The 288,358-nt window shown below is 38.2% G+C and overlaps 2 protein-coding genes across 3 annotated transcripts in view; both read right to left on the bottom strand.

Annotated features, from left to right (window-relative positions):
• The window catches only part of LOC150081848 (zinc finger protein Noc-like), a 100,073-nt gene extending 4,300 nt beyond the window's left edge, over positions 1-95,773 (bottom strand). Inside the window, exons 1-2 of one of the 2 annotated variants that reach the window (XM_090378938.1) lie at positions 95,560-95,773; positions 84,622-84,693 (exon numbers count right to left, since the gene is read on the bottom strand). In XM_090378938.1, the coding sequence (XP_090235064.1) occupies positions 84,622-84,693; positions 95,560-95,619 (132 nt within the window). In that variant the 5' untranslated portion in view covers positions 95,620-95,773. The remainder of the gene's footprint in view (positions 1-84,621; positions 84,694-95,559) is intronic. The other variant, XM_090378940.1, reaches the window with a different exon arrangement.
• A 29,506-nt stretch (positions 95,774-125,279) lies between these two features.
• LOC150081847 (NIF3-like protein 1) lies at positions 125,280-277,032 on the bottom strand. Its single transcript, XM_090379752.1, has 6 exons — positions 276,607-277,032; positions 261,005-261,251; positions 240,417-240,555; positions 197,351-197,474; positions 165,568-165,706; positions 125,280-125,631 (listed from the first exon to the last, which is right to left on the bottom strand). The coding sequence occupies exons 1-6, from the start codon at positions 276,841-276,843 to the stop codon at positions 125,366-125,368; spliced, it is 1,152 nt and encodes a 383-aa protein (XP_090235878.1). The 5' UTR covers positions 276,844-277,032; the 3' UTR covers positions 125,280-125,365.
• Between the last annotated feature and the right edge of the window lie 11,326 nt (positions 277,033-288,358).

The following is a 288,358-nucleotide window of genomic DNA, read 5'->3' as shown; positions in this document are numbered from 1 at the left end:
GTATTCTCCAAAAGATAAGAGTTCAACGAATAGCCATCTACCAGCAGTCAGAGAGCTCAACAAAAGTTACTCATATTAACCAGTAAAACCAAACTGGAAGAAGGTGTTATTGCAGGATCAAATCCAAGAAAAACAACAACTAAGGCTTCTTGCTAACTGCATTTGCAGGAGCAGAAGTGGACACCCACCCATTAAGGAAACTGAGTACCAACATTCTGTCCACCTCTGCAAAGAATTTTCTCTGGTCCTATATAAAAAATAACATACTGTTCCATGTAAAGAAGGGAGTACAGTCCACCAATTCATCCATTATTCAACCTTAACTCTTCTAATTGCAAAACTATATTCCTTCTCACGGAAACTGAATTTGCAAATTTTGTAAGGCAATGAAATTTTCCCTTGTTTTAATAAGTAATGGCTCAATCCCAGCCACCAGATGATTTACATTATCCAGATTATTCAGTAAATCCGAATGCAAATCAACATATTCCAAACAATTAAGCACAACGTGTTCCCATGTTTCCAGATCACCACACGTACAGTTGCAACTTGCTACGATTCCAAGACTATTCAGTTTAGCAAAAAATGATCCGTGACCTGTTAGTAAGAATGTACAACGTAGATTTGGTACTAACCAGGTTGGTTTAATATAATTCACACCATTAACATAAGGAAAAAATTTGAATGTTATTCTACCCTTTTCTGAACAATTCCATCTGTTTTGCCATTTTTGTAAAAGGAGCTCCCAAATCCTCTTCTTTTCGTTTCTCAAGTCATTTAAAGTGTTAACTTCGATGCCCAGCAACTCAGATTTTATACCTCTTCTCAAATAAAAGATAGGCTTCTAAACACTAACTGTAAATCAAATGGCATTTTGCCAGCTAAAACTTGCAAAGCTTCTGTGGAAACCGTTCTGCAGACCATAACCATTTTGAGTAACATACCTCGATGTACAGAATAGAGCTTTCTGATGTTGCTTACTTTGATTGCATGGCCAATCCAGATTGATCACCATACATAACAATCGGCAGAAAAATGCAATCATAAATCAAATGGAGTGCTTTCCCCTTTATCTCCCATTCCAACCGCATTATTCTTGAGATCATTGCAATAAATTTCTGCACTTTTTCTGATATATAATTAATATGCGGGATAAAGTTCAAGCCAGTAGTAATAAATATTCCCAAGTATTTAATCATTAACACCTCCTGTAAGGAAATACCATTCAACCTTACAAGCGGAGGTCTACTAAGAGCCAATTTACCCTTCAACATCATGATTTTAGTTTTGAATGTAGAGATTGTCAACCTATGTAAATTACACCATTGGCATAATTCTTTCAATATCAATCAGACCTCATTTCAAGCTCCTTTCTGGTGTTTCCGTGCACAAGTATTACCATATCGTTTGCATAAGCTATTGTGTACGAGTGGTAAATTCTCTCTTGAGCCAATCTTCCAAAACCAAGTTCCACATTAAAGGACCAAAGACAGATCCCTGCGGACAGCCTCGAGTCACACGACGCGTAATTGATCCAAAATTCGACTTAACTGTTACTGTGCGATCCCTAAAGTAATCTTTAATTATAGAGAAAATATTAAAAGAACATTTGGCCATGCGCAACATCATCAGTACACTGTCCCAACTAATGGAATCAAAGGCACCAGCAAAGTCCAAAAATATTCCCACGGTATATTTATAATTCGATTCCCGAACATTGCGAGCTAAAGAGTGAAGCGCATCCTCAGTACCTCCACCAGGAGTGAAACTATATTGTTTGTTAGAAACGCCAATATTACTTCTTTGGTAGATAGCAATCCGCATGGCTAAAAGATTCTCATAAACTTTACCAAGACCATGAAGCAATGCAATAGGTCAATATGAAGCAGGTGAACTGGTTGGCTTGGTTGGAGATTTTATGATAATCTTGAGTAGTGCATCCTTCCAAGGAGACGGAAATACACATCTCTTAGACAGTTATTAAAAACTTGTAACAATTCGTTCGAATAAAGATTAGAGAACTTTTTGATTACCTCTCCCTCCAGTAGGTCCATACCTGGACATTTATTTTTAATGGACTTAACAACGGTGAGATGTTCATCATCGGTAAAGGGTAATTCTTCAGTGTCGTTACCATACGATTCATTCAACGCATGCATACGACGATATTCTAGATTAACATGGGTTATCAGCCATGTTATCATTACCTATAAGGTGATCTAAGATTGCACTCATGGAATCTTCCCAACTACACGTCTCAGTGGTGCCCTTGCCTATAGAATATATAACATCAGCAGCTACTGTGAATTTGTCAGTATAAATTTTATAAACCAATCCCCAAGGGGCATTATTTCCTACTGTTTTCACCACCGTTTTCCAGCAGTCATATTTCTGTTTAGCGATAGCATGGACATACTTATTACGAAGTCTTTGATAGTCTTTCTTTAATCGAATAACTTCCAAGGCACTTTCCCTACGTCTACTCTTCTGAAATTGCTTCCTAGCCTTATTAACCTGTTTTTTCAATAGAGTAAGCTGACCGCCTCTGACCCAAAATTATGATATTAGGGTCCCCTGTAAATGATTACATCTACCCATATTTATTTTGTCCGTAAATTGCGTATGTTCTTTGGTCGATTTGCTTGTTTGCTGGACGAAAAAACCCTAGTTTCTGGGGGGAAAAACCTTGCTATCTACGCCTGAGCCTGACTAACTCAGCCACGGAGTGAAAAAAGCCCACTAAAGTTCCTCACGTCATCGACGAGATTCGAACCCGGGTCTTTTCCACCGTGTGGGGTAGACGGTGACGATAGCGTCCACCCCACACGGAATATGCTGTTTATATGCTGTTTTTGCGTTTTTCGAGTGAGAACACTGGTGTTTTTTATTATTATTAATCGTTGCTTTTTATCACAAATGTTGATTTGATATTTCGTTTCAGTATATCATGTTGTCATATTATTATTCGACGGTCGGATACTTGTGTGTGACCTACACTGGTGTTTAAAGAAAGTGCATCACTCCTTAAAATTATAATTGTCGTCTGAATAGCGTAAGTATATGGCAATAGTTCTTACAGATTGCATCAGATAAGATTGGCACGCGTAGGTGATGACGTAATATTACATCAGCTGTTACTTTCAGCTATATAAGCACGTTCTGCAAGAGTTGCAGTCATTCCTTGCTTGTGTCAGGATGGCGAGTTACGTGCAGTTGACGCCACGAAGACAGAGTGCTATTGTTGCTTTACGTGAGGAAGGATGTTCTTCCCATCATACTGCTTATAGAGTGTCTTATAATCAGTCGATAGTGAGTAGATTTTTTTCCAAACTCAAGAATACTGGTTCTGCTAATAGGAAAAGAAGGAACCGGACGCAAACGAGTCTACGCCAAAACAGGGCCGCGTTTCGAAGCCCTTATGCCTTAAAAACTGTAAAACTTCTTCGTCTGAGCTGAAAAAAAAAATATGGGAAGAACATACAGGAGTGATAGCAAGTGCAGTAACAGTCAGAAGACACCTCTTCAAAAATGGACTTGTAGCCCGTCGTCCTAAGAAGAAGCCCCTCCTCACACAAAAAATGAAAAAGGCCCGATTAATTTGGGGCAAGGAGCATGTCAAATGGAGCCCCCCCCCTCCGAGCAGTGGAAGTCAGTTATTTTCTCGGATGAGAAGAAATTCAACCTGCATGTCTTTGATGGGAGACAAACGATTCGTGGTGAAGAATACCGTCCAGACTGTATGGTGTCTACAGTGAAATTCCCTACCAGCCAAATGATATAGGAGTGCATTTCGTATCACCTGCAGTTTATAAAATGTTCCAAAAATGCCAATGGATACCTGGCTATATTTGAAGGCAAATTGCTGCCAACCATTAGAGACCATTTCAACCTGCCAAGTAACTGCATCTTTCAGGACGACTCTGCTCCTTGTTATCGGGCGAAAAGTGAAAGTAGGCACTTCTGTAGTTACTTTAGCTTCATTTCTGCGTTAGAGGTTCGACAATAATATGTTTATATTTGTTACAAGTGAAAAAATGGTTGGAAGAACGGTGCATTACAACTGTTAGCTGGCCAGGAAACAGCTCGAACCTGAATCCTATAGAGAACTGTTGGCATGCATCGTGTGGAATCTTCAGTTGCCAGAAAGAACCAAAGACCCTTCGTGAACTTCATAATTCGTGTTTGGAACCACGAATTATCAGTTGATTATCTTCAGAAATTGATCTTATCAACGGCTCGATGGTGTGCTGCTGTCATCAACTAAATATTAATTTGCTTTTCATTTTGTTTTTTCATTTTCATTTTGTTTAAAATGACAAACTGGAGCAAATTGAGGGCTTCTAACATTTCAGCCATAATTGTCGTGTTTACCAAAACTGTTGTATAAAGGTTGAAAATGCTCATTTTGGAATATTTTGAGAGCACCTGTCAAATATTACTTAGCTTTGCCTTAACTATTAATAAATATCTTTTGTTTATATTTCTATTTGTGATGCTAGTCATTAAGGTAACATACCATCGCGAGAAAGGGTTAGAAATGTGAAATTCCTAGGTGATGCACTTTATTTGAACACCAGTGTATGTGTTACCCGAGTTAGACACCAGAATCTGACCGCCACCAGACTGCGATCTAGTGGCAAACCCCATCCTCAGACGCATATTACGCAACCAAATAAGAATATCTTTCATTTATATTTCGTTTTACTATGAAATAATAAGGGTTTGAACGCACTACAACGATGTGTTTAAAAACTTGTATTATTAATTTTCAGCAATTCTGAAATAATAAATGTCGATTGAAAGGAGTTCCTGCACATTTACTATGCCACTACATGTGGTGTAAAACTGCATGTATGTGCACTGCACTGTAGCAAGAGAAACCTTGTGATCTTTGCCCTCTGTCTGTCTCTCTCTGGAGTGCATTAAGCAAGTAAATAGATTCACATGCCACGTTAAAACCACGCGTTTAATCAGTCACCTTGATTAATTACGCTTGACGCAATGCGTTTAAGGTAGTCAGGAGGACTGATTCTACTACTGAGAATTTCTCATTAGGTCTCCTTGTCAGCTGACAGAATATGCATTCCTCTTCGAATAATCTGTATATAATAAACACTGGTTTTATTAAATAATTCAGATTATCAGCGCAAAAATATAATTATGTTTTATAATAGTAAATAACTTTATACAAATATAATGATAACAACATCCAAAAACAATTATGGGGCTAGAAGACGAAGTGCGGGCGTGTTGAAGATTATCCCGTCCTTACTCTGATTATGTTTTCTATATCACGCTAGCCGAGATCGACAGTTTTGTAACGTTTATTTTCTAAACACGATGCTACATTGCTATTATTTTCCATTCGCTTGCCTGCCTAAACAGAAATCTCCAATTGGTTCTTGATTCGGCAGTACTAAGGTGTACAGTATTAAGTTAAGAAAATTACTTTGTTGCGCTCAACCACACGCACACCTACAGGCGGTAAGTTATACCTTGTCGTTTTTATTGTTGTTCCCAGTAGAGATTTCTTGAATTTTCAATCGAGAAATTGGGGGAAATGAAAGGTATTGTAAGTTATCGTTGTATGAACAGAGTAGTTTTTTAGTGCATAAGAGTGAGGGAAAATGCTATAAAATGCAACCTCACGCGTATTAGATAAATAGGTGCGCACCAGCTTTTCACTTCTGTTTGCAAAAGAAATAACCGAACTATGCTATTTTATCTGATACCGAACACTTTATTCAGTTGAGGGAAGGGGAGAGAGATGGTCTAATGTTGAGATAACGGTGTCATGAATAAATACGCCGTGATCTAGGCCAGTGGTTTGCACTTCTTTATGTCATATCCCTTGATTCGTCGTTCAAAAACATACAGTTCAAAAACTTTTTTTTTGAACTGTGTGTTTGAATACCTGAAACCTATTAGGCGTGTGTTAAATAATAAAGCAATAAGACTGTGATATGTCAGTATATTTTTAGCTATAAATAGAATGTATTTTGTGATCGATTGGATGAAAAATCCGAATTTCCGGAAGAATAAAACCATGGTCCATCATTCATTTAATGTATCCTCCAAAGTTAAAACAGCAAAAGGGTTCATTAGAAGAGCACAATATGTTGATTGCTTGTTGTAGGGTTTAGTCGTGTCAACAACGTAGGCCATATTGCGCAGTATTTAATGTTTTCAAATTGCGTGTGCTCTACTGTCGGTTTGTGGTTTTGTGGACGAAAAACCAGAGTTTCCGGCTAACTGAGCCGTGTCGTGAAAAAGACCCAAAAAAATTTCTCGATCACCTGGAAAGCCTGTCCAGTGTTCGTCTACACCACGAGGATATGGGCCACAAGGAGTTATTATTGGCATAAACCTGTCTGCCAGGTGACACCTGGTTCTGACTGCAGAGTGACGGGCCAGTGCTGAGAAGGGCAAGTAGAATTTGCCACCCACACTGGTTCCAGATATTTGGAGCTGAGATGAGCATTGCAAGCATTTTAACTGCAATAATCATTCTAATGTTTTCCGATTTACTGGCAGTCATTTCAAGGATTGCTACTAGTACTGGAGTATTGTGGGGGGGGGGGGAAGGCACTGGTGTTTGAAGGCTATCTGGCTTAAAACTGATCTTCTCTGGCTTAAAATCTCTCTACCTCATTGTGTCAAATTGATCTGTTGTCTCTACCGTACTCTCCCAACTATACTAATCACTTTGAGCTCTTTGACTTCCTCTCCTTGCAACTTGACTTTCTACAGTACAACTTTCCTAACAGTCAGGTAATTTTCCTTGGTGATTTTAATGTTAAGAACTCCAGCTGGCTTCCGTTTTCTAGTCACACCGACCCAGCTGGTCGACATGCTTAGGCTTTTGCAATTACTAATGACCTTGCACAGATTGTTCATTTACCTACAGGAATACCGGACAATCCTAATCATACAGCCAACACGCTTGATCTTTTTCTCACACAACCATTCTAAGTACACGGTCGAAGTGAGAGGTCCTTTAGGCACTTCAGATTCCAAAGGTGTTTTTCCTTCTGCTTGGAAATTTGCTCATATCCAGCCAATTCCTAAAAAGGGTGACAAATCCCTCCCATCCAATTATCGTCCCATTGCAATTACTTCTACTCTTTCTAAAGTAATGGAGAAATCAATTAATCGCCAACTCTTAAACTACCTAGAAACCTTCCGTTTGATCAACGATCGCCACTATGGATTCCGTCAGTGTCGATCCACTGGTGATGTTCTGGCTTATGTTACCCATTTATGGACTAATTCAATGGAAAGGTTCGGTGAAACACAAGTAGTTGCTCTTGACATCTGAAAGGCTTTCGATCGTGTTTGGCATAAAGGTCTTCTAAACAAGCTTCCATCTTATGGTTTGCCAACTGTTTTTAGTAATTGGTTATCCAGTTTTCTGTCTGATCGCTCACTGAGGGTGATGGTGGATGGCTCTCTGTCTTCTAACTTCTCCACTAATGCCGGTGTTCCCCAAGGTTCAGTTCTTTCCCCCACTCTTTTCCTCTTGTATATTAATGATCTTCTTCCATTGACTGGAAATCCTATCCATAGTTTTGCCGATGATAGCATATTGCATTCCACTTTCCATTTTGAGAAACCTTGTCCTGCTCAATCAGCTTCAACTTCTCGAAAATCTGCTACCAATTCCTAAAATGCCGATCTTCAGGTAATTCTCCAGTGGGGCAAAGACAACTTAGTTGATTTCAACCCTTCTAAAACTCAGTCTTGTCTTATAGCTCGCAAAAAGGATTCTTCTGCTCCTATGTTTATCTTTAGTGACACTCCGATTTCTAGGCAAAATTATATATCTCTTTTGGGGATTACCCCGACTTCTAATCTCTCTTGGCACAAGCACATTACAAATATTGCTTCCTCTGCATCTGAAAAACTTGGTTTTCTCTTTTGCTCTTGGCGTTACTTTTTTTCCAAACAGCAGCTCACTCTGTATAAATCGCAAATCTGCCCAGCCATGGAATATTGTTCCCACATATGGGGTAGTGCCCCCAAAACCTCTCTCAGGGTTCTTGATTCCATTCAGCAGTTAGGTTAATTAATGATACATCTCTAACAGAGTCTCTCCACTCGCTGTCTCATAGACGTACTGTTTCTGCTGCATGCCTCTTCTACAGATACTTCCATGGGCACTGTTCTTCTGAAATGGCTTCTATAATTCCCGCTCTCTGTTTCAAACTATCCAACTTCAAACTCACAGAACCAACTTTTCATCTTCCTCGTTTATTCATTGAACTGCCGTTTTCTGGAACAACCTTCCTTCATACGTATTTCTTGAAAATTACAGTCTACAATAGTTCAAGTCCAATGTCAACATTTATCTTCTTTCGTCTTCTCAACCTCCAACCCAAGCACGGTACTAAGTACTATAGGTTCTATCTCTCTCGTGTTTGGGGTTTACATAAAAAAAAAAAAAAAATCTACCTCAGAAGACAATTCCTTTTTGTATCTGGCCATACCCTAAAGAGTATGGCCAGATACAAAAATCCTAGAAGAATGTACTCTTTTCATATTTGAATTTCTTACTGCATGGCGAGAGTTTTCCTGATGATGATGGAACGATTTTTGAGACTGTCTGCTATACAAATAAAGCTGACCTTACAGTTCGAGAGGTGTTTACAAAGTTCGTTGCCTGAGTGTGAAGGGTTTATTTGTAGAATCTGGTAACATGTTACTTTTAACCAGAGTCCCCTTTGGAATCAATACACTTTTACCACCGATGCTGCAATGCATTGATTCCAACTGCGAAAAAAGGTTTTCTCTTGGGCCTCCAGGAATGCATCCACTGCATCAATGACGTCGTCACTGACTGTAGGAATATAGATGCCAGCCAGGTATTTTTTCAAATTAGGAAATAGATGAAAGTCCGATGGTGCTAGATCTGATGAATATGGAAGATGGTCCAAGATTTGAAATCTGCACTCATGCAGTGCAGCCAGCCATGGCAATGATTGCCTTGTGAGTATCCGCGTTTCTTGGTGGAACAAACTCCTTTGCCGAGATTTACTCGGCGTTTGTCTTTGATGTTTTCACGCAAACGCCTCACAAGGTCTGCGCAATATGCCGCTGTGGTTGTGTTGCCTTTCTGAAGGTAGCCGACTGGCAATACTCCATCAGCATCCCATAAAACTTTGATCCCATAAGTCTTTGATGTTTTCACGCAAACGCCTCACAAGGTCTGCGCAATATGCCGCTGTGGTTGTGTTGCCTTTCTGAAGGTAGCCGACTGGCAATACTCCATCAGCATCCCATAAAACGACGGCATCACCTTGCCAACAGAAGGAATCGGCTTAACTTTCTTTGGAGGAAGAGAAGAGTTTTGTTTCCACTGTTTCGACAGCTCCTTTTCTCTGGCTGAGGGTGATGTACCCTTGTCTCATTCATGGCCACAAACCTTGCAAGGAAATCTGCTGAATCTGCTCGAAAACGATGCAAATGTTCACGTGATTGTTGTTGATAACAGATCAAAAACTTTGGGACCTATCGTACTGATACCATTTTAATAGCAAGAACTTCTGTTAATATTTGTGGCACACACGTTCAGATGAAATAACCAAGATTCTGGCAATGTACTGAACTGTCACTCGGCGATCACACGTCACCAGATCATGCACACTGTCAACAACTGGCGTAATGGACATTGAAGGTCTTCCACAGCGTAATTAACATTGAAGGTCTTCCACAGCGTGGGTCATCTTCCAGGCTCTCCCACTGTCATCTACAGCCCACTTCTTAACCATAGAACAGGTATACTCCCCCAATGTTGTAAACATATCTTCATTATCCTTTGGCATTAGTCCTTTTTTGTCAAATGTTGGATGACTGCACGGTGGCTAATTTTTTTTCTTCATTCACACACAACTTTGTTGACTTCAGGACTTGCAATTAAAAAAAAAAAAAAACTGTAGAATCTGCATGAAACTTGGTGGATTTTCTATTTGAAGTATTACTCATTAAATACAGAAATTTTTAACACTGTACCTCTAATCTTTCATACTCAGGGCACGAATTTTTCAAACGTCTCTCGTACAGCAAGTGAATTTAAGAAATTAAAAAAAAAAAAAAAAATGCATATATTGTGTTATTTCAACACGAAATAGTTTTCAATCAACTGTTCAGTTGATAAATTCCTTAATCTTTAATTCGAATTAATTTAAATTGATTATTTATGAACAAATAGTATCATTTCAGTGCAATTCTGTTTCATTCTTTATTTTGGAAACACAGATCACAAGAAGTTTTAAATTGCCGGATTTTAGCAAATTGCCTTTCTGCAAAAGACATTAACTTTCCCAAACAGAAGACGCTATGGTCATTATGATGTTTATCAGTATGACGACCTCTAAAAATAATCAGAAGTCGAATGTTACAATGTACTGTATTTGGCTTTTCCCATGACAAACAGTGGCACTGACAGTAATTTCCAGTTCTTATAGCTTGTTATTACTTGATACGTTTTATTTATGAGTTAATAAGTTGACTATTAGTGTTTTAATTACATATTGCCGTTGTTAAATACATTCCAGCCTTATCAGCTATTGCACTTCTGACGGATAGATTTTTTTTTTATTCTAAACTGATTTTCCTCGTTAAGCCTAATTGTTTTTCTGCTCCATTAACATTAATTCAAATTACTGTTTTTTTAACTTACCGTGATTACTGCCATTATCATAAATAATTTTTTTGTTTATATTCCGAGACGATCACATAAGGTCAGCAGAGTTTACAAGATAGATAGAGATATTACAAGAACATCGTCTATTAGTTATGTGAACTTAAACGCCACGCAAACGGTGTATGTACTTCCTTACCCTCGGCTTCGAATGCTAGGATAGGACAGTGTGATACTGCAGGATAGGACAGTGTGATACTGCAGAGTCGGTTTTCAATCATTTATATTTCTACAGTATTCTCGTTAACTTAACGTTAAATAACTAAATTTCGTCGGTGTGTTATACGTCAGAAGATTTGTTCCCGCGTTCAAATCTGACAAAGTCGTCATTTAACTTTATAGGGTGCGTGTGCTTCAAGTGATAGTGTATTTGTTTTTCTGACAAAGTAAAATCCAGTTTTCCGTATATTTTTTTTCTTGATGTACTGCAGATAAAGGACTCTTATACTTTAATACATAAAACAATTTAATTTGGTTTAATTTTGTAGTTTAACGAAGTATTTTTCTAGTACGTACTGTATTGGTGTCGTAGGGCAGTTGTAACATTGCAAAGGAGAAGTTTCTAACACTGTGATGGTACAGAATATTAGACTGACCACTTTGCAATCAGGGAGGAGCAACACAAAAAAAGTATCCCTGCTGGTTTCCTTTCCTGCCATGAGGAGGCGGATGTTCATCTATATGCAACGCATGCATGGCTTCTCCATTTCACAAAAGCAGGAAATGGAGAGCCAAGATGCAAAGGAGATAAAGAGAAAATGTCTACAAAAAGAGGAGAAGCGTAAAGCGGACAGGTAGGATGAAAAGGGGAAGTAGGCCCCATCCCACCTCCAGATTGCCAGAGGTTACCAGAGAAAGTGAAAAAGGGAGGGGAAAAGAGAAGACTAAAATGGTCGAAGAAGGGGGAAATGAGTGAAAGAAGGCATATCCGCAGGTGATAATATACTCTGTAAAACTGCTAGAAATGTGGGTATTGTTGTTTTGGGCAGTATTTGTTGTTGTTGTTGTGTTGTTTAGTTCTCTCTGGCCACTTTGCCGCACTGTTGGATAGGCTTTCCAGGAAGGCGGAAAAGTGGCTGCCTTCCTGGAAAGCCTATCCAATACCTGTCTACACCACGAGGAGGTAGGCTAAAACTAAGCGAGAACAACACACACACACACACACACACACACACACACACACCCTGCACCATTGGCGGAGTGCAAGATTAGTGGATGCCAGCGATTCCATACCCAGCACCAGCAGAAGTTCCTACAGGCCCTACTTACTTGTCGGTCCATTTATTACCGCACAGATAGTCAGATCCTCCAACGCCAACTCCATGCAGGAGTTCCACAGGGTGGAGTTTTATCAGGACTCCTCTTTACCGCCATGATGATCCCGTTCTGCAACGGTAGGGATGATGTATGCACTTATACAGATGACATTAAGATCCTAACATCCATCCAACCGTCCATGAACAACAGGGCATTGTGTGAGCACATTAATTATAAGCTTCTGAACTTATTCGTGTACTTGGACAAATTTGGCTTGGCCCTAAATCCGCAGAAGACTGTAATCATGGTGTACTCGCTCAAAAAATCGCCTACGCTCGTACACCCGAAACTTAATGGCAAACCTATCCCAGTTGTTGAGACGCATAGAGATCTGGGAGTAACATTTGATACGAAACTTACGTTCAACTCTCATATTGACCTGATTGTAAAGAAAATGAACTATTTACGTTGGGCAACAAAACAGCACCTCTTGCACGTGAAACAGACTGCAACAACCGCACGATATTTAAGAACCACAGTGTATTCAGCCATTTTGTATGGCGCTGAATTGTGGGCGTCAGCCACCCCTACCCACATTAGGAGAATATATGCGAGTGAATTCTGGCTGCTGAAGTGGGCAAACCATAAGTACCACCTCCCTCAACAGTTAAGGACCACGCAGCTCTCTGAACAGCTAAAACTGCAGCGTTTACCAGACATCATTTCCTGGAAACAATTAATAACTACAATCAAAATGATGACTGGCACGATATCATCACCACGCTTCTGGCAGCTTTGTGAGTGGCACATCCCGCCATCTGCATTAAGAGGCACAAAATCCTTGAGAATGAAGACCAACAGACTGAAGATGGCCGACAGGTTTATACCCGCCAGTGCGTTAGAATCAATTCAGTGCCTAACACATATCGGAATTGACCTACTAAGGCTCATAGAAGACCCTAAATATAGGAAACAAACCGCAGTGTGGCTCGCTGAGGCTACTGTTGCCTAGTAGTTGTGCGAATTTCTGTCAAGAACTGTGTGTACGCAATTGTATATCTCGCACAAGTTGATCAGTGGATGTGATGTTAAGATGAACTTTTGTATTACAATTGCCAGGACTCTAGACAGAAATGTAGTGAAGAGGAATGTAGTTTAAATGTAATCTTTTCGTGTATATTTTAACCTTTCTTGTATATTTTAGACATTCTTTTATTCGCATTTTATGATAATCCCCTGGCATTGTCTGCCGTGAAGGGAATTTGTCACTTACCAATGTACACCTATATTTTAAATTTGGTAGGACAAATAAAGATTTATTTATTTAAAATCTTGCCTCTAGTAAGGAGGAGGAAAAGAGAACTGTTCGGTAAAGAAGTCAATTCGCAACATGTCGAATAGTGCAGTTAATTAAGGGAGACTAAAAGGGACGAATCCCTCAATAAATCTCTAAAATACCTAAATAATCCCCCCACCCCAAATAAATAAATATTTTCAAGGACGATTAGGCTTGTATTACAGAGATTCGGCTTGTATTAGAGTACGCCTTCTCGCGAAGGCCTGTCGTGCAGAATCTTGAAACACAACAAATAGGTCTTGGTTGGCAATAAGATATTTCTCATTTCCTGGGAAAAAGCGGATTGTCAAGCATCGTCATGTTTATCTTGAATGGTAAAACGTTTTGCTTTATAGAACCAGATACCGGCAACATGTCACTATAAGCACGAAGACTCTTTGGTAAAAAAGTTGATGGTACCGTTCCTCAGGCCCCAGTCTTGACATGAAATTCTAAACAGCGTATTAGCATCGCCGTAAAGTGTTTGACTTTCTTTTGGAGATTCTGAATGTGTGGCAGAAGGACAGTTTATCATGGATGATGATTCATCAACAATGATCCATATTGATATTTTTTTTATTTATTAAAGAAGACGGTTCCAAAGATACCAGCATCCCCTCCCTCACCATCTCCTTCAATCTATGCACAGTACTAAGTACTATAAGTTTTGATACCTTTCGTTTTAGGGATTTTTATTTAAAAAAAAGAAAAAAAAGCTGGATTTCCTGGCAAAAACCCCCACCACCTATTGCAATACTGTACAAGTAATTTCTACCGTAACTGGGTAGAGAGAGAGAGAGAGAGAGAGAGAGAGAGAGAGAGAGAGAGAGAGAGATCACTGAATTGTGACCACCTAAATGCGTTGTTGGCCACTGTTCGCACGGATAACAGCTGATTTTCGCTTACTCATTGAATCCACAGATGTCTGAAGAGTTCTTAGGGATCTGCAACTATGTCGCCTGCACTGATTTCCACATTGTCGGAATAGATGAAAGTTGCATATCCATATGCCTCACTTCCCGTTCCAAAACAACCTACAGGTGTTCAACTGGATTAAAGTCAGGCGAATTTGGAAGGCATCAAGACGGGTGATATCTTCACTGTGTTCCTCCAACCACTCGTGCAGAGTGCGGGCCCGATAACACTCCTTATTATCATGGTGGAAGATCCCGTTTCTGTCTGGAAAAAAGTCAGCATGATAGTGTGCACATAGTCTCCTAAGAGCTGCCGGTAGACCTTAATACTGATCCATGGACCTTAATACTGATCCATCTCCTAAGAGCTGCCGGTATACCTTAATACTGATCCTGGAGGGGTATGGACCAAAGGCTTTGGTCCATACCCCTCCAGGGGTCCTAGTTCTTGCCAGCAAAACATGCCCATGGTAAGCAACCACTGCCACCTGCCTGGACAGTGGGCACCTTAGATGGGTCCATGGACTCATCTAAGGTGAAACACGCCGACGAACACACGAAAGCATCCTTCGGCGTGTTGCATCAGGTATTTGGACTCATCCGCCCAGCATATACGTTTCCAGTCCTACAGTGTCCAACCAGCTTGTTGCTGACACCGCAGAATTCGTCGTCGACGATGATCAGCGGTGAAGAGAGGGATGCCTCTTGGGTCGTCTGCTGTAGAACTTCATACGCCTGAGTGTGGGATTCTTTACTACGTCCCATAACTGCTACTTTATCGCTTTGACTTTCATAACCAGATGCAAATTACCACTGCTCTAGTCTACGAAGCTGTTCGGCTTTTTATACTGCTAGCTGTGTGGCTAGTTCATTGCGGATGAGGTGGTTATAATTCAGTGATCCCTGAGTGTATGTGTAAAGCGCCTGTTGTCTTCACCATGTCATATTATAACTCCATCGATAGTGGCCCAAAACATCCAAATATAAAATTTTCGTAAAATTTTATATTTGAAAATTTTGTAAAGGTTTGTCGACCCATCCCAATTGTCATTAAAATCGGTCCAACAGAAATCTGGAAATTATGATTATTTTTTGTCCGTTTTTGCATGTAATAACTCGACTCCTAGTGGATGGATTTTCATGAAATTTTATATTTAGCTTTGTTAGAAGGACTTGTCAATTCTTCCCAATTTCATTAAAATCCGGCATTAATAATAATAATTGTTTTTTTCATTCATATCACATAGACATTCATGAAGCAGTGGATATTATGTTTGTTATTCAGTATTTAAAAATTTCCATGGTGAGCTAGATATTAATATTATTTTATTCGCACATAGGAGATGGAACATAATTATTATCAATTTTACATTAATATGAAAACATACGCAAATATTATAAACATTGATATGAAAACATACGCAAAACCATTGCTTGTTATAACCCTTATATAAAAGAAAACTATTCTAATATCTCCTCGGCATATCACTTGAGCCGACCGGGCTAGCCGGGTGGTTAAAGTGCCTGCCTGGCAACCCAAAGGTCGCGGGTTCGATTCCCGCCTCGGGCTTGAATCAAAGTACTGCCAAAACCTTGGGAGGTGCGTTATGGCCACAGAAGCCTATGCGCCAACAACTACCAAAAAAAAAAAAAAAATATATATATATCACTTGAAGCGACCTCGTGCATCGCCAGCTGAATGCGCTTGCTCCACACTTATTGACCTTAGAGACAGAGCACATCACGCCATCGGACTGAATTCTGAAAACTTTATATACGATTACTCTTTCCATAGACAAAGCCATAATTTTCTTATTCTTGCCATTTTCCACTATTTCAAAATTACATTCGCTTAGCAGTCTTCTTGCGATAAATTTTGATACGAATAAGTTTCAATTAATGTGTGCACCTAATTTTCGAAATTTGGAGTAGCCGATTCTGCCGGCATTAACCAATTGATTTTTTTTTTTTTTTTTTTACGTCGTTTGATTTCTTTATTCATGATATGAACATGTATGATGTGAACGTAGTATCAATTATTCACTGTCATGAACATGTCTCTCTCTAATTAATTGATGTCTGTACATGATTACGCTTTCCAAAACTAACTTCGTAACGTTCTCGGGATGAAAAAAAGGCTTTGCGCATGGTGTAGAACGTTACGAGTTCGGTGGTGTCAACTGTAATTGACTTCCTCAAACACCTACCATCATCACTAGCGCGACCACCCTTGACGCGTCCGGATAACTGACAAGACTGCCGACAAGAACAAGGACAAAGTCTATGCCACCCGCCGCGTCCACAGCCAGTCACAACAAGTTGTGCTCATAATTCTTTTCCCTCCGTCCCATAAAAAACGCTCACAGCACACTGTGACATGAACAATAACACGGTACTGGTGGTCCCCGTGTCTCCACCATTATTCGCCTGTCCCCTTCCTCCAGAAGTCTGCTTAATCTTAAAATAGATGTACTCCAGGAATACTGTACAGTATTCTGTTTTGAAATTCTATTTTGTTGATGTTCGACCCAGTGGCTTAGAAAGCATATTGCCCAAAGGCGCTTTGATGTATCATAATATGCATGCCCACCAAAAATAAATTAATTAATAAATCAATCTAGTTGATTGGGCTGCATGCGATAATAGGTTTTTTTTTTTTTTTTTGTTTTTTTGATAACTGGTGCAGCTATTTCTTTGACTTCCAGATGTGACTTTAGAAATCGATGATTAGGTCAAATGGAATTAAATGTATTCTGGTTATTCGAGTCTTTATAATTTGCAAGCGAACACTAGTGCAGCGTGATTCAAATAGCGCTTTTTCGCTTCTTTTGCCAACCTCCTTTGGACGTTCTGTGCAAATGTTCAAAAATACTAGTTTTTTTTTATTTATTTATTTATGTATTCATAATTGTAGATCTGGATTATGGGCCAGGTAGAGTGGCACAGTTACCGTGCTACCACCGCGGGAACTTCGGGGGAGGAGACCGAAGAGTCAGTGCGTACACAACATTATGGTGTAGTTGCTGAAGAGAATGGAGACCGTTCCAAAATCTCATATGAGGACGAAAATTTATAGTTACACTATGTTTAGGCAATTGAGACTAGCACCTCGTAAATTTGTTATTTATTCTGTTTTTTTATTGAGACTTCCTAATTATGCTGTGCTTAGGGCCCGGGATACTGTTTCAGTCCTGTTTCAAGATGGCAGGTCGAAATAAAAATACTCTCGTCGGGATACCTTCTTTCTCTCCTATTTGATTCGTATTGACTATTCTAAACAAGTAATGCTTATAATTTTAGTGGATATCATTTTGTTTCAAGATGGAGTACTGACATGGCAACATTGCTATCAGAATATTGTATGACCTTACAAGATATGTATGATCTTACAAGAATGTAAAGTTCATTGTACTTATAATTTGAATAGGCGCAATCTTGAAACAAGGTTGCGAAGCAAAAAAAAAAAAAAAAATCTCCCTCAGGGACTTTGTTTTATTTTGATTCGCTTATTTTACCAGGGATGCTGATCCCATAAGTTGCTTATGGAACACGAAACAACGTTTTGTGGGGGTGGGCCAGAGGCGGATTTAACGGCGGGCGCACTGGGCGCGCGCCCTGGGCCCTGACTTCTGAAGGGCCCACGCAAAACCCCAACAAATTAGTTGAACGTATTAGTTCAAAACTTTGTGATGATTATTATGCTATCATTAATTATATTATACATATATTATATTCAAATTTTATTGGAAATAAAACATTAATAGTACATAATATTTTTTATTTCTTTAAAAAATTGGTTAACATGTATTTTTATTTTTCCTCTCTCCCTCTTTTTTTTAAGGGGCCCAATATTTCCTTCTGCGTCCGGGGCCTCAACCGACCTTAATCCGCTCCTGGGGTGGGCGAACAAATTCATATGAGTAATATCATAAGGAGTATTATAACACTCAGTATTGAGATTCTTTTCAATTATTTGAGAATTTTATGGTCGCAACTTTTCTGTGAGGATTAAGTAAATGAAAAAATGTTTTACACTCTTCGCAAAGCTTACTCTTTGCAAGGTGTGCTTGAAAAAGGAGATAGGTCCGGTGGCGATGCGTACTAATCAAGCCACTTTCAAAATGGTGGTACGTGTTGTGTGATGCTATCTCAAAGTGGTAATGCCAGGTGTTAAAATATGTTATACGCATCGTGACAGGGGGTGAGTTACAGGTGTTATCCTGCCTAAAATTAAACTTGATAGCGAGGAATTACATCATCTCATCGCCAAAGCCTAGCTATTTTGGATGGCACTGCAGGCTTTAAAGGATATGTTGACTATTTTCAGAGAAATAAATGGAATTATAATGGCAGGCTTCCTTCCTGAGATAGATCAAACTATTTGAAATAGTTTGACGCTTCAAACTATTTGAGATAGTTTGAAGCGCCATCAGAAGTAAAAGGCTGAAACTTCTGTTTAGAGATGTCTGCAACACAAATAATGGTCTCATGTGCAGCGGTCTCAACTATCGAGGCCTGTCTGAGGAAGCCATGTCTTACCCATTATACACTCTAGACTTCGCACCAAGCGATTACATCTGTGAACCTTTGAAAGCGCCACTTAACGTCAGTTTTAATACTGATCGGTTTTATCCTGATCACAAGGTGTACTGTGCAGTACAAAAGCGATTCAGCACCATCCAGTAAGACTATTGTGATCGTCTTCATTATGCTAATATTTTAATATTCAGAATAACTTGGAACTTATATTTAGATGAGGAAGTCAGTATCAAGAATTGGCGTTGTCCACAATACTCCACCTTTAGACTTCTGTATTAGTATTGGCGCGCGCCTTGAATGAAGATGAAATGTCCTGAATGCAATAAAAAAAAAAGGTAAAGTGCAGCCATTATCAACCCACTGCAGGATGGAAGCCTCCTCAACAATTCATGCTGAGGGAAATGGACCATAATCTGCCACGCTGGTCCAGTGCGGGTTGGCAGATCGACCGTATTCAGCAGTCAGGGGCTTGAACCCCGGTCTACTCAAAGAGCGTGTACTATTGCACTCCCGCTCCTGTACAGATCAAAAAGGGGGAAACAGAGCAGTTTTAATACTCTAAGAATTACATGGGTGTTTTAATTCGGCACTTCAAATAAAATCAAAATTTGTACTGCTACCTACGTTCGATTTCGATCATGGAGGGACATTCTGCTCTCAATGAAGACCGAGCATTGCGTCCTCAGCGCTAAGGCGCTGAGGACGCAATGCTCGGTCTTCATTAACGTGAACGTGAACATCTTCATGTTCACGTTCAACTTAAGAAAAATACCGTTATCTACTGTTCTTCTTAAGCTTCTAATATCTTTTTAAATTGTATAGCATTACCTAAATAGGTAAATGCAATATACGCTTAAAAATCACTGCCAGGACAGTGTTTCAAAGCTTACTGCCTTCTCATCAGCTGGCGGGCTGCCTGTATTAGCGAACGTATATCGAACCCTGAACAATGTATGAACATTTCGTATAGGTGAACAGGCAATGGATGTTTATTTATAGACGTTACTAAAGTTAATATGGAAGTTTTACTTCCATACATAGCTTGATTGTTAATTAATGAAATTGGGGTGCTTGACAAATCTTTCTAAAAGGCCCAAATAAAAATAATTTTATGAAAATCCGTCCACCAGGAGCCAAATTATCACATGCGGGGGAGGAAGACGGACGGACGGATAGACGCATTATGCATATATGCTATCTTGTTTAAAAAGTGCCGTAACAAATTACTGTACCTTAAACGAATTTAGTAAGGAATTTTAGCCTGCACTCTTTGTCGAAGACCACAACATTCAGGATATATACTGAATGGCCTAGTAAAGTGGCCACACAAACGAGTTCCGCCTCATCTCACCTACCTAACATTGATAGGGCTCCCTTTGATCAGTTGGAGAACAGTCTGGATTCATCGTGGAATGAACTGAATGAGGTGTGAAAGTGTACTACAGAGCTGGGCATCCATGTTGACTGAATTGCAATCCAATTCAGTTGTCGCAAATTGAATTCCGATTTCTACTCCAAAGAGTTAGTTCCTCCTCGTGCCCGGAGCTCAGTTGAATCGAGGTCTGGTGACTTGGAAAGCCGCCGCAATAGGCTGAATTCATTTTGTGTTCCTGGAACCATTTCTGCACAATTCTGGCTTTGTAACATGAAACTCTTTCATCAACCCCAGTCCTCCATTACGCATTATGTTGCTCCACTGGTTTCAATGGGCACAATCTATACCACGGAAACACTTCCCACGTCATTACACTGTTAACACCAACCTGCATTGTTGGCACCTAGTTGGTTTCACGGACTCATGCTGTTTTCGCCACATTTTAGGCCTAATGTCAGCGTGAAACAGCAGTAATGGGATTCGTCAGACCAGGCAACATTTTTCCAATCTTCCCCTGTCCAGTGTTAGTGTTCCTGAGCCCACTGTAATCATACCCTAATTTTTTTTTTTTTTTTGGCTAATACTTATCATAGACAGTTTGACTTATTTAAAAAATTGCCATCCTATCTTAATCTTCTGTTTATTAACTAAGATACTCAGGCTGTAACACTATTCAGTATCATTGTCAAATATTTCACAGTATTAAATAAAGTAAATTTAAGATAAAACAACATAATCCATTTGCTTATTGAATTATGCGAAATTTAAACATAGGCGGCACGCCTTTCAAATCAAACATTTATAATTAAATATATTAGCATAGCACCGCTTAATTTTTAATTAAGGGGTGCTACTTTAATAATTTAATAAAACATTTATAATTTTAATTTATTTCAATAAAACTTCAAATTTGTTGTCAGAACTAACCATTGAAGTGTGGAATGAAAACAATTTCTGGGGACGTCGGTGATCGGGAGTCCTGAAATTTCTAACAATAAATATTCGGTAACGGCTGGGAAACAGGGAGATTATTAAAAGTGGGTTTGTACTGGGGCCCACAAATCCAGGGCTTGGCCCTTTTTATCATGTCATTCACGGGGATAACCTTTGCCTGCTTCTGACGAAGCAGTGAGAAGCTCCTTCACGCTGACAGTGGTTAAAATCGTGAATTGTCAATTTCCAGATCAGGCTCACATTTATTCCACGACATTGATTGTTCTGTCTGTTTATAACTGAAACTCTTTCATCAACCCCAGCCCTCCATTACAAGTGGGTTCGCTATTTGTCACTCTTTTGGAGAGATCTAGGTTTAAATCCCATCTGAGATTGTAGAAACTCATAGAAGCCTCTTCAATCAGGGTTGTAGTTAGTCGGTGTCAGGTAGAAGGAATAAGGTTCACTTCCGTGAATTACTCTGTGATTTTCAACATGCCAATCAGCCAGTGAACACCCACAAACACTCGCACCAACAAAATGTGTAATAAACTACATAAACTGATTTGTGACCAATAGTTGTTGCCAGGAAGTTGAGAACGAGGTCCTTTATCTCCCTCGTTCAGGTGAGGTAAAGGACTAGTCCTTATCTCACCTCTCACCTTGTTTTTTTTTTTTTTTTTTTTTCTATTTCTTCAACTATTCTTTCACGCCCCTTCCACTCAAATTTTTTGTTTTCTGTTTTTTTCACAAATGCCCTTCTTCCGGGTATATTTCAGGTCCGTCGATCCTGGCCCAGTTCTCCCGCACTTTCATTTAACACTGATTTAGTTTCTTTCAGCGGTGATGGACAGTAGGTCATCCATTCAATTTGTAGTTGCTTACTGTTTTCAGATCGTAACTATTTTCTTAGTTCTGTTTTTTAAGGAATTCGCTTCTCGTCCTCCAAAGCACTAGTTCTTGTTCCTTTTTTGCGCTGCCGAACTTGTTGCTTATAAGGGTTGTCATTGACCGTTCCTAGCAAGGCGTCTCCAGCGTGCTAATTTAAAAACTAGATGTGGTTTATAAATGTAATTTTGAGCATTTAGAATGCTGCGTAACAAATTGGATGAAACTTATCTGATACACTTCCTTTAAAATATGACTGTGCAGTGAAGTATTAGAAATGACCAATCGCATAGACACGTACACAAAAAAGATAAGTGTGAGTACTCATCCGTTTCTTATGGGCTAAAGTCAGTAGCAATCCACAGAGAAATTACGGCTGTTTGTGATAAAGCAGCAGTGTCTACAAAAATGTTCGTAAGTGATGTCGATTGCTTAAGGAAGGGAAAGCAAGGTGCTGAATGAGAAATGGCCTGGTCGCCCACGAACATATGTTACTGCTGTTAATGTCGTTGAAACTGAACGCGAAATAGGAAATCGTCGTGTAACTGTAAAAGACATAAGTCACTCGCTATAAGAAATCTTATCAGATTTCTTATGGTGCAGCTTGTGATATCATCCACCAGGAACTAAATTTTTGTGGTGTCAGATGCATGGGATATCATCCATCAAGAACAATACATGACCACCCGCTTCGCAATTGGCGGTGAGCTGGTTGGAACAGACTGAAAGCATTTTATTGTCTCCTCTGTATAGTTCTCATTTAACATCTTGAGATTAGGTCTGTTTCCTCGCCTTTAGAAAACTAATCTTGCAAGAAAACATTTCTTCACAATAATAAGGTTACATCAGCAGTGTGATAATCACCTCCTGATTCAGGTTCATAAACCTGAATAAAACTGCAATTCTGGATCCAATTTGCCTTTAAATAGTTGTAACCGACAACTTATGACCACTGGGCTGCTTTATTTTATTGGACTGGGCTAAGATAATGTTACAAAGCGAAAATAATATAAACGCAGGACATATGAGTAAGTATACACACTGGTCAAAAAAAAAAATACGAACTTTTATTCAGTATCGAATCGGGCCGCTTTTGTTCTAATATGCTATAAAGTTGAGTGGTGTAATTTTGGTCTAATTTTAACCGTTTTGGTATAATTGTAACCATTCTTCCAGAAAAATATCGCAGCTGCGACAAAGCTGAAGGAAGAGAACTGCATTGCCGAATAACTTTCTCTCTCTAGCATATCCCACACATTCTCAATAGGATTGAGAGCAGGTGAATGTGGGGGGCCAGGGAAGCTGGTGGAAATCCGAGTTATGTTTTCCGAACCATTTCTGCACGATTCTGGCACGGTGCTGTTGCATTGTCACCCATCAAGTGGCCATCACTTTCGGAATAAAAGTGTAACATTTCAGGGTGAAGTAGATCTGATACAAAATTCAGGTACTCCCGACCTTCGATTCGGGTACTCCCGACATTCGACCTTCCACCGGTATCAACGGACCCAGCCCCTGCCAACAAAGCAGTCCCCATACCATGATACCACCTCCAGATGCTTGAGTTGTCTTAACAAGGCAAGCAGGGTCCATCCCATCGTGAGGTTCTCGCCACACTCTCTGCCTAACATCAGTGCAAAACAAAGTATATCGGGATTCGTATTAACACATGACTTTCTTCCATTGTTCCACGATCCAATCCCGACGTTCTCGGCACCACTGTTTTCAGTGGTGCCGAGAACAATATACCCGAAATAGTCATTATCAACATTAATTTCCACACCAAATCGTAAGATTATAAATTGTTCTTACTTTTATAAATTTATTTTTCTGTGAGTTTGTCTGATGGAAAGTGTTCCCTTGTCGAGACTTTGCTCCTTACATCTCCAGCCTTCATAAAGATGATTATGAGCAACCACACATGGCTGTTGACATCAGGCAAAAGTTCGAATTTTGAAAAAAAAAAAAAAAAAAAGTTCTAGATGGAAGCCTCCCTGAAAATCCTAGCATTTCTGGGCCACGGTCCATCTTGGTGCAATAGTTATCTGGTCCTGATGGAAGTGGTTTTACCAAGGCCATGGAAAATTTTGAAAGACGGTTTCGAAAATGTTGTAAAACGTTGAGAAGAATGTTTGAACGTCCATGACGATTTCGAATCGAGAAATAGATTAATTAAATCTGATGATCGTCGGTAACTATAATTACTGAGAATTGTTTATTTAAAATTACAGGTAAATAAAAAAAAGTAGGTAAATAGACTACATGTACTTTACGCAATTTTTTCGCTCTCACTAACTTTCGAAAATGTTTCGCTTTCAAAAGTTAGTAAAACCTTATTTCCGATTTGCTCTCTTAAATAAGAATATGACATCAGAATATGATTTTAATTCCTATATTGTGCAAATCCGAAGAGCAATAAAAGTGCGCACAAAAAACACCACGCATTTCTAAGCTAATGCAGTACAGAGTGCATCTCTTAGATTATTCTCTTTCTGAAGAATTCAACGTGAAACGTTTGCAAGGTTTCAAGTGGTAGAAGACTGTTGGCGGAATGATGATGAACGAATGCAGAATGATAGTCATCCTGCAGGTTACAGGATGACCGCTAGTCCTAACAGCGAGGCGCTGTAGCTAGATGGCTGTCATTCATAGCCGTCGACTGCTCTCTCGATCACTAGTGGCCATAGAAACGACAATACCAAGACAAACTGCGTACAGAAGGCTTCAGGAAAAGGAGATTCATGAAAAGGGGATTGCCAATGATTTGTGTTCTCACCCCTTCCCACAGGAAATCTCATCTGATCAGACAACAAGACAACCCTGCACCAAGACAAGAAACATAAACCAAAGGCGCTATAACCCAGCTCATCTGTTGTGGGATTGCTTCATTTATTTAAAATGGACAGTTATTTTGCATTTTTTTTCTGTTTAACAGAAAATAACAAAATAACAGAATTCGTTATTTTTGAATTTGCTATTAAGTATTTACTGCATAACAGAATGAGGAGTGCTTTTTTTTTTTTTTTATAATATCGCTTTCGGCGATGTATTTTTATTACTTTATGTATAAATAAAAAAATAAAATTTCGGTTTAAGTCTTAATTAGTCCAGGTGATGGCTAAACAAGCGTAAAAGTGTGTTTAGCCATCATGTGGGCTGTAACCACGGTAAATTCAAATGCGTGCACCCCTCGGTGTGATTATTCAGTGACATAGTAGTAGTAGCAAATGATGCAAGCTTATATAGCACCAGCCAAAAAAAAAAAAAAAAAAAACACTATATACTTCTCTCATTCATGCCCTCCAAGGATTTGTCTAATTCTTCCTTGAATTTATTAACACCATCCACTTCCACAACAACAGATGGAAGTCTGTTCCAACAATTAACCACCGTTGGCTGAAGGCAAACTTTTGCACTTCTATCCTGCAACCATCCTTCTTCAACTTGAATTTATTCCCCCTCCTGTGTGTAGTCTCAGCAAGAGGAAGAATGCCATTCACATTCAGCTTACTCAATCAAGGACTTAAACATCTCAGTCAGAACATCCTGCAGGTGCCTTGTCTACAGAAGCTGTCATTTTTGAAGGGAACCATTTTGTTCCATTCACCAATCTGGTTGCCCTTCTCTGCAGCCGTTCTAGCAGATTACATCCTTCCTAAAGTGAGGCCTCCAGGCCTGTATTCAATACTCAAGATGCAGCCTAACCATGACCTTGTACAAAGGAATAATCACCTCCTTATCCCTGCTAGCAAAATTTCTGTATATCAGTGACAAAACCCTCGCCTGAGACCGACTGACTCAGCCAAGCTATGAAAAAGACCTACAAAAATTCCTCACGTCATCGACTGGATTCGAATTCAGGCCTTTTCCACCAGAAGTGGGAAGGACGGTGATTATGCCATCTGTGCTACCCACAAGGGAAACTTTGAGGTTCTGCAACTTAGACCCTTCCTCGGGAGAGGAGAGGAGAATAAATATACCCAAGAATGTTTTTTATATATTATATGATTGTACTGACTCGTACTGACATTTGTGAAATGCTACCAAAGTGGAACGTACGACCTCCCCAGCAATATGTCTAAATTTGCCACTGTTCCGATGAGGTACGATAAGGAATATAAAGTAATGGTTGTCAAATTAAGACTGTTTTTCATACGGATGTATACATGAAAGTGTCAAAAGTCCGCTCATTCGTTACAAATTGGAAACTTGTGGGAGGGTTTGTACTGAAAGATGTTGTCTTTGAGGAGCTGTTTTCTCAATGTTGCTTTAATATACTTCTAGTTTGAGCACAACTAGATTTTTCTCTTATGAATTGCTGTTTTTATATAAAATTATTAAATATATATTTTTTGTTTATGCTGCGAAATGGCGTATTGGGTCAGAGTAGTTTCAAAGAAAGAAAGAATAGAAGAACGTAACCTTATTTTGTGTTATCGGGAGGGGGGATTTAAACGTGCTATGCGTTACTCTGTACTTTTCCACTGTACACTGTGATTATTTTTTCATCTTTGTTTAATTCGTCTCTCACAAATTCGCTCCAAAGGTATACAGACGTGCTACGTGTTCCAATTTAATTTCAATGTTCTATCTATGTCTATCTATGTTCGACTTAATACGGCAGATCGCCGCCTTATCGTTCCCATTTTCCAAAGTCGCCGGACGTGGGCATCTTCAGCTTTCAAATTTCTCTTTCTCATGGCTGATAGTGCACCTTCCTTCCATGTTTTTCTAGGGCGCCCTCGCCTTCTCTTCTCTTCTTCCCTTGTGGTATCCACTCATATATAATTTTAGGCCATCTCACTTCATTTATGCGCAGCAGGGTCTAAACCATCCCAACCTCCTATTTTCTATTCGTTCTATAATATCTTCATCTGCACGCATATGTCTTCTTATTTCCTCATTCGTTATCCTCTCTAGCCTATAAACCCTAACATACCGACGCAGGTAGTCCATCTCTAGTGCCCTAAGCTTCTTTTTGTCACCCTCTTTTGGTGTCCACACCTCACATCCGTAGCAAAGTACCGATTCCACTAACGACTGTCCAATATGTTTTTTTAGTTCTCGGGAGATATTGTTGTTCCACCATATAGAGTTTATATGGTGGAACAACAATATCTCCCTTAGAACTAAAAAACTAAGAATCTTCCTACTTTTATGAATTCTTGTGTAAACTTCCTCTCTTCCCAATCCTTCTTTAGTTAATCTACATCCAAGATATTTGAAAAAGTCAACAGGTTTTATATGTATAGACTGTAACTTTCAATTCATCAAGGTGTTCCGCTGTGTTTAGGTATTCTGTCTTTGTAAAATTGATATTGAGGCCCCATTATTCATATGTAAGATGCAATTTTCTCAAAATATATTCTAAATCATAAGCTTCTTGTGCAATGATAACCTGATCATCGGCAAAATTTAGATTCCAAAGATATCTGTCATTAATTGGTACTCCCGTTCCATAACAGCTTATTTTCCATTCTTGTAAAGCACATTGCAAGAAATCATTAAACAATAATGGTTATAGGCTACATCCTTGTCTCAGCCCCTTTGTTGGATAGATTGGGTTAGATAAAATTTTCCCAACTTTAATATATGCCACGTTGTTATCGTACAATTCTCTAATCAGTTCCACAAGCTCTGGATCAACTGACATAATTTGAAGGGCTTTCCATAATTCCTTTCTTGTAACGGAGTCATAAGCCTTTTCTAAATCGATGAAGGCAAAGAAGGTATCTTTATTCTTTGCTTTTCTTTTCTCCACCAGCTGTTGAAGAACACACAGATTGTCCACACAAGAGCGACATGACCCAAATCCACTTTGTTCTTCACTATCTTGTCCTTTACCTCCTCTCGTAATTTTGACTGAAGCACTTTTAGAGTATAGTCTGGACATATTGCAACTAACACTAAAGCCCCTATAGTTCCCCGGATCCAGCTTATTTTCTTTTTATATGGATGAAATATAACTTACTTTCCATTCATTTGGAGTTTTCCTTAGCTGTATACATCTGTTAATCAGCTGTGCTATCAGATCGCAAAGACTTGGTGGTCCATATTTACTTAGTTCCATCGCCATGTTCCCAGGGCCTGGAGATTTTTTGTTCTTCATTAATTTTGCACAGTCAAGGACTTAATGTTTTGTAATTTCTATCTCCCTATTATCTACTGGTGGAGGGGTAATTACGCTCCGTGATCGTCTTTTGTTTAAGAGGTTAATATAATGATTTTCCCATGTTGGCATATCTATAAAGTTCTTATTCGATCCAGATTCATTTGTTTTCAGTACTCTCAAGCTTCGCCAGGCTTCGGATGACTGTGTTTCTCTTAACGAGCTGTCAGTTTCTTGGCATCTTTTCTCCCATGCTGCATTCTTGGATCCAGCAATTTTCCTTTTAACTGCTCAGTTGCACCTTTTGTATTCTTCTCTATTTTCCTGAATTATATTCATTAACCATTTTTTATAGGCTCTTTTCTTTTCTTTCACCAAACTCGCTACCTCCTCATTCCACCAATACTGTTGCTTATATTTGTGATCAATTAGGCCTAGTGCTTCGTTAGCAGCCTTGTGTATGGCGGTTTTAATGTTGTTATATAAGATATTCACCTCTTCTATTTCTCCAATGTGAGATAAGTGGTTCTGGAGTCTTTTCTGGTAAAGATCTTTAATACTCTCATGAGATAGTAGTTCCAGTTTATAAGCAATGTTTTCTTGTACTACCCTATTGTCTTTACTGACCGTATTAGATCTCACTTGCCCCTTATTCTGGTATTTGAATAATACATCTTCAATCAGCAGATAATGATCTGACCCGCAGTTGGCACCTCTGATTACCCTGCAGTCTTTTGTTGTCCATACCGACTTAGGAATTTTTGCGTTCGTGGTGAATTTATATTTTATATCGAGATATGATTTACAAAATCATATCGTATATTATAAAGAAATTAAGATAATATACTTCAAACAATGGCTCACAAGTTCGAGGAAGTTGGAACAAAAACCCCAATTAGTGTCTTCAGCTTTAGAATTACATATTTCCTCTTTTAAAAAAATTCTTGAAACAAAGGTTCAGTCTAAAAGTCACACGAAAGAATTTTATGCTACCTTATAAGGTCCTTAAAACCCCTTCATTTACTGCATTAGTTCTGTTGTAGTAATTTAAATTATTATGTTATTTTTTTAACATGGATTGCACATTACAGAGAATAAACTCACAATTGCTGCGTGCGTTGTAATGTTAAAATATAAAGTAACATTACGAGGCTTTTCTGAGAATATGGTATTGATTGATAAACTAGCGTTAATAATGCAAATAAGCGTGTTGTAAACATAGAAGTAAAAAATAGAATGCAAACTACTTCTTCGAATAAAAAAAGTAAAGTGCAGCCATTATCAACCCAGTGCAGGATGGAAGCCTCCTCAACAATTCATGCTGAGGGAAAATGGACCATAATCTGTCACGCTGGTCCAGTGCGGCTTGGCAGATCGACCGTATTCAGCAGTCAGGGGCTCGAACCCCGGTATACTCAAAGAGCGTGTGCTATTGCACTCCCGCTCCTGCCCACTCGGCTACGGAGGCCTCTTCGGATAATAGATGGTAACTAAAGATATAAGGATTGTTTTTGTTTCAAGAAATTGGAGAAAGTTTGGTAATATAAATGGGGATCTCGCTCATAATTAGTGATATTAAAAAAAAGGCTGTTGAATAGCCTAAAATGTTTTTTGAAGGATAAATGAAAACTTCGTGTTTATATGGAGAATTCGCGTAACTTTTCACGTAGTGTCTCAGACTTAATAAAAAGCGCACCATGGCATCTACTACTAAACATGTTATTAAAATTTCATTAAAAAGAATAAAACTATGTAAATCACGATTTCATACTGATGTTCGTTAATATTTTCAGCATCCGCATCTGCTCATAAACAGGAACGGATGCCACAAATGACTCGCAGTAATTAGAGCGCATCTGACTCTCGGTGCCCATATGAGCCTCTCTCACGCACGCACGCGCGTGTTGGCAAGCACGTGGTTCACAGGAGCACTCGCTGCATAATGCATTTATATAGTAAAATCCAGTAGTCTCAAAACCAAATTTACATACCTTGATCACGGAGCAGCATCAATGAAGTTGGTGGCCAACTGAACTCTCCGCTGATGTTCTCTTTATGGCGATGACGGCTATCATTTATTTTTAACGGCGAGAATAACTGGGGGTCAAAGTAAAGCTAAGGATATTCACTGCTCTTTCGAAGCAGTGGCATCATTGGCTGTATCAGTATCCTGACATTATCCATAATTTAATCAGTGCTGATAATTTGTTCCTTCGAGTAACCCAGTGGCTCGTCACTCTTCATTAGTGAGGAGACTCGCCTGCAAAATGGACACCCCGCATCGCTTTCATATCAGACATAGAAGTAAAAATATAGTGGCATGTTAGAAATTCTCACTTCTTAACCATTCATCGTTGAAGAAATCTGAACATATCTCACGAAGCCATAATCTTTTTTCAATAGAATAGTTTGTTTTCTTCATTTTAAGAAAGTCAAATTAAAAAGAACTCCATATTTCTTAAAATTCAGTTGAGTAACTATCTATTTTCTCCTTTAATACGTGTCTTTCGCGGTTTTGCCTATTGCGAAAGTTTTCTAAGCCCTAACTCCCACAATCAGTGAGGGATAGCTGTGGTTAAAAAAAAATTCCCCTTTTCAAACACTTCTCGGTCCTCTTGTGACTACCAATCTGCCTCTGCCCAGATATCTTCAAAATTAGCGAACTCACTACACGCTAATGGAGGATCTTAAGATACGAGCTGAGAAACATGGAGTGCTCATACGGTATATACATAAATCTGTTGTTATTAGCAAGCCGTCCACTGGGTTTTATCAAAAAAGAGGAGGTGGAGAAATGTGTATTATCTGACAGTCCTATTCCATAGCGAAATCTATTACCCCATTGCTAGTTTATAACTTTGTAACTATGTGAGGAAGAATGCTGTAATGGACTGAAACTGAAGTCGAAGGATATATAAAGTGGTAAGCGGATAAGATTAAGTTTTCTTGAGTGGTGGCAGTTGTGGAATCATTTGTTGAACTGTGAAATATTGTCGAAATTACTACGAGAAGTTTTAAATGCGCTTTTACCGTATGTTGTTATTTGAGTGAATGGTTGAGATGTGATATTGCTGCATTCATGATAAGAGACTTGAGCGCTACTACCATAGAGGATTTGAGAATATCATATCCGCAAAGGCACTAGTGCTCAAAAGTGTTTAAAGACGGCGTAGTCCACTGATCTGTTTGATGAACGGTCAAGAGAAGGAAAGCCTGCTACTCCAAGTAAAGTGTACTCGAACGAATTGGATGGTAAACTGAATTATTCATCGTATTAGTTTCGTTAATGCGAATCAGAATATAGAGGAAGCTGAAACGTTGTGGTTTCAGAAGTGTCCGCATGAAGAGTCAATTGTAAAGTGGTGAGGAACACTCTGTGAGAAATTAAAGGGTAATGTAAAGTGACATTTTATGAACAACAATCCTACAAAATACAGTTACCTACTCGCCCAAGCTATATTTTGTTCTCTCAATTGCGACATACGAGCACTGTACATACAGTATATTCTCCAAATTTATAGACACGATATATAGGCACGACAGATAATGCTTCATGTAGAAATCTCTTCAGCGAGTTTCGGAATTAAAGTCAAAGTAAATAATAATCATCGCGAATAATAAAGTAATCAAAAGAGAGTTCATTAATATTAATGTTTAAGTAATAAGCTCTAGTACGTACTAAATATTAGTGCTTTATATAAGACAATCTGTATATTTTATGTTAGCACGGCATACCTAAAATTACGAGCAAGGGAGAAGTAATTGATTAATAAAGTTTTTGTCTGTCCTTATCAGATGTTATAACAGTATTTTATGAGCCAAATTGAGATTCGGAGAGAGAGAGAGAGAGAGAGATACGTTACTCCAGCAGCAAAAGCAAAACCTAATTTTGGGGGCTGGGTGCAATAGAGGAGCAATAAAGAAAGATTGAAAGCTGCTTAAGATATTCTAAATAAAGAAATCTCCTCTTGTCTATAAATCAATACAGAATCGAATTGAACTAAATACAGGGTAATGAAATATACGTACTTGATTCGGTTGTTTTGAATTTCCAGATCACAAGGCGTCAACATATCGTCTATAAATTGCGTGTATTCTATGGTCGTGTTGCCTTCTTTGCGAGATGAAAAACACGAGTTTTCGGGAGAAAAACCATGCAGCCCTTTCCCAAGACCAACTAAAAAAATAAAATAAAATTTCTGGCACTCATAAGAGAGCCGTATAAGTTCAGAGGAATTTGCTCAGTGGCGGTCCGAAAAAACTATAAACCTTCTTCCTATCGAGACTGGATTTGAGACCAGGCGTTTTCCATGCGTTTTGGAAGAAAAGCAATTATTAATATACAGTATATAATCGCTGTTCTTCCACTTAAATAGATGTAATTTGTAGTCTTGTTTTTTATTAAGATTAATTCCCTGTTCAGATATTTTGTCTTGAATGGTTACTTTGTAGCTGAACTTTGTATTTTTGTGATTGGTCACTTGTACAGTGAATGTTTTTTTAAGATTCCTCTGGTTATCTGTGCAGGGAATCAAAACTGTATACCAGTTAATTTATTAAAGAATTTTATTATCATAAATAAATATAGTTTGCTTGTAGAAAAATATACTCTATCAGAAACCAGTTCAGAAATCGCTCAGAAACCTTCCTTATGTCACTCTCCCATTCATTATAGACGAGATTATGCCCTATAGCATCCTGTTGACTGTGAAGAACATCTTGCTAATTCTTTATTGAAGTCTGAAAAGTCATAGCACAGCATCTGTGCCAGAACTGCTGTGCTGTGGACTGAAGGAGGTGATGTTTATACGCAGCCAGCGCAACTGCGAATATTCAGTTGAAATGAACCACGGCCAACTGAAAATGCGTGTACTACTATACTCCTGCATTAACCACTCGGCTATGAGACCTAAACTTGAAGATTTCGATTTGTAGTGCTTCGAAGTGGTGGTGAAAACTTTGAATCAAACGTTATCCATAAGCCTTCTTGGACTGCGGGAGAATAACCTAAAAATAGCTTCAGTATTAAGGAAGATCCGGCTATGGGACCATATTTTGATGACAGCGAATTCCGAAAACACGTTGAGCTCTGTTCTACAAGTATAAGGAATACTTTCCAAGAACAATGTGGTATAACCCCACAAATTCGCCCGAATGTCACTGTGAAGCAGCAAGAACACTGTTAAGCAAGTTGTGAGTATAATGTAGTGTTTCTATTTTGGCTGGTCATGTTTTAGTTGTACATACAACAAAGATTACATTCGTTTATTTCAATATTTTTCTGGTAGGGTGCATATTTACAACATATTCAAATTATGAATCATACATGCAGCGCATTTTATTTCTTTATCAAAAAATTATCAAAGATTGTGATATATTTATTTATTATGAAAGTACGAGAGAAAGAGAGAGAGCGAGCTAGCTAGCTGCAAAGTCACATTTAGATAATATCAAGGAATCGGAAGTTTTGAGTAGACTACGTTTCCCTATCAATTAATCAGTTATACAAACTTTTACATAATGCACAATATGTAGAACATTACTGCACACGTAGCTGGATTAATAAATGACACTCATTCTTACAGAGAAAGCGTTAAACTGTTTGCTTAGTACGAATGAGTGTGTGAGTGTAAGACCTCCTTAACCCAATATCTAACGAAAGAAAGATCTGTCAATAACTGACACAACCGAATGATCAAATTCCGCGTTCATTTTGCAAATTACAAAATTTACAAAGTTGTTGTGCTATGTCCTTTTGATCTGTCAGTCCATTTGTTCAAACGTTCATAAGGCTGGGACAGTTTTAAGTCATTCAATGATTTTAAGTTCGAAACATATTCATATATGTTTTCTTGAATCTACCGTGAGGCGCTAATTGTGTGTAGTCTGCGAATTACGTGCTTTTCCTGGTCATTCTTCCTGAAACTGGTTTTTCATTCAGAAAAAAAAAAAAAAAAAAAATTGTTTCCGGAAGAAATACTCTTGTAACTGTCACCCATGCCCGACCAATTCAGTGACGGTGTGAAAACAGCCTAAAATTCCTCCGGTTCTGGCAGGAATCGAATTTAGGTCTTTTTTTTTCTTGGTATGAAAGATGTTTTTATGTTATTGGTTTTCAGGAGCGTGAGCGACTTAGGCCATATTGCTCCTTTATGTATTATGTTAGTACAAGCGGTATGGTAGCAGTCAAAACCAGCATGTCAGCTGCGAGGGTCAGCACCCGTTATCCGGAACACTTTATGTTTAACATAATACGTGACAATAAGCTTTCAAGAACACGGAAACTGATTTGAAAATCTGTCTCTCATCTAATGATGACAAGCTACTTTGCTGAACGAAGTTTTCACAATTGAAGTTGATAAAAAAAAAAAAAAAAAAACACGAACAAATACGTAGAACCCAAATTTGTCTCACAAAAGTTACTATAATGAGTTGTGAAAAGGACATTATCCATAGTCTCAACCTCATTACTGAAATGTTTGCCATCCAAAAGCTCGTAACGTATTTAAAATAAGTTTAGGAAAAATAGACGGGAGTTGTACCCAGTTCCAATTTATAGCTTTGTTTTTTTTTTTTTTTTTTTTTTCTGTTCTTAAGATGGGAGGTCAATTTGTAAAAATAAACAAAAAAAAAAAAATTGAGGCCGCAACTGTAACGTAAATGGAGTTGATAGACACAGTTTATATGGAACTACGAACTGTCAAGAGCTTACATCCTTTTCATTTTTCCAGTGTCCTCGTGAGCACTAGTGGATAGAGTCGTTTCTCTCTCTCTCTCTCTCTCTCTCTCTCTCGGCGCCTCCATAGCCAGGTGGGAAGGAGCAGCAGTGCGTAGCACACGCTTCTTGATTAGACCTGGGTTCGAGCCCGTCACCACCAAATACGGAGGATGCGGAAAGGTCAGGGAATGACCACCGCATATCTCGGAGCAATATGGCCTTAGTTGCTAATGCTCCTAAAAAACACAATAACTTGCGAGTCTCTCTCTCTCTCTCTCTGGCGCACACATACACACGCGCTCTGGAAAACACCTTCGAGATCTATATTGACTTGGGGTGTGTGGGCTTCTGCTCTACAAAAGTTAGTAGCGAACCAATCTGAGAGTAGACCTTATGAAGGGAGGTGGAACTTATTTTTTGTCAAATGAGCAGCTGATCTTCATAGTGCAATACCAAGGCAAGCTTTAAAGTTATCCTAGGATTAGAACTAAATTTCAGCAGTGCAAACCTTAGTTTACGTTCTTGCTTGGAAAAGGATTTTCATCAGCCAAACTTTCATTAGCGAAATGTTTAAAATAACTTCTCCAAATATTTAAATTACTGAAATTAGTTTTTTGTTTATTAGTTTTTTGTTTATGAGTATTATTCCTTCCGTCATTATTTCTTTAAATCCGCGGCTCGAACTGGAAAATTTTACGAAACGGAATTCTCTTCATTCTAATAGAACAGATGGTGATTAACGAGTATAAATTATATTCCGCTGCGTATGACGAACTCGAACGATGATCCAGCCTTTATTCCGAGCTCTTGTTAAATCAGAACACGCGTGGCATCCATCATATAATACCAGAGGTGGGGAAGCGATATAGAATATTTTATCGTCAATGCAAATTAATGTTTAGTCACCCCTTTTGCTTTCAGAAAGGACTACAAAATACATTACGTGTCACATTAAGCATTGCTTTCCTTTGAGCATCCTCCATGCTTGTTCCCCATCTCCCCATATAAGCATGTTAGTGCAGTAGCGTCGATTTTGAAGCTTATGACTAGTGGACATCATTGATGCTCCCACAACTCGTGAGGAAATAAAATGAAACCCACACTAATTATCTGTAGGAGGTGTGCTGAGCACAGGCTTGCCTAGCCTATTGTTAGATTTTTGGAGGATTTTCTGAGTTAAGACAATTACGATTAATGAACAGTTGGCGTCAGAGCGAGGACAGCTGTTAATTGGTTTTCAGTACCGCTAATTTTCGGTGTGTAGAGTAACGGGCACATTTATCGTTAACTGCACGAACTGTTAATATTTCCTAAGTAGACCGGTTGTTAAGATTAGTTGTCATCAGCCCTCGTAGGTAGCACAGCTGGTAGGATCGCCGTCCTCCCCACACCAAATGGAAAAGACCTGAGTTTGAATCCCGTTAATGACGCGAGAAATTTTTATGGGCCTTTTTCAAAACGCGGCAAAGTTAGTCGGTCATGAGGTGGGTAGCATGGTTTTAACTCCCGGAAACTCAGGTGTTTCGTCTAGGAAACAGTAAATCGATCACCGAACAGACGCAGGTTACAGATATTATATACAGTGCAGTATGGCCTAAGTTGCTGATGCGCCTAAAACCTTACAATAGCTAACTAACTAGTGTCATCAGAGTTACCAACATCTGTGACTCTCTGTGTTGGGTCACTCATAGTCTGAAGTGATGAAAATCTTTTCCCAACTCAACACAAATTGCAGTTAATGCCTAGAGTTCTAGCCGCGGACTGACTTTCTCGAGCTAACTTGGCCCCACCTCGTCAACAATTTTTTTTTTCGTGTTTATACCATTCCGCACTCTTATGAAGTAAACCGCATTCTTTCTTTATAAGAGGGTTCCTCCATCCTTACAGCTTCTTCACGTATCACTGCCTCCCTCTCAAATGTCTGGTAGTCTCCCACTGTGAATTGGAGCTGCTTAATGGTCAACGTGAATTCGTTTCATTAGTTTTACTACCAAAAGCAAGAATCATTTTATGCCTGTAAAATGTCTGTAGATGGGCTCTGATAGGATTGTGAAAATATGAAAGGAATTTAGTAATACACTCATACGACAACCGCGTTGACTAGTGGTAAAGAAGCAGTAACCCGTCCTCAATTTTTTCTATTCAGTGTCTTTCAGTGTCACATCATAATGCCCTGAAACAGGAACTGAATGGTAAGCCTGGTGAGCGTTGCAATATGCTCTGCAACAAATATCAATGATAATGGAGTTTTCATTTAAAAAGTTAGGATTGCTTGTTTTGAGCTAAAGGCTGTGAGGTGTCAGAGCATTGTCTCCAGTGGTTCCACCATTTTCTCCCTCTCGTTTAGAGAGGCCAGGGTTCGAATCCTCGTTGGAGACTAAAGAAACCTTAGTCTATTACGTCAGTCAGCGTTCAGTGTATTGTGTCTGTAAATTGAGTATTTTATGGTCCTTTTGCTTGCTTTGTTGGATTAAAAACCCGAGCTTATTGAGGGGGGATGTAACCGCGCAGTATTCGTCCAGCACCGACTAACCGGGACACTTTGTGAAAAAAGCTTATCTTGGCAGAATTCGAATATATTACACAAGGCGATCAGTCAGAAAAGCAAGGAGCTTGAGCCAGCTGATTCCAAAACTGTCACTCAGCTGAAGTAGAATGCAGCTCAAATCTTTCTTGTTCACTTTGCAAGTCTGCACGGGTAGCACAGTGGTATCGTCACCGTCCTCCCCACACCGAGTGGAAAAGGCCTGGGTTTGAATCCCGTCGATGACGCGACGGGATTCGAACTTTAATGGGCGAGGAACTTTAATGGGCTTTTTTCACTCCGTGGCTGAGTTAGTTGGTCTCAGGCGTAGATAGCAAGGTTTTTCACCCCAGTAACTGGGGTTTTTTTCGTCCATCAAAACAGGCAAATCAACCATAGAACATACGCAATTTACAGACACAAATACGGGTTAATGTATTTAATTACGGGCAACCCTAAAATAATAATAATGTTCACTTTGCAAGGAAAATCTTTTTCAATCGGTAGCCACTTTTGAGAAACTTTTTATTTTGAATCACAACGTCGAAACTGTCATGCTTTCCTTTAATCAGTATGTAATTTACACGAGACTGGTAATTACCCTTCCAATAAATCTGCCATAACAGAAGTGATGCTAGATTAGCTAGTTATTAATTTAGAAATTGAATAGCACTTAAAAGTAGGCTATTCACTTTTCTAAATTAGAGATCCTTTATTCTAAGCATAAAATTAAAGAGAATGTTCCCCTTTCCTTTCATTTTATGCTTTTAAATATTTTTCACTTAGTTTGGGAATAGAATACGGGATCACAAGTAGTGAGGACGATACCAAGTCTACTTAGTATTTTGATTTTTCAAATATAGAGCTATCACTCTTACTAGTAGTTTCGAACAACAAGTTATCCACATTTTATTTAGTTGAAAGTGAAATCCGATTGAAGAAAGAAATGTGGTGAACGAAAATAGTATTATCGGGTCCTGGCAATACTGTTCCCTTTTGTATCAGTGGAATTCGGACAAGGAAAAGATGCTTTTTGTGTTGCTTTTGTCCGATAGCTTTTCGGGATCAATTTGCAGGTTATTAAATAGGGCTGTTGTTTAGCTGGGAACACTCCACAGATGCAGACTAGATTCTGCAGGTTGCTACGACAGCTGATTGACGCAGTGTGTTGATCCCTTCTCTTCCTACCAGGTGTGATGATTTCGTCCATTTTTGGAAACTCAAATGCATGAGTAACAAGCTGGCTAAACATCACTCTATTTCGGACGAGCATTAGAGGCTTCCGTCGTATGATATCCAGGCTGGAGTATAATTCTGACCTGGAAATTGTGAACCGTTTCTTTTCAGTCCAGTTTAGCCATCTCGTCAACCAACGTTTCAAATTTAGGTACCACTTCGGATATCTTGGAGGGGGTGAGTCAGACGACAAGTTCAGAGATGCATAGAACGTTAGAGGAACCACGCATCTCTGAACATATTGGAGAACGAGTCCGGGTTCACGACAGCCATCAAATTCTTGGACCACGTAGCCATTTAGTATTTAGCCTCCATGTCTTTGAAGTGGAGAATAAAGAGAGGTTAGTGTCACACGTTATCGCTAGGTCTTTATGATGCTTGATTCTCTGTATACGTGATCCATTTATGCACACGAGAGTGTCTCTACGCCTTCTCTTTTTACAGAAGCTCATCTTTGCGGATTTTTTTGGGCTGATTTTTAATACAGTTTTATTTATTATTATTATCTTTATTTCTCCTAGGAGACACTCGGTTACAGCCACTGCCTAGAGGGGTGAGGAACATAATCAATTTTGCTACAAAATCTAATGCTATTTTAAAATACATGAAATACTTGTTATCTAGTTTATAAATACATCTTATCTGGAATATACAATGATTGAGTTAATAGATATCTGCTAAGGCTTTTACCACTTAATTAGTATAAACAGGTAAAAACTTAATACTGTTACATTTGAAGCATACCTTCTGATTTAACACACAGAAGTAAGAGAATCAAGCACAAATATTAATAACAGAACAGCGTACAACGCGAGACAACAGATATGGCAGTGATACAATACACTAAGTGATCACCGACCACCTACTTAATACTTCGTAGGTCCTCCTTTTGCCCTCAGTACAACAGCTATCCGACGTGGCATTGATTCAGCAAGATATCGGAAGCGTTCGGGAGGCATAGCTAACCAAGCTCTGTGTAATGCGGTCAGCAATGCGGGTATGGAGGCGATTGGGGTATCCAGACGTCTGATATGCCTTTCCATAGTGTCCCACAAGTGTTCTATGCGATTGATATCGGCGGAGTTCGGAGGCCAATCGATATGCTGGCAGTCAGAACTGTGTTCCTCAAACCATTCCTGCACAGCAAGTGCCCGATGGCTCGGCGCATTGTCATCTTGGAGACACCATCGCCATTCGGGAAAAAGCGTAACATAGTCGGGTATGCACAGTCAGCAAGCAGTTGACGATAGCGGAGACCTCTGATACGTTGTTCCACATGCACTAGGGGTACAAGTTCCTGCCAGTGAAACATGCCCCACACCATACAACCGCCTCCATCGGCCTGCACTTTTGATACCGTGCATAATGAATGAAGAGCCTCATGTTGTTGACGCCAAATTCGTACACGACCATCCATGGTGTGGAGTAAATAACGTGACTCATCCGACCAGCACACCATCTTCCAGTCTTCTAACGACCAACTTGTATTCTCTTTGCACCAGGCGAGTCTTTTATGCCAATGAACCTTGGTTAGGAGAGGATGCCGTAGGGGTCGTCTGCTGGTATAGCCCATACGTGCGAGCGTGCGACGCATGGTCATGCCAGATATTGTTCCGGGTTGGCCCATGTTGTATTGGGTAGTCAACTCTTCAACAGTGCTGCGCCTGTTCGCCTGTACGAGTAGTCGTACCCGGCTCACCAACATGAACATGAATGTTCATGTTGGTGAGCGCTGACATGAACACGAACTAACATAAACCTTTCGCTGACCTTTGCAGTTTTTCCGTCGGATCGTTTGACCATTTTACGCCAGTCCTACTACACTTTAACTACGGCGGCTCTCGAACACCCCACCAGTTCAGCCGTTTGGGAAATCGAGACACCAGCTCGTCGAGCACCCACAATCTGTCCTTTATCAAAGTTCGATAAATCCTTCCTTTTACTCATCACGCTCGGAATTTTACTACCTACTGAACCACTGACACCTTATCTATGCTACGTAGGTGGACTAACTGCGCACTGTCGTACCTCACGTGGTCAACGGGTCGCATTCAGTTTTCATAGGGGTGGTCATAATTCTGTGATCACTCAGTATATAATATAATGCGATACAAAATAAAAACTTGCTTGAGAGCGGGCCGGTATTCTTGTAGCTGCTTTATCCTTTGTGCCACTTAATTCTTAACCTGGGAGACTTTGGTGAAGTCCAAAGTAATGAAGAATTTCATGTCTTCTGGCGCCTCCGTAGCCAGGTGGGAAGGAGAAGCAGTGCGTAGCACACGCTTCTTGATTAGACCGGGGTTCGAGCCCGTCACCACCAAATACGAGGATGCGGAAAGGTCAGGGAATGACCACCGCATATTCTCGGAGCAATATGGCCTTAGTTGCTAATGCTCCTAAAAACCAAATAAACAAACAAACAAACATCATGTCTTCTGCATAGGAAATTGATTCTTGGTTCACTGACAACAAGGTCTAGAGACCGACTGCAAATAGTCAAGAAGAGAGAATGCATCTAGTGACTAATTAGTAAATAACTGATGAGGTGGCTGTACTGAAGGACTGCAGCAAGCTCTTTTAAGAGAGTTTCGTTATGTTGAAGTATGATCTCAGAATATAGAGTACAGCAGGAACTGACATCCGCCGTATACCGACTTCACATCAAGGAACACTTTATCTATTTATGATTGGCTACTAAAACTTTTTTGAATGCGATGAAAGACGTTCATAAGATTGATAATTGTCGATCTTCCTTAACATAGATTGCAAATACAAATGTTTGTGACCGAAATAGTGATTAATGAATGTTACATGAATTACCTTCTCGAATATTTTGAGAAGAGAACATCTTATTGAAATGGCCGAAAATCCTTCGAAGTCCTTAGAATTCTAGTTCTGGGACCAGGTCTGACAATGCAGTTGTTCCAGATTCTGGATATCTAGGCAGACCTGAGAATCTGCTCAAAGATATGAAGTTGCTTGTCTACAATGAAGATGCTGGATGCTTTACTGTGAACAATTGGAAGCCATCAGGACCAATTGTTGACTTGTTCGGGATTTTCTTTATGATTGTAATGAGTGTTTCAAGCGATATCTTGTCGAGAGAGCAGGCCTGTTTCAGTCTTTGATAGAAGGTCGGGAGGATGGTGAAGTATAACAGCTGAGTTGTCCAAATGTATGCCGAACCCATTCATTAAACATGGGTTCCTCAAGATATGCTTCTTTTAATTGCTTAAAGAAGATTCATTTGGATTGTTTGAGACGACTTTATATCACGCCTTTTTAATTTCAAGAAGTGTGCCTTCTCCTTCTTGGAGTTTTTGTAATGTAAGTCTGAGTTGCTTCTCTTTGATTTCGGAAGAAAACTCTCCGCTTTCTTCTGAAACGACTTAATTCTTTATTGAATCATGGGTAATTCTTGTGCAGATTCTTACTACTTTCGATGCAACTAATGCAACTCTGGATAATTCGTTTTCGAGGAGAGAGAGTCGCCTCCTCGATGGACTGATCCTGTATTTTCTGCCAATTGACCGTCTTAAATGCTGAATGATTTCATGAGGCTTCATAAACTTAGGTGAAAAGACCATTTTGTGTTCAATTATGGCTAACTATTGCTTGTTTTTCTGGGAACAGCTGCTTCAGAGTTTTGTTTGATGTATTTCATTCTCACATGACTCACGTCCTTCAATGACCTAACACTCCTAACTTCGAATATGGTTCACCTACATCTTCAGAATTTTAGGATGAGCTCCGACATTTTGAAATTTATAAAACTTTCTATGCTCAGATGCAAAACCCTGATGCTAACTCACAGCTCTTACAATGAAAATGACAAATTCGCCATATCAGGCACGTTTCAACTTGGAGCGTTATGACTGTCCAGGAGATAAACTGTAAACTGTGCAACTCTTTCCCCGAGTCGACTAACTTAGCCACCTTCTGAAAAAAAGCCGATAGAAATTCCTCAAGTAGAAACAGGATTCACACCCGGGCCTTTATTACACGGTGTGGAAGAAAGGCGATCGTGAACACTGTGCTACCCCGAGGACAAATATTGTACTGATGTGATGCCTAACTCGTCACAAATGTGGTGCCAATAAGCACCGAATCGGCGCCTAATCAGTAAGTAATATTATACTTTTTTCTTAGAGAAGTGTTGCTTATTAGTGGTACAAAATGGGGAAACTTGTGTGGTAGCCTTACAATTTTAGAGATCAATGCTTTTCTTAAAACTTTGTTTTTTTTTCCCTGCCTATGCTATAAAATATGGATGTTAGTCCTATTATAAACATGTTGATACACCTTCACAGAAAAATTAAAAGATGACTTGATAAATCTCACATACAGAAACAAGAAACAGTATATTTAATTTAATTGACTAGGACAACTAGAAATTAAAATATTTCGCTCCGTATTTGGACCGAAAAAATGGGTTCGTGGTAAATTGTTACAACGACATCGAAATAACTTACCAATTCTCTCAACAACTTCGTTTGACAATAATTCTTTTTAAAATTGTATACTGTACACACTTAATGTTTCCAAAATTGTGTGAAGAGAAAGTGAAAGACCGCATAATTGTTGGACAAATTAAGTTGCTGGTACCTGAAAAGTTGTAAGAGAAAATGACTGTTGGGGAGAGTTCTGGCAAGCATTGAAGCTAGCTTGCAATGCATGCATTTATAATAACGACTAGAGTGGAGGGATCCTCCATTCTATTCGTTACTTATAAACCATGAAAAATTTCAGCCGGCCCCTTATACCCTTCAGGAAGATACAAGGAGCCGGTTGAAATTTTGTGTTGAAGACTGGAGTGCAAAATGTCCCTAAAGCTTTCCATTTTGCACTTGCGCTTTTTCAAACAAAATTTATTAGTCAAATCAATTTTCTGTTTATACTCTGGTACGACAACATAAGATCAGAGGAGTTCATAAGATATATATATATGGAGAGAGAATACAAGAACATCAGTATTTGGTAGTCGCGTGGGCATGAACCACGGTCTCTTAGGTGAATATTATCATCTTTGTTAGCAATTATACTCAAACGATTTGTTGTTCCGTGATCATTTATAGACTTCTTTTGGTAAAGGAATGTGTTCTCTTTCTTAAACTAAATAAATCCTGATAATAAACGTGGATATAATATATTTACATGCAAAGTTCGTTTTCTGTTTTCTAGAAAAAAGCGGAGAGATGCTTAGGTTATGTGTTAAGCGCTAAAGTAACTAAAGGCTATGAGGAGGCGTCCGTATATTGTGTCTGTAATTGCAGGTATTGTTCGGTTGGTTTGCTGGACGCAAAGCTCGAGTTTCCAGCAGGAAAAACTATGCGATCATCGCTCGAGACTGACTAATTTCAGACCCGTTGGGAAAGGAAAAAAAAAGCACAGAGAAATTCCTCGCGTCGTTGATGGGATTAAAACTCCTGCCTTTTCTACCCAGACTGGAAGAACGGTGATTAAAACTACTATGATACCCACGAGGGCCGGGAAGATGCATTGAAAAAAACTAATATAATAATCTTTATCAAAACGTCGTCCAGAAAAAAAGAGTAAGAAACGAGGATAAACAGAAAATTTGTAAATATTTTTTACGCAAGTTAATGTTGATATTAGAAAAAAATAATACATGGAAACAGCTTGTATAGAACCATTCTTAAAATAAATAAATAAATAAATCAAAATAGAATAGCGTTCTAAGCCGTTTATTCTCCGTTCATTTTTTTTTTCATTTCTTTTGTTTATTTAATCGAAGTATTTAAACAATTCTTTAAACTTTCACAAGGTTTGTTTGAGAAAAAATTTTCTTTCACCCACTTCACGATTACCCTACCTCAATATTAAATCTATGTCCCATGGTTTTTGACATCTACGAAAGGGAAAAAAATGCTTCTTTTGTTTGCTTGACCTCTTTAAATCCTTAAATTCTTCGATCATTTTCTCACATAATACTTGAAAACCTGCAACGGGAACTCTTCTTCAAGAATACCCTTCTTAGTCCGTAACAGTCTCGTTGCTATTATGCCCTCCCTGGCAGATTCACATTCTTCCTGAAGAATGCAGTTTCCAAGTCTGTATACATTACCCGAGAGGTGCTCTAGGAATTGCTTTATACAATGGAATAATCACCGCTTTTGTTTTTATAACAACATAAATATATGCATTTACGTTCTGTTGTCTCGTTAACTTTTTGAAAGTCCATATCTTGGTCTGGGCAAAGCTTCAAGTTCGAGATCCGTTAATTAGGTACATAATGCAGGTTTATTTTCAACACCAAATAAACCAGTCTGTAGAAAAGTGGCTGTTAAACAACCATACGAAACTATTTGCCATTCCTCATACACCTGAAAGTGAAAAAACTGCTGAGTTTTGATTAATTTTGGCGGTTTACTTTTGTCTTGGTGTTTGGTTTTTGATTATTTTTTGCCCTCCCCACCAAAAAATAAGTTATTTTTGGTTAAAATGGACTACAGCGTTTCATTTCTGCACTTCTGACTTTTGACTAATTGTTATGCTCATTGGATTTTACCAGTCAAAGCAAGGATTCCATAACTGGATGTTTAAATAGTTCATTGTTATGACATAAATTAAACGTTCCGTTAAGAACCAGTAGAAGTCAAAGAATGTTGTTTAAAATAACGTGCAGAACAAATTGTCGTTAAAACTAGCTTAATTTTTCATTAAATTTAATAGAGTAATATAAACTTGATTTTTTTTTTAACTTTTTCAGACTATTTATTAGAATTAAAACAAATTTATTAAGTTCCGGATAAAATTCCTTTTCCTTTCCATCAACTTTTTTATGCTTTGTATTTTTGTTATCCTTATATTTTAATTATGAAATATACTTCTTTAGGAAATTCATATTTTTGCCCGTTTAACAAGTTATTACCCATTTTGTAAGGATACTGAGGGTTTTCAATATTGTGGATCACTTAATTATTTTATTTATACATTCTTAATTATTTTAAGAAAGTCATTCAGTTTCGTTGTTGCCTGTAAAGTGCAGCAATGAAATAAATAAATAAAATAAATATTTTTTTCCGATGGTTTGACCTCCCAGGATAATGCGCGCAATAGAAAGGCGGAATCCGACATTTGTTCTCCTTGGCTACGATAATAAGCAAATACCTAAGTGCACCTTAACAGCTGTAGGTGGAGGTGCAGATCAAGGGACCTCAGCCACATCTCCCATATTGCCATCTATTGTTTGCATTTTAGAGAATTATGACGGTCGACTGGCGGGGGATGTACGCAACGGCTCGCCATAGTGACGTTGGGGTGACATACTGGCTGTGACCTCATCCTCCCTGTCATACGATATGCCGTACATTGGCTTTTATGGGGACTCAGAACTACGCGCTTAAATACTCGAATGACCTCTTCAAGAATAAACCGGGAATGCGTTCATTACTCACAAATCCTTCCACGAACACGAGAGACAATAACACTCAAGAAGTCGTGTCAACACACGCACCACTCTCACAACATTTGATGTCATCCATAAAAGTTAATAGTAGTTTTTATTGAGGTCAAAGGCAAAACGGTGTTGTTAAGATTCGCCATTTGTCCCACGTATATTTAGTGCGTTGATTTAAGAGACATTAAATCCTCAGTTAACCAAAAAAGCACGTTCTCTTCATGACAAGTAATACTTGGGGACCTCTAAGCACTTGATATGCAAATAGTGAACGTAAGCTGAAAGAAAGGAAGAGTATGGCACAAATAAATGCACGATGACAGGGAGAAAGTCATTTCTTTCGATATTAAAACACGAAAATTCGTTCGATCGGCTTACTCAGCATCATAAGAAATAAGAGTTGCAACTGATTAAAGAAAGTTTTCCTTTTCAATCTGTCTGCATTGGAAAGAACCCTATAACTAGTTCGATCAAAAGAATTTTCTACGGTATTTCTTTTCTCGAGTCCACAAAGACAAGCCATTTTCCTGTTTTATCATAAAGCTTATTATATACTTCTAATAATAGTTTCCATTTTCCACAATCAGTTATATGAATTTTTCATCCTCGTATAAAATTCCACACAGATTTCGTTATTTTAATCTGTTTAAGGAAATTTATCGTGGTTTACCTTTCAGAATTTGAAAACGGGATTTATTATACAGTACTGTATTTTAACCTGGGCACAGAATGGACAGAATTGCACTGGAATGCGGTTTCGGTTCGTCACACAGATTGCAAGTCATAAACATCTGATTCTCAAAAATCAGATATTTATTATTCTGTATTCCGTTGCATAAAATTTTACATTTCGATCCCTGATTTTAACATATTTCCAAGTGCAGTATTTCACAATTTTAGCTTTCTAGCAATGACCATCACATGTTTTGCACTGTTGTTAGTATTAATGTTTTCGCTGCTCATGCAGAACTCATGACGCCAATTCCGTCAATGACAGTTAAAGTCAAACGGAAGGGATTACATCACGAAAATGACAGGAAGGTGGTAAATAGCGTTGAGAGTTATCCGGAATCAGGGCCGACACGAGCTTCATTTATGCCTCGAGGTAGACACTTTAGAGGAATCACTACCGAGAGGCGTTCCTAAATGGTTCCTGACCTGACACATCAGTGCATCGGACGAAAGCTCTCGTGGGGTTGCACAATTATAATCACCGTCCTCCGCACGCCGGGTGGAAAAGACACGAGTTCGAATTCCGTCAATGATGCAGGGAATTTTTATGGGCCCTTTTCACAACGTGGCTGAGTTACTCTGTCTAAGGCGAGAATAGCATGGCTCTTTCTCACAGAAACTCGGGGTTTCGTCCAGCAAACAACAATCGACCTCAGAACACATGCTATTTAAAGACATGTAAGGTGCAATATAGCCTAAGTCGCTAATGCGCCTAAAACCTTACAACAACAGCATCAAACGATACCCATCATATGCCAAGTTCGCTTAATATCGGCATACTGGTAGTTCCTTTGTTACTTTTCACCGAAGTTTCCTGGCTTGGCGATGGTCAAGAAACGTACTGAACATAGGTTTGGGTCGATTTAAAGCAGAGCTTAATAAATTCTGGATCGTGATTTTCTTTAGAGTTGCAATGATCGCTGAAAGACCAAAAAGGTTATATTTGCTTTCATGAAAGTCAAGTTAATTCCTAATTTGATTCTGTTTATAGCGATTTTTTGAGTTGCCTCTACTGTACCATTTTAATGGAAACAAGACGATATGAAGCACGGCGCGCCAAGAGTAGTGGTCGGCGATATCGTCTTGCTCAACGTATTGTCAACCAAAGCCAATGTGATTTTTCCTTTGTTTGGAAATACGTTGCTTTGTGAGATAATTCGTTCATGGAAATCTAGGCTATGCGACAGGTATAAGAGGGACACATTGCCATGAACTTTTAGCAACTGGTAAGACAGAGGTCAGACGCGTTTCGCATTGTTCTACTGCCTTGTATCCGAGAGTAACAGAGGTTTTGGTAAAGAATTTAGTGGCGCCTTCGTAGCCAGGTGGGCAGGAGCGGCAATGTGTAGTACACGCTTCTTGATTAGACCGGGTTTCGAGCCTGTGACCACCAAATACGAAGGATCCGGAAAGGTCAGGGAATGACCACCGCATATACCCGGAGCAATATGGCCTTAGTTGCTAATGCTCCAAACAACAACAAATAATTTAGTATATTGATATTTTGCTTTCGCTTAATTTCTTTAATATCTTGCAAATTTAATTGTTGTAAAGTTAATTTTTGAAATTATTTTCTGTGATAATTTAATTCTTACCTTAATATTGGTTCCTATATGATTCACTTCGAATACTTCCGAGGATATCTTAGCTCAGATAAGAATAACCTTGGGCAATTCATGTGTGCATTTTATTGCTTATATACCCTGTGGAATGTATTTCATGTCAATATATTAGATAAACTTGCTCAACTGATCACTCTTTTCTTTGTTCCAAATGTAAGGAAGTGTACCGATTTTGAATCACAACTTAGTTCACTAGAGGAAATTCAGTCTTTGAAGAAATGGGCTAATGCACTAAAGAAGAATAAAACTAGTACTCTTCAGGGACTGAACTATCTAGTGATCTGCCAGATGATGCACCCCCAATTCGGGCTCCAGAACAGAACAGTCAAATCCATGCTGTTCTGGTTCAAGAGAATTAAATTTTATTGGGAGATTCTACTGTCAGTGAAGCGGGTACCATTTTGTAATATCGACAGGGAGTCTAGAACTGGGATGTATCTGCTGGGAGAAACAGCTGATCATGAAAGGAACAAATTTTTCAGATTTTAAGGAGAGAAAAGGGTGCATTATTATTCGTGTGGGGACTAACGATATTAAACGACCTGAGGATTTGTTGGATCAACATAGGACCGTGCTGAAAAACTGCCGCTAGTAAGGGCAGAATGTGCATCTCTATGAGCGACTATGTTGAAAGTCTTGTGGATTAATTCAAGACTGCAGGGATTCTGACTCTTGCACCATCTTTGGACAAACGTATTGCAAAGGGCTTTGCCAATATTATTGAGACCTTAAGGGTTTAGAGAAACTACTAGTTGGGAGGGAGGGAACAGGGGTAATATAGATTCATGTTTATCTGATGATATGAGTGAAAGTAAACATTCCACACATCAAAAGTTTTTGTTGTCAGTTTTTTGCTGCTAACACCGCTTTGGGCTCCCGGTAGTACAGGATCTGCTGGAATCCACTGAACTGATTTTTCCGCCAGTGTATGCAAAATTCTTGCCTTGTCATTTTCTTTTACTAGTACGCATATGGTTGTGGTCCGCTTCTTCGTGGTATGGACGCGTACTATGGAGCAGCCTGCCTAGTGATCGCTGTTCTCTAGTAGCTAAGAGCCCAGAAACAAGAAAAACGACACAAGATACATACTTTGCAGACATAAGACCATACTTGCTTCTAGCCATTTTACAGAGTTCTGTATTCATCGTAGTGTACCATGGCGGGGTTGAACTAACGTTTAGGTGCCTCCCTTCCAAAAAAAAGACACAACGCACACAAAACATACATGTCTACATGTCTCCGTTATCATCACGTGACTATCTTCTTCAGCTGTAGTTTATTTCTCTCCACGAAAGGAATCGGTTACATCTGAAGGATGTAACCTGCCGAATAGTTACGTGACTTATGTCGTGTCATCCTCGCAGTGATATGAATGATGACGCAATTGAAATTGTAAATCTCTGCATTGTAATCTATACTAGCTGCTGCTCCTTTTGAGCCTTTTCTCTTCCACCCTTCTCTAGTTTTACAATAATATCCGAACACATATTACAAGTCATTGTTCAGTTTTTGTAACAACAAATGAAACTTACGGTTACAACACCACATCTCACACTACTTTGTTACATCATCATTATATTTTAGCACAGGGGTCACCGTCCTCATGGGTAGCAGAGCTGATAGAATCACCGTCTTCCCCCCCCCCACCAGATGGAAAAGACCTGAGTTCGAAACCCTTCAAAGACGCGAAGAATTTTTATGGGTCTTTTTCGCAAGTTAGTCGGTTTCAGGCGAGGTAACAGTTTTTTCTGCCGGAAACTCGAGTTTTTCTTCCAGCCAACAGAAAATCGACCTCAGAACACACGCAACTTAGATAGTATATACGGAGTAATATATCTTTAGTCCCTGATGCTCCTAAAAATCCAACAGTAGGGGTCACCAATCTTCCAAGACCGCATTACGAAAAATCGTAACTATTGCAATCTGGATTCTTCCTTGTTAGCATAACATTAAAAAATGTCAAATAAATATTATAACAACAGTTCTATTTCCTTTTATTAATTATTACAGAACACTTACAAAGATAATTTTTATTAATTATATTGAAAATCTATACATTAATGAAAAAATCAAAAATTGATTAAAAGTATCATATGCATAGCGAACTACAGTGAAGCTGATTCTGTGATTAGACTGGTGTGAATTACTTAGAAATACGTCAAATACAAATACATTCATATACACTGCTCGACAAAATTAACAAAACAAAATGTTTTCCATGAATATTTTATAATAGACATCCGGGCATGGAAACTCCGAGTATCCAATAGAAATCGATCTACCACCTTACAGACCCTCACGTTATGCAGATTATTCATGCCTATAAAAACACGGGGTTGTGACCACATCACTTAATTCCCATTTCTTGTCTAGCTCAGTGGAAGAGCCAGATCTCCAGTACTCAGGATGGCAAGTCATCGTCGTTTAGACGGTTGGAGGAATATCTTGAAGGTGAAGATATCCAACGACTATCGTAGCCAGCACGATCGACAGACTTAAATCCGATCGAACATGTGGGACGCCATTGGGTGTCGCATTGCACGCCGACAGCCACCTCTTCGGTCGCTTGGTGAGCTAAGGTATGCGCTGGTGAAAGAATGGGATTTGTTGCCACAGAATCTCATAGACACACTTATATCGAGCATGATTCACCGCTGTCAGGGTTGTATATTCGTTGGAGGGGATCATAAGCCGTACTGATGTCATGTGACCATGCTTTCCAGCATCCTGTATCGACTTCTGTAATGCGACCTTTTTGGTAATTCTTATACAATCCCTATAAATGTCTCTTATAACTGTCCGAAGTTTCTCGCTGTGTCCTCATTTCATCGTTATTCTATGGTACATTACCATACTAAAATTTGTCTCGTTTCATATCAAGCTGCACAAGTTATACCGCGTTTTCTATGTGTTCTGTTAATTTTGTCGAGCAGTGTATGTCTCCCCGCCATTCGCTAACATCCTGTTTGATAGATACCACCACGTTTTTTAATTAACGTAAACGTATAGCTCGGCTGCTGTGCCGGGAAGCACCCACTCTGGTAGTCGTTCATTTAATTATTAAATTGTATTATAAAATAAATTACGTATATCTCTTTATTTTCATATTACTATATGTTATTTTTACAACATGGGATGGAATTTTTAAATTTCGCAGATCAACTTTAGAGAGCTTACAAAAATTAAAAATTATTGACTTAGCTCAGTTCACTGGCGATCAGTGAAAAATGGTTGGTAGGCCACACGCGTCCCGCCAGTTGGTGACCAGGATTTTGATATGGTGCTCACACTGCACAATCAAAGCACTGCACTCATTTCTGGACATTTTACAGAGTTTTGTATCAGCACAGTGTATCACAGCGAGTTGAATTAACGTTTAGGAGTCGTCCTAGGTAAGATGTAATACCAATATATTAAATCTGTACTTCTACTACAGATTTAATATATTGGTATTGAATTTATTTCATGCATTGGTCGTCGTGTGATTTTCTCCAACTACTTTTAATTTTTTTAAACACGAACTGACTTCAGTAAATCACGACGTATTGCAGTCGTGTGTAAAATAAAGCATGCAACTCTTTGATAAGTCTCATATTATATGGTGAAATCACTTAATATGAGGATTATTCCTCGGCCGTTAAAAGGCATAATTTGCGGTGAATTCATATCATCGCGGAGTATGTGCGGTTAAATACGGAGTGTGATATACAAAAAATAAAGTAAACCACAGTATTATAATCACTTTGGTTACCATTTGGTTACCATTACCAAAACGAATCCGTACATTAACAATCAACTTTTCTAATGCAAAAATAGGCAATATTAAACATCAATAAATAATAGCATAATAAATAAATAAGAGCTCTCTCTCTCTCTCTCTCTCTCTCTCTCTCTCTCTCTCTGAATATCTACAACAGTTAGTTGCTTCACCATGTTTAAAATAGTGCAACCGTAATTTAGCAAATACGCTGTAAAATGTGATCTTTGGCCAGTGTGCTGTAATGTATTTCCATTACATCAGAACGTGTCAATTTACATAGGTTTTATATATAGCTGTCTCATCAAAACTACAGTTAACTAGTTTAGCCTACGTACAGGTTTCATCGTCAAGTTAGATCACTGTCATTGCCGACTTCACCGTATTGCGTGTGACCTTTGGAATCATGTTAGCTTCCGTGTCAATATGATGATAATTATCCCGTCTGTGTATAAATGAACGATGAACCTCTCTAAAAGGACTACGGAATTAAAATCGAAAGACATGACCGGGAAAGATAATAATTAATAAATAAAAATAGCATTTTCACACCCCAAATAAACACAAAAACTATAATTTTTTTAAAAATACACAAGGATCTATAAGGAATTTTCTAATCTATTTGCTTCAAGCACATATAGTTCTACTCCTGCCAACTAGTCTTATGACAGTCTTCTCGACTCCAACGCCTGTATTTCGCTCAAACATGAGAGGTTGTGTGTGCTTTTTATTTATTTATTTATTGTTCTAGGTGGTCCCAGCCACCTAGAACAATAAATAAATAAATAATTTCCTGGCAACCCCGCGACTAATTATATTACTGTACAGATAATTACAGACTTACAGCACCAATTCCCGCTCATTACAAGATATTGAAGTTCTGCGCTTCATGTACCCGCACCATTATAAGACATTGAAGCGCTGCAGTTCATATAAAATGAATTTGGAGTCCCTGCCACGAAAAGTAGCTAATGAAAAATTGCAGTCAGTGCATACAATTTCAATGTAATGTCCAGTCTGAGAGAAAAATCTTATTAATAAATGAAATATAACCCGGAAAGCTGAATTTCACACCCTGAAAGTATTCTCCAAAGTAAATTGCAGTTACACCGTTGAAGTATTCTCATCAGTAAATTGTAGTCAGAAGATGAGCACAGATCTGTTGCAAGTGCATCTTCATAAGCGTTGAAATATACTTAGACGTTGACATTTCCAGTGAACTCGTCAAGTACACAGACTTAAAAGACCAATCAATGATGAAATGCACAACCTGAAGCACATATCCTCGTCGAGTACTTAGACTTGAAAGACCGCTCAGGGAAGCACCTGTCCTTTTCGAATACTCTGCCTTGAAAGCGCACTCAGTGATGAAATATGGGCTAACTAGGGATGAACTGGCCTATTTGATGAACTAGTCCTCTTGAATCATTGGTGATTGTCTAGCAGCTGCCAAAGCTCGCGTGCCTGCAGTACCAGGAACCGCATCACGCAGTGTCGTCCGCGACACAAATAACCGCATTGCAGTAATCTAAAGATCGCCAAATGAAGCAGCTCACCTTAGGACATCGGTTGTAGGAACTGGTGACGCCTTGGAATTACAATTTAAATATGATTTAGCCAGCGGATCAACTCATGCAGCAAGGATCATTTAAGAAAATGTACTATACGAAGTGCAGGTATATCTATGTCGATATATTTCCCCATGTTCGTTCGGTTTTATGTGGACACATCCCGATCAGCATTGTAGACGCCCGAGATTTCACTCAGTGTTGTCTTTGGACTCTGCTTACGTTATGGAGAAAGAGGTAGTTTGATCTAATTGTATGGCACCTTCTTGTCCGGCCTGCCTTATGCGTGTCGCTAGGCTGGTCGGATTATACACCTTTTATACGCTCTGCACTGGTACATCTGCATGTCACCTCCGCTGTTCCCTCATGACAGCGGTCCTTAACTTTTTTGCACAGCCGTTCAAATTTTGCTTTGCTATCCCACCTCCTTATTCTAATTTCAAAATTTTTAAATGAATTGTCAGCTTTCTCACCCTTCCCGGACTCGTGTCTTACCTCCACCAGGGAGGCACACCTCCCTTGTGGAGGTGAGAAAGAGTGATAATCCCACACCACACCACAGACATCGACATCCGTGCGTCTAATAAACATAATTATATCGCCTGTTTTTCACATAAAGAATTTAAGTTCACGTGGTACCGAGATCCCTCAGTTATCTTTCTGAAAATTCATTTCCGCACATTATGTAGCAACCGGTTAATCCATTTAATTTTGCCTGGATGAAATCTCATATCACGATGTTCAACTCAAAATGCTGATATTTTGGTTGAATAGTGTATACTATTCCTCTCACTGTAGTGATTATTACAAGAAAGATTTATTCAAAGTGGGAACCTGGCATGAAAGTGTGCAAGCAAATAGCAGAGCAAAAGTGTGCAAGCAAATAGCAGAGCAAAAGTGTGCATGCAGTAGCAGAACTATCGTCAGAAACAGCAGAAAAAAAAATCGCATTCAAGGCCTTATGAGGGTTAAAGCCGCCCAATCGTTGGATGCCATATCAAAAATTTGCCATTATGTGCAACAGCCGTGCGTTTGAATAGTCAATGACGACTTGCACAAGCAAAAGTAGCCAATGTAGTGAAAAGATAGGAGAACCAGGACGATATGGCGTTTCCGTAGCGGAGTGGTCAGGAGCGGGAGTGCAGTAGCACACGCTCTTTGAGTAGACCGGGGTTCAAGCCCCTGACTGCTGAATACGGTCGATCTGCCAACCCGCACTGGGCAAGCGTGGCAGATTATGGTCCATTTCCCTCAGCATGAATTGTTGAGGAGGCTTCCATCCTGCAGTGGGTTGATAATGGCTGCACTTTACCTTTTTTATGTCTGGGTAAGTCAGAAAAATACTGGCGGATAGAAGTGCCTATCCCCGAAGAAAGTTTGAAACAGAACTACGCTATATCCTTAAAAATGATTACTTTGGAGCTCCATATGTCCACAGGAGTGTCTGGGATCCATAGAGCTACGCTATGGCTTTTCATGTGGCACAGCTACTACTCAAAAGCCGTGTACAACACCGAAAAATTACAGACTTCGTTTGCAACGGGACCTAGATTACTGCTATTGAATTATGGAATTGTGTAAATAGGTCGTATGGACAAGTCTCCCCTACATTCTTCAAATCAGGCAGTCGAATGTAAGTGTGGAGAATGCCTGGAGTATGTTACCACAGCGTCCAAAATGGAGTGCTGAGGTGACGAAGTGCGGGACTGCTTCTCATGGTTCGGACTCGGATCATTGGTTGTAGTACCAAAAATCTTCAATGACGAATCACATACTGACAACTTGGACAATTCTGCGCTACTCACACTCTAGCATTCTAGGAAATGGGTTCCTTCTATGTTCCACCACAATAATGCGAGCAGTATAAAAGCTGATTTGAAGAAAACAAGGTCCAATAACTGGCTCGAAGGTGGGCCTACACCGTATTACTTTGTTAATCCAACCTCGTGCTTTTCCAAACATGAGGATATCCGAATACTTTTTTCGTAGGATAATATATATCAAAATATGGATAAATTACATTTGCTAAGAGTAAATATCAGGCTAATTTGGCAGATTTTTCACTAATTTTCGCTATATCTGTATGATCATCGGTATTATGTTCTTCTTTTGTCTTAAATTGAATACATTGCCAGTATTTTCTATTGTACATAAACTTCTCAGAGCATTCTGAGTTCACGTAAATTATAAAATTCGGATTAATATCATATTTGAATAAAGTGGCGTATTATTGTTATATAACCAGATGTGAGGCAATAAATACGAAATGTTGTTAGCCTTAGATGGGGAAATTATTTCAGAATTGGAATTCCTCTAGAACTCAATTAGTGGGAATGTTTTTCATTAAATCTCTAGTTTAGAATTAAGCAATTGCCCTGACTCTTCAATTTATACATGTAATCATATTTGAAATTTAAATATATTCAAAGGTACATGCAAAATGTTTTTCGCTTCTTGTTGCAATATCGGATTCCATTTTAAATTTTCATTTTAAAGTGCAATTACCTGTTTAATAAAAGCTCTTTTTCAAAATAATGAAAACAAATGGAGAAGACTGAAGGGGAATATTTAAATATGATCCATACAATTCCTTTAAATTTAATAATTGTTTCCTTATCCTCTTCGGTGCTAAAAAGTTCATATTTTTCAGCTCACTATGTATGCTGAAAAATAGCCAATTTTTCAGCATACATATGTATGCTGAAAAATTGGCTATTTTCATACTATGACCGGAAGTATGAACAATCTACCTGTCTTGAACATCAAGTTGGAATCCGATTATGCGATTGCGTAATCGAATTTAAGGATATGAAGTGAACTCTTTCTACTTTTCCCCTTATCCACGCCCATTCAAGAATAACGAACAATTCAGATCGTTCTCTTCGCTAACTAAAATTAACTTCGTTGACCATTTTAATCATTAGCTGGTAACCGAGAACCATTATGTATGTATGTTATGTATGTGTAATGAGCAAGTATTTATAGCGCTGTAGTTCAGTGAGTGATATTTCGCCTCATTACAGCCTAATGAAATAAGGATTAAAACAGGTTGCGCCTATCAGAATAGCACCTAACAGCATACACGCTGTTTGCTACTGTAGGTTTCATGGACTATTTATTTTCCAATCACAACGATACAAGGGAAAAGCAACCGAGAACTGCAATTGTTTAATTAAACCGTGTCTGGACTTTCTCGTAAAGCTGTAAGGAACGTCAGCGTTTAATTGAACACACAACTCTTCCTCCTTTACATAGACAGAAGCAAAGAATGCTTTGTCTCTGTGTGTGAAATGCACAACTGATTACCTGGCGACATGGAGGAGGGTGGTAGTTTATTTCTTAAACACATTATTAAGAAACCAGATGAACTCGTTTCCTCTCTGTGAAAATACATTATGAAATTATAATTGTTGATATGGGTATCAACAATTGAAGACACAACCTGTAAAAATCAAGTAAGGAGTAATATTATAGTTAGATATTCACCTACTTTAGACCTTCCTTTCAAGTTTTAACTAGGTGAGAAGTTTATCATAAAAATTATATCGAATTAATCATACAAAAATAATTTCGAGAATTACTTCGCGCTTTTTCATGTATAATTATAAACAACTATTGTTTCACCGGATTGAATCAGCTTGAACTGAACATTTCAATAAGATGTTGATGTGATTAAGTAGTTCAACTAAAAGCTCTAGTTCGGAACCGGTTTCGATCCCCTCCAAGTCTACATGCATGTAGATTGCGTGTGTTTTCACAGGCTGATCTGCATATTCTAAGGGTCCCCTCGTCGAGTTATGTTGAATGAAGAAGCCGGTATAACTCGGAGCATAACTCGGAGGAGGGGGGGAATGAAACCTTAGCTCGGCTTACTTAAAAGTCCAAATTGAGGAGGCCTTTAGCTATTCCTCCAATCTGTATTTAAGTAACTTACAGTAATTTTTTAGGGAGCGCACAGAAGATTCAAAACTTGGAAGTTTATCACCGTTTTGTGGTGCCCTCTAGCCATCTTAAGGTTGTTAATAAAGCGATGTATGCTACTGAGCAGCGGGTGTTTCGTATGGAAAAGTTTTATGAAATCGGTACTGTTAGTAAAATGAAGCAAGAGTTTCGGGAGCTCCTTAAAAATTTTTATGACAGATAAGAATAAAATTGTTGATAATTGTTGGCATTCATTTCAGTCAGTCATCACCGACGAAGTCCACTTTCTACCCTAAAGGGAACATCCATAAACAGAATTTTATTTTTTTAATATGCGGACTAGGCCACGAAATACCTCCATGAAGGTACCTTCGCACCACGAATGGGCTGTTTCATTTGCTGAAATTTTCGGTTCTTTCATGAGAATACAGCGAAAGCTGACCTTACCTGCAAGTCCTTGAAGCGCACGCTATTCCAAATTTTCAGGGCATGAATATGCATAAATATTTTTTCAAGGTGAAGATCAGACATAGTAAATGCTGTTATTGATTTCTTTAAGGAATATTTCATTGGAGTTGGAAGTTTCTAGTTACTTTACCCCACCGGTTTTAAATCTGATTATTTGTTATAAGAATTTCTTAAGGACAGTGTGTACAGAAATAATTAATGGGAAAATTTACTAACGAGTCTGAAAATGCTATTAAATAAACAAAAATATTTTCGTTTTGGTAGAATATTCCGTTGTAGTAAGTGTTGTGCTATTAGACAGATCTGAAATTAAAATACTTCAATAAATATAAATAATTGAAACTAGGGTTTCTTGTTTGATAATCCTGTATATAATACACACTACGTCTATGGTAACTAAGAGTAACAGTTTTATCGGAATTCTCTGCGAAATATCACTTTTAATATATAGACAAACACAGTTGCAAGGCATGGCGTTTTAATGTTCAAATCATGCGCATTATAATCGCACTGATGAAGCCTGCTTCTACTACTGCATATTCATTCTTTGCTTTCGCCCACTGGAGATTTAATGATCATAGTGGAGTAATCTTTAGAGACCCAGAATTTGGATGCCTTGAAATTGTATATCTAGGCGTTGCAGACGCATCAAGAAGAAAATTAAGTAAAAAATCTAAATATATTTGGTGCTTTTTTTATGCTTTCGTGTTTAAGAAAATCAGAAATTGTTTTAATTATTTAACACAACACTGACGTCATAAAAGAGTTTCAGAAAGTATTCTGCTTATATTGATGAAAGCACTAAATTCGTCACCCTCTTTAGTTAGTTATAATAGTTAGTTATAAAATCAAGAACTTTTTTACAAGTCTGATACATATATTTTAGATCAACAGTCATCAGCCGACCGGGCTAGCCGGGTGGGTAAATTGCCTGCCTCGCAACCCAAAGGTCGCGGGTTCGATTCCCGCTTCGGGCTTGGATCAAAGTACTGCAAAAACCTGGGGAGGTGCATTATGGCCACAGAAGCCTATGCGCCAACAACTACCAAAAAAAAAAAAAAAAAAAAAAAACAGTCATCAGGCAAAAAGCAGTCATTTATAAAAGAAAACGATATTAAAAACCTCTTTGCCTATCTTATAGCGAAATTTTAATTCGCGGGTAGCCAAATTCTCTTTCTGGTTGTCAAGCGGGAATACTTTTATGATGGCCCATATGGTATAAAAACACAATTATATACACCTACTTCTTGAAGAATTTCCTAACAGAAATACTAAAGGCAAATGCCTCAGTGTTAACAGTATTAGCTCTTGACACTGTACCTTAATTAGAGTAAATGCTAAGGTCCTAAGCAGTCGCCCCTTAGTCTTAAGTCTGGTTCTCTTCGTGTACTGATATCCAGACTGAAATTACCTACATTCACCTGCAGGTAGCTTTTGATAGTGTAGGCGTGCTTTCCCTATTCACAATGCTAGAAAGAAGCTGCAACATTAAGGGCGATGTGCTCAGTTTTCTCAGATCCTTCTTGCAAAATGGGTCACTGCAAATGAAAGCTAAAAAACTAGTCAATCACAAAGTCCATTAACTTCACCTTACTGCACGGAGGGGTGTTATTTGGTCTCCTCTTCTCTGCCACAATAATCCCTCTGACAAACAAAAAGTAAAACATGCTGTGCTATGCGGATAATTTGAATCTGCTGGCTCAAATTTTGCTACCAACAGACGATCATGGTATAATTATCAACAAATAATCTTAACCCTGTAAGCTTGGCATAATTGCACAGTTTAATCTTAAAATTAATCAAAATAAATCTGCACAAATGCTATTTTCTCTCAAGGCTGCCCACTCTATTGAAGATTTGCAATAATCTTATAAGGAAAGAAGTGTCACTATTTGTTTGCATGGATTTTTAAATCGACCGCCGTAGCCGAGTGGTCAGGCACACTGGAGGATAAGTACATGTACCTTGAGTGACTGGGGTTCAAGCCTGTGACTGCTAAATAGGGTGCTGTTTCTCGTATTCTGTCTATTTTTTGAATTTCTCTGACCGTTTGGTCGTGCCGGAGTATAAACAGAAAATTTATTTTAAAGACAAATGCGATCGTTGATATACGAATGCCGGATTGCCTTTCTTAATATAACTTTTGTTGATTAAACTGTTGTTTTTAATTGTAACATGTGCCAGATTTTAAAATATTCCGGCCTGATTTAAGAAAGTTAAATTTAATAAATGAAATTCATTTATTACATTTATAAATAATAAATTTATTATTTATAAATGTGTATTTCATAAATGAAATATGATTTTTCCTTACAGAGATAAAATTTTTAGGAAACGAGGTCTTAATTCTGAATGCAGAGTTGCTTTCTTAAACACAGTGGGAGTACCCCGGGAAGAGAAAATTTCGCTGTTGTCGTTTTCAAAAGAATTAATAATCGTTAGCTAAGAACTGTATTTTTTTTCTTCTTTTTGTTCTAAAATGTAATTCCCATTTAGTGTAATATGAATACATTTAAATAGTTCCTTCATAAAAAAGCTAAAGCTCTTTAACTTTTAAATTTTACTTAATCATCCGTATCGCAGATAGAGTGAACGATACGTCTGCAAACAGCATATAGATAAAATGAATTACATTTTTAAGAATTTCCATGGTTCTTGGAATGATTTTAAGGGTACTGGTAGCACTTGCAGCCCTTTGCAAATAACAAAAAGTTGTGCTGTTCGCAAGCAGAAATACTATTCACAAATGAAAAATTTACAAACTATTTTTTGCAAATGTTCGCCGTTCCCTAGTATTTTTAACTCTTATTCAATATTTATCTAGTTAATCTAGGATCATCGTAATAAGGATTTTTCTTCCCGGATTCTTAATTCTTTGGGTTCCCTCTCTCACATAGGCCTGTATATACAAATGATCCTTACACGTCTTTACATGTAAAGATGTCGGTAGAAACAAAATAACAATTATAACAAACTATTTTAAAGACGATTTCTTTTACAATATCTTTCTTCATTAAACGGAAAAAAAACCAAGGTCTTAGTATCGAATTGTGGGACAATCTTTCTCGATTGGTCATACTTCTTTCGGCTGACAACGCCATCATGCATAAATGTAGCTCTACGACTGACCGTGGTCGTAGTAACTCTTGTTCGAATCCGCACGATGCCTCAAAAATGCGCTGCCCATTGTTAAGCGAAGATGGGTGAAACCCCTGGTGCCGTTAGACACGTACAAGCTATGCACTATGCCCATTGTTAACTAATTATGGCATGTTGTTATTGTGCTTCTGCTGCCTGGCTTCGCCCCATTATAAATAACAACTTAAGTGTATGGGATGTAAAATAACTATGGCTCCTCATCCGACTTGTCCAACAAAGTTGCAGCAATCCATTTACTGGGCATTACCAGAAAAAACAACACGCTTGTTCTGGTGACGCCCAGCGCAACCGCAAGTTTAACTTTCACATAATTCAACCCAAATTATTTGCTTACCTCTCCCAGTGGAATTGGCCAAAAACAAAAAAAAAAAAAAAAAAAAGACCAATTTTATTGAAGGTTTGGAGTAATTGATACCCAAGGTCTACTCAAGCAAGAGTAAACCCAGGGCAAGTGCTATTCAGACTCCTCTTTTCTGTTGATACCATTATCCATGGGAAGAAGGGTCTACTACTTTTGATTCAGATACCCTCACGAGTAACAAAGTGTCAAGACACGGGAAGGATTTTTATTTTACTATTATTATTTATTTATTTTCTATTTTATTTATTTATTTATTTTTTTTTTTTGTACACAGTAGGATTGTGTAATCTCGCCTTAGCCCGACTAGCTCGAAGATGAGATTGCCCAGTTCCACCCACCCCATACCACGCGAAAATTCGGATTTTTCATTCATATATGCAGTTTGCTGGAATCATTTAGTTGCTTTGGCACAAAAACAAAACAACGACCGACTTAGATCATGCCATCACATGATTACCATGAGATGACAACCAACCAACTCAGTTGTTAAGTCATTAGCTACTATTGCAATCTGTTTCATGAAATTTGCACGAGATCAGTACTAATTTTGATCAATAAGTAATTCAATACTAATGCTGAAATTTGATCAGCTAATATACACCTGATAATTGATGGAAATGAGATCACACATTTCTAAAACCACCGAAACTATAAATTCTGACACCTATCAAATTAACGGCCCCCAGATGAGAACAAGATGAATCGGTTCCTAGCGAAAGTTTCCACAAGGCCTGAAAAGCAAAGCAGCATCTTATGTATGTCAAAATGGTAGAAAGGATAAAGAAATGCGGTCAGACCACAGTACTCATCAACCGTTGATGGAATCGAAATTTTGGGACCTTTGGTTGTGAGCTCATGGAAACGCTCACAACGAAAGCTTCCCTTTCCCCCCCCCCCCTCCTTCATTGGCTCGCTTGCGTCTGTGGGCACTTCACGACTTGTCTACACTTGTACGCAAGAGGAGACTCCCATGCGCCTCTCCCTTAAAACAGATAACTACCAGACGTCTATGTCTAGATAATTACTCTAACTGCCTCAGCACTTTTCTCTTGGTTAAACCATTTCATTGGTCACATTGCTTTCTGGCCTAAAGGCTTATCGTGATAGTTAAGGATTCCATATCTCTGGATATGGAATCCTTAACTTCACTGGGTTCACATTGGTCAATCAATCGTTTTTTAGGGGTCTGTGTTCGAATGAAATTAAAATAAATCCTCTTTATATTCTAGACGGCTACATAGGGTCAGAGACGTTTACAAGATAGAGAATTCAAGACTATTAACGTATTTTGTAGTAAACGTGAATTGAAACACGCCGCGTGATAACTTAAATACAGGTAATGCTCGTATAACACGGTAGTTAGGTTCCTATAAAATGTCGTGTTGTGCGAAACCGTATCATACGGGACTAATAAAAGTACAAAAAGGGAGGATTACGTTTCAAAAACTAACAAAAATACACTATTTTAGATTTCGTGTATCTTCTACTCTCTTTAAAAAATCAGTAATCTGGGTTTTTTTTTTTTTTTTTTTTTTTTTGCTTGATAAATCTTGTTGAATTTCATCGTATGAAACTCAGCATTTTTCGAAGCTCCCTTTTGAACTTTTGGCTCCTTTCATTCAATAATCTGCATTCAAAAAATAAGATTCTAATTGCTCAGTTAACTTTATGCCTTCCCGTATGCTTTTTAGTGTAAAATTTTGCAGTTTAGAATTTTCATCTGCGCTATCATCCTCTGAATTGATCTGGTTTTACCTCCGATGCCATTTCCACCAAATCCGCTTCGCCAGCCTCTTTTTCTATCAGTAATTCTTGAACGTCTTCAGTAATCATATCTTTTTCAATTTTTTTAGGAGAATAGGCGACTAAGGCCATATTACTCTGTGTATATTGTATAAATTTCGTGTGTCCTGAGGTCGATTTTTTGTTTTTTGCTGGACGAAAAACCCGAGATTCCGGGAGGAAAAATACACTCGCCTGAGCCTAACTCAGCCACGTTGTGAAAAAGATCCATAGAAATTCTTCCCGTCATCGACGGGATTCGAACTCAGGTCTTTTTCACTCAGTGTAAAAAATGGGGAGAAGGGCGATTTTGTCAACTGTGCTACCCACGAAGGCTTCAGTAGTCATCATCAAAACCTTCTCCTCTTACCGACTTTGCAAGTTCTACTATCGCACCGATTCCGTTTTCTGCCGGTTCGACCATATTTCCTAAATGAACTCACTCTGGCGATACATTTTTCCACACGCATTTAACGTTGACGGTTTTACTTCTTTCAGCGATAAAGCTATGGTTCTGATACAGTCCACAATTGAGAAATGTTTCCATGCCTCCATCACTTCAGTAGATTCGGAATCAAATTTTTCCAAGATCCATTGTAACGATTTTCAGTTTTAAAAGTGGATATAATGCCTTGATCTTATGGCTGAATGAAAGAAGTTGTATTATCCTAGTACAACTGTGGTGGTAGGAACAAAACTGCAACCTTTGGATGACTTAAATCTTTTGGATGGCGTGGTGTGCTATCCAATAGTAATAAAACTTTGAAATCTAGATTTTGCCACAAGTTCAACAGCACAGAACGTAACACGGGGATTTCAAACAAAATAAAATACAGGGATTTCTCAATATATATATATATATATATATATATATATATATATATTTGACTAGCGAGTCAACAGCGGGGATTCAAAAAGAGTGGAAATGTTGAAAAATTACATCCAACATACAGTAACAGCAGGGTTTTCCCCGCACAAAAGCTCAAAAATACCCTGTTATGCGAGGTTTACCGAAATTCTATAACAGTGTTATATAAGTACCGTGTTGTGCGAGGATTGCTGCAATTTATCACTCGTGTTAGAGCGAAACCGTGTTGTAGAAGTACCGTGTTATACGGGTGCTGCCTGTACTCGGCTTCGGTTGCGCCTCTTCGAAGCCCGGAGGAAAACTTCAGTTATGGTTACAGTTAGCTGATCTCAGGCAATGGGGGTTAAGGTTTTATAGCTTGAGCAACATGATGATCGACGTACATTTATACAGACATAATACTCTACACGATAAAAAGACGGCACTTGAACTGCTTCCCTCATCTTTTTTCTGCTATTCTTGACTTCACTTAATTGTCATTTACTTAATTTTAATCTAATTTAATTTCTGTTTCCTTAAACCCGACTATGGCTGTTGTTGTAGTAGGGTTTTAGGGGCATCAGCGACTGAGGCCATATTGATCCATGTATATTGTCTGCAAACAAATTTTGTGCGTTCTGAAGTCGATTTCTGTTTGCTGGACGAAAAACCGAGTTTCTGGGAGAAAAAAAACCATGCTTTCCTTGCCTGAGACCGACTAACTCAGTCACATTGCAAAAAAGGCCCATAAAAATTCCTCACATCATCGACGGGATTCGAACTCAGGTCTTTTTCACTCGGTGTGGGAAGGGCGGCGATCCTACAAACTGTGCGACCCACGACCGCCCGCCGATTGCATTTATGCTATCTTTGTTTTATCTTTATCATCTAATTTCTTGCGTATCTTTTCAATTCGATTTGTTATTCGATGCGATATTTTATTATCCTCATTAGATATGATGTCTCATTTTAACTAAATATCATTCTTTTCATTACATCTTAAGCAATTTAATTTAATCTTTAAAAATTTATGCACAAATTTAACGTTCTTGAAAATGGATTGTTTTGGTACGTTTTTACTTGTCGGTTTTGACAACTGGTGAAGAACTAATTGTGGAAAGGCCCGAACCATTTACCAGACCTATTAAGAAAATCTGCAACTAAAATTAATACAGCAGGTAATTGTACTGGTTGGGTGAGGAGCTTCCACTATTCCGCTGGAGGATAATTTCCCCATTATAGTCCAGCGCACGCTGTTGCTAGAGCTACAGCGTTCAGATACCGTGCTGCATGTTCGTAGCAAGCCACGCGGCTGTCTTGGTTTACATTCAGCTGTAAAGCATTACATGAGTTTAGATTATAAACGATCGCGTTTGCGTTAATTAGCGTACTAGTGTGGGGGATGCGATACAAACTGTCGGTTTATTCACGTCCACACGGCTGATGGACCAGTCCGTCCAGAGCGGTGACTATACACACAATAACTTATGCTCGGTTAATGATGACTTGTGATATATACTGCGTTGTGGGTTCCTGGAGACACGCGCTATTATTATCTAAACCGCGTAATGGTCCAGAAGTACGGCCACATATCAGCGGCACACCTAGCTCCACGCACAATACCTTTAATGGCGGGATTTAGTACCCCTAACGGTGTAATGGCCTGTAAAACCAGGCAGCCATGGAGCTTTCATTAGACTTCACGGTTCTTGGAAATCCGCAGTTGTCTCCCGCTCTGCCAGTTTTTATAACTTGGGAGGAACATTTTTACCGTCGCTGTGGGGGCGCTAATGTACAGAGCCGAAGGAAAGAGAGGATGATGCCAGGTAAGACACGAGAGCCGAACAAGGATAAAACAGTTAATATGTCGTAAAACTTTACTATTCGCACCCAACTCTGCACATATTTTTTTAATGAAAAAGTTGCACAGCTTTAGATGGTGTACACTTCGTAGAAAGTAATTGTCCAATTCCCTACAAGCTAAATAAACAGTGTACTAAGATAAATTGGATATTTTAAGAACATGTAGATATTGTAGCAAGTGTTTACAAAATTCCCTTACTTACGCTACTGACGAATGAATCATATTGAAATATATTTAAAAGCATTTTATAATTAAATTGCCCTTAAATGTTTCCGTAAAGGCTTTTTAGTCTTCCACGACAGTCCACTTTTCACTCATTTGGTGGTGCCTGGGTTTGCTTCTCGTCACAGACTGGAGGTATTTGTACAGGCCTCTTCAATTGGGGGTTGTAGTTAGCCGAACTCAGGCAGAAGGAGGAGTAGGGTTTCTCCCTTTTATTTACTCGGGATTTCACCCCGTTAACACACCTGTACAGATATAATACGCAGTGGTGCAATATGGCTTAAGTGCTGTTGCGTTAAATAACCAACAACAATAAAACTATATTTTAACAGGACTTGCCATTTAGTGAAAGAATATCCAAATTCATTCTAATTATAAATAAAAAAAAATACTGAACCCACGTAAATTTTTTGCGTCAAAACGATCAAGTTTATTGAAAACAGATGAAATATAAAAAAAAAAAACTTTACAAAAAAAAAATTCCAGTAACCCAAACATTTTTTATCTGTTTTAACAACCTTTCGATATCCTTGTGGATATCGGTGTCGAGTGAAGCGACATGGTATCACCAAGGTACCATGTGGGCAGTCGCCAACGGTGGTTTCTGAATTCCACAAGGTATTCAAATTGTGGTCAAAAATCTACATAAAAATGGTTAGGTTATTGGAATGTGTTTTTTTTTTTTTTTTTTTTTTTAACTTTTCATCTATTTTCAACAAACTCGATCAGGTTTTCTAAAAAAATTGCATGGCGTGTGAAGTTAATCATAAGAGAAGCCAGGTGCACGTAAATCGTTTAGCGATTGACCGTTGGTCTTATTAAAATGGTCATTGCCAAACAAACCACTACGAGAAATTCGAAGGCACGTAATTCTTAAGGACAGGCCATGTTATAAATAAAATCATTCTAGCCTTTTTCGCATCCCATCAACATCACTATTTCAACCTTTGTCGACAAGCCTCTAAAAAAAAAAAAAAAAAAAAGTAATAAAATTTCGACTTTCTAGATCTATCAGAAAGACATTCGAATTTTTTTCCCCTCTTTTTATGATACTGTATTTAAAAAACTAAATGTAAATAAAATTTTTGTTTATACTTCCTGAAGACCATAATGGATCACAGATTTCGGTAATTTGTGCTGTGTGTTACGAAGCAACAACTTTACTTAGCTTGGTATTTTAATGATGATTTGTTAGTCTCTCAGTAAAGTTAGCTGATAAATTAGAAAAGTAGAATGGTAACTTTTTTTAAAAATTTAGTCTAGTTTCTCTGCAATTACGCGCGTTGTAAAATACGTTAAACATACAACCTTGTCATGAAGCATTTTCACTTTGATTATAATTATATGAGTACCAGATCTCGTTCTTACCTCCTTGTTTCTAGATTAATACTTGTTCCAATACATAGCAAATGATTGGTATGTTATTTTAGGTTCTTAATATATGTTTTTGCTCTTATTCGTATGTTTATTATAATGTTGTTTATTATAAAGTAACAAATGGCATCATTGTGTTGCAATATCCCTCCCCCCCAAATAGCTGCTTTGAATACTAATCGCCGGCCCTGCGAAATTATTTTGAACACGGTTTGACAAAACTAGAGTTGATTGTTCCCTTTTTCTGTCCTTATAGAATATCTATCCTAAAGCGACCATTCGTCCTGCTTCTTTTTTTTTTTTTTTTTGTTTGTTTGTCCAGTGTCCCGAATTTGAAAATAGAGTAAAAGTATTTGGCTTTTTTTCTCGTTTAAGTCCTGGAAAATGATCATTTCCACTATCCTTATCAATAACAAGCAGGACGATTTTTAATGCGTTAAGTGTTATTTTACTTTGCAAGATAGATGTTCATTTTCATCAGAATGTGTTTTTGAAAATACAGTATATTCACAGAAGAGTGGTCTTATTTTGGCCATTCTCAAGCGCTGTATTCCTTCCTTTCAGCAGCTTTGCAAATAGAGGGACAAAAAATGTTGTAAAGAAAGTTTCAGGCTCAGTGAATGTCTTTTTTGCGAAACTTGCTTAGATTATTCGAATAATTTCTGGACGATATAAGTCTGAGGAATTGAAATGCGAGTATGCTTTACTGTAATCGTAGAATTAGCAGAGGTATACTCTATGAATGTTGCGAAAACCAGATAGTATATCAGCTTATTAATCCGAATTGCAGAGGGTATACGGCGTATACTCGCGTGTGTGTATGTATACATACGTAAGAGATACGTTCCAGGACTCTTTATGTAAGTCGTTTTTTACGTAACTCGGGAATAGTAATAAAATATTGCTACTATATCCCTGATATGTCAAAATTACAAAACCGCACAATATCCTCAGAAGAATGAAGGAAAATAGCTAAATACTATAACAATTAAAAACTTTATCTGGCGACAGAGATGAAGTAGCCGGAGTGGCACACAATAAAAGAAAACAAAATGAACAAAAAACGCATGTTATTGTACTGTAAAAACGGATATGTATTTCGTACGCCGTGTAGGCTTTATAAGGGCTACTAAGGGAATCAAAACCAAAGTGTACATATTTAAGAAAATTGGTCTATACCACACAATGAATCGAAGTTTATACACTTCAGGTGTGGTGAGCTGAAGGTAACTTAAAATGAACCTGAAGCATTAATAAGACACATTAATCACAGGGTGTTGTAGGCCGAGTAGAGTTCAGGGAGGTAGTACGTGATATGCATTCTTCGATCTTCATCTGTTTCGTGTTTTTTTTTTTTTTTTTTCTTTTCCTCTTCATAAATTTCGCGATAAGCAATCTTCAACTTTTCTTTCTAGTTTCGAGAAATCTTCGGTGTTTTCATCCATTCTATCAAACATAGAGACCTTCCTGAATTTTACGAAATGCTTCTGCCATTTCCTTTAATTTGAACTGCTTTTTGGGTTGCTCCGGTTCCTCAACGGGTTCGGCTCTTCCTTGCTCCTCAACTATTTACGCGTTCAACTGAGCTAGATCTTCTGTTTTTAAATCTTCACCTCGTTCATCCACAAGCTTGTCTACATCTTCGTTCTCCAGGACCAGCTGGAACTTCTGAGCTAAGTTTACGATTTCTTTGGTAACAGAAGACATCAGCTCATCTTTGTTGAAGCCTTCGTTGTTAAGCTCGGAATTTTTTAGAAGATTTTTTCCAAACTCCGTTCATACAAGTCGTCATATCATTCCAGGCTTTTGAAATGTTGTGTATTCCATAAAGGATGTTAAAGGTCTAAAGTGTAATTCTCCGAAGAAATAGCCGATGGGACACAGTCCACGTGGCTTAAACGTTGTGGGGGGTTTCTCTGAAGTGCTTCAACTTAGTTCACCTGTCTCAAACACATGTTTTCGAATATTTCTTCAGAATTTATAAAGCAGAAAATGAAATTTATTTACCTAGATTCTAGTTACGCCGCAGGTTATTATCCAACATAACATAGTTTGCATGGGAACGAAAATAGAACCTTATACTTGTGTTCCTTCATTCGACTTCACTCTTACAAATTTTACAGAAAATATCTTTACGATATTACCAAAAAAATTTACGTAAGTCTGAATTTACGTAACTCGGGCTAACGCAAGTCTGGGACTAACTGTATATATATATATATATATATATAGTATATAAAATACTATGTCCTTTATCATTTACTTCTATATATATATATATGTGTGTGTGTGTGTGTGTGTGCGTGCTTACTTATATATACGGCATTTATATTAAAAATAATAAAACTATAAGTATTGCCTAAGAATAAAATTCTAATAAATTTATTTTTTAATTTTCAGTAAATATTTTAATATTTGTTTTTCAAGTCTCAAAAACCAGAAAGTATACACTATTCACTTTAAAAAAATCCAGAGAGTATACGGCGTATACCCGCATAATCCTCCACTACAACCCTGTATATAGAACATCCACAGGCATGTTGAAAAAAGCTTACTATTATTAGGAATCTTGGGATTCTTGTTTGTACAAGAACTTCTTAACAAATTCTTAAATGACAATTAATGTATTTTATTTCCGTTACTAATAACTATATACTATCGCCGATAGCTTTTTAACTCTACAAATCTGGCCTTATTAATTTTTTTTAATTTTATAATTGTAGTGATTATGAAAAAACAAAGGCAACACAAATTGCTACAAATCCCGTTTTGAATTCGAAAAAATCTTGGCGTCTTAGGTACCTGTTCTTGTACTGTGTGGGTTGTTTTTAAAACTCTCGTTTCTTTCATAATTGTAATGGAAAAACAACCTACTTTAATTCTCACATTCTCATGTTATCTTATCCGTTACTTGCAGCTATTCAAACCTACTTAAATTCCCCCTCTCTTTTTCAGTCAGATGTTATTATTATTACGTCTTATTATTACTATATGCCTTATTATTATTCCATGTATTATTATTTGGATAATGCATTATAGTTTATATTAATTTTTATTTTAACAACAGAACAACCTAAACTGTTCAAAATAAATGACTAAAAGTATTACTTTTAATGTTACTTTATTTGTAATTATAAATTTATGTTGAAATTTTATATTTTGAAGTTATAATTGATAATACCTTCTCACTTTGTAGAGAGCTTAACTCGATATAGTTTTTCCTCGAGTTCATTTCTTATTGCTTATCAGCAATTGAACTACTTAAGTTATAATTTGCTCTGCTTCTCACACTTGCATTGGTTGTTAATGACAGTAAAGACAGTATGCTACTGCAACAGGATCTAGAAAAGTTGGGCAGATGAGCTGAGAGGTGCACCTGAAGTTTACATTGAAAAATGTAAAGTACTGCATATGGGAAGCAGTAACCCCAGAGTAACGTATCAACGAAAAGGACCTGGGGGTAATTGTGCAGTCAGATATGAAGTTTTCTGAGCAGTGCAGACGGTCTGCAAGAGTAGCTCATGGTGTCTTGTCAATGATATACAGGAATTTTTCTAGCAGGGATAAGGAGGTGATTATCCCCTTGTATAAGGCAATGGTCAGGCCACACCTTGTGTACTGTATACAGGTCTGAGGCCTCATTTTAAGAAGGATGTAGAACTGTTGGAACGAGTACAGAGAAGGGCAACAAGATTATTGAATGGAAAAAAGGGTTGCTCTTACGAAGAAAGGCTTAAGTTTTGAAAATTACAGTGTCTGGAGACTAGGCACCTGCGAGGTGATCTGATTGAGGTGTATAAAGCGTTCAATGGTTTGAGCATGCTCAATGCTGATGGGATTCTTCCTCTTGCTCAGAATAATCACCTGAGAGGACATAAATTCAAATTGAGGAAAGGCAGTTGTAGGATAGATGTGCGGAAGTTTGCCTTTAGCCAGCGTGTGGTTGATTGCGGAAACAAACTTCCATCTGTCACTGTAGAAGTTGATAGCTTAAATAGATTCAAGGTAGAACTAGACAAACATTTGGAGCGAGTGGATGGGTGAAATGAGAAGGGTATGTGTGTTTTTTTTTTTTTTTTTTTGGCTATATAAGCTTGCTTTCTTGCATCATGTGCCTTTGCTAATGCTAAATGCTAATTACATATCGGTATCGACTTGTATAATTTATCAGTTTATGAATAATGAAGAAATTTAAGTTTTACTGAGGTGGTCAACTGTGCTTTATTATTATGTTGCACGGTTTATGAGGTACGAAAATGGGCTGTCCGAAAAAAGTATAAGTGTGTTTTTATAATAGCACAATATGTCTAAAATGCTTATGCGCCAAAAAACCAACCAAGTGCCGTATAATGTAATTGTATGAAAACTAATTATGTTATTTTCTTGCAATTATAATTTGTTTTGTTCAAAAGTTTCCTATTGAGTATATTATATCGACCGTTCAAATTATGCTTAAGCCTTTGAAATTATGTTAGGTTAAACCGGTCACCCACGCTTTGGAAATTATTACCCGTTTATTTTAATGAGTATTGGAAAGAATAGATTCTAACCTTCTTTTCTTCAGAGATGATTGTATAGTGAAAATCGGATATAATGAAATCTGGAGAACTGATGTACCACTGCTGAATTGTATATTGGAAAAAGTAGGGAAATTAAGTACATCTGGTTGCTTTAATATTAGACTTCCCAAAACGCGATGGAATATTTTGGCTGTGGCTCCAATCGAAACAACTTTTTAGTATTAGTAATTTCCGAAAACTGACCCAAGAAAGCAAGCTTATAAAGCATCAGCTACAGAAACAACAATTCCCACATCACCTGTCCATCCCCTATAATAGCTTTTCTAGTTCTTACCTGGGTTTATTCAGACAACACACACATTGGCAACACCAGACTGAAGTTTGTTCCAGCCATCAAACAAACCGAAACTGATTCTATAGGGATAGGATACCCTTAAACACAAAAGGTGCAAGAATATTTGCTGATGCTATCAAGGCAGTGTTAGATGGTTGTTGTTGTTGTATTTGGGTTTTTTGGCACAAGGGCCTCTTGGGCCATATTGTGCCTGTTCGTGATTTGTTTGTCGTTGTTGCGTGTTAGATGGGTAGGAAAACTGTTAGCTTGGGGATTTACAATAGCCACAGGGAGATGTGGAGGTAATTCTTGCACAGCTTCTATTGGAACGAACAGCAGCCTAAAAAGCAAAGTGACTGGGATTTCAAAGACTGCTGGGAGTCATCATGGAACAAGTAACTACATGTGTTATGGTAACTAAGAGTAAGATCGGTGCATGTACACCAATGGTAGGAGCATAGCAAATAATTTTTATGAATTTTAAGTACTTGTCAAGACTTCAAAAGCGGACATTGTTGGGATATCAGAGACGTGGTGTCACTCAGGTCTAAGGGATGCAGAATTTGAATATGTGGAGTACAATGTGTACAGAAAGGACAGACGGGAGGAGTGGTTATGCTCTTAGTTAAGAAGCACTTAAAATCTAAGGCAGTTCATCTTGACATGGGTGACCAGTGCAACGTTCAGTCAGTTGTAACCAGGGCTGTACTTATAAACAGGCGCATGAGGCGCTAGCCTCGGGCCTCATCATAGAGGGGGGCCTCGCATGGCCTCTGTAATCTCAAAATTTTAAAGTGATTTTTGTTTGTATTGCAACGTTTGTGTTTAAACAGATCGGTAAAAATAATTGGGTTTTTTTTTCTGATTATATTTATATATGCAAGTTTATTTTTTATTTTTGGACTCTGGACCTCTGGTATCTTTAAATGGGGGGGGGGGCTGTAAGAGCTTAGCGCCCAATAAGTGTAAGTACGGTCCTGGGTGTAACGTAAGCACTGCGAAAGAGAAAATGAGAGTAGGAGTGTGTTATAGGCCTAATTACTCTGATAAGTACAATAAACAGCTGTAAAAAGAAATAGAGTGGGCCAGGAAATCAGAATGTCTTATAATAAGGAAATTTAACTTTCCAGATATTGACAGAAAAGACAGACAGTGCTTGGTCACTCACACACTAGCAAGTGGATTGATTGGATGACTGTTTTCTACAGCAGCATATTAGAGAGGCAACCAGAGGAAGTAATACTCTTGATCTGATTATCAGCAGTGATTATTCATGCATTAAAAATCTGCAAATAAATGAACCACTAGGTAGCAGTGATCACAGTGTGCTGAAGTGAGAGTTACTTAAAGAAGTAACTACCATCAAGTATAAAGGGAAGGGTTTTTTCTTTCGTAAAAGTGACTACAGTAGTCTCAGACAGTTTTTAAATTAGAATTTTTAATAGAATTAATGTGATTCTATTTAAAATTTAAATAGAATCACACATACACACAACTAAAAAATATTGTTCAAGGTTTAGGTCTAAATGCATGTCAGATTAACTAATGAGAGACTAGTTGCAAAGAAGATAAATGCATGGGATGCATATAAATTATGAGGCGACACAGAAGCCTATGGTAGATATAAACTAGTTATAAATAATACTGTAATAGAAACTAAATATAAAATCAGGCAATTGAAGGCAATCTTTTCCGTGGTACTAAATTTAATTTTTTAGGTATTACCTAGTTATTTTCGACGCTTGTTTGTAAGTTTAGAGTAAATTCAGAATTAGAGTAAATTTTGCTCTAATTTTGAATAGCTTCACGGACGATAATTTTGTCCATTTTCACGGACGATAATTGTGATCAACCCATCCGTAATGGACTACACATAGCTCGCAGTATAAAAAGCTGAACAGCTTCCTACGTCAGAACACTGGTAATATGCATCTAGCCGTGCAAGTCAAAGTGATAAAGTAGCATTTATGGGACATAGTGTGATATCACAGAGTTTCAAAAAGGGCATGATTGCGGGAGCTCGTGCGTCGGGTGCTTCCATATCGGAAATGGCACCTTGTCGGTTGCTCACGACCAACTGTGGTTAAAAAAAAAAAAAAAAAAAAGGGTTCTTGTTTATACTCTGGCACGACCACCAGGTCAGTGGAGTTTACAATAAATCAATCAATACAAATGCTAATCGTATTTAATAGTTACGGGCTTGAACCCCAGTCCACTCAAAGAGCGTGTGCTACTATATTCGCGCTCTTGACCACTCGGCTACATCAAGCACGAAGGTGTAACGTGTACGAAGAATGGTGTAGAACGGATAAAACCACTTCCCGCCGACAGAACTGTAAAGATTTACTTAAGATATACGTTCCTGGTGAGCGAAGGGTGCACTGTGCCACAGCTGCCATCGCAATACAATATGGGGAATGCAAGAACAATATCCCAAACGACGATGCATTGCCCACTCAGACGTATTGGGTTCCACAAAAGACTGCCCAAGAGACACCCTCTCCTCACTGTTGATCATTGTCGACGGCGAATGCAATGGTGTCAACAGCACTGGCAGGACACTAGAGGACTAAAAACGAGTGTGCTGATCGGATGAGTCCAAACACTTGGTGCAACATGCCAACGGACGCCTTCCTGTGTGGTGCAAGCAACACAAGTTCATGGACCCACCGTGCATCATGCCCACTATCCAGGCAGGTGGCGGTTGTTACTTAATATGGAGCCCTCGTGTGTAACACAGTTGGTAGGATCGCCGTCCTTCCCACACCGGGTTTGTTGTTTGTTTGTTATTTGGTTTTTAGGAGCATTAGCAACTAAGGCCATATTGCTCCGGGATATGCGGTGGTCATTCCCTGACCTTTCCGCATCCTCCATATTTGGTGGTGACGGGCTCGAACCCCGGTCTAATCAAGAAGCGTGTGCTACGCACTACTGCTCCTTCCCACCTGGCTACGGAGGCGCCCCCACACCTGGTGGAAAAGACCTGAGTTCGAGTCCCATCGATGACAGGAAGAATTTTTAAGGGTCTTTTTCACAACGTGGCTGAGTTAGTCGGTCTTAATTGAAGGAATCATAGTGTTTCCCCCTAGAAATTCGGATTTTTCGTCCAGCAAACAGAAAATTCACCTCAGAACACACGCAATTTACAGACAATATACATAGACTAACATGGTCTTAGTCGCCGATGTTCCTAAAACAAAACAGCCTACTTAATATGGGGTATGTTTTGCTGGCAAGAACTATACCCCTAATGCATGTAGACCAACGTTTCACTGGTGAGGTCCAAAACCAAACTATTATATTAAGCCACCCAAATATTTAAATTCATATGTCGTGTGTGTGTGTGTGTGTGTGTCTCGTCTGTTAATTGCGTGTTCTGTGGTCGATTTGTCTGTTTTGCTGACGAAAAACCCCAGTTCTTGGTGGTAAAACCTTGCTATCTACGCCTGAGACCAACTAGCTCAGCCACCGAGTGAAAAAAGCCCATTAAAGTTCCTCGCGTCATCGATGGGATTCAAACCCGGGCCTTTTCCACCCAGTGTGGGGAGGACGATGGCGATACCACTGTGCTAACCGCGCTGACCATTGGTGAGGTCCACCGACAGCTCTTAGGAGACCATGTACACCCTGCCATATTGAATTTTTTCTCAGACCGAAACGGGATCTTCCAAGGCAGTGATGCGTTTGTGATCGGGCATGCAATATTCACGATAAGAGGTCGATAAAATTGGCCTCCTAGCCAAGTGTGGCAAGAATATACATCCAACTAGTTTTTTTTTTTTTTTTTTTTGTCCTTCTGCTCCGTGGAAGCTGACCGTCTGCTACTATCATTAAGCGTTTAGCACAAATAAAAGAATTCCATTCTGTCTCTCGCGATGACAGTGTTCAGTATATAAAGACTTAACGGTAGGTCTCCGCCTGTTTCACTATCAGTGGTGTGTTCCGGTACTTTTTTCTAAATGTTATAATAGAAAATCATTAAATTTATACTTTTATTTTTATTTATTTTTTTTTTGATTTTTAGGAGCATTAGCAACTAAGGCCATATTGCTCCGGAATATGCGGTGGTCATTCCCTGACCTTTCCGCATCCTCCGTATTTGGTGGTGACGGGTAAATTTATACACCTAATATTATGCAACAATGGCATAATTTTTAAAAACAGTTGGGGGGGGGAGAAATATCTATTTTACCCATTGTTACTAAAAATATATATTAATAGTAATCTTTAAAATTAATAGATTTCTTTAAAAATTTATTTAAAAACAAAAATATAAATTTCGCAATGAAACTTGAACGTTTCTTACTAAAGTAGAATGTGTTAGATAAAGAGATCCAACGAATGAGATATACTGTGATGCGTGCGAACGCTACATTTTGATTCGCCATGATGAACGCTAGAACTGGTTGTTCTATGAAACGTGAGTTTTTTTTTTTTTTTTTGTTAGTTGTTGGCGCATCGGCTTCTGTGGCCATAATGCACCTCCCAAAGTTTTTGCATTTTACTCTGATCCAAGCCCGAGGCGGGATTCGAACTCGCGACCTTTGGGTTGCTAAGCAGGCACTTTACCGACTCGGCCCATAAGTCTGATTCAGTTACTGTACAGTCGATGTGGCGTTATCATATAGTCTTCTGGAGAACGAGCGTTCTGGTACTATTTTTTTTACGACGAACGTTCCGGTACTATTTTTTTTAGCAATACATCTCTGTTCACTATAAAAGAAAACATCTGCATCGATTAGAACCACAAGACTTGGAATCAAAGCCATTGTGATTTCGCCCAGTGGATGATTAACATTGCGTAAGATCCAGAATGGTCATTAAATCGTACAGGCGGATGAAGCATGAGGAATCACTCCATCCATCTATTAAAGGTTATAGTATGATTTGTATTTGCGGCACGCGCTGTTACTGGTCCCTTTTTCTTTGAAACCATTAGAAGTCGGCCGTTATAAGTCGACTTCTGTTAACAGGGCATTCTGAGATATGCATAAATAACAGAACACGATATCTTATCAAATTGCGGACCAAAATTATCCCCGGGATTAATGGGTGTATGTTTGTGGAAGCATAATTTTTATTCAGAATGGTGCCCCCATGTTGACAATAATGTCAAACAGCTCCTACAAGAAATCTTCATGGAAGAGCGAATTATCAGTAATATCATTTTTCACATTCCTGGCATGCAAATTTATTTGACTTTGGTTATGGGAGACCTAAACGAAAAATTTTTGGAGTTCTGAATTGAAAATAGTTTATAGAGATTTTTCTTCAGATCTCAGAATTGAAGGATGCGTCGTGAGGTATTGAACATCCCATTGAACATTATGTGAAGAACGATGTTGGACACGTGCAGATTTCATTGTCAATATAAAAGTGGTGAAAAACTTACCTTTGTGTTATTTTTCTAAATTAACAAATTTGCACACCCGCTGGTGATCAAATTTCGAACAGACTTTTTTATTATTTAAAAAAACGTCCCACGTATACTAATTACAAAAGGGGAAAAAATTAACACTATAGGTCGTATCCACGTTTTTGGATGCGACCTATAGTGTTAATTATTAATTTCAAAAATGGGAAAAGACTATTTCGTATATTCTGCTGTGTGTGTCGACTTCTATTTTTACCATAAAAATTCTTGCTTAATCATATATTCGCCGTATAAATCTATCCTCTCCCCCCCTTTTTTTTTGGCAGTTTAAAAATAAAAAATAAATTTTCTGTTTATACTCCGGGACGACCAAACGGTCAGAGTAGTTCACAAAATAGACAGAATAAAATAAAAAGCACCGTATTTAGCAGTCACGGGCTTGAACCCTGGTCATTCAAGGCACGTGTACTTATACGTATACCCACGCGCCTGATCACTCGGGTAGCGGCCGATGCTTTATTTTTCCCCTCTCGTGCTGGTGTATTACAGTAAAATCTGCATTAAGAATCAATGCCCACTTATTCATTCAATTATTTTTAAAAAGTTTCACTGCACAGCAAATCTTATAAGCTCCCTTACTGGAAGTCATCCAGTGAAAATCTACAAGTGTAGGTGACGACGTGCACCCATATTGATACTACTTTTATTACGTAAAGGAGCCAGTCTTGCTATCTGTTTAGTACTGTACCGCAAAGTTGTTTTTCTCTGTAAGCAATGCTTCAATATATATGGCGTTTATTATTAAAAATTGACAATCCCCAAAATTTATTTTAAAAGAAACCCGAAAACATAACTGCCGACGAATTTCATGAAAATGAACATATTCGAGGACTTTATAAAGTAAGCAACAATGTTATTATTGTTATTGCAGTAGAGTTTTAGGGGTATCAGCTACTAAGGCCATATTGTCTGTAAATTGCGTGTGTTCTATTTTGTGTTTGCTGGAGGAAAAACCCGAGTTTCCGGGAGAAAAAAAACCATGCTACCCTCTCCTGAGACCGGCTAACTCAGCCACGTTGGGAAAAGGGCCCATAAAAATTCCTCACGTCAGCGACGGGACTGGAACCTAGGTCTTTTCCACCCGGTGGGGGAAGCAGCAAAATATATTTGTAATATAATTGTAAATATACTAATATTAATTCATGCCTTTCGAACGGCGAGCGCGTGCCTTTAATTGAAACTTAAAATTTTACAGCGTGTATGTATAAACCGACCTTAAAATTCAAGACGATTTCTAGTGTTTCGACTTATATGCCCGAATATACCACCCTATATATATAAAAAATTAAATTCTGCACCAGGTATAAAATGTGTCCTGCCGCTAGCATATTTAACGTGTTTTACATTTAAGAGTCATCGACAGGCGTTAAAAACGTTTAATTTTCAGATATTAATAAAATTCATGGATATAACTCATATAACAATGTTTTTATTTTATTAATAATAATTACATATCGGTTACTGAAAGTATTTGTCTGTGATGACTAAAGTAGGATATATAATTTTTACATTGAAGAGTTCACGACTAAATATATCATCTGTAGTTGCTCCATTACGTGTAGTATTTATCGAAAGATCTGATGACATGTCCAAGTTGAAGAATGTTTTCATAAATGTGCACAACTCTTTTCCAGCCTCAGAGTTTAATTGTAAAGAAAAAAGTTACATTCAATCTGAAAACACCAGGTGACTTGAAACCAGATACGTTTTCGATTAACGCATTTCCGAAAGTTTTTTTGTATTTTATAACCTTAATATTTCTGTTTCTAAATTCCTTACGTCCATATTACCCGTTTATTACTTGAGAAAATTTCCTTGATCAAATGTTCATATTTTCCCTAATACTGGAAAAACTACTGCAAATTTCAGAGATTTGAAAGTTTTTCCTCTAGTATAGAGCTAAGATGAAGCTCCGTGCAAAATTTCATTAAATTTGGTCCAGTAGAAGTAAATTAAACTGGAATAAATTTTCGTAACGCTTTTCGCATGACCGTTTTTCGTTACAAAATTTTTGGAATAACGCCAATAAAAACATTTTTAATGTCAAATGGTTCGGGTGTAAACAATGGTAAATCATATTATTGTGAAAACTGGGGAATTTGCATGTAATGAATGCCATGTGAAATTTGATTGTTATTACGCTACTCGACAAAATTAACAGAACACATAGAAAACGTGGAGCTTGCTATGAAGAGGAACAAAATTTGGTACTGATGTAACATGGAATAATATTGAAATGAGGAGACAGCGTGAAACTTCGGACAGGTATAAAGGACATTTATAGGGATTGTATAAGAATTACCAAAAAGGTCACATTACAGAAGTCGATACACGATGCTCGAAAATTTGGTCACATATCATCAGTACTGTGTATGATCCCCTCAAACGGCTAAACAGGCCTGACAGCGATGAACCATGCTCGATGTAAAGGTGTCTCTAAAATTCTTTGGCAACAAATCCCCATCTTCCACCAGCGCTGCCCTTAACTCATTAAGTTACCAAGGAGTTGGCTGTCGGCGTGCAATGCGACGCCCAAGATCGTCCCACACATGTTCGATCGGATTTAACTCTCATAATTGTGCTGTCCACGGTATTCGTTGGATATCTTCAGTTTTTTTCCTCCTCCTCCTCCTGGGTACAGGATATCTGTCTTCTGAGGACCAACAGGACTATTTGTTGAGGCCCCCCCCGTAGCCAAGTGGTCAGGAGCGGGAGTGCAGTAGCACACGCTCTTTGAGTAGACCGGGGTTCAAGCCCCTGACTGCTGAATACGGTCGATCTGCCAACCCGCACTAGACCAGCGTGACAGATTATGGTCCATTTCCCTCACCATGAATTGTTGAGGAGGCTTCCATCCTGCAGTGGGTTGATAATGGCTGCACTTTACCTTTTTTTCTCGCGGACAGGATGAGTTGCTGTGGAGGCGTTTTGGTTTTGCCTCTTCAAAATTATAAATGCACAGTGTCCTGTATGAACGCTACAGATTTTAACGGCGGAGTTGAACAAACGTTCCTGGTGCCGCCAAACCTATGACTTACGTACATCTTCAGTTTCAAGATATTCCTCCATCACTTGATCTCTATGTGCGTTTTTTTTTTTTTTTTTTGGTAGTTGTTGGCGCATCGGCTTCTGTGGCCATAATGCACCTCCCAAGGTTTTTGCAGTACTCTGATCCAAGCCCGAGGCGGGATTCGAACCCGCGACCTTTGGGTTGCTAGTCTATGTGCGTTGTCGTGCATGAAAAGAAAATCTGGCCCAACCTCACCCCTAAAAATTGGGGTGCGGTTGGCCCAGATTTAGGATCTGTTCTGGGTACCCAGAGGCAGTCGCGCGGGTAGTAGCACAGTGGTAGCGTCACCGTCCTCCCCACACCGGGTGGAAAAGACCTGGGTTCGAATCCCGTCGATGACGCTAGGAACTTTAATGGGTTTTTCACTCCGTGACTGAGTTAGTCGTCTCAGGCGTAGATAGCATAGATTTTCCCCCCAGAAACTGGGGTTTTTCGTCCAGCAAAACAAACAAAACGACCATAGAACAATTAACAGATATAAGACACACAGCACGGCAGATGAATTTAATTATTCGGATGGCCTAAAAATAATAGATTGATACCCAGAGGAGGACTGTATCAAAACGTCTTAACCGGGGAACAAACAAATAGAATGTATCGGAGCTCAGAGTGTAATATTGAAAATTATGCCGGCCTCCATCGTACTCCGTTCTCCGGCCCACCGGAGTTTTCCCTGTAAGTGTTATGGCCAGTCCTCCCTGTCGGTACCTCTGTGCAGTTACGGTACCTCTGTCAAAAACATGAAGAGGGGTAAGGCCGTTCATCATTATTATGCTTCACACGAGAACACCGCCTCCACCGTAAGTGTTATTTCCTCTGATGTTGTAGGGATGGTATCGCATTCCTCGTTGTCTCCAGATGAAATAACGTCTAGAATCTGTTTGTACTTTAAAACGGGACATCAGAGAACAGAATTGTACCCCATTTCTCTGGGCTCCAAGTCACATGTTCATGGGCCGACCGGGCTAGCCAGGTTGGTAAAGTGCCTGCCTGGCAACCCAAAGGTCGCGGGTTCGAATCCCGCTTCGGGCTTGGATCAGAGTAAAATGCAAAAACTTTGGGAGGTGCATTATGGCCACAGAAGCTGATGCGCCAATAACTAACAAAAAAAAAAAAAAAAAAAAAACATGTTCATGGCACCTGTTTCGACGAACTCTGCGATGATTTGCGGTTAATAGGGCTGGTTCCTTGCGTAGAGTTCACTTAAATTGAGCCTTCTTAACACAGTCTGGTTGGAAATGTTTTCACCTCTGGCCGCAGCAACCTCAAGAGACGGTTGGTGACAGGACATCGTTGGTGACATCGTAGGATTCCGTCCTGCTGTTAGAGCCAGATAGCGGTGTGTTCTGGTTGACTTAGCCCTGGGGCGACCTTGGCCAGCTCATCTTGTAATGGTTCCTCTCTCCGGAAACTGCTTCAGTTCGTCCAACGGCCCACCATCTCAGAGAATTATCTAAACGACGATGACCTGAGATGTGGCTATCCTACTGAGCAAGCCAAAAAAAAAAAAAAAAAAAAAAAGGAATGAAGTGAGATGATCGCAACCCGTGTTTTTCATAAGTATAAATAATTTGCATAGCGTTGAGAGATCGATTTTTATTGGCTACTTGGAATTTGCATTCCAGGTTGCCTATTATATCAAATATTCGCCTTCAGCGAGACTGTTCACAATAAAATATTCATGAAAACATTTCGTTCTGTTAATTTTGTCGAGCAGTCTAGGTCCGGGACAAAGTGCACAGGAAAGTTGTTCGAACTATACATCACGTGACTAAACTGCGTTTATAGGACGTTCAGCACCCTGCGACGTCACAGACTGCCTAGCAGCGCATCTGAAATTATAGACACACATGACATCCTAGAGAACCGACAGCGTGCACGTTGCTAGGGGCGCTGCTGACATTCTTTTACTTTCTCCTTTTCTTAAATTAAGATTTTCGATCCCTTTGCTCTGCCATCAGAGCAAAGGGATCGAAATTGAAGACGTATTAACAAAATAAACAATTTTGTTAAAAAATATGTGCCGCCATCCAGCGGTAGAAAAATTTTAAAATAAATCTGTGACGCCGCCGAACAACAAACTCGACACCCAAATACCTGGAGCATTATAGCAAACGAAACTACGTATATACAGTATATATATATATATATATTTTTTTTTTTTTTTTTTCTCATGGTTAAGAAGTTCCGGAGAATCTGTACTGTACTTCTCCAATAGTAAGCGCATTTTTAACAAGAATAAAGAATTCTCCTGATTATACAGTACATAAAAAATGTGGATTAGATCGCTTGATAGAGAAGAAAAAAAAAAAAAAAAAAGAAAATACCTTAATCAATCGAAGAAATAAGCACAAAAATCCACAAGCAACAAAACGCGTTTTACTCAAAACAGACTGTAATATTGCGGTCGACTGTGTCACAGAGTCGGTAGGGACTGGAGAAGAAAACTTATTCTAATCAGTTAAAATGGGGGGGGGGGTTACATTACTAATACTCAATACAAGTATGACTCGTAAAAATTATTTGCAACAGCATAATAATTTAAAATGGCCTACTAACTGTAATAAATCCAGCCGTACTGCTTGTCAAGTAATGGGAACACAGTAGGTGAGAAGGTCAGAAACATCCCAGATTAAAAAGGAATCTTTTAGAGATAATCGTTCACTATATTCATGAATCGGGTCTCCCTCTAATCTTCCAGGTATGATAAAAGGTGGTCGCACGAAGTACCTATATTTATTTTTTTTTATTGTAAAATACGATAAAATAATCAGTATTATCAATGTTTGTAGATCGGAAAAATTTTTGTAAGCCCATAAAAAATCTCAAAAAACTCACTGAAAACATTACTGTATAATAAATAATAAATTTCTCCAATATATTATAATGCATTGTGGTTTTGGAATCTAATTTTTTATTTTATTTTATTTTATTTTATTTTATTATTTTATTATATTTTATTTTATTATATTATTTTATTATATTTTATTATTTTTTATTTTATTATATTTTATTTTATTTTATTATATTAGTCACATCACGGCTCTGAAAACTCGTTTTTTCTGTCTGCAACTGTGGGTATATCGAAGGACTTAAATTGCTAGTGCCTTCCTACAGTAGCGTAACTAGGGTGAGGCAGGTGGAACACGTGCCCTGGGCGCCATTTTTATCGTTAAAAAATCCAAAAATTCAGCCAGAATTTTAATTAAAGAACAGTTTTCAAGGGGCACTATTTTTTTATTTACCCTTGGCGCCATCAACCCTAGTTACACCTTTGCCTCCCTATCTCATAATGGGTTTGTACTTAACTATAGCACACGATATTATGCGACAATCTACAACCACTAGGAAAGGGGAGGAAGGGGAAAACGAAAAATCTAGTAATATGCAGTTTCTTAAAATGTTGTTCATTTTAAGAGATTAAAATATGTTTTTGGTAAATCATTATTCTCGCGTTGAAGCAAACTACTTCGTTTTCTGTGATTTTTTTTTTTTTTTTTTCACTTCAATTTGACGCAGTTTTTGAAAAATAAATTATAACGGACATTACCCACAGACATTATTTCATACATTCAAAATCTGTATAGTTGTTCGAGATTTGTAAGCGAATAGTCACAAACACTTTTTTTTCCACTCACCTTATCCATGTGGTTGTATGCACTCGTTAAATGGATCCACTGTGAACTTCGTCGATCCGAACCGTGTTTTTCCTACAGGGTGAAAAATGCTGTCTTAAAGGCAAAAACTATTCAGTAACTCTGTTTATAGCAGTATTTTTCTCTCCCATTTACCAAATTAAAACAAGGTTCTTATATATTATATTCATTAAATATTGCCTTTTGCATGCTTTAACGATATCGTAAGGATTTTAATATTCGCCTTCAGGGATTTTCTCTAACGAATTATTTATTGAGCCCTCCCACTTAACGTTTCCTTTTAAACTAGAAGTTCTATATCGCCCTGCTAGAAATAGAAATATTCGCATATTAATATATCGCTTTAAGCGATATATTAATATCTTCTTCGTATTCTGAAATCATCATATAAACATTTAAAAATAGCTATTGCTAAATCCCTAATTATGACTTAAAAGCGTTGTTAACTCGTATTGCTATAGTTTTATTTTATCTGATTAATGTATTTTTTATTTTTAGAATTCTTATGTTTGTTTTGCGCGCATGCGGTTTTACTGGGCACGATAATCGTTTCTGGCTGTTCTTTGAATTATACATACCTTTTGTAAAAAAAAATATTTAATTTTAATGTGATTCTTGACTGAAAATCAAAATGGCTAAATTGAATATAGAGAAGGTAAAGTGACGTTTAGTTTAGTAACATATTCTCTAAACATAATGTACTGGGAAAAAAATCCAGTAGACCAGTTGAAGCCTTTGAAAATATATACGATTATCAATTTTTAATTAATTTTAGAAATCTTAAATCTGTTGCTAATGCTGTTCCCTTTCGTCATTTTAGTCTGGCTTTAAACATCGCATATTAAATTCCAGAAGACCAATATTTCTTCTTTTTTCATTTACGAGATACTTAGAAATGCAGAAATTCTTTCATTTTGTATGGCATGTACACGTTGTGCAAAACGGTTTTCATGCTATCTTATTCACAATTTTAAAATTCAAAATGAAATATTGTAAATTTGGCCAAAACAACAAAAATTGCACAACGAAAGTATAAAATTCTATTAAAGTCAGAAAATTAACAATACATGTATTGTTATAATTATTACAAATATAATTATTATATTTGTTATGATTAAGTTACTGGATTTCTTTCAACACAGATAGTATTTTTCTTATGATTCAGAATAAATACTTGATAGAGCATATAGAATAAACCATTATATTTAAGCTAAGACTGTGATCTTAGTTTGCATTGTGGTTAATATTTGTTAGTTTCATCAAAAATGTTAACTTTTTAGTCAGAAATTACTTCTTTTCATGTTCTTTAAAAGTCATGACATATAACCTACAATGTGAGAAAGAATCCTTATATATTATATAGTATTCTACTTATAAATAATCCAGGTTTTTACTATTAGTTATTTTTTTAAGGTTAAGTTAGACGTTGCCAGAGATATTGGGCGTACTTTTCATAGAAACAGTACTAAACTAACTTTAAATAGCCTTACTAAATAAAACTACCAAACGTTTTTGAGTATCTTCAAAATTCTTCATCAGTCCAACAATAATGTGACAATTAATAAAAAAAAAAAAAAAACTCTAATGAACCCCACATAGAAAAAAGTCGTGTATCTTATATCTTCATATTTAGTCAGAAAACCAGACTAATTCCAAGATTGGAATTCTCGAGGAAGGGAGAGAGGTGGTGGGGGAGGGTGAGAGGTGGCGCAGTCACTCCAGGGCTTCAAGGTCGCCGCGCCTCGTCGAAAGCCGTGGTGAACGTAGGATGTCCAGGCCTGTGCGAGCCAATAGACGGAAAACGGTTGAACAGCTTACTATGAACTTTAACCAGGAGATGATCAGCAGTGTTTCCAAGATCCAACGAACCCTCCTTCATATGGACATCCTGAGTAGGCGCCGGTCAAGGTACCTATGCTTACGGCCACCCATCGCCAACAGTTTGCATCTGAACTATTGACGACTGGAAATTTTGCCTTTTCCGATAAATTACGTTTCCTGCTCTGCCGTCTTCTCGGTAGATGGAGGATACAGAGATAAACTGCAGAAAGGAAACACTCCGATGTCCTAGTCCAACTGAAACAAGAAGATGGCAAGTGTTTTTTGTATGGGAGATGTTTTCCAGGAAATCTCTTGGAGTACCCACACACCTAGATCACATTCTGAATGCTAAAAACCACCTGTCCATTGTGTTCGATCACGTACACCTCTTCATGGTGACTAGCCTCCCCTACGGTATGTGTTCCATCAGGAAAATGCACCCTGCAATGTTGCCGGTATTGTTCGAGAGTGATTCGCCGAGCACAAAATGTGACTTCCAGGTACTGCCTTAGGCTTCGAATTCGACGATTATGAACCCACATCTCGACAGATCTGGGGTTTTGTTCCTCCACCACGGGCAGTCGCACATCTACGAGACGTAATCCTGGCGACATGGTACAACATACCGCCTGCAACGTTCAGAGGCCTCGTCGTGTAATGTGGCGCCGGTACTTGCTTAGGCACGTACTTAGACATCCATGGCTTTGAACTTTCATTCAAGTGCCGTTCTACATAAGATACTATAGTATCTTATGTAGAACGGCATAAGGCCGTTCAAAGTTTAAGTCCATGGCTTCCCTCAAAGTTTAAGTCCATGGCTTCCCTCAAAGTTTAAGTCCATGGCTTAAACTTTGAGGGAAGAGGAGGACATGCTCTTAGGTAGGCAATTATAGTGTTTTTAATAGTCTGACCAGTATATCACTGACCAGTCAGAAATACTGTATAATGCGCCAATTCAAGTACCCGTTTTTACTTATGCCGCTTTGTTTTTGAAAAATAGAATATATTTTGAAACATATATTTTAGAGCAATAGAATATATTTTTGTGTATTTATGTGCACCAACCCCCAGCTACCTAAATCTTAAGTTGGTGAATTCATTGCTCTGATTTAACTGAATGTTATTTTTGCAATGAAGAGTGGTTCCATCAAGAAACATTTCCTAGTTTCTCTAATTATAACTTTTTAAAGTAGAGAGCTTTGTCTCGATACCTAGTAAAAGATTAGGAGGGGGTTAAACGCAGCCCTCAGCAGCCACTAATATACAGTATATATATATTTAAATGTTATGAAGAAGATATTTTGTTTAATCCTGTTGAATCAACGGTATACACGAGAAGGGAATCAACGAAATGTAGCGATATATGGTAGGATGAAGTGACCAAGTAAGATATGAAAAAGAGACTGATAGTTGGCAAAAAATTAAAATAAGATATGAAAAAGAGACCAAAATAAGACTAAATTGCAGTGTTTTTCACAATTTCAGTGTCTCCGTCAGAGGTCATCCACCGAAATTATGAGAAAGACGGCAATGTTCTTGCTTGCTTGTAATTTCGGTGGATGACCTCTGACGAAGACACTAAAATTGTGAAAAACACTGCAATGTAGTCTTATTAATTGGGCCTCTTTTTCATATCTTATTTTAATTTTTAGCAAACTATCGTGTCTTTTTCATATCTTATCCGGTCACTTCATTCTACCATATATCGCTACACTTCTTATCCATTTCGTCGATTTCACTTCTTGTGTATACAACAAAATATCTTCTTCATAACATTAAAAAAAAAAGTATATATATATATATATATATATATATATATATATATATATATATAATGGCTGCAGGACACGTCTGCTTATGTAGTGTCCCTGATCCGTAATTAATGTTATCTTCCTTTTCGCTACAATTACGCTCCACTCCCTACTCCTACTTATTTTAATACTAATATATATATATATAGATGGAATCAGAATGTGAATAAAACACAAGGTGCCGAGACTAATAGAAGAAAAAAAGTAAGAATAAGAAACGAATGAGAAGTAAAAAAAAGAGAAAGAATTTTAAGAACCTAAAAAATTATCGGAAATTAAAGGCTCTTCCTCAGCTATGAATACATAAATACGTTACGATATCTATATAATATCAGTATAGATAAGAGTATATAATATCAGTATAGAGAAGACTATTTTTATTTATTCTACAGGCGCCACCACCCAGACGGACCTTTTCAAAGCTAGTTGGCTTTTCATCAGTGGGTGCCTTTCACGCCACGATCGTAGTTTTTCTTTAGTTGTCTATGGTGTGTCTACTCCGATATTATATAGATATAGAATCTTAAAATATTATGCCTTGTTTCATTTAGTTTGTCTAAATAAATACGTTACATATTGAAATCAAGAATGGTACCGCGTGGTCGTGTTAGATAAACATAGCGCGTCACCACGCTTAAAGAGAAGCTTGTATTACCACAGTAAAATAAGCTTCTGTTGCGTATTTTAGTATTTTTTACGCGTTACTGTACAATGTAACCCGCATCCCTCTTCTCCCATTTGCTGAATAAATATCATTAAGAGGAAAATTATTTTAATGTATAGAAAGATAATAATAACCGACGCAGTGTTATTCCATATCATTTCCTTTACGGAGCAATAAAGATAATGAGATTGAGAACGAGAGACTCTTTGACGATGGCTTTCAAATACATAGGTAAAGATACTGAAGCGAGCAAATTTAATCCACAAAATACATTAACAGCTGTATCGAAAATAATTTGGCCTTCCTAAGGACAATTCCAAACTCGACCTACTACTGGGTTCAACGTAAGCGCCATCTATTCGCTATAATTAGACAGCTCGGTAAACCTACAATGTCCTTGATTCTGAGTGCCAATGAAATCATCTAATGACGCTAACTCACTAACTTTTATTTTGTACGTCATTTCCGAGAATGACGTCAAACACGTCATGTCTGCTGCAAATTATCGGATAATGACGCTGCACACTAACTTGATTTGGTACGTCATATCCGGAAGGACATCATTCACATAATTTCTGTCAAAATATTCAAAGTATTTTATACTTTGAATACTTTCTGTCAATGACGATGCTGAGTGACGTCATTTCCGCGTCGCAAAATCGTGATACTACACGATTTTGCTACAGTCCGAAATTTAGTAGGTGCCACCAAAGATGTTTTCACATCAAAAATAACTTTCCCATCGTCAAAACGTGCCTATCCAATTCGTCTTTGAATTTTACCAACCTCTTCCCCCTTACCATCTCTGCAGGCAACTTAGCCCAAGTTCCACAACACACTGCACTAATGTAAATTCATCAAATTTCATCTACTGTTCTTTCCTAACATTTCATATTAGTGCACTCTTATTCTTATCTCACTCACCAATGATAATATTCTCTCTCGTTCATTTTACTGATCATCTAGAGCCTTGTATAGATCAGTCAAATCCTCCCTAGGGTGTGTAGTCCTAAACGTCATATCTGGAAGAACGTCATTTCCATAAATGATTATGCGGAATGCTTCAAATGACGTCTTTTTCCGCGTCGCAAAATCGTGACAAATTGGTTTTAATACAATCCGAAATTTAGTAGATGCTGCCAAAAAAAAAAAAATTTTTGTGATGTGAAAACATCAAAAAATTAAAAAAATATACTGTATATAATCGATATTGTGAGTTTAAAGACATGTTTTTCAGCACGCTTTCACGGTAGTGAAGTTGACGGATAACAGCTAAACGCAAGGTGTAACTGTACCCGTGAGCAATGTGCTTATGCTTATATTTTGTATGTTGGCTGCTCCTTCGACAGAAGTAGCCAGTGACGTATCCAAGTATCATCGTAAGGAGGGGCATGGCGACCAGGTCTAGGTATCATCGTAAGTGGGTGGGGGGGACATGGTGACCAGGGTTTTGAGTTTTTTTAGAACGCTTCCTGCGTTCTTTTTCTTTAATTTCAAAATTTTGGTTAAGGGGGCATATGCCCTCTCTGTCCACCCCTGAATACGCCCCTGGAAGAAGCCAACGCGTTGATCACTAAGTTTCTCATTAACCGTCAAAATAGTTAAACTAATGCGATATTTGAAACAAACAGTGCTCGAATTGGAAAGCTTAATATTTGGAAACAAAAAAACTTAATATTTAAATATATATACAGTACTTATTTTTTTATTTCAAAAGTTTATCCAATACGTGCAAGGATCATACATGCGTTTTGATTGATGCTGACTTTCGGAGATCGATAATGACCACCTCAATAATTTAGGAAGTTTTTTTTTTTTTTTTTTTGAAAATTTAACCAGAATGCTTGATCTGTTTAACAGGAACGACGTTCGTCCTAATTCGAGCACTCATTGCTTCAAATATCGCATTAATTAAACAACTAATGCAACTCAGTAAAAGTAAAAAAAGAAATAAATAAAATAAGATGCTTATTTTAAAACTAACCCACCCGCAGATATCACAGGATGTCTTATACATGGATACCTAAGCATAAATTGTCATGTCTAAGAAAGACTTGTTCTGTTAAATGGCACCTCGGTTTGGTGGTTTGAGTTAGTTTTAAGACAATTTGGTCCATGAGATTTTAGTGTAACTGCACAGTGGCCGTAAACTTTAAGGTTAGTTTGTCTGTTTGATTGATTAAACAACTCCAGGAAAATCTCAGAGAAACCCCTACACCTCCGCATGAGACCAGCTGATTCATTCCGGTTCGAAAGCCTCATAAGTACTTAAGTCATTAACGAGATTCGAACTTGACCTCTTTTCGAAACGGGTGGCTTGTGCAAATCCTTACTGCCACAGAAATATCACTGGCTCTGTTTGCTGTCTCATCACTGGCAAAGTGCATAATGTGAACTGATACAGTACAGAAGTGTTTCTGAACCTTATACATCCGATTCCTTCTTGACCAAACAAAAATTCACAACTGCCATTACTGGTCATAAAAATCACTTTTGTTTTTCTTCATTTGAGACCACTTCTTGGGTTTTACTTTATTATAATACGAATTGACCACTCACCCGATGAGAGGGGAAGGGAATTGCGAATGATCCGCCGATTAATAATTGCTGCAGAAGCGTATAAACTATTAAACCGGTGCATTTCCAAATCCGTTAGCAGTCCCGCAGGTATGTTATAGGCCTCGAAACTTCAGAAGTGCAATACCGAGCCAACTAGTTGTGAAAATAGAAATCGCTCCCTATGCAAGATCGATACCGTTACAAATAAACAAATAAAGATATTTAATTTGCTTGTAATTTTCTATATTGTTCTGTTCATTCGTAGCAAACGTTTCCCATAACGAAAATTTTCCAACTTCACAAATGAGGTGTCTCGGTACTGCACTACATATTGTATTACTCCTGATGGAGTATTGCACCATGTAGTGCAGTACCGAGGCGACTCTGAAAATTTTCAGAAAACACAATTTGTACTTAGAATAACTTCTTAAACAAATATATCCCTAATTAAGTTATAGTCGAAAAGTCTATTTATTGAAGTCTCATCTGTCGTTGGCTTGGCATTCTTTGTTTATTTAATGTGTACTACGCGTACTCTTTATTTTGTAGTTATACAGTTACAATATGTGAATTTCAGTAAAAAGCCAAAATAAAATTAAGTATTACGGTACGGCTTCATGGCTATCATGATTAACGAGGATTTACCAAGTGGGACCAAATAAGTTCATATATTTATAGCAGTATTAGGTGCCTGGAGTAAGTGGTGGTCTGTATTGCCGTTTATCAAGATGAAGACATGCATCTGATCTCTATCACTGACTTGCTGACTTCTGCTGTTGAAGATAGTAGGATGAGATCTTGCTGACTCTGCGACTGACTTCCTGACTAAATGATCAGTCACTCAACACAACATTACCTAACATCATACAACGGGACAGGTATACCACTACGCTAATTGGCATTTATAAGTGCGATACTAGCACATATAACACGGCGGAGTTGCCATAGGTTGGCTATGACCACCCACAAACAACAATTTAAAAAAAAAAAAATGTCATTGCTATCTGTGACTGATACTCCGTGCAGTAGAACTATAAGGTTGTCATTCAGGAATCCAGAGAGAGAGAGAGAGAGAGATATTTAGTCAATGTTTTGTGCTTAATGCAGCAAATATATTAGCAGTGTAGTAAATTTTTGAATTCAGTTCTGGAAGGCGGGTGTAGGATTTAATGGAAAAGGTGCTACTGACATCGTAAATTTAGTAGGCTCTATTTTCGTCTAAATGCTTATCACAGTATTCTACCAGTAAAGCAGTTATTAAATAATCGAAAGATTGCCAGTATTATACATATGGTGCTGTTTCTTGTATTCTCTCTATCTTGTGAACTGTGACGGTGTATAAACACAAAATTTATTTTTATTTTTATTTTATTTCTAATGGACATTTTATTTTACTCCATACGCTGTGAGCGTTCCGATTTAATATAGTTTCTTCAGTTTTTTGAGAAAATCAGAATAATTTTTGTTAAATAAAACGCCGAATATACGCAAACTATAATTCCTTCACTGGGATCATATTAAAATAATGTTTTGACACTATTCTGGCTGCAAAATAAAACGTTAAATTGTGCGATTTCTTCAGTGATAATTAGGGAAAATGATAGTAATAAACTTATTACTGTCATTGAAAACACTATATCGCATAATTAAAATCAATTATTGATATAGTGTTTGACCTTTCGCTTTCCCCTCCCTTAAGAGTTTTAAATTGGGTATTTTAGACCCATTTGGATTTCGATTATTACTGAGGTTTAGATTCGATAGTTGCATCATCAGCGAAACCGCATTTAGCCATTCAATACTGTACAGACCAGAGATCTCAAATTCGTAAGGGCTCACACCAGTACCTCTTCGGACTTGGAGGGCGAACTAGTGTGAAGAGACAAATATTAGAAGGATGAGTATCAGGGGAATCTTGCATCAGGATTTCCAGTTGTTTCCACATAATACCTCAACTTGTTTAGACTTCTGTAAGCATACCTCAACTTGTTTTTCTGTAAACCTACAGATTACAGAAAAGGTTTCGCTACTTCAAAATAGTACTGCACATTTCTAAAGATAATTAAAATGTCATAAGATCGCTCCTCGTGTGTATTGAGACTCATTTCGACTCGAATGGGAAACCCAAAGCATCTCAATCAGGAGATGCTTTGGGTTTCTTTTTAACAGGAATGTATAGGATCTCATTGACTGCTGGTTGTAATGCTTTTGAATTATGCATTTTCTAATAGTGCTTTTTTTTTAAATGAAGAATTTCTTGATCACTGAAGTGGAACACATTTTAAGTGTAAAATTAAACCAGCAAAATAACTACAGAAATTGAACTAGAGGTCGCATATTAGACTCCTGGTAGACTTTACATGTTACAGAATACTCGATTAAAGGAGAGAAAAAGTCTGAATACTTTGAAGTCAAATACGCTCGGTTTTACGGTCATTACCTTTTTGTTTGATTTTGTTTGAGTAGGTTAAAAGGAAAGAGGCATATATTCAGAAGCCAGTACCGGATTTAGGAAGTCCAGGCCCTGGAATAATAGTAATTGCATTGTTTCAGGTCTCCCGCTGTCTCGGACCCTGGAGCAGTTGTGCCACTGCACCTTGACGTAGCCGAGTGGTCAAGTGTACACGTGTTTCAGTTCACCGTGTTTCTTCTAACTCTAGTGACTACTAAATACAGTGATTCTCTTATTCTCTCTAACCTGTAAACTGTTCCGATCCTATATGGCCGACCCAGAGTATAAACAGAAAATTTAAATCCGTCCTTGCCTGTAGGTTCTATCTTGTAAACTCCTCTAATCATACGAGTATGTGGCTATCACAGAATATTTGTTTACTGAGAAGGCTAGTCAGTGGTTTAATAATATCTGGACCAAAATTCAAATGTGAAGTGTTTATTATATTTTAATTAAGGTTAATAACGTAACTGTTTTGAAATACTGCACAGCGATTCGTGTTGCAGTTGGTGCTGTTATAGTGTAATTTATTTATTTTGTAAGAAAGTTTGTTGATTTTTGCAATTCTCTGTTTCAGCGAAAACCTTAGGCTCACCCACGAGGACGACTTAGCGAGATAAAAGTCCCCTCCAAGATCATCTCGTTTTGTATTATATATATTGTACTGTCATGCTTGTAAAAGCCACCAGCGAGGACGTACGAGCAACCTTCTAACAGAATTTCTTGGTGTACTAGTGGTGAAAATGTGAACTTTTGCTTACAATGGCAAAATATGAACTTTTGCTATTGTAAGCTCTCGTGCTTACAATAGCAAAATAGTTGTTATCTTCAGTCTTAGAAATAATGCAGTTACTATTGCGGAAAATAGTTGTTCCCTTCAGTCTTAGAAAATGCCATGTACTGTATTTTACTTTAGCTAAAGTAAGGCGCTAAGAAATGTGTTTTACCGATACCAGTTTGATGAATGAACATGGAACAGGGAAATCGCCAACTTCGGACATGTAAATCAAAATAAGGAGTAAGTTTTCATTTGAATAAGTCAGTTATCTGAAAAATAGATTACTTGAACTAGTCAGTCCCCAGTTCTATAATCGACTATCTACTGTCTTCTAACGCGACAAGTTACATCAAGTTTTATTTATGTACTATTTTTCATTTAAATGATGCTAAGGAACTTAAAGCAATCAACGTGCAATAATCGAAAAGGGAGGAAAAAAAAAAAAAAAAAAGAACGCAAGCAGGAACAATGTTCTACTAAATAAAAGTCGCACTTAACTGGAGAGAATAAAAAGGAAGTTGATTATAAATTATATGTTGTGATCTGGTTATATCCGACTAGGACGTAACGGACTGTTTAAAAGATATAAAATACGTATCGCAATGATCACAGAACACAAATTTTTAAAGTATTATAGTTTATAGCTTTTAAAACTTTATTAAAGTAATATAGTTTTAAAAGGTACACTTCCCACTCCTTACCCAAACCACGAAATAAGTTTAAATTGTTTGAGTAGCTTAGATAACAACACCGATTTAAGCTCATACTGAAACCGCTCCTCGCATCTACAGGTAAGTACACCTGCGTGAGAGTTATGAAGTATCGCTCAACTCACCGTTGTGGGCAGCGGAGACAGGTATTCCGGTCGGAGGTACTGGTTGTTGGAAGTCAGCATGTTCCGGTTCCAGTCCTGTGGCAAAGAGTAATCCACACCTTGCTACTAAATAATCCTTCGGAATTCCGCTTTCCACACGGCCATGTACAACCGTAGTCATGCGCGTACAATCGCCAACACGCACAAGCACATACCAAGCCTCTACACTCCTTGAAAGCTTCGGGAAGAATGTGCGGTACTATGTTTACACACAGAACGTTGTGACGTGGAATGACGTCACATGGCTTTTAGCGAATAAGCGTCGACTTTTTTTTTCTCTCGAGTGTGGATCTTAGGCCAATAGTACATGGGATAACATGGAAACTATTAATTACTACAGAAAATACGTCTTCTCAGCACTTGTCTGCAATGACCAATCGGAGATGGAAGCAGCTAATGACTTGGCAAGCTGCCAGCCATCACGCACTACTCCGCTATCAATCATGAAGTTGTCAGAAATGCCAATCACAGTTGATTGATGTCGGCCTTTGTTGTCAGAGCCAACGGATGAGTGCCCAAATTGAGAGGCTGAGGAAGTACGCCTGTGCTCCTGCTAATCCAACACCGCCGGAACGTACAGACCCACTAATTTAACACAAAACGTTCCATGTAGTTTTTGTGTAACCTCAGAATCCGTGCGTTGAGAGGAGGATAAGGTGAGAAAGAACCCGCACGGGTATATTAGCGTTACCGGAGCGGTCTACCACTGTTGTCGGGAAAGCGAATAAAATAGAAAAGAGCGGAAACCAAGGACAGATAGGGGAGAAGGGGACACACAAAGTATTAATGGCGTACTCAATAGGTGGTGATATTAACTGAAGTCACGGATCAGGTCGGAGGCAGATGTTCGAAGAAAAGGTACAGAACACGATAACCTTAGGTCAACTGGGTGTCGGCAGAACAATAGAAAGGATTGAGAGAGCGGGGAAAACCATGCCGGAAAAAGATCTGTCTTTGTCTAGAGAAGATGATGAATCAGCTGAGTGTTAAAAGATGCCAAAAACCAGTTTCGTGACACAGCATCCATCTGAAGTCTCCTTGTCAAAGCTGCTCTTTCTCTGTCTCTCTCTCTCACACACACAGTCGTTTTCCAATATTGTACAGAAAACTGTCACATTTGTCCTCAAACACTAAATAGAATATTATTATTAATTTGCTCGAAAAATGTATTTTACCGGCAAAGTGTAGAATTCTGACGTTCTGTACCAGTGGTTTTCAACCGGGGTGCCACGGCACCTTAGCGTGTCGCAACAACATTCCAGATGTGCCACGTAATTTGGGTTTAAGTTACTTAAACTTATTATTATTTTTTAATTTATATATTTATTTCATTATAAAAAGGTGTACAGTACCTTTTTAATTTTGTGGTGATCTATAATTGAGGTTTACTTAGTATCTCTATATAAAGAATAAAATTATGTACTGTATATATATAATTTGTATTATGAAATGTACTTTTTATAATTATATTATTATAATAAATATCATATAACATATATATTTTTTAATATTTTTTTATATATATACAGAGAGAGAATCGAATCTAACAGGCAGAAAATTGAGTAGGGGTGCTGCAAAATAAAATAAATTACTTAGGGGTGCCGTTATTAAAAAAAAGGTTGAAAACCACTGTTCTATACAATGCCTATAGGCCTAAGTTGTATAGAATGACTAGCAAAGTGTGAAAATTCTTTCTTTCTTTTTTTTCATAGACGTGTATCTTGGAAAACTACAGTCGCACTATGATATTGTTATGTAGTTCTCTATGCCCTTGTATAAATGTCGGGAACTGTGAATCACAATTTTCGATTTTTATGCAAGGGCATAGACGAGAAATACTACTCTTCCAGCCATAACTTACTGTAAATGAATCGGAAAATTATTCAACAAAACGGCAGCCTAAGTGAATCAGTTACAATGGATATAATATCCATTTCAACAGTGAGACACGGGAGGTAGTATTCCTTTACAGCAAGATATGGGATATAGTACTTTTATTTTACTTACTTTTTTTACTTTTTTTTTTTTTATGGGATATAGTACGAGTATTTGTCCACTACGCTCTGGTAAAAAAATGTCGTAGATTCATTTACATGAGAGTGTCATACGCGATGGGGAACAAGTTTGTTTCATACTAATTCACTTAGGTTGTAGGTGTCGATTCATATTCGTATCGAATCTGATTTGTTTACAGCAAGATATGGGGTGGTGGAGTATGGTATGTCTTTTATAAAGTCAGGGACTGCGATTCATTTGTATAACAGCAAAGGAAGATGAAAGAAAAGTTTATTTCATACTTGCCCTAGGCATTGGATGGAATTCTTAGGAAATTTTATACATAGCCTAGGAAATATATGAACAAGTTAGTTAATTAATGTAGGCAGCGCGGTAATTCATGATTATACTTATTCATTTATTCATGATCATGCTTATTTAGTTATTATTCATGATTAATAACAAAATAAGTCAATCCATCAACATGAATTATCCAACGATTCCTAAAATGGATCAGAACTCCTATTCCAAATTTATAGTACTATTTCTGTAGGGAGAACTGGGGAAGGAATGCTATGAAATCGGCATTTGGTAGTAATGCTCGATTTTCTTGTCAATTAATGCGAAAACACTTTCATTTATGCCGATTTTTTTGAAAATTTGGTAGAAATCCGAAGTCTGTGAAATCGTGACTGCATCGGAAATTTTCCCAAGGGCCAGCAGAAAAACACTGGTTGAAAATTTGGCTTCGATCCGACTTATCGTTTTAAAATAATACGAAAAATATACTTTTAATTATATCAATACATTTCTATGATCGGGAGGAGGGGGTTTACGAGGAAGGCTATGGCTGATTTTAAAAGCTTTCCAGGGACCATAAAAGCATACGCTGAAAATGTGATATCGATTCAACTTTTTCTTATTAAGTAATGTCGAAGCATCCGATAATACACTTCCATTACAAGTTAGGTAATGTAAGTATACAATGTTACATTTCAGGCGCATTCTATATATTTTTTTATTAATTGATTTTTTTTCTTTTTTGTGATTAACTGGAGTAAATATAGTTATCTTCTTATCAATTAATTACTAAGATTATAACTTTAAAGAGCACTTAATAAATCTATATAGTTTTACGTTCTCGAAACTTGGCCGTTCAGTTTAATTACAACTGTATATAATTTTTATTGCTCTTTCCCATATATGTCTAATCTCTTTTCTTTCTGTATATACAGGATGATTCACTACCAGTGCGACAAACTTGCAGGAGGTGTAGGGGGCACAAAGACGAATCGGAATCACATAGCATTGCAGAGTCCGAAATGCCTTCCTCATGCGGTAGAGGACGTTGAACGGGAGGTCGCGTGAACAGCGATCCCGCTGGAAGTCAGCATTTGCGTAAAGATAATTAGGAGTATAACATGCAAGAACATGCTTTTGTAATTATTATTATTATTATTATTAACAGCTACAAAACAGCAATCAAACGTGCCTGAGGGTGCAGCTACAAAGCATTATTACACAGCTTCAAAGCAGAAGCTTGGAGTATACATTTCCAAATTATCCTATGGGGGAAGGGATAATTATCCAAATTACCCCTTTTTGGAGCCGCTCTTGTCTACACAGGATTCACAGACGCTTGCAACCAAAGCGTGTGACACTGTTTCAAAAACAAAATAATATCGTCGTACAGTGGCGGATCCAGAAAAAAATGATAGGACGGGCCCATTTGTGACAGGAGGGGCACCATTTTGTGCACTAGAATGGCGATCACATTAGCATCAGTTTTCCCAACTGTAGTCAATTGAAAATAGCTGAGCCACAATGCAAAAATTGATAAAATCCTACGAGTATGTTAACAATGAAAAAAAATATATATATTTTTGTAGCTAAAGGGAATTTAAACGATTGGTGTATATTCTCCGAAAAATGACAGGGGTGGACACGTGCCCTGGAACCCCTACCTTGAATCTGCCACTGTCGTCGTATAATAACGGAAAAATTTGTGTGCAGATTGCCCATGAAGGACTTGTTTTATCTGACTTTTTTTTATGCATCTGTATCGTGCAAATTCCTCTGACCTTATGTAGTCATCCTGGGTAGAAAGAGAACTTCTAATACCTTCATTATATTCCATAGACTCTTCCTATAATACACTTCGCCATATAACCCATCAAATCCACTGCAAGAGGTCGAAATGGAAAATTTTACGAACCAGAATGAAATATTTAATTTTTTATAATCAAGTATGTACCAGGGGCTCACATCTGGTGAGTATGGGCTTGGCACACCCAGGGTTCTGAGCTGGATATCATCATTCTTCTCTTTCTGGTGATTCCCTTCTACTTTTGACTCTTTCTGGTAACTCGGGATTTTTTTTTTTTTTTTTTTTTGGTTGGTGTAGCATAAGCCTCAGGCTTCCTTGCATCATATAGCTAATAATAATAATAATAATAATAATAATAATAATAATAATGCATGTGACGAACCAGAACGAGTTCTTTTTAGCTCCTGTTCATTCCGAGCTCTGTGTAAAAGCAAATGTGTAGCGCTATTGTAAGTTCTAATATTTTATGTAAAATTTTTTAGTTATAACACTCAAGAATGGCTATCGTTGAACAACTGTCTTTTTCAATATTTGACTCTTCAGATTATTGGACTTCTTTTAATTTCTGATTACTTATTCTACGTATCAGAATTTCGGTTCGCATTATGTTCTCTTTTATAGTGAACGGAATTTCAAGTTCTTATCCGTTTCCGAGTTTTCAGAAATTGACACTGCAACCAACACTTTCATCGTTCTTTGACCGTTCGCTGTTTTTCCTTCCTCGTGAGATTAATCGCTTTGTTCTGTCTGAAATATTTGAAAATACCAATCACATTATAAATCCTTCAAATAGTGGATATTTCAAATTATGCTTTCAAATAAATTATAATGAAAAGAAAATTTTTCATAAACAAACCATAGTAATGTACTGAAGCAAATCCTGAATATAAAAGAAAAGTCAGACGCTAATGTACATACTTGTATCCAGTGCTGTAGTCGTAAAATTAGCAGAAGGTATACTCTATGAATGTTACGAAAAGCAGAGAGTATACTGTGCATATGTAGGCTTGACTTAGCCGAGTGGTCAGCGCGAGTGCAGTAGCACACGCTCTTTGAGTGGACCGGGAAGCCCGTGACTGATAAATACGATTAACATTTGTATTGATTGATTTATGGCATGACGTAGCCCAGTGGTCAGGAGCGAGAATGCATAGCACGCGTTCCTTGAGTGGACCGGGGTTCAAGCCCGTGATTACTAAATACGATAAAATATTTGTATTGACGATTTATCGTAAACTCTACTGACTTGGTTGTCGTGCCGGAGTATAAACAGAAAATTTATTTATTGTAAACTCCACTGGTGGTTGTGCCGGAGTATAAACAAGAACATATTTTTTAAAATCGAATTCCAGAGAGTATACGGCGTATACCAATATACGCTATATTTCAGTCTTTCAAAAACCAGAAGGTATACGACGTATATCTTCCACTACAGCCCTGCTTGTATCTAGTTGTCAATTCATTGAAATGATTATTAAAAAACAAGTATCATTCACATTATGTGCACAGTAAAATGTGCTCGCATCTGGTGAGTATGGACTTGGCACACCCAGGGTCATGAGCTGGATATCATCATTCTTCTCTTGGTGATTCCCTTCTACTTCTCTCCTTTCTCAGGGTAATTCAGAATTTTTTTTTTTTTTTTTTTTGCCTGGTGCAGCATAAGTCTCAGGCTTCCTTGCACTACATGGCTACTACTACTAATACAGTACTAATATTGGAATCGTAAGAGCTAGTGTTTCGTGCCGTAATGTCACAGCATGACGTATTTTCCTGTTACAATGTAAACGTTAGTGCTCTTACAAACAATTGTTAGAGTACTAAGCTTGATAAACAAATATTTGGCTTTTATAGTAATCATGGAGATTATTATAATAATTTTTAGAATTAGCATTAGTAGTGGCATATGATGCAAGAAAGCAAGCTCATCAGCCATAAATAAATAAATAAATAAATAATAATAATAAATAAATAAATAAAAATAAATAGAATTCTCATTTCACCTATCCATTCCCTCCAATAGTTTGTCTAGTTTCTCTTTGAATTTATTTAAGCTATCAACTTTCACAACAACAGATGGAAGTTTGATCCAGAAATCAACCTCTAGCCTGCTAAAGGAAAACTTCCGCACATCTATTCTGGAACCTTCCTCAACTTGAATTTATGTAGTCCCATGTGTGTAATGTGAGCAAGAGGAAGAATCCCATCAGCACTGAGCGTGTTCAAACTATTGAAAACCTTGAACACCTCATCCAGATGCCTAGTCTCCAGACGCTCCAATTTGCAGAACTGAAACTTTCTTGTTTAGAGCACCCTTTCTTCCCCTCACTAATCTCGTTCCTCTTCTCTGTACTTGTTCCAGCAGCAGCTCTACATACTTCCTAAAATAAGGCCTCCAGACTGTATGCAGTACTCAAGATGTGGCCTGGCCATTGCCTTATACAATGGTATAATCACCTCCTTATCCCTGCGAACAAAATTCCTGCATATCATTGACAAAACCCCATGATCTGTCCTGGAAGCATATCTGCACTGCTCAAAGAACTTCATATCTGACTGCACAATTATCTTTGTGCAGTCAGATATGAAGACCTTTTTCATTTTCCACTACCCTGAGTGGAAAATGGGTTACTGCTTTATATGCAGTACTTTGCGTTTGTCAATGTTAAACTTCAATTGCCATTTCTCAGTCCATCTGTGTAACTTTTCTAGATCCTGTTGCAGTAGCATTCTCTCATTACTGTTATTAACCACCCTGCCAATTTTTGTATCATCTGCAAACTTGGCCATTAAGCCTGATATGCCTTCATCGATATCATTGATAAATATAGGAAACATCAACACAATACCGAACACTGGAGAACTCCACTAATAATATTAGTAGAGTTCTCCAGTGTCTATTGATTACCGCTCTCTGACTTCTCCCACTCAAACAGCCCATTATCAATAGCAGCGACTTGTACTTAATCCCACATTGCTCCAATTTAAACAGCAGTCTTTATGTGCAACAGTATCGAAAGCTTTACTGAAATCCAAGTATATGATATAAAAAATTATTTTTTGCGTCCAGATCCTTTGTGACTTAGTAGTAGCCAATGAAATGGATCAGACAAGATTTCCCCTTAACAAACCCATGCTGTGTCTGAAGTATAACTTGTCAAGATGATCCTGCATTATTTCTTTCAACAATGACTCCATTATTTTTCGTGAAACATAATGGGACGTGGACGTTAAACTAACATGTCTGGAATGATTCGTGTCACCCTTGATCTCCCTAGCTTTGTGAATTGGGGATAAATTTGCAAATCTGCAGTCCATGAATCTAAGGATGCTTTCATAAGTATGGTGCCTTTCTTTAGCATTAGCATTAGCATTAGTAGAGGCATTTGATGCAAGAAAGCAAGCTTATGCAGCATCAGCCAAAAAAAAAAAAAAAAAAAAAACCACTTCCACTTCACCCCTCTGTTCGTTCAAAATACCTGTCCAGCTGAGCCTTAAACTTATTTAGGCTATCAACTTCCACGACAAGGGATGGAAGTCTGTTCCACCAACCAACCACCCGCTGGCTAAAGGCAAATTTCCGCACGTCTATCCTACATCTGTCTTTCCTCAATTTGAATTTATGCCCTCTCAGGTGATTATTCTGAGCGAGAGGAAGAATCCCATCAGCATTGAGCATGCTCAAACCATTCAATGCTTTATACACCTCTATCAGATCACCTCGCTGGTGCCTAGTCTCCAGACACTGTAATTTGCAAAACTTAAGCCTTTCTTCGTAAGAGCACCCCTTTGTTCCATTCACTAATCTTGTTGCCCTTCTCTGTACTCGTTCCAACAGCTCTACATCCTTCTTAAAATTAGGCCTCCAGACCTGTATACAGTACTCAAGGTGTGACCTGACCATTGCCTTATACAAGGGAATAATCACCTCCTTATCCCTGCTAGAAAAATTCCTATATATCATTGACAATACACCATGAGCTACTCTTGCAGCCCATCTGCACTGCTCAGAGAACTTCATATCTGCCTGTACAACCACCCCCAGGTCCCTTTCATTCTCTACCACTGTCAGTGTAGTACCACAGAGTTGATACGTTGCTCTGGGGTTGCTGTTTCCCATGTGTAGTACTTTACATTTGTCAATGTTAAACTTCATTTGCCACCTCTCAGCCCATCTGCTCAACCTTTCCAGATCCTGTTGCAGCAGCATAGTGTCAGTAGTGCCCTTGACAACCCTGCCTACCTTTGTATCGTCTGCAAACTTCGACATTAAGCTTGATATACCATCATCAATATCATTTATGAATACAGAAAACAATAATGGACCCAACGCTGAGCCCTGAGGGACTCCACTAATAACATTATTCCACGATGAGCAGTGTCCATTGATTACCACTCTCTGTCTTCTCCCCCTCAGCCACCCCTTTATCCACAGCAGCAATTTGCCTCCAATGTCACACTGCTCCAATTTGTGCAGCAGTCTTCCATGTGCAACAGTATCAAAAGCCTTTCTAAGATCCAAGTATATAATATCAAAGTTATTCCCTGCATCCAGTTCCTTTGTGACTGCATCATAGTATCCAATGAAATTGGTCAGGCAAGACTTCCCCTTAACAAAACCATGCTGTGTCCGAGCTATAACTGAAGTCTTGTCTAAATGATTCTGCAGTGCTTCTTTAACTAGTGCCTCCATTAATTTTCCTGGAACAGAGGTTAAACTCACAGGTCTACAATTGCTTGTATCAGCCTTTGATCCTCCTTTGTGAATTGGGGTCACATTTGCACATCTCCAGTCTGCGGGTACTTCCCCTGAGTTCAAGGAAGCTCTCATAATTATGGCTAAGGGTTTGCTTACTTCCTCTGCTGCCTCCTTTAATATAACTGGATAGATCCCATCCACCCCGGGTGCCTTTCTTGTGTTTATCTTCAACAGTTTCTCCTCCACTTTACTCTCAGTTATTACAAGATTCTCTAGCTTCCTGCTAGAGTTGAATACACCCCTGGCTTTCCCCTCGCTAAATACTCCTCATGTGTGAATGTCGATGCAAAATATTCATTTAGTTTGTTAGCTGCCTGAGCAGGATCATCAACAGTTGACCCATCGATATCAAGTGGACCAATCTGATTCATCCCCTTCCTTCTATAGTTTACATAAGTAAAGAACTCTTTGCTGTTTTTCTTTGCATCTCTTGCCAAAGATTTCTCGTATTCTGCCTTCGCCTGCCTAACCTCCTTTGTAACTTGGTTACAGATCAACTTGTATCTAACATAGGCTTCTGTGTCATGTGTTAATTTGTATGTATCCCATGCATGTTTCTTCTCTGCCATATGCCTCATCAGTTCATCTGACATCCATTTAGGCCTAAACCTTGAACAATATTTCTTAGTTGGTATGTAAAGTCTAGTAGCTTCCAAGATAGGTTCTTTGAATGCTTCCCATTTTGAATTTGCTGTTGGTAACATCATCAGTTGGTCCCACTGTATAGAATTTAGATACTGTCTCAGTCCATCGTAGTCGCCTTTACGAAAGCAATAACCCTTCCCTTTACCCCTAATGGTAGTTACCTCTTTGAGTAAATCCCACTTCAGCACACTGTGATCACTGCCACCTAGTGGTTCATTTATCTGCAGATTCTTAATGCATGAAGAGTCACTGCTGATAATCGAATCAAGAGTATTCCTCCCTCTAGTTGCCTCCCGAACATGCTGATGTAGAAAACAATCATCCAATAAATCCACAAAAGCCTTGCTAGTGTGTGAGTGACCAGCCCCCAAACTCCAGTCAATATCTAGGAAATTAAAATCTCCCATTATAAGACTCTCTGATTTACTGGCCCACTCTATTTCCCTGTACAGTTTCTTATTATACTCATCAGAGTCATTAGGCCTATAGCACACTCCTACTCTCAATTTTGATCTCCCAATGCTTATGTCACACCAAACTGACTCGACACTGCACTGTCCAGCGATGTCCACTGGCTTCACTTCCTTGGATTTTATGTATTTCTTAACTAATAGCATAACCCCTCCTCCCTTCCTATCCAGTCTATCCTTTCTGTAGACGTTGTACTCCCCAAATTCCAGTTCTGCATTCCTTATATCTGTGTGACACCAAGTCTCTGATATCCCAACAATATCTGCCTTTGATGTTTTGAGCAATACCTCAAATTCATCAAATTTATTTACTAAACTCCTAGCATTGGTGTACACGCAAGTATACATGCACCTATTTCTATTCTTAGCTACCCTAACACAACCCATGTGTTTACTTGTACCGCAATGACTCCCGGCAGTCTCTGAAATATCCTGAATCTTGTTTTTCAGGCTTCTGCTCATTCCAATAGAAGCAGTGCAAGAATCTCTTTCACCTCTGCCAGTGGCTACTGTTAATCTATTCGTCTTTGTATCCCCCCAAGCTAGCAGTTTTCCGACCCACCTAACACTGCCTCGATAGCATCAGCAAATATTCTTGCACCCTTTCTATTTAAGTGTATCCCATCCCTGTAGAAGCAATCTCTCCTGTTAACAAGTACAGTCCAGGCTGAAAAAAATTCTACCCCTTGAGCCTTGCACAATCTTTCCAGGCCCGAATTGATCGACAAGGTTCTCATCATATACTCCCTCCTATCGTGTCTGAGCAGAATTGCAGACACTTTCAAATTCAACCCTATTTCACGGCTTTTTTTCAACAGTGACCTGTACTTGTTAAGCAATTCTGCCGGTCTCCTACTCTTGATATCATTAGTGCCAACGTGTACAACTATATCACCTTTTGTGCCATTAAAAGATGATATATCTGCTCTACAACGTCATCAACCTTTGCCCCTGGCAGACATACCCTGGTTCTGTTCCACCTATCCTTTTTACAAAGCATGTTCCCCGTTTCCCTGACAATAGAGTCACCAACAACTACTAGTTCCTTTGGGACCAGCGCATTCTGCCTTGGGGGTTGCCGCTGTGTTGCGCGACGACCGAGTGCAAGCTCTGGCGTTGATGTGGGCAGCTGAGAGCTTGATGGGCCCCTCAATTTAGTTCCTTCGAGGGCATCCACCCTGTCCTTCAAGCTCTCATATAGGCCCATAAGAACGCTGAATTGTTGCCTGATTTCGATACACTCCTTGCATCGCGCACACACAAAGACATCCCCCATGGCAATATCATGTCCCGTACCTGAATGCTCCACAAACATCATGCAAGCTGTGATTCAGAAGGCAACTGCCCCCCTCAGTTCTCCTCTGAGCCACACCACTTCCATTAGCTTGAGCCTTTTGTTTTGCTGCTCTGGTCTGAGTCATGATTACTTTTAATTTAAATAAAATTTCAATTTCAGTTTATAACCCTAACTTATCTCCCAACACAGTTATAATGGTGTATATATTTTTTAGTGTCAAGTATTAACTATCTCCGAGTTCCCTTTATATAACTGCCGTATCAGTTATGTATTAATTAATTATGTTACGTTTGTAATCTAAGTCGGTATATGTATTTAGTTAAAGTGCAATTTAAATGCCAACGAAGTTCAACAAGTTTAATAGATTTTACTGATCGCTGAAAATATTATAACCTATACTATACTAACGCTATTCTAGGTTCGATATATAACGATCGTATGACAAAGACAAAGGCGGGAATTTACGAACGGTAATCTATGGACACTTAAGTATTAATTAACTTTGAAATCTCGCTGTCTCGATTCAGAATAAACTAACGATCCTTACTAGGTCTATAAGCTACTTACAAAAAATAATTTGATGTAAAAATATTCAATAAGCGGCTAAATATGGCTAAAAAACTTCTCGTTCAGCGGAGTTGTAACTTGTAACACGTGGATTTGATACCCTTACCGATACTTTTATGCAATTACAAGGCCGAGTAAAGAATAAATACACCAGATTAATCAGAAATATCACAAAATAATGCTATACTATTGTTTAATTTCAACAATTTCTCTTCTACTTTTCTCTCAGTTATTACAAAATCATTTAGCTCGCTGTTAGAGTTTAATAAACTTCTGGCTTCTACTTCCCTAAAGAATTACTCATGTGTGAATGTAGATGAAAAATACTCATTACCTGAGCAGGATATTCAACAACCAATATAAAATGGAACAAATTCATTGTCAATATCCACTTAGTCCAATTGATATCGAACCGTCGATATCAAGCGGACCAATTTGATTCATCACCTTCCTTCTAGAGTTTACATAAGTAAAAGAAGGCTTTGTTGTTTTTCTTTATCCTTTGCCGAGATTTCTCGTAATCTGCTTTTGCTTGCCTAACCTCCTTTGTGACGATTACAGACTAGTTTATATCTACCATAGGCTTATATATCGCCTAATAATTTATATGCATCCCATGCATTTTTCTTTTCTGCCACGAGTCTCATTAGTTCATCTGACATCAATTTAAGCTTAAACCTTGAACAATATTTCTTAGTTGGTATGAAAAACTTAGCAACCTCCATGATTAATTCTTGAATGCTTCCAATTTAGAATTATCTGTAGGTAACATCATCAGTTGGTCCCACTTTATATAATTTAAAACTGTCTGAGACCACTTAGTCACCTTCACGAAAGCAAAAATCCTTTCGTTTACCCTTGATGGTAGTTACATCTTTAAGTAAATTCCACATCAATACACTGTTATCGCTGCCACCTAGTGGTTCCTTTATCTGCAGATTCTTAATGCATGAATAATCACTGCTGATAATCAGATCAAGAATAATACTCCCCTCTGGTTGCCTCTCCAACATGCTGCTGTAGAAAACATTTATCCAATAATTCCACAAAAGTCTTGCTAGCGTGCAAGTGACCAACCCACAATTTCCAGTGAACATCTGAAAAGTTAAAATCCCCCATTATAAGACATTCTGATTTACTGCTTCACTCTATTTCTCTGTTCAATTCGTTGTATTCATCATTATCGTTAGGCCTTTAACACGACTCCTACTCTCATTTTGGCTTTTCCAGTGCTTATGTCACACCAAACAGACTTATTATTGCATTGGCCACTCATATCAACTGGATGCAGTGTCTTACATTTTATGTGTTTCTTAATTAAGAGCATAACCGCGCCTCCGTAGCCAGGTGGGAAGGAGCAGCAGTGCGTAGCACACGCTTCTTGATTAGACCGGGGTTCGAGCCCGTCACCACCAAATACGGAGGATGCGGAAAGGTCAAGGGAATGACCACCGCATATTCCCGGAGCAATATGGCCTTAGTTGCTAATGTTCCTAAGAAGCAAATAACAATCATAACATCATCATAACAGAGCATAACCCCTCCCCCCTCCTATCCTTTCTGTACACATTGTACTCCCCATATTCAAATTCTTCATCCCTTATATCTGTGTCGCACCACGTTTCTGATAACCCAACGACGTCCAAATTTGATGTCTTGACCAGTACTTCAGATTCATCAAATTAATTTACTTGCATTTAAAGCAATGCTAAAGTATATATGCACTTGTTCTTACTCTTAGTTACCCTAAAACAGCCCATGTATTTACTTGTTTCATGATGACTCCCAGCAGTCTTTGAAATCTCCAGGCTGCTATTCGTTCTAATAGAAGCAGTTCAAGAATCACTTTACTTCTGCCTGCAACTATTGTTAATCTATTGGTCTGTATACTTCCCCCCCCCTTAAGCTGGTAGTTTCCGGATTAACACGAACACTGCCTCCATAGCATCAGCAAATATTTTTGCACCCCTTCTATTTAAGTGTATCCCGTTCCTGTAAAAATAGTCTCTCCTGTTAACAGGCATAGACCACGTGGGAAAAATTCCCTACAACCCATGAGCTTTGCACGTTCTCTTCAGGGCCCAATTGATTGACAAGGCTCTCAACACGTACTTCCTCCTATTCATGTCTGGGCAGAATTGCAGACTTTCAAATTGAAATCTAACTAGTGATGTTTTTCAACATTGCCTGTACTTCAACTCCACCACCTCACTACAATATTAGTCGCTATGCCATTAACAAGGCCAATTGGGAAATCTTTTGCTCCACGCTGCAGACCATGATCCAGAACCACAACTCTTCTGATCTTCCAGCACTGGACACCAACCAACATCAAAAGCTCACAACAGAAATCATCATCCAGGCCTGCAATCAATCAATTAGAAAGAAAAGGCCAATGCCTAATGCCGTCCCATGGTCGTCCCCAGAGCTGGAGCACCTTCGCCGAATTGTACACTCCAAAAGAAAAGCCTTTCAGAGAGCTCGTACCTCTTAGCCTCCAAATGAGGTCAACACCCTCCGTGAAGAATATCGAAGAGTCAGAAACGACTACACCTCCCTTATAAGGCAGTGTAAAAGATCATCTTGGGAACGACTCGTCAAAACGACTGGCAATACTGCCAGTCGTTTTGATGCGGTACACCAACCCTGGGGGGTGGTGTACCGCATCACCACCAACAAGCTCCCGAGGGGCGAAGTTATCCAATCCACTCTCACACCAAACGGCACTATGACTACATCGTGGGAGCAGTCTATGGCCAATATTCTGGACACACTTTTTGGTACAGATACTGATCCTCTGACAGTACAACAGCAAGAAATATGCCAGGCAAACAACATCTACTTCAACAATGCTGTAGAAGACCAATTTACCACCGATGAACTGCAGCAGGCTCTTACCAAAATGAAAGAGAGGAAATGTCCCGGACCAGATCTCATTGAACCCGAAGTCCTTAAAAAGACCGCCCAAATTAACATCCAGTTTCTACTCGACCTCTTCAATAAGTGCTTGTCTCATGGATCTTTCCCAGAAGAATGGAAAAACGCCAATGTAAAACTAATCATAAAAAATCCGTCTAAACCGCTCCAACAACCAGAGTCATATCGACCCATTGCCCTTTTATCCATGGTCAGTAAACTGTTTGAACCACTACTCCTAGTACGGCTCCAAGACCATTACACCAAAGCTGGGCTCCAGTCCAACTTCCAGTTTGGATTTCGACCGGGGCGTTGCACAGAAGACGCACTGCAAATGATCATCTCTGCAGTCTCAACTTCTACCTCCAAATACTATCTACTAATAGCAATAGATTTCGCAGGAGCATTTGACAGGCTCTGGTGGGCAAGTATCCTTCGCAGACTTAGGCAATCAAATATACCATTAAATTTATACAAATGCATCGAAAACTACTTATCAAATAGGAAAATTACAATCTCCTCAACGTACCGAAGAATTACCAGGTCAATCTACAGAGGTTGCCCACAGGGTTCAGTCCTTGGTCCTTTTTTGTGGAACATTGTCCTGGATGAGCTCCTTGGACTGGACCTAGGTCCTGTAGCTATACAAGCCTTTGCTGGTGATGTGACCATCTCGATTGAGGCTGACAGCAGAGCTTCTCTGGAAGCCAGAGGAAACCAGGCACTTCAAATCCTTCAGAACTGGGCAGCCCTACACAAACTAAGACTCTCACCCCAAAAGACACAATCCATTCTCCTGAAGGGATCACTGCAGCCTACTAGAAACCCCACTATCAAACTTCAAGGCCAAACCGTCAAGCTAGTTTCTACGTTAAAACTACTGGGAATAGTACTTGACCCTAAGCTCACTTTCTCTCCGCATCTAGCACACCTCCACGCGAAAGTGAGAAACTACACTGCTCTCATCGCACGGGTGAGTCGTCGCGATTGGGGATTAAACTGACGCACCCTTAAGATTCTGTATAAATCAATCTTCCTTCCCTTCATAACGTATGGATCAGGGGTCTGGTTTCGCAGGGCAACTCTTTACAACAACAAACGTAAACTGGGAACCATCCAGCGCACCATCCTTCTTACTATTACAAGGGCATGCTGCACAGTTAGCAACCCAGCCCTTCAGGTTCTTGCGGGCGTCCTTCCACTTGATCTGGAGGTTATTCGAAGGGGCCTCCACTACTGTCTATCCAGGGGTATACCAGCAACTATCCTTGGACACTCCATCAATAACCTGAATGAAATCAGGCAGGAAAAGAAAAAAATTGCCATCCTACTACTTCAGACCTGGCAGGACAGATGGACTGCTACCGACAAGGGCCCAATCACCAAGAAATTTATACCGTATGTGAATGCCGTATTTCCTAAATCTCCAACTTGGTTTTCTCCTGGTCTTCATACCACCTACCTCATCACTGGACACGGATCAATAAACCATAAATTAACATCCATGGGAATCATTGACAACCCCTACTGTGCATGTGGTGAAATAGAAGACTGGAACCATCTAGTATATACCTGTCAACACTATGAGGACGTCCGCGGCATCCTGTTTACTCGTATCCAAGATAACCCTCAAGGAAATGAACACTTATTCATCACAGAAGAAAACTACTACTATGAGTTTACCAAGTTTGCACAAGCCCTCTTCACAAGAAGGAGCACCCTATTGCCAACACAAAATAGGAACAACCCAAACATCTGATCCTAACCTAACTGGCAAAACCGATCTTAACCTGGATAGGATCAACTGGTGTATGGACCACCTCATTCTTCAGTAGCAACTTGCACACGGCTCTCTTGCTGTCTTATTTATCGTCCTTCCAGGGTTCCCCTTTCAACTGATGGCACTTATTGCTCCATTGATAACCTGGAGGATACCTTCGCCTACATCCTCCATATTTCTAGCTATACCCTCCTTTCTTGCGTACACTCTGTACTTCCCCGACTCTATCTTTTTTTTTTTTTTTTTGTCTCCGTCCAGGAAGCTCTGGCGACCCTGGCGGAGACAAGCCAGAGAATAATGGGCAGCCTGGCTACCTCCTAGTGGTGTGTGCGGGCAACGTGGAGTCCCACTAGGGGCCCTGCGGCCAAATGCCAGGACACACAACAGAACCTAACGCAATATGTCATATACAACACACAACACTTTTCTGGCATTTACAGTAGTACTGTTTTTTTTTTTTTTTTTTTTTTTTATGAAAACCCCAAACACGAAAGGTATCAAAACCTATAGTACTAAGTACCGTTCATGGGTTGAAGGAGAAGTATGGGGGAGGGGGGCTGCCGGAAACTTTGCTTTAGAGACTAAACATGGGTTTCACCACTTCAAGCCTCCAATAAGCAAAGTGGTGGTATTTCACCGGTTGATGAAAGTCATCTACCACCTACTTATATTCCTTCACAGCGAACATATGGCGCAGATGTGGGAAACCACAGGTGGCGCCTGACCCTAATACTATGCACACTATGCCTGTACTTGTTAAGTAAGTCCGCAGATCTCCTACTCATGACTTAAAAAAAAAAATTAGATCTGCAGACTTACTTAACAAGCACAAGTTGGTAATTAGTGCCAACGTGTACAACAATATCTTTTATGCCCTTAAAAAGATGATATTTGCTGTACACGGTCATCAAATTCTGCCTCTGGCAGACATACCCTGGTCCTATTCCACCTGTCCTTTTTGCAAAATATATTTTCCGTTTTCCCGACAACTGGTTCCCGTCGGACCAGCGCATTCTGCCTTGGGGGTTACCGCTGTATTGGTTGATGATCAAGTGCAAGCTCTGGCTTTGATGTGGGCAGTTGAGAGTTTGATTTCCCCCCCCCCCCCAGTTTAAATCCATCGAAGGCATCCACCTGTTCTTCAAGCTCTCATAACAAAGCTAACTTGGTGCCTTTTACTCTTACACGTTTTGCTTCGAGCTCACACAGAGACATCCCCTTGGCAATATTTCCCATTCCTGATATATATCTGCAACCAACCAACAAGCAGTACATTGCATAAGGCTGTGATTCAGAGAACAACCGCTAACCCCCCCTCAGTTCTCCCCAAGCCACGGCACTCTCGATAACTTGTGCCTTTTATTTTGTTGCTGTGGTCTGAGACATGATTTCCGTTCAAATTCAATATAATTAAAAATACTACACTAAGCTTATAGTCCTCGTGGGTAGCACAGTTGATAGGATCGCGATCCTCCTCACACTGGGTGGAAAAGACCTGAGTTCGAATCGCAAGGGAGGAATTTTATGGGCCTTTTTCACAACGAGGCTGAGTTAGTCGGTCTCAGGCGATGGTAGCATGGGTTTTTCTGCCGGAAACTCGCGTTTTTCGTCCAGCAAAAACAGAAAACCTCAGAACACACGCAATTTACAGACAGTATACACGAAGCAATATGGCCTTAGTTACCGATGCTGCTAAAAACCGAATAACAACAACTAAGCAGTAATAACACTATGCACCAGTTATGCTATGAATTTTACTTTTATTGAATATACTGTGTATATATTGTAATATAGAATATATGAATTTCGTATCTCCTATCAAGTTTAAGTTATATGTTTTAAGCTATACCGCTACGTTTGTAAGTTCTAAGTAGTTATAATAGATAATAAATTTATCTAACACCAATCTATATTACAATATATACTGTGTATATATTGTAATATAGAATATATGAATTTCGTATCCCCTATCAAGTTTAAGTTATATGTTTTAAGCTATACCGCTATGTTTGTAAGTTCTAAGTAGTTATAATAGATAATAAATTTATCTAACACCAATCTACTTGATTCGAACTTTCGAGCGATCTATTTGGGACACTATAATTACTCCAAATCACCCATACAAAAAGCTCCATGAATATTAATGGCGTACGTTACGTGCTACGTGAGAAAGTTAAGTATTAAAATACGTATGTATTGCTATGAATTATAGTTTATAAATCTCGTCTAATACTGATTTACAATACTAATACAGTTAATACTAAAACAATGGTCGCAAAATTCGAACTTATCGAACAACAAACAATGGGCTGTATGCAGGACTCAGAAATGTTTCCTAATCATTGCATTATACAATGGGGTAATCACTTCCTTCTTGTTGATAAAGTTACTGTATTTCATTGACAGAACCTCATGAGCTATTCTTGCAGCCTGCTTACACTGCTCAAAAAACATTTTGCCATTTTCCTCCCTTAATAATGTGTGACTATTTTGCATCTGCTCAAAAACATTTTGCCATTTTCCTCCCATGTGAATATTTTGCATCTGCAATCAGTTCACTATGAACAAAACATGATGCAAAGGCACTGACCGGTTCTTCAACCCCAGGGGCTCACATCTGGTGAGTATGGGCTTGCCACACCCAGGGGTCCTGAGCTGGATATCATCATTCTTCTCTTTCTTGGTGATTCCCTTCTACTTTTGACTCTCTCTCTCTCTCTCTCTCTCTCTCAGGGTTACTTGGGAACTTTTTTTTTTTCCTGGTGCAGCATAAGCCTCAGGCTTCCTTGCATCATATGGATATTAATAATAATAATAATAATAATAATATAGTATTATAACAAGAAACAACCCTTTTTTTCCCTTTTTTTTAAATTAAAAATCATCGTAATTCATATCCCCCCTACATTCCCGGGCGACCGCCTGGTTTGCTCGTACCTTGGTACGGCACTGTAAGTTGGCACAAATCTGGCATGCCCATCCGTAAAGATTTATTCATGTGTAAATGCAAAATAATTAGAGATAGTTCCCGACTTTACGAGTTAATTCGTACCTATCGCGCGCTCGTAAAGCGAAAACTCTTAAAGCGTCAATTTAATTCCCCATAGACGTAATGTTAAAAATAGGGCTTACGTTCTCAACAGTGAAATTAGTTAGCTTATTAGTTTATGTTTAAACAATGATTGATTTATCCCAAGAAATGAAAAGGTAGCCTGTAAAAGCAAGCAAATTATAATAATAAAGAAATTATTTATGACTTACAAATGTTAAAGAATGTTTATTCTTCATCATCGACTAACTGCACACTCGTTGATCACTCATTATTGGCTCGGCACTCGTTGGTTTGTTGCACAAGGAGTCGTCTTCTTCAGAAATGCTTCAAGAGGCGTTTGTTTCTAAGATAATCTCTTTTATCTATAAATTTCGCGATTGCATAAGCATATTTTAACAGAACGCACAAATTGCAACTAACACGATTTGCGCGGAGTAACAAGTTTACGAAGCTTAAAAAAAAGAGGAACGAAGAGAAGATTCTGAAAATTTATTTATGTGTTTTATACGATTGAAGGTTTCAGTAAAGAGGAAATACATTTCACCATAATAACGTAAAAAACTACACAATTCCAGCTATCGGTATTTTCAAAAATGCAATAAGATCAAGGTTACTACCCGTTTGCCGACCGGGCTAGCCGAGTGGGTAAAGCACCTGCCCGGCAACCCCAAGGTCGCGGGTTCGATTCCCGCCTCGGGCTTGGATCAAAGTACTGCAAAAACCTTGGGAGGTGCAATATGGCCACAGAAGCCGATGCGCCAACAACTACCAAATCAAAAAAAAAAAAAAAAAAAACTACCCGTTTATAATTGCTTGCAGTAACGGAAAAGCCTAATAAACTGGAAAGTGAAAATTGTTTTATGATAGGGACCTCCAGAAATGTGCTTTAGAAAAATATCACAAAGCCATTCAAAATTGGTTCTTATAACAGAACATATGATTATGATTTGAATTGGTAACTAATACAATTTACACTATAAAAACACCTTTTAGAGAGTTATATAGCGAAAATTTCAAATTCCGAGGTCGTGTAACGAATTACCAAAAAGCAAAACCAAAAAAAAAAAAAAAAAAAGTGTTGTTGGGTTCACATTACGATATTTTCACGATACGATGGTGTCTCTGGAACGGATTAATATTGTAAAGCAGCGAACACTATTGTATAGCTACGCGCGTGGTTTGAAGTGCGGTAAGTATTTATGAATAATTCATTTTTTGTAATTAACGTTCATATCTTTGCTTTTGTTGATACTTGAAAAAAAAAAAAAAAAGTAAACCGGCTTGAGCTGGATATCATCATTCCTCTCAATATGTTCTGTTGTGATAACAAACAGGAACTCTTGAGGTATGTGCAAGTGTTACTTTTACCAATATTATCAGATAAATGCATATCCATATTACCCTTGTCCCCCCAAACTAGCAGTTTATCTGAACTTTTTAAGGTATCCTCAACAATACTGTCAAAAACTCTTGCATTATCTTTGTTTAAATAAATCCCATCACTACAAAACAGATTCTCTCTACCTACAAGTGCAGGCCAAGCTGATAGAAATTTTCCCCCCAAAACCCTTGCAGAATCCTTCAAGTCTTGAGTTAAGGCTTTCAGCATATAATCTCTCATGTTGTGCCTGGGCAGAATTTCAGACACATAGACATTGCGACCTAACTCGTGGCATTTCTTCAGCATGGTCCTATATTTGTCTAACAAATCATCAGATCGTGCATACTTAATGTCCCCACATGAATAATATTCTTTTTACCCTCCTTAAAATCTGACAAGGGCTGTTGGTAACATCATTAATAGTTGCTCCTGGCAGAGTACTGGCTCTAGTCCACTTATCCTTATTACAAAAAATATTTCCCATTTCCCTGCAATGGTGTCTCCTAATAAAACTAAGTCCTTTTGAAACAGAGTAGTTTGCACTTGGTTATTCTGTTTTGGGGTCTGGATCGGGCGTGCATCACTTGGTGGGTTACTAGAGTCGAGGCCCTGATGAGCTCCCAGACACATTATTCTCATGGGCAAGCACCTGTTTTTTCAGTGACTCAAATTGTTCTAGCAATGCACAAAATTTTAACCTAACATCAGTGCACTCCTTACAACAGTGACAAAGAAAATAATCTCCAAGTGAGCCAGGATTATCCACTAGTGAACCGTGGAATACATGCCACAGGTTCTGCAAAGGTCACACACCTTTGGATTTAGCTTCCACCATGCTTGAAATCCAGTAACAAAGTTGTCATTGTAGAGTTTTAGGCACGACAGCAACTTAAGCCACATTGCACGATATACACTGTGCTGCCACTTTATTAGGTACACTTACCTAGTAACGTGTTGAGCCTCCTTTAGCCTTCAAAACAGCCTGAATTTGTCTAGGTGGATTGAACAAGATGCTCAAAACGTGCAGGAATGGAGTACCATGCAGACATGAGTGTGTCATGCAGTTCTTTGAGATTCAATGGAGGTTTAGGTCTGCAGCAAACAGTCTTTTCCAGCTCATCCCAAAGATGTTCAATAGGATTGAGATCCGTGGACTAAGTGGGCAACTGTAGCAAAGAAAAGTCACTGTCGTGTTCCAGGAACCATTCCATAGTGATTCGGGCTTTGTGCACCGGCGCAATATCCTACTGGAAGTAACCACCTGACTGAGGATAAACTGTCAACGTGAACGGATGCACTTGGTCAGCAACAATGTTTAGGTATGATGTGGCATTCAGACGTGAATCTATGGGTATCAATGGACCCTACGTGTGCCAAGAAAACATTCCCCACACCATAACACTGCCCCCACCACCTTGCACAGTAGTCGTCAGACATGACGGGTCCATGGATTCATGTTTTCGCCAAATTCTGAGCCTTCCATCAACATGATGCACCAGACACTTCGACTCGTCAAACCAAGCAACTGTTTTCCATTCCTCGATAGTCCAGGACTGGTGTTGTTGTGCCCACAGGAGGCGTGCTCTCTTGTTCTTCATTGATAACAAACATATGCGATGTGGCTATCGGCTGTTGTAGCCCATTCACGACCAAGTGTAACTAGTGGTCTGTTGCGATAGTTTGTTCTGCACACCAAGGTTGTATTCTGACATGATGTGTGGCATTGTGGCCCATCTGTTTGCTTGCACAATTCTAGCCATTCTCCTCATCAACAAGTGATTTTCTTTCACAGGAGTGCCGTTGAGAGGATGTTTTTGTTTGTTGCACCATTCTCGATATACCCTTGAAACTATGGTGCGTGAAAAGTTCAGAACTGCCATTTTAGAGATGCTTTGTCCAGCACGTCTTGCACCTACTTCCATGCCACGTTCAAAGTCCGTTAGATCACTCCTTTTCCCCCATTCTTGCTACGGTTTATACGCTTAATTGATGCAGTGTATATGTTATGCCTGTAAATTGCATGTTGTGTGGTCGATTTGATGGTTGAAAAACTCGAGTTTCCGGGTGAAAAACTATGCTACCCTCTCCTGAGACCGGCTAACTTAGCCATGTTGGGGGCAGGGGGACCCTAAAAATTTGTGTCATTGACGGAATCCAAACTAAGGTATTTTCCACCCAGTGTGGGGAGAATGGCAATTCTTTCGACTGTACTACCCATGATAGCCAATGACAAAGCTGGAAGTTCCAATTCCTTTTTCAACAAGAGTAAACCACACATCTTCTCAGAACTTTCTTGCCATTTGGCAGAGCTTTATAGAACCATGCAGTGGTCATCTGTCTTCCTGTTGGATTTCTTTCCTTGTGTTTGAACTGCATTGAAAGGTCTCTTCCTATCTGGGAAATGCTCACTCTCACTTCCTATTCTGGGAAATGCTTCCTATTTGGGAAATGCTATTTGGGAAATGTACACATATACAGACAAGAGACTGAATCTGAACTTTCATGTCAACTGATGAATAATAGTTCTATCAGTATAACAATCCATTTTCTCTTTTCTATAATTTTTTGGGCTCTTGGTATATGCTTTGAAAATAAATTCAATATTCCACGGCATGCAGACAATATATCGAAAATATTTCAATGTTTCACACTGCTGAACACTTACCTCTGCAAATCCTATATGCAATGGGAACAAGCCTATCTACAAAATTAAGCGAGCGGGGAGGACTTTCCCAAAACTTTCTAATTTGGATTTATTTCATAAATAGAACCCTACCAAAAGCATTGAGACAACCTAACAAACTAGTTAACAATGTGAATGAGATATTTACAAAGTTGAAACATTAAAAAGTGTATACATGGGCTTAACTATCAGATTCCTTATCAAAAATTTTTTGTTGCATTCCATGTTTGAACCTCACAAAGTCATCTAGCCGATGTGGAGAAGACGGCAGTTTAGTTTAGTTAAACTTCATAACTGGGTTGTTACTCACTGTATCACTGGGGTACCTACCCGTTGAAGTATGAGAGACCAACAAGCTTTGAAATGGTACCATTTGGATGGTGATATCCACTGAGAATAAGTAACATTAGTCTTCTCTGCTGGGGAAGCTTTACTTATTTGAGGTAGTGCAATAATAGGCAACTTGTTGTGAAGGCATTCACATTATGAGATATAACAAAAATGGTACCATTTCACCTACTTCAGTGATTTACTACAAACTAAGATGATGCTTTGCACTAACTTTTTCATCCATTATGTACAATTTAAAGTACAATTATTTTCTGTTGGTGTTTCTTTTGAAACATTTCAAGAATGCACAGTATTAATAATTTGAATTTCAGACAAATGGCTGTAGGAAAAGGGAGCTGTGATCATAATAAATAAATAAATTGTTTGTATTCTGTACAGGGCCTGAGGAGTTCACAACTATAGCAGTTACTATCAGTGTTGTGTAGAAATGAACAAACAACATGCAACATATAGCAACTCATGGTGGTAGCCTTACAATTTGGGAGATTAATGCCTTTAATTAGTTATTATTTTTTTTCCTGTGCTATAAAAATGGAAGTACAGTAAGTCCCCGACTTATGTAAGCATGAGTTATGTAACTTTGGACTTACATAAATTTTTTTCACTCAAATTTTTTTATTTTTTATTTTTAGGATTGTAAAATTTAAAACACTAAAAATTAATAAAAATAAATAAATAAGCGATCATGGCATGCACAAATTGCACAAGTGAGACACGGAGTAACAAGCTTAAAAATAGGAATTAAGAGAAGATTCTTAAAATTTATTTATGTTTTTTTTTTTATATGACTGAAGATTTCAGTGAAGGAGACACACGTTTCACCATAATAACATAAAAACCCACACAATTCCAGTTATTGGTATTATCACAAATGCAATCGGATTGAGTTTACTACCCGATAATTACCCAACCAGCCAAAGGTCTCAAGTGGGACAACCATGTGTGGTCGATTCCTGTGGTGAGTGTCATGTCTCATCTTGTAACACAGTAGTGATGCAGCTAACCACCCAGTATACAACATAGGAATAGCAAGACCAATATCCACACGAACTGTACACCAGACATTAGCTCATATGTGTTATAGCAGTCAATGGATGCCATGGGTACCCATGCTCACTGCAAGACAAGAAACTGTGCCTTGCATGGTCATGTCAATAACAGTGACCACCAACACTTGACTACTTACATGTGGAAATTTATCACCTGGTCTAATGAATCCCGTTTCCAACTCTATTGTGCCGATGGGCGTATCTGCATTTGGAGAAAGCAACATGAAGCCATGGCATCTGGATGTGCTGGTGTTCAGCAGACTGAGGGCAATGGAGTTATGGTTTGGGGACTGTTTTTGTGGCAGGGCCCATGATCACTGTTAATCGATAGCTCAATGTACCAACATCACCAACAAAGTACACCTTCATGATTGACAGTGTATCCAGACAACTCCAGCATCTATCAACAACACAACATGCCAGGTCACAAGGCCCAGCAGGTTGCTAACCAGTTTCAGGAAAATGACAGTAAATTCTCTATCCTCCCATGGCCACCCAACTTGTCTCCAACTTGCTCATCCAACTCAACCCAACTGAGCATGTATGGGTCCTACTGGAAAAGGACTTGAGGTTACAACCATATTGTTATTGTTATTGTATGTTACTTCTCAAATTTTATGACGATATTGTATGTTACTTCGCAAGCCCGGCTAACAACTCACCAGACCAGGCAGAGGAATTATTGAAGTCTGTCATCCTGAACAAATATCTGTCCTCTTTCTGTGAATACGCTACCTATTTTGGGCTTAAAATAAATCCTGAAAAATCCAAATATATCATCTTCTCACCTAGAGCACAAGCAGACCTCAATCCAGCAGCCTCTCTGCAGCCCTCCATTGCGGGGCATGTTCTCATCGCCACTCATTCCGTAAAATTCTTAGTAGTGGTAATGGACGAAAACCTAATGTATAAGGAACAAATCCAGCAACTGCGTTCAAGAGCATTACGGGCTTTCTGTGGTATGAAACTTGATCTCTGTAGAGGGCACAACAAGGAAACAGTCAGAAAATTTCTCCTCTACTATTTTAGTTCTGTCAACAGTTATGGTATTGAAGTTTGGTTGGCTGTTCCTATGTCCAGTCTGAAAATGCTCTGAGGTCTGGAATTCTGGGTCTTAAAGTGGGCTCGCCTGCCCTATACAATATCAAAATCACAGCTCTGCATAAATCTCAGATACACCCCAGCCCAGCACCTGGCATATGTGAGGAAGCTCACAATGGCGCTTAATCTGTGATCCGCTGCTCTCAACTTCATTAATATCTGGGAAATCATAGGCTGGAAAATTCCTGCTAGAGCCCTCAGATACCGTCCAGTGCTCTGTTCTAACCTGCAGAAGCTCTTGACCTTTACGCAGCACTTTCCAAACAGCATCATCGGCGTGCTAAACTCCACAAACACTGATTTGGATGTGTGGTCCAGAGATTCAGCCTACAGAGAAGAAAACCACAAATCCATAGTCAAATGCAGTTAGCATTCCTGCAATTGTCAGTGGAACTAGTCAACTCCCAGTGAAAGTTCCCAGACTGTCTCAATGTGTTGCAGCTTGTATATAATAACTATTATAAAATCTATATAATGCAATATAAGTTCTGCATAATCTATTATAATAACTATAAAATCAATATAATGCAATGTAAGTTCTGTATAATCTATTATAATAACTATAAAATCTATATAATGTAACATAAGCTCTTATACTAAATCTATATAATGCAACATAAGCTCTGTATAATCTATTATAATAATTATAAAATCTATTATTATTTGTTATTTGGTATTTTTTAGGAGCATTAGCAACTAAGGCCATATTGCTCCAGAGATATGCGGTGGTCATTCCCTGCCCTTTCCGCATCCTCCGTATTTGGTGGTCACGGGCTCGAACCCCGGTCTAATCAAGAAGCGTGTGCTTCGCACTGCTGCTCCTGCCCACCTGGCTACGGAGGCGCCTGTAAAATCTATATAATGCAACATAAACCCTTAGCCATCATTATGAGAGCTTCCTTGGACTCAGGGAAGGTCCCCATGGACTGGAGGTGTGCAAATGTATCACTAATTCACAAAGGGGGTTCAAAAGGTGACACAGGTAACTATAGACCTGTTAGTTTAACTTGTGTTCCGGGGAAAATAACAGAATCACTGGTTAAAGAGCATTGTAGAATTATCTAGATGCAGTAATAGTTAAGAAACAGCATGAGTTTGTTAAAGGGAGGTCTTGTCTGACCAATTTGATTGGATACTATGTGGTCACAAAGGAACTGAATGCCAAAAATAATTTTTGTATCATATACTTGGATTTCAGGAAAACTTTTGATACTGTTGCACATGGAAGACTGCTGTACAAATTAGAGAGGTATGGCATTAAGGGTAAGTTGCTACAATGGATAAAGGGAGGGTTGAGTGGGAGACGACAGAGTGCTAATCAATGGACACTGCTCTTCGGGGACAAATGTTATTAGAGTAGAGTTCCCCAGGGTTCGGTGTTGGGCCCATTGTTGTTTTGTATATTTATCAATGATATTCATGAAGATATATCAGGTTTAATGTCCAAGTTTTCAGATGATACAAAGGTTGGCAGGGTTGTTAACGACAGTATGCTACTCCAACAGGATCTAGATAAGTTGGGCAAATGGGCTGAAAAGTGGCAACTCAAGTTTAACATGGACAAATGCAAAGTACTGCACATAGGTAGAAGAGAAACGTACCAACTGTGTGGTACTACACTCAGGGAAGTGGAAAGTGAAAAAGACCTGGGGGTAATTGTGCAGTCAAATATGAAGTTCTCCGAGAAGTGCAGAGGGGCTGCCAGGGCAGGTCATGGAGTCTTGTCAATGATATATAGGAATTTTGCTAGCAGGGACAGGGAGGTGATTATCCTGTTACACAAGGCAGTGGTCAGGCCACACCTAGAGTACTATGTACAGGTCTGGAGGCCTCATTTTAGGAAGGATGTAGAGTTGCTAGAATGAGTACAAAGAAGGGCAGCAAGATTGGTGAGGGGAACAAAGGGGGTGCTCTTACCAAGAAAGGCTTAAGTTCTGCAAATTGCAGTGCCTGTAGAATAGGCACCTGTGAGGTGATCTGATTGAGGTGTATAAAGCCTTGAATGGGTTGAGCAAGCTGAATGCTGATGGGATTCTTCCTAATGCTCAGATTAAAAACCTGAGGGGGCACAGATTCAAATTGAGGAAAGACAGTTGTAGAATAGACGTGCGGAAATCTGCCTTTAGCCAGCGGGTAGTTGATTGGTGAAACAGACTTCCATCTTTTGTTGTGGAAGTTGATAGCCTAAATAAATTTAAGGCTGAGCTGGACAAGCATTTGGAATGAATGGAGAGGTGAAATGGGAAGGTTTTTTTTTTTTTTTTTTTGACTGATGCTGCATAAGCTTTCTTTCTTGCATCGTATGCCTCTACTAATGCTAATAAGTTCTGCATAAGCTATTATAATAACTACAAAATCTATATAATGCAATATAAGCCCTGTATAATCTATTAGCACTTTCTATGTATTTTATGTATTCGCTGTGTACCCACATAGTTTTGTATGTACTGAATGTAATGTGTCCAGTTAATTGTTAGATTCCCCTGGATGCCTGTAGCAGGAATCGTGTCCTACATTTGTATGAATAAAGAATTTTATTATTATTATTATGTAGGCAAATTATAGGCAAAAGGTGCACACACACACACACAGTAAACTTGTTATAGTGCTTTCGAAGGACTGCCCCAAAGCTCACTATACGCAGGACCTGCCATCCAGCCTGGAGGGTACGTTTCATTTTTCATAAATTTTTTTTTTGGTAGCTATTTTGTGCAGTGTTTATGAAACAGTGGTTTATATGTAAGCTGAAAACTCTCACACGATGTACTATGCTTTCTTTTTTTGGCAATTTCATTCTTTCTTTGCATGCTATTAAAATGAAAGAAAATTTTAAAAAGATTTATTATATTGAATAAAAATATTAAAAACAATTTATTTAATTAAATATATCTTGCGTATTACTGCATAAACAAGATAAATTAACATAATAATAATAACCTGCTGGCAATAACAAAATTTACTGACGCCATGTACACACAAGATGTTTTTCATTTCATTCAACAATGTTGAATTAAAAAAAAAAAAAAAGCAGGAGAATGTGAATGCACTGATAATGACACAAGATACTGACTTGTAAAGAGTGGCTTTTCTATCTTCAAAGTTTCAAGTTAAATATGAAATAAAAAAAAATGTCACCTGCACTGGAAAAGATTACTTTGAATCAGTACACAAACTGCACCTTATGATTCCTAGCCTTTAGTCTCTGTCATCTATTACCCAAAACCAAAACTCAAGAGGAAGGAGGTTTATATTTGGATTTATTCATTCTTGGAACCTTAAAAAGCAATTTAAATGGGAGGTGCTGCAGGTGTTAAATATTGAATGGCATCTCATAGTATTGATTATGGGATCAGATGAAAAAGCACTTTAATATATTAAAATTACTAGGAATATTATGAAGGGTGTGTGTGTGTTATGGCCTCAAATTAGGTAGCTGTTATGGAAGAGTGAAATTATCAGAAGAATGGCAGTAATTCTGAAGGAATTAAATATGAAAATCTGATATGCTCTAAAACATTTACAGATAAGTAACAAAATTATTTCTTTTATTAATCAGAATTCATTTACACTAAACTGAGCACTTTAAAACAATGCTTAAACCCTTAGAACATTGTTTAAGCAATGTTCAAAGGGTCACTATCAGTTTGAGATGTAAAAACTGATACATTTTCTAATTTCTCCTTTAACACCTGTGATAAATGTTTAAGGAAGCCTCGTTCACTATTACTGTGTTCACAAAGGATAACCGAAGTTCCACAGTGAACTGCATCTAAAATATCATGGTGTGACATTTCTCCTGTTAAAAAGAGATCGACTTTCTGGCCTTTAAGGATACTTGCACCTGATCCTGCACAAACTGCAATTGTTCTGATGGGAGACTCTACAATAAAGAAATAAATATTATATACATAAATCTATGTTAAATATACTGACAATTCTAAAGAATACATAAAAATCCGCTGTGATAAGCACAAATATAATTTAAAGCATGTTTGACGCGTTTTTTTTAAAATAAAAACAGAATTAAGATATTCAGAACACACCCATAAATATCTGTAGAAACTGAATGTTTGTGAAAGACAGATTCATGTCTTTCATCAGCTTAATTTGTAATGGCATCAGCTTAATTTGTAGCCATCTACCAAAGTAGTTGAATCAGCATCATTTTAATTATATCTCATATTGTGAATACCTTCACAATGAGTTTCCATGGTATTGCACTTCCTTGAATAAGTAACACTGCACCAGTGGAAAAGACTAATATTACTTATTCTCGGCAAATACCACCATCCAGACAGCACCGTTTCGAAGCTTATTGGCTTCTCATCGGTGGGTGGGCAGGTACCCTAGTGTTGCAATAGTGACAACCCAGTTATGAAATATAACTCCACAATATGAGAGATGCCTGATGGTGTGCAGTAGTATAGACTACAGAGTATTTTAAGGCAAGAGCCCTAAAATACTACTGCTAGTGTCATAGTAGTATAGACTATAGAGTATTTTTGGGCAAGAGCCCTAAAATACTATGCTATGTGGTCATTCTACTACGTAGCATTAGCTTGGCAGCAGGTGTGCCCCATATAATAAAAAACAGCCATGAGGCCTGATGGTCCCCAACTTTCTTTTTTTATTTCTGGAAAAACTTTTTGGTTTTTTTAAATTCTGCTTGCAGTATGCCAAACCTTCACTTTTTGTAAATGGGAGTCCATTAATTATATGTAACATTTTATTTTTTTAATTAAAATTTTTTTGTATTTAAAAATCTTGTGTTTTTTTACACATTATTTTCAATGAATCAAAGCTTTTATTATTTCTGCTCAAAATGAGAAAAGAATCTCATAAGCATGAAAGTATTAGTTACTTCCATTTTCCAGTTTATAAAATCGATATGGGCATGATATTTAAAAATTAAATTTCTCACCATTGTTTTTGTTTATTATTATTATTATTATCATTAGCCATATGGTGCAAGGAAGCCTGAGGCTTATACTGCACCAGACAAAAAAAATTCCCGAGTTACCTTGAGAGAGAGAGAGAGAGAAGTAGAAAGGAATCACCAAGAAAGAAAAGAATGATGATATCCAGCTCAGGACCTTGGGTGTGCCAAGCCCATACTCACCAGATGTGAATTCCTGGGGTGAATTTTGCAGGATAGATGTGCAGAAGTCTGCCTTCAGCCAGCAGCCGGTGGTTGACTGTTGGAACAAACCTCCACCCATTGCTGCGGAGGTGGGCAGCCTGAATAAATTCAAGGAAGAGCTAGACAAATCATTGGAAAGAATGGACAGGTGATGTAGGAAAGGGGTTTTTTTTTCTTTTTTCTCTTCTGGCCGATACCGCACAAGCCCGCTCCCCCGCACAATCTGCCACTAGTAATATTAATGCAATAAATATTATACTATACATACTATAGTATAATATAGTATAGTATAAATATTATACTATACCATACATATTATACACTAGTAATTAGCATTAGCACCAGTAGAGGCATCCGATGCAAGAAAGCAAGCCTACGAAGCATCAGCCAAAAAAAAAAAAAAAAACACACCACTTCCACTTCACCCCTCTGTTCGTTCAAAATACCAGTCCAGCTGAGCCCTAAACCCATTCAGGCTATCAACCTCCACCACAAGGGATGGAAGTCCGTTCCACCAACCAACCACCCGCTGGCTAAAGGCAAATCTCCGCACGTCTATCCTACATCTGTCTTTCCTCAATTTGAATTTATGCCCTCTCAGGTGATTTTTCTGAGCTAGAGGAAGAATCCCAGTGCTAGTCAAGACATCAAAGGCAGATATTATTGGGGTATCAGAGACATGTTGTCACACAGACATAAGCAGTGCAGAACTGGAATTTGGGGAGTACAATGTGTACAGAAAGGATAGACAGGACAGGAAGGGAGGAGGGATTATGCTGTTAGTTCAGAAACACATAAAATCTAAGGAAGTGCTTCCAATTGATGTGGGTGGACAATGCAATGTTGAGTCTGTTTGGTGTGACAGAAGCACTGGGAAAGGAAAAATGAGAGTAGGTGTGTGTTATAGGCCTAATGAATCTGATGAGTATAATGAGCAATTGTGCAGAGAAATAGAGTGGGGCAGTAAATTACAGTGTCTTATAATGGGAAATTTTAATTTTCCGGATACTGACCGGAATTTGTGGGTTGGTCACTCACACACTAGCAAGGCTTTTGTGCATTTATTGGATGATTGTTTTCTACAGCAGCATGTTCGGGAGGCAACTAGAGGGAGTAATACTCTTGATCTGATTATCAGTAGTGAATCTTCATGCATCAAGAATCTGCAGATAAAGGAACCACTAGGTGGCAGTGATCATAGTGTGCTGAAGTGGTATTTACTCAAACCCTTCCCTTTACCCCTGATGGTAGTTACCTCTTTGAGTAAATCCCACTGCAGCACACACTGATTACTGCCACCTAGTGATTCCTTTTTCTGTTGATTCTTGATGCATGAAGATTCACTACTGATAATCAGATCAAGAGTATTACTCCCTCTAGTTGCCTCCCGAACATGCTGCTGTAGAAAACAATCATCCAATGAATCCAAAAAAGTCTTGCTAGTGTGTGAGTGACCAACCCACAAATTCAAGTCAATCTCTGGGAAATTAAAATCCTCCATTATAAGAATCTTTGATTTACTGGCCCACTCTATTTCCCTTCACAATTGCTCATTATACTCATCAGATTCATTAGGCCTATAACATTCACCTACACTCATTTTCCTTTTCCCAGTACTTATGTCACACCAAACAGACTCAACATTGCATTGTCCAACAACATCAATTGGATGCACTTCCTTAGATTTTGTGTTTCTTAACTAACAGCATAACCCCTCCTCCCTTCCTGTCCTGTCTATACTTTCTGAACACATTGTACTACCCAAATTCCCATTCTACACTGCTTATGTCTGTGTGACACCACATCTATGATATCCCAACAAATCTGCTTTTGATGTCTTGAGTAGTGCTACATGCTCATCAAATTTATTAACTATACTCCTAGCATTGGTGTACGTGCAAGTATACATGCACCTGTTTGCTACTCTTAGTTACCCTAATACAGCCCATGTATTTACTTGTTCCACTATGACTCCCAGCAGTCCTAGAAATCCCCACTGACTTGCTTTCCAGGCTGCTGCTCAATTGCATTTCAATAGAAGCAATGAAGAATCACTTTCACCTCTGCCAGCAGCTACTGTTAATCTATTAGTCCGTGTATCCCCCCCAAGCTAGCAGTTTTCCGACCAACCTAACTCTGCCTCGATAGCATCAGCAAATATTCTTGCACCCTTTCTATTTAAGTGTATGCCAACCCTGTAGAAGCAGCCTTTCCTGTTAACAAGCACAGACCAGGCTTAGAAAAATTTTACCCCTTGAGCCTTGCACAATCTCTCCAGGGCCGAATTGATCGACAAGGCTCTCATCATATACCCCCTCCTATGGTGTCTGGGCAGAATTGCAGACACTTTCAAATTCAACCCTAACTCACAGCTTTTTTTCAGCATTGACCTGTACTTGTTAAGTAATTCCACAGATCTCGGTCTTTTAATATCATTAGTGCCAACGTGTACAACAATATCACCCGTTGTGCTCTTAAAAGATGATATCTGCTCTACAACGTCATCAACCTTTGCCCCTGGCAGACATACCCTGGTCCTGTTATAGACATTAAACAATTAGGCACTTCCATTTTAGAATTGAGAAATCATTAAACACATTAAATTACAAATGCGCCTAAACATATTTCTGCTTATATATTATATAAGCATATTTCTGCATAAGTATATATGCAGAAATGTGCATATTAATTCTGCTGTAAAAAAATAAAGTTGTATAAATAAACATGAAACCATTAGGCACTTCCATCTTGATTTAATAAAATGATTAAGGTCTTAGAATTATCTCTTATAAATTACTATATATATATTATGCTAACTCCTTACATTACTGTGTTTCCTTTATTCTTACAAGCCTCAATACTGATAAATGACTGAAGATATCATTAATGTTTTTTCAAATAAATAAATGGTAACAATAATTGAGACAACAAAGTTATTTTTTATATAAAAAATCAGATGTAAAACACATAGAATCTCATTTAGCGTATCAGAAGTTGCTGTAGTTTTAGATTAAAAAAACAAACAAACCAAAAAAAAAAAAAAAACTGAAAAATGTGGAGTACTTATTCACTGCAAACCTCTTGAGGATTTTAATTTTATAAATATTGACTGGAACTCATGGGTTAATCACCCATGTGGATTTAATTAGATAAGGCCTGCATATTAGAGAAGCAACAAGGGAAGGCAATACTTTTAATCTGAATACAAGCAATGACTTGTTATGCATTAAGAAGCTGCAGATAGCAGAACCACTAGATGACAGTGATCGCAATGTACTGATGCAGGATTATTTAAAAATGTAACTAGTGTTGAGAGCAATCGGAAGAGCTCTTGTGTTCACAAAGGTGACTACAATAGTCTTAGACTGTTTTTAAATTCTGTTCAGTGGGACCAAATGATAACATTACAAATGGGAAGCATTCAGGGAGGTAATCACAGAAATGACTATTCTTTTTATGCCAATTAAAAGGTACAGTTCAATTCTTAGACCCAAACGGATGTTAGATGAACTGATAAGACTTGTGGTACAGGGGAAAAATGCAAGGGATGCTTATTATCTTGTGATTCAAAAAACTAGTAGATATATAAAAAAGTAAATTGCAGCCATTATCAACCCACTACAGGATGGAAGCCCCCTCAACAATTCATGCTGAGGGAAATTATTATTATTATTATTATTATTATTAGCCATATGGTGCAAGGAAGCCTGGGGCTTATGCTGCACCTGCCAAAAAAAAAAAAAAAAAAAATTCCCGAGTTACCCTGAGAGAGAGAGAGAGAGAGAGAGAGAAAGTAGAAAGGAATCACCAAGAAAGAGAAGAATGATGATATCCAGCTCAGGACCCTGGGTTTGCCAAGCCCATACTCACCAGATGTCAGCCCCTAGGGTTAATGGACCATAATCTGCCATGCTGGTCCAGTGCGGGTTGGCAGATCAACCGTATTTAGCAGTCAGGAGCTTGAACCCCGGTCTACTCAAAGAGAGTGTGCCACTGCACTCCCGCTCCTGACCACTCGGCTACGGAGGCCGTAGTAGTTATATATAGTAGTCTGCAATCAAGACCAAAGGGGATAGGCAACCTAAAGCAGATTATGAGAAGGCTAGCAAAGAATTCAAAGAAAAGCAATAAAGACTTCTTTACTTATATAAACACTAGGAGGAAGGGGATAAATCACACTGGCCCATTACATATGAATGGTTTAATATGTTGATTATTCTGCTCAGGCTGCTGAAAAACTGAATAGTTATGCATATGTATTCACATATTAGGAATTTTTTAGGGATGGAAATTACGAAACTGTATCAAATTCTAAAAGCAAGCTTAATGATTTTGTGATAACTGAGAGGAAGGTGAAAGAGAAACTGTTGAAGCTAAACGTAAAATGTCAGCTTGGTAGATGGGACTATACAGTTATATTAAGGGAAGCATGCTCGTATCCAAGGGTGGTCTCTATCGACTGGAGATGGTCAAATGTTTCCCCAGTTCACAAAGGGAGTTAAAGGATGACAAGTAATTACAGACTTGTTAGCTTGACTTTTGTTCTAAGGAAAATTATGGAGCCACTGGTTAAAGAAGTAATGCAGAATCATCTAGACAGGAATGCAGTCACAAAGGTTAGGCAGGCGAAGGTAGATTACGAGAAATCTTTGGCAAAGGATGCTAAGAAAAACAGCAAGGATTTCTTTACTTATATAAACTCTAAATGGAAGGGAATGAATCTGATTGGTCCACTTGATATTGATGGTTCGACTGTTGATCCCACTCAGATAGCAAACAAAATGAATGAGTATTTTGCATCTACATTCACACATGAGGAGTTAAGGTTTGAAAATGCCAGAAGGTTATCAAATTATAGCAGGGTGCTTAATGATTTTGTAATAACTGAGAATAAAGTGGAGGAGAAATTGTTGAATTTAAACATAAGAAAGGTACCTGGGTTGGATGGGATCTATCCAGTTATATTAAAGGAGGCGACAAAGGAAGTTAGCAAACCCTTAGCCATAATTATGAGAGCATCCTTGGATTCAGGGGAGGTCCCCACGGACTAGAGATGTGCAAATGTATCCCCAATTCAGAAAGGGGGATCGAAGGGTGACACAAGTAATTACAGACCAGTTAGTTTAACTTCTGTTCCGGGTAAAATAATGGAGTCACTGGTTAAAGATGCATTGCAGGATCATCTGGACAAGACTGCAGCAATAATTCAGACACAGCATGGGTTTGTTAAGGGAAAGTTTTGTCTGACAAATTTGATTGGATATTATGATGTGGTTACAAACTGGATGCAAAAAATTATTTTGATATCATATACTTGGATTTCAGGAAAGCTTTTGACACTGGTGCGCATAGAAGACTACTGTACAGATTAGAGCAGTATGATATTAAGGATAAGTTAAGGTGGTAATCAATGGGTGCTGCTCTTCGTAGATTAATGTTATTAGTGGAGTCCCACAGGGTTCGGTGTTGAGTCCACTGTTATTTTGTATATTTATCAATGATATTTACGAAGGTATATCAGGCTCCGTATCAGTTTGCAGATGATACAAAGGTTGGGAGGGTTGTTAATGACAGTAATGACAGTGTGCTACTGCAACAGATCTAGAAAATTTGGGCAGATGGGCTGGGAAGTGGCAACTGAAGTTTAACCTTGACAAATGCAAAGTACTGCATATGGGTAGAAGTAACCCCAGAGAAACGTACCAACTGTGTAGTACTACACTTAAGGTGGTAGAAAATGAAAAAGACCTGGGAGTAATTGTGCAGTCAGATATGAAGTTTTCTGAGCAATGCAGACAGGCTGCCAGGGCAGGTCATGGGGTTTTGTCAATGATATATAGGAATTTTGCTAGCAGGGAAAAGGAGGTGATTATCCCTTTGTATAAGGCAATGGTCAGGCCACGCCTTGAGTACTGCATACAGGTCTGGAGGCCTCATTTTAGGAAGGATGTAGATTTACTTGAGCGTGTACAGAGAAGGGCAACAAGATTGGTGAGGGGAATGAAGGGATCCTCTTACCAAGAGAGGCTTAATTCTGCAAATTGCAGCGGCTGGAGACTAGGCATCTGCGAGGTGATCTGATTTGAGGTGTACAAGGCCTTGAATGGGTTGAGCACGCCGAATTCTGATGGGATTCTTCCACTTGTTCAGATTACGAACCTAAGGGGACATAAATTCAAATTGAGGAAAGACAGATGTAGAATAGATGTGCGGAAATTTGCCTTTAGCCAGCGGGTGGTTAATTGCTGGTACAAACTTCCATCTCTCGTTGTGGAAGTTGATAGGTTAAATAAATTTAAGGAGGAACTGGACAAACATTTAGATGGAATTGTTTTATAATTTTCTTTTTTTTTTTTATTTTTGGCTGATGCTACATAATCTCATACAATTGCTTTCTTGCATCACATGCAACAACTACTGCTACTACTGCAGCCACAGCATGGGTTTGTTAAGAGGTGATTTTGTCTGGCTAACCTGTTTGGATACCATGATGCAGTAACAAAGGAACTAGATGGAAAAAAATAATTTTGACATCATATATTTAGATTTCAGAAAATCTTTTATAGACTGTTCCACATAAAAAACAACCATACAAATTGAGCAGTGTGGTATTAGAGAATTTACTTGCTGGACTACTGTTATTAGGGAAGTTCCCCATGGTTAAGTGTGGGCCCATTGTTGTTTCCTATATTTATTAATGTCTAAGTTTGCATATGATACAAATGTTGGAATGTAGTTAATGACAGTAATCAAGATAAGTTACTGCAACAAGATTCAGAGAAATTTAACATTGACAAATGCAAGGTACTGCATATGGATAGCAGCAATCACAGAATAACATACCAACTATGTGGTATGACGTGCAGGGTAGTGGAGAATGAGTGACTTGGGGGGTAGCCAGGCTGCTAGGACAGCTCATGGGGTTTTGCCAGTGATATACAAGAAGTTTGCCAGTAGGGATGAAGACTTGAGTACTGCATACAGGTCTTGAGGCCCTCATTTTAGGAAGGATGGTGATCTGTAGGAATGGGTTCAGAGAAGAGCAACAAGATTAATGAAGGGAACAAAAGGGTGTTCTTATGATAAATGAAGCCTTTCTCACAAGAAAGGCTTCATTTATGTATATTGCTGGAAGCTAGGCACCTGCGAGGAGATCTGATTGAGGTGTTTAATGCTTAGAATGGATTGAGTAAAATTAATGCTAATGGCTCACACTACACATGAGGGGATGTAAATTAAAATTAAAGAAAGATAGTTGTAGGATAGATGCACAGTATTTTGCCTGCAGCCAGTGGGTAGTTGATCTTTGGAAGAGACTTCCATCTTGTGTTAGGCACATTATAGCTGTAGCAGCTTATGTTCCATTAAACCTCCATAACAACAACCATCTTGTGTTGTGGAAGTGGATGGTTTGAATAAATTCATGGAAGAACAAAACACACTATTAGAGGGTATGGAGAGGTGAGATGAGAAGTTGTAAGTTGTGTGTTTATTTTATTTTTCTGGCTGTAGCTTGCTTTCCTGTATCATTTGCCACAACTAATACTAATTAGTAGTGGCAATCCCTATCAACAGCTCTCTCATTTTCAGCTAATTACTCTTCAAAACCCTGGAATCATTCTCCCAAGGATGAGACTTTGTTATTAGCATCAGTAGAGGCATACGATACAAGAAAGCAAGCTTCTGCAGCATCAGCCAAAAAAAAAAAAAAAGAAGCCCCCAATTCACCCCTCCATTCGTTCCAAATACCTGTCCAGCTCAGCCTTAAATTTATTTAAGCTATCGACTTCCACAACAAAAGATGGAAGTCTGTTCCACCAATCAACTACCCGCTGGCTAAATCCTACAACTGTCTTTCCTCAATCTGAATTTATGCCCTCTCAGGTGATTATTCTCAGCAAGAGGAAGAATCCCATCAGCATTAAGCATGCTCAAACCATACAAAGCTTTATACACCTCAATCAGATCACCTTGCAGGTGCCTAGTTTCCAGACACTATCTGGAATCTGCAAAACTTAAGCCTTTCTTTTAAGAGCAACCCTTCGTTCCATTCACTAATCTTGTAGCCCTTCTCTGTACTCGTTCTAACAGCTCTACATCCTTCTTAAAATGAGGCCTCCAGACCTGTATACAGTACTCAAGGTGTGGCCTGACCATTGCTTTATACAAGGGGGTAATCACCTCCCTATCTCTGCTAAAAAATTTCTGTATATTAGCATTAGCATTAGTAGAGGCATTTGATGCAAGAAAGCAAGCCTACGAAGCATCAGCCAAATAAAAAAAAAAAAAAACACACCACTTCCACTTCACCCCTCTGTTCGTTCAAAATACCTGTCCAGCTGAGCCCTAAACCCATTCAGGCTATCAACCTCCACCACAAGGGATGGAAGTCCGTTCCACCAACCAACCACCCGCTGGCTAAAGGCAAATCTCCGCACGTCTATCCTACATCTGTCTTTCCTCAATTTGAATTTATGCCCTCTCAGGTGATTTTTCTGAGCTAGAGGAAGAATCCCATCAGCATTGAGCATGCTCAAACCATTCAAGGCCTTATACACCTCTATCAGATCACCTCGCTGGTGCCTAGTCTCCAGACACTAATTTGCAAAACTTAAGCCTTTCTTCGTAAGAGCACCCCTTTGTTCCATTCACTAATCTTGTTGCCCTTCTCTGTACTCGTTCCAGCAGCTCTACATCCTTCTTGAAATGAGGCCTCCAGACCTGTATACAGTACTCTAGGTGTGGCCTGACCATTGCCTTATACAAGGGAATAATCACCTCCTTATCCCTGCTAGAAAAATTCCTATATATCATTGACAATACACCATGAGCTACTCTTGCAGCCCGTCTGCACTGCTCAGAGAACTTCATATCTGCCTGCACAACCACCCCCAGGTCCCTTTCATTCTCTACCACTGTCAGTGTAGTACCACAGAGTTGATACGTTGCTCTGGGGTTGCTGTTTCCCATGTGTAGTACTTTACATTTGTCAATGTTAAACTTCATTTGCCACCTCTCAGCCCATCTGCTCAACTTTTCCAGATCCTGTTGCAGCAGCATAGTGTCAGTAGTGTCCTTGACAACCCTGCCTACCTTTGTATCGTCTGCAAACTTCGACATTAAGCTTGATATACCCTGATCAATATCATTTATGAATACAGAAAACAATAATGGACCCAACACTGAGCCCTGAGGGACTCCACTAATAACATTAGTCCACGACGAGCAGTGTCCATTGATTACCACTCTCTGTCTTCTCCCCCTCAGCCACCCCTTTATCCATAGCAGCAATTTGCCTCCAATGCCACACTGCTGCAATTTGTGCAGCAGTCTTCCATGTGCAACAGTATCAAAAGCCTTTCTAAGATCCAAGTATATAATATCAGTTATTCCCTGCATCCAGTTCCTTTGTGACTGCATCATAGTATCCAATCAAATTGGTCAGGCATGACTTCCCCTTAACAAAACCATGCTGTGTCCGAGCTATAACTGAAGTCTTGTCTAAATGATCCTGCAGTGCTTCTCTAACTAGTGCCTCCATTAATTTTCCTGGAACAGAAGTTAAACTCACAGGTCTATAATTACTTGTGTCAGCCTTTGATCCTCCTTTGTGAATTGGGGTCACATTTGCACATTTCCAGTCTATGGGTACCTCCCCTGAGTCCAAGGAAGCTCTCATAATTATGGCAAATGGTTTGCTTACTTCCTTTGCTGCCTCCTTTAATATAACTGGATAGATCCCATCCACCCCGGGTGCCTTTCTTGTGTTTATCTTCAACAATTTCTCCTCCACTTTACTCTCAGTTATTACAAGATTCTCTAGCTTACTGCTAGAGTTGAATACACCTCTGGCTTTCCCCTTGCTAAATAACTCCTCATGTGTGAATGTCGATGCAAAATATTCATTTAGTTTGTTAGCTACCTGAGCAGGATCATCAACAGTTGACTGACCCATCAATATCAAGTGGACCAATCTGATTCATCCCCTTCCTTCTAGAGTTTACATAAGTAAAGAACTCTTTGCTGTTTTTCTTTGCATCCCTTGCCAAAGATTTCTTGTAATCTACCTTCGCCTGCCTAACCTCCTCTGTAATCTGGTTACAGATCAACTTGTATCTATCATAGGCTTCTGTGTCATGTGTTAATTTGTATGTATCATATGCATGTTTCTTCTCTGCCATATGCCTCATCAGTTCATCTGACATCCATTTAGGCCTAAACCTTGAACAATATTTCTTAGTTGGTATGTAAAGCCTAGTAGCTTCCAAGATAAGTTCTTTGAATGCTTCCCATTTTGCATTTGCTGTTGGTAACATCATCAGTTGGTCCCACTGTATAGAATTTAAATACTGTCTCAGTCCATCATAGTCGCGTTTACGAAAGCAATAACCCTTCCCTTTACCCCTAATGGTAGTTACCTCTTTGAGTAAATCCCACTTCAGCACACTGTGATCACTGCCACCTAGTGATTCATTTATCTGCAGATTCTTAATGCATGAAGAACCACTGCTGATAATCAAATCAAGAGTATTCCTCCCTCTAGTTGCCTCCCGAACATGCAAATTCCAGTCAATATCTGGGAAATTAAAATCTCCCATTATAAGACTCTCTGATTTACTGGCCCACTCTATTTCCCTGTACAGTTTCTTATTATACTCATCAGAGTCATTAGGCCTATAGCACACTCCTACTCTCAATTTTGATCTCTCAATGCTTATGTCACACCAAACTGACTTGACACTGCACTGTCGAGCGATGTCCGCTGGCTTCACTTCCTTGGATTTTATGTATTTCTTAACTAATAGCATAACCCCTCCTCCCTTCCTATCCAGTCTATCCTTTCTGTAGACGTTGTACTCCCCTTGTCAATGATATACTATCATTGACAAGACACCATGAGCTACCCTTGCAGACCATCTGCACTGCTCAGAAAACTTCATATCTGCCTGCACAATTACCCCCAAGTCCTTTTCATTCTCTACCACTGTGGTACCACAGAGTTGATATGTTACTCTGGGATTACTGCTTCCCATATGTAGTACTTTACATTTGTGAATGTTAAACTTCATTTGCCACCTCTCAGCCCATCTGCTCAACTTTTCTAGGTCCTGTTGCAGCAGTGTACTGTCATTAGTGTCCTTAACAACCCTGCCAACCTTCGTATCGTCTGCAAACTTGGACATTAAGCCTGATATACCATCATCAATATCATTTATAAATACAGAAAACAACAATAGACCCAACACTGAACCCTGTGTGTGTGATTTGGTTTTTAGGAGCATTAGCAACTAAGGCCATATTGCTCCGGGAAATGCGGTGGTCATTCCCTGACCTTTACGCATCCTCTGTATTTGGTTGTGACGGGCTCGAACCCAGGTCTAATCAGGAAGCGTGTGCTACGCACTGCTGCTCCTTCCCACCTGGCTACGGAGGCGCCACTGAACCCTGATGGACTCCACTAATAACATTAGTTCATGAAGAGCAGTGTCCATTGATTACCACTCTCTGTCTTCTCCCACTCAACTATCCCTTTATCCATAGCAGCAATTTGCCTCCAATGCCACACTGCTCCAATTTGTGCAGAAGTCTTCCATGTGCAACAGTATCAAAAGCCTTTCTAAGATCCGAATATATGATATCAAAGTTATTCCCTGCATCCCGTTCCTTTGTGACTACATCATAGTATCCAATCAAACTGGTCAGACAAGACTTCCCCTTAACAAAACCATTCTGTGTCTGAGCTATAACTGAAGTCTTGTCTAGATGATCCTGCAGTGCTTCTTTAACCAGTGCCTCCATTAATATCCCTGGAACCGAAGTTAAACTAACAGGTCTATAATTACTTGTGTCACCCCTCTGATCCTCCTTTGTGAATTGGGGGTCACATTTTCACATCTCCAGTCTCCGAGTCCAAGGAAGCTCTCATAATTATGGCTAAATTTAATTATGGCTTATATTTACAAAGTCAGAGATCGTAATAACTGGTGGGTAGCCTTGAATTAGAATGGTAATAGAGCAATTTATAATTGGAATATAAACATGAAACACAGAGTACCTGTGAAATGCTGTACAGCTATGATGCACGAAAAGTTACAAAAATAGGTGTGCAGGATATGTCAGCTTCTTTCATACTATTATTCTGTGAAAAATGACTTGAGTAAAACGAGATCTATATTTAGGAAGATAAGAAAGTTTCAGTCATTAATGTTGAAACCAACAATTAATGCACAAAGCATTTTCTTCAATTCATCTGATAGGTCCTGCACACATTCCACAAGATTAACAATCTTCAAGTAAAAGAACCATTAGTTGGCAGTGATTATACCAGTTCAAGGGTAAAAAAAAAGAGATTTTGTTTTTGCAGAGGTGATTAAAATGGGCTAAGATATTAGCATTAGCATTAGTATAGGCATTTGATGCAAGAAAGCAAGCTTATGCAGCATCAGCCCAAAAAAAAAAAAAAATAAATAAATAAATAATAAAAAATAATCACTTCCACTTCACCCCTCTGTTTGTTCGAAATACCTGTCCAGCTGAGCCTTAAACCTATTCAGGCTATTAACCTCCACGACAAGGGATGAAAGTCTGTTCCACCAACCAACCACCCACTGGCTAAAGGCAAATTTCCTCACGTCTATCCTACATCTGTCTTTCCTCAATTTGAATTTATGCCCTCTCAGGTGATTATTCTGAGCAAGAGGAAGAATCCCATCAGCATTGAGCATGCTCAAACCATTCAAGGCCGTATACACCTCTATCAGATCACCTCGCTGGTGCCTAGTCTCCAAAACTTAATTTGCAAAACTTAAACCTTTCTTCGTAAGAGCACCCCTTTGTTCCATTCACCAATCTTGTTGCCCTTCTCTGTACTCGTTCCAGCATCTCCACATCTTTCTTGAAATGAGGCCTCCTCTGTATACAGTACTCTAGGTGTGGCCTGACCATTGCCTTATACAAGGGAATAATCACCTCCTTATCCCTGCTAGAAAAATTCCTATATATCATTGACAATACACCATGAGCTACTCTTGCAGCCCGTCTGCACTGCTCAGAGAACTTCATATCTGCCTGCACAACGACCCCCAGGTCCCTTTCATTCTCTACCACTGTCAGTGTAGTACCACAGAGTTGATACGTTGCTCTGGGGTTGCTGTTTCCCATGTGTAGTACTTTACATTTGTCAATGTTAAACTTCATTTGCCACCTCTCAGCCCATCTGCTCAACCTTTCCAGATCCTGTTGCAGTAGATAGTGTCAGTAGTATCCTTGACGACCCTGCCAACCTTCGTATCGTCTGCAAACTTGGACATTAAGCTTGATATACCATCATCAATATCATTTATAAATACAGAAAACAATAATGGACACACTACTGAACCCTGAGGGACTCCACTAATAACATTAGTCCACGATGAGCAGTGTCCATTGATTACCACTCTCTGTCTTCTCCCCCTCAACCACCCCTTTATCCATAGCAGCAATTTGCCTCCAATGCCACACTGCTGCAATTTGTGCAGCAGTCTTCCATGTGCAACAGTATCAAAAGCCTTTCTAAGATCCAAGTATATAATATCAAAGTTATTCCCTGCATCCAGTTCTTTTGTGACTGCATCATAGTATCCAATCAAATTGGTCAGGCAAGACTTCCCCTTAACAAAACCATGCTGTGTCTGAGCTATAACTGAAGTCTTGTCTAGATGATCCTGCAGTGCTTCTTTAACCAGTGCCTCCATTAATTTTCCGGGAACAGAAGTTAAACTAACAGGTCTATAATTACTTGTGTCACCCTTTGATCCTCCTTTGTGAATTGGGGTCACATTTGCACATCTCCAGTCCATGGGTACTTCCCCTGAGTCCAAGGAGGCTCTCATAATTATGGCTAAGGGTTTGCTTACTTCCTTTGCTGCCTCCTTTAATATAACTGGATAGATCCCATCCACCCCAGGTGCCTTTCTTGTATTTATCTTCAACATTTCTCCTCCACTTTACTCTCAGTTATTACAAGATTCACTAGCTTACTGCCATAGTTGAATACACCTCTGGCATTCCCCTCGCTGAATAACTCCTCATGTGTGAATGTCGATGCAAAATATTCATTTAGTTTGTTAGCTACCTGAGCAGGATCATCAACAGTTGACCCATCAATATCAAGTGGACCAATCTGATTCATCCCCTTCCTTCTAGAGTTTACATAAGTAAAGAACTCTTTGCTGTTTTTCTTTGCATCCCTTGCCAAAGATTGCTCGTAGTCTGCCTTCGCCTGCCTAACCTCCTTTGTAACTTGGTTACAGATCAACTTGTATCTATCATAGGCTTCTGTGTCATGTGTTAATTTGTAAGTATCCCATGCATTTTTCTTCTCTGCCATATGCCTCATTAGTTCATCTGACATCCATTTTGGCCTAAACCTTGAACAATATTTCTTAGTTGGTATGTAAAGCCTAGTAGCTTCCAAGATAAGTTCTTTGAATGCTTCCCATTTTGAATTTGCTGTTGGTAACATCATCAGTTGGTCCCACTGTATAGAATTTAAATACTGTCTCAGTCCATCGTAGTCACCTTTCCGAAAGTAATAACCCTTCCCTTTACCCCTAATGGTAGTTACCTCTTTGAGTAAATCCCACTTCAGCACACTGTGATCACTGCCACCTAGTGGTTCATTTACCTGCAGATTCTTAATGCATGAAGAATCGCTACTGATAATCAGATCAAGAGTATTACTCCCTCTAGTTGCCTCCCGAACATGCTGATGTATTAGCATTAGCATTAGCATTAGTAGAGGCATATGATGCAAGAAAGCAAGCTTATTCAGCATCAGCCAAAAAAAAAGAGAGAAAAAAAAAAAAAAAAAAAACAACCACTACTCCCATTTCACCCCTCAATTCGTTCGAAATACCTGTCCAGCTGAGCCTTAAATTTGTTTAGGCTATCAACTTCAACAACAAGCGATGGAAGTCTATTCCACAAACCAACTGCCCGCTGGCTAAAGGCGAATTTCCGCACATCTATCCGACATCCGTCCTTCCTCAATTTGAATTTATGCCCTCTCAGGTGATTATTCTGAGCAAGAGGAAGAATTCCATCGGCATTGAGCATGCTCAAGCCATTCAAAGCCTTGTACACCTCTATCAGATCACCTCGGCGATGCCTAGTCTCCAGGCTCTGTAATTTGCAAAACTTAAGCCTTTCTTCGTAAGAGCAACCCTTTGTTCCATTCACTAATCTTCTTGCCCTTCTCTGTACTCGTTCCAGCAGCTCTACATCCTTCTTGAAATGAGGCCTCCAGACCTGTATACAGTACTCAAGGTGTGGCCTGACCAATGCCTTATACAAGGGAATAATCACATCCCTGTCCCTGCTAGAAAAATTCCTGTATATCATTGACAAGACACCATGAGCTACTCTTGCAGCTCGTCTGCACTGCTCAGAGAACTTCATATCTGCCTGCACAATTACCCCCAGGTCCTTTTCATTCTCTACCACTGTCAGCGTAGTACCACAGAGTTGATACGTTGATCTGGGGTTACTGTTTCCCATATGTAGTACTTTACATTTGTCAATGTTAAACTTCATTTGCCACCTCTCAGCCCATCTGCTCAACCTTTCCAGATCCTGTTGCAGCAGCATAGTATCAGTAGTGTCCTTAACAACCCTGCCAACCTTTGTATCGTCTGCAAACTTGGACATTAAGCCTGATACACCATCATCAATATCATTTATAAATACAGAAAACAACAATGGACCCAACACTGAACCCTGAGGAACTCCACTAATAACATTAGTCCACGTTGAGCAGTGTCCATTGATTACCACTCTCTGTCTTCTGCCACTCAACCATCCCTTTATCCATAGCAGCAATTTGCCTCGAATGCCACACTTCTCCAATTTGTGCAGCAGTCTTCCATGCGCAACAGTATCAAAAGCCTTTCTAAGATCCAAATATATAATATCAAAGTTATTCCCTGCATCCAGTTCTTTTTTGACTACATCATAGTATCCAATCAAATTGGTCAGACAAGACCTGCCCTTAACAAACCCATGCTGTGTCTGAGCTATAACTGAATTCTTGTCCAGATGATCCTGCAGTGCTTCTTTAACCAGTGCCTCCATTAATTTTCCTGGAACCGAAGTTAAACTAACAGGTCTATAATTACTTGTGTCAGCCTTTGATCCTCCTTTGTGAATTGGGGTTACATTTGCACATCTCCAGTCCATGGGTACCTCCCCTGAGTCCAAAGAAGCTCTCATAATTATGGCTAGGGGTTTGCTTACTTCCTTTGCTGCCTGCTTTAATATAACTGGATAGATCCCATCCACCCCGGGTGCCTTTTTTATGTTTATCCTCAACAATTTCTCCTCCACTTTCCTCTCAGTTATTAGAAAATCATCTAGCTCACTGCCAATGTTTACTTCACCTACGACATTCCCCTTCCTGAATAACTCCTCCTGTGTGAATGTAGATGCAAAATACTCGTTTAGATTGTTAGCCACCTGAGCTGGATCCTCAACTGTTGAACCATCAACATCCAGTGGACCAATCTGATTCATCCCTTTCCTTCTTGAGTTTAAATAGGTAAAGAACTCTTTTCTGTTTTTCTTTGCATCCTTTGCCAAGGATTTCTCATAATCTGCCTTTGCCTGCCTAATCTCCTTTGTGAAAATCATCCAATACAATCATCCAATAAATCCACAAAAGCCTTGCTAGTGTGTGAGTGACCAGCCCCCAAATTCCAGTCAATATCTGGGAAATTAAAATCCCCGATTATAAGACTCTGTGATTTACTGGCCCACTCTATTTCCCTGCACAATTTCCTATTATACTCATCAGAGTCATTAGGCCTATAGCACACTCCTACTCTCAATTTTGATCTCCCAATGCTTATGTCACACCAAACTGACTCGACACTGCTCTGTCCAGCAATGTCGACTGGCTTCACTTCCTTGGATTTTATGTATTTCTTAACTAATAGCATAACCCCTCCTCCCTTCCTATCCTGTCTATCCCTTCTGTAGATATTGTACTCCCCAAATTCCAGTTCAGTATTCCCTATATCTGTGTGACACCACGTCTCTGAAATCCCCACAATATCTGCCTTTGATGTTTTGAGCAATACCTCAAATTCATCAAATTTATTTACTAAACTCCTAGCATTGGTGTACACGCAAGTATACATGCACCTGTTCTTTTTCTTAGCTACCCTAACACAACCCATGTGTTTACTTGTACCCCAATGATTCCCAGCAGTCTCTGAAATATCCTGCATCTTATTTTCCAGGCTGCGGCTCATGCCAATAGAAGCAGTGCAAGAATCACTTTCACCTCTGCCAGCGGCTACTGTTAATCTATTAGTCCTTGTATCCCCCCCAATCTAGCAGTTTTCCGACCCACCTAACACTGCCTCGATAGCATCAGCAAATATTCTTGCACCCTTTCTATTTAAGTGTATCCCATCCCTGTAGAAGCAGTCTCTCCTGTTAACAAGTACAGACCAGGCTGAAAAAAATTCTACCCCTTGAGCCTTGAACAATCTTTCCAGGGCCGAATTGATCGACAGGGCTCTCATCATATACTCCCTCCTATCGTGTCTGGGCAGAATTGCAGACACTTTCCAATTCAACCGTAATTCACGGCTTTTTTTCAACAGTGACCTGTACTTGTTAAGTAATTCCGTCGGTCTCCTACTCTTAATATCATTAGTGCCAACATGTACAACTATATCACCTTTTGTGTTCTTAAAAGATGATATCCACTCTACAACGTCATCAACCTTTGCCCCTGGCAGACATACCCTGGTCCTGTTCCACCTATCCTTTTTACAAAGCATGTTTCCCGTTTCCCTGACAATAGAGTCACCAACAACTACTAGTTCCTTTGGGATCAGCACATTCTGCCTTGGGAGGCTGCCGCTATGTTGCGTGATGACCAAGTGTAAGCTCTGGCATTGGTGTGGGCAGCTGAGAGCTTGATGGGCCCCTCACTTTTAATCCTTCGAGGGCATCCACCCTGTCCTTCAAGCTCTCATATAGGCCCATAACAACGCTGAGTTGTCGCCTGATTTCCTTACACTCCTTGCATAGCGCACACACAAAGACATCCCCCATGGCAGTATCATGTCCCGTACCCGACTGCTCCACAAACATCAAGCAAGTAGTGCATTTTAATAGGCTGTGATTCAGAGGGAAACTGCCCCCCTCAGTTCTCCCCTGAGCCACAGCACTCCCATTAGCTTGAGCCTTTTGCTTTGCTGCTCTTGTCAGAGTCATGATTTCGATTTAATTTCAATAAAATTTCAATTTCAGTACAAAATTAAAACCCTAAACTTATATCCCAACACAGTTATAACGCTATATTTATGTTTCAGTATCGAGTGTTATCTACGAAGTCCCTTTATATAACTTCCGTATCAAGTTAAGTATTAATTATTTATTTTTTACTAATTATTTATGTTACGTAACCGAAGTCGTTATATGTATAGTTAAAAGTACAACTTAATTGACATTGAAGTTCAACGAGATTAATTATCTGATTAATTGACAATATTATGTACTGTACTATACTATATTAAGCTTATGCTATCTATTGTCTCGTAATAATGGCGACAATTTTCGAATGGTAAACACGTGGATTTGATACCCTTTCCGATACTAAGTAATACCTACAAAATCTCTATCTAAGTTACTTTAAACTAAGTATTGTATATAGGAATATAAAGCTACTCTAGAAAATAAGTTAATATGCCAGTTTAAGCTAATAAAACAGAAAATAAATCAGAAAAAACTTCTCTGTTCCAGGAGCGGCAAAAATGTACGTCCGCACAGGCTACCCTCGTTCTCACTGTCTGAAACTCCTTTTATTAGGACCAACTGATGTTAAAAATGTAAACTGCACATGGGAAGTAGTCAGGGAGGTAATCAGTGAAGCCACTAAACTGTTTTATACCAATTAAGAGATATAGTTAAAGGTTTGGATCAAAATGGATGTCAAATGAGGTGATTACTTTAGTGATGGAGGATAAAAATGCATGGGATGAATTGAATATTTACCTCAGAAGGGAAGGTACTATTATGTGACTTGCTAATTTTATTGTTCTGTTAAGGCACTGCCACATCCATCCCCTGAAAGGGAAGAAACATCCAATGTGAATACCTAATACTTTTGTTAAAACTAATCTCTGTGCCTAAATGTTGAAGGTGAACTTCCTTTGGCACCATAGTTTAAAGAAGTGTGTGTTTTTTCTTTAAAGAGCTAGTGACACAGTCACTAAACCTTCAAAGCTATAGTAACTCATTAAAACTGATCTTATATTTACAACAAAGTAGCTGAGTGGTCAGGACTGTGAGTGCAGTGGCACACACTCTTTGAGTAGATGGGGTTCAAGCCTATGACTGCTGAATACGATTAACGTTTGTATTGATTGATTTACTGTAAACTCCACTGACCTGGTGGTCGTGCTGGGGTATGAACAAGAACATCTTTTTTTTTTTTTTTTTTTTTAATGTACAGTAATATGAATGAGACTTAGCAGGTAAAACAAAACAATCAATTTATTGTAACATGTTAAAAAAAGAATACACTGATGCACTTCACTCACCACCAATTATATTGGTGGCTGGAACAACGTTGGATGTTACAAATTGCAAATTTTACAGGAGAGCCAATTTAATGGGAACGCAATAAAAGCTACATAGTTGTCATGGAAATCTCACATCCAACGTTGTTCCATTGTAATAAACATTTTCCAACAAAGGGAAAAAAAAAGAAATAGAATTTTTTATTTTTTTTTGAAATTTTTAATAAAAACACAGAGGAAAGTTTAATATTGTCCACAATTACATTGAACACTTACGTTAGAATTCGATAAAAAAGCATCGAATTATGTGAAATGAAATTTAAAAAATTAAAATTAAAAATCAGAAATAGCACACACATCAGATCCAAACATTAAAATCGGATATTCTCATGCACTTGGAATATTTTCATAAAACTCGCGGTGTGTAGGGTCCATTAGGTATTTTGTCATGTCCATAAGATCTTTCTTTTTCGCCTTTGAGATTGGAAGAGGGGCTGAGTATAATAGTGGTAATTCACAGTACTTAATCACCTTCGGTTTCGCTGGGAAAACAGGGTCATGGTGCCATGGCCTCAACGTGTTGTGTGTCTCTCTTAAGTTGAGAGTAACTGGGTCATCTGCAGTCATCTTCTACCACACTTACTGAGTGATCTTCATTTCTGTCTCGATTTTTCTGGGGGCAATATAGTTGAGATCTTTGAAGTCGGCCTGGCTCATTTCAGTGATCATGAAAGGCCTGTTTATCTTGGCATTCGCAATGACTGACTTCCAGTCTGAAGGGACAAGCGGTTTGGCCTTTTTTTTAGCATGCTCAATAAGTGCAAAGTCCCTGTCACAGGGCAAAAAACTGTGCCCCATGATTAAAAATTTTTGATGTATCTCAGTGCAGTAACATAATGATATCAAGTACCGGTACAACTTAATGATGTTCCAGTTGTTATTCTGACCCGTGCAGCGGTCAGACCACACAATCAGTTTTCTTTCTTGGCCAATGGGTAGAGGCTCGTATGATGAGGTCACATATTTTAATATGCACGATCCAATTTCTTTAGATCCACGCTTGGCTAAGCTTTCATGCCATAAGAGCATGTTAGCCTGATTTTCTGTCATATTGTGGATGCACAGGTTGTACGTCGAATATTGGCGCTGATAGTAAATATCAGAGTGTGTTAATATGGGCGTAAATAAAACTTGTTGTAAGTCAACGCAAAGTGTGACGAAATTCGCATTTTTTGAATCATTGGCAAGGGTTTTATATGCTTGGTCAGCCTTCGTGTGATGAATAAGACTTTCTTGTTCAATCTTATTCCGCTCTTCTTTGTTGTGAGCTAGGATCAGGTGGGCACAGTTTTTATCGCACTGTTTGCAAGTATCTGACCGTGGTGCACCAAATCGCAAATTGAACTCTCTTTTGAAAATTTTTCTGTACTTTGTGGAATTTGCAGGACTGTCAGAGTACTTTTCTTGAAATAGGCGATACATTTTAGTTAAGTTTAAGTCAGGGCTCAAAAAAAGTTTCGATGAAACATTTCTACTGTAGCGACTAACTTCAGTCGGGAAAGAAGCAATATGCTCTCTGATATTCGAGTTTACAGCTGCATCAACAGCGTGTGGATGGCTGAAATGCAATCCCCTTTTATCTTTCGGTGCGACCTCCCCGTCTTTCATTTTTTGTTGTAATATCTGTACTCGTCTCAGGGAGATAGTAAATGCGTTGCACAATGTCTTCTGGCAAACAGGCTTCCCATTGAGACTATAATCAAAACCAGCCAATCGTGTTGAAGTCGAATCTGTTTTATTTGGACGTCTTCTTTTTGGCTCTCGTAAGGTAATTAACTTGAGCAGCAAAAGGGTTTGTTCATTGTAACTTACCTCGTGAAACTGTCGGAATAAATCAAGGACCCATGGAAGGGTGAGGTCACTGCACCCTGACTTCTTGCACTTTGCTAAACAACCTCGAGGACTGGTCGGTGGCTTTTTATCCGGAACAACTTTTCCTGTACGCCGATTCACGTAACTTTTACCACTGTCTTTCAAACATTTACGCTTTTTGTCTTTCCACTCCGCGATGTTCAACACCCGTTTACGGTTGTTAATACTCTCTAAATCACTATTAGATACCTGCATTTTAGCAAACAAACTTGACAGAACTGAAACCAAAATGAATTGTAACCTCTGGCTCACTGTTACACATCCAACGTTGCTCCACAACCTGAAATCGAGACATGCGCTCTTTAAACCAATTTATCACTATCTACTGGTGAGTTTGAGAACTAAAACTTTACACATTCCGATTCAGCAAGTCACAACCAATGTTATTCCACAAAAAAAAAAGACTTTGCCAAAATAGTCACATCAAACGTTGTTCCAGCCATCAATTCAATTATGCTTCAGTGTTTATGTAAAATTCCATTACTTTTAAAAATCAGTGATTTACTCAATATTAAAGAAAATAATAACTCAGCAGATGTTTATAACTTTTCATCCTACATGCTGAATTGCCAGAAACAGTTAAAGTAAACAGCCATTTTTTATTATAACAACAAAGAAATGAGAGAGAGAGAGCCCATCTAGTTATTTTATGTTTTTAATACATAATTCTTGCTTTCATCTAACACTCCATCTTAGAAAAGAATATTCTTTCACATTTACCACTTCACAAGGGTTCCTTTACTCTTTGTGATCTTAATAACACTTAATGCGGGATCTTCCTAGGCTGCTATAATAGGTGGGTTTTTAAACTTCGGCTATAAACATTCACTGAACCAAAAAGAATGGCACTATTTCACTATCACCATTACAACATTATATACAAACAGAAAGCCACCAGGGAACCTTACTGCTCTCTACACTTCCAACTTTCCAAGGTCCAAGAGCCATCTTTTCATTCAGAGCGAGTTCCCCTGGAGTTTCATCATCATCAGCCATTCAGGATGAAGGCTTCTCCAGCAACTTTCCGGTTCCTTCTGTTTTGTGCAATAGCCATCCATTTATTACCCACAAACTCATGAATTTCATCTATTCATCTCCGCCTTTGTCTTCCAGATTTTCTTCTAGCTCCTCTTGGGTACCATTCTGTTATTTTCTTAGTCCATCTGTCATCGTGTCTTTGAGCTGTGTCCTGCCCAAGGCCATTTTAGTTCTTTAGTTTTGATAAGAATGTGCTTTACTTGAGTTTTCTGCCTAATCCATGTGTTTCTCTTCTTATCTAACAGTCTGATTCCCAATATAATTCGTTCCATTCTTCGCTGTGTAGTTCTCAGCTTCCCTTCCATTCTTTTGGTGAGTGCCCAAGTTTCACTTCCATAAGTCGTGTTGGGGAGTATACATTGGTTCATTATTTTACGTTTCATACAAACTGGATATTGCTCTTCAGTATGTGACTATATTTCTTGAATGCTATCCATCCAAAATTTATTCTTCTCTTGACTTCCAGCCATTTATCATTATTCCAGCTAATAATTTGTTCCAGATAAGTATATGACTCCATCTTTTCAATTACTGCTCCTTCAATCATTTGGTCCCTTTCTGTGGCCATACTTGTTCATCATTACTTTTGTTTTAGCCATATTCATCTTTAGTCCAAAATCCTTACTAACTGTGCATAACTGATTAAGATTTTCCTCTATTTCTTTGGGATCGTGGTTTATGACCTAATGTCATCTGCAAATCGTAAATGGTTTAGGTACTCTCCATTCACATTGACTCCTTTCTGCGACCAGTCTAATCGTCTGAAAACTTCCTCAAGGGCAGCAGTAAACAGCTTCGGAGATATTGTGTCTCCTTGTTGAACTCCTTTCTAGATTTTAAATCTGCTACTGTCTTTGTCTAGTCTGATAAAGGAGGTAGCATTCTCATATATTTTCTTCAAAATCATAATATATGGGGTATCTCTGCCTTGTCTTTCCAGTGCCCGAAACATTGCCTTATGCTGTATGGAGTCAAATGCCTTTTCATAATCCACAAATGCCAGGCATACATAATGGTGGTTTATATTCATTTGCTTTCTCCATTAGCTGTGATATTACGTGAAGGTGATCCATAGTTGAGAATCCTGTCCTAAAGCCAGCTTGCTCTTTTGGTTGATTCTCATCAAGTATTCTTTCTAATCTGTTAGTAATGACCCTTGTGAACAACTTGTAGATGTGGGATAACAAGCTAATTGGTCTATAATTTCCAATTTCTGATTTATCTCCTTTCTTATGCAGCAAAACTATGATTGCATTATTTCACAGCTTAGGCGTCACACCTTTTGTAATGCATTTTGTGATGAGCCTTGCCAGTTTTTGTGTTATGTCTCTTCCTCCTAATTTTAACAACTCTACAATAACTTCATCTACCCCCAGGGCTTTCTGATTCTTCATTTTCTTCAACGCATGTTCTACCTCATCAGGAAGAATATCGGGTATGTCGTATGTGTTACTAATTTGCGATCCATCTTCCCCACTGCTGGCATCATTTCCTCACTCCTTGTATAATTCTCTATAGTAGTCTTCTGCTATTTGAATAATGCCTTCTCTGCTATTTATAAGTAAACCATCGCTATTCTTCAGTTTCAGTATCATTTGTCTTTCTGTATTACTGCGCATGGCTGCTGATTTAAGTCCATTGTTTTCCCTTAATGCTTGTTCTACTTTTCTTGTATTAAATCTTCTTATGTCCTCTCTGAGTCTCTTTCTAATGGCTTTGCATAACTCAGTATACTCAATTTTCTCCTTGTCAGTGTTTATCTTATTCTTCATTTGTCGCCTTCGGGTCATCATAACAAGTGTTTCTTGACTAATTTTTTCTTCTTTGGATTTCTCTTTCCCTATAGGTTTTTTGGGCTTTATCACTTTCAGAAAGTTGTAATATTCCTCATTGATATCTTGGTCCTGAGAAGTCTGCAGAAGCTCAAACTTGTTCTTAAGTTCCAGAACATACTGCTCTTATCCTCTTCTGTTATCTCAAAGACCTTTATATTATTTACTCGAGTCAGTTTTTTCCTTTCCTACATCTATATCAAATGTGCATCTTGACATTCTGTGATCACTTCCAACATTTACCTTATTCAGGATGGTAACATCATTCACGATATATCTTCTATTAGTGAGGAAGAAGTCGATTTAATTAGTTGTTAATCTATTTGGACTCTTCCTTGTCCACCCTTTTCTTGAAAAAAGTGTTCATTACTGACAATCCTTGAGATTCTACAAATTCCACAAGTCTTTCACCTCTTTCATTTCTTGCACCAATTCCAAAGTTTCCTATAGTTCCCCTTTCTGCGCTGTTTTGTCTTTTTCCAACCTTAGCATGGAAGTCCCCCATAAGAATAGTGTAGTGGGTTTTCTTCTCATATAGAAGACGGCGCCTCCATAGCCAGGTGGACAGGAGCAGCAGTGCGTGCACACGCTTCTTGATTAGACCGGGGTTCGAGCCCGTAACCACCAAATACGGAGGATGCGGAAAGGTCAGGGAATGATCACCGTATATCCCCGGAGCAATATAGCCTTAGTTGCTAATGCTCCTAAAAACCAAATAACAAAAAAAAAAAAAACATCTAGAAGACTCTCAATTAATTTCGATGTACATTTCTTCAACCTCTTCATCATCATGGCTCGATGTTGGTGCATAAATCATTATAACCTTTAGCTTGTACCTATTAGAAATCTTGAGTATTAGTCATGACACCCTTGGTAATGTACTTTTATATCTTTGTGGAGAAACCCAACTCTACCTTCGCTCCTTTCACTATTTCCATTGGTGTACAGCAGATTTCCACTTGATAAGCTTATAAGTGATTTATTTCTTCTTGTTTCAGCCAAACCGATGATATTCCAATTCACATTTTCTAGTCCTTTTCCAGCTCTAGTATCCTGTCTTCACTGATGAGCGATCTTACGTTGTAACAGGCCAAGTTCAGTTTCTGTGCATGGCAGCCTGATCGTACCCAGAGATTCTTAGCACCCTCTGCTTCCACTCTTATCCTCTCGCTGCCGTAAGAGGGGGAGTAAAAGCCACTGGGGACTGAGGGCCATTTGTTTCGTCGTGCTGTCGTATGTTGGAGGCTTTGGTCTTTTCCTCTTCACGCTGACTAGGCATCTTGAAGAGAACCACTCTACACGTTCGTTGCCACCTAAGTGATGTAACAGAGTTTACCATCAAGAAGGTATGCATGAGTGGATTTTAGGGAGGCAGGCCAACTGGACTTCTCCTAAATCTTCTGTAATAGAAAAATATTGGATCCATCAGTGTTTTAGACTGAGTGTCTGATAACACACAGAATACCTGTTCCCCTCTAAGCCCCTGGGGACTAAGGGCACCTGGAGTTTAAATGTCTTCAATTTCTGATTGGATATGAAGATATAAGAAGTTTACATTTCTAGCAACCAAAAAAACACATGATGGAAAGAGATTGAAGCATACTTCATTCATTCAGCATGTCGTGTGAATAGCCATCTAATATAAACAGATCTTTCCTCTTTGCCATTTTAGTAGAGGTAGGGCATGAATCTATATGGGTACACGAACATTTCCACTTCAGCATCGTGCCATAGGATTTCACCTTTCAACAAGTGAAACTCAGTTCCCTTCCTGTGCATTCCATTAAAAAAGAGCAGAGGATGTGGTTTTCTAAATGCTGTTATAGTTTATACACAGTAAACTGTCGAAATAATGGCACCTGAAATAATGGAACATTTGAGCTAATGGCACATTCAGATCGGATGTTTACATACAGCTCAAAGGTCTTGCAGTGCTGATAAAAGTCAATGGCAAGTCACGTGAGTAATGTATTTATTTATGTTTGCCATTTTGAAAGTGAATTCTGTACTGATATTAGCATTAGTAGAGGTATATGATGCAAGAAAGCAAGCTTATACAGCATCAACCGAAAAAAAACAAAAAACCCTTCCTATTTCACCCATCCATTTGCTCCAAACGTTTGTCCACTTCTTCCTTGAATTTATTTAAGCTATGAAATTCCACAATGACAGATGAAAGTTTGTTCCAGCAGTCAACTACCTGATGGTTAAAGGCAAATTTCCACACATCTATTCGACAACTGTCTTTCCTCAATTTCAGTTTATGCCCCCTCAGGTTTTTGTAATCTGAGCAAGTAGAAGAATCCCATCAGAATTCAGAGTGCTCAAACCAATTAAAGGCCTTATACACCTCAATCAGATCACCTCACAGGTGCCTAGTCTCCAGTCACTGCAATTTGCAGAACTTAAGCCTTTCTTGGTAAGAGTAATCCTTTGTTCCCCTCACCAATCTTGTTGCCCTTCCCTGTACATGCTCAAGCAACTTAACATCCTTCCTAAAATGAGGCCTCCAGACCTGTATGCAGTACTCAAGGTGTGGCCTAACCATTGCCTTAAACAAAGGGATAATCACCTCCTTTTCCCTGCTAGCAAAATTCCTGTATATCATTCACAAGACCCCATGTACTACTCTTGCAGCCTGTCTGCACAATTACCCCAGGTCTTTTCCACTCTTCACTTCCATATACCACACAGTTGGTATGTTTCTCTTCAGTTACTGCTACCCATATGCAATACTTTGCATTTGTCAATGTTAAACTTCAGTTGTCACTTCTCAGCCCATTTGGCCAACTTATCTAGATCCAGTTGCAGTAGCATACTGTCTTTACTTTCATTAACACCCTGCCAACCTTTGTATCATCTGCAAACTTGGACATTAAGCCTGATATACCTTCATCAATGTCATTGATGAATATACAAAAACAACAATGTGCCCAACACCAAACCCTGGGGGACTCCACTAAGACCATTAGTCCAAGAAGTGCAGTGTCCATTGATTACCACTCTCTGTCTACTCCCACTCAACCATCCTTTTATCCATTGTAGTAACTTATCCTTATTGCATACTGCTCCAATTTGTATAGTAGTCTTCCATGTGCAACAGTATCAAAAGTTTTCCTGAAATCCTAGTACAGTCAATCCTCGTATAGCATGTTTTTACATTACACGAATTCGATCATACACGATTTATAAATAGGGGAACGATATCGTATATAACACGAACATAATTCGCTTATGCACGATTCGCCTTTGTGTTTACAAGAAATGGCAGCAGAACACGGAATCACCCCAACTGAACGCAACACAATAGCAATGAAGAGAAGATTCTGAAAATGTATTTATGTTTTTTATATCAGTGAAGGGGAAATACATTTCACCATAATAATGTAAAAACCTACACAATTCCAGCTATCGGTATTATAGCAAATGCAATTAGATCTAGTTTACTACCCATTTATAACAGATTCCACTAGCAGGAATGCAACAGGAAATTGTTTTTATTGTTTTATGGTAGTAACCCCCAGAAATGTACTTTAGTAAAATGTGAGCTAGTGAGGTGTTAATAGTGTGTCTCTGCCTTTACAGTGTTGTTTATTCAGTTGCTACACGCACGCAGCTTTGTTTATGTGTATCAAGCGTGCCTCCTCATTTTGTAATTGTGCTTTATTCCCTAAAAATTAGTAAAATACTTAAAAGTTGTGAAAAGGAAGTGTCCTGGTGAAGACACTACGGATTCAGAGAGAAAAAGAAAATCAATATCGATAGACAGAGGCAGACTCGGTCAAAAATTCTTACCCAGGAAAATTTATAGTGGCCTCATACTAGTGTTTATGGCCAAAATCACACTTCTGGCCTCCGGCCCACCGGGGGTTTCCCCAGTAAGGCTTATGGCTAGTCCACCTCTGTCGATAGAGAAAAAATATGAAATTGTGAAACACTTTGAGTGAAATGAAAGACCATGTGATAATGAACATACTACAGGCCTAAACGAGGCTACGGCAAAAATTAGAAAGAGTGCAGAGAAAATAAAAACAACTTCCATAGCAGGAAAAACTCAAAGTGTAACAAAATCCATTAGATCAAGACACAAAGAATTGGAAGAGATGGAACACCTGTTTGGATAGAAGATCAAACAAAGAACAAGTTTGCTTATGATAGAAGCAAAAGCATTAGCAATATTTTATTACGTAATAGTCGTAATAAAATACGTAAGTATTTTATTATGATTATTTATTGTGTTTGGTAATGTTTTGGTTACAAATGTGTGTTCAATCTTGGGTGGTTGGCACCTAACCCTATTTTTCCCCATCGGCCTGTTATTTATATTGCACGATTTTGGATTGCACGAGGGTCTCTAGCGTGCTATACAAGGACTGATTGTATATAACAAAATTATTTTTTGCATCCAGTTCCTTTGTGACCACATAATACAATCAAATTGGTCAGACAAGACTTCCCCTTAAAAAACCCAAAGCTGTGTCTGAATTATTACTGCAGTCTTGTCTAGATGATCCTGCAATGCTTCTTTAACCAGTGACTCCATTATTTTCACTGAAACACAAGTTAAACTAACAGGTCTGTAATTACTCATGTCACCCTTTGTGTATTGGAGATTCATTTGCACATCTCCGGTAAACGGGGACCCCCCCTGAATCTAAGGATGCTCTCATAATTATGGCTAAGGGTTTGCTTACTTCCCTCGCTGCCTCCTTCAATATAACTGGATAGATTCCATCAATCCCGGGTGCCTTTCTTATGTTTAACGTCAACAATTTCTCCTCCGCTTTGCTCTCAGTTATTACAAAATCATTTAGCTTCCTGTTAGTTTAATTTGTTTCTGTTCTCCACTTCCCTATAGAATACCTCATGTATGAATGTAGATGCAAAATACTCATTCAGTTTCTCAGCTATCTGAGCAGGATCATTTACAGTCAAACAATCAATATCAAGTGGACCAATCTGATTCATCCCCTTCCTTTTAGAGTTTATATAAGTAAAGAAGTCTTTACTGTTTTTCTTTGCATCCTTTGCCAAAGATTTCTCATAATCTGCCTTCACTTGCCTAACCTCCTTTATGACTTGATTACAGACTAGTTTATATCTTCCATAGGCTTCTGTGCTGTGTCATAATTTATATGCATCCCATGCATTTTCTTCTTTGCCACAAGTCTCATTAGTTCATCTGACATCCTTTTGGCCTAAACCTTGAACAGTATTTCTTAGTTGGTATGAAAAGCCTAGTAGCTTCCAAGATTAATTCCTTGAATGCTTCCCATTTAGAATTGCAGTTGGTAACATCATCAGTTGACCCCACTGTATAGAATTTAAAATATCTCTGAGACCACTGTAGTCACCTTTACAAAAGCAAAAGCCCTTCCCTTTACCCCTGATGGTAGTTAAATATTTAAGTAAATTCCACATAAGTACACTGTGATCATTGCCACCTAGTGGCTCCTTTATCTGTAAATTCTTAATGCATTGAATAATCACTGCTGATAATCAGATCAAGAATATTACTCCCTCTAGTTGTGTCTTGAACATGCTGCTATAGAAAACAATAATTCAATAAATCCACAAAAGTCTTGCTAGTGTGTGAGTGACCAACTCGCAAGTTCCAGCTCAAGTTAACTAAATTTTAACTTGACTGGAACTTGCGAGATAACGGAAGAATCAAAATAATGGCACCTTCACTCCCCGAAGGTGCCGTTTTTCTGTAATTAGGTTTGATATACTAATCTTTTGTCCCCTTAAGCTGCCTGTGGAAAATATAAATACCAAAGCAAAGAAATTCTTACAAAGTGGAACATATTTTAGCAGTTACAAAAGTTGGTGTTTCAACCTTATTCTTGATATGCTTAGAGTTTTTAAAAAACATGTCATTCAAAGTATCTGCCCCTTTTGCTGCACGCTAGAAAAACATACTAGTGAATGCTAATTATAATTGATAACTTAATTCCCAAGAAACTTATAACTGATGTAATTTAACAAAAGATGGGGCAGGGATCGAAACTCCAACTTTGTAAGAGATGGTTATAGATTGTCAAGCGACATAGAAGTGCTATGGTAAATACAAACTAGTCTGTAATCAGCTCAGGGATTTAGGCGAGCTAAGCTAGATTATGAGAAGTCCCCGGTTAAGAGTGCAAAGAAAAGAGACATTAAAAGAAAAGAGGTGAACTATGTTGGGCCAGTGGACATAAATGGCATAACTATTGATGATTCTGTGCAGCTTGCTGACAAAATAAATATTTTGCATCTTCATTCACATATGAAGTTTTAGGGACACAAGTAGCAGTCATCTATCTAATATTGATTGGGAGGTAAATGATTTTATAATAACTGAAATAAGAGAAATCATTACTGCTAAAACTGAAGAAGATAAAAGGGAAACTGATAGATTCCATCAGTACATGCAGCCACAGTTCCCTCTAAGCTGCACACATGCACTGATTTCTATGAAGTTGCACAGGTGCTTTTAACTTTCTGTGCACACAGCCGACAGGAGTATTAGTGGAAGAATAAATATAGGAAGGGTGGATAACTCATGCCATAAGATTCACTATTGCATGACATGTTCCCACATCTTTTATTTACAAATACATAGTGCATAGTGAAAAGTTATATGTGTTGATTTTTATTTATATGAAAAAAATTATTACATTATGAATATATAAAGGACTGTAGCAGTTGTAGTTTATATTGTATGTTTTTAAGGCGAGTTTATTGTTATAAAAATAATTGTTGTTGTTATCTGGTTTCTAGGAGCATTAGCAACTAAGGCCATATTGCTCCGGGGATATGCGGTGGTCATTCCCTGACCTTTCCGCATCCTCCGTATTTGGTGGTCACGGGCTCGAACCCCAGTCTAATCAAGAAGCGTGTGCTACGCACTGCTGCTCCTGCCCACCTGGCTACAGAAGTGCCATAAAAATAATATAAATACCATATTATTATAGCCATATGGTGCAAGGAAGGGTTGTTAGGCTTATGCTGCACAAGCCAAAAAAAAAATCCCGAGTTACCCTGAGAGAGAGTGTGTGTCAGAAGTAGAAGGGAATCACCAAGAAAGAGAAGAATGATGATATCCAGCTCAGGACCCTGGGTGTGCCGAGCCCATACTCACCGGATGTGAGCCCAGGGAAGATCAGCATTTTTACATTCTGTCCACTCAACCACACACATATACAGTATGTGTGGGGGTAGAGTGTATAAGGAATGTATTGTGATCGTGAAAATTTTCGAAGTCGAGTTTTTTACGTATTAATTTTTACTAATTAATACATAAAAATATGTGGGCGGTTCTACTGATCTGGATTTTTTTTAAGTATAACCAAAAATGTTTAGTATTACTTAATATATTATTAAAAGTAAAATATGAAAAATTAAACTTTTTTTTTTAAATTTTTATAAACTATTTTAATAATGCATTAAAAATTTGTGATTTTTCCTAACATTTCATAATATCTTCATTTAAATACAGAGAATTAATAAAATTCTTTAATTTTAAAATTTTTCAGATAAAAAATGTCCAAAAGAAAAACTGAAGACGTAAATACTGTAAATAAAAAAACTTGCAAAACATTTAAAAAGGATTGGCTTTTAAAACAAATTGATGCTGAAATTCCATCAAATAAAAAGCAAAGCCTAAAACTAGGAGATATTTTTCAATACAATGAAAAAAATGGTGTCATCTTGTGTACTTTTTGTGCAGAAGCAAAAGTTGCAGGAGAATTTAGTACAGGAAGAATGGAAACTAGATTATTTAAAATGGCATCTAAGTCAGAAGATACATATGGATGCAGTTACCAAGTTACGTAATCTGAAAAAAGGTGGAATTTTAACTATTTTGACGGAAACTGTAGAAGTATGTAACATAAAAAAGGAAAGAAGTGAATGATTGAAATCAAATTTTGACATGGTCAAGGTTTTTAAATTTAATTAATGATGTGATATTAGCCATAAAAATTAATGCATCAACAAATTCTGTACAAGACATTCATGAACACTTGGAAAAATTTATAGATATACATACAAATTGGGAAGCAAAAATTATTCATTTCAATTTGTTGAATGTATAAATTCTGTTCTTATAAAAAATATCCTGAACGAAACGTATTTGATATTAATGCTATCACAAATGAAAGCAATAATTTTGACTTGGGGAACCTTAATGTGATATGCCTTTCAAAAAAATATTCACGATTTATTACAAATAAATCGTGAATGTTATTTCAAAAATATCAGAAGAATATTCGGAATTAAAATTTATAATTGCCGAAAAAACTAAAACTGGAACATTTAAAACTTTCAGTGACACTGTAAATTTCGTACTTACAAATTTATTTAGCACTATGTATACAATTAAAACAAAAAATCGAAATAGAAAAATGAACCTCATTTAAGCGACCTTATGAGAATCAAACTGCATTTAGCTAATGGTGCAATAATAAATGTAGATGATGTCTACAAAGCATGGACCTCTACAAATAACAGAAGAGAAAAATTCCAAGAAAAATAAATAACTGTAAAGTGTAAATTTATTGTTAACATTTTTTTTATTATTATGCATGTCCCTACTTATAATTAAAACAATTTGTAAAAATATTGCACATATTTAATCTTGTCTAAAAATGTTTTACTCAGGTGCATTTCTGCACTGCGCAGCTATAAGAAAAATTAGAGGGAACAATGCCTGCAGCAATGAAAACTGAACTTGGCCTGTTATAACGTAAGATCACTCATCAGTGAAGACAGGATATTAGAGCTGGAAAAGGAATTAGAAAATGTGAATTGGAATATCATCGGTTTGGCTGAAACAAGAAGAAGAAATGAATCACTTATAAGTTTATCAAGTGGAAATCTGCTGTGCACCAATGGAAACAGTGAAAGGAGTGAAGGTGGAGTTGGGTTTCTGGTCCATAAAGATTTTAAAACCAACATTTTGGAATTCAAAAGTACATCACCAAGGGTGTCAAGACTAATACTCAAGATTTCTAAGAGGTTGAAGAAATGTACACCGAAATTGAGAGTCTTCTAGATGAGCAGAAAACCCACTACACTATTATTATGGGGGACTTCAATGGTAAGGTTGGAAAAAAGGCAAAACAGTGCAGAAAGAGGAACTATAGGAAATTTTGGAATGGGTGAAAGAAATAAAAGAGGTGAAAGACTTGTGGAATTTGCAGAATCTCAAGGACTGTCAGTAATGAACACTTTTTTCAAGAAAAGGGTGAACAGAAAGTGGACATGGAAGAGTCCAAATGGATTAACAACTAATGAAATCTACTTCATCCTCACTAACAGAAGATATATTGTGAATGATGTTACCATCCTGAATAAGGCAAATGTTGGAAGTGATCACAGAATGGTAAGATGTAGGAAAGGAAAGGAAAAAACTGACTCGAGTAAATAATACAAAGGTCTTTGAGAAAACAGAGAAGGAGAAAAAGCAGTATGTACTGGAACTTAAGAACAAGTTTGAGCTTCTGAAGACTGCTCAGGACCAAGATATCGACGAGGAATATTACAACTTTCTGAAAGTGATAAAACCCAAGAAACCTATAGGGAAAAAGAAATCCGAAGAAGAAAAAATTAGTCAAGAAACACTTGTCATGATGAACCGAAGACGACAAATGAAGAGCAAGAAAAACACTGACAGGGAGAAAATTGAGTATACTGAGTTATGCAAAGCCATTAGAAAGCGACTCAGAGAGGACATAAGAAGATTTAACACAAGAAAAGTAGAACAAGCATTAAGGGAAAACAAAGGATTTAAATCAGCAGCCATGAGCAGTAATACAGAAAGACAAATGATACTGAAACTGAAGAATAGCGATGGTGTACTTATAAACAGCAGAGAAGGCATAATTCAAATAGCAGAAGACTACTATAGAGAATTATACAAGGAGCGAGGGAATGATGCCAGCAGTGGGGAAGATGGATTGCAAAGTAGCAACACATACGACATACCCGATATTCTTCCTGATGAGGTAGAACATGCATTGAAGAAAATGAAGTTACTGTAGAGTTGTTAAAATTGGGAGGAAGAGACATAACACAAAAACTGGCAAGGTTCTTCACAAAGTGCATTAGAAAAGGTATGACGCCTAAGCAGTGGAATAATGCAATCATAGTTTTGCTGCATAAGAAAGGAGATAACTCAGAAATTGGAAATTATAGACCAATTAGCTTGTTATCCCACATCTACAAGTTGTTCACAAGGGTCATTACTAACAGATTAAAAAGAATACTTGATGAGAATCAACCGAAAGAGCAAGCTGGCTTTAGGACAAGATTCTCAACTATGGATCACCTATGGATTACGTAATATCACAGCTTATGGAGAAAGTAAATTAATATAAAACACCATTATGCCTGGCATTTGTGGATTATGAAAAGGCATTTGACTCCATACAGCATAAGGCAATGCTTCGGGCACTGGATAGACAAGGCATAGATACCCCATATATTATGATTTTGAAGATAATATATGAGAGTGCTACCTCCTTTATCAGACTAGACAAAGACAGTAGGAAATTTAAAATCGAGAAAGGAGTTCGACAAGGAGACACAATATCTCCGAAGCTGTTTACTGCTGCCCTTGAGGAAGCTTTCAGAAGATTAGACTGGTCGCAGAAAGGAGTCAATGTTTGGTTTGTTTGGTTTGGTTTTTTTTTTTTTTTTAGGAGCATTAGCAGCTAAGGCCATATTGCTGCGGGAAATGCGGTGGTCATTCCCTGACCTTTCCGCATCCTCCGTATTTGGTGGTGACGGGCTCGAACCCCGGTCTAATCAAGAAGCATGTGCTACGCACTGCTACTCCTTCCTACCTGGCTACGGAGGCGCCTTAGGGGGAGTCAATGTGAACGGAGAGTACCTAAACCATTTACGGTTTGCAGATGACATTGTGGTCATAAGCCACGATCCCAAAGAATTAGAGGAAAATCGTAATCAGTTATGCACAGTTAGTAAGGATTTTGGACTAAAGATGAATATGCTAAAACAAAAGTAATGATGAAGAAGTTATGCCACAAAAAAGGGAAATAATGATTGAAAGAGCAGTAATTGAAAAGGTGGAGTCATATACTTATCTGGGACAAGTTATTAGCTGTAATAATGATAATTGGCTGGAAGTCAAGAGAAGAATAAATTTTGGATGGATAGCATTCAGGAAATATAGTCACATACTGATGAGCAATATCCCAGTTTGTCTGAAATGTAAAATAATGAACCAATGTATACTCCCCACCATGACTTATGGGAGTGAAACTTGGGCACTCACCAAAAGAACGGAAGAGAAGCTGAGAACTACACAGCGAAGAATGGAATGAATTATATTGGGAATCAGACTGTTAGATAAGAAGAGAAACACATGGATTAGGCAGAAAACTCAAGTAAAGCACATTCTTATCAAAACTAAAGAACTAAAATGGTCTTGGGCAGGACACATATCTTGAAGACATCATGACAGATGGACTAAGAAAATAATAGAATGGTACCCAAGAGGAGCTAGAAGAAAACCTGGAAGACAAAGGCGGAGATGGATAGATGAAATTCATGAGTTTTTGGGTAGTAAATGGATGGCCAGTGCTCAAAACAGAAGGAACTGGAAAGATGCTGGAGAGGCCTTCATCCTGCAGTGGATTGAAAATGGCTGATGATGATGATTGCCTGCAGCTAATAGAATCTATCCAGTTATATTAAAAGAAGCAGCAAAAGAGGTAGAAAAATGTTTACCCATAATAATGAGAGCATCCATATATTCAGAAGTCCCTACAGATTTCAGATATGCAAAGCTATCTCCTATTTACAAGGTTGATTCAAAGGGTGAATTGGGCAACCACATACCTATAAGTTTGACCTCTGTGTATAGAAAATAATGGAGTCAATAGTGAAAGAAGCAATACAGGATCATTTTGATAAGAGTGATCTGACTAAGCTACAATGATGTCATTAATAAGAAGTTGGATGCAAAGAATAATTTTGATATCATATACTTAAGACTCTGGCAAAGCCTATCAATGGTGGGTGTTTAAATCAGAGCAATGTGGCATTATGGGCAAGTTACTGCTATGTATAAAGGGATAGTTAAGTGGTAGAAGAGAAAGAGTGGTTATATATGGTCACTACTCTTCATGGACTGATGTAATGAGCAGAGTACTAAGGAATTGGTGTTGGACCCCTACTGTTTAATTTAAGGGCACAACATTAATGATATATACTGATGACTTCAAGTTGATGTCTAGGTTTGCTGATGATGCAAAAGCGAGTCAGGCGATTAATGACAGTAATCATGGTGTTACTTCAAGAAGATATGGATAAATTAGGTAGATGGGCTGAAAAATGGCAACTTAGGTTTAACACTGATAAATGCATGGTATGCATTTTGGTAGCAACAATCATAGAATAATGTATGAGAGGTATCAAAAAGTTTTCCTCCTGATCATGTTCTGCGTCCCAGGAGGTTGAGACTTGGAACATATATTACTCCTGTGTGTAGTCATCACCCAAAGTGACACATTTCTCCATCTTTTGCAGCACTTCCTTATGCCATTTTTATAGGTCTCACTTTGCTCTTGAAACCATGCTTCTGTTACATTTGATTACAGAAATTGATTCTGTTACAGAAATTACCCTTGCATTGCCAAAAAAATGATTTCAGCTGCAGAAAGAGAAGAATCAAAAGGTGCCAAGTCGGGGGAATAAGGTGGGTATGGCAAGATATGAAGTCTTAACCTCTGGACAAGATCAGTGGTTGTGACTGCAGTGTGGGCTGGTGAGTTGTCATGAAGCAACAGTATGACTTTGCTGAGAATCAATGTTCTGCTTGTAATTGCTTCAGTAAGTCACTATAGTAATGTACATGATGGTGTTACCCTTCTCCAGGTAATCTGTGAGAATAATGCCCATCTTACCCCAGAAAACTGACAAAAACACCTTTCCCCCTTGCAGATGGTTGCGCTTTGGCTTTTTTTTTGGGAGTTGGCAATGATGGATATTTTCATTGTTTTGAAACCTGTTTTGTTTCTGGGTAAAAATTATATATTCATGATTGATCCATAGTCACCAATTCGGAGTAAAATCAGGTTAGGATCTCTACTGCACATGACAATCATTTCAGTAGAGCAGGTCTGCCTGTTTTTATTTCTGAAGAAGTGAGAAAGTGGGGAATCCATTGTGCTGAGACCCTTATTCATATTCAGATCATTGTGAATTATACTCTCTAATCCATAACTTATCCCAGTCTCAGCAACTATCTGTTTAATTGTTATCCAATGGTCATTGAAGATCATCTGATCATTCAATTTTCTCCATGAATTCAGCAGGGTGAGATGTGGATGCCACATACTTCATTCCTCATAATGGATGCTCTCCTGGTCGCACTTGAGAAAAGGGGATCGATTCAGCCCTATGATGGACAGAAAGAAAGCAATGGAATTTATAGCATATATTACTAGATAAACAAGCAATACAGTCAATAAAACGTAAAGTTCATAACACAGAAGGTAGGGGTAAAACTTTCTGATATCCCCCATACCATTTGGGTAAACTAAACATCTAAACTCAAGGTAACTGAAAATGAAAAAGACCTTTGTGAACTGAGTCCAAGATGGTCTCTGAGCAGTACAAAACAGGCTATGAGAACTGCTCAAGAATTCTGTCATGATATACAGGAACTCTGATGGCAGAACAAGGAATTCATTATCCTGTTATATAAGGCAATGGTTAAGCTACATCTGGAATACTACATACAGGTTCAGAAACCTCACTGTAGAAATAACACTGACCTGTTGGAAAGGGTGCAGAGAAGAGTAACCAGATTAATTAGGTGTACATAAGCATTTGCAGGGTAATTTAATTGAAATGTACACGCCATTTTTAACCTTTTCAGATGACAAAATTTTAAACTGAAAAGGATCTTTGCAGAATAAATGCAGACATTTGCATTCATTCAAAGAGTAATTGACTGCTGGAATAAGCTTCTGCCTGATGATATGGAATTAGGTAGTTTGAATATATTTGAAGAAGGTATCTACAAATTATTAGAAGGAATGTGCAAATGAACTCGGTAATTTTTTCTTTTTCCTTTTTTTTTTAAATTTTTTATTTTGTTGGTGCTATTATAAATTTTGCTTCCTTGCATCACGTTGCCGATACTAATAAAATTGTCTAATATCTGGTTTAAGACATGGTAACATACACCTCATTAAACAAGATTTTAAATTATTAAAAAAAGTATTTTTGAACAAATGAGTAAATTATTTTGAATTATAAACCAGACTTGTAATGTCAATAAATATTACCTAATGTCTGATTCACTGATAATGCTACACGGACATAATTCAGCCCTAAATATTTCTTGACACATTGTATTGCTTCCTTAATTGAAATGCTGTTATTCAGGTGACCATATCTTCCCATTCCAGTATTTAACAATGGAATCTGTAAAAAATACAAATAATAATTTTAATCAGATTTGTAAAGAAGTGGAATACTATTTCAATGCAGGTATAGAAATAGTTTGAGAAAATTATGTTATTTTGCATTATGTTTGTCTTTTTTTTTCTGCCTAGAGATGCTATTATCTCTCCTGTGATGGGGTTTGGGCTTATGCTCATTTTATAAATGACTATGCTGTCTACGAATAGTCATTGTCCCTCTAGTGACAAGCTTTGTCACTAGAGGGACAATAGTATACACAAATGGTGAAGACAAGGAAAAAAATGCCGAGTAGCATTATTTTCTCAAACAATGTTATTCACAGATAGGAGTGTTTGGAAACTAAGGTAAAAATGAGCATAATAGGAAATGGATATGTACAACAGAAAGCATCATTTCTTCAATTTTTGATAACATCCAATGGAACCTTCTACATGTATTCATTATACAAGTGTATTCATTATACATTATAAAATATGGGAGTAATAATAGTGTGGACAAAAGTTGAGGTATCACCTGACACATGTTCTAAATGCAGCATACATGCATCCATGCATGCACAATTGAGGTACAGTAGAACCGTTAATCCGGACTGGATTTTCAATCAGGAAAAATTCTAACTATCAAAAAAAAATATATTTCTGTTCACTGACATTTGGGAGGGGATTTAAAGTTTAAAACAATAAAAAAGATAAGCAATCAATAACAAAGAACACCGCACGCACAAATTGCAACTAACACGATACATGCAAATGAGAACAGAGTAACAAGTTACAAAACTTAAAAAAATAAGAATGAAGAGAACGTTCTGAAAATTTATTTATGTTTTTGATATGATTGATGATTTCATGGAAGGGGAAACACATTTCATCATAATAACGTAAAAACCCACAGAATTCCAGCTGTCGGTATTATCGCAAATTCAATAAGATCGTGTTTACTATCCGTTTATAATAGATTGCACTAACAGAAAAGTCTAATAAACAGGGGACTGCTAATTGTTTTTATTGTTTTGACCTCCAGAAATCCGACTGGACCATGTGGTATGGTTGGAGACAATCGTAGGGTAATCTCAAGTGCTGGCCTATTCAGTTGACAGCTGCAGCTAGCATTGTCTCTGTGTACATGGCTGATTTTAAAAGTGAGTTTCAAAATTAAAGCAAAAAAAACATTGAGGACTATTTCAAGTAAACTTCTTGAAAATAGTTATTTGTTTTGTATTGCAATATATTTTTTTTGTGTTTAATTTTGTGTAATATTCTACATTAAAAATTTATTGTTTTGTACAGTATTTTGTTTACTTACCATGTTCTTTTACTTTTTACAATTTTTACTTTAAAATATTGTTTTAATAATTTAATATAAAAACCAATTTAGTTAAAATTTTGTTATTTAGTAACTTTAAATAAAAACTGGTATGTTAAAGATAGCTTCTGGTTAATCCAGACTTTCACTAATCCAGACCAAATGTAGTCCTGTCAAGTCCAGATTAACGGGGTTCTACTGTATGTGGTTCATAAAAAGTTATGTGAACTTTTGTGAAAGTGCATGATTTTATTCCGTTATGGTGTCACACCATACTACATACAGACCCAGCAATATCTCAAGCAGTATGAGAACAATGTGTTCATATATTCACTGGATAGTCCAGCCCTCATCTCCTTGGACTACCACTTCATTCAAAAGGATATGTAGGAAAAAAATTTATCATGAAGGTTATTATTATATTAATACCACTTTTATAACATGTGAAATTAATAATATAGTTTATTAGGCTGTTCGCCTACATTACTATACATTAAGGTGATGTTTCGGGTATCTTACCAATACCCATCATCAGACCATGCTGTTGGGGAAACAGAAAATTAAAAAGGTTAAAAATTTTGAATATTTTAGAATATTACAGTTACAATTACTAATATTACAATTATGATTACAACTATCAATATTACAATTGACCTGAAACTTGATGTATGCACATCAGGCTTCTGGGAGCACTGGTAAGAGGAGTCTGTCAACAGGTAAGAATTTAATCTCTTTGTATTTACTTTAGATTTCCTGTTTTCTATTGTAACGGCAATTCAAAACTTAATACTTTAGAACAGGCATGTCAAACTCGTTTTGCATCACGGGCCATATAAGCTATTTTGCATTAGGCTGAGGGCCACATGCCTTCAATACTCAAAATATAAACAAAATACTATTTTTAGAATTACTATATAGATAACCTTTTTTTAGTATATAGATAACCTGTTTTGTATCCTACGTTAGTTTTTAAATTAAAAATACTTTACAATATTTAATAAAAAAATAAACAATAAAACCACAATTTATTATTATATCATTTTTTAGAGGACACTTGGCATTGTTTTCCACAAAGCAGATCATCAAAATTTGGTTGAATGCCTTGAGCTGATGTAATCTTTAAGATTGATGATAGATGGTGATCGGTTAATCTTCACCTTTCTGGAGTTTTGTTATTTTTCATTGAAGAAAAACAGTTGCTCACATAAGTATGTGCTCCTGAACATTGCCAGTATATTCGTAGCGAAAGATAACATTTCTGGAAATCGATCTGCAGGTAATTAAGTGTAAAAGTCTGGAATTCCAACTTCCATATATTTTTGCTTTAGCAAAGAGTCACATTGGATTTCAATTAATTCCATTTGTAAGCTCTCATCAACAATTTCAATATCAATAGACATAGGCGAAATAAAAGGACGAAACTGTAATACAAGTTCACAATTTTTGAAATCAGAAAATCTTCTATCAAACTCCATTTCTAACAACTTAATTTGGTGTGTATATTCTGTAAATTTTAAGTCAGGTGATTTTAACAACAGAGATTGGTAACTTTTAAAATGAGATAAGTTTTCTTTTTCTATTTGTTGGCACCAAAGTAATCATTTTTCTTTGAAAACATTAATATTATCAAATAACATTGTAACAATGTGATGTTTTCCTTGAAGTTTAAGATTAAGTTGGTTAAGATGACTTGTAATGTCAACTGAGAAGGCCAGATCCTTTATCCATTGTACATCTTTTAATACAGTACATTCATAATTCTTTGTTTCCATTACGATTTCATCCAACAGCTCGAAGAACTGTTTTAAGATTTTATGACTCGAAATCCATCGAACTTCTGTATAATAAGGTAGATCAGTGTGTTCACTTTCTATGTCTTCCAGAAATTAAACAAATTGTTGCTGATTAAAGTCCACGTGCTCGAATAAAATTTATAATTTTGGAGACTTTTTTTAGCACATGTCCGATATTTAAAACCTTGGAACATAATACTTGCTGGTGAATAATGCAATGAAAATGTTTGAAATGATTATTATCATGTTGTTTGCATGTTTCTTTTAGTTTTGCAATGACACCCTTAGTTAATAACCGTCATGGCAGGTGCGCCATCAGTTGCAAGACAAACCAACTCGTTCAATGTAATATATATTTATTCAGAATTTCCACGAGTGCACCAAAAATATCAGCTCCAGTGGTTGTATCATGCATAGGAATAATTTCTAAAAGCTCTTCACTTACTTTCAAGTTCACATCACACCCAAGGATAAAAATGGCCAGCTGAGCAATATCTCGAATGTCTGTACTTTCATCAATTGCAATAGAATAAGTTTCAAATGTGGATATCATTGAATTGAGCTGATTTCTTAAATTTTCAGCTATTTCATTGATACTATTAGCTACTGTGTTTCTACTTAAGTTTACACTTTTGAAGCTTTTTACTTTCTCTGGACACAACACTTCTGCTACTTTAATTAAGCACTCACTAATAAAACCTCCTTCCGTAAAAGGTTTTGATTTGCTTGCAATTAAATGTGATAACAAGTAACTAGCTTTTACAGCTGCTTTATTTTCCTCAGAAGGTTTGGTGAAAACGTTTTGCTGTTTTTTAAGAATTGATTTCAGTTCTAACAACTTACTTTTACGATGTTTCTCAACGTATTTATCATAGATTTCTTTATGATGTGTATCATAATGTCTCCTGATATTGTATTCTTTGCAGACTGAAATAGATTTACTACATATAAGCATACTATTTTGCTCTTTTTCTGGATGCAGTAGTAGTCTAGCTCCCATTTTTCTTGGAAGTTACGGCATTTTTCTTCAATTGTTCTTTTCTTACTCATACTGGTATTAGGGGTTGACATAATGCTTATTATTATGCGTCTTTTTAATTTAATACAAATAAAACACAAAATTAACCGCACACAGTTAAAAATATAATTCACGAATATATAACTGAGCAAACACTTTGTGGTCTGTAGTACTCGAAGCTGCAGGCGGAGGCCTAAAAATGAAACATTATGTCCTATCTTTTCTCTTTTTTTTGCGCGCTGTACTGAAAATTGCTTAAATGTAAAATTCAAAATAAATTATGTGAAAATAAAAATAAACTTGATTGGTATTTTTTTCCATTTCTTTTGATTAAAAAAAAAAAAAGGATTTTCAAGAAATCTTGGCTGGCCACAGCCTTTTTGCTGGAGGGCCGCATGAGGCTTGTGTGTTTGACATGCCTGCTTTAGAATCATAATTTGAAAACTGTAATTGTAATATTGATAGTTGCAATTGTAAAAATTTGGTAATTGTAATTGTAGTATTGGTAATTGTAACTGTAATATTATAAAATATTCAAAATTTTTTTAACCTTTTCTATTTTCTGTTTCCTCAACAGCATGGTCTGATGATGGGTATCGATAAGATACCCGAAACGTCACCTTAATGTATAGTAATGTAGGAGAACAGCTTAATAAGCTACATTATTAATTTCATGTGGTGTAAGAATGGTATTAATATAATAATAACCTTAATGGAAAACAACCATGTAGCATCCTTCCCTAACTATACTGGATCTAGATATGGACCAACCACAGTCCATCTCATTTGCAACTTCTTCCTACTACTGCTTCTTCATAAAAATGTTCAGAGCCTCAGCAAGCAATAGGAAACATGAAAAGAAAATAGACCAGGTACAACTCTCTCCAGTCCACCTGAACCAGAAGCATGGTCTGATGATGGGTATCGGTAAGATCCTGAACCAGCCTACACACCAACCCTGATTTACAGAGTATGGGAGCAAGGGTCACCCCAGGCTCCCAACCCTGATGACAGAGTATGGAAGCAAAGGTCACCCCAGGCTTCCACTAGAATCCTGAACCCGGATCCAGGATAAAATCTTGCCACCAGTAGCATGGTCTGATGATAGGTATCGGTAAGTTCCTGAACCAGCCTGCACACCAACCCTGATGGTCAGAGTATGGGAGCAAAAGTCTCCTCAGACTCCCAATACACAAAAACCCCAGATCCAGGATAAAAACTTGGCACTATCCTATTGGCTAATGGAATTAATCGCTCATCTATAAATTAACTGCTGGCAGTGCATTTGCCTGTATCAGGTTTCTGGGAGCATCGGCAAGAGGAGTCTGTCAGCAGGTAAGAATTTAATCTCTTTGTTTACCTTAGATTTTCTGTGTTCTGTTGTAACGGCAATTCAAAACTTAATACTTTAGAATCGTAATTTGCAAACTGTAATCATAATATTGATAGTTGTAATCGTAATTGTACTATTGGTAATTGTAATTGTAGTATTGGTAATTGTAACTGTAATAGTCTAAAATATTAAAAATTTGTAACCTTTTCTATTTTCTGTTTCCTCAATGGCATGGTCTGATGATGGGTATCAGTAAGTTATGCAAAACATCACCTTAATGTATAGTAATGTAGATGGCCAGTCTAAGAAACTATATTATTTATTTCATGTGGTACAAGAGTGGTATTAATATAATACAATGACTTCTTAATTTATGTGAGGGTTACATTCTAGAACGTCTCACGCAATTTAAATTCGTGCTTAATGTAAATAATCACCAAAAAAAAAAATGTGATAATAAGCCTATGAGAGTAACTGTTGCATCTCGTTACATTACCCCTACTGGTACATACGATTCATTTTCTTTGGTTGAAAGACTGGACAGTCTAAAGAAAATGATGATCAACCAAAGAGCTTCATTCATCTTTATTGATTTACTTATTTTTTTATTTTGTACAGTAAGAAAGCGTATGTTCACTATATATACAGTATATTGTTCACTATATATACAGTATTCACTATATATAACCTGCATATACAGTACAACAAAAACAAAGAGAGAGAGAGAGAGAGAGAGAGAGGGGCCTTAGGCAGATTACAATGACTTTTGTGCAGTTAAGGGCACACCACTCTTAACACTTTCTTTAATTTATCAGCACTATCTCAAATGTATTGATATGTACATTTGATACAGTATGCAATGTACGCTCACTAAGACTTAGGGCAAGTTTAATGCATGCCGTGCTCTCACCTCGTTCGTATGGCTTAAACACTTCCAGTTTCATTTCAAGCGAAACTGATTACCTTGAGCACTTAACATCACCTCCACTAGAATTATGAGGACGCTTACTAGCCTTAAAGGTAATAGTATAAACAAAATAAATAAAAATAAGCAAAAAAGAAAAATAACTATGCACTTCCAAATAGACAACAAACCGACAATCTTAAGCAAAACAAAATGAAAAAATGGCGGGCTATTGCACCAGCCTCTCGTGGTGCTTTCACAGAAAATATGGTTGCTGCATGTTATTTTAAATTCACATAATTTAAACATAAAGTAAGAAGTCACTGTAATAACATTAATGGAAAACAACCATGTAGTGTCCTTCCCTAACTAAATTTTGTCATGCCCCTACTCAGTCACATCATTCAGGGGTGCAGGTGATGCAGCTGCACAGGGTCCTGAACACAGTGGGGTTGAAAAAGAGAAGAAACAGCTTGCCATTATAGAAATTATGCACCAGGGGCCCAAGTTTGTGACGATATACACCACCCCTCCTTTACATGTACTACTGTTTCTTATGTCAATAAATGAACTCACACAGCAGTCTTTTGTATCTTAGTTTTCAGACATCCCTTGTGTATATCTAATATAAATGAAAACAATAGGGAAGAAAGGCTTAAGTTCTGCAAGTTGCAGCATCTGGAGACTAGGCACCTGCGAGGTGACCTGAACGAGGTGCATAAGGCTTGAATGGTTTGAGCAGGCTCAATGCTGACAAGATACTTCCACTTGCTTAGATTAAGAGTGTGAGGGGGCATAGATTCAAATTGAGGAAAGACGGTTGTAGAATAGATGTGCGGACGTTTGCCTTTAGCCAGCGGGTATTTGATTGCTGGAACAGACTTTCATCTGTTATTGTGAAAGTCAATAGCTTAAATAAATTTAAGGCTGAACTAGACAAGCATTTGGAGTGACCGGATGGATGAAATGGGAAGGGTTTTTTTTTTTTTTTTTTTTGGCTGATGCTATATAAGCTTGCTTTCTTGCATCATATACCTCAACTAATGCTAATGCTAATAGCAGAAGAAAATTACCATTGTATGTATTAGCTCATATCTTAATTATTTTAATTTCTGTGTGCGATTCAAAATGATCAGAATCACTCCTTGTAATGATGTTTTTTTTTCAAATAATGAAACTATAAACATACTAAGTGTATGTTTCTAGTTTCATTATAAAGAAGTAGTCATTTTAATGAGATTAAGATAGTATTCATTTAGCTAAAAGTAAAATGTTTAGAGAGCATATTAGAGAGGAAACTTTTGCTGATTATCAGCAGTGACTCTTCATGCATTAAGATTCTGCAAATTAAAAACCACTAGGTGACAGTGATCGTAGTGCATGATGTGAAATTTACTGAAAGGTGTAACTACTGTCAAGGGCATAGGGAAGGGCTTTTTCTCTTGACAAGTGCTTTTGGAAAGGTAACTACAATGGTTTCAGGCTATTTTTAAATTCTATGTATTGGCACTGACTGATGATGTAACTAACAGAAAGTTAGATGGGAAGCATTCAAGGAAGCAACTGTAAAAGCTTAGGTTTTTTATACCGACTAAGAAATACTGTTCAAAGCTTAGTCATAAAGTTATTTGGTTTTTAGGAGCATTAGCAACTAAGGCCATATTGTTCCAGAGATATGTGGTGGTCATTCCCTGACCTTTCCGCATCCTCCGTATTTGGTGGTCACAGACTCGAACCCGGGTCTAATCAAGAAGCGTGTGCTACGCACTGCTGCCCCTGCCCACCTGGCTACGGAGGCGCCCTTAGTCATAAAGGGATTATATGAACTGATGAGACATGTTGGTAGAGAAGAAGAATACATGGGATGCATATAAATGATCAGGTGATACAGAAGCCTATAATAGACATAAACCAGTCTGCAATAAAGTCACAAAGGAGGTTTGGCAAGCTAAAGCAAATTACATGGTCTCTGCCAAATAATACAAAGAAGAGCATCAAAGACTTCTTTGCTTATGTAAGGAAGGGGATAAATCACCTGAAGGAAGGGGATAAATCACATTGGCCTGATAGATATGAATGGTTTAACTATTGATGGTCCTCAGCTTGCTGACATTGAATAGATATTTTGTGTATATTCATATGAGGAATTTTTTAGGGATGGGTATGCCAGAAGTGTAATAAATCCTAACATGGAATCTATATTATTTTGTGATAACCAAGAGGAAAGTGGAAATGAGATTGTTGAATCTAAATGTGAAAAAGGCACCTGGGCTGGATGGAACCTATCTAATTATATTAAGGAATGCAGAAAAAAATCTATCCTAACCCAACAAGCAGCATGTTTAATGGGAAAAGAAGAAGAGGTAAGCAAGCCTTTAGCTGCAATTAGAAGAGCTTCCTTGGATTCAGGGGAAGTACCTACAGAGGATTGATTTAGCCTTTTGATAACGGTTTTGACAGTCCTTTAAAACTACGAAATTCTGTGCTGCCACCACCATTTGTGTTCTATTTGTTTTCCCTGCTCATGGACTATGGCACAGCATTGCAATTTCCATTGAAGAAAAGCATGCTGCAGAACTGCCAAGTCGATCTTGTCCCATTCCTGCTGGCAAACTTTCCACAAACCTTCAACAGTTCTGAGGCGGTGGTTTCCAAGAGCGCTTTTCAAAAGTCCAAATGCGCAAAAAATCCATGGGTGTGGCATCAGATTATTTAACAGGTATATCTTCAAATGGGATTGAACGAATACCTGTCTCCGCTTCCATTCTCTGCAAAAAAGCGCGGTTGGAATGCCTTATCCTGGTGCACCCAGACCTTTTTGGTGTCAGAACCGCACAATGTGGGTATTTCACTTTCAAAAAAAAAAAAACGGCTGTAGAACTTCAGTCTGGTAAACACTGAGTTAACTTTCACGATTTTAGCGACTCTACGCAATTAAAATTTGCTGTTATAACAAAAATCGGCTACAACCATAAAACCTTGGATAAAACTTTCCTTGCGCTGACATGCCCATATTGGAAAGGCCTTGTCACCTGTGGACGGTAATAAATTGCCCGAATTTTGTTGCAATTGGAGAGGTATACCCACGCTTCATCCAGTGTTGCTATGAATTTCCACCTTTCAGCTGCCAGATATTTTTCGTAGAGTTTTCGAGCATTGATCCGCCGCTCTGCAATGTGCCTTGCTGCTAGGTGGTGTATGTGGGCCTTGTACTTCTTCCCAGTTGCGAATTTTCGTTGATTATGCAACAAACTGTTGACTGGGAGGTTCCCACACGTGATGCTATAGCTCTTTGGGTTTTTGGATTTTCACCGACAACGAGTGACTGTACTTTTTGTACTACCTTCCTCGTTTGACTTGGAGCAAGTTGCAGTTTCTTCGGTATTTTCCGCCCACTTGCAGCAGTTTTGTGGAATTTTCCTTTGCCATTCAAAACCTTATGGATACTAAACTTTGATACACTAAAATTTTTCAACTTGCACCTATCAATCATTTTTGCATAACTGTACCCTTCGTTGGAAATGGTGGTTATGTAACCTTCCAACCATGGGTCCAATTTCTGAGGCATGTCGAGGTTCAAACAACTTCTACAACTGATGCACCTGTTCATAAGGTTTGGGACTGCACCTACGCGCAAAAAAAAAAAAAAAAAAATTTACATTGCTGCCGTACATCACAAGCAGGATTAATGTCAAAATTATTATCAAAAGGCTGAATCAACCCTCTGTATGGACTGGAGACATGCTAATGTATACCCAATTCACAAAGAGGATCACAGGGTGATACAAGTAGCTACAGACCTGTTAGGTTGACTTCTGTTCCAGTGAAAATTATACTGTAAAATGATTAAAGAACTAATGTGGGGCCACCTAGACAGGAATGCAGTAATTTGAACTCACAGCATGAATTTGTTATGGGGCAATCTTGTCTGACCAATCTGATTGGGTACTATGATGCAATTAGCATTACCATTAGTAAAGGAATATGATGCAAGAAAACAAGCTTATACAGCATCAGCCAAAAAAAAAAAAAAAACCTCCCATTTCACCCCTCCATTCGTTCCAAATACATGTCCAGCTCAGCCTTAAATTTATTTAGGCTATCAACTTCTACAACAAAGGATGGAAGTCTGTTCCACAACCAACTACCCGCTGGCTAAAGGCCAACTTCCGCATATCTATCCTACATCTGTCTTTCCTCAATTTGAATTTATGCCCTCTCAAGTGATTATTCTGAGCAAGAGGAACAATCCCATCAGCACTGAGCATGCTCAAACCATTTAAGGCTTTATACACCTCATTCAGATCACCTCGCAGGTGCTTAGTCTTCATACACTGTAATTTGCAAATTTAAGCCTTTCTTCGTAAGAGCAACCCTTTGTTCCATTCACTAATCTTGTTGCCCTTCTCTGTACTCGTTCCAACAGCTCTACATCCTTCTTAAAATTAGGCCTCCAGACCTGTATACAGTACTCAAGGTGTGACCTGACCATTGCCTTATACAAGGCCATTGCCTTATAATCACCTCCTTATCCCTGCTAGAAAAATTCCTGTATATCATTGACAAGACACAATAAGCTACTCTTGCAGACTGTCTGCACTGCTCAGAAAACTTCATATCTGCCTGCACAAATTACCCCTAGGTCCTTTTCGTTCTCTACCACTGTCAGTGTAGTACCACAGAGTTGATACGTCACTCTGGGGTTACTGCTTCCCATATGCAGTACTTTACATTTGTCAATGTTAAACTTCAGTTGCCACCTCTCAGCCCATCTGCTCAACTTTTTTAAATCCTGTTGCAGCAGTGTACCGTCATTTGTGTCATTAACAACCCTGGCAACCTTCATATTGTCTGCAAACTTGGACATTAAGCCTGATATACCATAATCAATATAATTAATGAATACAGAAATCAACAATGAACCCGACACTGAACCCTGGGGACTCTACTAATAACATTAGTCCATGAAGAGCAGTGTCCATTGATTACCACTCTCTGTCTTCTCCCACTCAACCATCCCTTTATCCATAACTGCAATTTGCCTCCAATGCCACATTGCTCCAATTTGTGCAGCAGTCTTCCATGTGTAACAGTATCAAGAGCCTTTCCAAGATCCAAATATATGATATCAAAAATTATTCTTTGCATCCAGTTTCTTTGTGACCACATCATATTATCCAATCAAATTGGTCAGGCAAGACTTTCCCTTAACAAAACCATGCTGTGTCCGAGATATAACTGAAGTCTTGTCGAGATGATCCTGCAGGCTTCTTTAACCAATGCCTCCATTAATTTTCCTGGAACAGAAGTTAAACTAACAGGTCTATAATACTTGTGTTGCCCTTTGATCCTCCTTTGTGAATTGGGGTCATATTTGCACATCTCTAGTCCATGGGTACCTCCCCTGAGTCCAAAAAGGCTCTCATAATTATGGCCAAGGGTTTGCTTACTTCCTTTGCTGCCTCCTTTAATATAACTGGATAGATCCCATCCTCCCTGGGTGCCTTTTTTATGTTTATCTTCAACAATTTCTCCTCCACTTTCCTCTCAGTTATTACAAAATCATCTAGTTTACTGCCAGAGTTTAACTCACCTCTGGCATTCCCCTCGCTGAATAGCTCCTCATGGGTGAATGTAGATGCAAAATACTCATTTAATTTGTTAGCCACCTGAGTAGGATCATCAACAGTTGAACCATCAATATCCAGTGGACCAATCTGATTCATCGCTTTCCTTCTAGAGTTTACATAAGTAAAGAACTTTTTGTTGTTTTTCTTTGCATCGTTTGCCAAGGATTTCTCATAATCTGCCTTTGCCTGCCTAATCTCCTTTGCGACTTAGTTACAGACCAGCTTATATCTATCATAAGCTTCCGTGTCACCCATTAATTTACATATATCCCATGCATTTTTCTTCTCTGCCCTATGTCTCATTAGTTGATCTGACATCCATTTAGGCCAAAACTTTGAACAATATTTCATAGTTGGTATGTAAAGCCTAGTAGCTTCCAATATTAATTCTTTGAATGCTTCCCATTTTGAATTTGCTGTTGGTAACATCATCAGTTGGTCCCACCATATAGAATTTAAATACTGTCTTAGACCACCGTAGTTGCCTTTACGAAAGCAAAAACCCTTCCCTTTACCCCTGATGGTAGTTACCTCTTTGAGTAAATCCTACTTCAGCACACTGTGATCACTGCCAGTGGTTCCTTTATCTGCAGATTCTTAATGCATGAAGAATCACATCACTACTGATAATCACATCAAGAGTATTACTCCCTCTAGTTGCCTCCCGAACATGTTGATGTAGAAAATAATCATCCAATAAATCCACAAAAGCCTTGCTAGTGTGTGAGTGACCAACCCACAAATTCCAGTCAATATCTGGGAAATTAAAATCCCCCATTATAAGACTCTCTGATTTACTGGCCCACTCTATTTCCCTGTACAGTTTCTTAGGCCTATAACACACTCCTACTCTCAATTTTGATCTTCCAATGCTTATTTCACACCAAACTGACTTGACACTGCACTGTCCAGCGATGTCGACTGGCTTCACTTCCTTGGATTTTGTGTTTCTTAACTAATAGCATAACCCCTCCTCCCTTCCTATCCTGTCTATCCTTCATGTACACATTGTACTCCCCAAATTCCAGTTCTGCATTCCTTATATCTCTGCGACACCACATCTCTGATATCCCAACAATATCTGCCTTTGATGTTTTGAGCAATACCTCAAGTTCATCAAATTTATTCACCAAACTCCTAGCATTGGTGTACATGCAAGTATACATGCACCTGTTCCTATTCTTAGCTAACCTAACACAACCCATGTGTTTACTTGTACCACAATGACTCCCAGCAGTCTCTGAAATACCGTCCATCTTGTTTTCCAGGCTGCTGCTCTCAATAGAAGCAGTGCAAGAATCACTTTCACCTCTGCCAGTGGCTACTGTTAATCTATTAGTCCTTGTATCCCCCCAAGCTAGCAGTTTTCCGACCCACCTAACACTGCCTCGCACAATAGCACAAGCACAATAAGAAAGGAACTGATTGCAAAGAGTAATTTTGACATCATATACTAAGATTTCATAAAAAGCTTTTGACACTATTCCGTATAAAATACTGGTGTACAAACTGGAGCAGTGTAGTGTTAGGGCAAGTTACTGCTATGGATAAAGGGATGATTGATTGGGTATTGTTCTTCTTGGACTAATGTCATTAATGGAGTTTCCCAGGGTTCAGTACTCAGCCTATTATTGTTTCTATATTGGTTAATAATATTCGCTGAAGGCATACCAGGATCAATGTCTCAGTTTGCAGATTTTATGAAGGTTGGCAGAGTGATTAATGACAGTAATCTGGGACTGCAACTGATGTAGAAAAATTAGTGGGGGGGGGGGGCTGAGAATTGGCAATTGAAGTTTAACATCGACAAATGCAAAGTACTGCACATGGATAGCAGTAATCCGAGAATAACATGCCAACTGTGTTTTTTGTGTAGAACCACACTTAGTGTGTTGGAAAATGAAAAAAACCTGGGTTTCACTGCACAGTCAGAAATGATGTCCTCTGAGCAGTACAGACAGCTGCTAAGATAATTCATGGATGTTCTGCGAATGATATTCAAGAATTTTATCCCTCTAACAGTTTGTGTATTAAAAGGGTAAAATTGCTTGAATTTATTCAGACTACCCACTTCTACAACTCCAGACAAAAGTTTTTTTCAACAATCACTACCTATTAGTTAAAGGCAAGCTTCCACACATCTATCCTGCAACCTTCCTAAGTTTGAATTTATGCCATCTCATGTAAGCAAGAAGAAGAACGCCATCAGCACTGAGCTTACTCAATCCATTCAAAGACTTAAATACCTCAGATCTTCTCACAGGTGCCTTGTCTCAAGACACTGCAGTTTGCAGAACTGAAGCCTTTCCTGATAAGACTGCCATTTTGTTCCTCTCACTAATCTCTGCTCTTCTTTGCACCCATTCCAATAAACCTATGTTCTTCTTAAAATTACCTATATACTGTACTCAAGATGTGGCCTAACCACATCTTGAGTACAGTATATTTTATACAAAAGAATATTCACTTCCTTATTCATGCTGGAAAAATTCCAGTATATCATTCAATAAACCTCATGAGCTGCCCTAGAAGCCTATTTGCACTGCTCAGAGAACTTCATATCTGGCTGCACAATTACCCCTCAGGTCTTTTTAATTTTTTGCTAGCCATGTGCAATATCCAAATGAATGGTAATAGGCCTCAGGACCACCATACCAAGATAAAGGAAGACTGATGGTATCAAGAAAGAATTACAGCAGGACCTTACTGTGGCTACAGCCAAATATCTAATAGAAAATAGGACAGCGTGAAGGAAAGCTGGTACCCAAAAACTGCTTTTTACTGCTGTATTGACCTGTGCACCAAATGGGTATAACAGGTTTGGGTGATCATGGTAAAAATGTCAAGACCCACACAGACTAGACCAGCAAAGCAACAGGCACAAAGAAGCAGGAGTGCTGTGACTCAGGGGAGAACCGAGAGAACGATTCTCCAATGCATCACAGCTTAAAAAATGTGCAACTTGTGAAATGTTTGCAGAATTCTCTGGAACAGGATTTGATCTAGCCAAGGAAGATGTCTTTGTGTGAGCTAAGTGCAGAAGAGTGTCAAGAAATTAGGTGCCAACTCAGCATTCTGATGGGGGCTTATGAGAGTTTGAAGAGTCGGGTATATGCCCTTGAAGGTATTAATATGGGGGACCCATCAAGCTCTCAGCTGCCCAACTCAATGCCAGAGCTCACTCTTATACATCAGGCAACACAGCGGCAATCTCCAAGGCGGAATGCACTAGTCACACAAGAGTTAGTTATTGTCTGTGGCTCTATTGTCAGGGAGATGGGTAATATATTGTGTAAAAAGGATAGGTGGAATAGGACCAGGGTATGTCTGCCAGGAGCAAAAGTTGATGATGTTGTAGAACAGATATCATCTTTTAAGAGAACAAAGGGTAATACTGTTTTACACGTTGGCACTAATGATATTAAAAGTAAGAGATCTGCAAGTGTCTGCAATTCTGCGCAGACACGATAGGAGGGAGTATATGATGAGAGCCTTGACAAATCAATTCGGCCCTGGAGAGATTGTGCAAGGCTCATGGGGTAGAATTTTTCTCAGCCTGGTCTGTGCTTGTTAACAGGAGAAACTGCCTCTACAGGGGCACAATACACTTAAATAGAAGGACAAAAGTGTTTGCTGATGATATTGAGGCAGGGTTGGATAGGTCGGAAAACTGCTACCTTGTAGGAATTCACAGACTAAATGGTTAACAGTAGCCACAGCAGAGATGAAAGTTATTCTTGTACTGCTTCTATTAGAATGAGCAGCAGCCAGGAGGGCGAGGTGCTGGGGCTTTTAGGGACTGGTGGGAGTCATCATGAAACAAATAAATACATGGGCTGTGTTAGGGTAACTATGAATAAGAATAGGTGCGTGTATACTTGCATGTACACTGATGCTAGAAGTACAGTAAATGAATTTGATGAATTTGAAGTGCTGGTCAAGATATCAAAGGTTGATATTGTTGGGATATCAGAGATGTGATGTCACACATATATTAAAAATGCAGAATTGGAATTTGGGGAGTACAATGTGTACAGAAAGGATAGACAGGATAGGAAGGGAGAAGGGGTTATGCTGTTAATTAAGAAAAACATAAAATCTATGGAAGTGCATCCAGTTGACAGAGATGGACAATGCAATGCAATGTTGAGTCAGTTTGGTGTGACATAAGCACTGGGAAAGCAAAAATGAGAGTAGGAGTGTGTTATAGGCCTAATGACTCTAATGAGTACAACAAATAATTGTACAGAGATATACATCGGTCACTCACACACTAGCAAGACTTTTATGGATTTATTCGATGATTGTTTTCTGCAGAAGCATGTTCGACGGCAACCAGAGAGTGCAATACTCTTTATCTGGTTATCAGCAGTGATTATTCGTGCATTAAGAATTTGCAGATAAAGGAACCACTAGGTGGCAGTGATCACAGTGTACTGATGTGGGATTTACTTATTGTTATTTGGTTTTTAGGAGCATTAGCAACTAAGGCCATATTGCTCCAGAGATACGGAGTGGTCATTCCCTGACCTTTCCGCATCCTCCGTATTTGGTGGTCACGGGCTCGAACCCCGGTCTAATCAAGAAGCATGTGCTACGCACTGCTGCTGTTGCCCACCAGGCTACAGAGGTGCCTGGGATTTACTTAAAGATATAATTACCATTATATTAAAGGTAAAGGGAAGGGTTTCTGCTTTCATAAAGGTGACTACAGTAGTTTCAGACAGTTTTTAAATTCTGTACAGTGGGATCAACTGATGATGTTACCAACAGCAAATTCTAAGGAGGGAAGCATTCAAGGAACTAATCGTGGAAACTATTAGGCTTTTCATACCGATTAAGAAATATTGTTCAAGGTTAGGACTAAGTGGATATCAGATGAATTAATGAGACTCGTGGCAGAGAAGAAAAATGCATGGGATGCATATAAATTTTCAGGCAACTCAGAAGCCTATGGCAGATATAAGCTGTAATCAAGTCGCAAAGGAGATTAGGCAAGCAAAGGCAAATTACAGGAAATCTTTGGCAAAAGATGCTAAGAAAAACAGCTTTGTTATATAAACACTAGAAGGAAGAGATTGGTCCACTTGATATCGATGGTTCGACTGTTGATAATCCAGCTCAGATAGCTGATGATCTGAATGAATATTTTGCATCTACATTCACACATCAGGAGTTATTAAGGGAGGAAAATGCCGGATGGTTATAAAACTGTAACAGGGTACTTAGTGATTTTATAATAACTGAGAGCAAAGTGGAGGAGAAATTGTTGAAGTTAAACATAAGATATCAAAGCAAAAGATGAGATGTATCCAGTTATATTAAAGGAGGCGGCAAAGGAAGTAGGCGAACTCTTAGCCATAATTATGAGAGCATCCTTGGACTCGGGGTAAGTCCCCATGGACAGGAAATGTGCAAATGTATCCCCAATTCACAAAGGGGGATCTAAGGGTGACACGAGTAATTACGGACCAGTTAGTTTAACTTCTGTTAAACTAACTGGGGAAATATAATGGAGTCACTGGTTAAAGATGCTTTGCAGGATCATCTAGACAAGACTGCAGTAATAATTTAGACACAGCATGGATTTGTTAAGGGAAATTCTTGTCTGACAAATCTGATTGGATATATGATGTGGTTACAAAGGAACTGGATGCAAAAAATAATTTTTATATCATATACTTGGATTTCAGGAAAGCTTTTGACGCTGTTTCACATGGAAGACTAATGTACAAATTAGAGCAGTATGGTATTAAGGATAAGTTACTACAATGGATAAAAGGGTGGTTAAGTTTGTGAAGACAGAGAGCATTAATCAATGGTCAATGCTCTTTTGGACTAATGTTATTAGTGGATTCCCTCGTCGGTGTTGGGCTCAATGTTGTTTTGTATATTTATCAATGATATTGACGAAGGTATATCAGGCTTAATGTTGAAGTTTGCAGATGATACAAAGGTTGGCAGGTTTATTAATGACAGTAATGACAGTTTGCTACTGCAACAGGATATAGAAAATTTGGGCAGATAGGCTGAGAAGTGGCAACTGAAATTTAATATTGACAAACGGAATGTACTGCATATGGGTAGAAACATACCAGCATACCCAGAGAAAAATACCAACTGTGTGGTACTACAGTTAGGTTGGTAGAAAATGAAAAAGACTGGAAGTAATCATGCAGTCAGATATTAAAAATGCAGAATTGGAATTTGGGGAGTACAATGTGTACAGAATGTTTTCTGAACAATGCAGACAGGCTGCCAGAGCAGGTCATGGAGTATTGTCAATGATATACAGGAAATTTGCTAGTAGGGAAAAGGAGGTGATTATCCCTTTTTTATAAGACAATGGTCAGGCCACGCCTTTATTACTGCATACAGGTTTCATTTTAAGAGCGCTTGAGTTGCTTGAGCATGTACAGAGAAGAGAAGGGCAACAAGATTGGTGAGGGAAATGAAGGGGTCCTCTTATAACAGGGTAAAGTTCTGTTAATTTCAGCAACTGGAGACTAGGCACCTGCGGGTGATCAGATCAAAGTGCATAAGGCCTTGAATGGGTTGAGTACGCTGATTTCTGATGGGATTCTTCTGCTTTCTCAGATTGCGAACCTGAGGGGACATAAATTCAAACTGAGGAAAGACAGTTGTAGAATAGATGAGCGGAAATTTGCCTCTAACCAGCGGGTGGTTAATTGCTGGAACAAACTTCCATTGGTGTTGTGGAAGTTGATAGCTTAAATAAATTCGAGGAGGAACTGGACAAATGTTTAGAGGGAATGAATGTGTGAAAATGTTTTTTTTTTTGCTGATGCTACATAAGCTCATACACTTGCTTTCTTGCATCACATGCCTCCATTTCATCATCATCATCATCAGCCATTTTCAATCCACTGCAGGATGAAGGCCTCTCCAGCAACTTTCCAGTTCCTTCTGTTTTGAGCACTGGCCTCCATTTACTACTCAAAAACTCATGAATTTCATCTATCCATCTCCGCCTTTGTCTTCCAGGTTTTCTTCTAGCTCCTCTTGGGTACCATTCTGTTATTTTCTTAGTCCATCTGTCATCATGTCTTTGAGCTATGTGTCCTGCCCAAGACCATTTTAGTTCTTTAGTTTTGATAAGAATGTCCTTTACTTGAGTTTGCTGCCTAATCCATGTGTTTCTCTTCTTATCTAACAGTCTGATTCCCAATATAATTCGTTCCATTCTTCGCTGTGTAGTTCTTAGCTTCTCTTCCATTCTTTTGGTGAGTGCCCAAGTTTCACTTCCATGCCATGGTGGGGAGTATACATTGATTCATTATTTTACGTTTCAGACAAACTGGGATATTGCTCTTCAGTATATGACTATATTTCCTGAATGCTATCCATCCAAAATTTATTCTTCTCTTGACTTCCAACCATTTATCATTATTACAGCTAATAACTTGTCCCAGATAAGTATATGACTCCACCTTTTCAATTACTGCTCCTTCAATCATTATTTCCCTTTCCGTGGCATACTTGTTCATCATTACTTTTGTTTTAGCCATATTCATCTTTAGTCCAAAATCCTTACTAACTGTGCATAACTGATTAAGATTTTCCTCTAATTCTTTGGGATCGTGGCTTATGACCACAATGTCATCTGCAAATCGTAAATGGTTTAGGTACTCTCCGTTCACATTGACTCCTTTCTGCGACCAGTCTAATCTTCTGAAAGCTTCCTCAAGGGCAGCAGTAAACAGCTTCGGAGATATTGTGTCTCCTTGTCGAACTCCTTTCTCGATTTTAAATTTGCTATTGTCTTTGTCTAGTCTAATAAAGGATGTAGCACTCTCATATATTTTCTTCAAAATCATAATATATGGAGTATCTATGCCTTGTCTTTCCAGTGCCCGAAACATTGCCTTATGCTGTATGGAGTCAAATGCCTTTTCATAATCCACAAATGCCAGGCATAATGGTGTTTTATATTCATTTGCTTTCTCCATTAGCTGTGATATTACGTGAAGGTGATCCATAGTTGAGAATCCTGTCCTAAAGCCAGCTTGCTCTTTCGGTTGATTCTCATCAAGTATTCTTTCTAATCTGTTAGTAATGACCCTTGTGAACAACTTGTAGATATGGGATAACAAGCTAATTGGTCTATAATTTCCAATTTCTGATTTATCTCCTTTCTTATGCAGCAAAACTATGATTGCATTATTCCACTGCTTAGGGATCACACCTTTTCTAATGCACTTTGTGAAGAGCCTTGCCAGTTTTTGTGTTATGTCTCTTCCTCCCAATTTTAACAACTCTACAGTAACTTCATCTTCCCCCGGGGCTTTCCGATTCTTCCTTTTCTTCAATGCATGTTCTACCTCATCAGGAAGAATATCGGGTATGTCGTATGTGTTGCTACTTTGCAATCCATCTTCCCCACTGCTGGCATCATTCCCTCGCTCCTTGTATAATTCTCTATAGTAGTCTTCTGCTATTTGAATTATGCTTTCTCTGCTGTTTATAAGTACACCATCGCTATTCTTCAGTTTCAGTATCATTTGTCTTTCTGTATTACTGCTCATGGCTGCTGATTTAAATCCTTTGTTTTCCCTTAATGCTTGTTCTACTTTTCTTGTGTTAAATCTTCTTATGTCCTCTCTGAGTCTCTTTCTAATGGCTTTGCATAACTCAGTATACTCAATTTTCTCCCTGTCAGTGTTTTTCTTGCTCTTCATTTGTCGTCTTCGGTTCATCATGACAAGTGTTTCTTGACTAATTTTTTCTTCTTCGGATTTCTTTTTCCCTATAGGTTTCTTGGGTTTTATCACTTTCAGAAAGTTGTAATATTCCTCGTCGATATCTTGGTCCTGAGCAGTCTGCAGAAGCTCAAACTTGTTCTTAAGTTCCAGTATATACTGCTTTTTCTCCTCCTCTGTTATTTCAAAGACCTTTGTATTATTTACTCGAGTCAGTTTTTTCCTTTCCTACATCTATATCAAGTGTACATCTTACCATTCTGTGTTCACTTCCAACATTTACCTTATTCAGGACGGTAACATCATTCACAATATATCTTCTGTTAGTGAGGATGAAGTCGATTTCATTAGTTGTTAATCCATTTGGATTCTGTTCACCCTTTTCTTGAAAAAAGTGTTCATTACTGACAGTCCTTGAGATTCTGCAAATTCCACAAGTCTTTCACCTCTTTTATTTCTTTCACCAATTCCAAAATTTCCTATAGTTCCTCTTTCTGCACTGTTTTGCCTTTTTCCAACCTTAGCATTGAAGTCCCCCATAATAATAGTGTAGTGGGTTTTCTGCTCATCTAGAAGACTCTCAATTTCAGTGTACATTTCTTCAACCTCTTCATCATCATGGCCCGATATTGGTGCATAAATCATTATAATCTTTAGCTTGTACCTCTTAGAAATCTTGAATATTAGTCTTGACACCCTTGGTGATGTACTTTTGAATTCCAAAATGTTGTTTTTAAAATCTTTATGGACCAGAAACCCAACTCCACCTTCACTCCTTTCACTGTTTCCATTGGTGTACAGCAGATTTCCACTTGATAAACTTATAAGTGATTCATTTCGTCTTCTTGTTTCAGCCAAACCGATGATATTCCAATTCACATTTTCTAATTCCTTTTCCAGCTCTAATATCCTGTCTTCACCGATGAGTGATCGTACGTTATAACAGGCCAAGTTCAATTTCCGTGCATGGCAGCCTGGTTGTACCCAGAGATTCTTAGCACCCTCTGCTTCCACTCTGATCCTCTCGCTGCCGTAAGAGGGAGAGTGAAAGCTGCTGGGGACTAAGGGCCATTTGTATTGTTGTGCTCTCATTGCTGGAGGGTTTGGTCTTTTCCTCTTCACGCTGACCAGGCATCTTGAAGAGAACCACTCTACACGTTCGTTGCCACCTAAGTGACGTAACAGGGCTTACCATCAAGAAGGTGTGCATGAGTGGATTTTAGGGAGGCAGGCCAACCGGACTTCTCCTAAATCTTCTGTAATAGAGAGATATTGGATCCATCAGTGTTTTAGGCTGAGTGTCTGATAACACACAGGATACCTGTTCCCCTCTAAGCCCCATGCCTCCATTACTATTACTAAATTTTATCCAATGAAATCCTGGACTCAAGGTTAAGGTTCTTTGGATAATGTTGAGAATTTACATTATAAGGCTTACTAATAATATGCATTGACATCTTTTAGATGCATTATTAAAAATAATTAACCACAGTTCCCTAAAGTATAAGGGCCACAGTTATTTTTATTACACTATATAACAAAGGTTTATTTAACTCTTATATGTAATTTTGTGTGCTGAATCAAATGGTGTCATTGCTTTTTTTTAGTGTCAATATTTTGGCAGCAGTTGAGGGTTTTGTTTTGGAATGTTTATATGTATTATTTCATATGTGCATTATTTTGCTATGGCTACCAAAAGAAGCTGTATTAGTATTATGAATATGGTGCAAGGAAGTCCTAGACTATTGCTGCATCTGCCGAAAAAAAAAAAAAATAAATAAATAATTTATTAAAAATAATAACAAAAATTAAACTACTTATTTGACTCCCTCCTCATAGAGGTGTCTATTTGGCTGACCATTGAATTTCCCTAAGTTGTCATCTTTAATCACCCATGGGGATAACTTATTCCAGTACTAGCCAACGTGGATTTTTACCTCCAAGAACTTAAATCCTGTTTTTAACCAATTTTTATGCGTAGATTTCGAAAATCACCATGATAGTTTCACATCACGTCACAGTTATTAAATATAGAGGGAGTTATGTTTTACCAAAATATGCCAATTTCTCATAATGTAGCCAGTAAGGTATGACATACTGATTTATTTTAACAGATATAAGCTAATTCTCTTAATTTTCTTCAGGTCAAATTCCAATGCAACAATTTACAATTTTAAGAGAGCACACTTAGCATTTTTGGCGAGGATTTTTGTAGGCTGTGCCAAGGTTTTCCAAGTATTAGCTGATTGTGACATGTTCTCAGGGGTTGTAAATCTAAATAAATTTAAGAAGGAACTGGACAGGCATTTGGAGGGAATGGTGTGATTTTTTTTTTTTTTTTTTTTTGGCTGATGCTGCATAAGCTCATACACATTCTTTCTTGCATCACATGCCACTACTACTACTACTACATAAACAGCCCCTCGAAGTAGGAGGGTGCAGCCTGAAACCCTTGCAGTAGCAGTAAAATAATTTCCGGCTCTACCTGCCAATTCATAATTTTTTTCCTTTCAGTGTTTTCACACAAGTAGAACTAGTAAGTTGCCATGTCTGTGTAGTGATAAAAATTTAATTTGTGTTGTTTTTGTAATGTAGTGTTCAAATTACTGAATTTATGTTTTCAGAAATTCATTTAGTGCTACAATGAATAAGTAGACACATAGGAAGTGTATCAGTCATCCAGACAATTTTTGTTATGTTTGTGGATGGTTTACCCCAAAGACTCAAAGGAAAAATATCTATGAGATTACAAAACTTTTGTATTCTTTTTATTTCAGATGTAAAATTGGTGATCAAGACAAACCACGGACACCTCACAAGTGTTATATTACCTGTACAACAAACCTTAGGAAGTGGTTACATGGCAAACTCAAAGTGTTACCTTTTGCAGTCCCTATGGTTTGGCGAGAACCATCTTTGGTGATCATTTAAGGTGGTAGTACATGGTTTTTTTGGGTAATAGGAAAGAAGAAAACTATGAAATGTTGGTGTCTAATTTACTCGAGTGCTATGAAAACATGGGCTGTTGAATGTCGGTGAAAATTAATTTTCTTCATTCTCATCTCTAATTTCTCCCCGAAAATCTGAGAGATGTGAGTGATGAACAAGGGGAACGGTTTCATCAAGATATTTCCATGATGGAAAAGCGGGTACCAACGTTGCTGGGATCCTGTAATGATGGGGGATTTCTGCTGGTTCCTTGTGATGGAGAGTAAGCAGGAATACAAGAGAAAATCCCTTAGTAGCAAATATTTTTTAAGAAAAATTACAGGTATGCTGATTATACATTATTGATATATAACTACAGTCGAACTTAGTTATAATGAGCACGGAAATAACGAGATAACTGTAATGAGCAAAAAGCCATAATGATTTTAATTTATGTGAGTGTACTACACAGATATACCGTACAAATTTTAGTAACTATGCAAATATTCTTAATTGCTCAGGTAGTCGAAAAAACCCAATTCTTAGAATAGACAAAAATGAAAAGGGCGACTTAGCTTTTACGACCAGCCACATCGGATTAGTTGCTGGTTTATGACCTTCTCTTTTCGGGGACAGGGGATATACAATAGTGTATTGGCATTCACTTGTTGCATTACCCTATTTACAGGTTGTCTTATTATTATTATTATTATTATTATTAGCCTTATGGTGCAAGGAAGCCTGAGGTTATGCTGCACCAGGCAAAAAAAAAAAAAAAAATCTGAATTATTCTGTGTGAGAGAGAGAAGTAGAAAGGAATCACCAAAAAAGAGTAGAATGATGATATCGAGCTCAGGACCCTGGATGTGCCAAGCCCATACTAACCAGATGTGAGCCCCGTGGGTCTTGTATTCACTTGGACCATAAATTTATTTTGGGATTTCTAAGAATTTTGGAAATGGATCTTCTAAGAACTATGTATGCAGATCACTTTACTGTCATTTTAAAGTAAAATCAGTTACAAACGAACCCTTTTTCAGAAACACGTCTACTAACAAAAGGAAGTCTCTCGATTCGCAAAAAAGTCAAAATTATTCGTGAGTTAGGACGTGGCAAAAAATATTGAAGCGTGTAAAAGGTTTTCTTTGTCCTCTTCAACAGTACTGACATTGTGGAAAATTAAACATGTTTACATATCGGCACTGGAAAAGAACGTAAAAAAAGAAATTTAGAAAGTGCGAGGTTTACAAATGTCGATGAAGCATTGCTTCAATGGTTCACTACACAAAGAAGTGTTGGATTTTCGATAGATGGTCTGATCTTAAAGATCAAGTGGAAAAATTTGCTAAACAATTTGGATGCGATGATTTTATATGTAACAACAGTTGGCTGGATCAATTTAAAAACCAACATAACATCCTTTATGCAAAAATTAGTGGAGAATCTCGCTCTGCAGATCCAATAATGATAAATGAATGGATTGACCATGTTTTGGCAGAAATCAGGAAAGGTTTCAATGACGAAGACATCTACAACACTGTCGAAACAGGACTATTTTATAATTTGATACCTCACAATACATTTAAATTCAAAGGGAAAAATGTATTGGTGGAAAAAAATCAGACTCACTTGATGGTACTCATATGTGCAAATATGACAGGAACTGATAAAAAAAGAACTGTTTGTTATAGAAAAATCATTAAAACTTTGAGGTTTCAAAAATGTAAGGAAACGTCCTGTGGATTGCACTGCGACCAAGAAAGCTTTCATGACTTTGGATATTTTTGGGCAATACGTAAATGATTGGAATAATGAGCTATTCAGAAAGAAGAAAAATATTTTATTGTTAGTTGATAACTGTCCTGTACATCTTGTGATTCAAAATTTGTCCAACATTAAGCTAGTGTTTCTGCCTCCCAACATGACATCAATTTTACAACCAATGGACATAGGTGTAATCAAGAGTTTGAAATGATTTTACAATAGCTTTATAGTTCTACATCTAATCAGTCAAAGAGAATAGAAGCTTAATGAGTCTATATCGATATTGGATGCTATAAATTTATTGAATGATGCATGGAACAAAGTAACTTCGACAGCCATATCGAATTGCTTCAAGAAACCGAAATTAAATTCAAATGAAATTTCAATCATAGATTTTAAGATGATGGAAATGAAGAAAACAACTTACCATTATCCAAACAGTTGCTACGTAACAACGTTGTAGGTTTTAATACAGATAACATCGATGAATTTGTACAATTAGATGACAGCTTGTTAGCTAGTGGTCTTCGTACAGAGAGTGACATTGTAGATGCTGTGCTCAACAAAGACGATGATTGTGATGATGATATGATAACAAGTGAAACTGAACCAAAATCAGTGCCAGCAATATCCCAAGCTCAAGGGTGCAATGGACACATTAGTCAATTTTTTGAAGGAACTGAGGAATATAACGAGACTTTTAATGCATTGAGTGTTTTAAGGGGAAATTTGAGTATCAAAGTGAAATCTTTAAAACAAACATCAAATTTAAGATTCATAAATAAAAAGCCTAATTGAAATTATGTTTATTATTAAAATTAATATTGTTTTTAATTGCAGAGAAATAAATTGTTTAGTATTAAGTTATGGTTTTAAAATTACAGACAAATAAATGGTGTTTAATATTAAGTGTATTGTAGTTTATACAAGCATATTAATACAAATGATACATAGGTATATACTTATATTATTTTTATCTCAATAATATTCCTTTTTCCCCCCCTTTTTTTTTAATCTATCTTTTTATCAAGTTATTGAAAATTAAAAAAATAGGAGATAGATTTAACTCATCACTGATATGCATTAGCATTAGTAGAGGCACATGATGCAAGAAAGCAAGCTTATACAGCATCAGCCGAAAAAAAAAAAAACTTCTCATTTCACTGATCCATTTGTTCCAAATGTTTGTCTAGTTCTGCCTTGAATTTATTTAAGCTATCAACTTCCACAACAACAGATGGAAGTTTGTTCCAGCAATCAACAACCCGCTGACTAAAGGCAAATATCTGCACATCTATTCTACAACTGTCTTTCCTCAGTTTGAATCTATGCCCCCTCAGGTTTGTAATCTGAGCAAGAGGAAGAATCCCATCAGCATTAAGCCTGCTCAATCCATTCAAGGCCTTATACACCTCAATCAGATTGTCTTGCATGTGCCTAGTTTCCAGAAGCTGCAATTTGCAGAATTAAGCCTTTCTTCATAAGAGAATCCCTTTGTTCCCTTCACCAGTCTTGTTGCCCTTCTCTATACTCGTTCTAGCAACTCTACATCCTTCCTAAAATGAGACTTCCAGACCTGTACGTAGTACTCAAGGTGTGGCCTGAACATTATACAAGGGGATAATCACCTCCTTATTCCTGCTCGCAAAATTCCTGTGTATCATTAACAAGACTCCATGACCTACTCCGGCAGCCAGTCTGCATTGCTCAGAAAATTCCATCTCTTACTGCACAATTATCCCAAGGACTCTTTCATTCTCCACTACCCTGAGTGTAACACCACATAGTTGGTACATTTCTCTGGGGTTACTGCTACCCATATGCAGTACTTTGCATTTGTCAATGTTAGACTTCAGTTGCCACATCTCAGCCCATCTACCCAACTTTTACGCGCCTCCGTAGCCAGGTGGGAAGGAGCAGCAGTGCGTAGCACACTCTTCTTGATTAGACCGGGGTTCGAGCCCGTCACCACCAAATATGGAGGATGTGGAAAGGTCAGGGAATGACCACCGCATATCCCGGAACAATATGGCCTTAGTTGCTAATGCTCCAAAAAAAACCAAAACAACAACAACAACAACATCCCAACTTTTACAGATCATGTTGCAGCAGCTTACTGTTATTAACAACCCTGCCAACCTTTTCATCGTCTGCAAACTTTGACATTAAGCTTGATATACCTTCATCAATATCATTGATAAATATACAAAACAACAATGGGCTCAACACCGAACCCTGAAAGACACCACTAATAACATTAGTCCACGTAGAGCAGTACCCATTGTAGCAACTTGCCCTTAATGTCATACTGCTCCAATTTGTATAGTGATCTTCCATGTGCAACAATATCAAAAACTTTCCTGAAATCCAAGTACAGTGGATTCCGGTTATTTGGGCCACCGGTTAATCGGGGCAACCATTTATTTGGGGCAAATCTTAAAAAAACAGAAACCAATCGAGAAAATAGCCAGGGTTTACTTCGCTTAATTGGGACAGCATGCCGTTTAATCGGGGCAGGAGACCGCAGCACTGGAGATTACCCTACGATTGTCTCCGACGGTACCACGTGGTTCGGTCGAAATTCTGGAGGTCACAACCATAAAACAATTAGCAGTCACCTGTTTATTGGGCTTTTCTGTTAGTGAAATCTAACAGTTTTCTGTTAGATTTCACTAACACTAAACTGTTAGAAACGGACAGTAAACTCGATCTTACTGAATTTGCGATAATACCGACAGCTGGAATTCTGTGGGTTATTATGGTGAAATGTGTTTACATTTCCATGGAATCTTCAATCATATAAAAAAATTAATTTTCAGATCTTCTCTTCATTCCTATTTTTAAAGCTTTGTAACTCGTTACTCCGTTCTCACTTGCGCATATCGTGTTACTTGCAATTTGTGTGTGCCGTGTTCTTTGTTATCGATTGCTTATCTTTTTACTGTTTTAAATTTTAACCCCCGCCCACAAATGTCAGTGAACAGAAATGTCAACTAGTTCGTATGTACATATTACAGTGAACCCCAGGGGCTCACATCTGGTGAGTATGGGCTTGGTACACTCAGGGTCCTTAGCCGGATATCATCATTCTTCTCTTTCTTGGTGATTCCCTTCTCTCTCTCAGGGTAACTCAGAATTTTTTTTTGGCTGGTGCAGCATAAGCCTCAGGCTTCCTTGCACCATTTGGCTAATAATAATAGTACGTATTAATTATTCCGATTATCACATATATTCTTCCGATTTTCACGTATCATTTAATTTTTTAATTGGTAAGGTAATAAAGGGTAAATTTGTGCTTAATATCTTTACTTTTATAGCCTGTTGATAATATTCCTCCTATTTTCTCTAATTAGAATCGCTATTTAATAGAATTAAAATTCAATTCGTAAAAGTGATCACAATGATCAGCACTTACTACACATCGTATAGTGAACGGTACTTTACTATGGTGAGTTCGTCGTAACGTGATTTGATTGTACAGTGACCTAATTGTAAAGGGGGGGGGGATACATTGTATTTTTAACTATTTACGTGAAATTTCGGATAATTGGGGCAGCCGCTTAATCGGGCCAAAATGCCCTAGTCCCGATGTGTCCCAAATAACCAGAATGCACTGTATATGATATCAAAATTATTTTTTCAATCCAGTTCCTTTGTGACCACATCATAGTATCCAATCAAATTGGTCAGACAAGACTTCCCGTTGACAAACCCATGCTGTGTCTGAATTATTGCAGTCTTGTCTAAATAATATAGTGAGGTTATAAGGAGGAAATTTTGTTGGTCCCTTGATGCTCGTTATAACCAAGTTGGACTGTATTTTGCTATGATTTACGATAATTTTTCAGAAATTAAATGAGTTATAGAGAACATATAATATTTTTTTATACCTGTATTACAAACTTGAATTATATATATATATCCCTTTATTTTAACATTAAACATTGGTACATCTTTTGATGTAGACGTGATAGACTTTTTATGGTGATTTTCGGAATCAGCACGTTTATTTCCCCCAGAATCACATATTTTCATTTGCAGAGGTATAACAAAAAACATTTTTTGTTGGCTAGTGTAATTAATAACTAGCTAGCTAAAAGAAAACTTCCTGCAATCCAGCCCAAACAGTACAGTGGATTCTGGTTATTTGGGCCACCGGTTAATCGGGGCAACCATTCTTCTTCTGTAAGTTGAATTTATGGTTCCTAGTTCTGTAATAATTTGTAACAGTGAAAATTTCATCCTCATTCAATTTGCTTTCACCTCTCAGAGCTAATACACCTCAATTAAGTGTCTCTGAGGTGTTTAATTTCCAGATCCAAATATTCAAAGTCGTTCTTAATATGGATGCCATTTTACAATCTCACCATGTGAGTTGTGCGTCTTTTGATCCTTTCAAGAAGCTTACTGTCTTTTTTTGGGGGGGGTGCAGTCTACATACTTGAACAGAGTACTCCAAGTGTGATTTTCTAATTGTCTTGTGTAAATTGTTTCCAGACTCATTCTATTATGTCTGTGGATATTATATGGGTACAAAAGATGTGTAACAGAACACAGTTGGATGCAGTCCATGTGAAGTGTATTTTGGAATGTCTATTAGCATTAGTAGAGACATATGATGCAAGAAAGCAAGCTTATATATCATCAGCCAAAAAAAAAACAAAAAACCTTCCCATTTCACTGATCAATTCACTCCAAATGTTTGTCTAGTTCCGCCATGAACTTATGGATGATCAAGACAAGTTTCAAGTTTGTGGACTTCTTGAATGTGGAGACAGTCCACAAATCATCATAATTGACTACTACTTTTATACAGTGGATATATCAAAGTTTAAAAAGTCTGCTGATTTAAAAGCTGTAGTGCATCCAAACATAACATCCTCTGCCAATTCCCAATCTGCCTTCCAGAGAAGAGTTTCAGAATTTGATTACAAATGTGGTGAATGAAGAGGATAATTGAGATTACACCTCAGAAGCCTGTCCAAGTGATATGCCTTGTTTCACCAATCAGCAAGAATCATATAACTTAGTGAGGGACTAACTTAATCTAATGCAAAGCTCCTGGAATCTCATTTAAAATAGTAGCATTTATTGGATCTCAGCTGCAAGGCTTCCACATATAGAAAAATACATTAGTTATGCACATATATCACACATTTTTTATTATTGTTTTGATCTGATTGGTCTTTTATGAAGAAATTGGTATTGGTAACACTCCAAAAGAGTTGTGTCTTTTCATGTGCATGTTTCACGTTTTAAAGCTGTTTCCTTCAGAATAGTAATATGCACTTGTTGTGCACTCTGTTCATATTAAAGAAGATTACAGAAATGTGAAGCATATATTAGGGAAGATGACATATGAGGTGTGCACCAAAAGTTTCTGGACTGGGGCAATAAAATTAATTTAGGCTTATATTAAACATGCTGGTGTCCCCTTCAAAGTTATTATACAAAGGCAGGAGATACCCCAGTAGTCATTAGTTTTACTAATTCTGATTCAGATTCAAAAAATATTTCTATGTTCTAAAAGAAATGAAAAATGTTGTCCTCCCCTTTTAGTTTAAATTAGTGAGATTTACTCTATACTATTTGCAATAAATGTTAAAAACAACGACTGACTTCTAAAGACCCCTGAACTTGATTTATTAAATGTGTGATAGCAGATTCATAAATATGTACCTTAGGAATTTTTAATGCTTATTACATATGTCCTCTAACTTACCTTTGCTCTCTTAAATATTGGTGCTGTTTTCTGCATTTTTGCCAGTATCACAAATTATTGATACAATTTCTGTTTTTATATAATCATAATGATAAATTTAATCTAAATCAAAGCACTTAGATGAAAATGATTATTTTTTAAAAATTTAATGATTACCATGACTTGTTACTAATTAGTAAGCCATACAAATTTAGAGACAGGAATTCTGAACCTTTTTAGGATGCAACCCATATGCATCTTTCACCAATATTAGCAACTCAGAGTGCTAATATTGGCCTGTAACACTAGATAAATACAGATATCTTGAAATATTTACCATAAAGTACTGTTTCATGATTTTTGTAACTCACATTATAATTAAATTTATCACATCATGTTTTTAATTATTTAATTCATTATTATTATTTATATTCTTATTTCCTGAGCTTCATATAAAATTCCATGCTAACGTGTCAGTGATCCACAGGTCGAGACACAGTGTTCTAGATTACCTCTTTGCAGACAAAATAATATTTTAGCACAAAACTTACTTTAGAAATTTCTGTCACAGTTACTGATGTAATGGATGCTGACTCTTGTGTAATGAACTTCATTACTTCTCTAAATGAAATTCTTCCAGCACATATCTTCACCTGTTTTCTCATGCCATCTGAACTATATAAATATACACACTGTGGTTAGAATTACATTAATCCTATATAGAACTATTTGGAGGGCAGTATATTAAAAGAAATACAATGACACTTGCAATTAGGACAGACATATATATATATACATACATTAAATTCCTGTTGTAATGCTACTGCTTTTAATACTCTTTTCTTCTGTCTAATACTCTCAATTATAATGCTTTCACAATTACTAGTACTCTTTAGAGCCACCTCTTCAAAAGAGCTATAAGTTTACCATGTGTATATGAGTGTGTATATTGTCTTATTGTTGTTGAATGTTCAAACAAAATTGGAAGCAACTTGCTAGCCATGTTTATGTTCTTCTGTTAAAAACACAATTTTTAACATGCCGAAACATGTTAAAAATTTTGCTGAAACATGCCTCATGTTCAAATTTTAAATTAAAATGGGATGAGATGATCTGATAGAAACACAAATTTCTTCAGAGATTTCACAAATAGTTAATCCTTCGTCATTTGAAACACAATTTCATCATTTGTTGAAGTTGAGGACCATCCACATCACTAATGGATCTTAACTTTTGACAGACTCCTTCCACTCTAAAAATGGTGCCAGTTGAAAACTTGTGTGGCCCATTGCAGACTTCCCACATGCTATTTTTAGATCCAATGTTTCACTTGCAGTTATTCTGATTTTAAAGAAGTTTAATGCACACAGCTGATAACAAATCTTTGTTATCAGCTGAAAATAACACTGTCGTAAGTAAGTGAACAACTTACTGTGGGGAAGTATGAGATATGTGTAACCACATTATGCTTTTTTGTCTAAACCTCGAATGAGCATTATTATTTATTATTATTATTATTATTATTATTAGCTATATGGTGCAAGGAAGCCAGAGGCTTATGCTGCACCAGCCAAAAAAAAAAAAAAAAAAAAAATTTCCGAGTTACCCTGTCAGAGAGAGAGAGAGAGAGAGAGAAAGAAAGAGAGAGAATCAAAAGGGAATCATCAAAAAAGAGAAGAATGATGATATCCAGCTCAGGACCCTGGGTGTGCCAAGCCCATATTCACCAGATGTGAGCCCCTGGGGTTAGATAATCCGGACACTTTCTGAACGGACCTCATATGTGTTAGAAAAGTTCAGCAGTATTTATACATATAAATAGTGTTTTTTTTTGGTATAATTTTCAGCAATATTTATTAGAAGGAAATGTATTGTATACATTATTAAAACCATTCTTTAATACAATGAGTGGACAGAAATCATGAGATACCTGCCTAGTAACGGGTAGGCCCACCTCTCGCCCGGATAAGGGCAGTCACACGGCATTGAGTCCACTAGTTCATGAAAGCATTCCACAAGTATTTCCATCCATGTTTGATGCACTGCTGTCCATAATTCCATCGCATTCCTGGGTGAAGGATCCAAAGCTCGAGGCCGCCTCCGTAGCCAGGTGGGAAGGAGTAGCAGTGCGTAGCACACGCTTCTTGATTAGACCGGGGTTTCAGCCTGTCACCACCAAATACGGAGGATGCGGAAAGGTCAGAAAATGACCACCGCATATCCCGGAGCAATATGGCCTTAGTTGCTAATGCTCCTAAAAACCAAACAACAACAACAACCAAAGCTCGAACGGACCTTTCCACATCATCCCAAAGATGCTCCACAGGGTTCATGTCCGGAGAACGGGGAGGCCATTGCATGGTGGTAAAACCTGCAGAATGCTCTTCAAACCATGTTCTAGTCACCACAACTCTGTGGGGAGGCGCATTGTCGTGCTGGAAGAGTCCATTGTCCTGTGGGTGCACAATGACCATGAAGGGATGCAGATGGTCTGCAAGGATGGACACGTAACCTGGACCGTTCAGAGATGTGTCTAGATGTGTATATATATATACACACCAGAGCTCCCAACATGTGCCAGCTGAACACGCCCTAGACCATTACCGACCGTCCACCTGCCTGAACAGTTCCTTGTTGACATGACAGGTGCATAGCTTTGTGCGGTTTCCGCCAGATATGCACCCTCCTGTCCGCTCAAAATAACTGGAAACTGGACACTGTCTCCAATCATCCAAGGTCCAGTGCCGATGTTCTTTTGCCCAATTGAGGCATAGAGTCCTGTGTCAGACTATATAATAGTGTCCCATGTGTCAGATACCCATTATCATCCCTCTTTCAAAGTCAGTTAACTCACGATGTTTATCCATACTGACATCAAATTACTGTCTACGTGAATGCAATATACCTATATACCTGCCAGCAGTGGGTTTGTCCACTAGCAAGAGCGGTGACAGTATCACTTGTCCAGGAACCAGGCATCCCACGAATTCTGTCCTTTCAGTGTATGTTCACAATATTGGCCTCAAGTTTTAACATCTACAAAGACATATCCCATATTATTTGAAAATTCTCAAAACTAGGAATCAAATTTATGATATTAACCAAAATCTAATGAGTTAATTTTTAAATATGAAATCAAGTAACTGATGCATTTGTGCATATAGAAATACTGATGAGGCTAGTGGAAGACAGAAGTGTTCAAAGTCGCTAAGTTGACTTTTTTTATTTATTTATTTAAAATTATTGTTTTTGTATAACTTTTTATTTAAATTTAGAAGTATAGTATATTTTTTGTGATTTTCTGATTAATTTTGATGCATTTATTCTTTACTCGGCCTTGTAATTGCATAGAAAACCACAGTTGATTTTTGCCGGCATTGAATCGACAGTAGCATTCGAAACTGCCGCGATTGTTTTCATATCAATATATCAATATAGCAGATACTGCAAGTTTCTACGTAACTTGTAGCAGTGTAATCAGTATCAGCAGAGGATTATAAACTATAAATTATAGCACTACTTACGTGTTTTAATAATTTAACTTGTCACGTAGATTGTAATGTATGACCAAATTATTTGTAGAGCTTTTAGAATCGGTAATTTGACGTAGATAGCTAGCATGAGAGTTCGAACCATGTGGGTGGCAATAAATAGTTACATTTATTATCTGTTATAACTACTTAGATTTTACAAATATAACCTTTTAACTTAATACATATAACCACTTAGATTTTAACAAACGTGATGTTATAACTTAATATATATAACTTAAACTTGATAGAAGATACGAAATTCATATAATGTAACTCGGAAGGAGATAAAACTCGATACTGAAATATATATATATATATATATATTTATACAAGATATTATTTATTTATTTCAAATGATATAGCTTAAGGTAGAGGTAAATAACCATAACCTACAAAGGACCCTAAAAGTCTATATATAGCGAAGTCTTACCAAATTCAATAATTCAATATTTACAAAATACCAAATCAAAAGCACCATAATGTCATTACTGAATAAGGCTTACATCGAAAGGCACGTAAACAGGGGCCCCTATTGACATGCTTTTGATTTGGTATTTTGTATTTAGTATTTTGAAATTGAATTGAAATCATGCCTCAGACCAGAGCAGCAAAGCAAAAGACTCAAGGAAGTGGGAGTGCTATGGCTCAGGCGAGAACTGAGGGGGCGGTTGTCCTCTGAATCACAGATTTTTGAAATATACTGTTTGTTTGATGTTTTTGGAGCTATCAGGAATGAGACATGATATTGCCAAGGGGAATGTCTTTGTGTGTGTGCTCAATGTAAGGAGTATGAGGAAATCAAGCAGCAACTCCGCATTGTTATGGGCCTTTATGAGAGCTTGAAGAACAGGGTAGATGCCCTCGAAGGATTTAAATTGATGGGCCCATTAAGCTCCCGGCTGCTCACATCAATGCCAGAGCTTGCACTTGAACATTATTTCCAAAATTAAAACAGGACATAGGAAAATGGTTTGAGTTGATTCAAAAAATCCAATCAAACATTATTTAAATGGTTGAGCAAAAGCAAAGGAAAGATGCGTACTTGGTTCAGCCATGCTGCAATCCTTGCAAAAGCATAATACCTTAAAAATCACTACATAACTAAAGCAATATTCCCTATATTTAGTTATGTTCAGTATTTGGGACATATAGTCATATCTTCATTCTAACAAATTCAAAATAAAATTATTACTTTAACCCCAGATAATGTACATAAAAATGCTCAATGGCATCTCTGCTATGACGGTGTTACAAACTAATCAGTAACTTAACATTAAATTACTAGTCATTTTGTCATTGTGGTCTACAATTTGCAAATTAAAAAGTTGGAAAGGTACTATATGCTATTCTACATATCAATACCTTTAGTGGCATGTTTTTAAAATTCATGGTAGTTTCCTAAGGAAGTATGGCTGCAGCAAGAGACGGGTGGAAAAAAAAAAAAAAACAGATTGAGCTTGGACCCTAATTAGCTCTCAAAAATGCACTAGGAGTGATGGAAATTCTACCATTGTTGGAATGGCCATATATTCATATGCAGAGAACATCAGGAAAAAACTGTGTTAATGTTTATGCTAATATTTTTTAATGCTAACAATAATAAAAATTAATTCATTAATAACATGTATATTGCACATAAAAGATCATTTTGAGACATGTTTTATTGAATAAGACATGTTTGAGACATGTTTTATTGAATAAGACATGTTTGAGACTGGTTTACTGACTACTACTGGTGGGCCGCCAGGTGTTGCTTGGTGAAGACGTAGATTTCTGTAGCTGCTGCAAGCTGATAAGTTTTCATTGAAATTTTATCATATTTCTGATTAGTTAGCGTATTCATTTGTGTTTTACAAATAGATTAAATAGGCTTACTGCTGTTCGTTAGGCTTATTTTTTGAATTTAGCTATTGATTTTGTAAGTTACAACTTGCTACTTCTAATGCTATCGTAGCAGTATTATTGGCAGGAATATTGTAGCAACCAGTAGCTCAGAAGAATAGTTGGGTTTAAATTGTAATAAATAAGTATTTTGAAGGTTTTAATCACCTTTTGGGCATATATGTCTGTTCTATATTTTGATCAGTTAACGTATTAATTTGTTTTACAAATAGATTAAATAGTTAATGAATTAAGTTAATTAATTAAATCATATTTAAATGAAAATCATGCCACAGACTAACATTATACCACAGCAGCAAAGCATCATGCACAAAGTAGTGAGGAGTGCTGTGGCTCAGGGGGAGAACAGACGGGGGCAATTTTCCAACGCATCACAGCCTAAAGAAATGTACAACTTGTGAAATGTTTGCAGACCTTTCTGGGATGGGACATGATGTTGCCAAGAGGGATGTCTTTGTGTGTTCTCGATGTAAGCAGTGTATAGAAGTTAGGCAGCAACTTGGCATTGTTATGGGCCTTTATGAGAGCTTGAAGGACAGGGTAGACTTAATTTAAGCCCTTGAAGGACTTAAATTAGGGGCCCCATCAAGCTCACAGCTGCCCACATCAATGCCAGAGCTTGCACTTGATCATTAGGCAACACAGTGGCAACCTTCAGAGCAGAATGCACTGATCCCACAGGAGCTATTTATTGCCAGGTAGACAGGAAATATATTGTGCAAAAAGGATAGGGAGAATAGCACCAGGGTATGTAGACATGTATAGTATCTTATGTAAGGTGGCTCCCAAACGTTAGTTCAACTCCACCGTGGTACACTGTGATGTTACAAAAACTCTGCAGAAAAGCCAGAAATGTGTATAATGCTATGTTTGTGCTGTGCATGTATTTGTTATGTTGTTTAGTTGTTTCTGGCCGCTTTGCTATTCAGGAAGCATGTTTTCCATCGTATTCCCAGCGTAGATGTGAATCAGGTGCATCCTGATTCCCATCTACGCTGCGAGGAGACGAGCCACAACTGAGTGTGAACCACAGCAAACCTCGAGGGTCACGTAGTGAATGTCCAAAATATGTCATATGTCTCTGCTAATGCTAATAATTCAAAATATTAGCATTAGCAGAGACATATGATGCAAGAAAGCAAGCTTATGCAGCATCAGCCAAAAAAAAAAAAAAAACCACTTCCATTTCACCCCTCCCGTTCATTCGAAATACCTGTCCAGCTGAGCCTTAAATTTATTTAGGCTATCAACTTCCACAACAAGGGATGGAAGTCTGTTCCACCAACCAACTACCCGCTGGCTAAAGGTAAATTTCCGCACATCTATCCTACGTCTGTCTTTCCTCAATCTGGATTTATGCCCTCTCAGGTGATTATTTTGAGCAAGAGAAAGAATCCCGTCTACATTGAGCATGCTCAAACCATTCAAGGCTTTATACACCTCTATCAGATCACCTCGCCGGTGCCTAGTCTCCAGACACTGTAATTTGCAAAACTTAAGCCTTTCTTCGTAAGAGCAACCCTTTGTTCCATTCACTAATCTTGTTGCCCTTCTCTGTACTCATTCCAGCAGCTCTACATCCTTCTTGAAATGAGGCCTCCAGACTTGTATAGAGTACTCAAGGTGTAGCCTGAACATTGCCTTATACAAGGGAATAATCACCTCTTTATCCCTGCAAGAAAAATTCCTGTATATCATTGATAAGACAGCATGAGCTACTCTTGCAGCCCTTCTGCACTGCTGAGAGATATCTGCCTGCACAATTACCACCAGGTCCTTTTCATTCTCTGCCACTGTCAGTGTAGTACCACAGAGTTGATACGTTGCTCTGGGGTTGCTGTTTCCCATATGTAGTACTTTTCATTTGTCAATGTTAAACTTCATTTGCCACCTCTCAGCCCATCTGCTCAACCTTTCCAGATCCTGTTGCAGCAGCATAGCGTCAGTAGTGTCCTTAACAACCCTGCCAACCTTTGTATCGCCTGCAAACTTGGACATTAAGCTTGATATACCATCATCAATATCATTTATAAATACAGAAAACAATAATGGATCCAACACTGAACCCTGAGGGACTCCACTAATAACATTAGTCCACGATGAGCAGTATCCATTGATTACCACTATTGATAACCATCCCTTTATTGATAGCAGCAATTTGCCTCCAATGCCACCTGCTCCAATTTGTGCAGCAGTCTTCCATGTGCAACAGTATCAAAAGCCTTTCTAAGATCCAAATATATAATATCAAAATTATTCCCTGCATCCAGTTCTTTTGTTACTGCATCATAGTATCGAATCAAATTGGTCAGGCAAGACTTTCCCTTACCAAAACCATGCTGTGTCTGAGCTATAACTGAAGTCTTGTCTAGATGATCCTCCAGTACTTCTTCAACTACTGCCTCCATTAATTTTCCTGGAACAGAAGTTAAACTTACAGGTCTATAATTACCTGTGTCAGCCTTTGATCCTCCTTTGTGAATTGGGGTCACATTTGCACATCTCCAGTCTATGGGTACCTCCTCTGTGTCCAAAGAAGCTCTCATAATTATGGCTAAGGGTTTCCTTACTTCCTTTGCTGCCTCCTTTAATATAACTGGATAGATCCCATCCACCCCAGGTGCCTTTTTTTTTATGTTTATCCTCAACAATTTCTCCTCCACTTTCCTCTCAGTTATTACAAAATCATCTAGTTCACTGCCAGAGTTTACTTCCCCTCTGGCATTCCCCTTCCTGCATAACTCCTCATGTGTGAATGTAGATGCAAAATACTTGTTTAGTTTGTTAGCCACCTGAGTAGGATCATCAACAGTTGAACCATCAATATCCAGTGGACCAATCTGATTCATCCCCTTCCTTCTAAAGTTTACATAGGTAAAGAACTCTTTGCTGTTTTTCTTTGCATCCTTTGCCATGGATTTCTCATAATCTGCCTCTGCATGCCTAATCTCCTTTGTGACTTGGTTACAGACCAGATTATCATAGGCTTCCATCACCCATTAATTTATATGTATCCCATGCATTTTTCTTCTCTACCATGTCTCATTAGTTCATCTGACATACATTTAGGCCTAAACCTTGAACAATATTTCTTAGTTGGTATGTAAAGCCTAGTAGCTTCCAAGATAACTTCTTTGAATGCTTCCCATTTTGAATTTGCTGTTGGTAACATCATCAGTTGGTCCCACTGTATAGAATTTAAATACTGTCTCAGACCATCGTAGTCGCCTTTATGAAAGCAAAAACCCTTCCCTTTCCCCCTGATGGTAGTTACCTCTTTGAGTAAATTCCACTTCAGCACACTGTGATCACTGCCACCTAGTGGTTCCTTTATCTGCAGATTCTTAATGCATGAAGAATCACTACTGATAATCAGATCAAGAGTATTACTCCCGCTAGTTGCCTCCCGAACATGCTGATGTAGAAAATAATCATCCAATAAATCCACAAAAGCCTTGCTAGTGTGTGAGTGACCAACCCACAAATTCTAGTCAATATCTGGGAAATTAGAATCCCCTATTATAAGACTCTCTGATTTACTGGCCCACTCTATTTCCCTGTACAGTTTCTTATTATACTCATCAGAGTCATTAGGCCTATAGCACACTCCTACTGTCAATTTTGATCTCCCAAGGCTTATGTCACACCAAACTGACTTGACACTGCACTGTCCAGCGATGTCGACTGGTTTCACTTCCTTGGATTTTGTGTTTCTTAACTAATAGCATAACCCCTTCTCCCTTCCTATCCTGTTTATCCTTTCTGTACACATTGTACTCCCCAAATTCCAGTTCTGCATTCCTTATATCTCTGCGACACCACATCTCTGATATCCCAACAATATCTACCTTTGATGTTTTGAGCAATACCTCAAGTTCATCAAATTTATTTACCAAACTCCTAGCATTGGTGTACACGCAAGTATACATGCACCTGTTCCTATTCTTAGCTACCCTAACACAACCCATGTGTTTACTTGTACTGCAATGACTCCCAGCAGTCTCTGAAATATCCTGCATCTTGGTTTCCAGGCTGCTGCTCATTCCAATAGAAGCAGTTTTCAGACCTACCTAACACTGCCTCGATAACATCAGCAAATATTCTTGCACCCTTTCTATTTAAGTGTATCCCATCCCTGTAGAAGCAGTCTCTCCTGTTAACAAGTACAGACCAGGCTGAAAAAAATTCTACCCCTTGAGCCTTGCACAGTCTTTTCAGGGCCGAATTGATTGGCAAGGCTCTCATCATATACTCCCTCCTATCATGTCTGGGCAGAATTGCAGACACTTTCAAATACAATCCTAATTCACGGCTTTTTTTCAACAGTGACCTGTACTTGTTAAGTAATTCTGCCGGTCTCCTACTCTTAATATCATTAGTGCCAATGTGTACAACTATATCACCTTTTGTGCCCTTTAAAGATGATATCCGCTCTACAACGTCATCAACCTTTGCCCCTGGCAGACATACCCTGGTCCTGTTCCACCTATCCTTTTTACAAAGCATGTTCCCCATTTCCCTGACAATAGAGTCACCAACTACTACTAGTTCCTGTGGGACCAGCACATTCTGCCTTGGGAGTTGCCGCTGTGTTGCGTGATGACCAAGTAGAAAGTTCTGGCATTGATGTGGGCAGCTGAGAGCTTGATGGGCCCCTCAATTTAGATCCTTCGCGGGTATCTACCCTCATATAGGCGGGCTCTAATATAGGCCCATAACAATGCTGAGTTGTCGCCTGATTTCCTTACACTCCTTACATCGGGCACACACAAAGACATCCCCCATGGCAATATCATGTCCCGTACCCAATTGCTCCACAAACATTATGCAAGCAGTGCATTTTAAAAGGCTGTGATGTGATTCAGAGTGCAACTGCCCCCCTCAGTTCTCCCCTGAGCCACAGCACTCCTATTAGCTTGAGCCTTTTGCTCTGCTGCTTTAGTCTGAGTCATGATTTCGATTTAATTTCAATAAAATTTCAATTTCAGTACAAAATTATAACCGTAAACTTGTATCCCAACGCAGTTATAACGCTATATATATTTTTCAGTATCGAGTATTATCTACGAGTTCCGTAACTTCCGTATAAAGTTATGTATTAATTAATTATGTTACGTTTGTAATCTAAGTCATTATATGTATTTAGTTAAAAAGTACAATTTAATTGACAATGAAGTTTAACAAGATTAATAGATTTTACTGATTGATTGACAATATTATATTATATACTATACTAAGCTTACGCTATCTAGTTTGGGATATAACGTTGTATCGTATAACAATGGCGGCAAGTTACGAACGGTAAATCTACGGACACTTAAGTATTAATTAACTTCCAAATCTCACTGTCTCAATTCAGAATAAACTAAGGATCCTGACTAGGTCTATAAGCTACTTATAGAAAATAATTTGATATAACAACTGGTCAATAAAGCGGCTAAATATGGCTAAAAAACTTCTTGTTCAGCGGAGCTGCAACTTGTAACAAGTGGATTTGATACCCTTACTGATACTAAGTAATACCTACAAAATCTCTATCTAACTTAAACTTTAAACTAAGTATCATAACGAGGAATATAAAGCTACTCTAGAAAATAAGTTAATATGCCAATTTACACTAATAAAACAGAAAAAAACTTCTCTATTCCAGGAGCAGTAAAAAACTTTGCCTGCACAAGGCTATTTGTTTTCAAATATGAACTAATAAAATTAAATTTAAACAGTAAATTAATATAAATTATAAAAATAAAAGTAATTAAAGGTTAAAGGAATAAATAATTTAAAGTAAAAATAAATTTTTGAAAAAAAAAAAATAATAATAATAAATAAAAAATAATCAGAAAAGTTAAAGATAAAAATAAGTAAAATAAAATAAAATAAAAATAAAATTCAGAAAAAAAGATAAAAATAAGTTAATAAAATGGGGGGGGGGGAATCCCGCACCAGTGTAAGGTGGTGCCAGCAGATGATCCTGCCTGAGGCCAATATGAGATGGCCTGAGGCTGGTCAAGAAAATACAGTGATATCATTCGGTGTCGTACAAGTTTGATAGCCAACTGTCCAAGTCGAAGATAATGGTGAAGTGGTAAAAAGTAAAGTGCAGCCATTATCAACCCACTGCAGGATGGAAGCCTACTCAACAATTCATGCTGAAGTGGTACTTGAGCTAAAAAATGGTGGTGCTGTCACCACCATTGTCACAAACGAGATAGTGACGAGATTCTGGTCTGGACTGGAGATAAAGCTGGAATAGGAGTAGTTCCTGAAATTGGGACACTACTGATGAGTTGTCCATGTCCATGCAAAATCTTGCAGAAGATAAAATTTTTCTTTCGAGTCCAAGAGAGATGACTCATTGCATGGAGAGAATGGTTGACACACATCAGATAGAGGCTGACGAAGATCCAAGTAATATGGGCAGGTGAAAAGAACATGATGCCACTCTTCTGGGATGCCACAGTTACAGAGGGGGGAGAATCAGACAGATTAAACATAGCAAATGTAGCACAAAGGGAACCATGGCCAGTTAGCACCAGGGTATGTCTGCCAGGGGCAAAGGTTATTGACATTGTAGAGCAGATATCATCTTTTAAGGGCACAAAGGGAGATATTGTTGTACACATTAGCACTAATGACATTAAGAATAGGAGCTTTGCGGACTTACTTAACAAGTACAGGTCAACATTGAAAAAAAGTCGCAAGTTAGGGTTAAATTTGAAAGTGTGTGCAATTCTGCCCAGCCATGATAGTAGGGACTATATGATGAGAGCTTTGTCAATCAATTTGGCACTGGAAAGATTGTGCAAGGCTCATAGGTTAGAACTTTTCTCAGCATGGTTTGTGCTTGTTAACAGGAGAGATTGTTATACAGGGGAGGGATAGACTTAAATAGAAAGGGTGCAAAAATATTTCCTGATGCTATCAATGCAGTTTATGTGGGTCAGAAAACTGCTAGTTTGGGGGGGGGGGGAATTCACAGACTAATAGATTAATGGTAGCCACATGCAGAGGTGAAAGTGATTATTGCACTGCTTCTATTGGAATGAGCAGCAGCCTGGAAAGCGAGGTACTGGGGAATTCAAGAACTGCTGGGACTCATCATGGAACAAGTAAATACATGGGTTGTGTTAGGGTAACTAAGAATAAGAATAGGTGTATGTATACTTGTATGTTCACCAATGGTAGGAGTATAGTATATAAATTTGACGAATTTGAAGTGTTGGTCAAGACTTCAAAAGCAGATATTGTTGTGATATCAGAGACGTGGTGCCACAAAGATATAAACAGTGCAGAATTGGAATTTGGAGAGGAGTTCAATGCATACAGGACAGGAAGGGGGGATGGGTTATGCTGTTAGTTAAGAAACACATAAAATCTAAAGAAGTGCATCCAATTGACATTAGTGGAGAATGCAATGTTAAGACAGTGTGGTGTGACATAAGCACTGGGAAAGGTAAAACGAGAGTAGCTATGTGTGTGTGTGTGTGTGTGTGTGTGTGTGTGTGTGTGTGTGTGTGTGTGTGTGTGTGTGTGTGTGTGTGTGTGTGTGTTATAGGCCTAATCAATCTGATCAGTATAATGAGCAATTGTGCAGAGAAATAGAGTGGGCCAGTAAATCAGAATGTCTTATAATGGAGGATTTTAACTTACCAGAAATTGACTGGAACTTGTGGGTTGGTCACTCACACACTAGCAAGACTTTTGTGGATTTATTGGATGACTGTTTTCTACAGCAACATGTTCAAGAGGCAATCAGATGGAGTAATATTCTTGATCTGATTATCAGCAGTGATTCTTCATGCGTTAAGAATCTGCAGATAAAGGAACCACCAGGTGGTAGTGATCACAGTGTGCTGAAGTGGGATTTACTCAAACCCTTCCCTTTACGGTAGTTACCTCTTTGAGTAAATCCCACTGATAATTTATATGCATCCCATGGACATGGGATGCATATAAATTATCAGCAACACCGAAGTCTATGGCAGATATAAGCTAGTCTGTAATCAAGTCACAAAGGAGGTTAGGCAGGCAAAGGCAGATTACAATTTGCGTCCTTTGCCAAAGATTTGGCAAAGGACGCAAAGAAAAACAGCAAAGAGTTCTTTAATTATGCAAACTCTAGAAGGAAGGAGATGAATCAGATTGGTGCACTTAACATAGATGGTTCAACTATTGATGATCCTGCTCAAGTAGCTGATAAACTGAATGAGTAATTTCCATCTACATTCACACATGAGGAGTTATTCAAGGAGGGGACTGCCAGAAGTTTATCAAACTCTAACAGGGAGCTAAGTGATTTTTTAATAACCGAGAGCAAAGTGGAATAGAAATTGTTGAAGTTAAACATAAGGAAAGCACCTGGGGTGGATGGAATCTATCCAGTCATATTAAAGGAGGCAGCAAAGGAAGTAATCAAACCCTTAGCCATAATTATCAAGGCTTTCTTGGACTCAGGTGAGGTCCCCATGAACTGGAGATGTACAAATGTATCTCCAATTCACATAGGTTTGTTTGTTATTTGGTTTTTAGGAGCATTAGCAACTAAGGCCATATTGCTCCGGGATATGCGGTGGTCATTCCCTGACCCTTTCCGCATTCTCCGTATTTGGTGGTGACGGGCTCGAACCCCGGTCTAATCAAGAAGCGTGTGCTGCACACTGCTGCTCCTTTCCACCTGGCTACGGAGGTGCAATTCACAAAAGGGGATCAAAGGGTGACACACAGGTAATTACAGACCTGTTAGTCTAACTTCTGTTCCCGGGAATATAATGGAGCCACTGGTTAAGGAAGCGATGCTGGATCATGTAGACAAGACTGCAGTTATAGTTCAAACAAAGCATGGGTTTGTTAAGGGGAAGTCTTGTCTGACAAATTTGATTGAATACTATGATCTGGTCACAAAGGAACTGGATGCAAAGAATAATTTTGATATCATATACTTGGATTTTAGGAAAGCTTTTGATACTGTGGCACATGGAAGACTACTGTACAAATTGGAGTCGTATGGTATTAAGGGCAAGTTGCTACAATGGATAAAAGGGTGGTTGAGTGGGAGAAGACAGAGATTGGTTATCAATGGACACTGCTCTTCATGGAATAATGTTATTAGCGGAGTCCCCCAGGCAGAGCCGTGCTGAGAGTGAGGCGAACAAGGCTCTTGCTTCAGGTTAAAAGCTGAAAGGGGCACCAAAAGAAAGATTAAATAATTGCCAACATTGCCATCATTAACAGTAGGGTGCAATTTTCTATTCTTGCCTCATGTAATGACTCAGCACAGCCCTGGCCCCAGGGTTCACTGTTGGGCCCTTTGTTGTGTTCGGTATTTATCAATGATATTGATGAAGGTATATCAGGGTTAATGTCTAAGTTTGCAGATGATACGAAGGTTGGCATAGTTGTTAATGACAGTAATGATAGTACGCTACTGCAATAGGATCTGGGAAAGTTGAGCAGATGGGCTGAAAGGTGGCAACCGAAATTTAACATTGACAAATGTAAAATACTGCATATGGGAACTGTTTGTGAGTTCTGTGTAAGTCAGTGTTATAAAGTATGTAGAACTGGAATTTTCGCCTGCCAACGATGTTAGATGAAACCCTCTAGGACACTGGACATGCAGGTGATTTTTTAGCTAAAAATAACCTGTTTTAAAGAATATAAGAGTGTTTTAAAAATTTTTTATATGTAATAGTTATCATACGTATATGTGCATACGAAATCTTGGACTTTAGTGTGTCCCGAGAAATAGTTTTGTCTCCTGTGGACTCCGCAGGCAAAGCACAACTGGTGAAAAGACTAGAAACCTCACAGTGTTTAGTTATAGGAAATTACCATAATAATGACCATGTATTTTTGTACTATTCTAATCACCTATTCCTTCTCGTGGCGATGTCGAACAAACACGTTGCCACAACAATAGTGACGCCATCTTGGTTTTTACCTTGTCGCGAGAGGAAATACTTGCTTAATTTTACTCTTATGACTTATATAAGAACTGAATTGATATTGTATGGCAATTATACTTGTAACTTAGCAACTAGGAAACAATAATATGGCTCTTTTATATATTTTTAATATGCTTTACCTTGGCACTGTGCACCGTATGGTTGGAACTCGTGCTATGCTCTGGGAAAATTGAAACATTTACGGGCTTCTGTAAATAGCGATCCAGGTAGCAAAAAGGAATTCTAATTATACTGCTTTAAAGAGGGAGGTCCCCCTCCTTTAAACAAGACCAACTTGATATCAATACCCCGATCATGCTTTTGGTGTCCCCCCCCCCTTTCACAGACTTTCCATGGGGTTGAGCCAACTTTGCTCTTGCACATCTGTTTGGAAAGTAAATACTACTACCTTGTTCCCTGACCTCGAAAACCTTTTGAAGGAAGTTTCCCTGTCTCTCTAGGGGCATTTTGCTCTTGGGAGTCCCCCCCCTCCCACATGACCTGTGGCAGTCAGCCCAAATATTCGCTGACGGACTGTTCAGCACCAAATTGACCTACATCGCACAGTAGTATGCTGAACGGACTTAAAAAGGGAAATTGTAAAATGTCCGATCATCCGAATAATCTCGGCGGTGCGACTCTGAGTGAAATGCACACCGATAAGACACAAACTGCACAACACCAGTGTAACTTGTCTCAGTCCCCAGAAAATGCCGACATCACCATAATACAAGACCTAGAGGACCAGAGGCCAACTCCGGCCCCCAAGAAAAAATATAAGAGGATAGTCGTCCCCAAATCTGAACGAGAAACGAGAAGCCAGACTGAGCCTAACGAATCACAGGAAGGCCCTGGAAAGCAAACAGATGCTGAAATTTCATCCAGAAAGGCCAGGGTTCCCCCCACCCTGGATCCTTCACTTCCAGAAGAGGATACTGTAAATCAGGTATTGGTACTGTGCACCAAACTAGAAGACATCATGAAGGACAATAACAATAGAATCGCCACGTCAGTAAGAGGGAACATTGTGTCCATATGGTCTAAGCCATATTAATGGCTGAGCACCATGCAAGGGAAAAAGCAATGGCTACATTGGAAGCCTACTTGGAAGAGAGAGAAACAAAGGTCACAGTGCTCTCTCTTACTCTGCCGCACTGAGGACACCTGCAAATGCACCTGATGAACAAATTCCAGCACAAGCAAAGAAGAAAACACTCTTCAAACCGCCAAACCTGATCATTCTTAGACCCAAGGAACGGGAAGCAGCAACTAGTGAGGAAATCAAGAATAAGGTCATGGACACCATGAGATATGACTTTAGAACAACAAGAATTAAATCCATATCGAAAATGCAAAGCGCAGGAATCGCCATTGAAACTGAAACACAAGAGGAAATACAAGGAATAATGAAAAACCTAAAATTCGCGAATTTAGGCCTAACTGCTGAGCCACCCAAGAGAAGAGGGCCTATGACTATTATCTTCGATCTGAACAAGGATATAAATCTGCAGGAGCTGATGGAGGAGATCTACCAAAAGAATCTCAGAGAAACCCTACCAAATCAAGAACTGCGAAACCCCATTAACGCCTCCAACTGGGTGGTGGAATTCGCTCCGGCTGCCTGGAAAGTGCTGAAGACTCAATCGAGAATCTACTTTGAGTGGACCTGCCATCGATTCAGGGAATACGTGGTCATGCCTAAGTGTTAGGTGTTGTAGGTTTGGCCACACCACCCATACCTGCACACAACAGGCAGCAATCTATGGCCACTGCTCTGAGAGAGGACACGAGTACAAAGACTGTCCAAATAAAAATAAAGAACCCATCTATGCAAACTGTAAGTCAGCAAGAATGGAAAGCAATCACTCAAAATGCCCCTCATACCTAAGGGCAAAAGGAATATACCAAGAAAGAACAAATTATGGCGACACGAACTAAAAAGTACAACACCACTGAGATTAAAATCTTTCAACATAATGCACAGCGGGCCAGAGCGGTGGCCAACCAACTCCGGGTAAAGGCCGATGAGGAGGAAGCCAACATCCTCCTCCTACAAGAACCATATGCACATGTGAAAATTGTCAGGGTATACCCGCTGGCCTACAAGCAGATGAAGATACCCCTCGGGCAGCAATACTGCTCCGAAATCCTTATCTAATGGCTACTAAAGTGACTCAACTCTGTACTCCCTGGGCGGCTTGTGCCCACATAATATCTCCTATTGGCACCTTCTTTGTGGTTTCCCTGTACTGCAGGCCAGGCCAGGAAATAACATATGCAATTAACTACCTTCAGCATGTGCTGGATGCACTCCCAAACCAAAAAATCCTAGTTGGAGCGGACATCAACTGTCGTTCACCCATGTGGCATAGCACAACACAGGACAGGAGAGGGACCCATAATGGACAACTCCTGGAAGACTTCCTAGCCGGATCGAGATTCACCGTGTTAAATAAGCCACACCACCTCCCGACGTTCTGCAACACACTCTGGGAGGCAACTATCGACATTTCCCTTGCCAAAACGAACATGGCTGTGCACTGCTCTGGCTGGAAGGTGGAAAACGCGTGGATGACCTCTGACCACCGGGTAATCACCTACAGGATTACAAGAATGCTAACAACAGTACCGATCATCAGACGATTGCAACATAGATTCGTAATTACTAAAGCAAACTGGGATCTCTTTGCGCAACAATTGGAAGCCGCTACATATGGTGGCCCACAGGAACAGGAGATTGAATTAGACCCAGATCACCACCAAAGAACAGTTACAGAACTCATTACCAGTGTAGCTCAGATGGCAATTAGGAAGAAAAATCCCATCCCTGGCACGGTGTCCTAGTGGAATCAGGCCATCCAGACACTCCAAAAGGAAGTTACAAAACGAAGAAAGGATTTCCAGCGGGCATACAGGACCTGGCCTGAGAATGAGGTTGAAGTCTTGAGACAAAAGTATAGGGAAGCCAGGAACCAATTCACAGATAAAATTCGCAAGAGCAAAAAGAGTGCCTGGGAGCGCCTGGTGACAACAATGGGAAATGAGAACCCTTGGGGAGTTGTATACAAGGTAACCACCAACAAACTCCCTAAGGGAGAAGTTCTCACAACCACCAGAACCCAACAAGGACTACTTACAACTACGTGGAGCAGTCCATTAACAATATTTTGGACAACATCTTCAAGGAGGCGGTTACCCCAATCACAAAAAAGCAGCAAACCTTATGCAAGCAAAATGAAAACTACGAGACAGACACTGTGGAGCAACCATTCACATTAGAGGAACTACAAGAAGCAGCAGCACAAATCCGGTTCAAAAAATGCCCGGGCAAACATCTACTAGAGCCGGAGATTATTCAGCAAGTTGTCCAATTGGCTCCAAATCTACTACTAAAGCTGTACAATCAATGCTTGTCAGAGGGATACTTCCCCAAAAAATGGAAAATGGCGACTGTAAAACTGATTCTCAAGAACCCCAGCAAGGACCCACAACTACCGAACTCGTACCGGCCTATCACCCTCCTCACAGTCATGAGCAAACTACTGGAGCGACTACTACACAAGCGGATTCAACACTACTACTCTGCTGCCAACCTGGAATCACCCAATCAGTTTGGCTTTAGGCCTGGACTATCAACTGTGGATGCCATGAGGAACCTTCTGGTTGCTGTTGAGGAATGTTAGAAAAAATACTTCCTAGCCATAACAGTGGGCTTTGCCGAGGCGTTCAACTCCCTTTGGTGGCCGAGTGTCCTGGGCAGACTCTGACAAGCAAAAATCCCAGCCAACTTATACAACAGCATTAAAACTTACCTCTCCCAATGAGCTATAGAAGTAGTGACACCATACCACCGAATCACCAGAACAGTACACTGAGGATGTCTGCTGGGGTCCATCCTAGGCCCCCCCCTACTCTGGAACATGGTCTTCGACGAGTTCCTGCACATTAATCTTGGGGAAGTGCATTCACAGGCCTTCGCTGATGATTTAATCCTTAGAGTGACTGGAGGACCAAGCAAACAATGCCCTAAATATCCTACAGTGGACAGAGGACAACTTTCTCCAAATATCAACAGAGAAAACCAAATCAATCCTACTGAAAGGAACCCTCTATGTCAGAAGGCCACCCCAAATAAAAATAAAGGGCACCACAATCAACTTTGACACTCAAATGGTGTCGTTTTTGACACAAAGTTATCATTCCAGCCCCACCTCAAACAAGTCAGGAACAAAATAAGGAAATACTCTGCCATGGTTGCAAGGATCATGTGTCACGACTGAGGCCTCAAAAAACGTGTCCTGACATTGTATTACAAGACCACTTTTATTCCAATGATCACCTACGCGGCCGCTATTTGGTATCACAAGACCACTATGGTCGTCAATAGAAGAACACTAGAATCAACCCATCAATCAATCTTACTCACAGTGACTCAAGCCTGCAACACAGGCAGCATGGAGACCCTCCAGGTGCTGGTCGGTGTCCTCCCATTGGACCTGGAGGTAGTCCGACACAGCCTAATCTACTACCACTTCAAAGGGATCCCTATCATATTCCAAGGATATACAACTGAACTGACAAACGGAAAAAGCATGGAAAAACTGCGACTACAAAAACATCTCCAACAAGAATGTCAGAACAGGTGGATGGCCAAGGGAGAGGTCACAAGGAAATTTTTACCATACGTTGACAAGGTCTACCCAAAATCACCGGCTTGGCTTCAGCTGGGACGGGCACTCACCTTTCTACTAATGGGCCATGGGCCCTTCAATGACAAGCTCACCACACTAGGGCTCCTTGATGACGCACGCTGCACCTGTGGAGATGTTGAGAGCTGGTCACATCTTATGTATCAGTGTCCAAGGTATGAAGATCTGCGGGGATTATTCTACACGAGATTGACATACATCCCACAGGATCAGGAGAATCACCTTTTGGACTCACACGATGAATACAAAATCCTCACAAAATACACCCAGGACCTCTTTGCGAGAAGAGGAACTTGATACGTGCTGACAAACTAGCAAGTGACTGGAACCAGTTGCATTCTCCATGCCACTGTTCCTTTAACAGAAAATGACTATTAACCAGAATGGTACATTCTTCGAAGAATGATTGCAGCTCTGGACAATGCCTACAACCCAGATTAAACCCTAAAACCATCAAAGAAAACCAAACTTTACCCAATCAACAACCTGGATGGGATACTCTCCGAAAAGAAAGACAGAATCCCTAACAAGCCTACAACTCGGAGTGGACCCTGAACTCCTAAAAAGGAAAACTTTACTGAACTTGACCCAACTACTGGATTCCTACAGCAGACTCTGACTCAGATATCAGCAATGCTGCAGCACATGCATCATTGAAGATCCATCATAGCGACCATCTGGACAGGACATTGTCCTACCTTTGGCCAGGCCATGATACTGATGTCACCGGACTTAAAGGAAACGCATCAGATTCGACCAACTGCAGCCTTGCTGCCTATGTGTTATTTGGTGATCAGTACCCTGCTCCCTTGCTGGGTACCTTTATTCCTCTTTCCTGGCAGGGAGGGAGGAGCCAGACTCCTACCCCCTCCCTCTTGTCGCCCTCTTTTCTTTATGGTGGAGCATGGGCCTGCCCCACTGTCACTGACTAGGAGCATCTTCTCTATCGCACCCATTCTTCTGACTCTCCTCCCCCCAGCCTTCAGTCTCCCTCCCCCACTCTGCCTATACACTAGCGTATGCCCTACACATCAAAATTTAACCTCGCCCATTGACTTTCAGCCTCCAACCTAGCGGATTTTTTTTTTTAGGTCCTAGCCACTGAAATCTCAGGAAACTAAGCAGCAGGACCTGCCAGAGTAAACTAAGTCTATTGAGTTCCTGGCCTGCCTCCACGGGGCATAAGTGGGGCAACATTGAATCCCAACAGGGGTCCAATGGCTAAATGGCCAGAAGAACAATGGTACACGACATTACACAATCCAAGATCCATACACTTTTAAATCTCTGGCATGTAGAGTGTACTGTAATACACCACAGCATAAACTATGCGGAGATGGGGGAAACCCCTGGTGCCGCTTGACCCTAAAACACTTACATCTATTCTACATTTTTTTTTTTTTTTTTTTTTTTTTTTTTTTTTAAGGTCCTAGCCACTGAAACTGTCAGGGAATTAGGTGGCAGGACCTGCTAGAGTAAATAACTATAATACTCGTGTATCTGGTCTGCCTCCACCGGGCGAAGTGTGGGCTATGTTGGGTCTCATTAGAGGCCCAGCAGCCAAATGACCATAGGAACAACGGTACATGACACTACACATATACAAGATCCATACACTTTTAAACCTCTGGCATTGACAGTGTTCTGTTTCACACCTACAATGCATACTACGTAGAGATGGTGGAAACTCCTGGTGCCATTTGACACTAAACACTCTACATCTATTCTACAGTAGATTTCGCCAGTATGTTTGACTCCCTCTGGTGGCCAAGCATCCCGGCAGACTCCGGAAGGCAAAACTACCAGCTAATTTGTACAATTGTATAAAAACTTATCTCACAAACAGAACAGTAAACGTCAGTGCTTCGTACTGCTCAGTCACACGACAAGTCTATAGGGGCTCAGTACTTGGCCCACTTCTCTGGAATGTGGTGCTTGACAGCTTTCTAAACCTCGACCTTGGTGATGTGAGGTCACAAGGCCTATGCAGGCGACCTGATCCTGATGCTGGTGGAAGACTCAAGAACTCAACCAGAGATCTTTGCAAACTGTGCTCTAAATATCCTACAAGACTGGGCCACCCAAAACCACTTAAAGATATCCCCAACAAAAACCTGCTCCATCCTACTTAAAGGTTCTCTCAATATCAGAAGCCCTCCCCAGATAAAGATTCAGGAAACAACAATTAAGCTTTTCTTCGAACTTAAATATCATGGTATTCTGCTAGATAAAAATCTGTCATTCACCCCGCATCTTACTTACCTCCGAAGAAAAATCAAAAAATACTCTGCACTGATAGCTAGAGTCACTCGCCGCGACTGGGGTTTAAGAAGAGGACCCTAGCCCTCTTCTATAAGGCAGTCTTCTTATTAGCAATAACATATGTATCAGGAGTCTGGTTCCACAAGGCAGTAATAGCAGTAAACAAAAGGAAGCTAGAGACCATTCAACGTTCAATCCTACTGACAATCTCGAGAGCCTGCTGTACTTCAAGCACATGCGCCCTCCAGGTCCTCTTGGGCACTCTCCCCTGGACTTGGAAATCGTCTACTGTGGGTTGCTTTATCAACTATCCAAAGGCAGAGCAATCACCTGCCTAGACTACACAACTGATCTGGCGAACGATCGTAAACCCGAGAAAAAACGTCTTCTCACCCACCTACAGCAGGCCTGGAAAACCCACTGGATGACTTTGACAAAAGGGGAAGTCACCCGAAGATTCATACTCGCGGATAATCAACTAGCGTTTCCCAAAAGCCCAAACTGGTTTTCACCGGGACTGCTGACATCTTACCTACTCACGAGACGCGGTGCAATAAGAGCAAATCTCTCCAGTTTCGGTTTGAGTGAAACCCCTCTCTGCCACTGTGGACAGCCAGAGACGTGGGAGCACCTCATGCACCACTGCCAACTATAAGAAGACCTTCGTTGCCTCTTAATAACCAGAATACGTTTCTCGTCAATAAACGAAGAACAATATCTCTTGGAGAGCGAAGACGATTAGAAAGCCTTAATGCAGTTTGCGCAGGATCTTTTTACTAGAAGAAGGACATACCCACAACCATAGCAGGAATTATCCTACAAACCAACCACTCGTCATCCAGAATAAAGATCCTTAGATGCCTCAACCAAACAAAAACCTAACAGCTACAATCTGAAGAACTAATCATTAACTTAACCTGGAACTGACCACTGGCTTAAACTGAGCCATTATCTGGACTTGACCACTCACACGGATGGGACAACATATCCCAGGAATGGCATAGGAAGACCTGACAAAGACATTGTGCAGTTTGCTGCCGATGATCTGAAACGGGTACCCTCACCCAGTTCATGTTCCATCCCTTCCCTTGGCAGGGGGATGGTTACTCTGTACCTTCCCCCTGCCACCCCCCCTATCTTCACCTGGTGAGGCATGGACCTGCCCCAACAACTTTTGGGGTTATTTTCACTATTAACCCCATATTTCTGTCTTTCATCCCCCAGTCTTCAGTCTCCCTTTCCTCTCTAGCGACTAGTGTTTGACCCTTGTCAAAAGTACACAAGCCCCACACTGAAAAAAAAAAAAAAAAAAATCTTTAACTCTACCCCGCATAACTTATATCTCTTTCGGCCTGACCCAATTTCTAGCATTTCTCCCCCCCCCCCTTTTTTATTAGGTCCTAGCCACTGAAATCTCAGGAAATTAGGTGGCAGGACCTGCCAAGGTAAATCTCTAAAGTACTGGTGTACCTGGTCTGCCTCCACAAGGTATAGTGTGGGCAACGGTGGGTCTTATTAGGGACACGACGGCTAAAAGACCAGATGAACAATACACACCACAGTATTCATACACTTTTAAACCTCTGGCCTCTACAGTGTTCTGTATCACACCACAATGTATACTATGCAGAGATGGAAGAAACCCCTGGTGCCGTTAGACCCTAAAAAACACTATACACTATACATCTATTCTACAACCGTCTTTCCTCAATTTGAAACTGTGCCCCGTCAGGTTCTTAATTTGAGCAAGAGGAAGAATCCCATCAGCATTCAGCTTGCTCAACCCATTCAAGGCTTACACACCTCAATCAGATCACCTCGCAAGTGCCTACTCTCCAGGCGCTGCAATTTGCAGAACTTAAGCCTTTCTTGTAAGAGCATCCCTTTGTTCCCCTTCTTTGTACTCGTTCTAGAAACTCTACATCCTTCCTAAAATGAGGCCTCCAGACCTGTACACAGTACTCTAGGTGTGGCCTGACCATTGCCTTGTATAAAGGGATTATCACTTCCCAGTCCCTGCTAGCAAAATTCCTATATATATCATTGACAAGACTCTATGATCTGCCCTGGCAGCCCCTCTGCACTGCTCAGCGAACTTCATATTTGACTGCACAATTACCCCCAGGTCTTTTTCACTTCTCACTTCCCTGAGTGTAGTACCATATAGTTGGTACATTTCTCTTCGGTTATTGCTACCCATATGCAGTACTCTGCATTTGTCAATGTTAAACTTGAGTTGCCACTTCTCAGCCCATTTGCCCAACTTATCTAGATCCAGTTGGAATAGCATACTGTCTTTACTGTCATTAACAGCCCTGCCAACCTTTGTATCATCTGCAAAATTGGACATTAAACCTGATATCCTTCATCAATATCATTAATAAATATACAAAATAACAATGGGCCCAACACCGAACCCTGGGGAACTCCACTAATAACATTTGTCCATGAAGAGCAGTGTCCACTGATTACCAATCTCTGTCGTCTCCCACTCAATCATCCATTTATCCATTGTAGCAACTTACCCTTAATGCCATACCTCTCCAATTTGTACAGCAGTCTTCCATGTGCAACAGTATCAAAAGCTTTCCTGAAATCCAAGTTTATGATATCAAAATTATTTTTGGCATTCAATTCCTTTGTGACCACATCATAGTATCCAATCAAATTGGTCAGACAAGACCTCCATTTAACAAACCCATGCTGTCTTAACTATTACTGCAATATTGTCTAGATGATCCTGCAATGCTTCTTTAACCAGTGATTCCATTATTTTCCCCAGAACACAAGTTAAACTAACAGATCTATAGTTACTTGTGTCACCTTTTGAACCCCCTTTGTGAATTGGTGATACATTTGCACCCCTCCAGTCCAAGGGGACCTCCCTTGAGTCCAAGGAAGCTCATAATTATGGCTAAGGGTTTGCTCCTTTGTTGCCTCTAATTAACTGGATAGACCCCGTTCACCCCAGGTGCCTTTTTTATGTTTAACTTCAACAATTTCTCCTCCACTTTGCTCTCAGTTATTATAAAATCACTTAGCTCCTTGTTAGAGTTTGATACAAATGATGTACAAAGTCATTGTACTACAGTAGTTGCCATTCTTTAGCTTTGTGTTGAAATTTCAATTTTTCCATTAGTCTATTTACATCTAGGCACACACAAAGGGAATCCAGCATACTATAAAATATTGACAATTTTTCATATTTTTTCTAAATATGGAAATTCTTGTACCTTCAGCTACCAAATTCCTTTCTTGCAGTCTTTTTCTCAATGCGCCATAAAATCCTAAAACAAACAAACAAACAAACAAACAAAGCAGTCTTTTTCTCAAAAGTTTTGCCTATTGCCTTGATAAATTTAAATCACACAATAGATCATTAAGTTCACATTTAAAATTACATCTGATTCTTTGCTACTCTGTGGAATGTAACTTGAATCTTCTGTTGGGTCACCTTTTTCTTCTTCAAAGGAATGAGTTCTTCCAGTAATAGGTAGTATAATAGTAGGAAGACCTTCACCATGAAGAAATGGATTTATACACAGTAATTGCATATGCTATTTAATTTTGCTATCCTTTGAAAACCTGATATTTTTGAAAGACAAATATAGCAATCTTCATTATGGTTGGTTCAATCAATACACAGGAACAGTGAATGACATGTTCATCTTTCTTTTCACCCATTGGTTTATGTACCACAATATTGAGGTTTAAGTACCACAAAATAAGTAACCATGTAGGGAGGGAGATGTACAAGCTGCCAGGGAAGCAGATTAGCTGAAAAATATCAGTAAGCTAGTAGCAAAGGGATGCAGTGTAGAATGAAAGAAAAATGAATGAATGAGAATGAAAGATAGAAGGAATAGTCTGGGCACTGAGTGAACTAGGAATTATTGTAAAAGGGAATAAATGGCAGTTTTGGTGAAAGAAAGAGTGACCTAGCATGAGGGAAAGAGAGAGTGAATGGGAATGAGTGGAAGAGCAAATGTAATTGGCCAAAAAAATACAGAGTTAAAAATAACTTACATTACTTTATATATATATTAACAACACAAACACTATCACTGCATTCTCCCCTGGCCTCCAAAAAACTTGCGGTTAGGCCTGCACCACAACTGAAGAATAACAGTAAGTTGAGGCATCCAGAGAGTGCAGTGCAGAAAGCAAGAGTTGAATAAATGAATTGAAAGCCAGAAGAATGAATGAAAGTGTGTGTGAGAAAAAGAACAGAAACCATAAATGCTAGTTTTAATTAGTATTTAATTTTTTTAATTAGTTTAATTTAATTAATTATTTTAATTAGTATTTACATTACACATCATTGCATCCCCCCTGGTGTGTGAGAAAAAGATGAATGAGTGTGAGTGGAAAAAAAAAAAATAAATAATATATATATATATATATATATATATATATGTATGAAACTTGAAAGAAAAGAAAAAAAAAAAAGTATAAAAATAGAATTCAAGTAGAGTGAGAATGCAGATTATGAATGAAGTAAATGTGTGTCTCTCCCACTCCTTCGCCTGGTGAGTTAACCACTGCCAACAAACATATCCCAACCCCAGAGTGGGATGGGCAGCTTAACCTTCCTACCGGATTTGACACTATTTGGACATGACACCGACGAAGACATTCTGTGGCATTGCTGCCAACATGCCATTGGTGATCTGAACTGAGTACTCTAACCCGGTTCTCTTTAAAAACTCCCATCCCCAGGCAGGGAAGGGACGAGACTGGTCTCTGTCCCCTCTTCTCCCTGCCTACCCTCATATTTCGCCTGGTGGGGCTCGTCTCCACTGACCCCTTTGGGGATGCCTACTCTGTCATCCCTATTCTTCTATCTGTTCCCCCCCCTAGTCTCCCTCCTTTCCTTCTCTGACTAAATCGACCAAGTACATCTCTTAACAATGCCGCCAAATTCTAATCAACATCTAAATTCTACCGTTTTCTTGTAAATCTCTTTTGGCCAAATTCTAGTGTACACAACCCCCCCCCCTTTTTTTTTTTTAGGCTCGCCACTGAAATCCTTGGAAATTAGGTGGTAGAGCCTGCCAGAGTACTTAAATAATCTACTGGGTGCCTGACCTGCCTCCTCGTGGCAAAGTGTGGGCAACGGTGGGTCCCAATGGCTAAATGGTCAGAGAAACAACAGAACATAACGCTACACAACAGACCACTCCCCACACACTTTTTAAATCTCTGGCCTCCACAGAGTTCTGTGTCACTCACAAAGAATACAACGTGGAGATGGGGGGAATCCCTGGTGCCGTCAGACAACTAACACTTTACCACAATATAGAGCATATATGTGAAGTTTAACTTATTTAACTGTTTTGGTTAGAGATAAATGATGTGATTGTGGTGTAATGAGTCCACAGACAACAATAACTGCATAATGAATTCACAAACACATTTCATATGAGAAAATCACTTTATACAAAGAACAATAAAGATAATAAAACACACAACTGGCTACATATGTGGTCAGATGGCAACTGACAACCAATACTATTATAGTAGAACATCGGCTATCTGGAACATCAATTATCCGGAATAATTAAAAGGCTGATCTTTCGTCTTTTTTTTAATTAACGCTAGTACAGTAAGCTCCGATTGTAGTGATCATGTGCTCGGCCATAGTAAGAAATAGGAATAAATTAGAATCGATACAAAGGACAATACTACTCACTATTACCAGAGCATGTCGCACAGTAAGCACACCTGCACTACAGTTGCTGGCCGGAACTCTCCCACTTTATCTGGAAGTAGCCAAAAGAGGCTTATATTATAGATTTAAAAAGGGCATACGCACAGAATTTCTGGGAATAGCCCTTGACACAGCCAACACCTTCAATGATGAAAGAAAAAGAATAGCCACAAAGCTCCACGAGCTATGGCAAACAAAGTGGGAGCAGGAAACCAGAGGTCTGGTTACCAAACGGTTTCTGCCACGGGTGTCAATGGTTAGCCCAAAGCCACCTAAGTGGTATGCCCCTGGACTTTTTACAACATTTACAACATTTATATTGACAGGTCATGGCTCCCTAAAGGCGAAACTAACCTCCTTAGGCCTGACCGATGATCCAAACTGCACCTGTGGCGAAAGTGAAGACTGGGCACACATTCTATATGAATGTATAATATATGACATCCCCAGAACAGAGCTAATAGCACAGATTGGTCCCCTTCCCAGGGGAGAAGAACATCTGTTCATCATAGAAGAACAAAATTATAAAGCTTTTACATCTTTCACACAGAAAGTATTCAAAATGCGCAGAGCAATGCAAAGAATGGCAATTCAGCCCCCCAGCAATTAAACAATAATCAATAGTAAAATTGCCCAAGTTTCCCACCACGCCCAGACGATGACTTAAAAACTGTCAGGATAGCAGTATTCTGCACCCTGACAGAAACCTGACATGACAAACCTCCCCAGGATTACCCTGCCATGTGTAGGAACCTGGGGCCCCATGCCAAATAAGTAACCACGTAGGGGAGGGAGATGTACAGGGAGCAGATTAGCTGAAAAATATCAGTAGGCTAGTAGCAAAAGGATGCAATGTAGTATGAATGAATGAGAATGAAAGACAATGAATAGGCTGGGAACTGAGTGAACTAGGAATTATGGTAAAAGGGAATAAATGGCAGTTTTGGTGAAAGAAAGAGTGACCTAGCATGAGGGAAAGAGAGAGTAAATGGGAATGAGTGGAAGAGCAAATGTAATTGGCCGAAAGAATACAAAGTTAAAAATAACTTACATCGCTTTATATATATATACTGTACTAACAAACATTTACTAACCACATAAACACTATCACTGCATTCTCCCCTGGCCTACAAAAAAAAAAAAAAAAACTTGTGGCTAGGCCTGCACCACAACTGAAGAATAACAGTAAGTTGAGGTGCCCAGAGAGTGCAGTGCAGAAAGTAAGAGTCAAATAAATGAGATGAGAGCTAGAAGAATGAATAAAAGTGTAAGCATATGAGAAAAAGAACACAAACCATAAATGCTAGTTAAGTACACACTAACCTTAGTTTTAATTAGCATTTAAATTTACACTACACATCATTGCATCCCCTCCTGGTGTGAGAAAAAGATGAATGAGTGAAAAAAAAAAAAAAATATATATATATATATATATATATAAAAAAAAAAAAAAACTTGGAAAAAAATTATAAAATAAGAAAAAAGTATTTAAAAAAAAAATAAAATAAAAAAAAAATAATAAATAAATAAACAAATAAAAAAAAAAGAATGCAAGTAGAGTGAGAATGCAGATTATGAATGAAGTAAATGTGTGTCTCTCCCACCCCCTTGCCTGGTGGGTTCGCCACTGCCAGCTAACAAATCCCACCCCCGGAGCGGGATGGGCAGATTAATCCTCATACCGGATTCGACACTCCTTGGACATGACACCGACGAAGACATTCTGCAGCTTTGCTGCCAACGCCGATCTGAACTGGGTACTCTAACCTGGTTCCCTTTAAAACCCCATCCCCAGGCAGGGGAGGGAGGAGACGGATCTCTGTCTCCTTATTTGGCCTTTAACACATAAGCTGCTAATGCGCCAATAAAAATCTAAATCAAATCAAATCAAGCCTTTAACACATCTCTTTAGCGTTCAACCCCAACCAGTGATTTCCTAGCAGCAATCCCATTAAGCATTAATGTCAAACACTTTTTTTTTTTTTTTTTTTAGTAGGTCCTAGCCACTGAAATCCCAGGAAACTAGGTGGCAGGACCTGCCAGAGCAATTTGTTGTGATACTGGATACACCCAGCTAGCCTCCACGTGGCAGGGTATGGGCAACGTTGGGCCCCACTAGGGGCTTGGCGGCCAATAAGCCGGATAAACAATGGACACAACATATCACACTGCACAGACACGGCCCCCACACTTTCAAGTCTCTGGCTTGACAGTGTACTGTCCTCGATACAGCAAAACACACACGGAGATGGGAGAAATCCCAGGTGCCGTCCGACACGAATACCTTATACCTTATGTAGTGATCATGTCTGCAAATTGAATTTTGATTATAATAAGCGAAAGATTGATTTTACTACCCGTTTATAACAGATTGTACAAACAAAAAACCTAATAAACCAAAAACTGCAAATTGTTTTTATTGTTTTATGGTTATGACCTCTAGAATTCTATATGACCTTCAGAAACGTGCTTTAGAAAAATATCCCAAAGACTACTGGGTTTTCTTAGAAACCATGAGTGAATGTCAGATTAATTTAAATCCAGATTCAGTAAGAATAATATCGGACCGAAGCTGTGCAATTTATTATTTTTCTCAACTTTTTACGGTAAAATGTAAACAAAAAGAAAACGCATAGTTTTAAAATTGCAACAAAAAACAGAAATTATTAATAGAATAAGAAAAGGTGAAAATTTAGGAAATCTCTCCAAAGAGTTTAATGTGAGGACTTCAACAATTTACGATATCAAGAAAAAGTTTAATGCTATAAACAGAATTTGTGTCAATTATAGATAGTGAAGGAGAATCTAGCAGGAAAAAGACGATGTCGAAACCTGAAAATGCTGCTTTAGAGAGTGACTCACTTTATTTTTTTGTTTTCTTCAGAGCGAAGTTTAGGTGAACCAGTATCTGGCCTAATGTTGTGCGAAAAAGCATTGGATTTTAATTGAAAATTAATAGGTAATGAAGATTTTAAGACAAGCACAGGTTGGCTGAAAAACTTTAAACTGAGACACGGTATATGTGAAGTAGATCAGATATTCAAGGCAAGAAACTTTCTGCAGACAAATCGGCAGCAGTTTCCTTTGAAAAGTAAGTTTGCTTCAGTTATAACAAATTATGAGAAAGAAAACGTTTATAATGTTGATGAGATGGACTTATTATGGAAAGCATTACAGAGAAAAACCCTAGCCACTAAAAGAGAAATGCCTGCACCAAGTTTTAAGATGAGAAAAGAGAGAGTTACAATTGCTACATGTAAAAATGCCACTGGGATGCACAGATTATCTGTGCTCATTAACGGTAAGTTGAAAAAACTGAGAGCATTTAAAAATCCATCTGATTTCCTGTTTTGTATAAAAATCATAAAAATGCCTGGATGGATGTTTCTGTTTTCCAAGATTGGTTTATAATTTTTTTAATTTAATTAATCTTACCTTACAATTAAATTTATTTAATCTTACCGGAAAAATTATTCAGAAAACTTTCTGGTTCGATTATCCGGAAAAGGTCTGACATCAATTATTCCAGATAACTGATGCTCTACTGTATTATTATTATTATTATTAGCCATATGGTGCGAGGAAGCCTGAGGCTTGTGCTACACCAGTGGAAAAAAATTTTTCTGAGTTACCTTGAGAGAGAGAGAACAAGAGTCAGAAGTAAAAGGGAATTACTAAGAAAGAGAAGAATGATGACATCCATCTCGGGACCCTGGGTGTCCAAGCCCAATCACCAGATGTGAGCTCCTGCCTGAACCTGTTAAAATTATGTTCTCAAAATGGATTACTGATACTTAGGATTCCTTCCCTCCTGTATACCCTCTATTCCTGTGTTGTTTTATGTACATTCAGTAAGTGATGCTTATTTTCTGATGTTATGAAAAAAAATATATTTTTTTTTTATTGCGGGGTGTTAGAAAATTTGTATATTCAGATTGAGAATTAATATATGAGATTTAATTTAATAAGTTTCCTTTCATGTTACAAAAACATTGTTGTTACAAAAACATTTATTATCATGAGTCCAATATTGTAATTTTATAAAAATTCATGTTCAAAATCTGCTGTGACATAAGTCTTCCGATAATATAAGGGATTATATCATCAACAAAGATTAACTTATACCCTAAGAAACAAGTAAAAAAATAAAATAAAATAAAATATTAAATAAACTGGTCCTGAGTTTGTTTCCTGGGAACCTGCACAGTTGGTAAAATCACTGTCCACCCCACACAAGGTGGAAAAGACCAGAGTTCAAACCCCATCAATGGTGCAAGGAATTTTTATAGGCCTTTTTCATAACATGACTGAGTTAGTCAGTCTCAGACGAGGGTAGCATGGTTTTTTTTCTCCTGAAACTCAGATTTTCCATCCAGCAAACAGCAAATTGACCATAGAACACATGCAATTTACACATATTATATACAGCACACTACAGCCAAAGTTGCTGATATGCCTAAAACAACCAACAACCAACACCCTACAACAAACAACGAATCCTGGGAACCTCTTTATTCACAAATTTTTTTTACTAAAAACATTACTTACGTTAATTGTAAAACTTCTATTTTTTAAATAACGTGCAAATAACTCTAGTAATTTTCCTCCTATACCATATAGCTATAATTTCTGTTGTAATAAAGTCAATTAAATTATAAGCCTCTGTATGATCTATAAATAAAACAAGAATAAAGTTATTTAAATGAAGGTTTAAATGACTAATAATAATAATAACTTTTCGAGTTTATATGATGCACAACTAAAATACCATGCCCGCTATTCATTAGGAGACCAATGAGAGGGACAAATCATGGAGTTTGGATTACTAGTGATCCATCTAACTGTATCATATTTAGAGTTCCATGGTTTGATGATGGCAAACATGCTGTTTGAGAAAGTTGTACAAAGATTTTTGTAGCAACCAAAGGCATCTGTAGAGACCTGCTGAAAAAAAGCCAGTACAAGATAGATAATGATAATACAAGTTTTAAGAGAGAAGAACAAAAAATAACAATTGAGAAATACTGGAGTGGATGTATGGAAATTGCTGAGAAAAACTGTGGACAGACACAGCAGAGGATTATGAACATGGTTATAACACCAAAAGTAATTGCTGCTAACAGCTAAATGGTTCATTGAACTGAATGCATGAATATAACACATGATGGATAAAACTAGATGAATGAGGGGATTTTTACATGGTTATTTGTGATTATCAGTATGAAGCACAGTAAGTGACACTAAGCTATCACATGTAAAGATTAAGCTATTTTATTGAAACTGTTACAAAGTTAATTGAAAACCCATCAGTACAAACATGTAAACCGTTTTAGTGATGTTTTAGGCAGTCACTGTTTCTTGTTGTCATGCCTACAATGGGTTAAAAATAATAGCCCAAGGTAGGAATCAATTACAATAATAATTAAGATAACTAAGTTATTGATATTATTGAATTACTCATGTAAGGGAATCGAAAGGTGGGCAAGATGGAGACAGAAAAATTGTAAGTTATCCCATTGAAAAATGAGATAACTTACACTTAACCACTAACTGTATTATTCTTGTAAGAACCAGGAGAGTTTGGATTGAGTATGTCTGGTTCCTTCCAAAATTACAGTAATAAGTAATAAGTATAGTGAAGAAACTAGAGTAAATAACAGTAAATAGAAAAATAGAGAAGGCTTACTGATAGAATGGCTCTTGGACTGATGTGGAATGGAAACCTCCTAGAACTGTAAAAATTTCAAAGTACTGAATTTATAAGCTTTATAGACTTAGTAGAAGCAGCTAATTGAATGTGAGCATACAAAATAGCCCTTGAGAGTACTGGAAAACAGGAAGAGCATACTGAGGCAACCAATATGACAAATCTGGGATCTGGAGTAACTGATCAAGGATTAGAAAGGAGAGTTTCTTGGAGATAATGAGTAGGAAATTATGAACAATGAAATCAAAACATAGGCAGAAAAAAGTAAATTAGGATTGTGAATTGAGTTGGGTGAGAGAGTTAAAAAAGGTGAGAAGAAAAAGGTAGAAAAGAGGAAAGGGGAATGCAGAATAGTGGAATATGAGAAAACATGAATCTAAGAATGAAACATGAATACTGTTGAATAATATAACTTTTTAGTATTTGTACAGCAGACCCTCTCACTCCTATGACCTAATTGGTTCCTAAGTTGAACCCCAAAATCCCACAGACATTTGTAATGTTATTATTGAAGTTCTATTCCTGGAAGTCATTTCAAATGGTAAAATACTGTGGCTGGTAGCATTCACTTTCACGATCACATAGTAGTAGACAGGTAAACATGCTTAACATGTATGCCTCCTATTAGCCTTGCCACTTGATGATGTGCCTGTGCCGACCGGGCTAGCCGCGTAGGTAAAGCACCTGCCCGGCAACCCAAAGGTCGCGGGTTCGAATCCCGCCTCGGGCTTGGTTCAAAGTACTGCAAAAACCTTGGGAGGTGCATTATGGCCACAGAAGCCGATGCGCCAACAACTACCAAAAAATAAAAAATTAAAAAAATGTGCCTGCAAAGGAGAACACCACCAGCTGCTTCAATATTTTACAATCTGAAATGTGCTTTTACCAGAAATTTTCCCAATTAAAATACTGTATGTGACATGAAGCTCCCTGTAGCATGCATAGTCATCCCTTATTGCTGCAATAACCTTCAAATTGCTTTCAAAATTTGGGTCATCTGTCTTGAAAATTTTCAGTGATGATTCCATGTGTCCAAATGCTTTCATAAGTCGTTGAACTGTAAATGCAGGAGGAGTTATAACTTCTTCTTCATCAATGATCCCTTGCTCTACCATTTCACTAAGATCCTCATTGCTAGGATCTTTTTTGTGGGCATTTAACAATTCAACCATGTCTTCAGGAAAAACCTCTAGTTGCAACTGATTTGCAGTCTCAACCACAGTGTCACTTGTATTTTCTACAGGATCTTCAAAATCATGAACAAATTGGGGGCAGTTTCTTCCGACTACCCCTTAGGTTGGATTTGGAGACATCATTCCAACTGCTTCAATCAACTTTTCAAATGTTCATTGAAGATAGTATGGAGTAACTCCTTAATCCATCTGGTAAGAAGAGGAGGTGTTTTGGGAGGTAGGAAAATGATCTTAATGTTAGGATAGTGTTGAAGCACTGCAGGATGGCCTAATGCATATTGTCCAGAAGCAGCATTACTTTAAAAGGAAGATTATTGTCAGTACAAAATGATGCACAAACCAATCTTCAAATATTGCTGTAGTCATCCAAGCTCTCATTAAATTTCCAAATTACTGGAAGGTTTGGGTAAACCCTTGAGTGCTCTTGGATTCTCAGCATGTTAAATTAGTAAGAGTTTCAATTTGCAATCACCTGCTGTATTTGATCCCAGCAATCAAGTCAGTCTATCCTCGCAATTTTGAAACACCCGTTTCTAAAGCATTCTCTTTTCGTGAACACTGAATAGCTGTTTTAAACAGCAGCCTTCCTTTATTTCAGCCAATTGACTGGGAATTATTTCACAGAGAGGGTGTCAGTGCTTGTAACTTCCCCTGAGCTCTAAAGTTATGCCAACCAGCTCTTTTCTGGAATCGGTCAAACCATCCTTTTCTTGCATTAAATGATTCATCCACTGCTGTCTCACCACATTGCTTCTTAAGAGTTTCAAAAATGGGCAATGCCTTTGCCAAAATTGTTGCTTGATTTAAAGATATATGAATGGTTTGTGTCTGATGATTAATCCATGCAATCAATGCTTTTTCAACTTCCAGAACTTCACTCATTTAAACATTTTTCTTTATCCTTCAAAATTGTGCTTACTGTTGAACATAACAATTTGAAGTTGGCTGCAATTTCATTCTCATTCCTGATTCATGTTGATTTAATATTTCGTGTTTAATTTAATGTTATGGCTTTCCTTGACTTTTTGTATGAATTATTATTCTGATTACTATTACTCTTCCTCTTTTCAGACTTTGTTGAATGGAAAACAATTTCGAAATTTGTAAAATACTGAAAACTAATAAAAAATTAAAAAACTCCAAGAAAGAAATGTGTTCATTTCAGATGTAGTCTGCACAGTGCATCACCTGCTGTGTTTGTTGATTATCTGACAAAAACTCAGCATATTTGTGCAAACACTCAGTACAGTTCAATGGCAGAAAGAGAAGACAAGACACCCACTGAGCTCGTATATAGCAGCCATGTTGCCAAACTATTATGAATATGCGAGTTTGGTTCTGTAAGTGAAACATGAAGGAAAGATGTATGAACGGGAAGACATAAGTTGAGCAGTCATAAGTCAGGGATCCCTTGTATTGGTAATGGCAGATGATGTAAGAAAGCAAGCTTATACAGCATCAGCAAAAAAAAAAAAAAAAATCGCATGTGTACCCTGTACTCATGAACGATGTTTTATGTGTAAACATCTTTGATGACACCTACTAAATGTATAAGGCAATGGTCAGGCCACACCTTGAGTACTGAGTACAGGTCTGGAGGCCTCATTTTATGAAGGATGTAGAGTTTCTAGAACAAGTACAGAGAAGGGCAACAAGATTGGTGAGAGGAACAATGGGGGTTCTCTTACCAGGAGAGGCTTAAATTCTGTAAGTTGCATCTGGACACTAGGCATCTGCGAGGTGATCTGATTGAGAGGCACAAGGCCTTGAGTGGTTTGAGCCGGCTCAATGCTGATGGGATTCTTCCATTTGCTCAGATTAAGAACCTGAGGGGGCATAGATTCAAATTGAGGAAAGACGGTTGTAGAATAGATGTGCGGAAGTTTGCCTTTAGCCAGCAGGTAGTTGATTGCTGGAACAGACTTCCATCTGTTGTTGTGAAAATTGATAGCTTAAATAAATTTAAGGCTGAACCAGAAAAACATTTGGAGTGACTGGATTGGTGAAATGAGAAGGGTTTTTTTTTTTTTTTTTTAATTTATATTTTTTTTACTCTTATTTATTTATTTATTTTTTTTTTTTGGCCGATGCTCTATAAGCCTACTTTCTTGCATCATATGCCTCAACTAATGCTAATGCTAAAAAGCTAAATTTCAAACAGCTAGAACCGAAATCATGAACGATGTAATTTATGCTCATGCCTGTTGCTTACTCTACCAAATCAACGTTTGGAAGAGGTTAGGCCAATAGCCTAATTACCTATTTGATTGTAACCATTTGATTAGTATGATTGCAACAATACAGGTATTTGTATTGTTACAATCTATCCTGTCGGATCATGTTACTGTGTCATGCTTTGTCGCGAATTACATACAAAGCGCTAACGAGATCTGAAAGGAACGACAGTATACACGCATAATACGCTATCGAAACTATGATTTGGCTCAGGATCTCAATGAGTACAAGCGTGAGATGGTAATGCTGCACATTCCATTTTGCAATGAAGAAACAGATACTGTCAAAGATGAAATGTCAAGATCTACGACGACAATGAAGAGCTCATACTAGATCATAAATTGTATAAATCGCACTTGGACATTCACAAAAATGATTGAAATATGTAGACAGGCACAATGGTAGCAAGTTTTACCTCTCGAGCATCATTACCAGAATCGATGTCTTCAGCTGGTAAGTACACCACTGCAGAGGTTGAGGGCTGTGGAGATTTAGAAGGGGTCGGCCGCTCAACCGTACGAAAGAACATATTAATTGATGACTGGACGGTGGCTTTTTTCTTTTCATCATAGATTTCTTTGTAGCAAGCAAGCATATCGTTCACCCCTCTTTTAAGAATCGTTCCCTGTAAAGATCCATCTTCTCAAACCTTGCCATTGCTGATGCAATTTCACGAAATGCCATTGCCATCTCTCTGGTGATGAAGTGTCTTGACTCCACATTCGGTTCATCTTGAGCTTCGTCAGCATTTTCTTCTTTCACTATCGCTGCCTGCAAGTCAATAAGTTCTTCGTTAGATAATTCTTTCTCTATTACCTCCTCCACATCTTTGGCATCAACCTCCAACTGAAGTAGCTCTGCAACCTTTACAATCTTATCTGTAATCTCTTAATATGATTGGTCTTTTTCAACTCCTTCAAAGCCTTTTATGTGATGTGGGCATATTTTCTTCCATGCATCATTTAAACAACTTTTAGTAATTTCCTTCCTGGCCTTATTAATGTTTAAGATGGCATGGTAAATATTGTAAGATTTCCAAAAGTCACTTAACGTAAAATTTTTCTCATCGTCTACTGCAGACAATGCCTGAGCAAATGTTGTGCATAAATAGTATTCTTTTAAATTCAAAATAACACCCTGATCCATAGGTTGGATGAATAAAGTCATGTTTGGTGGTAGAAATATGAATCTCACATTTCAATTGAAATCATCTAGATGCGTAGGGTGTCCAGAAGCATTATCTAATAGAAGCAAAATCTTGAAAAGAACGTCATTGTCTTTACAATATTTTTCAACCTCAGGAATGAAGCAGCATTTAAACCAGTCCTCAAAGAGAGATACTGTAATCCATTCTCTCTGGTTCGATCAGAAATGCATGGGTAGGGTGGCTTTATTGATGCACTTAAATGCACGAGGATTTCCAGAATGGTACACACAAGCAGTGGTTTTAATCAGTAATCTCCCGCTGCACATTACCCCAAGCAAGAGCATGGCCCTATCTTATGATGCCTTGAAACCTGGCATTGTATTTTCCTCTTTGGCAATGTATGTTCGATCCAGCATTTTTTTTCCAGTACAGAGCAATCTCGTTGACGTTAAAAATTTGCTGCGTTGAATAGCTGCCTTCATCAATAATTTTTTCCAACACATCACAAAATTTCTCTGCAGCCGCAGAATCGGCACTGGTGACTTCACCACATACTTTAACGTTGTGGAATGATGCTTGAACCTATTAAACCACCTATTGCTTGCCATGAACTTGGGTTGGGTTTCGCCGTACTTATCCTTAATATCTTATAAATACAGGCATACCTCGAATAACGAATAGGATGCGTTCCACGAAATTACTTCGTTAAGTGAAACTTCGTTTTCAGAGGTAAAAATACTATGGCCAGAATAGGGATACGTTCCTACGTAAAGAAAATGAAAAGCTTTTTTTTCGAACAAAGAAAAGTTTTATTAAATAAACAGTCAACTTACATACAAAGTGAAATCACATTTTAAAATATGAGTCTAAAGTTGATTGCTTATGCTTTTTTTCTCTTTCATTTAACAATTGCCTATACGGAGTTATTGCATTTAACACTGATCGCTTAACAATAAAACTTCTTCCTAAATCAGGATCATTTTCACCAAAAAAATTTAAAATGTTTTCAATGTCATTTAAGCACCTTTTTAAATCTTTGGTTGTTAACACTTTTTCGGCAGGAACTTCTTTAACTTCGTCTTCATTATCTTTGTCTTCGTTGCTAACAAGGTCTTCTAAATCTTCCACTGAAAACCATAATCTTCTGCATTCAATAAATTTCTAACATCCTCTTCATCGACATTTTCGAAACCTATTGATTGAGCCATCTAGATAACTTCATTTCTAATTTCTTGGATGTTATTTTCTTCTTCTAGTACAACTTCTGGCCATATTTTGCGCCAAACTCCATTTAAGCATTTCTTAGTGACTTCTTTCCAAGAACTATCAATGTTTTCAATTGCGTTTTTAATGGCGTAGTTTTTCCAAAAAGTTTTAACTGTCATTTCCTCTTTATCCTCTAGTTCAGATAAATTGCTTAATGTTCGACGCAGATAATAAGCTTTAAATGATGCTATTACTCCCTGATCCAATGGTTGAATCAGGGAAGTTGTGTTTGCTGGAAGAAACACAACTTTGACAGGAATGCATGTGTCCAACGTGTTAAGATCAGTAGGATGTCCCGGAGCATTGTCTAACAACAAAAGAGCTTTTTTTCAAAGTTGTTTTTTTTGACAATACCGTTTTACTTCAGGACAAAAGTGGTTAACAAACCAATCAGTAAATAACTCCTTGGTAACCCACGCTTTTCTATTTGCTTTCCATATTACAGGTAAATTCATTTTTATGTTACCTTTTAACGCCCTCGGTTTTTCTGAATGGTAAACTAATAACAATTTTAATTTATAATCGCCAGAGGCATTTGATCCAAAGAGTAACGTTAAACGGTCTTTGGCTGCTTTGAACCCAGCAGCTGATTTTTCTTCAATAGAAATGAAGCTTTTTATTGGTAGCCGCTTCCAGAACAAACCGCTTTCGTCAACAGTGAACACCAAATTTGGTGGAAAATTTCACGTTCAATTATTTCCTTTAGTTTTCCTGGAAACTTATTTGCAGCTTCTCCTGTTAATTTTACACTATGAATCCTGGCACGTTTTTTAAATTTCTCGAACCAACCACGAGAAGCCCAAAAGGTTTCCGTAATTTCTTCAGTTTGTTTAGATTTCAGGTGATTAAACTGGAATATTTTTTTTTGTTAAATGGGGCTTGAAATTGCGGACTTCGTTATATCGAAGCTTCGTTATCAGAGGTAACGTTAACCGAGGTATGCCTGTACTTGTTGCTTTTGCTTGAAAGTCATTAGACTCAGGGATACTCGCTTCTGAATCTGGTTTTCCATCCATATTATTAACAGTTGTTCCATCTTCGATATAGCTCCTGAATGCTGTTTTGTGATCACAGTTGATCTTAAGTGATTTTGCAGCTCCTGCAAACGAAAGTTTTTAATTATACTTAGCAGCTTTATTGACTTAATTGTTAGATTAAATTATTTTCTATAAGTGGCTTATAGACATAGTCAATTTGAATTTAGATAGTGCGATTTGGAAAGTAAATAATACCTCGTGTCTGTAGATTAACCGTTCGTAACTTGCCGCCATTGTTATACGATACATGTGCTAACGTAAGGTTTAACGGAAAACTAGATAGCGAGTATAGTAGTATCAATTAATCAGTAAAATTTATTAATCTTATTAAATTTCATTGTCAATTAAATTGTACTGTTTTAACTAAATAAATATAGCGACCTAGTTATTACAAACGTACCATCATAAATTAATACATATAAGTTGACAGGGGATAAGAAAGTCATATAACATAACTCGGAGATAATATTCGATACCGAAGTACATATATATAGTGTTATAACTGCATTGGGATATAGGTTTAGGGTTATATTTTGTATTGGAATTTTATTGAACTTGAATAGAAATCATGACTCAGACCAGAGCAGCAAAGCAAAAGGCTCAAACTAGTGGAAGTGCTGTGGCTTGGTAGAACTGAGAGGGGCGGTTGTCCTCTAAATCACAGTCCATTGAAATGCACTGCTGTTTTTTTTTTTTTTTTTATGTAAACCCCAAACACGAGAGATATTAGAACCTATAGTACTTAGTACCGTGCTTGGGTTGGAGATTGAGAAGATGAAAGAAGATATTTGTTGACATTGGACTTGAACTTCTGTAGACTGTAATTTTCAGGAAATATGTATGAAGGAAGGTTGTTCCAGAAAACGGCAGTTGAATGAATAAACGAGGAAGATGAAAAGTTGGTTCTGTGAGTTTGAAGTTGGACAGTAAATGGATGTTGGCTGGTGGCGGCATGAGTTCGGACTGTTTTGAAAGGGAGAGTGGGAATTATAGAAGCCAATTCAGAAGAACAGTGCCCATGGAAGTATCTGTAGAAGAGGCATGCAGCAGAAACAGTATGTCTATGAGACAGTGAGTGGAGAGACTCTGTTAGAGATAAATCATTCATTAACCTAACTGCCCTCTTCTGAATGGAATCAATAAGACTGAGAGAGGTTTTGGGGGCACCACCCCAGATGTGGGAACAATATTCCATGGCTGGGCAGATTTGCGATTTATACAGAGTGAGCTGCTGTTTGGAAGAAAAGTAATGCCAAGAGCAAAAGAGAAAACCAAGTTTTTTAGATGCAGAGGAAGCAATATTTGTAATGTGCTTGTCCCAAGAGAGATTAGAAGTCAGAGTAATCCCCAAAAGAGATATATCATTTTGCCTAGAAATCGGAGTGTCACTAAAGATAAGCATAGGAGCAGAAGAATCCTTTTTGCGAGATATAAGACAAGACTGAGTTTTAGAAGGGTTGAAATCAACTAAGTTGTCTTTGCCCTACTGTAGAATTACCCGAAGATCAGCATTTAAGGAATTGGTAGCAGATTTTCGAGAAGTTGAAGCTGATTGAGTAGGACAAGGTTTCTCAAAATGGAAAGTGGAATGCAATGTGCTATCATCGGCAAAACTATGGATAGGATTTCCAGTCAATGGAAGAAGGTCATTAATATACAAGAGGAAAAGAGTGGGAGAAAGAACTGAACCTTGGGGGACACCGGCATTAGTGGAGAAGTTAGAAGACAGAAAGCCATCTACCATCACCCTCAGTGAGCGATCAGAGAGAAAACTGGATAACCAATTACTAAAAACAGTTGGCAAACCATAAGATGGAAGCTTGTTTAGAAGACCTTTATGCCAAACACGATCAAAAGCCTTTGAGATGTCAAGAGCAACTACTTGCGTTTCACCGAACCTTTCCACTGAATTAGTCCATAAATGGGTAACATAAGCCAGAATATCACCAGTGGATCGACACTGACGGAATCCATACTGGCGATCGTTGATCAGACGGAAGGTTTCTAGGTAGTTTAAGAGTTGGCGGTTAATCGATTTCTTCATTACTTTAGAAAGAGTAGAAGTAATTGCAATGGGACGATAATTGGATGGGAGGGATTTGTCACCCTTTTTTGGAACTGGCTGGATATGAGCAAATTTCCAAACAGAAGGAAAAACACCTTTGGAATAAGAAAGTGAAAAAAGGCAGCAAAGAATAGGGAGTAAGTTCAGGAGCACAGGTTTTGAGAACAAATGGAGAAATACCAGCGGGACCTGGAGCTTTCTTAGTTAAGAAACACAAAATCTAAGGAAGTGCATCCAGTTGATATGAGTGGACAGTGCAACGTTGAGTCAGTTTGGTATAGCAAGTGCAACATGATTTCAACAATCGAATCACCTTAAAAACTAAACACAGACTATTCTATTATTAATTACTACACTGTGAAGTAGTACTGAATATTGTAAAAAAAATGAATGATTTTAAAAATACCTTGGAAATACATAATAATAATAATGACATAGTCTGTGAAATACACAAAGTAGAAAGAAAGTTGCATTTAGAAATTATTAATGAAACATGTTGCATACACATGAAACCTGCAGTGGTGTTTTTTTTTTTATTTATTTATTTTTTTTTTTCAAGTCTGGCTAACCTGCTTCCCTTCTGTCCTTGTACTACTCATGGAGAAATATTATAATAAAAAAAATAAAAAAAAAAAGTGCCAGATTTTTGTGGTTCTATATATAAAACGACATTATTCTATATCAATCTCTGTACATTATTTTATGCTTCTGGTCAGACTATAAGAATTTTTTTTCTTTTTTTGATAATTCACACTTGGTTAGCCTGTAATTTACTATATGAGAACCTGAAAAATCTCAGACTAGCAACTTCCAGTTATAAGATTGCCTATTTTGGAACTTTGTACCTATATTAATTACTAACTTATTCTGACCACTCAATTTTTTCTTGTAATATAATGTCACCTACAAGAGAACAGTAACAGAAGTGTCAGGAAGCTGTTCCAATGGCTCCAACATTACATCAGCTAGTAGCGTAGCATCTATACAGTGTGTAAACGCATCCTTTATAGCCATACTCTGAATAATAGGATATGATGAAGAAACATCTGTATAAAAAAAGAAAAGAAAAAAAATGAAGAGAGAGAAAGAGAAATATATATCAATTCAATTTTTGTACTAAAGCCAAATGACTTTCAACAAAAAGTTTTAAATTATGCTTATCTGAAATTAGGAACGTCATTAAAATAATAAATGATCAATTATTAATTTACTTAATTTCTTCAGTTATACTGTAATTTGGAATTTGTGTCCTCTGCATACTGATAAAGACGTAGATCTGTTGTGGAACAGGTGCAGAGAAGAGCAATAAAATTAGTCAGAGCACAAAAAAAAAAAATGGTTTGGCGCTTATTAATTAGAACTTTATTTTGAATATCAGTATTAAATCTCAGTATAGTTAAATATTCCTTTACTATCTAAATATGGTCCAACTGTGATATAAGAAGTTCCAAGTTCAGAGAAGGTGTGTTGAGCTACTTGAGTAGCTCTGTAATTACATTATATTTAAAATAGGAATATAGAGATATGATTCACATATACAGTAATCCCTTGCTAACAAAGAATCCATTTTGATTAGTCACAAGGAACTGGATACAAAAAATAATTTTGACATTACAGTGCACCCTTGATATTACACAGCTGTCAGGTGACAACTTTAATACCTGCATTATAAGTGAAGTGCATTATAGCTGAAAAAATTTTGTCATTTTTTCCCCAAGTTTTTTAACATAAAGACACTATACTTAGTAAATATATACTTTATTTACTAATGTTTTATGAGTATACAGATAAAAGATAAAGTATTAAAAGTTATATAATTCCCTTTACATTCTACTAATACACAATGCCATTACAGACTTACATTTTGCACATCTGTTCTGAAATAGTTATAATTTAGTTTGCCGGAACTGATGACAGGGTTTTTTCAATAGATAATTCTTAATAGTGATCAGATGCAATTAATGAAGATGTTCACTATTACTCTGATGTTCTTACCATGCCATTGCCTCATTCATGTTTTCAAGCACTTTGTTAATTTACAGTGCTTTTCTTACATTATCTTCTGAGTCACTCCCTATATCACTGGCCTTCTGTTTGTCAATTGTTTTCTCACTGTTCACAGAGGCTGAGATTTCTTCCTCACTTAGGTAATGTGCAACTATAGCTTCCGTATCCATTACAATCCAAGCAGCCAGGTCAGTTTGCTCCAAGACTACCACCAAGTACGTTTCCAGCAGCCTTTGCTACTTGTTCTGAAAATGCTGCTAATTTAGGGTTATAATTATTAGTGATCTCATCTGTTCCAATACATTTTTTCAGCATTTGTCAACTGCTGTTGAGCTTACTTTCTCCCACGCTAATCCAATATGCTCTGCAACATCTTCCACTGTTAATGTTTTCAGAAATTCTAGAACTTGAATTTCTCATTTCACAGCTAGCTCACCACAGTAGGACTTTGAAGGCTCAAATAATGCCCTGATCTATTGGTTAAATTAGTGTACTTGTGTTCCTTGGCAGAAATACTCTGACTTTGCCATCTTTTGATTTCAGGACATCAGCCAAAGGACAAGCTGGGCATTGATCCAACAGTAACAGAGCCTTTTCTTCAAGTTTTTTTTTTGGAAAGTAAATGGCCGATGGTAAAAACTCACTTTCAAACCATGAAGCAAAAAATCACACATCATCCAAGCATTGGAGCTATTTTTATAAATCACAGATAGAAATTTCATGTTGATGTGCTTAAAACACAGGGGACTCTGACTTTTACCAATGCACGTTGTCTTTTGCTTGTGATTTCCAGTCTTGTTTGTGCACACTAGCACAGTAATTCTGTCTTTGTTAGTTTTCATGACTGCTTTGTTGGGTGTCTTTTTAATATCCAGTGACTTGTCAGGGAGAAGTTTATAGTACAGTGCTGTTTCATTACAGCTGTACAACTGTTCATCGTGAATTCGCCATCTTGAATCATATTACACAGAAATTCTGCTGCTGTAATGTCACAAAATGCATATTCACCTATAAGACTAACCGCAGATATCCTGACAAGTCTTCCATCTCCAAAGCCACCCTTCAGAAGCTTTAATTTGTCATCATCTCCACCAAGTAGCTTATAAAATTTAAGTGCCTGTTTTTTCAAAATTATCCCATTTATCAGTATTCCTTCACTACACTTCTATAGAAACCATTTGTATTAATCACTCGTCCACATCACTGTTTTCACAAACCATAGTTTTCTTTCTTTGGAGGCCTATTTCATATTCTATGAGGGTCTATAAATGAATGCAATTTTTCATCCTCTTTCACCCAACTGTGGATCTTCCCTTCTGAAATTGCGCACTCAAGAAATATACTGCATTTCAGCAAAGGAAATAAGCAAATTCTTAGCCATAATTATGAGAGCTTCCTTGGACTCAGTGAAGATCCCCATTGACTGGAGGTGTGCAAATGTATCACCAATTCACAAAGGGGGATCAAAAGGTGACACAGGTAACTATAGACCTGTTAGTTTAACTTGTGTTCTGGGGAAAATAATGGAATCACTGGTTAAAGAAGCATTGCAGGATCATCTAGGCAAGACTGTTGTAATAGTTAAGACACAGCATGGGTTTGTTAAAGGGAGGTCTTGTCTGACCAATTTGATTGGATACTATGATGTGGTAGCAAAGGAACTGAATGCCAAAAATAATTTTGATATCATATACTTGGATTTCAGGGAAGCTTTTGATACTGTTGCGCATGGAAGACTGCTGTACAAATTGGAAAGGTATGGCATTAAGGGTAAGTTTCTACAATGGATAAAGGGATGGTTGAGTGAGAGACGACAGAGACTGGTAATCAATGGACACTGCTCTTCGTAGACAAATGTTATTAGTAAAGTTCCCCAGGGTTCGGTGTTGGGCCCATTGTTGTTTTGTATATTTATGAATGATATTGATGAAGGTATATCAGGTTTAATGTCCAAGTTTTCAATGATACAAAGGTTGGTAGGGTTGTTAACGACAGTAAAGACAGTATGCTACTCCAACTGGATCTAGATAACTTGGGCAAATGGGCCAAAAAGTGGCAACTGAAGTTTAACGTTGACAAATGCAAAGTACTGCAAATGGATAGAAATAACCGAAGAGAAATGTACCAACTGTGTGGTACAACACTCAGGGAAGTGGAAAGTGAAAAAGACCTGGGGTAATTGTGCAGTCAAATATGAAGTTCGCTGAGCAGTGCAGAGGGGCTGCTAGGGTAGGTCATGAAGTCTTGTCAATGATATATAGGAATTTTGCTAGCAGGGACAGGGAGGTGATTATCACGCTATACAAGGCAATGGTCAGGCCACACCTGGAGTACTGTGTACATGTCTGGAGGCCTCATTTTAGGAAGGATGTAGAGTTGCTAGGATGAATACAAAGAAGGGCAACAAGATTGGTGAGGGGAACAAAGGGGTGCTCTTACCAAGAAAGGCTTAAGTTCTGCAAACTGCAGCACCTGGAGAGTAGGCACCTGCGAGGTGATCTGATTGAGATGTCTAAGGCCTTGAATGGGTTGAGCAAGCTGAATGCGGATGGGATTCTCCCTCTTTCTCAGATTAAGAACATGAGGGGGTACAGATTCAAATTGAGGAAAGACAGTTGTAGAATAGATGTGCGGAAATTAGCCTTTAGCCAGCGGGTAGTTCATTGGTGGAACAGACTTCCATCTTTTGTTGTGGAAGTTGATAGCCTAAATAAATTTAAGGCTGAGCTGGACAGGCATTTGAAACCAATGGAGGGGTGAAATGGGAGGGTTTTTGTTTTTTTTTTGTCTGATGCTGCATAAGTTTGCTTTCTTGCATTGTATGCCTCTACTAATGCTAAATGCTAATTTTGTTTTACCACTCTTAACTCTTTCAATAATCTTTAACTTTTCTTCAACTGTATAATTTTTTTCTTTCAGTGGCCATTACTTCACTGCTGCTGATTTAATAATTTTTCCATGTATTTATTTCTGATGCCCTAGAATTTACTGCATTTTGAGAAAACTAAATCAAAACCAAACTGTCCAGCCCATCGTACTGCTGAAGTGAAGTTGTATGATTCCTCAATACATCACTTGTCAGTTCATGTATATTTTTGTCTAGGTTAGCCCTGCACTTTTGCTATCCTAAGTGTAACTTTTGGTCAAAGAAAGGATGTCATGTGCTGTTGTTTAAAAAATTTACTTTGTAATAATGTAATGCACTTGACAAACAGTAGCCGTATTCCCCTGATATGCTCTTTTATTGCATCTCTAGCTGAGGGGAGATACTGGGTGTCTACATTAATTTGTCACTGATGAGTCCTGTTGTTTAAAAATCTACTCTGCAACTGAATATATTAAAAGTGAATATACAGCCAATTTTTAGCTAATTTCCCCTCTTGGAAATACAATAATAGCATGTACAGTAGATACAAGTATATACAATATTCACTTTTTTCCAGTTTCCAATATGAAATTGCTAAAATTTGAACACACTACTTTTTTCAAAATTCATTTTGGAGGACATGATCATACCTGCAGTATATCCAAAACCACATTATGAAGAGGCACATTATATTGAGGTTGCACTATATGTGTACACCTAAATTTTAGTAAAAGCTTTTGATACTATTCCACATGAATGACTTCTATACAAACTGGAATATTGTGGCATTGGGGGAAAGTGTTGGTATGGAAAAAGGGATAGTTGAGTGGCAGGAGGCAATGATTATTACTGTTCATTGCTGTTCTTGGAATAATGTTATTATAAGGGTCTAGTCTTCAGGGTTTAGTGTTGGGTCCCCTTAATGTTTTTAATATTTATCAATAGGCATATCAACTTTAATATCTAAGTTTGTTGATGACACAGTGAGCAGGGTGTGCTAATCCAACAATCTATGAATAAATCAAGCATATGAGCTTAAAACTGAAGTTTTAACATTATAAATGTATAGATTCCAGGATCTACTACTACTTGAATGCAGCAATCCTGGAATAACACAAAACTTGTGGAGTTGATATGTAAAAAGACCTTGGGGAAACTGTACATTACAATGTGAAGATCTCTGAGCAGTGCAAATAGTTGTTAGAACAGCTCATGGGATTCTGTCAATATAGAAGAACACTGCCAGAAGCAATAAAGAGGTGATTATCCCACTGCATAAGGCATTGGTTAGGATACATCTGGAATAGTGAACAACATGTTTGGAAGCCTCATTTCAGGAAGGATGCATATCTGTTGGAACAGGTATAGAGAAGAGTAATAAAATTAGTCAAGGACATAAAAAGTACTCTTACCAAGAAAGACCTCAGTTCTGTAAGCTTCAATGTTTGCAAACTAGGCATCTCCGGGGAGAACCAATTGAAGTAGTAGTAATAGTTAGAGGCATGTGATGCAAGAAAGCAAGCTTATGTAGCATCAGCCAAAAAAAAAAAAAAAAACCCATTTTACACATCCAGTCCCTCTAAACATTTATCCAGTTCCTCCTTGACTTTATTTAAGCTATCAACTTCCACGACAGATGGACGTTTGTTCCAACAATCAACTACCTGCTAGCTAAAGGCAAATTTCAACACATTTATTCTATAACTGTCTTTCCTCAATTTGAATTTATGCCCCCTCAGTTTCGCAATCTGAGAAAGAGGAAGAATCCCACCAGAATTGAGCCTGTTCAACCCATTCAAGGACTTATACATCTCAATCAGATCACCTCGCAGGTGCCTAGTCTCCAGACACTGCAATTTGCAGAACTTAAGCCTTTCTTAGTAAGACTTGGTTCCCCTCACCAATCTTGTCTGTACTCCTCACCCTTCTCTGTACTCGCTCAAGCAACTCTACATCCTTGCTAAAATGAGGCCTCCAGACCTGTATGTATGCAGTACTTAAGGTGTGGCCTGACTATTGCCTTATACAAAGGGATAATCACCTCCTTTTCCTTACTAGCAAAATTCCTGTATATCATTGACAGTATCCCGTGAACTGCTCTGGCAGCCTGTCTGCACTGCTCAGAAAACTTCATATCTGACTGCACAATTACTCCCAGGTCTTTTTCATTTTCTACCACCCTAAGTGTAGTACCACACAGTTGGTACATTTCTCTACGGTTATTTCTACCCATATGCAGTACTTTGCATTTGTCAAGGTTAAACTTAAGTTGCCACTTCTTAGCCCATCTGCCCAAATTATCCAGATCCTGTTGCAGTAGCACACTGCCATTACTGTCATTAACAACCCTACATCCAGTTCCTTTGTAACCACATCATAGTATCCAATCAAATTTGTCAGACAAGACTCCTTAACAAACCCATGCTGTGTCTGAATAATTACTACAGTTTTGTCTAGATGACCCTGCAATGCATCTTTAACCTGTGACTCCAGCGCACAAGTTAAATTAACTTAAATTAATTTCAGTTAAGAAATTAATTTTAATTTTAATTAAATTAAGTTCTGGTTTTTTTTTTTTTTTTTTTTGGTAGTTGTTGGCGTATAGTCTTCTGTGGCCATAATGCACCCCCCAAGGTTTTTGCAGTGCTTTGATCCAAGCCCGAGGCGGGAATCAAACCCGCGACCTTTGAGTTGATATTGTAGGGATATCAGAGACGTGGTGTCACACAGACATAAGCAGTGCAGAGTTGGAATTTGGGGAGTACAATTTGTACAGAAAGGATAGACAGGAAGGGAGGAGGGGTTATGCTGTTAGTTAAGAAACTACATAAAATCTAAGGAAGTGCATCCAAATGATGTTGGTGAACAATGCAATGTTGAGTCTGTTTGGTGTGACATAAGCACGGGGAAAGGAAAAATGAGAGTAGGTGTGTGTTATAGGCCTAATAACACTGATGAGTACAATGAACAGTTGTGCAGAGAAATAGAATGGGCCAGTAAAGCAGAATGTCTTATAATGGGGGATTTTAACTTTCCATATATATTGACTGGAACTTGTGGGTTGGTCACTCACACACTAGCAAGAATTTGTGGATTTATTGCAGGATTGTTTTCTACAGCAACATGTTCGAGGAGCAACCAGTGAGAGTAATACCATTGATATGATTATCAGCAGTGATTCTTCATGCATTAAGAATCTGCAGATAAAGGAACTACTAGGTGGCAGTGATCACACAGTGTGCTGAAGTGGGATTTCCTCAAAGAGGTAACTACCACCAAGGGTAAACAGAAGGGTTTTGCTTTTGTAAAGGTGACTATAGTGCTCTGAGACAGTAATTAAATTCTATATGGTTGTACCAACTGTTGATGTTACCAACAGCAAATTCAAAAAGGGGAAGCATTCAAAGAATTAATCTTGGAAACTACTAGGCTTTTCATACCAACTAAGAAATATTGTTCAAGATTTAGGCCTAAATGGATGTCAGATGAACTAATTAGACATGTGACAGAGAAGAAAAATGCACGGGATAGATATAAAATAACAGGTGACACAGAAGCCTACGATAGATATAAGCTGATCTGTAACCAAGTCACAAAGGAGGTTAGGCAGGCGAAGGCAGATTATTATAAATATTTATCTTTGCAAAGGATGCAAAGATAAACAGCAAAGAGTTCTTTACTTATGTAAACTCTAGAAGGAAGAGGATGAATCAGATTGATCCACTTGATATCGATGGTTCAACTGTTGACGATCATGCTCAGGTAGCTAACAAACTAAATGAATATTTTGCATCTACATTCACACATGAGGAGTTATTCAGGGAGGGGAATGCCAGAGGTGTATTAAACTCTGGCAGTAAGCTAGATAATCTTGTAATAACTGAGAGTAAAGTGGAGGAGAAATTGTTGAAGATAAACATAAGAAAGGTACCTGGGTAGATGGAATCTATCCAGTTATATTAAAGGAGGCGGCAAAGGAAGTAAGCAAACCGTTAGCCATAATTATGAGAGCTTCCCTGGACTCAGAGGACCTCCTCTGACCCATGGACTGGAGATGTGCAAATGTGACCCCAATCCACAGAGGAGAATCAAAGGGAGACACAGGTAATTACAGACTTGTTAGTTTAACTCCCTTTAAGGGAAATTAATGGAGCCACTGGTTAAAGAAGCATTGCAGGATCATCTAGACAAGATTTCAGTTATAGCTCAGACACAGCAAGGGTTTGTTAAGGGGGAGTCTTGTCTGACAGATTTGATTGGATACTATGATGTAGTCACAAAGGAACGGGATGCAAAGAATGATTTTAATATCATATATTTGGATCTTAGAAAAGCCTTTGATAGTGTTGCACATGGAAGACTGCTGCACAAATTGGAGCAGTGTGGCATTGGAGGCAAATTATTATTATTATTATTGGCCATATGGTGCAAGGAAGCCTGAGGCTTGTGCTGCACCAGACAAAAAAAATTCCCGAATTACACTGTGTGTGTGAGAGAGAGAGAGAGAGAGAAGTAGAAAGGAATCACCAAAAAAGAGAAGAATGATGATATCCAGCTCAGGACCCAGGGTGTGCCAAGCACATACTCACCAGATATGAGCCCCTGCTATGGATAAAGGGATGGTTGAGTGGGAGAAGACAAAGAGTGGTAATCAATGAACACTGCTCTTTGTGGACTAATGTTATTAGTGGAGTCCCTCAGGGTTCAGTGTTGGGTCCATTGTTGTTTTCTGTATTTATAAATGATATTGATGATGGTATATGAGGCTTAATGTCCAAGTATGCAGATGATACGAAGATTCGCAGGGTTGTTAATGACACTAATGACAGTACGTTGCTGCAACAGGATCTAGAAAAGTGGAGCAGATGGGCTGAGAGGTGGCAGATGAAGTTTAACATTGACAAATGTAAAGTACCACATATGGGAAGCAGTAACCGCAGAGTAACGTATCAGCCCTGTGGTATTACACTTACAGTGGTAGAGAATGAAAAGGACCTAGGAGTAATTGTGCACGCAAATATGAATTTTTATGAGCAGTACAGATGGTCTGCAAGAATAGCTCATGGTGTCTTGTCAATGATATACAGGAATTTTTCTAGCAGGGATAAGGAGATGATTATCCACTTGTATAAGGCAATGGTCAGGCCACACCTTGAGTACTGTATACAGGTCTGAAGGACTCATTTTAAGAAGGATGTAGAGCTGTTGGAACGAGTACAGAGAAGGGCAACAAGTTTAGTGAATGGAATAATGGGTTGCTCTTACGAAGAAAGGCTTATGTTTTGCAAATTACAGTGTCTGGAGACTAGGCACCTGCGAGGTGATCTGATTGAGGTGTATAAGGCCTTGAATGGTTTGAGCATGCTTAATGCTGATAGGGTTCTTCCTCTTGCTCAGAATAATCACCTGAGAGGGCATAAAACCCAGGGGGCTCACATCTGGTGAGTATGGCCTTGGCACACCCAGAGTCCTGAGCTGGATATCATCATTCTTCTCTTTCTTGGTGATTCCCTTCTATTTCTGACTCTTGTTCTCTCTCTCTCTCTCTCTCTCTCTCTCTCTCTCTCTCTCTCTCTCTCTCAGGGTAATTCAAAATTTTTTTTTTGGCTGATGCAGCATAAGCCTCGGGCTTCCTTGCACCTTATGGCTAATACAATGCAATAAAATTTTATTTATCAAGAGAATTCGTTTACAATAAATGAACTTGTTAAGAAAAGTAAATTTCTTGACAAGTTGTAATTCTTCCTTTACAACAGTTTTGTACAAATTTGTTATCTTACAGAAAAGACTATGAAGTCACTACACATAGTATATTCCACACTGTAAACAGAGGTAGTAGTTTATGTGCATATCAATTCTAATCTACTGTGTCATTGAGTATCAAGAATTTTCTTATTAGGAATTTTAATTTGGAGATGGGGTAACTTCTCCTGAGCCTGAAATCAGTGCTAGCCAACAAGTTGTTTATTATATTCATTGTGTGCCTATCTCCAAATCTATTTAGTATCCTAGGGTGAGGCAAAGTAATTGCTTTTGGGTTCCTTAAATTTTGTGAGACATTTCTTTGCAGATTCGACTCTTCAAAAATAGTGTCAAGATTTTTTAAGAATAGATTTAACTTCAGTTTTTGAACTGGATACAGTATTTTATGTTTCAACAAAAATTGCCTTCTCTTGTTCAGGTCATTCCAAGAGTTTGTCCCCATTAAAAGTTTCAGAATCCTATTCATTAAGTTGTTTATTGCCCTTATTTCTGTTTTATTTGCTCGTGCCCATATATTTACTAAATAATTGAGTTGGGAGTCCACTAATGCATAAAATAAGGTAACTTTTGTTCTAAGATTTAACTTATTCTTAATGTAGTAGAAAAAGTACACATAAAATCTCATTTTTTTGTACAAGTTTGTTATATGCATTACCCAACTTAGACTGTAGTCAATCCATAACCCAAGGTAACAATGATTTGAAACTTCTTCCACAGTTAGACATCTGCAATTCTTGAAATTCTGATCATGTAGGCAATCATGTTTGTGCAATTTGATAGAGGGTTGAATGTCCAAGGTTTGATGAGGAGGTCTTATTACCAAAAATTTTGTTTTTTCAAAGCTGAGTGCTAATTTATTATCGTGCAACCAAGTTTGTAAATGTGTTGCATCCTGTTGTAAATCATTCTCCATTTTTGTTAGGTTCTTTCCTATTGTATATAAGATTATATCATCTGCATAATTTTTTATAAAGGAGTTCTTAATTACTTCGAATATGTCATTTATATAGATGTTGAACATGATTGGCCCAGCATGTGTGCCCTGAGGTACTCCTCTCTTCACATAAGATTTTCCCTTTGTATTTTCTACTTCTACTGTTATTCATTCTTGGTTAAATAATTTTCTAGGAGTTGATTGAGTCTTCCCCTTATACCATATTTCAGTAATTTCTGTTGCAATATTGGGATATCAATTAGGTCATATGCTTTGGTCAAATCTATAAATAAAATCAATATGAAGTTATTGTTGTTTAAATGTAAGTTTAGAGAGTCTACTAAGTTTTCTAATAATGTCTGTGTGCTCTTGCCCTTCTAATATGAGAATAGAGAGTTGTTTAAAAGTCCATACTGATGTAAATATTTGCCTATATGGGAAAATATATAATTTTCTATTATCTTATTTAAAATTGACTGTATTGTTATTGGTCTGTAATTGCAAAAGTCGTCAGGTGGTCCCTTTTTATATATAGGAATTACCTTAAATGAGAGTAAATTTGTAGGATAGCTTCCCGACTCTAACATCCATGCTATTAGCTCTACCAAGAGAACAGAGAACTGTTCTTTGTTTCTCTTTACCTCGGTTACTGTAATACAGTTCAGTCCGTAAGATTTCTTGTTCTTTAATTGTTCTATAATTTTAAGAATCTCAGTATAATGTGGAGCTAAGACTACACAATAGTTCATTATCTGAGGAAGCCTATCTTGTTGAGTAAAGGAATCTTGGCAATAATGTATTAAATATCTGTTGAGATCTAATACAGCTTTGGCAAACCTATTTGCAGCCTCATATTGTTTGTTTGCACCAGAAATCTGTTCTACTAGTGTTTTAATTTGGTTTCCTCTTGACTTTTTCTTCCTGGTACTTAACATGTTATTTATAATGCTCCAATTATCCTTTTGTGTTATCTGCTTATCCATGAAAAGATGATTGTAATAAGTGTTTTTTTGCTTTTTTATCATACCTGTCACTTTATTTCTGAGTGTTTTATAATTGTGATAATGTTCTTTCTTTGATGGACAATTTCTATACAGCCTGAAATATTTATCCTTTTGTACCATTAGTTCTTCTATTTCTTTAGTCATCCAAGGTTTCCTAAGCTTAATCCTGCTACTCCCAGTGTTTGTGTTGTTGGCTGTGTGATTAACTTTTCTCTCGCTATTAAACCTCGAATTGTTTATAATTTGTATTATCTTATTTGAAAAAACATTTACATTTGTTGTGTAAGATGCTTGATTTTGTATTAACATGTTTTCTATGTTCTGTTTCAGTTTACCTGTTGATAAATAATTTTTCTTCGTAGCATTTGTTAATTTTATATCTTCATATGGATGTTGTTTTGAATACAGTAATACCTCGACTTACGCTACCCCGACTTACGCGAACTCGGAGTTACGCGGTTCTTGATTTTTTCGTTTGGTGTATATCTAAAATTAGCTTACCAGTGATTTGGAAGTCAAATCATAAAGCTTGGGTGACAGCTTCCGTTTTTGAGGACTGGTTTGGTCACCATTTCATACCCGAAGTCGAACGTTATTGCAAGTCTAAACAGATTCCATTTAAAGTGATGCTGCTTATTGACAATGCACCCGGTCACCCTCCTGCCACCCTAATTAATTTCGACCCACGTGTGAAAGTTGTGTTTTTGCCTCTAAACACAACCAGCTTGCTTCAACCGATGGACCAGGGAATCATCAAAACATTCAAGGCTTACTACACGAGGCGTTCGTTTGCACGTCTGAATGAAGCTATGAGACAAAATAGTGAGATATCTGTTAAAGACTTTTGGAAACAATTCAATCTTTTAGATGCCGTAAGAATCATTGAAGAATCTTGGGATGAAATTCACTAAAAAACATTGAATGGTGTCTGGAAGTAACTTTGTCCATTTTTTTTTTTTTTTTTCAAAACCGAGACGAAAACAACGCCAGAAACTGATCATGTCGCTCATATGATAGGAGAAGTTGTTAATCTTGCCAGGCAATTAGATTTGGAAGTCAATGGTGATGATGTCAACGAGCTGTTGGATTCACATAGTCAGGAGCTGACAATGAATGAGCTCATAGAGATGAGTGAGCAAAACATCACTGAAGTATCCGACACTTCAGACCCAGTTCCACCAGAAAAGCGCATGACAATTGCAAGCTTGACAGAAGGTCTCAGCTCAATTGAAGAACGCGTTATAGCTACAAAGCAAGGAATAAAAAAATTATTAGCTTGCTACGAAGAAATTCTGCGTGAAAAAAAGAAGGCGCTGTGTCGTCAGACGAATTTGTTAGATTTTATGAAGCCATCGACATCGAAATAACTTTTTTACGTAACTCATTATTTTTTTAATACATATTTTGTATTAATAAGTATAAAGAACTGCAATTTTATTAAATATTTTTTTTCTAAATTAGTGTTTTTGTTAGTCCTTGATCCCAATTAAACAAAATTTATATGTATTTATATGCAAAGTTGTACCCCGACTTACGCGAATTCGACTTAAGCGATTTTTGTCGGATCCACCTATCGCGTAACTTCGGGGTATTACTGTATTATCTACTATTAGTATACATGTTCTGTGATCTGAAAGTTGATTTAATAGTATGTAGGAATTAGCATACTTCAACTTGATATTTGTAATTAGGTGGTCCAAACAAGAGCTGACTGTTCTATTACCCTCCATCCTTTGTTGCCTAGTTATTCCAAATAGGGTATGTTCAAATCCATAATTGTTTAAGATTGCAAAGTATCTGGGTATCACATTATCAGTTCCATCGGTTAGCAAATTAATATTAAAATCTCCTACTAGTATGGTCTTATCTGTTCGTATGTCGTCCCATTGCAAAATAATGTTTTCTAATTCTATTAGGAAGCTGTTTATTGAATCTGATGGTGGCCTGTAAAAAGCACAAATCATGAATATGTTTTCTGGGTCTTCTCCTAATAATTTGACACAGCAGTTTTCACAAGACTGAGTTAAGTGGTAAATCTGTATTGCCCTAAAGCATGTTCTATAGTATATTATTATTCCTCCACCCCTTCTCAACTCTCTCAATATATAGACCTTATCATAATCTTGTATATTATAATTGGAAATTTCATCACTTTTTATGTTAACTTCTGTTAAAACTATACATGAGATATATTCTTTCATTGCATTTATATATTGCAAGAAGTTAAACCAATTTTTTCTTAGTGACCTGATATTTAGAGCTACCATAAAGAACTGTTTTTTATCAATTATAAGAGCTTGAATATTTTGATTATTTATAAAATGTAAAGGTTAATTGAAAATCTGTGATTCCTCAAAAAGCATACCTGATGTCTTAATTTTACCTTAAAAAAAAAAAAAAAAAAAAGTAAAGTGCAGCCATTATCAACCCACTGTAGGATGGAAGCCTCCTCAACAATTCATGCTGAGGGAAATGGACCATAATCTGCCACTCTGGTCCAGTGCGGGTTGGCAGATCGACCGTATTCAGCAGTCAGGGGCCTGAACCCCAGTCTACTCAAAGAGCATGTGCTACTGCACTCCCGCTCCTGCCCACTCGGCTACGGAGGCCGGCATTTTACCTTAAATCTAGATTTCTGGAAATTTCAATTATTCACAATAAAAGAGTGTTTTATAAACTGCAAATCCTTTGAACTCTGAATTCTAATGGCTCTTGAAGATTCATTCTTCTTCACATAAATTTTGCCATGTTTTAGCCATAAAAATTTGTAACCGTGAGTTCTTATTAATTGTTTTGTTTCCCAAAACAATTGCTTGAGGTGGGCTGTTAAGTGGTCATTTATGTAGATTGGGATATTGCTATTGTTCTGATATATATCTTTTGCTGTTAGTTGGATCTCCTTTGCCTTTCTCATCCATTTTTCCTTTGCCACATGGTTTGAAAACTTCACAATTAGTGTTGGCTTGTCGTTTGTTTTCTTATTGTTTGGTATGTAATAGTGTTCTATTTCTTTGTTGTGCTGTAGTTTCAATGCAAGTCCTAGCTGCTGTATAACAAGCTCTAGATCTTGGCCTGCTAATCCAGTTAATCCTACTATTTCTACGTTATTCGCTAACAACTGCTGCTCTATCGAGTCTATCCTTAAGTTAAGCAAATTGGGATTTTCCTCATTTTGCTTGAATGAAGCTTTCAGCTCCACAATTCTTTTGCCGATTGCTGTGTTGGAGTCCTGTAGTTTGCATATATACTTTTTTGTATTCTATCAAAGGAATCTGAGACAAATGAAATTGATTTCTTGATATCTTCTACTTCTGTCTTCAGGTCTTCCATTTGCTTCTTTATTGGTACTATCTCTATTAGTAAATCCAGCAAATGGATTTTACTGGATAGCTTTCTCAGTACGTCTTCCATTTTGTGTAGCTTCTAAGTCTTCATTCACTTCTTTTGGTGAATGCAGCAAGTCGTGAAATTCTTCTGCCAAGTAGGAAATTTCACTTCTTTCTTCCCTCTCTTCTTTCCTGCACAATATACACCTCCACTGCTGTTTCTTTTGTTTCGCCATTCCTTTATAGGTTGCTTCTTTCAATGAGCACCTGTAATGATACCCATTGTTGCAGCCATGACATACCACTTCTTGCACGCGCAGCAGTAGGTTGCACTTTTTGCATATATTTTGATTCATTTTTGCAAAACTTTGGAGTAGTCAATACAAGACGTTTCAGATAAAGCACTTGCACGAAATAAATAACAAAAGAATGAATTTAACAACTTACAACTAGCAAAAATTTCCAATTTTCTCTTGGAGCGTTGATACAGTAGACATGCTAACACTAGCCCTCTAGCAGGAATGATAATAATAATAATAAATTCAAAATTGAGGAAACAGTTGTAGGATAGATGTGCTAAAGTTTGCCTTTAGCCAGCGGGTGGTTGATTGCTCGAACAAACTTCTATCTGTTGTTGTAGAAGTTGATAGCTTAAATAGATTCAAGGCAGAACTTGACAAACATTTGGAGTGAGTGGATGGGTGAAATAAGGCTGTTTTTTTTTTTTTTTTTGTTGGCTGATGCTATATAAGCTTGCTTTCTTGCATCATGTGTCTTTGCTGATGCTAAGATTACCTACTTACAATACTGATCTCCTGATCCCTTCTAGCAAAATTCCTATATATCATTGACAAGACCCCCATGAGCTACTCTTGCAGTGACTCTGCACTACTCAGAAAACTTCATACCTGACTGCCCAATTATCCCCAAGGTCTTTTTCATTCTCCACTACCCTGAGTGTAATACCACATAGTCGGTATGTTACTATGGGGTTACTGCTACCCATACGCAGTACTTTGCATTTTTCAATGTTAAATTTCAGTTACCATGTCTCAGCACATCTGCTGAACTTTTCTAGATCCTGTTGCAGCAGCATACCGTCCTTACTGTCATTAACAACCCTACCAACCTTCATATCATCTGCAAACTTGGACCTTAAGACTGATTTACCTTCATCAATATCATTGTTAATACAGAAAACAACAATGGGCCCAACAAGGTGAACTCCACTTATAACATTAGTCCATGAAGAGTAGTGTCTATTAATTACCACTTTGTCTTCTCCATCATTTTATTCATTGTAGCAAATTACCCTTAATGCCATACAGCTCCAACTTGTACAGTAGTCTTCCATGTGGAACAGTATCAAAAACTTTCCTAAAATCCAAATATATGATATCAAAATTACTTCTTGCATCCAGTTCCTTTATGACCACATCATAGTATTCAATCAAATTGGTCAGACAAGACTTCCCCTTAATAAACTCATGCTGTGTCTGAACTATAACCGCAGTCTTATCTAGATGATCCTGCAGTGCTTCTTTAATCAGCGACTCCATTATTTTTCATGGAACAGAAGTTAAACTAATAGATCTGTAATTACTCGTGTTACCTTTGGATCGCCTTCTGTGTATTGGGGATATATTTGCACATCTCCAGACCGGGGGACCTCATCTGTTTAAGGATGCCCCCATAATCATGACAAAGGGCCTGCTTACTTCCTTTGCTGCCTCCTTTAATATAACTGGATAGATTCCATCTGCTCCCATGTGTCTTCCTTATGTTTAACTTCAGCAATTTCTCCTCTACTTTGCTCTCAGTTATTACAAAATCATTTAACTCCCTGATAAGTTTCTGGCCTCCACTTCCCTACAGAATTCCTCATGTGTGAATGTAGATGCAAAATATTCATTCAGTTTGTTAGCTACCTGATCAAATCAAACCATCGATATCAAGTGGACATCGATGACAATCAAACCATCAATATCAAGTGGACCAATCTGATTCATCCCCTTCCTTCTAGACCTTACATAAGTAAATAAGTATTTACTGTTTTCTTTGCATTCTTTGCCAAAGATTTCTTGTAATCTGCCTTTGCTTGCCTAACCGCCTTTGTGACTTGATTACCGACTAGGTTATATCTACCATAGGCATCTATCTGTGTCTCCTGATAATTTATATGCATCCCATGCATTTTTTCCCCTGCCACAAGTCTCATTAGACATCTTTAGACATCACGAGTTCATCTGATATCCATTTAGGCCTAAACCTTGAACAGTATTTCTTAGTTGGTATGAAAAGCTTAGTAGCTTCCAAGATTACTTCCTTGAATGCTTCCCATTTAGAATTTGCTGTTGGTAACATCATCAGTTGGTCCCACTGTATAGAATTCAAAAAAAAAAAGCTCTGAGACCACTAGTCACCTTTACGAAAGCAAAAACCCTTCCCTTTACCCCTCATGGTAGTTACATCTTTTGAGTAAATCCCACATCTGCACACTGTGATTCGCCTCCGTTGCCAGGTGGGCAGGAGCAGCAATGCGTAGCACACGCTTCTTGATTAGACCGGGATTCGAGCATGTGACCACCAAATACAGAGGATGCGGAAAGGTCAGGGAATGACCACTGCATATCCCCGGAGCAATAATGCCTTAGTTGCTAATGCTCCTAAAAACCAAATAACAAACAAACAAACAAGCACACTGATCACTAGTAACTAGTGGTTCCCTTATCTGCAGATTCTTAATGTATGAATAATCACTGCTGATAATCAGATCAAGAGTATTACTCCCTCAAGTTGCCTCTTGAACAAGCTGCTGTAGACAACAATCATCCAGTAAATTCACAAAATTGTTGCTAGTGTGTGAGTGACCGAACCACAAGTTCCAGACTATATCTGGGAAGTTAAAATTCCCCATCATAAGATAATCTGATTTACTGGTCCCTTCTATTTCTCTGTATAGTTGTTCGTTGTACTCATCAGAGTCATTAGGCCTATAACACACTCCTACTCTCAACTTTGCTTTCCCAGTGCTTAAAAAAAAAAAAGTAAATTGCAGCCATTATCAACCCACTGCAGGATGGAAGCCTCCTCAACAATTCATGCTGAGGGAAATGGACCATAATCTGCCACGCTGGTCCAGTGCGGGTTGGCAGATCGACCGTATTTAGCAGTCAGGGGCTTGAATCCCGGTCTACTCAAAGAGCGTGTGCCGCTGCACTCCCGCTCTTGACCACTCGGCTACGGAGGCCTTTTCCCAGTGCTTATGTCACACCAAACTGACTCAGCACTGCACTGTCCACCCATGTCAACTGGATGCACTTAGATTTTATGCGTTTCGTAACTAACAGCATCACCCCTCCTCATCTTCTATCCTGTCCATCCTTTTTGTACACATTGTACTCCCCAAATTCCAATTCTCCATTCCTTATCTCTGTGTGACACCACGTCTCATATCTCAACAATATCAACCTTTAATGTCTTCACCAGCACATCATATCCATCAAATTTATTTACTATACTCCTGGCATTGGAGTACATGCAAATATACATGCACCTGTTCTTACTCTTAGTTACCCTAACACAACCCATGTATTTTTACTTGTTCCATGATGACTCCCAGCAGTCCTTGAAATTCCCAGCACCTCGCTTTCCAGGCTGCTGCTCATTCCAATAGAAGCAGTGCAAGGAACACTTTCACCTCTTCCTGTGGCTACTGTTAATCTATTAGTCTGTGAATCCACCCCAAGCTAGCAGTTTCTGACCCACCAAAAACTGCCTCGATAGCATCAGCAAATATTCTTGCACCCTTTCTATTTAAATGTATCCCATCCCTGTAGAAACAATCTCTCCTGTTAACAAGCACAGACCATGCTGAGAAAAATTCTATCTCATTAGCCTTGCACAAACTCTCCAGGGTCAAATTGATTGACAAGCTCTTATCATATACTCCCTCCTATCGTGTCTGGACAGAATTGCTGACACTTTCGAATTTAACCCTAACGTGAGACTTTTTCAATGCAACCTGTTCTTGTTAAGAAAGTCTGCAGATATCCTACTGTTAATGTCATTAATGCCAACATGTACAACAATATCACCCTTTGGGCCCATATAAGATGATACGTCATCAACTTTTGCTCCTGGCTGACATACCCAAGTCCTGTTCCACCTACTTGCACAATCCTTTTGCAAAATGTATTTCCCGTCTCTCTGACAAAAGAGTCACCAACAATAACTATCCTGTGGGACCAGTGCATTCTGCCCTGAAGGTTGCCGCTGTATTGCCTGATGCACAAAAGTGAGCTCTGGCATTGAGTTGGGCAGCTGAGAGTTTGCTGGGCCCCATTTCAGTTTCTTCAGGGGGCATCTATGCTTACTCTTCAAACTCTCATAGACATTCATCAGAATGCTGAGTTGGTGCTTAATTTCTTCATACTCTCTGTACCTAGCACACACAAAGACATCCTCCTTGGCTAGATCATGTCCTATTCCAGAAAGTTCACAAACATTTCACAAGTTGCACATTTTTTTAGGCTGTGAGGTGATGTAATTAATTAACAATGAAAATTAATAAGGTTAATAAATTTAATTGATTATACTTGACTATACAATACTACACTAAACTAATGCAGTAATTAGTATTCCGCTGTATAGTTTTACATTATACCTTAGCTATCAAGTTTGAGATATACGCTATCAAGTTATGCTATACTGAAATGATCAAAATGTTAAATTAGTTATATATCCTTAGCTAAATACAGAAGATATATGCCCAAAAAGTGATTAAAATCTCCAAAATACTTATTTCTTCAATTAAAACCTTACAATGCTTCTGCACTACTGGTTCCACTATGATATTCCAGCCAAAACACCAATACGATAGGGTATGAGTAGCGAGTTGTAACTTACAAAATCACTAGCTAAATTTAAAAAATAAGCTAACAAATGCTACTAAGCCTATTTAATCTATTTGTAATAGCTAATCAAAAATACGATAACATTTCTAAAAAAAACTTATCCACTTGCAGCAGCTCCAGAAGTCCAAAACATCTTGGCATACTCACCCACCCAGATGGTTAGCAGACTTGATCACTAAGAGGGAAAACTTCTGGATTACCCTCGGCTACTAATTAATATTCCCCACAATCACAGAATCATGTGAACCATTTGTTTCCAGATTCTGTTTCTCACTTCCTAGTTCTCAGCACTTTTCAGTACCACTGTCTTTAACTAGAAGTAGATTTACATAGCCTCAATTTTGATTTAGTTTTATATACACTGAAGTATAAGTTTGTCTTTCCATTTTTCCCTTTTTCGACAGTTTACTTCGTGTCACAGTTATGTATTATCAACAGAAGGGTCACACTTCCCCAAAATGTCTGGATTTATTAATGTTATTATGTTAATTTAATTACATTTAAAACTTATTATGTCATTCAATGTAGTATGGTGTATTTATTTATCATGTACTTCTCACTCCCTCATGATGAATAGCTTATTTTTCATAATAATTAATATACTGTATTTTTCAATACAGGATAATATAATATTTTATATTATCCCATTTTACCCGTTTTATAATTTCTCAAAAGTTACCAAAGCATTTCAGCAGCCAGTCATTAACACCTCCAGTTACAGCATCCAATGCAGTATGTGGTGAATAAACAGCAATTCCATTCTCTATACACTGAAGTATAAGTTTGTCTTTCCATTTTTCCCTCTTTAGACATTTCAAAGATACAAATATTGGAGGATGATAAGAAAATAATACATCTGCTTTTTTTTCTATTGCTTCCTTCAATACTGCTTCAGTAAGGTCATTGGTTAAGAACACAGTGGAAATCTATAAAAAATTTAAATAAATGCAGTTAGTCAAAGTATTGGGGGTACACTGATAACAGATAAACAAGAATTTTTTTTTTTTCTGAATAGTAAAAAAAATGCATGGAGTATATAATACAAGGGGAAAATATTTATATAATGTTATAATAGGGGCCTTCGCTCCCTGCTCACCAACCATCGCCCAAATTTTTCTATGTAAATGTAGAGGTATGACGGGGTAACCAAATCTTTTCTACATAAAAGACACCTGTCGAAACGCACTGATCGATATCTAATCAGGAAATGACCTACGTAATTATTTACCTATTGCATTTGTAATGACATAATTGTCCTGCTCACTTGTACCACATAACCTGCACCCTCTTCTCGCATTGGCAACCCCACCACGTGGCATTCTCAAGATTGAATAACTATCACTATGTAATTATTTACCTACATTTACATATGTCACTTAGGAAAAGGCCTTTTGCTTTGGATTCCATAATGCATGAGGAATATTGTTGCATCCAAAAGAACTAAAATATTTACAAACTATACAAATATTTGTGCCCCAGGGGCTCACATCTGGTGAGTATGGGCTTGGTGATCTCTCTCTCTTTCTCTCTCAGGGTAACTCGGAAATTTTTTTTGGCCGGTGCAACATAAGCCTCAGGCTTCCTTGCACTATATGGCTAATAATAATAATAATAATAATAATAAATTTAAAATATTTACAATTATACCTAAAGTGACGAGATGTCCCGGATTATGCAAAACAGCCCAGATTTCAGTCGTTTTCCTCGCAATGCAAACTGTCTCGGATTGGACATGTAGCCTCCATACTTAATGGCAAATATAATGCAAATCATTTGCATTACATTTGCCAGGAACCAATGGTACAACAGAAAGAGTTTTTTCAGTAGTAAATAAGCTGTGGACATCAACAAAAACATAACTGACCGAAGAAATGCTGAAAGCAGTACTGTATAGTAAATTTACAAGAATAGCAAGAATAGTAAATTTTGCTATTCTTGTAAAGAATTTTATGAAGAAATAGCAAATAATGAAGAATTATTAAGAAAAATTCACTCAGCAGAACAATATATTTAATTATATTATTTAATTCCTCCTGTTTTTATTGTTAAAAAAAGTATGTATTTTTATTATTATTTCAGAGAAAAAAACAACCTTTTTTTCACTAAACAAAAATGAAAATTGATTAAAAACATGACCCCTCAAATAAGTGTTTTTCTTACCTTCTAATTACAACTATTTTTCTCAGTTCATGTCCTTCATGCAACCTTCTGCATTACGTAGCGTACCACGTGGGGTACCGTATACTGAATTTCAGCCTTTCTGTGAAAAAAAAAAAAAAAAACCCAAATATAGGCTATATTTGTTTTTGTTTTTTAAAAAGTGTGATATTTTATTTTATAAGTTTAGTTCAAAGCAGTATATATATTTAATTTATATTTTGTATGTGAATATTTTTTATATATAAAAATATATGTGTATATTGTTTCTGGGGGGGGGGGGGTGCATGCATGCGTGAGTGTGTGGCTTTGTTTGTTTGTTATTTGGTTTTTAGGAGAATTAGCAACTAAGGCCATATTGCTCAGGGGATATGCGGTGGTCATTCCCTGACCTTTCCGCATCCTCCGTATTTGGTGGTCACAGGCTTGAACCCCAGTCTAATCAAGAAGCGTGTGCTACGCACTACTGCTCCTGCCACCTGGCTACGGAGGCGCCGCAATTCTAAGGATCATCTAAAAGAAACTCTGAGGAGAATATGCAAAGCAAGTAAGAAAAACAGGACTGTTTCTGAATGCTAGTAAAACTAAAATTATGGTGATTGTGGAGCAGTCGGGTAAGGGACATGATACTGCCATGGGGGATGTCTTTGTGTGTGCGCGATGCAAGGAGTGTAAGGAAATCAGGCGACAACTCAGCGTTGTTATGGGCCTATATGAGAGCTTGAAGGACAGGGTGGATGCCCTGTCCTTCAAGCTCTCATATAGGCCCATAACAACGAATCCATAAGAAGGATTAAAAGTGAGGGGCCCATCAAGCTCTCGGCTGCACACACCAATGACAGAGCTTGCACTTGGTCATCACGCAACACAGCGGCAGCCCCCCAAGGCAGAATGCACTGGTCCCAAAGGAACTAGTAGTTGTTGGTGACTCTATTGTCAGGGAAACGGGAAACATGCTTTGTAAAAAGGATAGGTGGAACAGGACCAGGGTATGTCTGCCAGGGGCAAAGGTTGATGACGTTGTAGAGCAGATATCATCTTTTAAGGGCACAAAAAGTGATATAGTTGTACACGTTAGCACTAATGATATTAAGAGTAGGAGACCGGCAGAATTACTTAACAAGTACAGGTCACTGTTGAAAAAAAGTCGTGAATTAGGGTTGAATTTGAAAGTGTCTGCAATTCTGCCCAGACACGATAGGAGGGAGTATATGATGAGAGCCCTGTCGATCAATTCGGCCCTGGAAAGATTGTACAAGGCTCAAGGGGTAGAATTTTTTTCAGCCTCGTCTGTACTTGTTAACAGGAGAGACTGCTAATACACTTAAATAGAAAGGGTGCAAGAATGTTTGCTGATGCTATTGAGGCAGTGTTAGGTGGGTCGGAAAACTGCTAGATTGGGGGGATACAAGGACTAATAGATTAACAGTAGCCACTGGCAGAGGTGAAAGTGATTCTTGCACTGCTTCTATTGGAATGAGCCGCAGCCTGGAAAATAAGATGCAGGATATTTCAGAGACTGCTGGGAATCATTGGGGTACAAGTAAACACATGGGTTGTGTTAGGGTAGCTAAGAAAAAGAACAGGTGCATGTATACTTGCGTGTACACCAATGCTAAGAGTTTAGTAAATAAATTTGATGAATTTGAGGTATTGCTCAAAACATCAAAGGCAGATATTGTGGGGATTTCAGAGACGTGGTGTCACACAGATATAAGGAATGCGGAACGAACTGGAATTTGGGGAGTACAATGTCTACAGAAGGGATAGACAGGATAGGAATGGAGGAGGGGTTATGCTATTAGTTAAGAAATACATAAAATCCAAGGAAGTGAAGCCAGTCGACATTGCTGGACAGAGCAGTGTCGAGTCAGTTTGGTGTGACATAAGCATTGGGAGATCAAAACTGAGAGTAGGAGTGTGCTATAGGCCTAATGACTCTGATGAGTATAATAGGAAATTGTGCAGGGAAATAGAGTGGGCCAGTAAATCACAGAGTCTTATAATGGGGGATTTCAATTTCCCAGATACTGATTGGAATTTGGGGGCTGGTCACTCACACACTAGCAAGGCTTTTGTGGATTTATTGGATGATTGTTTTCTACATCAGCATGTTCGGGAGGCAACTAGAGGGAGTAATACTCTTGATCTGATTATCAGGAGTGATTCTTCATGCAATAAGAATCTGCAGATAAAGGAACCACTACGTGGCAGTGATCAGCGGGCTGAAGTGGGATTTACTCAAAGAGGTAACTACCATCAGGGGTAAAGGGAAGGGTTTTGCTTTTGTAAAGGCGACTACGATGGACTGAGACAGTATTTAAATTCTTTACAGTGGGACCAACTGATGATGTTACCAACAGCAAACTCAAAATGGGAAGCATTCAAAGAACTTATCTTGGAAGCTACTAGGCTTTACATACCAACTAAGAAATATTGTTCAAGGTTCAGGCCTAAATGGATGTCAGATGAACTAATGAGACATATGGCAGAGAAGAAAAATGCATGGGATACATATAAATTAACATGTGACACAGAAGCCTATGATAGATATAAGTTGATCTGTAACCAAGTTACAAAGGAGGTTAGGCAGGCGAAGGCAGATTACAAGAAATCTTTGGCAAGGGATGCAAAGAAAAACAGCAAGGAGTTCTTTACTTATGTAAACTCTAGAAGGAAGGGGATGAATCAGATTGGTCCACTTGATATCGATGGTTCAACTGTTCATGATCCTGCTCAGGTAGCTAACAAACTAAATCAATATTTTGCATGTACATTCACACATGAGGAGTTATTCAGGAAGGAGAATGCCATAGATGAAGTAAACACTGGCAGTGAGCTAGATGATCTTGTAATAATTGAGAGTAAAGTGGAGGAGAAATTGTTGAAGATAAATACGAGAAAGGCACCTGGGGTGGATGGGATCTATCCAGTTATATTAAAGGAGGCAGCAAAGGAAGTAAGCAAACCGTTAGCCATAATTATGAGAGCTTCCTTGGACTCAGGGGAGGTACCCACAGACTGGAGAGGTGCAAATGTGACCCCAATTCACAAAGGAGGATCAAAGGCTGACACAAGTAATTATAGACCTGTGAGTTTAACTTCTATTCCAGGAAAATTAATGGAAGCACTGGTTAAAGAAGCATTGCAGGATCATCTTGACAAGAATTCAGTTATAGCTCAGACACAGCATGGTTTTGTTAAGGGAAGGTCTTGCCTGACCAATTTGATTGGATACTATGATGTAGTCACAAAGGAACTGGATGCAGGGAATAACTTTGATATTATATATTTGGATCTTAAAAAGGCTTTTGATACTGTTGTACATGGAAGACTGCTGCACAAATTGGAGCAGTGTGGCATTGGTGGCAAATTGTAGCTATGGATAAAGGGATGGTTGAATGGCAGAAGGCAGAGAGTGGTAATTAATGGACACTGCTCATCGTGGACTAATGTTATTAGTGGAGTCCCTCGGGGTTCAGTGTTGGGTCCATTGTTGTTTTCTGTATTTATAAATAATATTGATGATGGTATATCAAGCTTAATGTCCAAGTATGCAGATGATACAAAGGTTGGCAGCGTTGTTAAGGACGCTACTGACGCTATGCTGCTGCAACAGGATCTGGAAAGGTTGAGCAGACGGGCTGAGAGGTGGCAAATGAAGTTTAACATTGACAAATGTAAAGTACTACATATGGGAAACAGCAAACCCAGATCAAAGTATCAACTCTGTGGTACTACACTGACAGTGGTAGAGAATGAAAAAGACCTGGGGGTAATTGTGCAGGCAGATATGAAGTTCTCTGAGCAGTGTAGACGGGCTGCAAGAGTAGCTCATGGTGTCTTATCAATGATATACAGGAATTTTTCTAGCAGGGATAGGGAGGTGATTATTCCCTTGTATAAGGCAATGGTCAGGCTGCACCTTGAGTACTGTATACAGGTCTGGAGGCCTCATTTCAAGAAGGATGTAGAGCTGCTGTAACGAGTACAGAGAAGGGCAACAAGGTTAGTGAATGGAACGAAGGGTTACTCTTACGAAGAAAGGCTTAAGTTTTGCAAATTACAGTGTCTGGGGACTAGGCACCGGCGAGGTGATCTGATAGAGGTGTACAAAGCCTTGAATGGTTTGAGCATGCTCAATGCTGATGGGATACTGCCTCTTGCTCAGAATAATCACCTGAGACGGCATAAATTGAAATTGAGCAAAGACAGATGTAGGATAAATGTGCGGAAATTTGCCTTTAGCCAGCGGGTAGTTGGTTGGTGTTACAGACTTCCATCCCTTGTTGTTTAAGTTGATAGCCTAAATAAATTTAAGGCTCAGCTGAACAGGTATTTATTTCGAACGAACGGAGGGGTGAAATGAAAGTGGTTTTTTTTTTTTTTTTTGGCTGATGCTGCATAAGCTTGCTTTCTTGCATCATATGCCTCTACTAATGCTAATGCTAAATGCTAATAACTGATGATGTTGCCAACAGTAAATTCTAAATGGGAAGTATTCAGTGAAGTAATTAAAAAAGCTACTGAGCTTTTCATACCAACAAAGAATACTGTTGAAGCTTAGGGGACTTAAATGGATGTCAGATAAACTATTGAGATTTGTGACAGAGAAGAAAAGTGCACAAGATGCATATAAATTAACAGGTAATACAGAAGTCTATGGTACATATAAATTAGTCTGTAACCAAGTCACAAAGTAGGTTAGGCAAGCTAAGGTAGATTATGAGAAGTCTCTGGCAAAGAATGTAAAGAAAAAACTTCTATGCTTATATTAACAGCAGAAGGAAGGGGTTGAATCACATTGGGCCACTTAATGTCTATGGGTTAACAGTTGAAGCACCTGCTTAAGTTGTGGACAAATTTAATACGTATTTCACATTTACATTCACACACAAGGAATTCTTTAGGGAAGGAGAGGCCAAAAGTTTATCAAATTCAAATGAGGATCTAAATGACTTTGTGATAACTGAAAGGAAAGTGGAGGAGAAACTGTTGAGAATTAACATAAAAAAGGCATCTGAGGCAGATGTAATCTATCCAATAATCTTGAGTACTGTATACAGATCTGGAGGCCTCACTTTAGGAAAGATATTGATCTACTGGAATGAGTGCAGAGAAGGGCAACCAATCAGATTGGTGAAGGTAACAAAAGGGTGCTTTTACCTAGAAAGGCTTCAGTTCTGCAAATTGCAGCATCTCAAGATCAGACAAATGCGGGGAGATCTGATTGAGATGTTTAAAGCGTTGACCAGACTGAGTAAGCTGAATGTTAATGGTATTCTTCTAATTACTGAGACTACACACATGAAGGGGGCATAAATTCAGTTTGAGGAGAGATGTGTGGTAGTTTGCCTTCAACCAGCATATGGTTGATTGTTGGAACAGGATTCCATCTGTTGTTGTGGAAGTGGATGGGTTGAATAAATTCAAGGGAGAACTGACAAATCCTTGGAGGGTATGAGTGGGTGAACTGCATTTTTCTTTTTTGGCTGATGCTATATAAGCCCTCTTTCTTACATCATTTGCCATTACTACTACTACTAAAAGTAAAATGGAAAATTTCTACAGAAGACATGAACAAGAATGCTGCAATAAGGCTTATATTGGCAGGCCCACAGGTATTAAAGGCCAGCTTCATTTCAGTAGGAACACGCAACAGAAGAGGTGCAAAATTATCCGAAATATATGGACAGTTATTTAAGTTCTGAATTTTCTTCACATGAAGAGGACTATCCTCTACATCTGTGTGTTATTTGTGATGAAAAACTTTCTATCGGTGCCATGGTTTCTAGCAAACTGAAGTGCCCTTTAATCACTAACCATGTGAACCTTGTGGATAAAGATTTCAGCTATTTCAAAAGATCACTTGAACAAACAAAAAAGATCAGGCTGTATCAATTATATTAAATCAAGACCACTAAAAACATGTCTCTTTAATCAGCTTTGTAGTACCATGGCTGCTAAGCATGAATGTTTCATTTTGCATACAGAAATAAGATGGTTGTCAATGGCTGTGTCACGTCTATGAACAAAAAGACAAAATCGAAATTTCATTCAATCAGAAGAAAAGAACAATTTTTCTGAATAATCTAAATAATAAGCTGTGGTGTGTGAGGCTAGCTTATCTAGTGGAAATATTCATCCATTTGAACAGCTTATATAGCAGTATGCAAGGACGTAATGAACACAGGTGGAATAGGACCAGGGTATGTCTACCGGGGCAAAGTTTGATGATGTAGGGCACATATCATTTTTTAAGGGCGCAAAAGGTGATATTGTTGTACATGTTGGCACTAATGACGTTAAGAGTAAGAAATCTGTAAATTTACTTAACAAGTACAGGTCAATGCCGGAAAAAAGTCACAAGTCCAGGTTAAATTTGAAAGTGTCTGCAATTTTGCCCAAACACAATAGGAGGGAGTAGATGATGAGAGCCTTGTCAATCAATTCAGCCCTGGAGAGATTGTGCAAGGCTCATGGGGTAGAACTTTTTTCAGCATGGTCTGTGCTTGCTAACAGAAGAGACTGCTTCTACAGGGATGGGATACACTTAAATAGAAAGGATGCAAGAATATTTGCTGATGCTATCAAGGCAGTGTTGGGAGAGTCGGAAAACTGCTAGCTTGGGGGGATACACGGATTAAAAGACTAACGGTAGCTGCAGGCAGAAGTGAAAGTGATTCTTGTACTGCTTCTATTGTAATGAGCAGCAGCCTAGAGAGCAAGTTGCTGGGGACTTCAAGAGCTGCTGGGAGTCATCATGGAACAAAAAAATACATGGGCTGTGTTAGGGTAACTAAGGGTAAGAACAAATTCATGTATACTTGCATGTACACTAATGCCAGAAGTATATTAAATAAAATTGATGAATTTGAAGTGCTGATAAAGATATCAAAGGCAGATACTGTTGGGATATCAGAGACATGTGTCACACAGATATAAGCAGTGCAGAATTGGAATTTGGGGAGTACAATGTGTACAGAAAGGATAGACAGGGTAGGAAGGGAGGTGGGGTAATGCTTTCATTAAGAAACACAAAATCTAAAGAAATGCATCCAGTTGACATGGGTAGACAGTGCAATGTTGAGTCTGTTTGGTGTGATATAAACACTGGAAAGGAGAAAACGAGAGCAAGAGTATGTTATAGGCCTAATGACTCTGATGAGTACAATGAACAGTTGTGCAGAGAAATAGAATGGGCCAGTAAATCAGAATGTCTTGTAATGGAGGATTTTAACTTTCCGGATATTGACTGGAACTTATGTGTGTTGGTCACTCGCACGGCAGCAAGGCTTTTGTGGATTTATTGGAGGTTTATTTTCTACAGCAGCATGTTCGGGAGGCAACTAGAGAGAGTAATACTCTCAATCTGATTATCAGTAATGATTGTTCATGCATCAAGAATCTGCAGATAAAGGAACCACTAGGTGGCAGTGATCACAGTGTGCTGAAGTGGGATTTACTCAAAGAGGTAACTACCATCAAGGGTAAAGGGAAGGGTTTCTGCTTTCGTAAAGGTGACTACAGTGGTCTCAGACAGTATTTAAATTCTATACAGTGGGATCAACTGATGATGATGTTACCAATGGTGGATTATAAATGGGAAGCCTTCAGGGACTTAATCTTGGAGGCTAATAGGCTTTTCATACCAACTAAGAAATACTGTTGAAATTTCAGGCCTAAATGGATGTCGGATGAATTAATGAGGCTCTTGGAGGAAAAGAAAAATGCATGGGATGCTTATAAATTATCAGGCGACGCAGAAGCCTACGGCAGATATAAGCTAGTCTGTAATCAAGTCACAAAGGAGGTAAGGCAGGCAAAGGCAGATTACGAGAAGTCTTTGGCAAAGGACGCAAAGAAAAACAGCAAAGAGTTCTTTACTTATGTAAGCTCTAAGGAGATGAATCAGATTGGTTCACTTCACATAGATGATTCAACTATCGATAATCCTGCTCAAGTATTTTGCATCTATATTCACACATGAGGAGTTATTCAAGGAGGGGAATGCCAGAAGTTTATCAAACTCTAGCAAATGTATTCCCAATTCACAAAGGGGGTATTCAAAGGGTGACCCAAATAATTATAGACCTGTTAGTTTAACTTCTGTTCTGGGGAAAATAATGGAGTCTTTGGTTAAAGAGGTAATACAGGATCACCTCAGCAAGACAGCAGTAATAGTTCAGACACACCATTTGTTTGTTAAGGGCAAGTCTTGTCTGACCAATTTGATCTGGATGCAAAAATAATTTTGATATCACATACTTGGATTTCATGAAAGCTTTTGATACTGTTGCACATGGAAGACTGCAGTACAAATTTGAACAGTATGGCACTAAGGGCAAGTTACTGCAATGGATAAAGGGATGGTTGAGTGGTAGATGACAGAATGGTAATAAATGGACACTGCTCTACATGGACTAATGTTATTAGTGGAGTATCCCAAGGTTCGGTGCTGAACCCATTGTTGTTTTGTGTATTTATCAATGATATTGATGAAGGTATATCAGGTCTAATGTTTGCAGTCCAAGTTGGCAGAGTTGTTAATGACGGTAAAGACAGTATGCTACTGCAACAGGATCTAGAAAAGTTAGGCAGATGGGCTGAGAAGTGGCAACTGAAGTTTAACATTGACAAATGCAAAGTACTCCATATGGGTAGCAGTAACCCATGAGAAACGTACCATACCAACTGTGTGGTACTACACTCAGGGAGGTGGAGAATTAAAAAGACCTGGGGGTAATTGTGCAGTCAGATATGAAGTTCTCTGATCAGTGCAGACAGGCTGCCAGAGCAGGTCATGTCACTTTGTCAATGATATATAGGAATTTTGCTAGCAGAGTCAAGGAGGTGATTATACCTTTGTATAAGGCAATGGTCAGGCTACACCTTGAGTCTGTATACAGGTCTGGAGGCCTCATTTTAGGAAGGATGTAGAGTTACTAGAACGAGTACAGAGAAGGATAACAAGGTTGGTGACAGAAACTGACGATGTTACCAACAGTAAATTCTAAGTGGGAAGCATTCAAGGAATTAATCATGGAAGCTACTAAAAGTTTCATACCTATTAAGGAATATTGTTCAAGGTTTAGGCCTAAATGGTTATCAAATGAACTAATGAGACTTGTGACAGAGAAGAAAAATGCATGGGATGCATATAAATTATCAAGCGACTCGGAAGCCTATGGCAGATATAAGCTAGTCTGTAATCATGTCACAAAGGAGGTTAGGCAGGCGAAGGCAGATTACGAGAAATCTTTGGCAAAAGATGCTAAGAAAAACAGCAAGGATTTCTTTACTTATATAAATTCTAAAAGGAAGGGGATGAATCAGATTGGTCCACTTGATATCGATGGTTCGACTGTTGATGATCCTGCTCAGATAGCAAACAAACTGAATGAGTATTTTGCATCTACATTCACACTTGAGGAGCTATTAAGGTTTGAAGATGGCAGAAGGTTATCAAATTATAGCAGGGTGCTTAATGATTTTGTAATAACTGAGAGCAAAGTGGAGGAGAAATTGTTGAAGTTAAACATAAGAAAGGCACCTGGGGTGGATGGAATCTATCCAGTTATATTAAAGGAGGCGGCAAAGCTACTACGCAAACCCTTAGCCATAATTATGAGAGCATCCTTGGACTTAGGGGAGGTCCCCACGGACTGGAGATGTGCAAATGTATCCCCAATTCACAAAACGGGATCGAAGGGTGACACGAGTAATTACAGACCAGGTAGTTTAACTTCTGTTCCGGGTAAAATAATGGAGTCACTGGTTAAAGATGCATTGCAGGATCATCTAGACAAGACTGCAGCAATAATTCAGACACAGCATGGGTTTGTTTAGGGAAAGTCTTGTCTGACAAATTTGATAGGATATTATGATGTGGTTACAAAAGAACTGGATGCAAAAAATTATTTTGATATCATATATTTGGATTTCAGGAAAGCTTTTGACACTGTTGCGCCTGGAAGACTATTGTACAAATTGGAGCAGAATGGTATTAAGGGTAAGTTGCTACAATGGATAAAAGGATGGTTGAGTGGGAGAAGACAGAGGGTGGTAATCAATGGGTGCTGCTCTTCATGGACTAATGTTATTAGTGGAGTCTCACAGGGTTCGGTGTTGGGTCCACTGTTGTTTTGTATATTTATCAATGATATTGATGAAGGTATATCAGTGGCTTAGTGTCGAAGTTTTCAGATGATACAAAGGTTGGCAGGGTTGTTAATGACAGTAATGGCAGTGTGCTATTGCAACAGGATCTAGAAAATTTGGGCAGATGGGCTAAGAAGTGGCAACTGAAGTTTAACCTTGACAAATGCAAAGTACTGCATATGGGTAGAAGTAACCCCAGAGAAACGTACCAACTGTGTGGTACTAAACTTAAGGTGGTAGAAAATGAAAAAGACATGGGAGTAATTGTGCAGTCAGATATAAAGTTTTCTGAGCAATGCAGACAGGCTGCCAAGGCAGGTCATGGGGTTTTGTCAATGATATATAGGAATTTTGCTAGCAGGGAAAAGGATGTGATTGTCCCTCTGTATAAGGCAATGGTCAGGCCATGTCTTGAGTACTGCATACAGGTCTGGAAGCCTCATTTTAGGAAGGATGTAACTTTGCTTGAGCGTGTACAGAGAAGGGCAACAAGATTGGTGAGGGGAATGAAGGGATCCTCTTACCAAGAGAGGCTTAAGTTCTGCAAATTGCACTAACTAGAGACTAGGCACCTGCATGGTGATCTGATTGAGGTGTATAAGGCCTTGAATGGATTGAGCACGCTGAATTCTGATGGGATCCTTCCACTTGTTCAGATTACGAACGTAAGGAGGCATAAATTCAAATTAAGAAAAGGCAGATGTAGAATAGATGTGTGGAAATTTGCCTTTAGCCAGCGGGTGGTTAATTGCTGGAGCAAACTTCCATCTGTCGTTGTGGAAGTTGATAGGTTAAATAAATTTAAGGAGGAACTGGACAGGCATTTGGAGGGAATGGTGTGATTTTTTTTTTTTTTTGGCTGTACTGCATAAGCTCATACACTTGTTTTCTTGCATCACATGTGACTACTACTATTACTACTACAAAGGGAGTGCACTTATGAAGAAAGACTTAAGTTCTGCAAGTTGCAGCATCTGGAGACCAGGCACCTGCGAGGTAATCTGATTGAGGTGTATAGGGCCTTGAATGGTTTGAGTAGGCTCAATGCTGATGGGATACTTCCCCTTGCTCAGATTAAAAACCTGAGAGGATATAGATTCAAAATGAGGAAAGACTGTTGTAGAATAGATATGCAGAAGTTTGCCTTTACCAGCAGGTAGATGATTGCTGGAAAAGACTTCCATCTGAAGTCCTAAATAAATTTAGGACTGAAATAGACAAACATTTGGAGTGACTGGATGGGTGAAATGGGAAAGTTTTTTTTTTTTTTTTTTGGCTGATGCTGTATAAGCTTGATTTCTTGCATCATAGCCTCAACTAATGCTAACATCCTTACTTTTACACACAAGCTACTAGCATTTAAGAAAAAACTGTTGATTTGGCTGAACACATTGAAACGTGATGTTTCCATTAATACCTTAAACCAATAAAAACGATATTGCTACTCTTGTAACTGATCACTTAGAAGCATTGGAAAACAAGAAAACAAAATACTTTTCATTGCTAAATATAGAGTTTTGACTGGGCACAAAACCTTTTTATGTCCATCTCATATAACTTAGGGTTCACAGCTATTGATGAACAATTAGTATCAATTTCATGTGATAAAAGTCTTAAAATGAAACATACTAAAGTCCCCCTTATATGCATTCTCGATTTCAATCAAAGATGTGCATCCCAACATTTCAAATCGTGCTCTCAGAATTTTGTTGAAGTTCTCCATCACTTATTATTGTCAGTCAGGATTGTCAACATTAGCATTAGTAGAGGCATACAATGCAAGGAAGCAAACTTATGCAGCATTAGCCAAAAAAAAAAAAAAAAGACCCTACCATTCACCCCCCCATTCGTTCCAAATTGCCTGTCCTGCTTAGCCTTAAATTTATTTAGGCTATCAACTTCCACAACAAAAGATGAAAGTCTGTTCCACCAATCAACCACCCGCTGGCTAAAGACAAACTTCCGCACATCCATTCTACAACTGTCTTTCCTCAATTTGAATCTATACCCCCTTAGGTTCTTAATCTGAGCAAGAGGAAGAATCCCATCAGCATTCAGCTTGCTCAACCCATTCAAGGCTTTGTACACCTCTATCAGATCACCTCGCAGGTGCCTACTCTCCAGGCACTGCAATTTGCAGAACCTAAGCCTTTCTTGGTAAGAGCACCCCTTTGTTCCCCCCCACCAATCTTGTTGCCCTTCTTTGTACTCATTCTAGCAATTCTACATCCTTCCACACTTGTACATAATACTCTAGGTGTGACCTGACCATTGCCTTGTACAACAGGATAATCACCTCTCTGTCCCTGCTAGCAAAATTCCTATATATCATTGACAAGACTCCATGATCTGCCCTGGCAGCCCATCTGCACAATTGCCCTCAGGTCTTGAATGCACAATTACCCCCAGGTCTTTTTCATGTTCCACTTCCCTGAGTGTAGTACCACACAGTTGGTACATTGACAAACATTAAATAAAATAAAAGGAGAAACTGATATGCATTGAAGACGACAGGAGAGTAAGTTTATCTGAAATATGGAACATGCAGGAAATCGCTCAAAAGCATCAAGCTCAGGTGCATCATTAAATATTTCAGTGAAAACTTCTAATTTGTATATGTAGCAACTAAATAAAAAAAATATTTGGCTTGGGTTTATTAAAGTATATTGGTTCTTCCTTGATTGAATTTTTTTTTTTAGTTATATATTTTTATTTTGTATTTTATTTTTTATCTTGTATTTTTTTAATTATAACCACCACATAATTATATTTGATAAAGATTTGAAAAATTCCCTTTATTTTGTCAAGCATTCCTCAAGCCCAAAAAAGGTTGAGAATCACTGGCCTAAGGTCACACCTAAAAAAATGGAAATCTTGCACTTTCTTGAAAAGTTCTGAAGACAGGCAGTGTGCCAAATAAGATTAGGAAAAGGACAGCCATAGACGATGAGGGTGGTATTTTCAATATGGGGACTACAGAGCTTGGTAACTAGGTACCTTAAAAAGGATCTGATTAAAGTTTATAAGGGAACAGTAAAATGAATAAAAGTGAAATTTTCATGGTATTCAATGAAACTAGTGGCCACAGATGAAAGAGATATGTGGATTGTTGGATATTTTCCTTCGGGTAGTGAGTTCTAAATCAACTGGAGCAAACTGCCTCTGAAGGTGACCGGTGATTTGGAGAATTGGCTTGGCCTAAATTTTTAGTTTTGCCTGGTGTAGCAAAAGCCTGACTTCCTTGCACAAATGTTCAACTAATACCAATTGGGGTACGATATGAGCTTGTGCAATATGATCAAAAAAGTTGATATATCACTTAAGCCTTTCCTATGTGTAGTTTTTACTTATCTTTTATCTCCAAGTTTTACATCATGCCCAGGCCTCTCAGAGAGACCCACTAGTCATAACAAAAAAAAAAATTAGGATGCATAAAAATATAAAATCTGAGTAAATTTCACCCGACTTCCGCCCTCGGTTTGTTCAATTGCACCCATGACGGGATCATGGATTCAACTGAACAAACACTACCCTGCTCATGAAGCTGTGGAAACATTTCTTATGATGTATATTTTCATCAATTATTTCAGGATATGCAGTATATTTGTTTAGTATTTTATTCTGAAGTATTAAATATTTCATTCGTTTACATAATATATAGAGGAGTAGATGCGTAAAGCTCCCCCCCCCCAACACCATTGTGGTAGTAGTCCTGGTTACCTATCCACACATTTATATTTCTTTTTCTGTTACAACCTAAACATTATCTCACATAAGATAAAACTATAATATCTAATAATAACTTTACCACTCTTGGAATTGACGCCAAAATGCGTAAGAATAATGAATGGCATAATATGTCATTATTATAAGTCACTATTACAGGCGTCCATTCCATCAGTTTAGCAACAGTACTTTTTAAAACTTTCACTTCAGTCAAAAATTTAATTTCATACATCATACCTTTCGAGGTACACTGGGTTCCACAAGTAATCCGACATTATCCCATGATTCAGCTAAATTAAGAGGGGCAATTTGCTTAAAGACATCAATTACTAAAGATAGCTCCATAGTTCTGCGAACAGCAGTATACTGTCGAAATCCATTTGAAACAAAATTATATGCATGCTTTTCTCCGCTCTTTCGCGTTATGACTTGTATTTTCAAAGACAGATATCGCAATCTGCTAAATAAGCGCATAATAGGAAATTTTATTCTTTTTCATAGATAGAAATTTATTTCATTATCATTTTTAATTGACATGGGATGCATTTATCAGGGACACTCAAGAAAATTACAAACTATGCACCGCACACGGCCGTCGGATTCTAAGGGGCGACCTGTTGTCCAAAGAGTAGTAACTAGGGTTCTTTCTCGGGAATCCCGCAGATTTTTATTGTTTTTTTCAATTCCCGGGAACATTAAATTGTCTTAAATTTATTTTTTAATATAATGATATGCAATAATGAGTTATGAGATATTGATTATGGATTATGAAAGAGATTGCAATTCCAGGCATCCCATCTATCCTAAAGTGACCAGACGTCCCGGATTATGCGGGATCACAGTGTCTGACAGTATCTGACTTCTCTGTGATGCGGGACATTCCCGGATTTCAGTCGTTTGACCCGCATTGCAAACTGTCCCAGAAAAAGTCCCGGATTGGACATGTAACCTCCATACTTAATGGCAAATGCCGGGAACCAATGGTACAACGGAAAGAATTTTTTCGGTAGTAAATAAGCTGTGGACTTCAACAAAAACACAACTGACCGTAGAAACTGAGAGCAATATTACAAGTTAAGTGCAATTTTGCGAATTCTTGTGAAGAATTTTACGAAGAAATAGCAAATAATGAAGAATTATTAAGAAAAATTAACTCAGCGGAAAAATATATTTAATTATATTATTTAATTTCTCTTGTTTTTATTGTTAAAAGAAGTGTATTTTTATTATTATTTCACTATTAGTAAAATAATAAGAGGAGTATACCTCAATATAGTGCGTAGAACCCTTCCGTATGATACCCTCCAGAAATTAAAACGGAAAAAACGAAAAAATCGGCAAACTTACCGGTACATTAGAGTAAAAAATAAATAATTAAATAATCAATTTAACACAATACAAATCAATTTAAAACAATTAAAAATCAAATTAACGCAATTAAAAGAATCAAACGAAAATATTCAAAACGATTTTTTCGTTTGATTCTTTTAATTGCGTTAATTTGATTTTTAATTGTTTTAAATTGATTTGTATTGTGTTAAATTGATTATTTAATTATTTATTTTTTACTCTAATGTACCGGTAAGTTTGCCGATTTTTTCGTTTTTTCCGTTTTAATTTCTGGAGGGTATCATACGGAAGGGTTCTACGCACTATATTGAGGTATACTCCTCTTATTATTTTACTAACATTATTATCAACGTAGAACATATTGAGTAGCACAGCTCTGATTCATACTATCTAATTATTATTTCACAGAAAAAACATAACTCATTTTCACTAAACAAAAATGAAAATCAATTAAAAATATGACCCCTCAAATAAGTGTTTTTCTTCCCTTCTAATTACAACTATTTTTCTCAGTTCACGTCCTTCCTGCAACCTTCTGCTCGTTACGTAGAGTACCACGTGGGGTACCGTATACTGAATTTCAGCTTTTCTGTGGGGGAAAAAAACAAAAACAAATATAGGTTATATTTGTTTTTTAAGCAGTGTAATATTTTATTTTATAAGTTTAGTTCAAAGAAGTCAATGTATTTGATTTGTATTTTGTATGTAAATATTTTTATATATAAAAATTTTTTTAAAAATATGTGTACAGTATATTGTTTCTAGGGGATTGAAAATTCCCCCTTAGATGTCCCGCATTGGAATACAAAGGATCTGGTCACTTTCATCTATCCTCAAGTAACACATAGCAACTGACACCATGGTTGCCAAGTCTCCTGCTTGGTGTATTACCAAATCTACCAAGAATTATTACCAATTACTAAAAAAAAAAAATAAAATAAAATAAAATAAAATAAAATAAAATAAAAATATATATATATATATACAGTATATATATTCAAATCACTCTGCTAGCCACAGTCCGCACTGCATGCAAAACTACGCACGTAGTACGTTTTGCGGTATCCTATGATATGTAATCAAACAGGAATGCTATTAGTCTTCAGAATAAGAATATTTAAATGAATTTTTCTTTTTGTAGGATTCAAAATCTCATACTTGTTATATAACTTTATTATTACCAAACATCATCATTTTCATTACCAAAATACAAAATGATTTATCTTTATTACCAACAAATTTTTAATTACCAAATTCCTGTCAATTATGTCTTGCAACATACTGCGAATTTGATGTCCTGTGCGATATCGTTTCAACCCTGAAGCCAGTAAAAATTGGTGCAGAGAAATTATGCAGCCGCGATGGAACTTTTTTAACTGCTAAAGGAATATCTGCTTTCATTATTAATAAGATACAACAACAACAAAAGTCAGAATTTGCCAAGAAGATGAAAAACTCTCTTATGCAACGAATTAATGAGAGAAGGAATACAACTTTGGTCAGCCTACTTCAGTATTTAAATACTAGGGAATATTATGTGAATTCTGCAGTGACTCCTGGCCTCCCATTGTTACCAAACAAAGAACCCTTATTTGAATTTGTTGAGATGACACTGATTAGACTTTTCAACGAAGACGAATCTCCATCTAGCCCCAACTCTTCAAAATCCGTAGATGAAGAAAATCAAGAAATTCCACAACCCATGACATTGAGAGACAAGTTAGAAGCAGCCATTCAATTTAAGACAAAACTTGCAAAATCTTCAACTTTTTCTCAGGATCAAAAACAGTGTATAGGCCTAGTTTTGAAGCAATAATTGCAATTATTCGAGGCAACTGGGGACAGCTTCCAACATTTTGCATTTAGTTGATTCACTAAAAACCGTTCCACCGACCTCTGTTGAATCAGCCACAGCATTTTCTGCAGTCGGTTTATTTATCACAAAGTTGAGAACTAGCCTTAGTGATAGGAGTATTAATGTTTTGTGTTTTTTAAGTTATCAAAACACACACATAAAAAAAAAAAATGTATTTTTGATTGTAAATGTCGAAATATTAAAAAGGCTTCAATTTTAAAATAAAGTTAATTTTTTATTATTTTTCAAAAAGAAATTTATTTCAGTTGAAAATAAAGAAATATAATGTTCTAAACTTTCTCTGTTTCCTGTAAATTATATAATTTTTAAATATATAAATATAAACAGTCGATTCTTCTAAATTTATACAACCATTCCCGGGATCCTCGGAATCAGTAATATTTCCCAGGAAATTCCGAGAAGAAAAAACCTGTATATTTTTCTCTGGTTGCCTCTCGAGGCAACCAGAGAAAGTAACACTCTTGATCTGGTTATCAGCAGTGATCATTCGTGTATTAAGAATTTGCAGATAAAGGAACCACTAGGTGGCAGTGATCACAGTGTGCTGAAGTGGGATTTACTCAAAGAGGTAACTACCGTCAGGGGTAAAGGAAAGGGTTTTTGCTTCCGTAAAGGGGAATACAGTGGTCTCAGACAGTTTTTAAATTCTGTACAGTGGGATCAACTGACGATGTTACAAACAGTAAATTCTAAGTGGGAAGCATTCAAAGAATTAATCGTGGAAGCTACTAGACTTTATATACCGATTAAGAAATATCGTTCAAGGTTTAGGCCTAAATGGTTATCAAATGAACTAATGAGACTCGTGACAGAGAAGAAAAATGCATGGGATGCATATAAATTATCAGGTGACGCAGAAGCCTGTGGCAGATATAAGCTAGTCTGTAATCAGGTCACAAAGGAGGTTCGGCAGGCGAAGGCGGATTACGAGAAATCTTTGGCAAAAGATGCTAAGAAAAACAGCAAGGATTTCTTTACTTATATAAACTCTAAAAGGAAGGGGCTGAATATGATTGGTCCACTTGACATCGATGGTTCGACTGTTGATGATCCTGCTCAGATAGCAAACAAACTGAATGAGTATTTTGCATCTATATTCACACGTGAGGAATTATTACAATTTGAAAATGGAAGAAGGTTATCAAATTGTAGCAGTGTGCTTAATGATTTTGTAATAACTGAGAGCAAAGTGGAGGAGAAATTGTTGAAGTTAAACATAAGAAAGGCACCTGGGGTGGATGGGATCTATCCAGTTATTTTAAAGGAGGCGACAAAGCAACTAAGCAAACCCTTAGCCATAATTATGAGAGCATCCTTGGACTCAGGGGAGGTTCCCACGGACTGGAGATGTGCAAATGTGTCCCCAATTCACAAAAGTGGATCGAAGGGTGACACGAGTAATTACAGACCAGTTAGTTTAACTTCTGTTCCGGGTAAAATAATGGAGTCGCTGGTTAAAGATGCATTGCAGGATCATCTAGACAAGACTGCAGCAATAATTCAAACACAGCATGGGTTTGTTAAGGGAAAGTCTTGTCTGACAAATTTGATTGGTTATTATGATGTGGTCACAAAGGAATTGGATGCAAAAAATAATTTTGATATCATATATTTGGATTTCAGGAAAGCTTTTGACACTGTTGCGCATGGAAGACTACTGTACAAATTGGAGCAGAATGGTATTAAGGGTAAGTTGCTACAATGGATAAAAGGATGGTTAAGTGGGAGAAGACAGAGGGTGGTAATCAGTGGGTGCTGCTCTTCGTGGACTAATGTTATTAGTGGAGTCCCACAGGGTTCGGTGTTAGGTCCACTGTTGTTTTGTGTATTTATCAATGATATTGATGAAGGTATATCAGGCTTAATGTCGAAGTTTGCAGATGACACAAAGGTTGGCAGGGTTGTTAATGACAGTAATGGCAGTGTGCTACTGCAACAGGATCTAGATAATTTGGGCAGATGGGCTAAGAAGTGGCAACTGAAATTCAACCTTGACAAATGCAAAGTACTGCATATGGGTAGAAGTAACCCCAGAGAAACGTACCAACTGTGTGGTACTACACTTAAGGTGGTAGAAAATGAAAAAGACCTGGGAGTAATTGTGCAGTCAGATATGAAGTTTTCTGATCAGTGCAGACAGGCTGCTAGGGCGGGTCATGGGGTTTTGTCAATGATATATAGGAATTTTGCTAGCAGGGAAAAGGAGGTGATTGTCCCTCTGTATAAGGCAATGGTCAGGCCACGCCTTGAGTACTGCGTACAGGTCTGGAGGCCTCATTTTAGGAAGGATGTAGATTTGCTTGAGCGTGTACAGAGAAGAGCAACACGATTGGTGAGGGGAATGAAGGGATTCTCTTACCAAGAGAGGCTTAAGTTCTGCAAATTGCAGTGGCTGGAGACTAGGCACCTGCGCGGTGATCTGATTGAGGTCTATAAGGCCTTGAATGGGTTGAGCACGCTGAATTCTGATGGGATCCTTCCACTTGTTCAGATTACCAACCTACGGGGACATAAGTTCAAATTAAGAAAGGACAGATGTAGAATAGATGTGCGGAAATTTGCCTTTAGCCAGCGGGTGGTTAATTGCTGGAACAAACTTCCATATGTCGTTGTAGAAGTTGATAGGTTAAATAAATTTAAGGAGGAACTGGACAGGCATTTGGAGGGAATGGTGTGATTTTTTTTTTTTTTTTTTTTTGGCTGATGCTGCATAAGCTCCTACACTTGCTTTCTTGCATCATGTGCCACTACTACTACTACTACTACTATTTGAGAAACCCTAGTAGCAACTTATCTTACTTATCTGTGCTGTTGTCACTCTCACAGAGTGGTAAGATAGGTAGTACTCCGTGGTCACTCTATAGATAGGGACGACTTATTTTTTTCACTATGCTAAATGGCCGCCGATTATTTTGTAAACACTGTGAATTGTAATTTGCAGCAAAGATTCGCTGAAAATCACGATACTTTCATACTTTTACAGTTTGCACAATTAACGGAAACAGAACCAAACGCAACGCTTCGTGTAATTTTTTTAAGGGGTTGAATTTATTACTGACAGAGTAGTAAGATATCTTATAAATAAGATAACTTATTATTATTATTGCTGCTCTTATATTATTTCTCGCTGATGGGGGGTTCCACCTCGTGACGGGTATTGCTACCAAATACACAGGGTGATTGTTGTTATGTCTGGTGCTACTCTTGGTCGAGGAGCTCTCTGAAAATCCTACAGGTGTTCAGGATTGCAACTTTCTGTAGTTCCTTGAAGGTTTTCGCTGGGAGACCAATTGTTGTTAGGCTATTATGTAGGGTTTTTGGCACCACACCTGTGGTTGACTTGATGGTCGTTACTTGTTACATATACCACATCTCTTTGATCTCCTGTCTTAGATTCGTGTACTTCCTGATTTTTTTCCCATGGGTTTTTCTGCAGTGTTGGGTATCATTGTGTCAATCAGATGGGTAGCTTTTCCCTTATCCACAAGGTTTATATCCGGTCTGTTGTACGGGATTGTCCTATCCATTATTATGGCGCGGTCCCAGTACAGCTTGTGGGTTGGGGTCTGTAGTATTGCCTGGGGTTCGTACTTATAGTACGGTACACTTTCTTCAACCAACTGGTATTTCCTTACTAGCTTCTGATGTGTTATCCTGGCTACCTGGTCGTGTCTATGAGTGTACTCAGTCTGGGTGATCACCTGGTATCCCGCAGTGATGTGTTGGATCGTTTCTGAGGCCAGGTGACATCGTCGAAATGTGTCATCTAACACACCGGGCTCCCTGGCAATGTATTTTCTGTAGTTCCTGGTGTTATTACCTGGTCTTGGATGGCGAGCATGAATCCTTCAGTCACGGGGAAGAGCGTCCCACTCGTGAGCCATTCATTAGAAGCAATTTTATCTATGTGATCCCGATGTAGCTCATTGTAATGTCTGCCATGGAGTGTCTTCTCTGCCCATCTTTCTAGCTTCGTTTGTACCTCCTGGTTGGGGGAGGGATTCCTCGCTTAGGTTGAGTGGGTATACCGCTTGTCTATCTTCCTTATGGCCTGCTGGATTCCTGCTGTCTGTTTCTGGAATTAATCCTTCAAGTTAACTATCGCTGTCTTCTGTTGCTTAGTGAGGTCTATCAGGCCCATTCCTCCTTCTTCCCGGGCAATTGTCAGTCTCTCCACGGCAAATCTCGGGTGATATTGGCGGCTCTTGGTCATCATTGTCCTTGTCTTTCTCAAGATATCCTCCAGCTCGGTGTTAGTCCAATCTATGATCCCGAAGGAGTATGTTAGCACTGGGACTGTAAAGGTATTTATGGCTTTAACTGTGTTCACTCCATTCAGCTTTCCTTTCAGCAGGTTTCTGAGCCTCTGATGGTATTTTTCGGCCAGTCAGACCTTAATTTCCTTGTGCTGTAACTGCTGAGCCTGAATCAGTCCCAAGTATTTCTAGGACTCTGCCTCTGATAATTCTCCAATGGACAAAGATAACTTATTTGATTTGAATCCTTCTAGAACTCAGTCCTGTCTTATATCTCACAAAAAGAATTTTCTGCTTTTATGCTTATCTTCGATGACACTGATTTCTAGGCAAGTTCATATATCTTTACCAGTCTTCAGCTGGTAGTTTCGGTTGGCTAATTTTTCCTGGCGCTATCTATGGGTATTATTATTATTAGCTATATGGTGCAAGGAAGCCTGAGGCTTATGTTTCACCAGCCAAAAAAAAATTTCTAAATTACCTTGAGAGAGAGAGAGAGAGAGTCATAAGTAGAAGGGAATCACCAAGAATGAGAAGAATAATGATATTCAGCTAAGTCCCTGGGTGTGCCAAGTCCATACTCACCAGATGTGAGCCCCTGGGATTGTTAGAGCAGCCACGTTGTGAAAAAAGCCCATAATCCTCGCGTCATCAACGGGACTCAACTCGGGTGTGGGGAGAACGGCGATTTTATCAAACGTCAATTGGTAAAATTCACCTTTTATTGAAATTCACGAGGGCGACATGAAATCTATCGAAAAATTATTAAACGCGAAGTAACGCAATTAAATCATATTTCTTCGTCTTCATTTTTTTTTTTTTTTTGTAAATTCCACTGACGCAGTGCGGCAGTCTCAAAGTAAAAGCAGAACATATATTTATTTATTTAAAAATAGCTTAATTATGCTGATACGTAATAGAGCATTTTCAATTCTGCTACATGAAATCTAAAGGAAAAGGAACAAACGATCGTCAGTATGAATTCCGTCAGCGTCGATCCCCTAGTGATATTCGGGCTTATGTTACCTGTCTATGGACAAATTCAACGGAAAAGTTTGGTGAAACTCGAGCAGTTGATCTTGACATTTCAAAGGCTTTAGACTTTGTTTGGCGTAAAGAACTTCTAAATAAGCTTCATCTTTTGATATGCCAACTGTTTTTTTTTTTTTTTTTTTTTGTAATTGGGAATCTAGTTTTCTCCTGACCGCTCAGTGCTGGCAGCAATGATGGATGACTCTCTGTCTTCTAACCAGAAGTGTTTTCTAAAAAAAATAGTACCGGTACGCTCGTTCTCCAGAAGACTATATGATAACGCCACATCGACTGTACAGTAACTGAATCAGACTACAGACTCACGGTTCATAGAAAAACTAGTTGTAGCGTTCAACTCATTGCGAATCAAAATGCTACGTTCTCACGCATCACAGTATATCTCATTCGTTGGATCTCTTTATCTAACACATTCTACTTTAGTAAGAAACGTTCAAGTAAAAAATGAATAGCATAAAAAAGGTACTCACCTTGTATAAATCTGCAATAAATTTATTGGAGATTTATACAAGGTGAGTACCGTTTTTAAAGCACTTGCTATTCATTTTTTAGTCAGATTTATCACGGTATTATAAGATTACTATAATTTCACTATTGTAAAACGTTCAAGTTTCATTGCGAAATTTATATTTTTGTTTTTAAATAAGTTTTTAAAGAAATCTATTAATTTTAAAGATTATTTTTAGTATCAATGGGTAAAATAGCTATTTCTCCCTCCCCTTTGATTATGTTATTATTTCATAATATTAGGTGTAAAAATTTAATGATTTTCTATTATGACATTTAGAAAAAAGTATCGGAACGTCGATCCGGCGCGTTCCGGCCCGAATATACCACTGCTTCTAAATTCTCCACTTATGCTGGTGTTCCCCAAGGTTCAGTTATTTCTTCCACTCTTTTCTCAAACTGGAAGTTGCATTCCAACTTTCAGTTTGGGAAAACTTGCCCTGCAGAAACAGATTCAACTTCACGAATATACACTACCAAATCTTTAAATGCTGATCACCAGGTAATTCTCCAATGGACAAAGATAACTTATTTGATTTGAATCCTTCTATAACTCAGTCCTGTCTTATATCTCACAAAAAGAATTTTTCTGCTTTTATGCTTATCTTCGATGACACTCTGATTTCTAGGCAAGTTCATATATCTCTATTGGGGATTACAGGTGCGGGCCATACCTAGGGTGCAAGAGGTGTAAAATGTGAAGTGTAAAGTGTGTTTAGGGTCAAACGGCACCAGGGGTTTCCCCCATCTCAGCATTGATTTCATTGTGGGTGTACCAGTTCACTGGAAATGCTAGAGATTTAAATGTGTGCGGATATTCTATTTGTATAGCGTCATGTACCATTGTTCTTCTGGTCGTTTAGCCGCTGGACCCCTGCTGAGGCCCAACGTTCGCCCGGGGAGGCAGACCAGGAAACACCAGTACTAAAATTTACTCTGGCAGGTCCTGCCTCTTAATTTCCTGAGATTTGGGCTGCTAGGACTTTAAAAAAAAAAAGGAATAATCGCGTAGTGGGGATAGCATTAGGATTTGAAAGGCCGGAAATAGTAATGGGCGAATGTAATTAGGTTTGTAAAGTATGGGGCATTTGCTTGCATCAGATAAAGTGGGACAGGGAGACTGAATGCTGGGGGGGGGGAGATAGACAGAAATATTGGAGTCAACGGGCAAGACGACTCCAGATCTCGGTGGGGCATGCCCCTGTCCCACCAGAAGGGAAAGTATGGGTGCAAGAGGTGCACTGCAGCCAGGCGCCAACGTTCAAGGGTCGCCTCAAAACCTGAAACTTACATACACATATGAAGAAAATTTTTAAAGTAGACACCAAATTTAAGATTAGCACCCCGGCACCACATACAATAGGAACGTCCCCGGGGGATTATCCTGACTTCTAATCTCTCTTGGCATAAGCACATTACACATATTTCTTCGTCTGCATCTAAAAAACTGGGGCTTTACATTCGCTCTTGGCGTTACCTTTCTTCCGAACTGCTTTTCACGCTGTACAAATCGTAATTCAGCCCTAGCATGGAATATTGTTCCCATATGGGGGTAAACCCCTAAAACCTATGTCAGGCTTCTAGATTCCATTAAAAAGGGAGAAGTTAGGTTAATTTATGACTCAACTCTCTGTCTCATAGACGTTCTGTTTCTGCTGAATGCCTTTACTATAGATACAACAAGGTTCAACAAGAAACGGTGGGTTGCCAAGCAGCATGGGCTGTGTTAAATACTATGTGGTAACTAAGAGTAGAAACAGGTGCATATATATTTGCATGTACACCAGTTCTAGGGGTATAGTTAATAAATTTGATGAGCTTGAAGTGCTAATCAAGACATCAAAGGCAGATATTGTTGGGATATCAGAGACGTGGCTCACAAACGTAAGCACTGCAGAATTGGAATTTGGGGAGTACAATGTGTACAGAAAGGATAGAGATGACAGGAAGGGAGGAGGGATTATGCTGTTAGTTAAGAAACACATAAAATCTAAGGAACCTCATCCAATTGATGTAGGTGGACAATAAAATGTTGAGTCTGGTGTGACATAAGGACTGGGAAAGGAAAAATGAGAGTAGGTGTGTGTGTGTGTGTGTGTGTGTGTGTGTGTGTGTGTTATAGGCCTAATGAATCTAATGAGTATAATGAGCAATTGTAGAGAGAAATAGAGTGGGCCAGTAAATCAGAATGTCTTATAATGGGGGATTTTCATTTCTCAGAAATTGACTGGAATTTTGGGTTGGTCACTCACACTAGCCTGGCTTTTGTGGATTTATTTGATGATTGTTTTCTACAGCAGCCTATTCGGGAGTCAACTAGAGGGAGTAATAATATTGATCTGATTAGCAGTAGTGATTCTTCATGCATTAAGTATCTGCAGATAAAGGAACCACTAGGTGGAAGTGATCACAGTGAGCTGAAAATGGATTTACTCAAAGAGATAACTACCATCTATGGTAAAATGAAGGGTTTTTGCTTTCGCAAAGGTGACTGCGGTGGTCTGAGACAGTATATAAATTCTATACGGTGGGACCAACTGATGATGTTACCAAAAACAAATTCAAAATGTGAAGCATTCAAAGAAATAATCTTGGAAGATACTAGGCTTTTCATACAAACTAAAAAATATTGTTTAAGATTTAGGCCTAAATAGATGTCAGATGAACTAATTAGACATATGGCAGAGAAGAAAATGTACGGGATACATATAAATTAACAGGTGACACAGAAGTCTGTGATAGATATAACCTGGTCTGTATCAACTCACAACGGAGGTAAGGCATGCAAAGGCAAATTACAAGAAATCTTTGGCAAAGGATGCAAAGAAAAACAGCAAAGAGTTCTTTACTTATGTAAACTCTAAAAGAAAGGAGATAAACCAGATTGGTCCACTTGATATCGATGGTTCAACTGTTGACGATCCTGCTCAGGTAGCTAACAAACTAAATG

Source organism: Mastigoproctus giganteus, chromosome 8 (genome assembly GCF_048544385.1).
Source record: "Mastigoproctus giganteus isolate SK-2022 chromosome 8, ASM4854438v1, whole genome shotgun sequence".
Taxonomy (NCBI): Eukaryota; Metazoa; Arthropoda; class Arachnida; order Uropygi; family Thelyphonidae; genus Mastigoproctus; species Mastigoproctus giganteus.
Note: the sequence above shows the minus strand (reverse complement) of the source record. Positions and strands in the feature narration are given on the sequence as shown.

Excerpts from the sequence above, each read along its gene's own strand:
- LOC150081847 (XM_090379752.1), bottom strand. The coding sequence starts at position 276,843 with ATGCGCTTATTTAGCAGATTGCGATATCTGTCTTTGAAAATACAAGTC. Across the intron at positions 240,556-261,004 it reads CTGGCTGCTGAAATGCTTTG|ATGTTTCTTCATCATATCCT; the intron begins GTAACTTTTGAG and ends TTTTTTATACAG. Across the intron at positions 125,632-165,567 it reads ATCAGTGAATCAGACATTAG|AGTCTCCCATCAGAACAATT; the intron begins GTAATATTTATT and ends TCTTTATTGTAG.